At 45.2% G+C, this 288358-nt stretch overlaps 3 protein-coding genes across 10 annotated transcripts in view; 1 reads left to right on the forward strand and 2 right to left on the reverse strand.

Annotated features, from left to right (window-relative positions):
• Window positions 1-1079: 1079 nt before the first annotated feature.
• TBXAS1 (thromboxane A synthase 1) lies at window positions 1080-157919 on the forward strand. Of its 2 annotated transcripts, XM_059711959.1 has the most exons (14): window positions 1080-1186; window positions 9356-9525; window positions 42828-42921; window positions 46102-46154; window positions 80596-80692; window positions 92942-93058; window positions 107227-107315; window positions 110722-110870; window positions 112550-112680; window positions 116484-116795; window positions 149748-149839; window positions 153691-153828; window positions 155324-155486; window positions 157690-157919. In XM_059711959.1, the coding sequence occupies exons 2-14, from the start codon at window positions 9437-9439 to the stop codon at window positions 157762-157764; spliced, it is 1599 nt and encodes a 532-aa protein (XP_059567942.1). In that variant the 5' UTR covers window positions 1080-1186; window positions 9356-9436; the 3' UTR covers window positions 157765-157919. The 2 variants fall into 2 exon arrangements, with proteins under 2 accessions (XP_059567942.1, XP_059567943.1); XM_059711960.1 differs by lacking the exon at window positions 9356-9525 and having other exon boundaries at window positions 1105-1186.
• Window positions 157920-161198: 3279 nt separating this feature from the next.
• On the reverse strand, window positions 161199-216631 carry PARP12 (poly(ADP-ribose) polymerase family member 12). Of its 2 annotated transcripts, none has more exons than XM_059711961.1 (12): window positions 216215-216631; window positions 208173-208308; window positions 205230-205506; window positions 202903-203004; window positions 194481-194604; window positions 183147-183342; window positions 176137-176278; window positions 172781-172877; window positions 166559-166634; window positions 164570-164700; window positions 163530-163681; window positions 161199-162243 (listed from the first exon to the last, which is right to left on the reverse strand). In XM_059711961.1, exons 1-12 carry the CDS (start codon window positions 216529-216531, stop codon window positions 161921-161923), a joined length of 2073 nt encoding a protein of 690 aa, XP_059567944.1. In that variant the 5' UTR covers window positions 216532-216631; the 3' UTR covers window positions 161199-161920. The 2 variants fall into 2 exon arrangements, with proteins under 2 accessions (XP_059567944.1, XP_059567945.1); XM_059711962.1 differs by lacking the exon at window positions 216215-216631 and adding an exon at window positions 213071-213165.
• Window positions 216632-228955: 12324 nt separating this feature from the next.
• Window positions 228956-288358, reverse strand: part of KDM7A (lysine demethylase 7A) — a 99555-nt gene continuing 40152 nt past the window's right edge. For 2 of the 6 annotated variants that reach the window (XM_059711963.1, XM_059711964.1), the window contains 19 exons: window positions 287766-287851; window positions 281653-281770; window positions 271098-271258; window positions 269250-269391; window positions 268756-268942; window positions 267094-267256; window positions 260190-260277; window positions 258199-258305; window positions 255282-255373; window positions 254121-254210; window positions 246408-246617; window positions 244651-244775; window positions 244289-244443; window positions 243119-243216; window positions 242504-242652; window positions 241702-241910; window positions 240032-240117; window positions 236840-237113; window positions 228956-236215 (listed from right to left, as the gene is read on the reverse strand). In XM_059711963.1, coding sequence (XP_059567946.1) covers window positions 236121-236215; window positions 236840-237113; window positions 240032-240117; window positions 241702-241910; window positions 242504-242652; window positions 243119-243216; window positions 244289-244443; window positions 244651-244775; window positions 246408-246617; window positions 254121-254210; window positions 255282-255373; window positions 258199-258305; window positions 260190-260277; window positions 267094-267256; window positions 268756-268942; window positions 269250-269391; window positions 271098-271258; window positions 281653-281770; window positions 287766-287851 — 2635 coding nt within the window. In that variant the 3' untranslated portion in view covers window positions 228956-236120. Of the gene's footprint in view, window positions 236216-236839; window positions 237114-238705; window positions 238786-240031; window positions 240118-241701; window positions 241911-242503; window positions 242653-243118; window positions 243217-244288; window positions 244444-244650; window positions 244776-246407; window positions 246618-254120; window positions 254211-255281; window positions 255374-258198; window positions 258306-260189; window positions 260278-267093; window positions 267257-268755; window positions 268943-269249; window positions 269392-271097; window positions 271259-281652; window positions 281771-287765; window positions 287852-288358 lie in introns of those variants that run through there. The other 4 variants (XR_009454726.1, XR_009454727.1, XR_009454728.1 and 1 more) reach the window with 4 other exon arrangements.

Genomic DNA, 288358 nt, shown 5'->3' on the forward strand with positions numbered 1-288358 from the left:
CACCCACACCTACCTTCATAACCCAAAGAGCACTGTTGCCATCTGGTGGCTGCTACCTGAAGCACAGGCAGAACTGCATGTATTCATTCAACAAACGTTTCATGAACACCTACCAGTGCCAGGCAGGCTTTCTCCTGGCCACTGGGGGTACACTGCTGAGTCCGATACAGTTTCTGTAGACATACAATTGATTAGGCAACTTCAACAGAGAACGCTTGGGGTGCTATGGCAGGACACGGAGGTACGAGTCACATCATGGGTGGTCCTGGAGCCTTCCTGGAGGTGACATCTAGTCTGGGTGCTGAAAAGGCACAAGAAGGAATCTGGCCCATTAGGAGGGGGTCAGGTTGACCCAGGGCCTGTCATAACTCAGGTGGGCACAGGTATAAGCAGGCTGGGGCCTCAGTATACGGACCAGTGCAGATGGACAGGGAGCTAGGACCACTAAAGACAAAATGTTCAAGGTATAAGGCAGGGACAGCCGATATTTCTGATTCACATTGTCCAGTGGGGTGTGGAGAATTGAGGCTTGATTCAAGTAGCACTGCATCCTAGGAGGGTCTAGTTGGGAGGACCAGCCTTGTCTAGTTAGGTCTAGGTGAGCATCATACATGGATGGCTCCAATGGCTTCATGGAGCTGTGGGCAGGCTCCGAGCAGTGAACTTGGGGCAGAACCCAAGCTAGCAGCTAGGGCTACGGGAAGTAGGCTCAGCCTCCTGGGGAGAGAGTTGGGGAAACTGGGTCAGATGTCCGCTCCATCATCATAAAGGTTAGTTCCTCTTTATCCTTGATCCCTGAACTGACTACAGGGCTTTTGGGGACCTCCATGCCCCCCACCCCCGCCATTCTAGCGGCTTGTTTCCTATGGTCGTATTGAGAATAAATTCCAGGCTGGGACCTACCTATGGCAGGAATGCTGTGTGTTTACCAAACTTGTTTCTTTTTCCTCCTGTGCCTGTCCATTCCCCAGCCTCCTTTCATGTGGGTGTGGCCAAGGAAATGAAATTGGGAGTGTTTACACCACTTCTAGGTCTGATCTGTAAAAACCTGGCCAGCTGGTTGCAGACGATCCAGCAAAGACATCTGAGGGGTGGAAGGTGGTGGGGTCACAAGACTGAAGGAGCCTGCGTTCCCAACTCACTGCATGGAAAGCTGCCCACGGAACACCCAGATTTGGACGGTCAGGTGAGTGAGAAAGAGACTTCTATATTGCCAAGCCCTTGAGATTGGGCTTTTATCCTATCCACTCTCCCCTCAGGACTCAATTTTCATTTCTACTCTGCCATTCTGGGGGCTGGGATCCTCCTACCCGCTCCTCCATACGTCGCCTTGAAAGCAGCTGCTGTTGAAAGTTCTGATTATCTTCTGCTTTGGGGCCCCACGATTGGGCCCATGCATATGTCACAGAGCCCTCCTTCCTCTGTTGGGACTGCGGGGTGCTGACTTGCCTGGAATTCCACTGCAGTCTGCTGCCAGCCTCTGTGGATTCTGGATTCTGCTTCCTGCGCATGCAGCCGGTCTCCACAATCCCTTCCTCCCTCCCTCACCCGCACCCTGTGACTAGGAGGTGAAAAATGGCTGTTCCAAGCACTAGCTTGACTGAAAGCTCCAAGACTTGCCTGAAGGCAGTCAAGCCATCTGCTGACTCCCCATGTTCACCAGCAGAGCTACGCCTCATCGTCAACATGTAGCCACATTCAGCCAGGAGGAGTGCCAGGAAAGATGCGATGACAATTTAGAAAGTGCTAATATCTGACAAGCTGAGATCATGGGTGACATAAATTGATAGAGGGGCTGAAATGTGCAGGAAATAGGACGGGCCATGTCTGGCCGCAATACCAAGCAAGAGCAGCCTGCTGTTGACAGGTTGTCCCGCCTTCTGATGAAACATACAGCCAGGGTCTGCATGGTAGCACTGCAGCAGAGCCCCCACTGTGTGACCGGGGCTCCTGGGTGATGCTGACGTACAGGTGTTAGACTATAATCTAAAGAGCTCCACGCTCATTTTAATAAAACCAGGCGGGACAGAGTTGGCCTAGATACATCATGTCACTCCCCTGCTGAAAGGCCTTCCTTCAACGGCTTCCCTTTCCTTTCGGAAGGAGTGGTACACTTTTTAATGGCCCACCAGGGCTTAGGCGGTCTGACCCCTACCTACCCTCAAGTTTGGTTTCACCCAGTTTTACATTTCCCCTTGCTCAATGCTTCCAGGCCCCGCTAGTCTTCCCGACATGCTTCAGGCACACCCAGCACAGTGCTAGGCACTTAGCACACACTCAACAAATCAATGCCGATGAATGAACGAGGGACAGGGAGGCGGTTAGGAAACTGCTGCCATCTAGTGAGACAGAGCTGCACTTTGGGTGGATCCCTCTCTAGATACAAGCGCCGTGGGATCAGAAATCTAGCTTGTTTGTTGTCCCAGCGTATTCCCATGGCCGAGAACAGTCTCTAACGCAGGCTAGATGCCAATACATTTATGGAGTCAGTGGAATGAATGAGAATGAATGGCTAAAGGGAGAAGTGGCCAGAAGGAGAGAAATCAGTAGGCAGAGCCAATAGGGCCTGGTGATTAACTGGATGTGGAGGTTGGAGCTGGGAGAGAAGGAGGAGTCAAGGCTGAGCCCAAGTTTCTGACTTGGGAGCGGAGTGGGAGGAGGTATCATTCACTGAGATGGGGAACATGGGACGAGGACAGGAGGTTAGTGGAGAAAGGAGGCTGCAATGATGAGTCTAGTTTTAGATATTTCAAGTCTGCAGCATCTGTGGAATATCCGTGAGAAGAGGTCCAGCGGGCAACTCGTTATATTAGTCAGAAACTCAGGGATGAGGACTGGGCTGGAGAGGATGGATTTGGGAATCACCAGCCTGTGGATGTTAATTAAAGCCAAGTAAGTATATAAGGTGGCAGCGTAACAGGTGGTGTGGTTGCCCAATGATATATAAAATATGGTCTCTGCCCTTACAACCAATACACAAGTCAAGATTTGACAGAGACCTGAAAACTGTTTACAAACCCATCCATGTCTCCATAGCAACCTTGAAGAGCAGAGACAATTCTGCATTGTCACAGGGGCCGGGGGAGCACACAGGTGCTGCTGCCTCCCACAGGTCTCCTCACAGGAGATGTTCCCGCTTCACGTGGGTCCCACTGATAGTGGCACCCAGAGATTCTACTCTAGCTGGTCCAAACCTGTGCTTTCTCCCAGGTCTCCACCGCGGGGCCAAAGAGATAGAAGCAGAAGGTCATCAGTCCTTTCCAACCTCTTTTTCTCAACATCTGCCACTTCACCAGCGCCTTTCTGGGTGGCAGCAATGACCTACCTGCTAAATCCTAAGACGCTCTGGTGACCACTTCATTTGGCCTTTCTGCAACATTCCTCACCTTTCGGCATTTCATGCTTCTTTCAACTACCCTCCTGTGGCGTTGGCCAACAGAACCACAGACCACACGTACAAGTGTCCGCTCTGCGTCAGAGCCCTGCTAAGCATGGCACACGGGCACCTCATTGTCCTCACAACCACCCTGTGCCGTATGCTCAGCTATCGCCACTTTACAGATGGGCAACTGCGGCGTGGAGAAGTTAAATAGCTTCTCAAGACCTTCCACGCTGGAGAGCAGAAGTGGCTGGATTCAAACCCCGTTCTTCGGAAAACAGAAAGTGACCCCATTTAAGCACGGAAGTAGGGTGCTGTTCCCTCTCAGATCAGCTCTCCTCCATCTCTCCAGGGTCCCCTTTGCTTCTCCCCTGCAAGGCTGCTCTTGCTAATGTTGTTCCATGACCCACTTCTCAGCACTCTACCTATAATCTGTGGTTAATTTTATTCTCATGGCTTGATCCCATCCATATGCAGATGGCTCTTCAAACGCAAACTCCTTCTCTACCCCAGATTTCTCTCCTGACCTCTCCAGGGCTGGCTGCCTTCTGAGCATCTTTGCCTCCATGGCCACCAGAGGCCTCATGCTTCGCTGTCTCACCACTGAAGCCACAGTAATTTCCCTCCACTTGCTCCTTCTCCCAGGGCCTAACTGCTGTGTATGGCACCACATGACTCAATCAATAGAGCCAGAAATTGAGGATTTATCCTCAACCACCCCCTCTCCTTCACCCCCACACTCAACCAGTGACCAAACACTGGTGATTCTGCCTTCCCAGGCCTCTCTTCCCCATATCTAGGCCTACTGCTTTATTCAGACTGTCATCGCTTACCTGGATGACCAGTGGCCTCTTTGCTGGTGTCCCCATCTCAGGTATAACCCATCCAGTCTGCCTCCTGAGGGATACTTCTAAAAGCAAAGCTAAGCACACTGCTGCTCAATTTTAGGTCCTACTCTGGCTCCCCACTGATCCCAGAATAAAGTGTAAACTCCTTGGCATGACCCACAGTGCCTTATGGGACCGGTCTCTGAGCATCTCTCCGTCCTCCCTCTCACCCCAGCTTCCAATGCCTTTCGCAAAGGTTAGCTATGCTCCCGCTGCCCAGCACATCTGTCCCCCCTCATCTGCTGGGTGAAGTCATCTGTCCAGTTTAAGCTCTGGCATCATTTGTTCAAACCTTCTTTTAAAAATTTTTTTAAATTGATTTCAGAGAGAAAGGGAGAGATAGAAACATCAGTGATGAGAGAGAATCATTGATTGGCTGCCTCCTGCACGAGGGGATCGAGCCCCACAACCCAGGCATGTGCCCTGACAGGGAATGGAACCATGACCTCCTGATTCATAGATACACACTCAACCACTGAGCCACGCCGCCGGGCTGTGCAAACCTTTTACAAGCACCTTCTTCCTACTGTTGCCCCCTCTGTGCCCTATGTGTGTGTGTGTGTGTGTGTGTGTGTGTGTGTGTGTGTATCACTGCACCTCTAGCACCGATGGCACTTGGGTGTTCACATGTCTGCTTCCCTCTCCTAGAAGCTGAGCTCCTTGGGGGCAAGGCCCGGGCTTATATATGGGGATTCTATGCCCGGTGCCTAGTGCCTAGCAATTGTTCAATAAATGTTTGTTGGCTGAAGGAATGAAGGAATGGATGAGCCCATCTCACCTGACCCCATGTTTTCAGAAACTGGACAGAGAGTCCCTAAGATATTGCATGGTGTTTAGGAGATGGGGCTGAGTGGGGGCCAGCTGAGGTTTGTGCCTTCCAAAAGGGGTCCCAGTATCTCTGAACGGAGATAAAGCCTCCCGCAGGCACACACCATCCCCCCTCTTCCTTATCGGCAACTCTGCACACCAGGAGGTGAACATAGGAACACAGATGTCACAGCCGTGGGCTGGCTTGGGGAACTACGGACATTTCAACCAAGAAGTGACTTTAGATTTAGTGGAAAAAACACTGGGTTTAAAGCCAGAGGCTGGGCTTGAGCCTGGCCTCTAGAATGTGTTAAACGTATGATTTCAGGCAGACTTGGAACATCTCTGAGCTCCAGTTTTTTCTGCTTGGACCAGGAATGGAAAGTCCTGCTCACCTACTCCCCAGGCTGGCGCTGAGGCTGCAATGGGGTTATGGTTACACGTGGACGTTCTCTGGATTTGCATGGTGCCCCGGTGTCCTTTATGTGGGGTTCTGCTTGGCAGAGAGAATGTGCCCCACTGTCTCGAACCTCACCAGACACCAGGCTCAGCCCGGCAGCTGGGGCCCGTCAGCAGAGGAGCCAGGCACCGCTCAGACATCTGCACGGGCAGCCTTCAAACACAGGGAACACGGGGGAAATACCACAGGATTTATGGAGTGAAAGCTTTAAAAAGAAACACCAGACTTAAGTCAAAACAGTTGACCCAACTCTGGGGGAGGTGCCTGCCTGGATGCAGGAGAAAAAAAGATAGACTTGGAGTAGGTTGAGGCGGAGGGGAAAAGTGCCGGGGGGTGTCTAACCAAGTGGGGTAACGGTGCACAGCTCGGGGGAGGAAATACTGAGACTCCTTCACGGAGGGCGGCACCCCCCAGCATTTTGAAATGCACGTCTTTGGGCCCAGCGGTGCCACTTCTGAGAATGTCACGGGATATCCTCACACAAGGCCACAGTGATATGTACAAGGATGTTCACTGCAGCTTCATTTGCAGTTGGGAAAACTTGGAAACAACTCGAATACCATTCAGCAGAGGGCAGGGTAATTACGACACACCCGCACGGTGGAATCCTAAGTACCAGAGATGCATATCTCCAGGAACGAGTGCAGAAAGACGGTCTCGACGCAGTGAGGGGAAAAGCCATTTTCAGAATGGCATGGATATGAAGACTTCGCTTTCATAAAAATAAAAAACATAGCCATGTTTATATATGCATAGAAAAAGAAATGGGACGATATACACTCATTCTTAACAGAGTTGGTCTCTGGGAGTTGGTATGGTTCATACAGTTCTGTAGAGTTGATTGTTTGTTTTGTTTTGCTTTTTGTTAATCCTCACCTGAGCATATTTTTTTCATTACTTTTCAGAGAGTGAGAGGAAGGGAGGGAGGAAGAAAGGGAGGGGGAGAGATAGATAGATAGATAGATAGATAGATAGATAGATAGATAGATAAACATCGATGTGAGAGAGACACATCAATTGGTTCCTCTTGCACATACCCCAACCCGGGTGGGGAGCAAACCACAACCTAGGTACGTGCCCCTGACTGGGAATTGAGCCCGAGAACCTTTGGTGCAAGGGCCGATGCTCTAACCACTGCGCAACTGGCCAGGACGAGTTGATTGTTTTTAATAGACATAGTATTTAACAGAAAATACCCAGAGAATAAAGGTATAATGTTTAATTATGGTAAATATCATTGCAACAGTTTGCCCTTCATCCTGAAAATATCTTGGCCAGAGAGTCCCTGCATTGTCTCATAGATATAAAAATTATAATACATCCTTAATTATGTTACTTTCCTGATGAAAAGCCTTACTATCTCTCATATCCGACCTTTCTACTCCATCTTGGTTAGCTTACTTCCCACAATTCCCTGAGTAGTATCTCTGCTCTGAGGCAAGCATAGAAAGGGTGTGATAATCCCCTCACAAATCACAGGTCACATAGGAAGGGCTCCAAAAATACCAGCTGGAGAAATGAATGGGTGGCCTCGGTGCCACTAGGGGAGCTGGACACCAACATTCAAAGGTGTCTCCAAGAACAGGGCAGGACCTGTGCCAGGTGTGTGGGTGACATGCCCACAGGGTGACGTGAGGAACATATTCTAGATGCAGAGCCTAAAAATCGAGATGAGAGACCTGGATTCTATCAGCTATGGGACTTGGTACCAGTCACACCCTTTCTGGGTTTCATTTCCTCCTCTGTAAATAAGACTTGGGCTTGGTCAACATTTTTCAAAGCATGTTCCTGAGGGATGTGTTGATAAATGTCTCTCAAGAGGGACTCTGTGGTCAAATGCGCTTGGGAAATGCTGCTCTCGGCATCATACTCTTGCTACGACAAGCCTTTCGGTAAGTAAGCTTGCTTCTGGGTGCTTTACCAGCATTGCTCACACTTATTCACCTCCAAACTTTAGAAGAGAAAACTTTTTCTGAGCCTCTTTCTGGCGCACACACTGCTCCCAGTCATACCTGAGGCCCTTCTGACTGAATCTGTGGCCGTGATGAGCTGGCTTCCCCCACACCCATAGCCTCATGTTCTGGGTGTCCCCCGTGGAGTGCAGCTCTGTTTTGTGAGGGGAGCACACAGATCCATTAACATCTCAGTACGTACTGATGGGCTGGGGCGGGACAAAGGAGACTTTGTCTGAAAGGTCTGGGCTGGGGCATGGGGCACTGGGGTCCAGATGGGGTCCAGCTGTTGGGGGACACCTAAGTAGGGATGCAAAACAGGGAAGCAGGGCAACCGGTCAGAGAAAAGGGAAGTACTTGGTACCCGAGTGGTTCACTCTCATTTGTGGCTGTAGCTCCATCTGTGACTCTGGATTTAAATATTATTTGTATGTTGATGGTGCCCGTGTTTGAATATAAACTGTTGTTCAGAGAATGGGCTTTGGAGGCCTACATCCCATGACTTTTCGATAAGATGGGATTAAATTTTACCTCATTGGGTTGTCTGCGAGGATTAAGGGAGCAGACACATATGAACACTCTTAGGAGAGTAACTAACACACAGCAAGTACCCCATAAATGCACTATCATGACCCATCCTTGTTACATATATTTTCAGCCCAGATTGCTCTCTGACTTGACAGGGCCACTCAGATGACTCCCAAGCATCTCAAACTTAACAAAACCCAAACTGAACTCCTTGATTTTCCCAACAAGACTCCACCTTCCCCATCTCAGTAAAGGACACCCTGTACCCCTGTAGATCAAGCCAGGAACCTGGTGGTCAGACATGTCCCCTCCTTCCCCTCCACGTCCCACCCCCCAGGAAACGCTGCAGTCTACCCCCAAATGCATTTCAAATTCACCTGCTTCTGTGCACCTCCCATCCCTGCTGTCGTCTCAGGAGCATCATCTCGGGAGGGAGGTCGCAGTCCTCCGCGTGGCCTCCCTGCTCTTCCTCCTGCTCCCTGCCCGTGAATTCCTTACATGTAGCCAGAATGACTTTAATAATCATAAGTACAACCACGTCAAAACCTCGGCGGCTGATAAAGTGAAGCCCAGGTTTCTTCCCTTGGCCTGTGCTGTCTGGCCGCTACGGACGCCCCACCTCTTCCCGGCTGCCCCCTCAGCTGGCCCACGGATTCGGATACACCCGCCCCGTTACTAAAGGTGTTGTGCGATGACTAACAAGCAAAAAAGGATCCAGGCTCCACTAGTCAGATAAGCTCAGCACTAGGACAAAGGACCCATACACGCGGTTGTCTATGGATACACTTTCAGACATTTAAGAAATCCTCGCATTCAGGACGAGAGCACTAATCTGAGGCAGGAGTTTTGGTCCATGGCAACAGCCAGTCACCAACAGCCAGCCCCCAGTCACCTCTGACCCCAGAGAGGTCATCAGGCCCAGGAACCAATGAACTTTGCTGGATGGATGCCCTCAGGGCAGCCAGCATTTTTCATCAGGCTGATGTCCACCCCAGGTTTTTCTGGGATATACAGAATCTCTTCACTTAATTCTAAATTAATTTTTTTTTTTTTGAGAGGAGTCTTTCTTTAAGGACCCCTCGTCGTGGTTGAACCAATTTGTTTCTCAGCCAACATGGGGCCAGCTCTGCTGCCGGTTCCCCGGGGAATTTAACGTAAATGTTTATTGACGGTACAGTCATCAAGAAAATGAAGTTGCTGATTCATTGCCTTACACAGAAACCCTTTGTTTTTCCCTCCTCTTCCTTCCTCTTTATACGGAGGCACTCTGAGGACAAGCACATTCTGGGGACCCACTCGAGGTGATGGTTTCTTGGTTGCCTCTTCCTTCTTCTGTCTGCAGAGCGTGATTCCTGTACCGGCAGGGCCATCCGCCCCTCTCCCCCTGCAGGACAGCCCCGAGGGTCTCGGAGGAGCAGGAGCGATGGAAGGCTGGGGGTTCCTCAGCCTGGACGCCAGCGGCCCCGTGCTGACGGTGACCCTGTCAGTGGTCCTCTTGGCCCTCCTGACGTGGTAAGTGCGGCTCAGAGACGGCAGCCCGGGAGCCCGGGAGCCCGGGAGCCAGGAGGGGGACGCAGGAGTATGTTTTCCTTTTTTCCTAATCTGGAGGGAGTTGAGTATTAACACAGCTTCAGAATGAAAGGCAAACAGCCGGGTTAATCTTTTGCTAAAATGCATGAGATTGAAGTATCAGGAAAGGCTGGGGGGTCAGTCACTGAGAACGCTGCACATAATTAAGTCTGAGAGCGATGGAAAAAGAAACCAAGTGGAAAGGTTTGGGGAGCAGTATGTCCTCGCACCCCGTCCTATCTTCTCACCTTGGGTTTCTAAGATCTTCTCCCCGCCTCGGCTGTACAGCACCATCGGCCCCTGGTTCATGTTACGCTAAACACAGAGAGGATGTGGGAGCTCTCTGGCATCGGGGGCTACCCTGCGGGCAGTCATGACGGGGATTTCTGGAGGTTTAAGGACAAAGTGGTGGAACTGATTTCCTTGTTTTCTAATATTTGATAAAAGGGAATGGGGCTCTATGAGCATAGCACACTCAGTGGCCACAAAGTCTGGGACCCTGCAAGGATCTCAAATGTGAACTGGGAGCAGCTCCCTGTGGTAGTGTTAGTTCAACAGGTTTTCCGACGTCTGGCTCAGTCCAAGGTCACACAACGGGCGGCACTTATGCACAGCCACCTGTCAGTCATAAGCACCTGGATTTAGGCAGCTCTGGGGTTTGAGGGGAAGGTGGAAAAAATAATGGGGAACTTGGGTTTGAACAGAATTTCAATTGATGTTTCCGGTGGTAATAAAGCCTCCTCTAGATTAATAACTGGGAAAGCACTTTCAGAAGCATCAAACATTATGCAAATGTGAGGTATTATTCTTTTGGAATTTGCATAGCTGAAAATGGGATTCACGTTTGATGTTCTGTGATGATGAAATTACTTCTTGGAAACTGGCTCTGAAAGGCAGCTTCAGTCCACTGCTGTTTTGCCTTTTAACTGGCTTAATTATCTTTTGAACTTTTCTGTGGCAGTGTAGCTTATCTTGCCTCGGGACCAGCCACATGCAAATGGTAGCCCCCCCACCCCATTAATCTATCTTAACATCGTTCCACGCTCAGTGATGCACACAGCACAGCACCTGACACGTAGGAGGGTGCTTACTTAGTAGATGTCAGCCACTCTAATGACCTGACATTCATGTAACCTAAATGCAGAGGAAAGTAAGTGTTTGGTACTTTAGGCATATTTTTAATTATTTATTAATATTAATTTCTCATCAAACAGCTAGTCTCTGACTGTGGCGCTCAAAGCATGTCCCATCTGAGTCCTCCAGGTGGTCTCATGGCATCAATGTTTATATTATACCAGAGGCCTGGTGCATGAATTCATGCACGGCTGGGGTCTGGCTGGCCTGGCCTGATCGGGGTGGGGTGGGGGTTGGGGGGGATGATCAGGGGTGGGGCCGGCTGAGGGGAGGGGCTGTGGGCAGTTGACTGGCCAGCCCCGCCCCTTGGTTGAACTCCTGGTTGAACTCCCCGTCAAAAGGACAATTTGCATATTAGCCTTTTATTATATAAGATACTTTCCTACATGTCTGTGTCTGTCGTTAGTGTGTTGTTTTCATTTCTGTATTCTTATGCCCAGCTCAGTGCCTTACCTAGGGCCTCGATAAATTAATGAATCGCATACATTAATGTTGCTCTGGTCACGGAAAGGGGCGTGCATCCTGACCATAAGCTGCTGTAACTGTAATCAGCGTACATCAGAGTCACACGGTCAATAACACCGCACTGTTCAGCAAGGCAGCTGTGCATGTGTAATCTATTCCCAGGGACAGATTAATAACCTGGGTCAGAGACAAGATTAGATAAAAGCATGAAGCAGAGGTGGTAAATAGGAAGGGAGAGCTGACTTCCACCTGTTATCACAAAAGCATTCATTGATCTGTTCATGTGTGCCAGGCGTGGAGTGAGGCCCCAGGACAAGGTCAGGAAACAGGAAGTCTGGATCGGATCCCATGGGAGGGGGCATATGGAGGTCCTGGCGTAAACTCAACGTCTGGAGAGAATATTCCAGAAGGAGAGGAGCAGCAGGAGGGAGGAGCTGTGGCTGTGGCTCTGGTGCCCTTGAGTCTATCCCTTGATTCGGCTCCAGGAAAACACCTTGGCCTGTTGACCTTTCTCTTCCAGGCAAAGTTCTAGGTAGCCACTGAGCCACAAACATCATCTTGAATAAAGTGGGGTCTCCCCAGCTTCCTTTTCTTAGAAGGTTACATGTGAGAGAGATGTTCACAGCCATCTTACCTGAGGAGAATTCGGGGAGGGTGGCACGTCCTGAATATTTCAACTCCTTAGTCTCTCCTTTCAGAGTGACACCTGCCATTGGCCAGGTAAGATCGCAATGGAGAACCTAAACTCAACTCTGAGAGGGAAAAATTATGAGGGACACCAGGATAGTTTCTTGCCTCTCAACCAGCCGGCGAGTTCCTCCCCGGTAGGGGTGGGGTCTCATATCTCATTACAGTTCTGGCAACTTCTGTCCATGGCACAGGTGTTCTGCTAGCATTTGGTTTAATGGGGGAAAGTTAAGAAGGACACATGTATCAGCCCAGCGTCCAAGACTTAGGGCTTGGCTCTTGCGTCTTTCAGTGGCCTCATCTGGTCTCTCCCCCGACATCCTGTGCTGTTCATGGTTCTCTGAAGGGACACCCTGCAGCAGGGCCTTTGCCCTGGCCGGTCCCCGTGCTTGGATGCCCGTCCTCTCTACTCTTCAATGCTAAGCTCAGGGGTGTCTCCTCAGGGGGGCCTTTCCTGGGGTTGCCCAAGGCACATACAAGCCCCCACTCAGTGCTGCTTTTATCGTCCCTCTCATCTCCTCTCTTTCACATGCCTGGCTGGAGCCTGGCACCTAATAAACGCTGGCTGAAGGCTAATTCCAGCCTCTAATCTCTGCTGGCATTTTCCTTGCTGGTTCAACTCTTAGCCCTCGCGGCTCAGTATAAATCTTTTGTCCACATGAACCAGCCCCTTTCCTGAAAGCCCACTGTACGTTCACTTCGTACCTACTTGGTGACCACTTTTCCAATTGTTGCAGGTGGAATGACCTTGTAGCTTCCCCCACCCCCCACCGCCCCCCACACACACCTTGTAGAGTAGAGACCGTGGCATGTACTTATAAATGAACAAGTCTTAGTTGTTAAGTGTATGTGCAAGTTTGAAAAGAGGAAGACAAAATAGTTCATTTCATTTAAAAAGACTGCTTTGTAAAATAGGCATAGGATATGTTGATAGTTTTCCCCAAACTGCACTTGACATGATTTTTCAGTGAGGATCATTCACATGGGCAGGTAGGTGGCTGAGCAGTGTGAATTGGGGTATAAGGAGACCAGGGCCACTCCACTGGGGTGGGAGACGGAGCTGGGGGTGTAGAATCTATGAGCTAGAAGTACATGAAGCACAGCAAAGGTGATTAACACCTGCGAGAAGCATTTTAAGATTTCTGTATAAAACTGTTTTAAATTCTTACTCCTGGAAGAGATTTGATGTATAAGAAATAAGTTGCATGAGTTGAATATTGCTAGAGGCAACCGTGACTCCTAGTGCTTTTAAACTCTCAAGCACACCTAAGAACTGGCAGCTGGATTCCTGTAATAAAAATTTCTTTATTCTTTAGAGTAATGGGAGAGTCTTGGCTGATGAGAAAGGTAAATGGAGGCTCTTCCACTAAGCAGCTAAGCAGTTAAAACAAGTGAATATATGCCTATGGTGGAGGCTGAGAAGAGCCCTTGGGAAGACGGAAGAGCTTTTAGTGCTGAGCTGCATTTAAGGTTCAGGATCCCAAGACAACAGAGGTACAGATCAAACAGACACTAAACTAGGAACCAGGGTGAGTTAGTGTTCTGGTCAAGTCTTAGTCTAAGAGACCAGGTTAAAGTAAAATGTGCTGGGTGATTATTAAGACTTAAGGCTTTAACGGAAATGCTTATCACTATATCTGAGAGTTTCTTTCTCAGACAGCTTGCTCTACATGTGGGGGAACTGGATTCTGATTCTAGACCCACTCTGGTCCCAGAGCCTATTGAAAAGACACCATTGTTCCCTGGGGTGCAAAGATGGTTCAACATCCACAGGTCAATAAATGTGATACACCACATTCACAGAACAAGTATAAAAATCACATGATCACCTCAATAGATGCAGTAAAGACATTTGACAAAAATTCAACTTCCTTTCATGATAAAAACGCTCAACCAACCAGGTATAGAAGGAATGTTCCTCAGAGTAGTAAAGGCCATATGTGACAAGCCGACAGCGGACATCATACTCACAGTGAAAAGTGAAAGCTTTTCTGCTAAGGTCAGGAACAAGACAAGGATGCCTGTTCTCACACTTTTATTTAACACAGCATTGGAAGTCCTAGTCGGAGCAATCAGGCAAGAAAAAGAAATACTAGCCCTCCAAACTGGAAAGGAAGAAGTAAAACTGTCTGTTTGCAGATCCCATGAGTGTGTGTGTGTGTGTGTGTGCGCGCGCGCGTGTGTATCCTATATAATAAAGAGCTAATATGCTAATTAGACCAGATGGCAGAACGACCTTCTGGAATGACCTTCTGGAATGACCTTCTGGAATGACCAGTGGCGGGGGTGGGGGCGGGGAGAGGGTAATGGGGCTGCAAGGAAGTCAGGGCTGCTGCAAGGGCAGAGGCAGCTAGGGCTGCAAGGGCCGAGCCTCTTGCACAAATTTTGTGCATCAGGCCTCTAGACTAAAGACTCCATCAAAAAACTGTTAGAACTAATTAACAAATTCTATACAACAGCGGGATAAAAAATCAACATATAAAAACCAGTTACGTTCCTATATACGTACAACAAACTATCTGAAAAAGAAATAAAGAAAACAATCCCATATACAATAGCATCAAACAGAATAAAATAGGAATAGATTTAGCCAAGGAGGTAAAAGATTATAAAACACTGATGAAGCAGACACAAAGAAATAGAAAGATATCCCGTGCTCACGAATCAGAATTAATATTGTTAAAATGTCCACACTACGTAAAGTCATCTACAGATTCCATGCAATTCCTATCAAAATTTCAACAGCATATTCCACAGAAATAGAAAAGAAATCCTGAAATTGGTATGGAACCATAAAAGACTCCAAATGCACTCCACTTCCTGATTTCAAACTACAGTACAAAGCTATCGTGGTCAAAACAGTCTGATATTGGCATTTAAAAAAACCCATAGATCAATGGAACAGAATAAAGCATTTCGAAATAAACTGATGGATATACAGTCAATTATTTTTTTACAAAAAAGCCAAGAATACACAATGGAGAAGTGAAACTCTCTTCAATAAATGATGCTGAGAAAAGTGGATAGACACATGCAAAGGAATGAAATTGAACCCTTATCTTTGACCATACAGAAAAATTAACTTGCAGTCGATTACAGACTTAAATTTAAGACCTGAAACTGAAACTCCTAAAAGAAAACATAGAGGAAAAGTCCCTTGGCAGTTGTCTTGGCAATCATTTTTTGAATGTGACACAGGAAGCAGAGGTAGCAAAAGAAAAAAATAAGTGGGACTACAGCAAATCAAAGAGCTTCTGCACAGCAAAGGGAACAATCAACAAAATGAAAAGGCAAACTACAGCCTGGAAGAAACTATCTGCAAACCATATATCTCATAAGGGGTTAAAACCCAAATTACAGAAGGAACCCATGCAACTCAATAGCAAACAGGCAAACAAAAAATAAAAAAATGGGTAAATGATCTCAATAGACATTTTCCCAAAGAAGATATACTAATGGCCAACAGTTATATTAAAAGGTGTTCAACATTACTAATCACCAGGGAAATGCAAACCAAAACCACAACAAGATATCACCTCCAACCTGTGAGGATGGCTGTCATCAAATGATAGGAGATAATAATTGTTGCCTAGGGTGTAGAACAAAGGGAACCCTCATGCACCGTTGGTGGGACTATAAATTGGTGCAGCCATTATGGAAAACAGTATGGGAGGTCCTCAAAAAATTAAAACTAGAACTACCATATGATCCAGCAATTCCACCTCTTAGTATATATCCAAAGAAAATGAAATCAGGATCTTTAAGAGGTATCTGCACCCCTGTTCACTGCAGCATTATTCACAACTAGAGGCCCGGTGCATGAAATTAATGCACAGGTAGGGTTCCTAGGCTTGGCTGGCAATCAGGGCTGATTGGGGCTTCCGGCTGCCAGTTGGGGCCTTCCTTCGTTCCACACCACCCCCTGGTGGTCAGTGCACCTCATAGCAAGTGATTGCACTCCTGGTCTCCCTGTTGAACTCCCAAGGGGACACTTTGTATATTAGCCTTTATTATATATAGATAGCCAAGATATGGAAACAACCTAAAGTGTCCATCGATGAATGAATGGATAAAGAGGTTGTGATATATATTTATATATATATAAATATTAGATGGATATACATATATATATCATGTGATATATATGTACATATATAATATATATGTGTAATATATAATCCTATCTAATAATAGACAAACATGGTAATTAACTATACCTCTGTTATGCTTCCCATTGGCTAATCAGGGTGATATGCAAATTAATTGCCAACCAAGATGGCGGCTGGCAGCCATGCCGCTGAAGCGAACATGAGGCTTGCTTGCTCCAGTGATGGAGGAAGCCAAGGTTCCCCGCCTGCCATGGCTGGGCTCTGAGCTGCACTCTAAGCCACAATGTTGCAATTATAGAAGCTAAACAAATCCCAGATACCTGCTTTCAGCCAGCCGGCCTCAGAGCTGGAGTTGCAACAAAGTTTCAATTACAGAAGGTAAATAAATCCCAGAATAAAAAAAAGAAAGAAAAAAAGGAGAGACTGGGAGCTTCAATTGCAGGCTTGGCCTGCCTAAAAACAGTCCTCAGCCCCTCATCCAGTCTGGCCAGGCACCCCAGTGGGGACCCCCACCCTGAAGGGGGTGTGGGAAGCCTGAAAACAGCCATCAGCCCTTCACCCAGGTTGACCAGGCACCCAAGCGGGACCCCCACCCTGATCTGGGACACCATTCAGGGCAAACCAGCTGGCCCCCACCCGTGCACCAGACCTCTATCCTATATAGTAAAAGGGTAATATGCAAACTGACCCTAACAGCAGAAAGACTGGGAATGACTGGTCACTGTGACACACACTGACCACCAGGGGGTAGACGCTCAATGCAGGAGCTGCCCTCTGGTGGTCAGTGAGCTCCCACATGGAGGAGCTCTGCTCAGCGACAAGTCAGGCTGATGGCTGCCAGTACAGCAGTGGTGGTGGGAGCCTCTCCCGCCTCCTCAGCAGTGCTAAGGATGTCCGACTGCAGCTTAGGTCTGCTCCCCACTGGCAAGTGGACTTCCCCCGATGGCAAATGGGCTGCCAGAGGGATATCTGATTGCCAGCTTAGGCCCAATCCCCTGGGGAGCAGGCCTCAGCCAGCAGATGGTCATCCCCCAAGGGGTCCCAGACTATGAGAGGGCACAGGCCAGGCTGAGGGACCTCCCCCCGCCCCCGAGTGCACAAATTTTTGTGCACCGGGCCTCTAGTATATATAATAATATATATTATTAGCATTATTTAGCCTTCAAAAAGAAGGATCTCCTGCCATTTATGACAATGTGGATGAACTTGGAGGACATTATGCTAAGTGAAACAAGCCAGACACAAATAGTGCCTGATATCACTTATATGTGGAATCTAAAACAGTCAAATTCATTGAAGTAGAGAACAGAATGGTGGTTGTCAGGGGCTGGAAGGTGGGGGAAATGGGCAGATGTTGGTCAAAGGGTACAATTTTTCAGTTATAAGATAAATAAGTTCCAGGGATCTATTGTACAACATGATAACTATAATAAATAATAATATGTTATACTTGAAAGTTGCAAAGATTTGTAAATCGTAAGTGTCCTTACCAACACACAGATGGTACCTGGGTGAGGTGATGGATTTCTAAATTAGCTTGGTTGTGATAATCATTACACAACGTATGTATATATGAAAGCACCAAGTTGGGCACCTTAAATACATATAATTTCTATCTGTCAATCATACATCAGTGAAGCTGGGGAAACCCGCTGGGATAGAACACGGGAGCCCAGCTGAGAAACCTTGAGCTGGGCAGAGCAAGGAGGCCACCGAGGGGTCCCCGGGATAACCAGAGGCAGAGGGAGGGACACCCAGCCGCTGAGTGGGTATTGGCAGAGTGAAGATCAGTGTGATCACCATTTCCCAAGTTCTGCTCCTAAAAATGTCTGGGGGGTTAAGTATAATGACGTGCAAGGCCTTTCTTGGTGATTCACAGCATGTCAAAGGCCCTGAAAGGTTCCATGGCAAAGAAATCTGTTTAACTTTATTTAACTCAGGGTTTCCTGAGCTTGTTTAATTAAGCAACGCCCCGCACGGCCATAGTGAGAAGGGCAGGGAAGACCGCCGCAGTGGTCGGCAAACTGCGGTTCGGGAGCCACAGGCGGCTCTTTGGCCCCTTGAGTGTGGCTCTTCCTAAGCCTTAGGAGTACCCTAATTAAGTTAATAACAATGTACCTAACTATATAGTTTAAGTTGAAAAAATTTGGCTCTCAGAAGAAATTTCAATCGTTGTCCTGTTGATATTTGGCTCTGCTGACTAATGAGTTTGCCGACCCCTGGCTAGGGCGTTCCCTTGGAAAGCGTGGTCAGACGTGTCAGTAGTTAGGCAGCTGCCCAGCTACTGCAAACAAGGGGCGGCTGGACAGAGGAATAAAACACGGAAATGACCCCTCTGCAAGCTCCCAGGCTCTGGGTTGATGATGTGGATGATGTTTTTCAGGGCACAGAGGGTACAGAGTCTAGAGGGCAAAGTAGGGCCCACGTGTGGGGCTGGCACCAGTTCAACATCAAAGGGAATGAATAACCGCAGTTATCCGGCAGCGGCCTGGGGACTTGTGAGTGCCCCTCGGCGTCCATCAGGAACGCCGCCAAAGCGCTCCTCGCGTGGCGTGGGCAGCTGGCCTGGATGACCACCGAGGCCGCGAGGTCTAGGCTGCAGGACTGTTTCACCTGCTGATGCGCTCACACGGGCAGGTCTGTGCTGAACCTACGTGCTGCCGGTGAAGCAAGTCAGAAAACACCCATGATCCGCTGGTGTCTGCCCCCTCTCCTGGCTGGCTTGCCCTACTCCTCTCCAGTGGCATTTCCTGTGGCCCTGACAGTGTCCCAGGAGCCTGGAAACATGCCCACAAAGCAACTCCCATGGGCCTCGTTGCGGCTTCGTGCATGACCTCTTGCTTCTTGCTTCCCTGTGCCAGTCCCTTGGCTGTTCCGTGTCGCCAGCCATGGGGGTGGCTTTGGGAAGCAGAAGGGCCTCAGGCTGGGTCCTGGAATGCAGGGAGGAATTGCCTTGGAGGAGAGTAGAGGGAGGCAGTTTCAGGTGGAGAAGTATCACAGGCGAAGGCAACACCGGGGCCTGTAACATTTGGCGGAACAAAGCATTCACAGTGTGAGTAGTGGACGCATTTTAGAAATAATGTTAAAGGCCGTGGGTAATTTCCAGTGCCCCAGCGCCTCCAGTGAAGGGCGCACGCTACTTCCCGTTTTTATGTTTTTGTACTTTTGTCTAGGCTGTGATGGGCACTTTGGTTTAATAACTCGGCGATGAGCTTGCAGATAAAATCGAGCCTGCTTATGAAAACGAGGTCTGTGCTTCCTCGAGGACCATTTTCACAGAATATTACTTTTTTTTGTTTTCTCTCTTTTCAATAGTTATGCACAATATCCCTAGCCTCCCCCCTCGCTTTATTGATTTTCCACGATGAGGGTATGAGGTGTGACTATAAAGTAACGTGACTGATTATTTCAGTACACACACCAGAACGTACGCAGCCCAGCGGATTTTATGACCTGCCGGGGCACGTTCCTGGTGGGTGAACCTTCCTGCACAGGGGCCACGCTCGCAAAATGCGCGCGGAGCCCTTTTCCTTGGGGAGGGCCGTGGTGTCTGCATGCAGTCTTTTGACAGCTCTCTGGGCAACAAATCATCATCTCGGTTGAGAACAGATTGATTTTTAAAACAGCCCTGATTTGGGGAAATGGATGATCAGACTGGGGAACTATTTTAAATCCCAAACAAGCCCTGACCGGTTTGGCTCAGTGGATAAAGTGTCAGCCTGCGACTGAAAGGTCCCAGGTTCCATTCCGGCTAAGGGCATGTACCTGGGTCGCGGGCACATCCCCAGTAAAAGGTGTGCAGGAGGCAGCTGATCAGTGTTTCTCTCTCATCGATGTTTCTAACTCTCTATCCCTCTCCCTTCCTCTCTGTGAAAAATCAATAAAATATATATTAAAAAAATCCCAAACAAAACGTGATTGTAAAACAATAAGGCATCATTGTTGTTTCCTCAGGTCTGGAAGCCGGGGGATTCTGTGGAAGGGCCACACTTACCGGGCATAGGAGCTGTTCTTAGGTTTTTTTTGTTTGTTTGTTTTAAAGGAAAAATAGTAATAGTCTAAATACTTAAGGTCATGCTTTCTCTAATCTGGTAAGGAATTTAGGCTGCTGGTAGCAGTTACTCACTGGGCAGAGATGAAAGAGGAACCTCATTCCTCCTATAAACAAAGCCCACCAGCAGCTTGATGGTGGAGCCTTACTGAGCCCCCTGAGTAAACGCTTGCGGCCGCTCTCCCTGGAGGACAGTGGCTCTTCCAGAAGCAGAGCAGTTGGATGAACCCTCCCCGCCGCCCCCCGCCCCCCCCCCCTACACACACACCATCACCACCACCGAACGGCCGTCATTGGCCATGGAGGCCGAGTGTCCCGTTCTCGGGACCTCAGCAGAGTAGCAGGAACTTGTTTCTGACTATAAACACCAAGTGCCTCTGAACATGGGATGAGACTCTGGGGACAGAGGGACAGGGGATAGGAGCTCACACTATTGTGGACTGGAATTTCAATTATTAAGAGCCACCTTGTTCCTGGTTTGCCAGAAATATGTGATGTTGCGCAACTTCCTGGGGGGTGGGCAGGGAGGTGTGTCGGCTGAGTGGGAGATCCCCGGAGCCCGCGACTCAGTGTCCTGGGCCTCCTCGCGGGGCCTGTTCCTGGGCCACACTGTGGGGCCACCCTCAGCCTGCGGCCTGTGCCCTCACAAAGGTGTGCTTCTTAGGTTTCTCGGCGGCACAAGGCAATTCCAGAGTGTGGCCCCAGAAAGAAGACGGCCTTTTTAAATTGTTATTTGTTCAAAGGTATCTGGAAAAATGGTGTCAGAGATGGTCTCAAAGCAAGGCCAACCTCTATAAACGGTGACTTCACCCAAATCCTGTTTTCTAAGCACTACACCCAGACACCTGGGGAGGGCCAGCGCTCTGTACCCAAACCAGCCACTGCCTCCACACTGGGAGCTGAAAGGTGCCTGAAATCCTCCTGCCTTTCCCTCCTACCTGCACACCACAGGCCCCTTTTCTCTGCACACTGCGTACCACTGTCCCTGCTGCCTGGATGCCCTCCCCTCTCTGCTGAATCCAATCCTACCCATCCTCCCTAACTCGGTCCAAATGCTGCTCTTCTTGAAGGTCTTCTTAACCAGGCCAGCCCTCCGTGATCTGCTCACTTTGAACTCCAGGAGCTCTTTCTGTCTCTGTTGCTATCTTGGCACTTACTGTATTTTTTAAATTGTTTCTGCATGTGTCCTCTCTTCCTGGCCTGACTATAAGCCCCTGAGGGCAGGGGCTGAATTTTAAGCCAATGAGTGCCTTGTGCACAGTAGCTGCTCAATAGATGTTAATGATGATAATCCTGCCTCAGGTAACTGGGATAGCAGTCCCGTTTCCAAAATGCTCGCTGTTACGTGGGTGCACGCATGCACCCAGCACAGGGAAAGGTAGGATCAATCTTCCTCCGACTGCACAGTAGTGGCTCCATGCCCTCATCGCCTGGCAGAATGCCTCGCACATGGCCCATTGAAGGAGTGGATAAATGACTTCTCCATTCACACACTCACTGAGTGCTGAAGGTTTTCTGGGTTGTGTGCTGGTTCCGCCTCCTTGATGTGCAGTGGATAACATCCCCATGAATTCAAACAGATTCGGGGATTATCACATGAGGAATCGAGGAGTAAGACTGTGATGCCAAAGGAGGGGCTGGGACAGAATGCAGGACACAGCCGTTTAGGAGATGCACTCCCCAGAGCACTCGGGGGCTAAGCAGGGTGCCCTGACCACAGTGTGAGGGGGATAGGATGCATCCAAGCCCAGCAGAGAGGCTGCAAAGGACAACCACTTGCTCCTTCACTGTCCTACTGAACCCCAAGGCCCACAGCTTAAAGCAATGCTACCTGCACGCTCACCACCTTCCACTGCTTCTAGCATCTCCCCATAGACCCCATGTTCCATTGTTCAAACAACAACATATATTTAAGCAATGATTGATTTATCTTCCCCTTTTAATTATTCAAAGACAAGCTGACGGGAGCTCTGCCAATGAGAACAGCTGATCAGTGAGATAACCAGCATTAGCGTACCGAGTTATAATTCCACTCCAAAGGAACGAAGCTTGACATTTTAGTTAACCTGCACAATCTGATTGTCAATAAGTGCACAATTTACATTAGGCTCTTTGAAATGCTGAAAATATCTCAGGTGCCCCCTACACGGATCAATAGGCATCTAGGGACCTCAGGCTGCAAGCATCATAAAGCAGTCGGTTATACATTTATGGGTTTGAACTCTGTCTGTATAAAGAGAGTGACCAAAATTTGTAGCAGCATCTTATGACATAAGGGATGGTTGAGGGAGATCACTGGGGAGGTGTTAGGAGAAACACGGCACTGTGGACATCAGCTAGGCCTTTACAGTTTAGGGCGGATACACTATAATGGGTGGCCTTGGGCAAGTCAGTCTATTCCTACCAGTTTCCTCATTGATAAGAGAGGACTGACAATCCCTGCCTCTCCGCATGTGGCACCCAGGCCAGCTCTTCCTCACCCTGACAGTCTACCGACCCCCGATGTTAGGAGGCTGTTTCCTAAGTGACCCCTGAATCGCTCCTTCCTCTCTATCTGCTCTCCTCTACTATACATAGTTCAGGATTTCAAGAGCATCCTTGGCTAGAAATAGCCTCCCAAATGATTTTCCTGCCTTCTGTCTCATGCTCCCCAAATTTGTCCTGCAACTTTGCAGCTAGAATACCACCTCAGGAGCTTGCCACTCTGCTTCGTAACACCCTCCTCGGCCCTCCCGCCTAGAGAATGTCTCCCTGGCCTGGCACACCAGGCCCTCTCTGACCTGGCCCTGCCCACCTTGGCATGCTCATCTCCCATCAGGTCTCAGCTGGAACTCTGCTCTCTGGTGCTCATTTCCTGTCACATACCATCTGTTTACCACCCGTTCCCTTCCCTCGACTGGGGTGCCCTCCCCTTTCAGTCAAGAGAGGGTTTCTGCATCCCTGTGTTCCTGGCCTCACCGCACCTGGGACCCTCTCTCTTTCCTACCACGTCCCTGGCTCCTCCATTAGAAGGTGAGCATCTCAAGAGCAGGATTGGGTCTTACTCAGCTTTAGCCTTAAGCACCCAGGATTGTGCCTCGGGCACTCAGTACTATATTTCTATCAGGTAACAGACACATAGGATTTCATGTGGCATGTGCTTGGCATCCCAGGCGTGTTAGTTGTTCTTTGCTGCTATGACTATTATCATAGAGAATTTCCTTTCATTCCTGGAGGCATACCCACTGCAACCAGTTACCACCCTCACTTGTTATATAACAAAGTTTCATGGAATTGAACTCTGAATCTTAATAAGAGTTTGCCTTTAAAATTCAGGTTAGACTGGGCTGTGGATGGAAGTTCATCTCTACACGATTTCTTAGGGAGGATTGCCAAACAAAGTCATAGGCAGAGGTGGCGGTTGACCCCATTCAAGAAAATAAACTACTCTCAAGCACTTGAGCCACATGCTACTTCATCAACATTGCCTTTAAAAATGTTTTACCCTTGGCTGCCTTTCTCCACTTTCTGTAATGGTCCAGAGCTTGGACGTTCTAACCAGATTCAAATCCTGCCTAGCCTGGTGACCTTAAGCAAGTTTGTAAGGTTTCTGTGTCTCAGTTTGCCCATCTGTAAAATAGGAATAATAATAGTATATACCTTGTAGCATGCTTAGAGGATTAAATGAATTAAAACACAGAGTAGACTTGGAGCAATGCTGGACACTTTAGTGTTCAATAACCAGGCTTATTACTAGCCAATAACTGCAGGCAAATACTCAGCAATGATTGCATAGATGCTAGGTGGGTAGATTGTGGTTTTAATTTAATTTTAAAAACATCATTCAGAATTTTTGCATGATCTCCAGGAAAGCATAGAAGTGAATATGAAGAGAGCTGCATTTCAAACAAGTGGTCCCATTTGAATGATATTGGGCTTATACACTTAGGTAGCTTTTGACCTTGAACAACTAAGACAAGGTTTAAAAAATACTATTTGAGTTAACTAAGACATCTTAGATGATGCTGGAGATGGTCACTGATGGTGTGTGTGGGGCGGGGGCGGGGGGGGGGGGGGCGGGGTGAGAGAACAGATGCCAGGACGCAGCAGGTTTAGAAGTGAGTGGGAAGGAGGGCAGTTGAGAAGAGTGGACTTTTCTTTCAAGAAGGTCGTCTAAGATGTTTCCAAAGATAAAGTGGAGGAAGTTACCCCTTCCCATCTCCTTGAAAGGGAGTACACGCACTTTGTGAACAGTACATTTTACATCAACTTATATTATTATTAGTCTATTGGCACAATTGTTTATCTCTTAGTTGTAGGTGTTTAAAAATACAAGAAACCTATTTTTTGAAAAGTGCTCTATAAATCCAGCTTTAAACTCAATTTGCTTTCCAGAAATTTTTCTATGGTAAACTTTACATTTATCTATTGAGCAGGAGAAGCCTGATTCTATGTTTCATTGGTTGCCAGTTGCCTAGCCCTAGGGTTTGAGAATTTGTAGTCTAAACGATGCATATCAGATCAGTAAGTAAATCCTGGCAAGCCTTATTCTACTCTCTCTCATAGACCAGACTTTTTGTTTCCTGTACACTCACGTCCGAGCCCTTATTTTCATTATCCCTAAACTATGACACTGTTAAGGTTCCCTTGCAGGTTCAATTCTCTCCCATCTAAAAACATATAAGTAAGTCAGTCATTAGCTGGCCAACTAACCACCTCTTCTCTGTCTATATGCTCCACCCCAGCTACCGCCCCATCTATCCTTCCCGCCCAGCCAAAGGGCTTGAAAGAAGATCCCACACACGCTCACTTTCTCACCTTCCAAGTACCCTTCAGCCACAAAATGGGGTTTTCACTCCCTTCTCCACTGAGAGGGCTCTCTCTAAGGCCACCAACAGACCTGCATTCCCAAACGGAATTCACTTCCCAATCCTTCTCTTTCTTTGTTGCTTTGCGATATTTGAATCTGGTGTCACTGTTGGGTACATTCCAGAGCCCTCAGGTGTATAGAGGTAGAAAAAAGGTTGAGCACCTTGGTTATTGTCCAATGGCTTCATTTTAAAGGTAAGAAAATGAAGGTCCAGAGAAGTGAGTTGATCTGTATCAGTCAGTTATTGGTGCAATAATGCTGTATAACAAACCACCCCCAATTCACCTGCAAACATTTATCCTTCTCACAGTCTATGAGTAGCTCTGTTCCAGGCTGTGAGTGGGGTTCAGATCTGCTCCAGAGGTGTTTGCAATGGGGCCCAGGCTGAAGAGGCTACGTCACAGATGTAGTTCCTAGGAATGCAAGAAATGCAAGAGGCCTCAGCCTGAAAATGGCTTGACGTCACTTCTGCCCATATTACTTTGATTAAGGCAAGTCACATGCCCATGCCTACCATTAACGGGGATGGGTGGGGTGGGGAAGAAGACTCCCCCTACTGTAGTGGGAGGCACTTCAAACTCACAGAACAAGGGGTGGTGATGTGGAATGTAGACACAGGGAGGACATTAGCTGGGAGCAGTGATTCAATCTACCACAGGCTCCAAGATGACACATCTGGGTTCTGATCTCTGGCAAAGCAGAAAGAGGCCGTGGATGAGAAGACAAGACAAAACAAGAAGCAATAATAAAAACAAAGAACAAGCAAACTAAAACTTGAGGCTAATGGACGTTCGGATTTTTATTGTAAATGAAAACAATGATCTCTGATAAAAGTACAGGCACCGATGGAGCATTTGCCAGCGGAGACGCTGATGTGGTGGGTCAGGGTGGGTCTTGACCGTAGAGTGAGAACTAGCTTCCTGAATGCTAAAAGCGAGGGCTTGAGCTCAGTGTAGGGACTCAGCCTGGAGATGTACCCAGAATTTCTAGCTGAATAAGCAATGGAGGTCAGGGGCTGACTGATGATGGGCGAGTGTGTACTCTGAGAAGAGCAAATATTGATTCAGGAGATGGGGTGTGGAAGGGAGGAGCCGCTACCTGAAGGACCTAACTCCAGTCTGGAGAAGCAAAATCGAGGGGCAGCATTTCTGGGGTCCAGAAGACAAGAAATAGACCTTTGGATTTTGGAAAAAAGCCTGAATGCAGAAAGTAGTGTGTGCACCATATCCTGAATGACAACAACCAGGGGGCATCCTTGCAGATGGTGAGCTGCATTATTTAAGACAAATTCATTGTTCTACACTGGGCAGTAAATTTATGGCTGCTGCTATGCCAAGAAATGGCTGTGGATGTAAAGAGAAATAGCTACAGAATTCTTTAAATATTCTCATGGGTGCTAGAGCCCTACTGGGTTCTTGAAGAGAAAACAGGTTTTAGGATTATGTCTTGCCCTTCTAGAAACTACCCCTTGGTGCTGGCTAAAAGAAGAAAGGGTGACACCCAGCACCACAATGCCTGCTACACAGGGTGAAATCAACCTGGGCTTTCAAACAGAGAAAGTGACTTTATCTCCCTTCCCTGCTCCCCCATCATATGCATTTGTGCCCTCTCCTCTATTGAGTGTGAACAGGGAAGTGCTCTTGCAATCCAAAATCAGCCACAGCATTTCATTTCCTTTTCTCTATAAAAAGGCTGTGCTGACTAAACTAGAATCTAGCTTAGTTAGTATAATAAAAATAAATAGCCAAAAAAGCCCCCCAAAAGCCCAACAGACAAAAGAAAAAACAGAGCACAACACTGAGAGTGAGTCAGGAAATGAAATGCTTTTGAAATCGTGTCTTCTTTCATTAGGGTTATTAGGGTTATTTTCTTCCCATCCCACGTCCTCTGACTCCAGGGGGTCAGGGAGAACCGTCCCCACCAACACGGCCCTGCAGGTTATTCTCCGTAGGGCTGCTGACAGCTCTGGTGGTATTTCTCCTGGGTTGAGTAGTGTCCCCTCCAAAAACTCATGTCCACTCAGCACCTCAGCACGTGCCTTACTTGGGAATGGGGACTTTGCAGATATAACCAAGTTAAGCTGAGTTCGTACTGGTTTAGAGTGGGCTGTGATCCATGGCTGAGGCCCTTATAAGAAGAGGGAAGTCTGGACATAGAGACGCATGGAGTAAAGATGATTTGAAGATAGAGACACACGGGGAGAGCACCTTGTGATGGGGCAGGGACTGGAGGGATCTGGCTGCAAGCCAGGAGCAGGACTGCCAGCAACAACCAGAATCTAGGAAGAGTGAGGAAGACTCTTCCCCTAGAATCCCTGAGAGAGAGCATGGCCCTACCGACACCCTGATTTTAGACATCCGGCCTCTAGGACTGTGAGAGAATCAACTTCTGTTGTAAGCCCCCAGTTTGTTACGACAGCCCTAGGAGATGACTGTGGTCTCCTTCCTTTCACGAGCCTTGCTGAGCCAGGACAGGCCCATCCGAGCCTAGCTAGAGGCTCAGGTCTGCAGTCAGACGTCCCCGGCCTGGGCTGCAGCCTGGCCACTGAGCAGGGGGCCAGCCCCTGGGGCTGGTTTCTAAGTCTCATTTCCCCATCTATATAATAGACATAACAAGGATGTTGATGGAGATTAGAAGCCACAATGTTTATAATGTGTTGGTACACTGCCTGACCCAAAGCAAGTGCTTAGTAGATGTTAGCTATTATTAGCCAGATGGTTTCCTGAAGGCTTTAAATTCATTTTTCACCCAAGTTTGAAGTTTCCCAGATTTTACTTTTCCAGTAAAGCCAAGTAGATCCTATCCGTTCTCCCGGTGATATATGATGGCATCTGGCACCGTGCCTGGCACTGAGCAGGCACTGAATACGTCTTTATGAAGTGAAAAATGGCAAAACTACATCTTGTTTCAATACCTCCTCACAGGAGGGAGCAGCTTACAGACCTAACACGGCTTAGTAACCAGCTTGAAAAACCCAAGGTGAAACTCTGGAGGAATGATGCACTTTCATGAAATTTGTTCACACTGGAGCACAAGTGGTGTGGTGGGCAGCCTCCAAAACGCCCCCTGAATGACCCCTGTGGCCCTCTCCCATTGTACCGGGGCCACTCGTGTGACCAGTAGAATAACGCATGTGACAGTGTTTCACTTCCAAGGTTAGGTTATAAATGACTGAGCCTTCTGTAACCTAATCTTGGACTCTCCCTTGGACTGCTTGCTTAGGGGGAGCCACCTGGCCTGCGGAGTAGCCCTGCAGAGAGGCCCACATAGTGACGCCTGCTAACGCTTAACCTAAGTGGGCATGGAAGCGGGTTCCCAGGCTCTGCATGCCTTAGATCAGTGGTTCTCAACCTTCCTAATGCCACGACCCCTTAATATAGTTCCTCATGTTGTGGTGACCCCCAACCATAAAATTATTTTTGTTGCTACTTCATAACTGTAATTTTGCTACTGTTATGAATCGTAATGTAAATATCTGATATGCAGGATGTATTTAGGCGACCCCTGTGAAAGGGTCGTTCGACCCCCAAAGGGGTTGCGACCCACAGGTTGAGACCCACGGCCTTAGATCATTGCAGCCCCAACGGAAAGCTTGACTGTAACCTCAGGGGAGACCCTGAGCCTCAACCACCAGCTAATCTGCTTCCAGATTCCTGCCCCTTGGAAGCTGTGTGCAATAACAAATGTCTGTTGTTTTAAGCCGCTTCAGTTCAAGAGTAATTTGTCACACAGCGATGAGTAACTAGTGCAGGTGGTGAGAGAGGAGTGGTCAGGACGACCCAGGACTAGGACAAGGGACAGTAATCATACAAGCGATTATAAGGTTCATTTGGCAAGAGGCCAAATGCAGATGGACCGGCCACGGGGAAGGCTGGGCAGGTTCCATGTGTCTGTGCATCCGGTCCAGAGCCCAGGGGGCCGACAGCCAGAACCAACCACATCGGTGAGCAAAGGGCACGGAGACTCTTGGCGATCTTAGACTGGAGCTACTGCCTTTGGACCTTGTTTTGTGCAATTTCCAGTAGAACTTATAGTTGATGACTGTGGCTAAGAGGCGATCAAAGGCCATGAGTGAACTTGGCAAGAATCAGGTCAACACAAAGATTTCAGGATTACAGTAACAAAAAAGATGCAATGGGATTAAAAATATTTTTGAAATGCTTACAATAATCTTTTGTTATTTTGATTGCCTAAGCTCTTTAAGTCATCTGCCAGGCTGGGAGACAGAACTGGGTTTCCCAGGCCTGTTCCAGGCTTCTGAGCAGGTCACAGTGCATTAGAAAGACAGAGATACTGACTGGGTTTATGAAGACATAATCAAATCCAATTGGCAAATATTTTTGAATGCCCACTAGGTTAGATACAAAGGAACTCGGAATCACTCTGTGCACCCACTACAAAGACCCAATGCCCTGAGCACCAACCTTGGCTACTAAGAGACCTAGTAACTCAAAGAAACAGCCCTCTATTCTCTACGCAGGCCAGATCTTCACTGTAAGTTTACTGTCCTTGTTTCAAGTCTCAGGGTCCTGCGGACTCATTAGCTAATCTGATCAATTGATTTGATCCCAGGGGTTAACAGAGCCCTGTGAATGGCATCTGTGAGCAAAGGAGGGCTTTCTGCCCTCCTGCCTTGTAGATAGGTTTGGTTCTAGGCAACTTGCTGCTCTGCAGATGTAAAATGAGACACAGTACAGGCTGCAAGCCAAGAGCACAGACTCGAACCAGACAGCCTGGGGTCAAATGTCAGCTCTGCTACCTACTCGCTATGTGACCTTGGGCAAGTTACTTGGTCTCTCTGAGCCTCTGTTTTCTCATCTGCAAAATGAAGATGAGCATAGCAGCACATTCTGTATGGGGAGGAATAAATGCGCTCACATGTGGGGAGCACTGAGAGCAGCCCCCGGCCCCTGCAAAACATTCAGTAACTGTTTGATATTCTTAAGAAGCACACAGAGGCATGCTAATGGCAAACGAGTCGTTGCCCACTCTGTGCCAGGCACTGTGCACTCTCGGGCTCAAACTGTCATTGGGGTGCACCGAGGCAGATATCTCTTTCACAACAATATCTTAAGGGTTCTTTAAGGACTTCATGAAAACAAAAGGATTAACTACAGATGACTAAGCCCGCACGATGGAAACAGAACCGGGTCCAGTAAATAATGAACTTAGGCAGGATTATATCTCTACAAATAACACACCAATTCTTCTATTCTTCGTTGGCAATCCCTCTGCATTAGGGAATCGGTGGCCAAGGAAACATCTCCATGTGCCTAGGACAGCCTGGGTGGGCCCCTGGAGAAATCGGAAGGACAATTAGGACCTGCCAGGTGGAGAAAGAGGGTGGACACATCAGGCAGGGAACAGAGTGTACTGGGAGAGGGTGAGGTAAGCAGGCATCTGGGGTGTAAGATTTAAGGAGGCACTTATGCTCAGGGTCATACAAGAGCAGGGGTGGCACTTGCATATCATGGAGAGTAAGCGCTTCCTTAAATTTTGCACCCTTGGTGCCTCCCATGCCTTTTCTTCGACTTGGCCGTGGAGAAGAGCATGGGTTTAAAAGCCTGGGAGGGTGAAATAAACTGACATAACTGTCAATGTCCAGGTGCTGCAAGATTGCTGGAGTCTAAAGGCGGGAGACAGCGACCACTTGGAGTTAGGCCAGGCCAGATCATCAAAGGCCCTACGGGCCAGATAAAGGAGTTTACTGCTTGGCCTGAAAGTGACTGGGAGCCAATGAACTCCCGAAGCAGAGACAACGGTGCCCTGAGAAAGGGCGATGCCAGTTAGAAGGAAGGAAAGAACCCACTGGAGACGTTCTGGAAGCAGAATTGACAGTCCTTGGGGACTGACTGCAGATGAGGATTGACGGAAAGAATAAAAGATAGCACTGTGGTTTCTAATTGGGGACCAGCTTAGAAGCCATGGGAGTTACTAGGTAAAATAAGTACATGGAAGGCTGTTGTCGGGGTTCCCCCAAGTCCAAGGGAAATCGCCCTTTTCCCCATTTGTTTTCCATAGGATACACTCTCTGGGGTCCGGATGGTGTCTGTACTCTGTAGGTATCGCTGAACTAAACTGAGTGACTCCCAGATCCCATTCCTTCATCCTGCTCATTGGCTTCCAGGTGGCCTCGTGGTATCAATGTCCTTTCAAAGGTGGCTGGGATCAGACCAACCTCCGGTTCTGGACCCATGAGATCCCATGGCTTTGACTTGGCCCCCATGACCTTGGTAGGGACCTGGAGAGCCACTGGGTGCCAGACAAGGCCAGACTGGGCCCGGGTCTCTGGGGGGAGGGGGAGTAGGAGGGAGCAGGTAAAGGGGAATGAGGGTCTGTTGGGAAACTGGGAAGCTTGCATTGCCTGGTGAAGAGAGCCTTCTGAGACACAATTTGAGATCAGAGTCAGCCAGAGAGCAGGCTGGAGGGTGGTGGATCTGAGGTGCAGCCCGGAAGGGCTGAGGTGGCTATGCTGGGGGCAGGGGGAGGTGGCGGTGGCTTCCCAATGGCTAAGCCTGGGGCAGGGGAAGTGCTGAGACTGCAGGGCAGCCTTTGAGGCATACGTTGGGACTAACTTCCTCTGACCCAGGCACAACCACACACACTGACCTTGTGGTCAACTAAAGCCCCCAGATCCTTTTCTATGCACTTCAGTGAAGCAGGGCCTCACCTTCCTGCACTTGAGAAGTTTGGAAAATACCTGCTGTGCACGAATTTCCCCACATTCTCGTAAAAATAAAGCAGGTGAAAAAGCAAATCTGAGCTCTTTGAAACATTAATTAAAGGCACCAGAGTTTCCTTATTTAACTAAGGGTTGCTACCTCATTTGGGATTATTAGCAAAGCAAGACAGCCTTTGTTGTGCTTGACAAAGTGATTAATTCAGACTCTAGGTGAATTTTGGCTTTCTCAACATCTTTTGATGTGCTAAGATTCCCCAGGGAGGACAACACCATCAATTACTTAAACAAGCCATTACCTGGAGAGCACAATTATCAGGGAGGCCCAGTCTACTAATTGGCAGATGGAGAGATGGAAATGAACTCTCGCTCCGGCCTGGACCCCTACCTGTCGAGCAGGAGCAAGCGTCCCTTCACTTGTCTCATGACGACGCTCCCGCTGGTGGGGGCGACCTAGTTATTTTCCCACCTCTGCAAAAATGCATCTCGGGTGACTGTGTCTCCACAGCCCAGAAGCTGCCTGTGGCTCTCCGATGACAACTTCATTCTCCAGGGCAGGGCTGTAGAACTCAGCACTGGGGGAACTCAAAAGAGATGAGGCCACTGAAGCAAAATTCTTTTTTGAAAGGAATTTGTAAGAGATTCTTTGACTTGCTTTTTCCCTCTCAGGAGCCAAATTCTCCAGCTCCTGGGACAAGCAGGCTGAGGTGGGGCTTTGGAGATGCCATGTCTGGGTTTAAATCCCCTGACATGGAAGGAATTCAAGAGGCCGCTTTTCATTTTTAAACATAAACATATTTATGACATTTAAATATATTTGTATTTAAATGCATAAATTAAAATATATTATAATGCATTTAAACATATTTTATTTAAAAATGTTTATTATGTATATATTTTTAAATGCACTAAGCCATTACTCCCCCCACCCAGAAGAGAGGTTTTGGGGGCAGGTTTGGGATTACATTTATATATGTCACTGTTTTTTTCTGGTGGGGATTAGGGAAGCTTATTCTAGTTAAATTCAGTCAAATACTCTTAAAAAAATCTAGGAGTGTTTCAAAAATATTAGCCACTTAACCCATTTTATGACTTAATTCAATTGCTTTGATCTATTTTTAAAATAGAAGGATGAGTTGCATGCACATTAATATTGTGAAACTACTCTTTGCTCTACCTTCATCCTTCTTCTCTAATTCTCACTGGCACGAAAGCTAAAGGCATGCTCCCAGCCTCCCTCTGTGACCAGCCCTGTGATGGGGCGGCAGAGACGGGAACAAGGCTGAGGCTAGCCTGGCTCCAGGCCTCACTCAGAGTCCCCTTCCTGCTTAACTACCCACTCCAACAGCATGTCATTTGCTGCCCTTAGTCCCAGAACGTATCAGTTGGTTTTCTTGAGGCGGGACGGGCATTGGAAAGCACTGGGCTTAGGGCAGAGACAGCGTTTCCTCCCACACAATTGCCCCAGCCCAGCCCAGTACCTCCTGGGCCACCAGCCCTTGCAAGGCCTCCCCCAGCGCCATCAGACGGCTATGGGTGATGCAGCCCTGTTTATCCCTCCAGCTTCAACACCTCTGTCCTCAGTTTAGTGGTTTTCTGGAGATTGATTCTCTTTGAAAGGTCCTATTTTTTGAAAACTGGCCTTGGGGAGAAATAATAAGCATAAGGACCACTTTCCTTTTTTTGGATTCTATAAATCCCACCCAACGGTTGTACAGAAGAAGTGCTCTTAAGTGATCAAAATACAAAGTGTGCATTTCAACTGGCACGTTCCCATGATGCTTCTTTGCTGCAAGGATCGTAATGTAAACGCTGAATTAATTGCTTCTCATTAGCCGTTGAATGTCTGTCTGATCCACTAGGTTCCTGCCATGTCCCTGCAGCATTCCTGGCACCCAGTGTCATGCCTGGCACCCAGGAGATGGGCAATGAATATGTGTCGTTCCCATGATTCTCTTCATTGGTCACATGCCCATTAATGTCAGCCCTAACAGTGATAAAGAAGTTCACTATTAGGACCTCTACCTCTTATGAGGGTAAATGCCGGGGTCCAGCCCCAGCGGGTCCAGGGGTCCCCAAAGGCGTAGACGGAGTCGGCGAAGAAGGAATGACACGGAGACAGCGTTCAGTTGATCAGCAGCCTAGCCAGGATCTCCAGCCAAGTTCTGGTCTCGATCTCCAGAGAGGTTCTGCTTAGGATCTCCAGCCAGGTTCTGTCCAGGTTCTCCAGGCAGGTCCAGTCACCAGGTTCTAGTCAGGCGCTCCTGCCAAACTCCGCAGTCAGGTTCAGTCCAGGATCCCCTGCCATGCTCTCTCGCCAGGCTCCGCCTCCAGGCTCCGAGGCCAGTCCCTGTCCAGGATCCTCCGGCATGCTCTCTCCAGCGAAGTTCTTCTGTCTCTAGAGAACGTTCTGTGTAGGTTCTGTGCCTAGGCTCTGTCTCTCTTGGTCCTGTCTTCCAAGCCCTGTCTGAGTTCTGTCTCTTGCTGTCTTGTTCTGAGTTCTGTCTCTCTGTCTGGTTACATCTGTATTTATACCAGTTGATTCAATCCTATCAATCTCTATTACAAAGGTTAGGGCGTTTCTTATCTCCATTCTAGGGAGAAAAGATTATGTAGTTTAAGCATGATTGTTCGTAGTTAAAGGGATTAATTACCCGCCTGGCACTTAGTTGAGGGGTTTTATTCCCTCCCTAACTTCAGGGGAAAATCCCTACCTGGGGATTCAACCTTTCTTGGAGAGGTGACCTTGGTTAAAACACAGCGCCAAGAAGGTGAGCAAACATATTAAGAACCGTATGCCATATATGCCAGGTCCCTTGAAACAGCAAGGATGGACCGGCTCCCGGCAGGTAAACACCTATCATAGTTTGGAATAAACCCAGTGTCAAATGCAGACCAGCTCTCTTTAGTTTTGAGAGAGGAAATACAAGACAATAGATTCATTTGATCTCATTCTCCACATGAATATTGAACAAGGACTGAATTGTTCTCATTCTCTGGCCTTGGTATTAAACTATCAGCTGAGCCAGGGAGACCTCGATGGAGCACATTTTAAAATGTGGCCTGCTGGGCCCAGCCTTGGCCTGTGGAATTACCTTCGGCAGGTGAGATCTTCACGGGCTTTTGGAATTTTCCATTGTGAAGTATTTATTTTTCACATGAGTTTTTATTTATGGGAACGGTTTTTATCTGTGGTCACGACATAAAGTTTCCTTTGAAAACAAATGCATTTAAGTTTATTCAAAGAGGAAATAGGAAGTAAAATAGCACAAGTGATTTACAGATAATGGCAAAGACTCTAAAGATGCTATCCAAACAACTGAATTTAGAAGAATAACATCTTAATATCAATTAAGATTTATTGACTCAACTGACTCTCCTGCCCTGAAAAGTTGAGATAAACATGGAATAGTTAACTGCACTGCAATGACCATCAACTGGTCAATTGTAGTATTTTCTTTAAAATACTTCTGTTGCTTGTTTAGATGCCAGGGCCACCAAAGCCTGGTTCAGCGGTGCCGGAGGCAGAGGCTGAATGTCGTTGGAGCTCTGGGCTTGCCTCCTTTCCATCTTCCAGCAGCTGTGACACCCAGTTCTCCCTAAACAGGAAGCTCTGACAATCCGGACACCAGACACTTCTCCTTTACAGTATAGGCACAGTTCAAAACTCCACCATAAAATCAGGATCTACACACAATATAAGTTGGTGTGGTAGCTAAATAGTGGCCCCAAAGATGTCCATGTCTTAATCCCTGGAACCTGTAGAATACCACTTTCAATGGCAAAAGGGACTTGAAAGATAGGATTGAGGATCTAGAGATGGGGATAGTGTCTGGATTACCTGGGTGGGCCCTACATGTAACCTGAGGATCTTTATAAGGGAGGAGTCGACCCAGGAGGAGTCGGTCGCAGAAGGCGATGTGATGACTGGAAGCAGAGATTGGAGAGATGTAGCCACAAGTGGCAGAAATAAAGAATCCATAATTCTCTGAATCCTCCAGAAGGAATCGTCCCTACCTGATACCTCAACTTTAGGCTAGTGAGACTGATTTTAAGCTTCTGGCCCCCAGAACCATTAGGTAATAAGTTGTGTTGCTTTAAGCCACTAAGTTTGTGGTTATTTGTTATAACAGCAATAGGAAACAAGTACAGTCAGGAAAGATTAGTTTACGTAAAAGAATTCATTCACTTTTTGGTAGGATTGCCCATATTGATCTTTTAGGTGAGGTACCGCTATACATTTAAAATAATCTTAATTACAAAGGAGTCAATAAACAAGTTTCAAAATCTATTTACGTTTTTGAATAGGCATTCACATGGTTGAAGAATCAAATATGGTGTCATGAAGTATCACTTAGAAATACAGTGAAAAGTCTTCCTCCTTTATGGTCCCTAGATGCCATTTTACATTAAAAGGAACCAGGGCTTCTTGGGGAAATGGCTGGTCCAGGTTTGGTGCAAGAAATGTGCAAGATAAACCTGAAACATCTTGTTATTTAAGAAAGTAAGGAAGCTGTTCTGTCAAAAGTACTCAGGAACACATTTACATGCACTCAACCAGCCGAAGACGGGATAATTTGATAAATGAAATAATAATTGCAATGGATCCAAACACATAAAAAATATTTAAATCCATGAATTCATCATGACACAAAAATATCATGTCACCACTGTAAGATGTTATGAAATGAACTCTTTAGTTTAGTATATTTTATATTCAGAAGTTCCCTAGTAGACTACAATAGATACTGAGTGTACTACATTTAAAAATGTGTGAGATGCAACTAAAGACATACTGAGAGAGAGATTTCAGTCTTAAATGCATTCATTAAAAATAAAATAACATTGAAAATAAGTGAGCTAAATTGTTAAGAAGTTAAAAAAAGAAACAAAAAGTAAAATCAAAGAAAACAGTAGGAAAATGATAATAAAAATATGAGCATACATTAATGAAATAGAAGGCAAAAAAATAGAAATGATGAATAAAAGCAAATGTTGGTCCTTTGAAAAGATTAATAAAATAGACAAAACCATGGCAAGACTAATAAGAAACACTTTTCTAAGTAGGAATAGAAGGAAATGTCCTTAACCCAATAAAGAATATCTATCAAAAATCTACAATAAAATCTCACACTTAATTTTGAAACATTAGATGCATTCCCATAGAGTCAGGAATATGAAAAGGGCACCCTCTTTTACAGCTTTTTAAAAATATTGTACTGGAGGTCCCAGCCACTGGAATAAGAAAAGAAAATGAAAAGTGCGACAAAGTATTAAAAAGAGATCAAGTTGATACTATTTGCATAACATGTAATTGTCAGAAATTCCATCAAAGAGATTCCATATGTAAACCAATAAGAAAGTTTAGAAGGCTCATTGATTACAAGATTAGCATAAAAAAAACAATTGGTGTTTCTACACATGAGCCATACCAATCCGTCAGATATACACCAGATGATTTCCAGCCCTGATGGCAAGTGAGATCAAGGGCTTGAGGGGATGAGTCATAGGAGAGGCCTTGAACACGAGCCAGAGGACGCTACAACAGAAATGAGGTGTTAAAGGGGAACTGAAATGACCTCCCATAGAAACTCTATATTTCCAAGGAACTCTTGCTTAATGCATGATTGAAGCAAGCTCTGTACTTACAGTTTCTCTATTATAGTGGTGGGGGAAGAACGGGGAAAGAAAGAAGAAGGATATAGAATTTAAATTTAGCTAATAAGGCTGTAGTTATTAAATGAAAACTGTTCAGACTACAACTGCTCATTTCTTCCCTTTGCCTAAATATGTGCTTGGAGTCAGCTTGCAGTCTCCCGTCAATAACTGTTCATTTTCCAACTAATGCTTTAATTGCTGTGACATAATTCCGCCTGACACCTACATAAACTGTAGTGGAAATGAGGTGGGGAGAAGAAAGAATAACTTCAAAGTTGGGAAATATTTTTGAAATTGGAGAAAAAAGGATGGCAAAAATGTTCTCTCTCTTTAGTGATGAGAGAAATGCAAGCATCCAGATACATTGATGTGTCGATAAAAATAGGAAAACATTTTATGAGAGTATTTGGTGAAATGGACACTGACAGTGAGGCTGACTGGGACAAACTTTCTGGAAAGCACTTTGGCAAGTGTACCAACATTTAACACCAGGGACTCCATGGACTTCAGGTTTGGAAAAGCTTCATGTATAAAGTACTAGAGAAGTTTCATGCCCAGAGATGTTCGTTATAGGAGCATAAAAATTAGCAAAAATACTGAAGACACCCTAAATATTAAACAATAAGAATAGTTTAGTAAGTTATATGTGCACAAGAAGAATATTATATTGCCTTAAAAGTAATATCCATAATGGATTAATAACATGGACATACAGTATTCCTTATGTTAAATGAGAAAAATAGAAATAAAGGGAAATAGAAATAGAAAAAATATTATCCTATTTAATAGAAAGGTAATATACAAATTGACCGTCATGCCCTCGCACAAGATGGTCACCCCCATATGGTCACAAGATGGCCGACAGGGGAGGGAAGTTGGGGGGACCAGGCCAGCAGGGGAGGGCAGTTAGGGGTGATCAGGCTGGCAGGGCAGCAGTTTGGCGTCAATCAGGCAGGCAGGCAGGCGAGTGGTTGGGAGCCAGCAGTCATGGATTGTGAGAGGGATGTCCAACCGGCAGTCGGACAACACCCGAGGGGTCCCAGATTGGAGAGGGTGCAGGCTGGGCTGAGGGATACCCTCCCCCCCCCCAGTGCACGAATTTCGTGCACCAGGCCTCTAGTAGAGAATATGATCTCAAACATATAAAAAATACTCAGAAGATAAAAACTATAAAGAATTACAATAAAATGACAGTAGGCTTTCTCCATGATTGTTCTAACTTTTTTGCTCAAATTTCTATAAAGTAATTCTTCTGGAGAGCTAGCAAACCTCACATCCTGTTCCCTTGTCATAAAACCTTTTGAAAAGGCAATGATTTAAGGCCTTTTTTCTAATGAAGATTTTGATGTGGTCCCAATTTTTTTATGAAATTTCTGGCAAAGCCTTTGATGGCTATGCATGTGGCGAGAGTAGGGTAACCATGAGAAAGCAAATTTCTTCCCCACAGAGTAGCACAGGTGGGCTACCTGGCACCCCGGGCTTCACCTGTTCCTGGAGCATCATGACTTTTCATCCCAGGAGAAGTGTTATTTGCCAAAGAAATCTTTCACCATTTCAAAAACATCAATAGCCTCTGAAATTTCCAAAAGCAGCTCACCAAGCAGGAATTCTTTCTTTTTAAAAATATATTCTTATTGATTTCAGAGAGGAAGGGAGAGGAAGAGATAGAAACACCAACAATGAGGAAGAATCATTGATCGGCTGCCTCCTGCACGCCCCCTACTGAGGATCTAGCCTGCAACCCGGGCATGTGCCCTTGACTGGAATCGAACCTGGGTCCCTTCAGTCCACAGGCTGATGCTCTATCCACTGAGCCAAACTGGCTAGGCCAAGCAGGAATTCTTTGATAGTGATGGTGAGGATAATGAATGAGCCGAGGAGCTGCTGTTTCCAGAAGCACACAAGAGAAAAACCAACTCCTCTCTGACTGCTTACAATATGCAGAGGCAAATCGTAGAGGGTAGCTTCTCATTTGACTGGTTTTTTCTTTTGCTCCAAGCTCCAATCAGCTTGACCATCTCTTTAATATTCCACTCATCAAAATATTCCCCAATTTATGGTGGGTGTCTTCATTGGCTGAACAATGGGCTGACCACTCTTGTTGAATGCATCAAGAAAAGGCTTTGTCTTGGGGAAAACAGAATGTTGGGAAATTTCTAGGCTTTAAAAATGGAATCTTATTTTGAAAATGAGCCATTTGTCACAATTTATTTTGAAAATTGACAGTATAAGGTGCACCCTGGCATTGCAAGATTGGGGTCCTGTAGCAATAAATCGCTGCGTTATTTGTCACAGTAAAATCAAAGGATGTATCTGAAGCTACTACATACACTTTTTGTTGTCATTTTCCAACTAAGTATCCTTAATGTAAGCAATGATACATGTGCATAGGCATACTAGTAATTGTGAGATCCATTTGCATGCATGCCCATACAAAGGGAAGCTATTCTAAATATCACAGCACAGTTGTGTACCACCTGCTTTTCACAGCAGCATCCTCGGCCACCTGCACTTTTTTGATGACACAGGAATTAATGGCACATTTTAACATAAAAGAGCAAATTTCTCTCACAATGACAACTTTTAAAGTATCAGCAGGATATTTTTAAAAATCCTTTTTCATTCATGGGTATTCTGGTTTATCAATTTGGTAGGACCGCCATAACAATGTACCACAAACTGGGCTTAAAACACTGGCATTTGCAAACCCCACAGTTCTGAAAGCTGGAAGTCTGAAATCAAGGCAGGTACAGGCCATGCTCCCTCTGAAACCTGGAGGGGAGAATCCTTCCCTGCCTCTTCCTAGCTTCCAGTGGCTTGCTGATGATCTTTGGCATTCCCTGGCTTGCCGCTGCATAACGCCAATCTCTGCCTTTGACATCACTTGGCATTCTCCCCGTGCCTCCATTCACGTGGCCGTCCTCTTATAAGGACATCAGTCAAAATGGATTAGAGGTCTACTCTACTTTGGTAGGACCTAATTTTAACTAATTAAATTTGCAACACCCTATCTCCAAATAAGGCCATACTCTGAGGTACTGGGAGTGGGGAGTTCCACTTATCTTTTTTGGGGTGACACAATTCAACCTCTAACTCCTGGGGTTCATAGATTCTGGGTTAAGAGCCTGTTGAGAGAGAGGGGACCCAGGGACCAGGGAATATGAAACAAGGGTGCAGAGAAGGAAGGGGGAGGGAGACAAATGCAATTTTGCTCGGTAGTCTGGTGGCAGGGACCTCTTCCTGTTGATTTTGGCGCAAGGACTCTAGTTACTGATGGCAACATTTGGCAATTCCTAGCTCAAGACCCTTAAGGTCTACACTTGAGTCTAGGCTGCAAGTGAAGTTGATGGCTGTGACTAGAACATTCTCTGCTGATGCCATCTCTTTGAAAATGTCTGAATTTTGTGCAGGGGCACACAAGCAGTATTTTCATAAGTGGAGTTACATAATTAGGACATGGACTTGCATAATAATTAGCATGTGTAATTAGGCACAGACTTCTTGTCCTTTAATTAGACAATCAAGACATCTAATTACAAAATTAAGATGTAATTATGTGGCCCAAGATGACATATTTCCTTCTACCCATTAGAGATTATATTTCAAAAATAATTCACAAAAACTGATGAAGACATGCACCTAGGAGCCAGGTGTGAGATCCTGAGGGGAGTATTAAGTGGACTGGCATGCCGCCTTTGCTCTCTGCTCTTAGGTGTGTGGGGAGTTATTTAAACTATCATCTCCGACTTGAAAGAATAACTCTTGCACCCCATGCTGTCAACCTTTGGTACACACACTAATGAAGAGGAGTGTGGGCGTGACTGATCCATGTAATTCGCACATGGCCCTCGATGGTGGTTTGTAATTACACTTGCACAGGGACAGAAATGTGAGGTCCTGGGGATTCATTCAAACCCGATAATGCAGCCATATGGTGGAAACCTGGGTCGGGGGAGCTGGGAGCACAACCCTCTTCCTTTTCTGCCCTGGCCTGGTTCTCCCCTGTGGCCACTGTAAAAGCAGACTCAGCCGGCTGGCATGGCTCAGTGGTTGAGCGTCGACCTATGAACCAGGAGGTCACGGTTCGATTCCCGATCAGGGCACATGCCCAGGTTGTGGGCTCGATCCCCAGTGTGGGGCGTGCAGGAGGCAGCAAGTCGGTAATTCTCTCTCATCATTGATGTTACTTTCTCTTTCTCCTTCTCCCTTCATCTCCAAAATTAATAAAAATATGTTTTGTTTTAAAAAAAGCAGACCCATTGCTCAGAATAACACAAATCAACCCTTAAGCTGAACTGGCCTTTGCTTGAATATCTGAATGTTCGATAAAAAGTTCTTATTTGAAGTGCTCCTCACTGGACTGTAAGTCGGAAGGTCAAAGACCCTAGCAAACATTCCATTTTTCTAATAATAAGCGAGAGATTCTTCCAGCAGTGGGTTTGTTTTTCTTAAGTTCCAGGTCTGCTATGAAGCCCAGCTGTACTGATACCCCATAGTTTTCTTGCTCCTAAATTAAGATTTGGCTGATCTCTGCATGATGCTAAACACCCAGTTTGACTCATTAATTTTTCTGAACTAACTGAACTTTTGACCTAATTAGCTGGCTGATCAGGGATCACAGCCATATGTCCAGGGTTTTCAGAACCAGCGCTGACTTTCCCGGCGCTCTCCCTCTGTTCCCATAAACTGTTGAAACGTCCCAGTAACTCCAATGTTTTGACAGCCACATGCACTTCTCAGACTGCCGCTCTCTCCTGGAAAGTGGCATAGAAATCTGTCAGGCGGCATTTCCTGATTTTTGGTTAAGAAAATATGTTTCCCATATGGTTTCAGGCCGTGCAAACAAAGACATGAAGGGGTTGTTAGTGGTTGCTGATGAGGTCTCGTCTCCATGGGGTGTGCCTTCCGTCCCTATTTTTTATTTTTAGGGACGGAGAGAACACTCTGTCCCTAAACACGTGCTGAGGGACAAATTCTGTGCAGGGGTCAATTTTGACCAAGAAAACAGACAAATTTGCACAGGGAACTTATCTCTGCCATTGCGATTTTTTACCCCTTGCCTTCTGAAACAATTGTTCATGGTAGATTTAGAGCAGTGGTTCTCAACCTTCCTAATGCCGCGACCCTTTAATACAGTTCCTCATGTTGTGGTGACCCCCAATTTCATTGTTACAAATGGAACATAATTAAAGCATAGTGATTAATCACAAAAACAATATGTAATTATATATGTGTTTTCTGATCGTCTTAAGCGACCCGTGTGAAAGGGTCGTTCGACCCCCAAAGGGATCGTGACCCACAGGTTGAGAACCACTGGTTTAGAGGCAAAGGGAGACATGTGTTTTAAAGAACAATTTATTGATGGGCATTTTAGGTGGGGAAGGGCATTTGGACATCATGTCTCAGGGGTCACTCAATCCGGAGTAATTTACGGGCTTCTATGCCACTCACTCCCCTATTGGCCTCTACCACTTCAATCCTTAGGTATTGTCAATGGAAACGGCTTTTCCTATCATTACTTCTGGAGGACTCAATAATTCTGACACCTTATAAAGCCAAAAGCATGAATGCCAACTTCAGTTTCTCTGGTTTTTAATTTGCTTTTCCCCTCAGGTACTCCACTTCGGCATTTTCAAGACTGGAGAAGTTGGGCATCAGACATCCCAAGCCTTCTCCTTTTATTGGAAACCTGACGTTTTTCTGCCAGGTAAGGGCTGTTGTCCATGCCTTCCAGCATAAGACATGCTGAGCCCAGTGCAGCTTTGCCCTGAAGCACTGCTCCTGTCTAGGTCACCCACACCTGGAGTGGTTGGTATGGGAAGGTGCTATGTGATGACAATGACCTATTGCTTATCACTTATCAATATGCACTGAGTCCTGTCATCCATTCACCCAAAAAAACCAGTTAGTTAGTGTCTAAATGTGCCAGCCCTGGAGTGTGGAAGAAGTAGAAGTTACTTATGCCCTCAAGGGCACATACCAAATAGTGGTGGACATCACCAGATCAGATCTATCCTAGCGCTAGATGGGGTAGCTGTCCATCAGAGGAGAGGGAGAGCCATCCTGGAGGACTTCCTGGAGAAAGGGGTCCTGCAGGGGCAATGGACACAAAGACAAGGACACACAAGCCAGATGCAGAGCGACAATGTGTGTGATGCACCTGCCTGAGAACCAGGGCACAGCTTGATGAGCAGCCTGGAAGCCAAAGACTGGGAACCCCTGAGGAATGCAGCTGTGAGACAGAGGGAGGGAAGGGAAGGTGGAACAATTTCCTGACAGTCTAGAAAGGCAAGTGAAGGACCATTCATGTGCTATCATTTTTGAGTAAGAGAGGGACAGCAAAGTGGGCGATTACTCTGTAAGGGAGAGAATTTAGGTCAGGACTGCAGAATCCGACTGTTGTTGAAGTCTAGGTGTGAAGTGAAGACTTGGCTCAGGGTGCTAATAACAGTGAAAAGAGAGGGGTGCTGGGGACAAAATTAGTACCTCGTGTGACTAATTAGGTGTAGAGAATTCAGAGCAAGATGAGTCAAATGTGCCTGTAACTTTGGAGCCAGGGAAATGGGGAAATGGCCATGAGTTGTTGGAAGGGAAGCTGGTTCAGTGAGATGCCTTTGACTTGTCAGAGTGACTGATTAGCAAGTGGAAATGTCTGCATTTGTAGATATAGGCCCAAGGCTCTATATTCTAAACTCAATGTTTCCCTCTCATTGGGTTTTCTCAGAAGCCAATGGTCTATTCTGCTAACTCACGGGGGTGCTGCCACTAGACCCGACATCAGGAGCCAACAGATTCAGCGTGTGAGAGCCACTAAGCCGAAGGCAGGAAGGACCCAATTTGGGCCAGTCCTGATAATAACCCTTTGAGGTCTTTTCAGAATCCCCACACCCCCGCCCCCCGGAAAGGCAGGCCCTTGGTGCCAGATAGAAAATCACGCTAGCTATTTCTGTCCTGCTTCCTTCTCAGTTGCTCTCTCACATCAGTGTCTCTCTCCCTAAAAATTCAATAAAAACATATTTAAAAAAAAATACAATGGCCAATGGTCAGGCCCTGGGAGCCTTCACCATCCCTCACAACAACGGGCGCGTGAAGGTGGGCTGCAATGGGACCAGTGGCCCTCCGTGCGTTGGTCTAATTTGCCTTCCTAACCCACAGCAGGTCTTTCTCCATGAACTTATCTGAAGCCTGCATGGACCTGTGTACTGTAAAATATACTGTCAGCTGTATGACCATATCAGCTACCATCCATTCCTCTGTCCCTTTCTCTGTCCGACAGCCACTTTCACTCTTTACTGTTGCTGTTTCTCTCTTCTTAGTTTTTTTTTTTTAAAAAAACACTTCTCGTCAAAACCGGTTTGGCTCAGTGGATAGAGCGTCGGCCTGCGGACTGAAAGGTCCCAGGTTCGATTCTGGTCAAGGGCATGCACCTGGGTTGCGGGCACATCCCCAGTAGGAGGTGTGCAGGAGGCAGCTGATCGATGTTTCTCTCTCATCGATGTTTCTGACTATCGCTCTCCCTTTCTCTCTATAAAATATCAATAAAATATATTTTTAAAAAAACACTTCTCATCTCTATCTCAGGGTGGCCAGTTCACAACGTTAAGCCCACAGCTACCTCATCTGGGCTCTGTGTGAGATTCCTGAAGCAAGTGTGAAGAAATTTCTCAGTGTCAAAATAGAACAACAGCCCAGATAGGAAATTTAATATATTCCACATATTTTGGTGTGTGTGTGTGTGTGTGTGTGTGTGTGTGTGTGTGTGGTGATCAGTTGCATTCAGTTGAGTAATTACTTTGGTATTAACATTTGGAGGGAAACAGTCTGACTGTCGATGTGAAGAGAACATTGTGCCCCTCCCTCTGGATAATTTCCAGGATGCTCTTCTTCAGCTCGTCATCCTTGTATGTGCGAACTCTGCCAAGTTCTTTGAGAACACAGCAATTTCAGTGACTGTTTTTATATTCATATATGATTTCCTTGATATATGGCAAACTTAGACCATGAAAGTCGATTTAATGAAAATGGAATGTATTTCCATCAAGGACACCCACCTCTTTGATCTCCCCAACTTTAAACTCTCACCCACCCATCCTATGTCTGGCCAGATTCTTGTATTCTCCATTCCCACAACACAGGGCTAGCATTTTCCACCTCCATCCCAACCCATGCACGCTTTAATGTAAACTTCATTTCCACAATACAAAGGATCTAGCAATTTCTAACCCTTCACCCATACAATCCCTCTATGTGTATCTGCACACATACTCCATCCCTATACACAACTCCATCTCTACAACACAATGAGTTTAGCATTTTCTGAGCCTCCACCCCCATCCCCACACATACCTCCATATATAATCATTCCCCACTATGAAATGTGTCATGTTTTGTCCTATATAAAGTTGCTCTAAGGTTCTGAATATGTTGATTTTAGTTAAAATTGAACTTGGATGACGATAATTCAGAATTTGTGATCATTTGGATAGACCCAGCAGATGTTTACACATAGACTGGCTGTGAAAAGAAGCTTTGCCAAAAATAATAATAATATAAACCAAATTGCAGAGGGGAATGTTAACATAGTTGGGAAAGCAAACAGTTTTCAAATATTTTAGCAGCAATTATACACAAATAGTTTAAGTACAGATGATCTTTTCTGTCCATGAAAGCAGAGCTGATGGAGACTTTTCCTTGGCAACATATATATTTTTAAAGCTATTAGTTTATTCTAATACTCCAAAGTACTTGAAAGCAATATCACTTCAATTCTTTTTTATTGTTTATGTAATTGCGTTCTCTCTGTTCCAGACTTCTTTTCTGAATACTAAGTTTGAACACTTGACATTTTGTTGAATAGTATTCTTACTCTAGTGTGTGTTTTCTGCAGGGTTCCTGGGAAAGCCAAATGGAGCTCAGAAGGCTGTATGGACGTCTGTGTGGGTAAGAGGGAAACTCCGTTCTTCTAGCATTTTGATTTTTGTGTGGTGAATTGTTTGGAAGTAATAACAGGATGGGAAGGTATACGTGTTTCTATCTTTTGAGGATTCACAAAAGGGAGTGCCCAGCAGGTGAGGCCCCTAGAAGAGACCACAGAGTTGGCCAAGGGGACATCAGTTAGCCTGAAACACCACCACTTCCCAGGCTTTAGGACCCTGACCATCCCTGGCTGGTGTGGCTCAGTTGGTTGAGCATCATCCCATGCACCAAAAGGTCACTGGTTCCATTCCTGGTCAAGGCACATGTCCGGGTTATGGGATTGATGATCCCCAGTAGGAACATGCAGGAGGCAGCTGGTCGATGTTGTTCTTTCACATCAGTCTCTCTCTCTCTCTCTCTCTCTCTCTCTCTCTCTCTCTCTCTCTCTCCCTAAAAATTCAATAAAAACATATTTTGAAAAAAGTACAATGACCAGTTGGTCAGGCCCTGGGTGCCTTCACCATCTCTCACAATAACGGGTGCATGAAGGTGGGCTGCAATGGGACCAGTAGCCCTCTATACATTGGTCTATTTTGCCTTCATAACCCATAGCAGGTCTTTCCCTATGAACTTATCTGAATCCTACATGGACCTGTGTACTGTAAAATATACTGTCAGCTGTATGATCATATCATCTACCATCCATTCCAGTATACTTTTGAAAGTGAAAGGGGGTGTTATTAATAACTAGAGACTTGGTGCATGAAAATTCATGCACTGGAGGGGGGTCCCTCAGCCTGGCCTGCCCCCTCTCACAATCCGGGAGCCCTCAGAGGCCAGAGGTGACCTGGCAATCAGGGGAAGGTGATGCCCCATCACACCTCTGCTGCTGCCACTGATGGCAGCGCAAGCCTTGGCCAGCCCTGGTGTCCTGCGCCTCAGGCCGGCCCTTGGTGGCTGGGGGACTGAGGGGACTGGAGGCCTTGCCGCGTGCCTGCTGCCCCGGCGGGGCTGAAGGGACTGGGCGCCACCATATTGTGGCTGTGGGCGCCGCCATCTTTGAGAGCGGGGCAGTCAATTAGCATATTCCCTCCTTATTAGATAGGATTACCCCAAGACAGCAGTGGAAATTAAGGCTGGCCTGTATGTACATAGGGTCACCCTAGTTCTCAACCAGGTAAAATAATATAGACTTCCCTTTATTATTCCCTGAATTTTCCCTTTTACACTTCAGAGTGTGCTCCCCACCAGCTTTCTAAGAAAAAGAAAAAGAAAGAAAGAAATTCTGGAACCTAATGAACAAACCCATGCTCAGAGCATTTGCCCTATTCAAGATTTCACAGACTCGAATCAATTGACTCTCGACATGTGTCTGTCCACAGTGGTGTCCTAATCATTTCAGGCTGTTGTCACACAGTTTATCCTTAGCCACTGGGTAATTTTAGTAGCTCTTTTCTAGACTCCCAGGTCAATGATAACTTTTCTGGGACAGTAAATTTCTGTTGTGTTCCTAATACACATCCTGATGGGGTCCAGTGTCTTGTGAGTCCTCCGATCCCAGAATACGTGATGCTTGTTCTCCCAGCGATGATTTCCGAAAGGGATTGACTTGTATCCTGCGTGGACACAGCCCTACCCAGGAAACTCACAGTCTGGCCAAGGTCTGCTTAACCACGCTTTAGTTGGCTATGTGACACCATGAAAGTAATAAATTAAGATGTTATACTAGTTGCTCTCTGTATGAGTTTGTTATTGCTGTATAACAAACTACTCTAAAATGACGTGACTTAAACAACAAATTATTATTTTTTTATCATGTGCCTAAGGGTTGTCTGGAATTGACTGATCTGAGCTACCCTTGGCTGGGACGCTGAGATGAGCTTCCTGGTGCACCTGCAGGTCAGCTGGGGAGGTGGCTCATGTAGGTCAGGCTCAGCTGGGGCAGCTCTGCTCCACATGCCTCTCATCCTCCTGGGAATAGCAGGACAGGCTCTTCTCACGGTAAAGGCAAAGATTCAAGAGAGCAAACTCAATAGCACAAGAGTATTTTGAGTGTCTGCTGTACCATATCTGCTAACATCCTATTGGCCAAACCAAGTTATATGGCCAAACCCAGAGTCAGGGCAGGAAGTTATGTGGCCAACCATGACACTGATGGAGCGGGAAGGTGTATTCTTCTGATGGAAGGACAAGTAGATGGTGCATATCTTTCAGTAATAAGCAACTCTACCTCACTCTCTAAGATCTCTTTCAGTTTAGTCTTTCTTTTCTTTCGTGTGTGTGTGTGTGTGTGTGTGTGTGTGTGTGTGTGTGTGTGTGTGTGTGGCTTCTTGCCTTTGGCATGATAGATACTCAATAGAGGCTCAAGGAATTGAACTGTTTACCTTTCTCTTTCTCCTGTGTGGTTCTATTGCTCTGTAAAGGTTCTCCTTCCACCTTTTCCTTTCCAATAGTCTCACTTTGCAGTTGATTTGACACTGACCTTGCAGACCGTCTCAAACATTTTTGAGGCATCGAACTGACTCAGAATGACAGTAGCTTCCCCAGAATTAGAAAAGGCCTCACTGAGCTTGAATTCTAGGAACTACTTCCCTGAGTACTTCTTGTACAGATTTTCAGAGTAGAGCCATTGGTATTTTATTTATTTATTTATTTTTTAAATATATTTTTATTGATATCTTACAGAGAGGAAGGGAGAGAGATAGAGAGTCAGAAACATCGATGAGAGAGAAACATCGATCAGCTGCCTCCTGCACACCTCCCACTGGGGATGTGCCTGCAACCAAGGTACATGCCCTTGACCAGAATCGAACCCGGGACCTTTCAGTCCGCAGGCTGACGCTCTATCCACTGAGCCAAACCGGTCTTGGCAAGCCATTGGTATTTTAAAGTAATCTTAAAATTTCAGATGAAGAATTTAAAGGGCACTGTAATAACTGGTGGGTGGTGTGGTGCCGTGTGTGTGTGTGTGTGTTTGTGTGTGTATGTGTGTGTGTGTGTGTGTGTGTGTGTGAGAGAGAGAGAGAGAGAGAGAGAGAGAGAGAGAGAGAGAGAATAAGAGAAAGAAAGAAAATTGGGAGAAAAAAAAAAGAAAGAAAATTGGTTTCCTTGACAACAGAATGGCCAATCAACTTTTCCCCAACTTTAACTACTAGTAAGTTAGCACAATTTATCCTTTTCATTTCAAGAAAACTTAAATCAAAGAGAATGATTTCAAATGAGGTTGTAGAGATAGAAATTACAGTAGTATCTCCACTCTTTGTTCCCAGCTCTGGTGAAAAGGAGAGAGAGAGAGGGGAAAAAAGAAAGGTGATGGTATAATTTCTTCACACAAAGATAACACCTTTCTCTGTTTTAGAAAAAAAAATGAGCCACAAAATACTGACTTCTTTTGAAACGTGTCCGCTCCTGCAGTTAGAGGCAGCGTGGTGGGGGGGTAAAGTCCTGTTTGAGCCTATAACCTGGATGACACTCAATAGGCTCACCTTTTAAAACGGAAGTGTTGCCTGCTTTCAGTCAGGATGGCAACATAGGCAAATGCAGTACTTGAATCCTCCCACAATCAAATCAAAATCACAACTAAATTACAGAACAACCATCATTCATACTGTCTGAAATCTAGCTGAATGGAAGTCCTATGACTAGGGATTTAAAGAGGAAGAAACATCGAGACTGGTAGAGGGGCAAAGATGCAGAATGGGCTGGTCCCACACCCATGTGTGGCAGATAAAAATTGGGAAAGATACCTTGGCTGTGGAAGTCCTTTTGAGGACTAAGAGGTCCCAGCCTCACATCAGACCCTCAAGCCCAAAGCCAGGAAGAGAAGTCCTCATAACTTTGGGCTGTAAAACCAGTGGGGATTGTGACTGAGAGACACAGAGGCTGCTGGAATCCAAGGCAGTTCCTCTTAAAGGGCCAGTGCATGGACTTACTCAAAACTCACTCCCTCTGAGCTTTAGTGCTACAGCAGCAGCTTGAAAGGAGCCATACGGGGAGCTGGGGTTGGCAGCTTCCTATCAAAGAGAAGTGCTGGCAAAGGCCATTGTTCTTTTGCTGATCTCTCCTCCACAGAGCTGGCAGGTGGGCACCATATCTGAGCCTCCATTAACCTGACTCACACTGTTTGCCCTACCCTGGTCATTCCCTGAGACCCAGCCCCACCCAACTTGCAGGCCTACGCAAGCCATTTCCAGTGGCTTTTTCATACAAATGACCTCTCTTGCTTCATGCTTCAGATGTTCCTAAAGTCTCTCAAACAAGCAGCAGCTGGTCTCTGCGTACCCTCTTGCTAAGTGGCCCCAGGCACGATATTACTGAAATCCAGCCTTGGTTCACAGCTTGGCCTCTCCTGGGCACCTCTAAGCCAAGCACAAGTAGCAGCCATCTGAAGATCACTCTGTAGCCTGTGCCAGGTGGCCCAGGCAGGGCACAGGCAGTGGCTGACCTTGCACCTCCTGGGAGGCTCCAAAGCCAGTGGACCCAGGGTAGACCATGCTGGATTACAACCCTATTACTTCCATGAGCAACACATTCAAGGGGCAGACTCGGTGGGCACCAAAGTCCACTGAAAGTCCTGCTCCATTGGTTCAATTCCTATACAGCAGTTTCTCCACTGTAGTCTCAGCCAGTCCTCACAGCTGATCAGCCTGGAGATCAATCCCTCCCAGTGACACCAAGAGTAATCAAGGCTCAACTACAATTGGACAGTGCATACAGCCCACACAGGGGCACACCTGGAGCACCCAGCTTGGGTGACTGTGGAGACTGTGCCATTGGGCCCAACAGGACATCTATTACACAAGGCCACTCTACCAAGTTATGGAGAAATAGCAGCTCTACCTAATACACAGAAATGAGCATAGGGAAGCAGTGAAAATGCAGAGACAAAGAAACAGGTCCCAAATGAAAAAACAGGAGAAATCTCCAGAAAAAGAACTAAACAAAATGGAGACAAGTAATCTACCAGATGCAGAGTTCAAAACGATGGTTATAACGATGCTCAAAGAACTTAGTGGGAACTTCCTAAGCTGCTGCCCCAGCACTAGTTTCATATCTTGAAACATGAAAAAGGACATAGAAACCATAAAAAAAGAGCTAGTCATGTGGCTTAGTGGTTGAGCATCAACCCATGAACCAGGAGGTCAGGGCACAAGCCCAGGCTGTGGGCTCGATTCCCACTAGGGGTCAGGTGGGAGGCAGCCAATCAATGATTTTCTCACATAAATGATGTTTCTGTTTCTCCCTCTTTGAAATCAATAGAAATATATTAAAAGAAAAGAACTAGTTAGAAATGAAGGCTACACTAAATGAAATAAATATTAAAGTAGGTGAAACTGAGGATCAAATCAGCAATTTAGAGTACAAGGAAGCAAAACAACAACAACAAAAATATAAATCAGATAGCAAAAAGAAAAAAGAATTTAAAAAAATGAAGATAGTTAAGGAGCCTCTGGGACAACTTTGAGTGTACCAACATTCACATCATGGGGGGTGCCAGAAGAAGAAGAAGGAGAGCAAGAAATTGAAAACCTATTCGAAAAAATTAAAATAATGACAGAAAACTTCCCTAACCTGGTGAATAAAGTAGACATACAAGTCCAAGAAGCACAGAGAGTCCCAAACAAGATGAACTCAAAGAGCCCCATATCTAGACACATCATAATTAAAATGCCAAAGATTAAAGACAAAGAGAGAATAGTAAAAGCAGCAAGAGAAAAGCAATTAGTTACCTACAAGGGAGCTCCGATAAGACTGTCAGCTTATTTCTCAACAGAAACTTTGCAGGCCAGAAGGGAGTGGCAAAAAATATTCAAAATGACCTCCAACCAAGATTTACTCTACCCAGCAAAGCTATCAGTTAGAATTAAAGAAAAGATAAAGCGCTTCCCAAACAAGAAAAATATAAAGGAGTTCATCCCCACTAAACCGGTATTACATGAAATGTTAAAGAGTCTTCTTCAAGAAGGAAAAGAAAAAAAGATAAAAAATATGAACAATAACATACCCAAAATACATACCTATCAACAGTTGAATCTAAAAAACAAAAAGAACAGAAACAGACTCATAGATACAGAGAACGTCTTGATTGTTGCCAGATGTGAGGGGGGTTGAGGAGAATGGGTAAAAAAGTTGAAGGGAGTAAGAAGTACAAATTTGTTGTTATAAAACAGTCATGGGAATATAGTGCAGCACAGGGAATCTATACTAATAATAGAGGAATATGCAAATTGTATGGGACACCGTCACAGTGACAGTAACGACTGAACAGCATGGGGTGACAAGGCCGGCAGGGGGAGGTTAGCAATGGACAACCAAACTGACTGAACAGCAGGCTGCGTGGGGCGACCAGGCTGGCAGCGGGGAGCAGTGAGGGGTGACCAGGCCAGCAAGGAGGGGCAGTTAGGGGCAACCAGGCCAGCAGAGGGGGGCAGTTTGGGGTGACCAGGCCAGCAGGGAGAGGCAGTTAAGGGTGATCAGGCTGGTTGGGGGGGTGGAGGAGGAGGGCAGTTAGGAGCGATCAGGCAGGCAGGCAGGTGAGCAGTTAGGAGCCAACAGTCCCGGATTGTGAGAGGGATGTCCAAACTGGAGAGGGTGCAGGCTGGGCTGAGGGGACGCCGCTGCTGTGCACGAATTTCATACACTGGGCCTCTAGTATATTCAATAATATTCTAATAACTATGTATGCTGCCAGATGGGTATGCGATTTATCAAGATGATCACTTAGTAAGTTACGTAATGTCTAATCACTGGGTGTACACCTGAAACTAATATAATACTGCATGTCAACTTTAATTGAAAAATAAAAATGATTTAAAAATAAAATAAAACAAAGGGTTGAACTAGTCTATATTTAAGGTCCTTTCTAGCCCTAAAAATTATTTTGTTACTGCTTCAATTTTAGAAAAATGGGTTCACTGATTGGGAATATCAAGGATGAATTTTGTGGAATGAAAGACCTGTCCTTTAAGAAATGTTTTGGTTTAAATTATGTTAATTTTTAGACTGCTATCATTAAAAAGTATTATCAGTCCCAGTCTGGTCTCTCTCACATTGATGTTTCTCTCTTTGTCTTTCTCTTTCTCTTTCTCTTTCTCTTTCTCTTTCTCTTTCTCTTTCTCTTTCTCTTTCTCTTTCTTTCTCTTTCTCTTTCTCTTTCTCTCTCCCTCCCTCCCTTCCACTCTCTAAAATCAATGGAAAAAATATACTCGAATGAGGATTAAAAACAAAACCAAACTGAAATAATTAACCGATTCACCATACGACAAGTGAAACCCCACACTGTTGCTTCCATACAGAGGTTCCCTGTGTTTTTAGATGACAGGACATAACAGGATATTGGGAGAAATTCAAACCTAAAAGCCAAATATGGTGATTATTTATGCTTATGATCTGGTTGTCATCATAGCAACTCAGTCAGAGTTTAGGTCCCAAAACTTGAAATCAGCTCCTTGCCCATTTTTCCTCTTACTCACTGCTATGGGGAAGATATTTCCAGAGAAAATTCCTGCCAAGAGATGTTGAGAACATTAGTACTAGTGTTTATTATCACCACCACTACCATCCCATCATCACTACCATTACTACCACCACCACTACCACCGCCATCATCATAACCACCACAGCCATCACCACCATCATCACCACCACCCACCACTACCACAAACAAAATGTCGTTACCAAATGTCTAATTATGTAGCCTTCTTTGCCAGGCCGTGTGCAGTAAAACTATTTTTATTTGCACACGTTGTCTCTGGCTTTTGTGAACTTGAATGTAAAGTGGGCGGACTGGCACAAACACCTATACTATTTTTACTTATAATACTTGATTAGAACTCTTGAATTACACAGCAGTACCCTTGGCAATATAATATGAAGAAAACAAGGCTTTATCGCCTTAGATAACCTTCAGTCAATTAATCATTACTGGTTATTTCCTTTAGTCTGAGAATGAGCCCTAAGTTGGATTTATATTCCTTCCAAGCCTTAAAGGACCAATATCAACATAATCATCATACATTTGTGATTAAATATAAAGAAGAGAGAGATTACGTCCCCTTCAATTTGCAATTGACTTTGTAATCCAGTGGATGACAGCCTTTATTATGCTGTTACTATTAATTACTTATAAATACTTACACAGCACCCTAAGTTCAGCTCTTTAGTAACTTCTAAAGGCTCCAGTCAAAACCCCCTTTCTCCTTATCTCATCTATCTTTTAAGTAACAGCTCTAAAGCTATTCTTTTTTCTAGCTTCATCCCCATTTTTTCTCACGCCCACATCACTTTAGTCTTAATATCTAGTATAAACTTATCTCCCTTTTGTTAAATTTGACTTTCATGCTTCCTGGTGCCCATCACCTATGCCCCTCCATTAGATTAATAGCACCTGATTCCTATATACCTTCATCAAGCCAAACTTATCAAATAACCTCATATACTCTCATGAGAACATTAAGTTGTAAGTAGGTAAACATGCACAATGCACATAAAGTACAAATAACTACACAGGTAAAAGTAAAACTGACTCCCACCTTGGACCCTTACACTCCTCAGAAACAACCTCTGTTCTCAATCTCTTGATATTCAAATGGATAATATATGATAGATGCCACCCTTTACCTGGCTTACTTCATTCATGATATTTGGGAAATTGTCCCATTTTAATACGTTCATTCTTGTTAAATGCTATTCTGTTTTTTAAGAATTCCACTGTATGGATGTATCCTAATTTGAAAAAGAAGTTCTCAATTGGTGAACACCTTCTACTTTTATAAACAGTACTACAGTGAATATTCTTCTATAGACATCATTGTGTCAGTATGTCTGTAGAATAAGTTCCTAGAAATAAAATTATTAGGTCAAAGATTATTTACACTTTTATCTTGATAAATATTACTAAATGGCTCTCTTTATGGGTTATATCAATTTACACTCCCATTAATAGGTGTATGATAGCACCTGGTTCTCGCTGGTCACAATTACATTTACCTTTTGATGGTAGTTGTAAATTTTTTACAATAAATTTTATTTTTATTGAATTTATTGGAGTGATATTGATTAATAAAATTAGAAAGGTTTCAGGTGTACAATTCTATAATACAACATCTGTATACTGTATTGTGTGTTCACCACGCCCCCCAAGTCAAGTCTCTTTCCATCACCATTTATCCCTTCTATACCCTCTCCTACCTTCCCCTACCCCACTACTTTCCCTCTGGTAATCACCATACTGGTGTCTATGAGGTTTTTGTTTTATTTTTGCTTAATCCCTTCATCTTTTTCACCCAGTCTGCCTACCCACTCTGACAGCTGTCCGTCTTTTCTCTGTATCAATGAGTCTGTTTCTATTTTGTTAGTTTATTTTGTTCATTAGATCCCACATATAAGTGAAATCATATGGTACTTGTCTTTCTCTGACTGGTTTATTTCACTTAGCATAACACACTACAGGTTCATCCATGCCATTGGAAAAGGCAAGATTTCCTTCTTCCCTATGGCTGAGTAGTATTCCACTGTGTAAATGTACCACAGCTTTTTTATCCGTTCATCTACTGATAGGCACTTGGGCTGCTTCCAAATCTTGGGTGTTGTAAATAACATAGGGGTGCATATATTGTTTTGAATTAGTGTTTCAGGTTTCTTTGGAAATATTCTCGAAGTGGAATCACTGGGTCATAAGGCAGTTCCATTTTTAATTTTTTGAGGAAACTCCATACTGCTTTCCACAGTAGCTGCACCAATACGTGTCCCCACCAACAGTGTACTTTCCTCCATATCCTTGAGAACACTCCTTTGTTGATTTATTGATGGTAGCCATTCTGACAGGTGTGAGGTGATATCTTATTGTGATTTTAATTTGCATCTCTCTGATGATTAGTGATGGCGAACATTTTTTCATATATCTATTGGCCACCTGTATATCCTCTTTGGAGAAGTGTCTATTCAGGTTCTTTGCCCATTTTTTAATTGGATTATTTGGTGTGTTTTGGGGGGAGGTTTCTTGGGGGGGATGTTGAATTGTATAAGTTCTTTATAAATTTTGGATATTAACTCCTTATTAGATGTATCATTGGGGAGCATGTTCTTCCATCCAGTGGGCTGTATTTCATTGTGTTGATTGTTTCCTTTGCTGTGCAAAACTTTTTGAGTTTGATGTAGACCTATTTGTTAATTTTTTCTTTTGCTTCCCTTGCCCGAGAAGATATGTCAGGAAAAAAATAGTGCTATGAGAAATGTCCGAGATTTTACTGCCTGTTCTCTTCTAGGATTTTTATGGTTTTGAGTCTTACATTTAAGTCTTTAATCTTGATGGCAGTTTTTAATTTGCATTTCTCTAAATATAAGCAAGTTTGAGCATCTTTTTATTTGTTTAAAATCCATTATATTTTGTTTTCTGAAGAATCCTTTGCTACTTTTCCATTGCGTTATTGATCTTTCCCTAATTTATTTGTAGAAGCTCTTTATATATTAAAGAAAATCACCCTTTATATTTAATATATGTTGCAAATATTTTCTCCTTTTTATCATCTGTCATTTACTTTGCTTATTTTGTATTTTTTTTGAATCAGAAAACATTTGTTTTTGTGTTGTTGAATTTAATCAGTTTTAATGGAGTTTAGATTTTGTATCTTTCTCAGAAAGGATTCCTCCAGCAAAGATTTTTCTCATGTATTTTATTTCATTATAAAATGTAGGTATTTGATTTATTTGAGGGTAAAGGTAGGAGTAGGGATCCAGCCTTACTTTTTCCAGATGGTGGTGTTCCATCTGGAAATTCATCCTTTTCCAACTGACTTAAAATATCACTTTTATCATTTATTGATTCCCATATGTATTTCTGGCTTTTCTGCTCCATTCCTCTGCCTAATCACATGCCTCACTAGATGCCCTTCTTTGGATATCATGGATGGAGCACCTTCTTGTACCCCGCAGCCGTAGAGTGTTCTAAGAACACTGTATCAGAATCTGAAGCAATTTATCTCCCAGGGAACCTGCGGTCTCTGCACTGAACAAATCAATTTAGCAAATAAATCATCTTTCAGCATAAAGGACCTGCCACTTAGATGCAAGGTCCATGCCCAAAGGAGGTAGAGGTGTTCCGTATGCCTCCAACCTGGAGGTTGTTAGCACTGTTTTTATTTAACTAGCTAGCACGCATGAACAAATAGCACCTTGTCACCAGGCAGTGAGGAAGCTGAGAAGGTGGGGACACATATGGAAGAGTATATGGCATCAGCAATGAAAACAATAAGGTCGTTTCAATGGTTTTTTAAAGCTCAGATTCCGCTGTGCCATCCATTAACAGTGTGTGCTCCAGAAGTGACTACGGTGTAAACACTTCTCATTAAGCGCCCTTCACCATCATCCTTATGTACTATGTAGATAAGGTTGAAGAAGTAGAGACTGTCTACTTTAATGTGGTCAGATGGCTCGGTTGTCAACTCGTGGGAGATTTGCTGACCTATTTCCATAGAATCAAGAACTCTGGGAATTAATGGGCTCTGAGGGACTCAGCCTGTTGCCTCCCAGTGTCACATGATTATTCTTTGACTTACAAGACACAAGACACCCGAACACACTGGACTTGAAAAATGTGGCAGAGGATGGGATGCTTTGTGTAAGAAAATAAAGTATTCAGACCCACATTGGGCAGCTGACACGGGGAGGCTGCTCTTGCTTTTGAATTGGCCTGAATTCAATAGAGTCCTAGATGTGTAAAAACTGCAGGACTCGTAGGTGGAAATATAGCCCAGTGGCAGCAGAGCCTCACAGACACTGATGCACAGGAATTGAACTTGAAGTTTCTGCTGGTGATCTGGAGGTTATGCCTCAGAATGAGACTCATTTACTAAGTATCTGACCTAAAAATGCAACTCGGTTGAAGAGGAATTAATGAAAATAAAAACACACTATGGTCATTGGGAGAATACAGTATCCTTGAAACTATGGAATTCTGCATGGAAATCCTAAATTATCCTAACATTTCTATGAGGCCCGACTTGGAGCAATATTTGAGCCCCCTACCTGAGTAAAAGTTGAGTCTTTCATAAAAGTGTTGAAAGCAAAACTTAGAATCACAGGTTCAAGTAATATAAATATGAAACCAAAATTAATATGAGACCTGATGTTATAATTACTGAGAAGTAGTCAGTGAATCCAATATCTATATTCTCATGGGTCAAAAACAAACCACAATCACTAATAGTTGGCCTGTAAAGGCACAAGTTAAAATGAGTGTTTGTGAAACTATTATTGCGTTTTGAAGGGCACATTATTTTATAAAGGCCAATCCCCTGACATAATGAGCTGACTTTTTTAGTCCTTTAGGAATAGGAAGGTTGTCAGCAGGAACACACGACAATTATCACCAATCCAGATGTGTAGCCCAATAGGCAGAGTTATCAAAGGACCAATTGTGCTCAAATGAATAGGCAACTTAGACCAGAAGGGGACAGGGGGGTTCTATTAGAGTCCCGCTTTTCTTGAATGAACCTTTAATATATGCTTCACCTTGCCTGGCCCTATCAAGGTCTCTGGTTATATCAAGTGGTAGATTACTGCAAAGCTTCCATTCTTACTTACAGTTAAGACCACCTTTCTTCCTAGTCATCATGCAAAGACCCTTCTGAAGTGTACCCATTTCCCCCTGTACTTCTGACCTCTTCTTTCTCCTTTATTTCACACCACTTCCTTTCCCCCACCTTCATTCTATGACAACCTGCTGGTGATGGTTCCTGCCTATTTTAATGCCTACTGATGGCCAAGGCTTTGTGACTCACACTCCTAAAGATCAAGAGTCTACATTAATTCCTTTTGTTTGGGCAGAAAAATACCGAACAGAGCATGCCAACTTTCAATAGAAACCTGGGGCTCAAGTTCCAGCTCCAATTCTCTATCTGCCACTTGTTAGCTTAATGGATCTAAGCCCACCACTCGTCCCCTAAAAGCCCAAGTTCTCTCAGATGGAAAATGAGGGGGATTTGGACTAGATCCGCGACTTGACACTTTGCTTAATTATAAGCCTCAGTAAATAATCTATCACACACACACACACACACACGAAATACAAGTTTAATAAAATAATACCTTATTTACTATATAAGATGCACTTTGTCCTATTCTATTCTTTCATAAAAAACAAAACCAATACAAGCTGGCCACACCCCCATTAAATTGGTTTCCTTACCACTAGTGAGTCAAAATGAGCAATCTGAAAAGCAAAGGCCAGGTGATATCTGAAGTCCTTTCCAGTTCCAAACAAGATGACCACAGATTGATGACTCAACCCCAGCAGTCCACATGAGAACATTTTTATGAGCCCCATTTTTGCCCCATTGTGGTTTAAGACTCTGAGAACCTTCTGACAAATTCAGAAAAAGCCCACTGTTGGCAGCTAAAGTCAAACCTAAGCCGAAGCACTGTCCCTCCGGAGACGGCTCGGGCACCTGACTGCGGACCCAGGCCCAGCACCAGCTGCCCCAAAGCGACTCCCTTCTTCTCCTTTAAAATCACAGGTTTAAGCACGATTAAAATGATTTCCCACCCCTAACCCAGAAAGCTTGTAAAAATATATTAGTCGACAATTTAAAATATCTAAGTAATTCACGTGCATATCCTATCTCAGCTATGTATGGCCAGTGGGTTGCTTATTCCCAGGGGATGAGGCAGCAGAAGGAAATGACCTAGAACCTGGAATTGGCCCATTCACTGGGGTGGGCGAGGTATAGGAAACTGACCAGGTTGTGGGTGCTGACAGAGCAGGTTCCAGCTGCTGAGCAAAGCACAGCACTGACGGGGTAGGAAATGGACCCTCCCCAGTCTAGTAAACACTGGCCATCTTGGACCGCCCAGGAGAAAGCTGCCCACAGAGGTGCCAGCTGGGCAATAGTCAGGCATTCAGTAAAGCAGGGATCAAGAAGGCCTGCCAGTGGACATTAGGTCCCAGCTACAAGGTGTTCTGGGCCCCGAGAAGCAAGTCGGGCAGGAGCGTAAGCAGAGGCTCAGGAAGATGGGCCCAGGAGATAGTCCACTGCAGACACTCAGTCCTAAGCCTGAGAGCATGATGTGAAGCACAAGACCCAGCTCCTGCACTCAGCTGGGGACTAAAGGTCCATCCTGGCTGGAACAGGTGGCAGCTGAGGATGCTACGGGAACAGGCTGGGACTGCAGGTGGAGGTTGAGCGCCCGGCTGGGAAGAGTGGACAGCCATGGAGGCTGGGAAGTCAGGCACAGATTTTCAGTCCTGCATTCCTTGATGGGTGTATTTTCCAAAACCCACCAGCATATCAGGCTCAAGGTGAAAGGGAGCTCATTCTCCATCAGTGATGATCAAATGTGGCAACAATAACGTTGTTCCCCTCCGATGACAGCCCCGTGCAGAAATGTTCCCAAACAACAGGACATCTCAAGTTAAAATCGCATAAAAGCTCTATTTCTAGCTAATATTTTCAAATAATAAATTCCATATTTAATTGAATTGTACCTGCAACAAACCCAAGTTGTTCGACCAAATGCAAAATAGTTATGCAACATAGTCCTGAATCACTGTGGCGCTTGCCAAGGCATACTTCCATCTGGACGCAGGTCCAGCTAACACGTGGCATTATGTACATCTCTTCTGTCAAGAACCCTTTTGCGAAATCTCAAAAACTGTACACATTTAGCCAATCCTTATGGCTCTTAGCCATAATTCATTGAGGATGCAAAGGAAATCCCTTTTTTTTATCCAAAAAAGCAAAATGACAAGCCATCTTTGATTTCACAATTAAAAAAAAAATCACTACCAAATCCAAAGAAACAGCTGACTCACAAGTCACATGGAGCTTAAAGTTCTTTGATCACTATTTTGTGAGCAGAGAAACTTCTTCCAAACAAGTTTTTGGAACTCTTAGACAATTAAAAGAACAGTTTTAAATCTTGTTACTTACATTGGGCAAAAGGCAAAGCTACCTAAATGTCTAAACCAAGTTAAGTCTAGATATATAGTGTAAATTTTCAAAAAAGTATCACGCATCAACCATCACGCATACATTTGAAATTCTCCTAAATTTGGAATATCAAAGTTTAACTTTAAATGACCATATTCTCCATTATTCCCCAGGACTCTTAAATGTTTTAGAGTTTGGGTTGTTTCCTATACATTCCAATTATTCCTGGTCAGTCTTATGTGGAGCACTTCTGTGGCTGTCCATATCAAGTAATTCCCAGCAAGGAGTTGGCAGGTTTTTGATGCCTACATGCCTGAGGCAGATCATAAAAGCTTAACTACTAAGAAAAGTTCCTTGACTGTTCATCCCATCTCAAGACCATGCTCCTATCAACTTCTCTACCATCTCACCCCCCAACTGCAAGAATTTTGCAGCTTACTCTATGAAGTTTTCCACTCTGGGTAAAGCGCTCAGTTTATTGACCTCTTTTTAAAGGCCTGACTCTTGGACGTTCTCCTGGCACTTCCACATTAACCACCAAGGAGACACTGTTAGCACATCAGGCTATTTTGCCTCTGCTAAAAGAGGAACTTCCTAACCTTTGCCCTGAGCCTATGGCTGGTGGGTGGCCTGTCACAGCATGTTAGGTAGATGTGGTGAGTGAGGTCTTTTGTGTTGCAACACCCACCAGCCCTGCTTGATATTACTCAGGCTACAGGCGAGATGGGCATCCAGGTATTGATCGAGGCCACTGCCTTCTTCATCAGGACCCACCCTGGGGAAGGAAACTCCGGTCCTCTCCAGGTTACTCCCCTCGCCATCTCCACTGCTAATGCTGTGCCTGGTGCATATGGACCACCAGAGAGGAAACTGTTGAATGGACCTTCCACTTTCCTTTGGAGGTTGTCTGTTACTCTGCAAGTTCCTTCTCTGGTTCACTGCCATACCCAGCTTGTGCCTTATAATGGATACTGCCGCCGGGTCTTTCCAAGAGACTCCGGTCTAAAGACTCTGAACTGCTTCCCCAAAGTCTCAGGCTTCTCTGCTAGAGCTTGGTCCCCCAGACACCCCAGAGACAAGAAACCTCAGCCCTGTCCTCCTTGCCTGGAGGCCACTATGATGCTAACCCTCCAACCCGAATGGACACAGCACCCTGAGTTCCACCCTCCTTCATCCATACTTGTTCATGAGTAACAATTTCAGAGCCTGAGAACCCAGGCTGACACCTACAAAGATTTTACCTGAGTAGGTAGAATGGGTCTTCGTGCTTCTACAATATGGCCAGTAAGAGAGACTCTACAACCCATGACTGTGGGATTGATGGGTCCCCTGCTTCCCATGGATCCAGGTGCTAAGGATGGCATGCAGGATGTGTGGCTGGAGGACATGTTTTTAAATTATGGTAAAATATACACAACACACACACAACAAGTACAAAATAAGACAAATTCAACATCCTAAGCATTTTTTTTATTAATTAAATCTTTATTGTTCAGATTATTACATTTGTTCCTCTTCCCCCCCCCCAATAACTCCCCTCCACTCAGTTCCCACCCCACCCTCCTCCCTCACTCCCCACCCACTGTCCTCATCCATAGGTGCACGATTTTTGTCCAGTCTCTTCCCGCATCCCCCTCACCCCTTTCCCCCCACAAGAATAGTCAGTCCCCTCCCTTTCTATGCCCCTGATTCTATTATAGTCACCAGTTCATTCTGTTCATCAGATTATTCACTTGATTTTCAGATTCACTTGTTGATGGATGTGTATTTGTTGTTCATAATTTGTATCTTTACCTTTTTCTTCTTCTTCCTCTTCTTAAAGGATACCTTTCAGCATTCCATATAATACTGGTTTGGTGGCGATGAACTCCTTTAGCTTTTTCTTATCTGTGAAGCTCTTTATCTGACCTTCAATTCTGAATGATAGCTTTGCTGGGTAAAGTAATCTTGGTTGTAGGTTCTTGGCATTCATCACTTTGAATATATCTTGCCACTCCCTTCTGGCCTGCAAAGTTTCTGTTGAGAAATCAGCTGACAGTCGTATGGGTACTCCCTTGTAGGTAACTGACTTTCTTTCTCTTGCTGCTTTTAAGATTCTCTCTTTGTCTTTTGCTCTTGGCATTTTAATTATGATGTGTCTTGGTGTGGTCCTCTTTGGATTCCTTTTGTTTGGGGTTCTCTGCGCTTCCTGGACTTGTAAGTCTATTTCTTTCACCAGGTAGGGGAAGTTTTCTATCATTATTTCTTCAAATAGGTTTTCAATATCTTGCTTTCTCTCTTCTTCTGGCACCCTTATAATTCGGATGTTGGTACGCTTGAAGCTGTCCCAGAGGCTCCTTACACTATCTTCGTATTTTCGGATTCTTTTTTCATTTTGATTTTCCGGTTGGGTGTTTTTTGCTTCTTCGTATTTCAAATCGTTGACTTGATTCTTGCGATCCTCTAGTCTGCTGTTGGGAGTCTGTATAATATTCTTTATTTCAGTCAGTGCCTGCTTAATTTCTAGTTGGTCCTTTATCACAACCTCGAGGGTCTCATTAGATTTCTTGTAGGTCTCATTAAGTTTATCGGCAGTTTCTAGAAAATTCTTGAAAAACCTTAAAAGTGTGGTTTTGAACTCTATATCCAGTAGTCTGCTTTCCTCCATTTCTGTCATTTGTGTCTTTTTTCTTTGTCTCTGCATTTTTTATGCTTCCCTGTGTTGATAAAGTGGTTTTCTGTGCTAAGTGTCTTCTAGGGCCCAGTGGTTCAGCCTCCCCAATTACTTGAGGAGGACACTTTTGGTGCACCCCCTTGTGGTCTTTGTGCACAGTTTTGTTGTAGTTAAGCCTTGATTGTTGTAGGTATCACTGGGAGGAATTGGCCTCCAGGCCAATTGGCTGTGAGAATCAGCTGTGTCTGCAGTGGGAGAACTTCTGTGCTGGAGACACCCCTCTGGGGCTATACTTGCTTTGATGGGGCTTTGGTGCTCACTGAGTCTGCCCCCTGAGTGTGTCTTTTATGGTTCCACGGAGCTGCAAACTGGATGGTCCCACTCTGACCTCTGGGAACACAGGCTCCTGGATCTCTAGGGTGGTGCTAATCTAGCCTCTGCCTGAGGCTATCCAGCAAAAGCCTCCCTGCAGGGCTTGGGCGGGGCGGGTCCCACAGGATCAACAGGGCGGGGCTAGCAGTTATGGCTGCTCTCAGAGGCTCTGCTTCTCAGTGTCCCAGCAATGGCTGTAAGCCCCTCTGAGAGAAAGCTGCCCTTGAGTTCGACCGATGCCAGACAGTCCCGCTTCTCCCGTCTGAGTCTGGGTCCCCAGAGACTCACCCAGAACTGGAGCTCAGAGCCTGAGACTCCCTCCCGATTGAAGACGACAACCACGCCCTCAGCCGCCAGCCCATTCCGTGTGCGCCTCTGTACCTTAGTATTTTACTTCCGCACTGCACCTCCTCTGAGTCTCGGTATGCTTTGCTCTTTCCTTCTAGTTGTAGAATTTCCACTCAGCCAGCCTTTCTGTGGTTCTGGATGATGTCCGTTCTGTCTTTTAGCTGTATTTTTGAAGTGGTTGTTCGAGGCAGCAAACTCCAGTGTTTACCTATGCCACCATCTTGGTTTCTTCTCCCCTAAGCATTTTTAAGTGTACAGTCAGTGGCATTAAGTACATTCACATTGTTGTCAACCATCCCCACCAACCATCTCCAGAACTCTTTTTATCTTGAAAAGCAGAAACTCTGTAGCCATTAAACACTAACTCCCCATTCCCCCCATCCCCTACTCCCTGGCAACCACCATTCTATTTTTTCTCTCTGTGAATCTGACTGTATTACAATATTTGTCCTTGTGTGACTGACTTAGCTCGTTTGGAATAATGACCTCAGGATTCATCCATGTTGTAGCCTGTGTTGGAATTTCCTTCCTTTTAAGGCTGCATAATATTCTATTGTACATTTATGCCACATTTTATTTATCCATTCATCTCACCTTTGGGCTATTATGAACAATACTGCTATGAACAAGGCTGTATAAATATTTCTTAGAGAACTCACTTTCAATTCTTTCAGGTATATATCCAGGAGTAGAATTTCTGAATCATGTGGTAGTTGTATTTTTTTTGTTTGAGGAACTACCATACTATTTTCTGTAGAAACTGTACCATTTTACATTTGGAGAACATTTTATAGCAATGTTTTACTGCTCCCTTTGGCCATGGCTGAGTGGCCATTACTTCTTGCCTTGAAGCCTTAACAGTGAACTCCAGAAGAAATTTAAACTTCTTGTGTTCTGGAACCCAACTGATCAATGTGAACCACACATTTCTGATTGGAAGGCACAGCCCCAGTCCTCTTGCCCCAACTTCCTGTTGACTACCAGCCAATTAGCACATTCTTCACCAGACTAGCCCTGTTATCAACAAACACATTCACTGCGCCATAAATTCAGTTTGTTTTAATAATTCCCAACAGCCCCTACCCAGGGCCTCTTCTTCCCTTATCTCACTGTTTGCCAAACCCTTCACAATTTATGTGTTTGTTTTTCTATTCTGCTTTCAGCCCTCTCTGAGTTCCCTTTTCCCACCAGGTCGCTGGAGCCTTTTTGTCTCATATCAGTTTAGTCTTCTCTGTCTAGGACTCGTTGACTTCTACTTTCTGATTCTCTGGGCCTACATATCTCTTCCCCCGGCACCAGCTTTTTAATCTCTGGGCTTCCTACCTCAAGTAATTTGTCAAGATCATGTCCTTGCAATTTGCAACTTATTCATTTTCTTTCTCTGTGTTTCTTTAGCACAGTCTTTCAGCTCTGTCATGGCGTATGTCCCAGCTTTGTGGTCACTTGCTGGAGGAGAACTATTAAATTCCCTTTGTCCCCATAGTCTGTGCACTGAGTGTGCGTTCACTGAGAGAGGCTAACTAGCTCTATAGTTGCCCAAGTGAAAAAGAGATGGCAGGTGGCATGTGTGCCCAGGCACATAACTTAGGGAGAAAGTTTAGAGGTTTGGGCTGAAACAGAAAAAGGGAGAGTAGAGGCTGAGGGTGTGTTAGGAAGGTGTGATGTTTGGGACACCAATAGAGAGGAAACCTTGGCCATGGCAGGAGAGGAGACAGGCCTAAGGAATGATGCCAAGGAAGTAGGGTTTTGAAGGCAGTTGTGCAGGTGCACAGAGTAGAGAAGGGCAAGGTGAGGGGTGAAGGGGGAAGTGAAACAAACAAGCAAACGACCATTCTAATAGCCCAGGGGAATGATAACAGCGATTCGAATAATCAGCAATGTAAGGAAACAGACTTATAGACACAGAAAACAGATCGACAGTGTTAGAGGGGAGGGGGTTGGGGGGCTGGGTGAAAAGGTGAAGGGATTAAATAAACAAATAAAAACCTCATAGACACAGGCAATAGTATGGTGATTACCAGAGGGAAAGGGGGCATGGGGAGGAGGTAGAAAAGAGTAAAGGAGCGATAAATGGTGATGGGAGGAGACTTGACTTGGGGTGGTGAACCTGCAATACAATACACAGATGATGTATATAGAATTGTATACCCGAAACCTATATAACTTTATTAACCAATGTCACCCCAATAAATTCAATTTAAAATAAAAATCGAAAAAGAAACATAAGGGAAAGTAAAGGAAAATTTTATCTAGGAAATGTCCTGCAGCAGCAGTATTGGACAACTCATCGATTGATATAAGGAATCGGAGATGAGTCAGCATTAGTCAATGACGCTGGCTCTGAATTCTGGAGACAGAATGCTCATTCCTGCCGTAACGAGGAGGTTGAACATGGCAGAGGGAAAGACAGTTCCATCTTTGCCACAGTCAAATGCATGAGACATGGGGTCCAAGGTGGCTCAGGAACCAAGCACTCTAAGGATGGCCCAGCATGTTAGGCGGAGAGGAGAGGATATGGGGCCCAGGCTGTGCCGGGGAGCTGGAACCCCCGGCCTCTCAGCCGTCAGCCGTCTAACACGATATTTCCCACGTTGCGTCCCTTGGACCATTTCCAATGACAATAATCATTACATGGAAAATAAAAGGGGGGTTTCCCTTGGTCAAACGCTGGAAACAGTGGGTTGATCAAAGGAACACAGGTCTCTTTATGGTAGGACTTCTTGAAACCTTTCGTGTAATAACGTGCTTGGGAAACCTCCAAGTGAGAACTTCAGCATTTGACTACAGAACTTTTCTTGTTGTTTTCCAGAATGTCTCTTGGGACTAGAATATATGGAGAACAGGCTTTGAGAGAAAACATGGATCTAACACATAGCAACATTCTATTCCCAAAGAATCATGTTAAAAACAAAAAAGGCCATTGACAAGAATAGTTTACTTCACCATTGTGAATTATTAATGTTGCGACCAATAATTACTAATTTCCCCCACTTCCAGGTGTGTGTGTGTGTGTGTGGCACTGTGGAGCCCTGGGAACACATTGCAATGCTTTGCTTGTCTCTTTATTCCTTGTATTTTCATACCTTTCTTGCATTCTGCTTCTTATCCCCAACAAACAACCACCCCAATTGTGCTTACTGTGTATTTTTTGGGTACACATTCTTTGCAAACTGTGTATCCTTATTTTGTGTGCATCATCTGTAGCTTATGCCAACAGTTAGTAATCTCATTCTCTTGTTTAGTGTGTTCACTGAGCACTGTGTTTTCAAGATTCATCATGTCTCTGTCCCCCCCCCCCCGCCCCGCAAGTCTATTGCATCCAACTACTGCCTGTCCCTGCGCAGTGCACCCCCACCCGTCTTACCCGTCCACTCTCCCAGAAGGTGACACACAAAGGCTTCCGGCAAACAATGTTGCAATGGACAAACTTTTAAAGGCCCTTTCTGGACCTGTGCACAAATTCTATGGACTAGAGATCTTGCTTTTATGACTGTAAGAGACATATATCTTTGTTCCCTGGGGCCACTTTCATAGTAACTGTCATTGATCCATAACAGTTTTCTAGTTTTCTATATGGGTCTTGTCCCTTTAATACAGTATCTCGTGTGACCCTCCCAACAACCCTTCGAGTTTAGCTGGGCTGATCACATTATCCTCAATTTATACGTAAACATAAGGGACTTCAATTGGGGAATGATAGTTTAGTCAGAGGTGAGCGTAGGGCCGTGTGGGTTCTCCTTATGAACCCAAAGCCTTCCGTTCCACTGTCCCTTATTGTTCCTTGGGCGCTCTCAGCACTCCTGCCTTAAGACTTCGGCCCTGACACTAGGTCACGTCATTATGTGTTGACTGTCCTGCTCTCCTGCTGGAATGCAAGCTCTGTGAGGACAGGAACTCTGTCTCTTCTTTGCTCTGCTTTCCCCAGTGCCCGGAAGTGACCTACAAAAGGTGCTCAGTAAATATTTGTTGAATGATGAAAAGAATCATTCAGGATAGATATGTCCCCAAGGAAACCTCAAACAGGAAGTCTTGTTGTTTTGCTGATTTCAGTAATGAGTATTATTTCCCAGGGACATACGGAAAGGAATCGGGGAGGTCTGTCCCCTAAAATCAAGGTTTTGGGTGGCGGGGTCTGTAATCTTTCCCCATCAGTGCTCCATCAATTCAGCAGTCAGCCCTCAAAAATACAGTTGATTTACTACCATGTCAGGCCATCTCGGGATCCACAGGATAAGGGAAGGATCTGCTCTGAAGAGCTGCCAGTTCAGTTCCACTCATTCGGGCCATGCCTCGGACTCTTACCGGGCTACTATCTCACGTCTCTATCCTAGCCTGACTCTGGCCTAGGATGCCAGAAAGAGCACCAGATTGGGAACCAGATCTGGCTTCCAGTCTCAACTCAGCTGTTCCCAGCCAAGGGACCAGAATCATCATCCTTACCTTGAAAACACACTTGAGCTCCTGCCTACCTCATAGGTCTGATGTGAGAAAGGAACTCTCGCTCTGTCAGAGCAGGGGTTCTAATCCTGATTCCTCCCATCCCAGCTGGCACTCTGGAGCCTGTCCCTGACCAACCGTGGGTGAGCTTCACTAGTCCCGCACATGGGGCCTCAGAAAGGCCGGGTAGGAGTTTCTCTGTCCTCTCCCGCCTCCTCCTGGCTAAGGGGCAGTTCTCGGGCAATGGCATGTGTTCTGGGGCACACACGCCATCGCCTCACCTCGTTGGACCTGCTTTCCTATGAAATGAGGGGTTTGAGCTAGAGCTGTCATCTTGCAGCTTCCTTCTGTCTCTCCAATACCATGATCTGTGCTTTAATGTCTCTTTTCTCTGCCTCCTGTGTCTCCCCAACAGGATCTAAAATTCTTTTGCCATTAAATTCTCCTTTCTTCAGAGTTCCCCATCTGGGCTTGCTAACACCTGGCCCAGGACAGCGCCCTCCTCCCATGGCCTGGGGCTCCTCCCCTGGCCGCACTGTCGCTTCAGAACTGGTTCTAGCTTTCGTCAAGCCCTTCAATTCATATTCTGAGTCCACATATCATTTGGGAAGAAGAGATTTTGCCATATACTGTCACACAAATACATGTCTTGCACGTATTCTATGCAATAGGCCCTCTTCTCCCCACGGTCACACACACACACACACACACACACACACACACACACACACTTCCCTCCAGTGCCTGAGAATCTACATGCCTGGGCATGACTGTGTGGGCACACATATGCAGGGACAGCCAATGACTATTTTAATGTTTCTTTGTTCCTGTGGTGCCATCTAACTATTTATTTAGTGGTGTGATGCTGTTTGCATCAACAACTTTGCCTTATAGGCTGTTCTTCATGTTTATGCTTCTTACTGTGAAAAAAATTGCTTGCCTAACATCTGTTCTGAATCCGCTTTTTCTTTATTTTGTTATTTATCTATTCCCTATCGAATTAAATTTGCACCAAGGACAGTAACTGGAATTGGAATCTTCGGTGTCCTCCAGGATTCCTGTATACTTCAATGCATCTCTTAATTACTCTTTTTTTGCTCTTATGAGATATACATATTTACCCACGTTCACGCAGGCAGATTGGCTTGTAGCTTACCTCTGCCTGCCCCCTCCGGGGAATACGTTTTATTAACTGAATAAATTAAGTGGGCACGTATATCCAATAGAGTAGAGAGGTTTTTCGCTATAGGTTTATTTCAGATCATTTTCCCCTGGCTGCCCAGTTCCCTCTTTGAGCCAGAGCTCTGTTCTGGAAGAAGCTTTAATGTAGCTTGATATCATCATAACTCACCAGGACTGGGAGGGCCTCTGTGTTTTATAGATGAAGACGCTCTTCCAGGCTGGTTTGTGTGTGATTGGACCCGAGTCCCCACTAACCCCCTACTCCCACCACTTAGAACTCACTTTGGGACCGACCAAGCATATGCCCAGCTGTAGCCCAGACAGTCCCTTAAGAAGGGCAGTGAGACCTGCTTTTCTTCCTGACGCCTGGGAAATCTACCAGGTGTAAGCCTGTGACCCTGAGACTCAGGGGCTGGTGCAAAGCCACTAAGTTCTAACTCCAAAGGCAGTGCTCACTCTGGGAGAGGGAGGGAGCCCCTTTCCCCTCTTTATGACCTTTCCCACACTCATCTCAGGGTCTGTGTCCATGTCTTCTAAAGCCACAAAGACAGAGAGGACGATTTCCCCCAAGTCTGAGAGAACTCACTGCTGGCCCCACTCCAGACATTGTCCACTCAACAGATATCTCAGCTTTGCTCTGTGTAGAGCACTGAGCTGATGGTAGTGGGAGAGACCACCCCTCCCTTCCAAAAAAGTATCATTCCTGTCTCTTTTCCTGAAGACATTTGGTATCTACTTTAGAAGAAACACGTGAACATCGGCCAAATTGCCCAAGAATGCCAGGTAGTAAGTGTCTGAAAACCACATGATTGAACCACCACCCTGAAGCCACAAATTCGATTGGTTTATGGGCCAGTGAAGGCAGAGAAGGCTTCTAGGTGGAGACAGCACTTGAGCAAGGTCTTGGAGGATGAATAACAGGGAGATGAGAGGGAAGAGGGAAGAACATACAGACCTGAGACTCACCTGCACCGGCAGACCTGCAGGCAGATGCCCCTTCCACAGTGTGGAAGAGAACAGAGAGAGTGGACCACGTGTTTCAGAACAGGCAGGGACTGGGTGACTTTTGGAATGGCAAGATAAAGGTGAGTACAGAGAAACAAGGTTCTGAGGTTTCAAGTCTGGCTTCAAATCCGAAGGAATTGGGAAGCAGGAGGATAAGAAGTGATTTCCCAGGACCAGAAAGGCATACTCAAAACCATCCTCCTAATCACTCATATGTACAGATTGCTCTCTAGCTTCTTGGGGAACTGAAGAGAAAATAAGACAGGGCTTTGTCCTCAAAGAATTCACAGAGCAGTAAGGAGCCTGTCAATAAAGAAAACAGAGTGAGATGCAGATTAATAGAGGAATGGAAAACGAGCTATGGAACCTGAGAGGTCCACAGAAGAGGGGACAGGTGACTTGTCAGCCTTTTCCAAACTAATGAGATGAAGACCAGAAGAAAAATCATGTGCAAGGTTGGAGAAATACTGCCAATTTTGAGAGCCACAAATAACTATTTTTATAGCAATGATGAGGTTATGATTCCCAAACTATGTGCGAAGGCACCCCAGGGTGCCACAGTGAATTCATAGGGCTTCTTGGGATATTTTAAATATTCATGGGGAACACAGCGACATCTGTTGGTCACTGTGAGAACCACTTCCAAGTATGTGTATTTTTTCAAATGTCCACTAAACTGTTAGAACATGAATACTTATTAAGCTGTTTGGACTTCACTGCTTAAAAAATAAGAGTGTTAGGGACTTCTTTTGGCCTTGGGAGGCAATGAAAAATTACTAAGTCATTAAGGGTGCTGTGAATTGAGAAATTTTGGGAATCATTTTGGAAGAGGAATGAGGCAGGTAGAGAGGGTGCAAGCTTCGGCTGGGACCCTTGTTATGGACCAAGAGGCTCGCATTAGTTGCTTCAATGGAGAGTTTTATCTGAAGTGGGACAACATGGTCACCTTCTGTTTTACAAAGTTAGATTTGTCTTTGAGGTGGGAGTTGGTTTGGAGCAGGGGTGGGCAAACTTTTTGACTCGAGGGCCACAATGGATTCTTAAACTGGACCGGAGGGCCGGAACAAAAGCATGGATGGAGTGTTTGTGTGAACTAATATAAATTCAAAGTAAACATCATTACATAAAAGGGTACGGTCTTTTTTTTTTTTTTTTTTTTTTTTTTTTAGTTTTATTCATTTCAAACGGCCGGATCCGGCCTGCGGGCCGTAGTTTGTCCACGGCTGGTTTGGAAGCAGGGAGCCCCATTGGGAGCTACTGCAGGGGTCCTAGTGAGAGAGATGGGGGTGAACCCACAGCATTAGGATTAGTATGTCCATTAAAGTGATGGAACTCCTACTGCATGCCCAACACAGCAGTAAATGCCAGACATCAAAGATAAACGGGACAAGGGCCCTGTGTTTAATGCACTCATAATTAAGTGGAAAGGCAGCCAAGGAAACAGACCATTACAAGCCAGCAGTTAACCAGGCAAGAGAAGAAGAAAGAGTGCTGTTCCAGGAAGCTAGAGGGAACAGCATGTGCAAAGACATGGAGGCGAGAGGTGGTTAGGGTTTCAGTAAATCAGGTTGATCATCAGCACTGGCTCTTGGGTGATGGGGAATAGGGAGGGAAGAGGCCGAGAGCAAGGCAGGGGCCAGGTTGTGAAGGATGCTAAAGACTTCCAAAGCGCTAGATCAGTGGTTCTCAACCTTCTGGCCCTTTAAATACAGTTCCTCATGTTGTGACCCAACCATAAAATTATTTTCGTTGCTACTTCATAACTGTGATGTTGCTACTGTTATGAATTGTAATGTAAATATCTGATATGCAGGATGGTCCTAGGCGACCCCTGTGAAAGGGTCGTTCGACCACCAAAGGGGTCGTGACCCACAGGTTGAGAACCACTGGGCTAGATGGTGACAAACCACTGAAGGGTTTTCAATAAAGATACAATGAGATTTGCATTTGACAAAGTCCTAGGTCAGTGATGGTGAACCTTTTGAGCTCGGCGTGTCAGCATTTTGAAAAACCCTAACTTAACTCTGGTGCCATGTCACATATAGAAATTTTTTGATATTTGCCACCATAGTGAAACAAAGACTTATATTTTTGATATTTATTTTATATATTTAAATGCCATTTAACAAAGAAAAAGCAACCAAAAAAATGAGTTCATAGTGTCATAGGTTCGCCATCCCTGTCCGAGGCGGATAGACTGAGTTGGGGCCCACGTGGGGACAAGCAGCAGATCAGATGCACAAGCTAGAATGATGGGCCCATAAATCTCTCAGGGGGAGGTCCGAAGCCCGGCAGGAAGTGAGGGGCCGGAGACCCACCAGTATGACGAGGGCAGGAGAACAATGCCAAACGGGCCTCCGGCGCCCCGAGAGGAAAAGGGCTGATTAAGGGCTTATTCTGTCCATCAAGCTCTGGCGGGCCTGTGAGTTCAGGGCGGGCCCCAGGCAGGCGGGTCCTGAGGCCTATTTCCCCACTGAGCTGCCTGCCACTTCCACAGCGAGTCCAGGCTGGAGGTTAGACTTAAGGCCAGGACAACAGTCAACCTGCTGGGAGATCAAACTGTCACCCAGGCAAGGATTTATCAGGTGCTTAGTGCTTAGCAGTTGTCAAAGTTGCTGGCGGTTCCTCACTGACCCTTCAGTCTCTACTGGAAACCAGGTCTCCAGGCACGCTCAGCGTCCTTCTGCCGACATGGGGAGGGTGTTGGCATGTCACCTGGTCTCCAGGGGCACGCCGAGCCCAGCTCCTTCATCCCCTATAAAGTAGCACTCCACCCACTGGAGTGTGCAGGGCCCCTCGCTTTGATGGGGAGGTGATCGTGCCAAAACTTTACTGTGGAAAAAGCATTCTCCCGTTTCTCATCCGACCCACATAACAGCCTCTTTTATCAAAGAAACTGGCTCCGGGAGGCTGTGGTTTGCTCAAGGTGACACAGCTGCTAACTCATAGGACAGGGCCTTGAACCCAAGTCCCTGTAGCTGCACCACTGCCAACCTCCACCCTGAGGCTCGACAGATGTGGTGGGAACAACCCAGTGACGAGTCTCTCTTTTCCCTTTTTTTTTCTTCCTTTTTCTCATTGCAAAAGTCACATGCACTCATTATAAACCACTAGAACTTGAAAGAGATACACAATGTGAAAAGTAACAGTCCCCATAACTTCCTGCTCCAGATACATGCCCTGTTAGCCAGCTAATATATCTTCCTCCAAATCTTTTCCAGGAATATTGTTCACAGCTCAATAAGTGCTTGTTGAATGAACTAATAGAGAGACGACCATTTACTTACAGAACTATAGGGACCATTTCACAACGTGCTTTTCTATTCAGCTGTGACATTCGGACATCCTTTTGTGTGCGTGAGCACAGGTGCCACCGATGATCAGCCGCTAGCGTGGTCACCCCGATGGGGGCAGGCCTTCTGGAACAGGGCCAGGCAGCCCCCAGGCTAACTAACACCAGCCGCCTACCCACCTCAGCTCCCGGAAGGCAGCTGTGAACTATTTTGGTTGACCTGACTGGTCAGTTGTTTTTTTTTTGAAAAAAGAAAACTACAAATTAAGTCAAACAAGTGTTATTTTTATTTGCATAATACTTCACTGATTTGCCTCAATTTTCTCTTCAATCCGGTGCTTTGGGGTTGCAGAAGCAAATTCTTATGTGCATAAATAAATAGAAAGGAATAATTGGCCGAGAAGTTTTTGCTCGGAAAGGTGACTGTTTACACATGTTGATTAGAGGAAGCAAGAACTTACCTTGGTCACTGGGCTGGTGTGGTGGTTCTGGCGGCTTTGAATTCCTACCTTAAAAGACACGGTGCACACAGTGGCTCCCTCCTCCCGCACAATTACTCAGCCCTGGGCTGCTCCGCGGAGGCCGCCTGGGCGAGGAGAGCTGAGGGAGCAGAGGGCACAGGGTCAGTGGCAGGGGCTCAGGCGTTGGCAGCTGTCAGGCTGGGATCAGGTCCCGTGGGCAACTTACTCAAACTCTCTAAGTCTCAGTTTCCTAGTTTGAAAAGTGGGTACAATAACTACCCCATCCATTTTTAATGAGGATTAAATGAGATAATACAAGCAATGCACTTAGAACAAGGCCCGCCGGCAGTGAGCATTCCATACATGCTCACATGGGGGTTACCTCGAAGGCTCTGAGAAGCGTCCTCAGCCTTCTCCACTGGCCCATTTCATGGGTATAGGACGTCCCTTCACACCCTACAGGGAGTTGACTTACTATTCAAAGACCACAATGTCATTTCCTTTTTCATTCATAGGAACTGTAGGATTTAAAGCTACTGCAGCCAACTGCAGAGTCCCAGTTTCACTCCCGTATTTCAGGGACAGGGAGGCTGAAGTGAGGGGCGTTTATGGAGTTTGCCTGGGACAGTTTCCTGAGCTGGGGAATCCTGACCCAGCCTCCTGGGCTCCAGTGCCCATTGTTTTGCAATGCACCCCCACCCGCACCTCAGGAAGCAGGAAGACGCCACCAGCCATTCATACGCCTGCACACAGCTGAGGGCAGGCCCTCTGGGGAAGTCCATTTTGAGGGGCAGAATGACATCAGCATTCACAGGGTTGAGAAGAAAGGGGGCACCATATCCGTTAGGACTTCAGGATTTCAAGCACGGAAACCCAACTCAAATGAACTTAAGTACAAATGAAAGTGAGCTTGGAGGATCCAAGGAAGACTGCAGGAGGCCAAAGGCCTTCAACCAAACGTTGTATGTACTAACTCAACACTCTCTGTTCACCTCAAACCTCTGCTCATCTCTGTTAGCAGCTTCTGCAGAGGGTTCTTGCCCCGGGGCAGAAAGATGACCACCAAAAGCCCTAAATTAATATATTCCGTTTAGCAGCACCAGGAGAAAGACAGAGTGTTCACTCCAGCCTCCATACACTCATCCCATTGAAGGATTCTGACTGGCCCGGACTAGGTCATGTGTCAACCCTGTGGACCAGTCACTGTTGCCAAGGAGATGAGGTACTATGATAGGCCATGCCTAGATGGTGAGTCCATTCTCATGACCAGAAGGACAGAGTGCTATCACTGGCAGCAGCTCCAGAGCTGCCTGGAAGGGGTGGTGCTACCTCGAGGAGAGCTGGGCAGACAAAACAGTGGAGCCATCCCAGGAACTGCAAAGGAAGCCCTGAGAAATGAGCTTCATTTACATGTTTTTCTTTTCAAGATCTTTCCAGGAGCTCCTCAAACTACAGATGAGCGTTTGTATAAATATAAATTCACAAGATTACACAATTTACATGTAAAATGGGGCCAGTTTTCTCAGGAGGTTCATAAACCAGCTCTGAAGCAATTCTAAAGGAATTGTGACAAAATGGTTTTTAGCATTAGCAATATTGCAAGAAAAACACATAAAGACTCCCAAGATGCCCACCAGGGAGGACAACTTTCCTTTGAATGTAGGAGTGTTATTTTGGGTTTTTGAAAATCCAGACTATGTGTAAAATTATTTGGCAATAACTAAATCAATGCAAATATAGTATTACTAAAATATGCTTGCACCCTAGTGTAAATGTTTTCCTTGTAGAACTAAGAACGCAGGGAAACAGGAATGGTGTGAACTTTGGTTAGATATAGAGCAGGGCTTTTTATTTGGGGTTTGGACCCCAAACTGGTTATCGTTATCACATCAGGATCCCCGGGGGAACCTGTTAACATGAGAAGAGACCGGGTCCCACTCCAGAGACGTGGTCAGGTGGGTCTGGGCGGGGTCAGGCGGCCTTGTTTTCTGAATGCTGGACAGATGGTTTTGACTAACCACTGCCCTCGGACAGTGTTCCTCGGGGTGGAGCCATCAGAACCTCAAGAGCCTGTTAAAATGCATTTGCTTGGGCCCCACCCAGGCCTGCCAGATCCGACTCAGTGAAGAGCAGAGCTATAACTCTATAGTCTATTAAGCTCCCAAGTGACTTTCCTAAAAATAATTTTTATTTTGAGACAGTTATAGATTCCCAAAAAGTTGTAAAACAAAATGTACAGAGAGGTCCCAGGGACCCTTTGTCCAGTTTCCCCCAGTGGGGAATTGGAGTACATTATCGAAATAAGGAATTTGACATTGGTATAATCCACAATGCTTATTCGGATTGTATTAGGTTTATATGCGTGTGTGTGTGTGTGTGTGTGTGTGTGTGTGTGTGTGTGTGTGAACAAGAGAGGGAGAGAGAGAGAGAGAGAGAGAGAGAGAGAGAGAGAGAGAGAGAGAATAGCATTTTATGCAAGTACATCACGTGTGTAAGTTTGTGTAACCACCACCACAGCCAATATACAGAACTGTCCCGTCACCACAAGGCTCTCTAGTGCTACCCTTTATAGCCACACCAACCCATCACCAACCCTTCTCTAACCTCTGGCAACTACTAATCTCTGCTCCAATCTCTATAATTTTGTTATTTCATAAATGAAAAAACTGTGGTACATTTACACCATAAAGTAGTGTGCAGCTGTACAAAAAGAAGGATCTCACCTGGCCAGCGTGGCTCAGTGGTTGAGTGTCAACCTGTGAACCAGGAGGTCACTGTTCGATTCCCGGTCAGGACACATGCCTGGGTTGTGGGCGTGATCCCCAATGTGGAGGTGCAAGAGGCAGCCAATCAATGATTCTCTCTCATCATTAATGTTTCTCTCTCTATCTCCCTCTCCATTCTTCTCTGAAATTATATATATAATATATATATTATATATAATATATATTATATATATATTTTATAATATATATTTTAAGAATGATCTCCCTTGGTGACACCATAGAGGGACCTGGAAAGTATTATGCTAAGCAAAATAAGCCAGTCAGAGAAAGACAAGTATCACATGATCTCACTTATATGTGAAATCTAATAAACAAAATAAACAGATGAACAAAATAGATCCAGAGACATAGAGGCATGCAGATTGCAGAATCTCAGAGGGAAGGGGGAGGTGGAGACGGGAAGAGATTAACCAAAGAACTTATATGCATATATGTATGGCCCATGGACAGACAATAGTGTGATGAAGGCCTGGGGTGGGGCAGGAGCCAGGTGGAGGGGAGCAAAAAAGGGAATAATAGGGGACAACTGTAATACTCACAACAATACAAATAAAATTTAAAAAACTCAGGGGGGAAATGTTACACAAGTGGAATCATATAATATGAAATTTTTCCCTCAAAAGCAGGGGCAGAGATTATAAAAAATATTTTAAAAATAAGTATGAGAATTAAAAATATATATGAACTCTTTCTAGAATGGCTTTTTTTCACTCACACAACTCCCTTGAGATCCACCCAAATCAGTGTAAGTGTTAATAGTTTGGGGCCTTTTCTTACAGCGTAGTATTCCATTGCATGGAGGTAGCACTGCTTGTTCAGCCATCCATCTGCTGAAGAACATTTGATTTGCTTTCAGTTTTTGTCTACTACAAATGAAGCTGCTATGAACATCCATGTCCATGTTTTCTGTGTGAACATAAGTCTTCATTTCTCTGGGATAAATACCCGGTGCGATGGCTGGATCATATAGTGAGTGCATGTTTAGTTGTATAAGAAACCGCCAAACTGCTTTCCAAAGTGGCTGTACCATTTTCCATTCCCACCACCAATGTAGGCGTGATCCAGATTCTCCACATGCTCGTCAGCATTTGATAGTATTACTTTATCTTAGCCATTCCGATAGATGTGTAGTAACAGCTCACTGTGGTTTTAATTAGCATTTCCCAAATGGCTAATGGTAGTGCACATCTTTTCATGTGCTTACTTGGCATCTGTATATCCTCTTTGGTGAAACATTTGTCCACTTTTTTATAGAATATGTACTCTAAATGCAAATTCTTTGTCAAATATATCGTTGGAAAAAATTTCTCCAAGCCTGAAGATTATCTTTTCATTAAAACAAGGTCTTTTAGGGAGCAAAAAATATTTTTTTTGGATGAAGTCCTTTTCATTAATTTTTGTCTGTGATAGGTTGTACTTTGGGTGTCGAATCTAAGAACTATTTGCCTCCTAAATCCCCAAAATTGTCTCCTATTGTTTTCTAAAAGTTTTATGTTTTACATGTAAGTCTGTAATCCATTTTGAAGTAATTTTTTGAATACAGTGTGAGGTCATTGTTTGGCCAGTGTATGTCCAATTGCCCATGCACTACTTGCTGAAAAGGCTTTGCTTTTGTATCTTTGTCTAAAATCAATTGAGGATATTTGTATGGTTGTATTTCTGGATTTTCTACTCTGTTCCATTCACCTATGTGTCTATTTTTCTGCCAATACCACACATTCTTGACTACTGTAGTCAAGTCTTAGAATCTGGTAGATGGATTCCTCCCACTTCATTCTTCTTTTTCAAAATTGATTTAGTTATTTTAACAACTTTGCCTTTCCATATAAGTTTTAAAATAAGCTTGCCTGTGCCTAAAAAAGTTCTCACTGTGATTTTGATAGGAATTGCATTAAACCTATGGACCAGTTTTGAGAGAATTGACATCTTTACAGTGTGGAGTCTTCCAATCCATGAACATCATTTATCTCTCCATTTATTTAGGTCTTCTTTGATTTTTTAATATGCATTGTAAATGGTATCGTATTTCAACTTTGGTTTCCACATGTTCATTGCTAGTATACAGAAATGGTATACTGATTTTGCATTTGTATGTGTGTTGATCTTGAATTCTGCAACCTTGTTGAACTCATTTATTAGTTCAGGGTTTTTTTTTATGTCATCTGAAAATAGGGACAATTGCATTAATTTCTTTGCAATCTATATGCTTTTAATTTACTTGCCGTGGTGCACTTGCTAGGAGTTCCAGCACTATGTTAAATATCCTTGCCTTGTTCCCAATCTCAAGAGAAAGTATTCATTCTTTCACCATTAAATGTGAAGGCTGTGACTGGCTCTTGGTTGCTTTTGTCTCCTCGGCACTTTAATAAATAAATACAACAAGGCATATTCGTAAGCACTGCCTCCAGTTAGAATGCATTAGCACCAGCTGACTGACCAGTCCTTGCCCTCATTTCTTCCTTACATCCAAGCATCTGTGGAGTTCCTTCATATGCAGATGTGGCAACCAGATGTTCAGCCCTTCCCCAGCAGGTTTAATCTTTCCTGAATTCTCACAAATGCTTATTAATTCACTTCAGACTTTTTCCAAGAATCTTTTTTTTTTTTTCTAGAATGACTCTCTCTCTCCACTTTTGAACAATGTGGACAATACTGACCTCCGCCATTTTCTTTTTGGTCTTACCACTGGATCTTATGAATTCCTTATTAAGGTGTTTAAACTTACAGATCTATCTTTTCTATCAGGCTATGAGCTCCCTGGATGCAGGGAATCTCCAGGGACTGGTACAGGTAGGGTTCTATAAATGTCTGTGGAATGTTAGTTAGATCATCTCGGCTACACTGCTCCTCAGGATTAGCTCGTGCACGTCCTCCTCTACTCTGCACCTTTACTTCCTGTTTATCTTTTATCCTTCACGCCAAGCCACTACGAACTCTTTTATGAAAGGATAAAAGGATAGACAGATACAACATATTTTAAACTAATTCTTTTATTCTCCCAGGTACTATCTCGGCCGTCGGATGTTTATCGTTATCTCGGAGCCAGACATGATCAAGCAGGTGTTGGTTGAGAACTTCAGTAATTTTACCAACAGAATGGTATGTAGTTTTCTTTCTGCATATGGATGGGTGGGGGATTATTCTCAGATGCAAGGACTGCACATCACATCTAATAGGGTCATGACTGGGTCTCTTATCAGGTTTAGATCAGCTCAACTCAAAATTGAGCTCCCCAGTGAATTCAGGTTTTCAAAAGAGATGTACAGGACTGGTGGAAAAAGAATGGAATTTACCTTTAAGAAATGCTTCAAGACAGCTAAAGAGCAAGAGAAGTTGTGGTTATAAAAATGCTAAAACCAGGAGGGTTGTTCAAAGCTAGAGGAATCTAGAGGGCACAGGTCAAGTGACTGAGGAAGACCCAGCAAGGTTAATAAATGACAGAGAAAAAGCAAAATTTTGAGCCTCTTGTGCTGATATCTTTCCCAGAGAGTATAAAATTCCTGAGGCTGGAAAGGAAAGACAAGCAACATGAAGAGGGAAATTTGTCCCCAGATAGCAGGAGGAGCCTGTAAGTGACCCCTTTATGTCAGTTCAAGTCTCCGACCCACTAAAGGATGTACATACTCCATCTTTTTAAAAAGCATATTTCCTACTTTTTATCTTTGATGAGAAATCCCAAGGAATGGAAGAGGTGACAGAGGATGGCAGAGGTCAGAGTAGTCCATATTTCCCAAAAGTGGGGAAATAAGAATTCTAGCAGAGAAGACCAATAGCATTTATGTTGGTTCTTAAAATGAGTCTAAAGTGAAAAAACACTTGTTTGTGAGACTTCAGAGAATCACGATGTGCCAACTTTTTTTTTTTTGGTCAAATTAAACTCATCTCCCATTCTTATGTGGATGGTTGGTAATGTAGTCACTCTTGTTGGTTATTTGGCAAACTTTTGCCATATGCCAGGCACTGTCTGGGTGCTGGTCATAAAGAGATAGAAGACTCAGCCTTGTCCTCAAGGAGCTCAAGGTCTAAGGACAGAGGAAGAGGGACCAGTACACTATGGAGGGTGAGCGTACTGCTGTCGAAAACACTGTGACACCCAGGCTGGGACAGAAGAAGGCTTATTAGATGGGAGATCTGGGGGGTTGAATCTTAAAGAGAGTTGCACAGCCCCCCTGTGTTCTGTGCTGGTTGAGCCACCCAGAGTGTTTTGTTCTCATTAAATTTCATAAGAACTAATGAGATTGGTACCATTATCATCTCTATTGAACAGACAAGGGGACTAAGACCCGATGAAGTGACTACCCTGGTCACATGACTAGTAGGAAGAGCAGGGATTCACATGCCCTCTCCCAACTCAAGTCCAGGGCGCTTTTTCCTGCCACGACTATGACAGTTGCCTCAGGGGACATTTCTGGACCGGCAAGGTTTCACTGAGTCGTTGGCTGCTCGCCCAAACATGCTCATTGTCCAGCCCCGAGCTTCACGCCCAGTTCCAGACGCCGCATGGCCACGAGAAGGTGGCCTGGAGGGGTGGCTGAAGGAACTGCAGAAGTTCACCATGCTGCCTCTAGGTTCTCTTCCCCGAACATTGTACTGCTGTTCCCCTGTCCAAGCTCAAGGTCTTCTGTGGCGCCGGACTCTGAGAGACTGGGCCTGATAGTAAATGCAGTTGTTGGTTTTTGCTCAAAGGGTGTTGATTATAGAAGTGGCGGGATCCAGTGAGTCACAGGGCCCAGACCCCCAAGCTGTGTCTCGGCAGGCAGCGAAGGCACTCCGAGAGCCTGCCACGGTTCTTGAGTACCCTTAACCCCTAAGCAGTGAGATGGGACGTGGCAGCCACGTGCCTCCCTATTGTTTCATGTGACACCCAGATGTTACCAAGATCCTGATGGCTGACTTGGAAGAGGGCTGTCCTCTAATTGATATATTAGGAGCAGACATTCACTCAACATACACATGCAAGCAGTGTGCACCAACAAATTTGCCCCACCTTCGGTCCACTTCTCCTCTAAATCATTTGTCTGTCCTCTCTAATTTTTCTCAACCCCAGACTAAGGTTTACAAGCCCCAAATTCAGAATATGGTTCTAATTTCCTTCTTGCACTCAACACAGTGTCCTCAGGATGAAGTTCAAGTTCCCCCGATGGGATTTAAGGGCCTCTATACTTTAGATACATTTCATATCCTCCAATCTCACCTCTCACTGCTCCCAATACAAGCTGTCACTCCAGCGGGACCAGTCTCTCCATTCTCTCGGTAACCTCCTTTGGAAAGCCCTGCCCCAGGGCCTTTGCTCGTGCTGACCCTCCCACTAGAAATGGAGGCAGCATAACAGTGGGTTTTGCATTTACCAGTGATGTGAACTTAAGAAAATTACTTAACTCCTTTAAGCCTCTCCTTCCTCCTTTGGAAGGTGGGGAGATGATCTACCTTTGGGCTGGTGAAGGCTAAATGAGATCACACATATAAATCCTGCCTTACATGCAGGCGAGACAAGCACTCAACGAGCACTAGCTGCTATTAATAGGAAGACCTCCACCTCTTGGCATCTGTCCAGTCCCTAGCTAATCTCCCAGGCTGTCCTCCAATTCTGCCTCCTCCATGAAGCCTTCCCTACTCTTCTCCTTCTCTCAACTCTTATAACGCTTATCATCAGCGTTGCTCAATTTCACAACTGAGCCTCTGTGCCCCCTACTACTTACAGTACATGAACGTATGGCTTTCACCCTAATTTGATCATTAGCTCTTTAAGGCTTGTACTACTGTTTGTACCCCGTGGCCCAAGCACATAACGACTATTCAGTATCCAGTATGTCCTTGTTCAAACTGAACTGAATCCCCATCAACTTGACACTCTCCCTAGAAGTCCTAGGCATTACCTGAACCTGAAAGTCAATATACGCTTTCACTTCTCTTCTTCATAAACATGGAAGAAGACCCATCAAAGATGAGAGCTCTAGGAAACGCCGATGTTTATACTTTTCCATCTGGGGACACAGCCACTTCTCTAGCTTTGTTTACAGACTTTCAGCCAATTCCATATTGATGGCAAAACAATCCTTAGTGACTCCATTTTTAAAAAACCATCTTAGAGTGGGATTTTTCTCCCAGGCTTTTGAAAGTCAAATCAAATTGGGTTCTGTGGTTCCCTCTTATCCATCTGCTTATTTATCTGCTCAAAGAACTCAAGATTAGTGAGGCGTGATTTCTCCTTGCGACACCAGGCCGCCTCCCCTCCAATAAGCCATGTTTATGTAGGTGTTCCGCTACTCAGCTTTATTATACATTCACTCAGTAAACATTAACCGCTTACTCCATGCAAGCTTCTACCAAACGGTCCCTTGTGATACAGAAAACACTTCAGCATATTAGTTTGCTACGTTAGGTGAAAAGGAACTTAAATAATGCATGGCTTCACTTTCTGTTGTGAGAACCCATGTTTGCTCACAAATTCACACTTGATGCATGTGGGCCCCACCGGCCTGGTGATGTGAGAGGGTGATGTGAGCTTTACACACCCATGAGGAATTGATAGAGTATACTGGCTGGAAGTGGGGACACCACAAGGAACTCCTGGACATATGTTGCTATTGAGCAAATACTTGAATTCAGAAGTTGCTGAATGAAATGATTATTTTTTCAAACTCCAGAACACTGAGCTGGACAGACTGTGGGTCAGACCCAGGGTGGCAATTCTTACAACATGTCCCCATCACATCTATACATATAAAAGGCTAATATGCTAAGTGTCCCTCCGACTGTCTGCCCGGTTGCTATGACACGCACTGACCACCAGGGCGCAGAAGCTCAACACAGGAGCTGCTGTGTCATGCACTGGCCATTTACAAAGAAATTTTAGCACTGCCGACCTGGTGCTAACAAAGCAACACTCGGCTTCCCCCAAGTGGGACACAGGCCCCGCCACCACCCCAGAGTGACAGCCCACCAAACTGCAGCCAACGCTGCCAAGACCCCATGGCACAAAATGCTGCCCGCAGCCCAGCCCAGCCCAGAAATGGTCGCTGTGGGTGCCGGGTAATGATGTCACGTAGCAATGCCTGGCTTCCTCTCCCTAGTGACTAGCCTCCTTGGAGTTTCTTCAGCCCAGGAACACGACTTGCTTTATAGCCAGGTGCAAACATTTCACACTTTAACCAAATGTCTGTGAAGCGTTTTCCCGTGCCTCATCTCATTTGATCCTCACAGAAGTCCTGGAGTAGGTAGATAGGAGACTCGGTGGAATCCTATTTTCTTTTCATTAGCCAGAAAATGGAGATTTAGAAAGTTTAGAAACTTGACCCGACTGAAAGAAGTAAGAAATGGTGGACCTTGAAAATGACTTCAGGTTTTCTCACTGCACAGAATATAGTCAAACACTGCTGCAGTTAAATATTTTACCCTTTGTTCTCCCTGCGTGATATCCTATCTAATAAAAGAGAAAAATGGTAATTGGCATACGACGATACCCTTTTCATTGGCTAATCAGGGCTATATGCAAATTAACTGCCAACTAAGATTGGCAGTTAACTGCCAACTATGATTGGCAGTTAACTGCCAACAAGATGGCGGTTAATTTGCATATGTAAGCACAATGCAGGAAGGCGAAAGGGAAAGCAGGAAGAAGCCCCCTGCCACTGACAGTGATTGGAAACCCAGGGGGGAGCTAAGAGCTGGGGGGCAGCCATGATCGGAGAATCAGGCGCCTTTGCCACCCTGGCCAGTGATAGCAGGAAGTAGGGATGGAGCCAGCGATGGGAGCTGGGCACTGTCGAAGCTGGCAGTCCCGGGAGCTAGGGGTCCGTTGCCTGGGCCTAAAGCGGAGCCCACGATTGCGGGGCCGCTGCAGCTGCAGGTCCCCGCTGCCCGGGCCGGACGCCTAGGCCAGAGGCGTTAGGCCTGGGCAGGGGCAGAGCCTGCAACCGCGGGGAGCTGGGGGTCCCCTGCCCAGGCCTGACACCTCTGCCGGAGGCCTCAGGCCTGATCAAGGGGCCGATCCGGTGATTGGTGATCGGAGGGTGATGAGGGTCAACTCCTCTGGCCGAGGCGTCAGGCCTGGGTGGGGGGCGGAGCCGGGGATTGGGGGGATATGATGGTCCCCTTGCCCAGGCCTGAAGCCTGGGTCAGAGGCGTCAGGCTTGGGCGGGGGGTGGAGCAAGCAATCAGAGGGAGATGGGGGTCCCCAGCCCAGGCATGATTCCTGAGCCAGAGGCCTCAGGCCTGGGCGGGGGCCAGAGCCAGTGATCAGGGGGAGATGGGGGTCCCCTGTCCAAGTCTGACACCTCTGGCGGAGGCGTCAGGCCTGGGCAAGGGGCCGATCAGGCGATTGGAGGGTGATGGGGGTCTACGCCTCTGGCCGAGGCATCAGGCCTGGGCAAGGGGCACAGCCAGTGATCGGAGGGGTCTGGGGGTCCCCTGCCCAGGCCTGATGCCTGGGCCAGAGGCATCAGGCCTTGGCTGGGGGCAGAACCAGTGATGCGGGGAAATGAGGGTCCCCTGCCCAGGCCTGACACCTCTGTCAGAGGCGTCAGGACTGGGCAAGGGGCCGATCCTGAGATTGGAGGGTGATGGGGGTCAACGCCTGAGGGCTCCCAGTATGTGAGAGGGGGCAGGCTGGGCTGAGGGACACTCCCCCCCCACACACACACCCAGTGCACGAATTTCATGCACCGGGCCCCTAGTACAATAATAATCTGCTTTGTGTTGATATTTACTGCTGTGTTGCTGACAATTACCTGAAAGAGAAGTTGGGGAGCTTCACTGGGCTGGAAAAAGTTTAGCTAAATCAGAAAGCAGGTCTAATTAAGCAAGTTTATTCTATATCTATAAAAGGCTAAGTTGATTCATGCATGCGTGATACATATAAAGCTCTCACTGGCGCCAATTGCACGCATGTGTTTCGATCTGTCATTGTCAATTGTTAATTTGGTTGATACTTCTATCATAGAGAAAGGGCAAATAGCGATATTAAAATATTTCTTCTAATTAATTTCCTTTCAATATGCATGAATCCATGCACTGGGCCACTAGTTTTTTTATAAATATATTTTTATTGGTTTCAAAGAGGAAGGGAGAGGGAGAGAGACACAGAAACATCCATGATGAGAGAGAATCATTGATCAGCTGCCTCCTGCAAGCCCCCCACTGGGAATTGAGCCAGCAACCCAGGCAGGAGCCTTGATTGACAATCAAACCCGGGACCTCCTGGTTCATAGGTCGATGCTCTACCACTGAGCCACATGGGCTGGATCCCCATCACACTTCTTAAAAAAATATGCTTTTATTTATTTCAGAGAGGAAGGGAGAGAGAGAGAGAGATAGAAACATCAGTGATGAGAGAGAAACATTGACTGGCTGCCTCCTGCACACCCCCTAACTTTGTGCCCTTGACCAGAATCGAACCTGGGACCTCCTTTCAGTCTGCAGGCCAATGCTCTATCCACAGAGCCAAACTGGCTAGGGCCCCATCACATTTTCTGAGGCTCTCAATTCTATGGAAAGACTGCTCTAACTTTCCCAGTTTCCAAATGGACTCTTGGCCTCTATCAGTGCCCTCAGCACTTCCTGATGTTGCTTCCTGGTCATGAACCACAGTTTACCATTAAACCCAAACCAATCTTCTAACGTTTATAGGACCTGTTGCCCCATCACCTCGAGACTTGGTTGTTTTTATTTAAATATTTTTAATCAGCTCCTCTTTGCTATCAGGCACTCCATGGATCCAGGGCAGCTCTTACTTTAATATCTGCAGAAACTGGAGCTGGGCCTGCATGACTCAGCAGGGATGGTCACAACCCGCGGCAGAACTTCCCATCCCCGGTCTCTCCCCAAGCCCGGAGCTGGGGGAGCTGTGGGAAGGGTGAGCGAGGTAGGGGGTCTGTGGTCCAGGGCAGGGTCTAGTTGGAAGGGAGCATGGAGGGGTGCGCTCAGTCACTAAACCTGCTGCCGGAAGCTCTGAGTTCTAGTCCAAATGTCAACACGGAGAGTGGGTCCGGCTGCGGCGTGTGCATCTCCAGGCTCTGCCTGGACGTAGAGTGGAGATGGAAGGTGCTGGGAGTTCAGTGTGTGGTGGGTACCAGCCCTGAGGTCCTCATGGGTGACACAGGGTCGCTGCTCCAGGCACAGGTCCGGGCACACCCTTGGCTCACAAGAGACACGTCGGAAGCCACGGGATGATTTGTGGGTGGACCACAGGAACCCAGGGCCCTGGCTGCCCAGATGCAGCCCCTCCTGAGGCCACATTCATCCTCTCAGGAGACTTGCCCTTCCCAGCCAAGTGTGAGAGAGGACATGTCAGAGACACCCCGCCCTCCCTAACACCGCTCCTACGAGAAGCTGCTGAGGGCTGGTGAAGATCTTCCTCAGGGGCACGATTTCCCAAACCCTCTCACCCACTTCCCCAGTCAGGAAACCCCACGCCGCCATCTGGCATGGGGCCAATGCAAACACAGATCCAAGCATGTGGTTCCCCTCCTTGGAGGAAATGCTGGAAACCCTATCAGCAGGGCCACCCGAGTCCATAGCATGCCTTTGTCCAATTAGATGATGAGTTGGCAGATGGAGCCCAAGCTGGATCTAGCCCCCATTGCCCCCCTGAGCTGTGGACACACCACACACCACACCCCCTTCCTCAGAGGCCATGCTCTCTGTCCAGTCAATGTCGGAAGCCGAGACAGGGAAGATCAGATCGTGTGACCTCTGAGACCCTCTTCCACTGGCGGAGAGTGAGTGGGAGACGATCGTCCAGTGGGGATGGAACACTTCACTATGTCAAAGCACCAAGATGGAAGCCCTGGTGGCTATCTCTGTGCAGGTGCAGCCATGTGTTGAAAACAGCATATGTTCTCAGGGATAGAATTTGGGGTTCTCCGAGTGACAGAATCCTAGAGTAGTTAGTTGTTGGTTATAATATAATGAGGGGCTGGGCAACATGCTGCACCTGCCACGTGAAGAGAGAGACAGGTGGTGCCAGGAAGCCTCTCATCTGTGCACGGAAGGTTTGGCACAGTGGTCACGGCATACTTTCTTGTATTAATATTTTTGCAGCCTACTTGACACCCCACTGAACAAGTTGGCAATGCTCGCACCAGGACCCCAAAGTCTGACAATATCTCTTGGTGTCTTTAAAAGCACCTCATTCTGTGTACGCGACCTGCAGCTCGGCGTGGCCGCCTGAGAACCGTTGGCTTCTATGCCACAGCTTCACAGGCATCACACGGATCTAGAGTCGATGTTCTTGCAGGTCCCAGGACACAAGGAAACATGCAGGCTACGGCCTCATGTTCTGTTATGTCGCCTGTGCCCTTTCCATAACAACCTGCACACTCGGGCACAGCAGAGGGCCCTGCACGGGCTTCGCAGCGCTCTGCGCGGCTCTCCAGGTCAGCTGAGGATCCGGTTTGGCCCAGGACAAACACCCAATTAATGGTTTCTCTCTTCATGGGACCTCAGAATGCCAAGGTGTTCGTTTTCTTTAATAACTTGCTCCCCAGGATTGTGGCATTCTTCAAAGCTTAAGGTGTATGCTTAGCTGGTCTAGTAAGAAGTCAGGCTCTGTTTTATGAGATCTTAATTGAAAAGATAAACCCGATAAGCTGTCCAAGGCACACGTAGCATGGGGGCCGCTGCTGGGCCATCACTGCTTACCAGGACAGGTCTCCCTATGGCTGGAGAATTACCCCCAAATTATTGAAATGACATAGAAAGGACTTTTATAGCTGTAAGATCAACAGATGCTGGTTAAAAACCACGCCATGAGGCCCTTGAGGACAAGAGTCCCATTCTTTGCTAACATAGCACCTGGCACATAGTAGGTGCTCAATAAATGTTGACAACCTAATAACACTTTGACTGAGAGGATATTAGTTGAGGGAGAGGCCAACTCCAAAATTTGGTGTTTTGGTTACAGTAGGTTTTTCAAACTGTTTTTGACTGTGGCCTACAACAAGAAACACATTTCACATCATGACACAGAACAGTCACTATCCTTCTCTCTCTCTCTCTCTCTCTCTCTCTCTATATATATATATATATATATATATATATATATATATATATATACACACACACACACACACATACTTTTGAATAAAAGTTTTATAACAACAAAATAGCCGTACTTTATAAAACACTCCTCTATCTTTCTACTCTGCTCTATTTATTCTCTCTCTCTCTCTCTCTCTCTCTCTCTCTCTCTCTCTCTCGCTGTTTGCCACCCACTATACTGATTCCACCAATTCCACTGGCCACAGCTTGCTGCCTGGAAACTCCTGCCCAGAAAACGATTGAAGATGCCTTCACTGAGACTCTGCACATAGAGCTGGGCGGAGAGACAAGAGGCTAGAAAGCCCTGTTTCCCTGGTCCCGCCTCCTTTTCTGCTCGGACACTCACAGTCCTGCCCCCAGCAGATTTCCCGGTCCGGTTCCGTTGCCCATTTCTTTGGAGAAGAGCCCTCTGTGTCTCTCGAGGCCTCCCTCAACAAATCTAATCAATTGTTACTCGTAGAGGGCCTGAGGGGCAGGGTGGTAGTTATTGTTCCATAGGCGGAGTTTCAGTTTCACAAGATGAAAGAGTTCTGCGGATGGGTGTGAGGGGATGGCTACACAACAACGTGAATGTACTTAATACCGCTGAACTGCATGCTTAAAATGGCTAAGATGGCACATTTTACATTATGTGTAATTGGCCACAATTAATGTGTGTGTGTGTGTGTGTGTGTGTGTGTGTGTGAGAGAGAGAGAGAGAGAGAGAGAGAGAGAGAGAGAGAGAGAGAGAGAGAGAGAGAACTAATACAAAAATACCTGGAGGAGTGTTCTGGAGAGGAAGTCTCAGGCTTGGAAGAGTTTTTAAAGGTCATTTAGACCATCCCCCTGACCCCTCAGACACTCAAGCCTCCAGTGCAGGATTTCCAGGAAGGGGTAAGTCTCCAGCAATGGGGACTTACTTTTTCTTTAAACAATTCTGCCTTTTGTTTGTTTGTTTTGTTGTTGTTGTTTTTATTGATTTCAAAGAGGAAGGGAGAGGGAGAGAGAGAGAGAGAAACATCAATGATGAGAGAGAATCATTGATTGATTGCCTCCTCCACATCCCACACTGGGGATCGAGCCCGAAACCCAGGTATGTGCCCTCACTGGGAATCAAACTGTGACCTCCTGGTTCATAGTTTGATGCTCAACCACTGAGCCACAACAGCCGGGCTAATTCTGCCTTTTGACTGTTGGGAAGTTCTTTAGATATGTAGATCTTTCCCCATAGCTTCCCCTATTGAACCCAATTCTACCCCCTCAGGTCTAAAAACAACCTAAATTTCCTCTCCCATGTAACATGCCTTCGGTAAATATATTTTGAGCTCACATTAAGTACTGTTCTCTGGTCATCCAAGTCTTCTATTTGCCGCCGAACATTCCAAAACTTGACAACTATTTTATATGACATCCATTCACATCTCCTCTTCTGAAATGACTGATTTTTGCCGCTCTCCCTCTTACAGTATGACATCTAGAAATGAAAACATTTCTCTAACCAATGCCCCCGAAATTCTCCATTAAAACTGGGGAATCCTAATGGAAGCTGTGGGCTGGGTAGAGTATCGCCCCGGCCAATTGGGGAGGGGGAGGTTTGAGGGCTATGCTGACATCGCGCGGAGGGCTAGATTTGTCCTCCAGGTGCCAGATAAAAAACGTCTTGGATCCAATCCTAGGTCTGATGGATGGATACAATATCCAATCAATCTTGACTCTTATCTCTAATTTATTCGGTTTCATCAGGACCCCGTAAACCACCACCCAGCCTTCCTTGGAGTGAAATGCTTTATTACCTGCGGCTTTGCACAGGACTGGGTGTTTGCCAACATATAAATATACCTGACGCATGCTTTCTCCTTTGACTCTGGAACCTAAACAAATGGGTTATGTTCCCATAACTCCGTAAAGCCACCATTCTGCATGGTGACCAAGGCACTCCTACAGAATTTCATCCTAAACACGGAGAGGATTCCTCTGCAGAAAATAGCCCAGCCCCTTGGTTCTTATTTATAATTAATTCCCCCCCACACTCAGATACTTCGCAGTTATGTTTTATAGCTTATTCCGAGTGTTCATATTTTATCAGAAAATTATAATTTTCCTCTAAATAGGAGTTTTTACAAGGCTTTTGAATTATGATGGCTGGCTTCATGTTTCAACTATAATTAAAACGGGGAAAAGAACTAGTGAAACCGTACATCACATGTGGTTCTGAAGAGTGCTTGGGCCTCCAATCCCCCCTCCTCCTCACACCCTGGGGCCTTGGGGCGGGGGAGGGGGGACACACTGATCAGCTGGGGGGGGGGGGGGTCCCAGCTTTGACCACTGGGTGGGAGTAGCTGGTTTTAGGAAGAAACAGAATAGCCTGGAAAGAAGGGGTGAGGAGGGTCATCCTTTGCATGCTGCCAGACTCAGCTGACTACCTCCTCCTCCGAGAAGCCTTCCTGACCGTTTGGTCCCCTATGATGTTCTCACCTTGCCCTGTTTCCTCACTTCATAACTCTCACCTTCTCATGAGCAGTAATGACACCTGTTCGTTAGTCTATGAGCTCCCTGTCGGCTTCCCCACTGGACTATCAACTCCTTGAGGGCCAAACCTACGCCTTCGTTATTCAACCCTGGAGAGCCATCGCCTGGCATGTATTACATAGTCAACAGATGTTTGCTGAATGAGAAAAACGAATGAATGAATGAGTGTGTGAATGAGTGGACATACACGGAAACACGGCTCTCTCGGAAGCAGCTCTGTTGGGATAAGCTTCTGAAGGACGCTCCTTTCCCCCTCCCGTCTCCCTCCACACTCCCCACCTTATCTTCCCCCATTCCCCGCCCCCTCCCCACTCCACGACACACACACACACACACACACACACACACACCCCGAAGACCCAGACACATGAGTCTGTCAACTCCTGGCCCAGCCTGACTGATCCAGCCACACAAAACTTCTTGCCATCAAGTTCAGGCCAGGCCTGAAACTCCATCCCAGGGGAGAGTAGCCCACCCCAGAAGCCCGCTGCTTGGTCCTCAGCAGAGAGACTGCGGAGCATACAGGGCCGCTGTGTTACTTATACAGCGGTGACCCCATTGTCGCAGGGCCAAGTGGGCCAGCAGAGCGTCTCCATCTGCTGCCCCGGCCCTCCGCCATGAATCTTCAGGCCGTTATCCTTAAATCTTTATGTTCTTCTCCTGTATCCTTGCAAACGAAACCTCCCCGTTTGTTGGTCGTTGGTGAACCTTTGACTAGAATGTTTATCATGGGCCTGCACTGCTGCCCAGGTGGCTCGGGCTCCCTTGTGGTCTAACCCTCTGCTTGCTGTTTTCCATCAGGCCACGGGTTTGGAATGCAAACCGGTAGCTGACAGCATCGTGTTTTTGCGTGACAAAAGATGGGAAGAGGTCAGAAGTGTCCTAACTTCTGCTTTCAGTCCTGAAAAGCTGAATGAGGTAAGACCCGGGAAATGCAGACTCTCTTCCTTACGGGACAGGTTTCTTTTCTTCAAATGGTGATGGGGAGCTGGTTCACCCTGCATCACTCGTCCACGTGGCCCAACAAAATGCCCTGCCTCCTGGGGCCTTTAGACCTCCCTATTCTGCAAAAGCACAGGACACTGCTTCCGCGTCTTCCGTTTCCCCAGCCTCCCACATCCTCCGAGGCCATGACCCATCGAATCAACAGCACTGAGGGCATCCCCTCTATGTCCCCAGACCCTGCCCCAGACACTTTGGGGGCACACGGGAGAAAACTGGGGCAGTGTCCCTCACACTTTCACGTATAATGGACCACCCGGTGGTCTTGTCAATGGGGCCCCGACAAGACCTGCTTTCTAACAACCTGGCAGGTGATGCGGATGCTTCTGAACAGTGAGGCTCGCCTTACACAGCGAGGGGCCGGAGAACAGACTGAAACACAGGTGGGCTCTGATCAGACCCAAAGCGGGAGGAGATGGCCATGGTTCCTGGGGAGGAGTCGGGGTGCACGTGGAAGAGCTCTGGGCGCAAAGGCAGGCCCTGGTGAATGAGCGCCCTGGTCATCCTTCCTGGCAGGCCGAGGCGGAGGGAAGGGTGGCATCCCCAACAGGCTGCCAGCTCTGTAAGCCCTGGGCTCCCCCGCCCCCACCCCTTGTCCCCAAGTTCTCCCACTCCTGATCCTCACTGATGGCCCCTCCATTGCCGATCTGGCTTTAGCTTCTGTTCCGAATTCGGCAACCACTGAGGAGGAGGTCTGGAGCCCTTATGTTTGGTGGAGAAGGGGCTGCCTCAGTTTGAGTCCCAGTTCCAGCTGTTCCAACATGTCTAGCTGTTCCAAAATGGCTGGGCTTGGAGTGGCCTGTCGTCAGCTCAGTAAATGAAAGCTACTCTTAGCTTCAACTCAAGACGCTCACCCCTATGGTTCTGTTCAAAGCCTATGAATTTTCTGAAGCCCCCAGGAGAGGAAAGGGTCCCATACATCATAATTAACTCCATCCAAGTGAGCTCTCCCAGAAACCCGTGATCCTGTCCATCTTCAATGAGGTTTAATTTGTTTCCACCACGGCCTTTGGTATCTGAGGTCAGAGGGCATGGCCCCAGCTCACCAGCTCACACTCACAGCTCTTACTGTGCCAGGCACCACTCAAAGGGCCTCCTATTTGTATTAACACACAACCTTCACCACATTCCTGTGAGGTAAATACTATTATTATCACCTCGTTTTACAGATGAGGAAACTGAGGCACAGAGAGACTAAGTAACACGCCTCATGTCACACATGTAAGCCAGTGAGCGGCAGAGCCAAGATTAGAATCCAGCTCCAGGATTAGAATCCATGAGGACTGATTAGCCTTCCAACTGACCACGTCTCTTCTTAGCTACGTGGGACCATCCCAGGGGATGTCTGGGGGTGGGGGAAAGGAAGTAGAGCAAATGGGGCCCCTGTGGAAACCTAGGCGGGTTAGAAGCAGCTCTCCTCTCTCTATTTTATACCCAAGTTTGGAATCAACTGAGGTACGGAAACAGGTTTCAGACAGAGGTCATGGCAATGTCTCCTTTCTTACCAGTAAGGCGGTTTGAGAACAGTGGCTCGGCCATCCAGTGCCCGAATGGGCGGGTTGCCGCCTCCCTCGCAGGAGGGTGGCCCAGAGCACACACCGGGTCAGGGAGGGAGCGCTGCTCCGCTCTCAGCCTCCTTACATATTGGGGTTTCAAGGGAGAATTTGTTTGAAGGAAGGGCCTGCTTCTTTAAAAAGTTGTAAGCACTGGACAAGTTCAAGGGAGGACTCCTTTATGACATTAGTCACCAAAATGTTGAGTTAACCAAAGAAGGGGGTGACATCCGCTGGCCACGGTGCATCCTATTTCTTTACTCATGAGTCAGCAATGGCGTGGCGGCACTACAGAGGCAGCGAGAATCTCATTTGTTAAAAAGACACTGATGAAGTGTATTGATTGGGGAAAAAAACAGTAAGAAAGGAAAAGAGTTTTCTTGTCAGTCTTGAGCTGTTTCTTTGAGGGGGAAAAAGACCCGTATCAGGGTCTACATTTCTTTAGCACCTTACAGGGTATATTCCAGAAACTGGCACAATATTGTTTCCCAAATAAACCTAGTGCTGGGGGACCCAAAGCATCTCCTTCCTCTGGTTCAGAAATTGAAATCTTAGTGTCTGAATTAGTTGTGGAAAATAGAGGCCCTCGCAGTGGTTCACAGCACTAGGGGAAGGGGTTGTCATAAATGAAAGAGGCGGGGGGGCGGGGGGCAGGGGGGGGCGGAGAATGTCATAGACAGATCCCCTGGGTTTTGTCAGCTCTAGGCCACTGTTTAACATATACCCCCAGTGAACTTAAAGCTCCACGGAAAATCATCTTCCTACTAAATACAGGTCAGTTTACTTTCCTGGGTTTCCATTTGAAAGGAGGCCATTCTGGGGGCGGGGGATCCCTCTTCCTCCCCCTCTCTGGAGAACTGAGACCTGGTGAGTTTAAGGTTCCTGGGAAACAGATAACTGAGCAGATGCACCAGGGAGATGTTGGCTGCAGATCTGGAGCTCAGGAGATAAGGGTAGGAAAGATGGTCATCAGACACACAGACATGGGCGAGGTCGCCTGTAGCACCAGAAGAGAAAGGGGGGCTGCGGAGAGCCACACTGAAGTGAGGGGCAGAGTAGAAACCTACAAAGAAGACTCAGGAAGAAGAGCTGCAATAGAATTCCAGGAGAACGGGGAGGGGGAGTATTTCAGGGAGGAAAGAGGTGCCAAATGCTGCTTAAATGAAGGAAACATGAGGACTGAAAGGGACGTGACAAGGATAATATTTTTCCAACATGAAACCAATGTAAGTGTCTCACGCTCCATAAATCGTGTCCCCGTGATTTCCTCTCTCCGCCGGATCCGTGGCTCTCATTGCTTCAGAAGGAGACAGTGGTGCCGTCCAGAGCAAGGAGGTCGTTGCTCAGCTTGGAACTGCACACCAGGCTTATGTGATCCACACAGAGACAGGGGTCTTGGAAGCCAAGATTTGTTAGGGGGATAGAGTTTTCCTAATCCCAAAAGCAACTTCCCTTTGCATATGAAGAACAAGCAAGGTTTGGGGCCCTGAGCATGGACTCTATGACAAGATGCAGACAGGATGGAGGATATGGGAAGAGCCTGGCTTCTATTCTATGGAAGATGGAGGGAGGGGTGGAAGAGAGAAGAGCAGGCTACCAGACACTAGTGTCTCTGACTGCCTCTTTCCCCAGCATATATAACCGCCCCCCCCCCACACACACACACATACACGCACACACCCCTGGTTTCTGGATGCTTCCTTGGACTTAAACCTCCCATCAGCCTCTGGTCTCTAGATCACTGGTTCTCAAACCACGGGCTTGTGACCAACAGCTGCACCAGAATCACCTGAAACCCTTGTTAAAAATACATAATTCTAGCCACCCTAGGACCTGCAGGAGGAGGACTTCTAAGCGTGTATGGGAATCTTTATATGTCACAAGTCCCCTGGCATCGTTACAATAAGAGCCAGAGTGGAAAGCACTGGTGATCTGTCTGACTCTTGGTCCCTTGTCCGACCATCTGGCCTGTGGTTACCCACGTTCTCAGAATCTGGGCCCCAGGACCCCAAACCCTTCCCTGCTTTATTCTCCTCTGTAGCTCTATCACCAGCGAACATTCCATTTACTGGACTTGGTTTATTTCTTTATTGTTAACTGCACGGCACTAGGCACATAATGGGCCCTAAGTAATGATTTGCTGAATGAATGGATGAATAAAGAATCAAAGAACCAGGAAGTTTCCTATGGAAGGATATATGTTAAAACTGAGAGAAAAGGGAAATAATTTTATCAAGGAAAAATTAAATACAAGGATGCAACCAATTGTTGGCTTCCTCTTTAGAGAGTCACCAATATAGATATTAGATATAGATGGAAGTAGAAAAAGTAGGTCATGCCCAGCCATCATGGATCAGTGGTTGAGCATCAATCTATAAACCAGAAGGTCATGGTTCAATTCCCGGTCAGGGCGCATGCCCGGGTGGTAGGCTCCATCCCCAGTGTAGGGCGTGCAGGAGGCAGCTGATCAATGATTCTCTCTCATCATTGATGTTCCTATCTCTCTTTTCCTCTCTGAAATCAATAAAAATATATATTTTAAAAAGGAAGAAAGAAAGAAAAAGCAGGTCACAAGGGCACAAAGAGGAGAATGAGGTACACAGGTCTGGGTGGAGCAGGCAGAGCTGGGAGAAGCTCAGAGAACCAGCAGGAGCCTGCACTTCACTTGGTTGCTGGTTCCTAAGTTAGTTTTCCCAGAAATAACTTTGAAATATCCATTATCTTCAGTCCTTTCTGAATTTGTGACTAGCTTTTGGGCTTTGTTTTCAAACTTCAGAGTTCATTCTTGAAATCAAGGTTTATTTTCCCTTGGAAGTCCCAGGCTTTTTCCCATGGCACCTTGGCAGCCCCAGTCCTTTACTGCATCTGTGTCATTAATATTCAAATAACACTGGCTTTATTTACGTGGATATTAGGCTGCCTCAGTCAACAATGCTTGAAAGTCACTTTAAAATCAGCATTATATCACAAATCCATATTTTTTATTTAAAATAAAATTGGTTTCCGGCTTAAGTTGTACCAGGGATAACATAGAGAGATAGAGACACAGTGAAAATGGATTGATTCATGCCTGATTCCGGAATCAGAGAAGACCATCAAATCATCGCCCAGTGACAGGCGAGGTATTGAGATTTATATTAAAGGATGGCTAAGTAGTGCGGGGGAAACAACTGATGACTTTATTGGGGGGAGATTTTGCCAGGTTAACCTGCCAGAGTTTTCACCCTCTCTCCTCAAGGATTAATTTTTTTAAGGGGCAACTGGTAGATTTACTTAGATTTTTAGAGCCTTTTTTAGATTCTTTACCAAAGGCTATTAATGAGTAACCCTGGGATTGTGTAAAACTTTATTATGGGCCAGGAAGTAAATAGATTTATCTTCAGGAAACAAAACTGGGGGCTAATTTAATTCTTCTCTGAGGGAAACATATAAGTAAGGGGATTCCCTGGAGACCCAGGTGAGCACTAATTTTATTTCTAAATTTTATAACTCGTCTGAAAGAGGGAGAACACCGGGAAATCTATACATTTGTATATTCCTCTAAGCTCTCTGAGTTGAAAAGTATTAAATCAATTGAAATAAGTTGCTAAGACTGTTCTATGGTTGTGTATGTCAGCACAAAAGTGGCAGCTAAACCTTCAGTGTAAGCAAGAATAAAATAATTCATCGAGGAGAAAAGCATTTCGACTATACTTATGTGACAATGAACTTCAAACTAGGAATTACGACCAAGGAAAAGGATTTGAAATCACCGAGGGCCAAAAAGGCCTAATGGTCATACAGTTCAGTACAATATTGCAAACCGTCTTCTTAGAGATTCATCAAGTACCTTAGCATGTTAAAGGCTTGGGAGAAACCTGCAGGAGGGAGGTCTTTGTCTCTTTGTTTATTCTGGGTCCAAATAAGTTTGCAGTAGGGGAAAGCGTGGGTAGTTAATGTCATCGCCGGCTAGTGAGAGAAAGGAGGCAAGTGGGCACTACGTCTTTGGAGTTAGAGTTCAGGGGCAACTCCATCGTCAAGTGCCTCCTGGGCAGAGACCAAGCTCCAAACTGGATGGACCATGGACCATGGGCCCAACCCAAGATGGTGGCTGGTCTATTCTCAGTCCTCAAAGCTGGACAGATGTGATGGACACTCTCTCATTCACCCAGATAATTAAGCTGGTGGAGGCCCACTGAGCTGGCAACTTCATACATGATTTCCTAAGGCTACGTGTGTGTCACTCAAGAGGAAATGCGCCAATTGTATGTCTGTGCTTGGGGACTCAAAGAAAAGCCAGACCAACCGGGAAGGCTGGTATCTCTTCCAGGCACCGAGAATCCAGCTTGATGCCTAATTTTTCACTTTCGTCCAGATGTTTCCTGTCAGGAAGGCACAGTCAATAATGTATGAATCTTAAAGGCAGAGGCAGGAGTGGTTATTATTCCCTCCAGGCCTTTCTTGCCTTGGAGAAGACGGATTACTCCAGGATGACTACAATTTTTAAAAATTTAAGTTGATAAAGCCAGCTTATGAGTAAATGCATAGTTACAGCCATTTCAGTGCAAAAGTCTTTGCAGAATTACAGTCATCACCACAGTGTAGTTTGGCCTTCAAATTTTCACTGTAAACTCTCAGACAGTCACGCACAAGGGCTTCTAAAACAGACCCTCGTCTTCCAGTGACGTGAGAACAAGCAGCGTCCCCTTGGCTGTATCAGCCTCCCGCCGTCTATTTTTAATATTTGCTTTTATTTCTGAGTCCTTCCAAACAATAAAAATGAAAGTCATTATCACCAAGTGCGGCTGTGGTGATAAGTACTTCGGAATCCAAAAATACATTGTCCCTGCCTGACCAGGTGCCCGTTTTCCAGAAGGTCTGGGTATTTATCTGGCGGCAAGAGGTCCTTATCCTGCAACACAGTTGTATTCCACTGACACTTAATCTCCTAGTTAAAATCAATATAACGATGAACTGTTTAAATTCCGGTTAAAATGTTCCTTCTCCATCTGCATTCAAAAGAAAACACACTCCTCATCATGGGTACCCCATCCTGGGTTATAATTTGGCTCTCCTTTGCCAGAATTATAATGTCACTCCGACTTGCCGCTGGTTAAATCTAAGAGCATCTCAATGTGCCTCCTAGCTTGTCTGTTGCCTGGCAACACCAGCAGCCACCTCCTCGTCGGGGTGAGTTCTAATTGGTCAAACTCTTGACAGGAGCCAAGAGTGATTAGAAGTGACGCTTTATTATTCACCTAGATGGCTAGAACTGATATATATCAGCAGGAAATTTTGCATGAAAATAAGTCATGGATGTTTTCAATATCTGGGTAGCAGAGCGAGGTTGTAAGTTTTGTTAACTAGTATGAATTTTACATTTATTAGTCACCTGTTTAGAGGTATTATTTTTTTCTATTTTTTAAATCAACAACATAGTTCAATACCATTCCCCATATGTATTAGCTGACCTTTATTTATTCAGAAAATCACCCTCTAACGTCCATTCCAAAACAGCAACAGTGCCCACGGGTCTAAGCGTGCCAAATAGAATGAAACATTAAATTCATAACATTCAACTGATGTTTATTAGTTCCCATCTTTAAGGGGTTTATAATGTAGAAGGGCAGCGAGATGGATGCATTTCTACGTCATTTCCAACTCGTGGGAAACGGTGGCACTTTGGGGTGGGGGGTGGGCAGCACTGGCACCGAGCCCTGGAGATTTCGCTGAGTTTTGACAGAGGGAAAGGTGCTTTGCAGGTGGAATGAGCTGCAGGAACAAAGTCATCTGGGTGAAAAAGTACAGGGTGTGTTTGGGGAATAGGGAGTATAAACTGGCTGGAACACAGAGTACGCGCAAGCACTTAGTGAAAGCAAATGGGAAAAGTAGGTTGAGGCACATAGAGTTCCCCATTCTCTGCTGGGGGTGGGGGGAGTGCTTGGTGCACACTTCACTGAATAGTGAGGAGCTATTAAATATTTGAAAGTGGGGGACTGAGAAAAAAAGGGTTCCAATTCGGCCATTTAGCTTCCAAGATCTTACACACACACACACACACACACACACACACACACACACACACACCCCGACTCTGGGCAAACACTTCTGGAGCAGGTGAGAACAGGTCTCCACTTTGTGTGGCCCCAAAGGGGTGGCTCCTGGGGGCCACATATTGACCTCAGGGTGGTGGCCTGCACAAGGGCTCTTTACTGAATCTTTCTTCATAGATGACACATGAGTCACCCAGCCTCCACACCATCAATGTGTGGGGTCATTTCTGTTTAGAAGTATAAAGTGACACAGAAGAGACCCTCTCCTCCAGCTCCCCTGCCCTCCCCCAACCCCCCCCCCCCCCGCCCCCGAGGAAATGTGTCTCTCCTAGCACTCAGCCTGTCTCCATTCTCCAACCGTCCGGGACTCCAAGGGCTTCATGGTGTTTGTTTCTCAAGTTCATGGCATCAGAACTGGATTGAGTGAGATTATAACCTAGATGTTAATTAACTGAGGAGCAAAAGGATTATGCATCCTGAATTTGGAGAAAAAAGGCAGTATGTCAGAAGTCAAAGGATCTGGTGTCCTAATTCTCACTTTTATTTAATTATTTGAACATAAAAATCACCAGAGTCTGCCTTTTAGGTCTTCATGTAATTCTGAAATAAAACAGATACAAAAAGGCTTTTTTAGGGATGTCACGTGGTGGAGCAAGTAGACAGGCCTACCGAGCTGGCTGTCTACTGCCTTGAACTTTCCATGGCTCCCAAGCAATGGTCTCAACCTGGTGTCTACTGACCTCCTTGGAATCCCAGAATGCCCATGGAAAGGGACTTTATAGCTCATCGCAATGAGCCCCACATTTGGGGGTGAGGACCCAAATTCAGAGAGATTCCAATGACTTGCCCAGAGTAAGAGGTAGAACCACCATGGGCCTCAGGTCTTCACTCAGGGCCAGCTCCCAGGAAACTGCACTGCATTCATGCTACGAGCACTCAATGTGTTAATGTTTCTTGGATACTTTCTATGCGAAGGCCCTTAGGGAACATTCAGCCAATCAGTCATCACATCGCTATTTGCAGAGAATCAACTGGATGCGTTGCACTGTGCTCATTCCTGATAGAACAAATGCCAAGAACCTCAATAATACATGACAACATGTAAGAGTTGCCACAAGATAGTAACACTGCGAGTGGGTTCGTTATCTATTGCTGTGTCATCAATTACCCCTAAATTTAGCAGATTAAAACAACAAATTTTTATTAGCTCATAGTTTCTGAGGCTCGGGGATCTGGGCATGGCTTAGAGGGGTGCCTCTTTCTCAGGGTCTCTGTAGCCAAGCTGCCAGCTGGACTGTGGCCTCACGGGAAGGTTGGACCGGGGGAAGGTGGGCCTCGAAATTTACCCACATGGTTATTGGCAGGGTTCAGTTCTTAATGGGCTTTAGGAAACAGGATCAGAAGCTTGTTCTACATCCTTCAGTCAGTGGGGCTCTCCGAAGGATTTCAGCAAAACATTGCTCAGGTAACAAGTATTTTTGGAAGGCCAATCTGGTGACTGCAGACAGGATAGATTAGAAAGTGAAAAGACAGGAGGTAAGGAGGCCAGAAGGTTCTTTTGAAAAAAAACAAAAAACTTTTAGTATACCAATGTGCCAGGCACTATACTAGGTACTAAGGCTACAAATATGTTCAAGATATAGTCACTGTTCTCAAGAAGCAAGATAACAACCACATTCCAGGCAACCCGTGGCAAAGCCTGAAGTAGAGTGGTCACTGGGGAAATAAAGATGGAGAGACAGATTTGAGAAAGGAGTGATGATAACTAGGTGAGGCAAGAGCACGTGGACCCAATGGGTGTTGTGAGGAATAAGAGATGAGAGACTGATGCCTGGCACTCAAACCAGTCTGGGAGCATGGGCACCCTAGCGCTTGCAACTTTCACTGCCTTCTAGCGCTAAATCTTTTACCTATTTTGTTTCTAATCTTTGTCATGACTCTTCAAGGGAGCTATTACTATTCCCATTCTGCAGATGAAGAAATTGATTCAGTGAGGTTAGGTCAAACACAACTACGAAGTGCCAAGGAGAGGAAACCTAACAATTGGCGCTGGCCTTGAATGTTTTCTCTCCCTGGGGCCAAGTGTATTTAACAAGGTCAAAGTCTTAGCCTCGAGGAGGAAACTCCAAGGATGAAATTCTAGGGATTGCCTAGAAGGGGAGAGGAACGCCTTTGAGCAGGAGAATGTCTGAGCCTTCTGGGTCTTTATCCCATATGCTGTCTCTTTGGCCCACTCACAGAGCCCTCTCCGGCTTCTTGGACAAGCTCTCTGGCCCTCGGGCTGCACCTTGATGCAGAATTCCTCAGTCAGTAAAGATTCCATCCGCTTTGTGTTTAACTGGGCCACTTTGATTATATGGTAAACTGCAGGTTACCAAGAGCTTCCTTTCTTGGGGAATTTCCTTTACCCTTGATAGTTACTGCCAGTTACTAAATAGCTGACCAGCCGTACACTCAGGATCATCTATCATGAAGATAACCAATGTGAGAGCAGACAGAAGCAAATTGGGAAACTCTCTCCCCAGGCTTGGTTGCTGGGCTGATCCCCCCCACCCCCCAACCCCAAGAAGAAATCGTTCTTTAAAAGCCCAATAGCAATAATATTTATCTGACTCTAAGTGTAACATATGTGCGTTATGAAAAACAAAACAAAACAAAAATCACTCATTATGCTACGAAGATGAAAAGGAACAGCCAAATGAGAGTCTTCTATTAAGATGTGGATGATGATAGCATTGTGTGCTCATCTGTGCATGTGTTTGCACAAGCCACCTCTACCTGCTTGTCTGCAAATCTAGGGGAATAACTGCAAGGTTTGTGGGTTGTGTGAAGACGATCGCAAGCCCATCAAAGCGAGCTTCTGTTTGTATGCGACTCGTGTAAGAGTAAATACTCCGTGACGGCTTGTGTAGGATGCGAGGAAGAAAACCTGAGACGATGGCTACTGGCCAGCACGCAGCTCCTGCTCTCCTGTCTGATAATATTTTCCCTGCATTGCTTTTAAAAACATTTTTCATAATTCATGCCCCATCTCCTATCACATTAACCCAACTAAAAATGTCATTATCCATTCGGTTCGACAGACAGCAGGCAGAGTGTGGTAGAAAATTATAATCACGCCAGCCAGCAACAAAGAATTCCAGTCACAAGCACGCGGAGGCGCCGATGGTGGGCATCTGGCCCACCCCCTCTGCACTGTCCAGGCATACGATTAGGTTCCGTAGGGTGGAGCCCTCTTCGTACACACAGCATGCTTCTGAAGAGTTGTATGTAAATCAATTTTCTATTGCATCCCATTTTGGTACATTAAGGAGGCTTTAAGCTTGACCTCTAAAGAGACTGCCTCTTTTTTTTTCTTTATTATTATTATTTTTTTTAGAGATAGAGGAAGGGCTAAGGAGAGAGAGAGAGAGAGAAACATCAATCAGCAGCCTCCTGCACACAACCCAATGGGAGATCAAACCGGCAGCCCAGGCATGTGCCCTGACCAGGGATTGAACTGGCGATCTCTCAGTGCACGGGGTGATGTCCAACCAACTGAGCCACTCTGGCCAGGGCCTAAAGGGACTTCCTTTTAAACAGTAGTTTTCTTTTTACCATGTTACTATTCTTCTAAACTACATCTAAAAGATATTTCTGCACATGTGATTTGACTGAAGCAGAGTTCAGTTGTACCACTAAGTTTATTAAAATAATGGAAGGAGCATAGCTGGTGAGGCCAGTCATAGAAATGCAGCTTAAATAGTACCGAGTCCTCCAAATACTAAGGTGGCCTGAGATTTCTTGAGAGTAACGAGCCACACACACACTTTTGTGCTGACGGATTATTAAACGGATGGTTTGTGAGGATTCAGGGAATAATTCAGTGGTCACGAGAGTGCATCCAGAATTATCAAGAGTAAACCAGGGTAGTCACTCTCATGTCTTTTTTTAGTGGACTTGAGGATATGGAGATACGATACAGGACATTTCTGCTTCAGCAAATCATTTGACAAAGTCTTCCCTCCCCCCTCCCCTCACCCGCCCCCCCCCCCCCCCTCTGCACCCTCACTTACTGATAAGATGCTTCCTGGCTGAAAATTTACTTAGGCTCCTGCACAGCTGCCCAGAAACAGTGATAATGACCATTTCTGTGGCTACCTAGAGTAGCCGCCTAGTGGAGGGCCTCGGGCTCTGTGTTTGATCCCGTATACATGTTAATAAACTGAATGAAGGCTTGGAAGACACATTTACCAAATTTCAGTTGGAACAAAGGAGTAGCCACATTGTAGGAGATAAGATTTGAATGAGTGAGTACACACCTCCGCCCACCCACACTGAGTACAGACGCCCAGTGCTCTGAGCTCTTAAGGCTTCCTGAGCAGAAAATCCTCTTTTCCAGGATCTCCCTTTCCAGATACTCTCTCCAAGTCTTGGCAACAGGGGAGGGCCTCAGATGCTCAGCCATTTCTCTACTGGGTGTGTGTGTGGGGGGGGAGGGGTGCAGGGGAAGTGTCTGCTGAGCTGCCCACAGGTGCTGCCCCTGCCACTGTCCCAGCCCTGGGAACCCACGCAGCCCTGAGCTCAGACCATAGTTCACTCACTTTCACACAACAGGAATGCCCTCTCTGCCTCTTACACAGCGAGGAGCTGGACCCTGGTGACACAGTTCCTTCCTTACACCCCAAAGCACACAGGGCTGGCTTGGAGGGAGCAGTAGGAGGAAAGAGTCCAACAAAGCCATGTGTCCCTCCAACTTCAGCCAACAGCCACCCAGTCTGTCCCGCTCTGCCAGGCTTCTCCAATCACCTCAATGTTTTGGGGAAGTTAAGAGATTGTTCCACTCAGAACACATGGTAGGACTTATTATCGCAATACAAGCAATGTAAAAGCAAAGCCTTTCAAATGAATGGACCCTAAAGGGTCAAAAAATCAATTGTACATGGTGATGATTCATGGAGAAAGATCTTGTGGTTTTCATTGACCTGAACCTCAATATTTGCCTGTTATATGTCTCCTGAAAAAGTCAACATAACCTGGCTTTGTGCTTGATGTGCAAGGAAATGGCCTATTTATAATTTACAGGATTGTTGTGTTCCGTTCATGGAGTTGCCTTTCAGGTGTGATGCAGGGAGAGAGGAGAGGAGAGGAGAGGAGAGGAGAGGAGAGGAGAGGAGAGGAGAGGAGAGGAGAGGAGAGGAGAGGAGAGGAGAGGAGAGGAGAGGAGAGGAGGGGAGGGGAGGGGAGAGGAGAGGAGGGGAGGGGAGGGGAGGGGAGGGGAGGGGAGGAAAAAGTTAGATTTCGCCTCAATACAATATACCTCCTAACATTTTAGGACTTTTTCCAAATGTCTCAAGGCTTTATCAGCAAAGAGTGGATCTTATGTAAACATTAATATCCATTCATTCATTCATTCATCATTCATTCATTCATTCAACAAATAATTACTATGTGCCAGGCACTGTTCTGGGTACCAAAGACACAAAAATGGACAAAAATCTCCTGTACCCAGAGGAATTTATATTCTTGTGTCAAAAAGGCAAACTCTAAACATAGATAACATTTCAAAATATGTTTTCCAAAGAAATGCTCAGAACAATGTAGTCCAGCATGTCGCTTTCCCTGTGATGTTGCTCTAGAATGCGCCCTGGATAAAATGGCTCCCCTCAATGCTTCCAGCTTGGCTTTCACGTGGGTGCCCATCAGGCTCCAATAAGAATCCCACCCACTCAAGCCAGCCTGCGGTGGGGTCAAAGTGGTGGGCAGCCAAAGTGAGATCTAAATTTGTGGAAGCTGGATAATTAGTTACATGAATGTGCGTATGCTCATGACACCGTTCTCTCTCTTAGAAAATTTCCATAATAAAAATATTTTACTATTAAAAGAGAAATTCAGCAACCATCCTGCGTGGGCAAAAAAGGCCTCTTGAAGTCACGGGTTCCCCTGATTTGAAGGTTATGAGCAATTTAAGCAGAAATGAACAACCAGCCATCAGAAATGCTCTAAGAATGACTTTTGTATCGAATGGGAAGTATGGGAAGGGACAACCTTAGTTCCTTGGGCTACTCGGATTTTCTGTTTTAGTGGAAGATATAAAGTATAATTGAAACCAAGTTAACATGGATTTGGGCTAATTCCAGAGATAGTACATATGGATTGCGGTCTATTTACTCTCTAATGCTAACCAAATGTCATGAAACCAAATACAGATTGTCATTTCCATCGCAGCACTTAACGATCATTTTCACAATTATTTCACAGCATTTACTCTACATCCCTTCTTCTTTTTGCTTCCAAAAAAAAAACAGATTGCTTAAGCTAAAATAGAAATTTTACAGCTATTGTATGTCATGATTTCTGTGAATTTTAGTCCTTCCTCTTGAATCTTAGCTGCATGAATATTATCTTCAAAACAATATCCATTTTCCAGGAAGCACCACACATAACCTCTTTATCTGCAGCTACTGTAGGCATGCTCCCCGCATGGTGTCCTAATTACACCTTTGTTATCCGCTATCAGATGATGCCCCTAATCAGCCAAGCCTGCGACCTGCTCCTGGCTCATCTAAAACGCTACGCGGAATCTGGGGACTCTTTCGACATCCAGAGGTAAGGGCTGCCTTACAGGTGAGAAGTCCCACTTTCTAATCGCTGCTCCTTGTAACGGTACATAATTACTGGACAATGACCTCGGGACCAGCAGAGGATGGAAATGCTAAAAGCTCATAAAAGCACGGGCGGACTGACCAACGAGTAGACATGAAACCCCTATGCAACGTGAAGCAGATGTGAACACAGCCCAAGGGAAGGTGCGGCATGTTGAGGGAAGCCTCGAGCGGGCAGTGGTTTGTGAGTGGACTTGTCCATTAACCTCTGCAAACCTAGGAGTGGGCAGGATACACCCGGGAGAAGGGCAGGGTCCTGGGAAAAGTCCCTGCATTTCCACTTCCGGAGAAACTGTGGTGCACCTCAGCCTCGAAGCCATGACTTAGCGGGGACACCAAATTTAAATGACTGACGATCTGACTCTTCTCCCAGTTGTCCTATGCTCACTTATGGTAGACTAGGGGTAAGGTGGGGGTGGCAGATAAGCCGGAAGCTGACTCATTTTTATTATCATTGCTAATAAAATGATAACATAATCATCACTGGCATTTACATTGTACCCTGTTGTTTACACAATTCTCTTGTACACATTCTCTCTGGTCATGAGATGCGTGAGTTGGCCAAAGATAAGGTGGGCACAGCAGCTATAAAAGCAGGGTAAACAACTCTTAAAACCCTTAAATCTTCCATCATTGGGATCAGATGAAATCACATTCAGTTGTCAAATTGTTTCTGCAACAGGAGCAGGGAGATGTGTAATCAACTGTAGGGACATTTTCAATAACAGCAGTCAAATAAAGTAAGTCGTCTGGAGACGTCATTTACTCCTCATGGTTGGTTATAGAATTTATGAGGAAGAGGAAGTAGGTATGGGCCTACATCAAACCCTGAAAATAATCCTTTTAATTACAAAGGGATATGACTACCCAGTTGCTGGCCCTTTCAGAATAACAGAAAAAAAGATCACTCTAGTTTAAATGGCCATTTGGGGGCAGGCATCCCAGAGCCCGAGAAGTTCATTTTTCTGGAGCTACTGCCAGACACTTTCCCATCTGTTTGTTTCTAAAATACAACGTGTGTTTTCTGTAATAATATAATATGTTCATGAAGCTGCTTCCAAAGTTTGTCTTGTATTTCTTTGAGAGTGACGGGCCTCTGTGTTTTTTTGTTTGTTTGTTGCCCTTATGAAAACTGTAAACCCATGAGGAGGGAGAGGGGATAAAGCTAATACAGCTAGACAAGCAGGCTGTTGATTCATTCATCACAATTTGCTCTGTCTCGACTGATCATCAGATGCCGGCTCTGAACAGCTTTGGGGTGACATGCTAGGCTTTGGGTCCACTGTTTTCCCTCCGCCGCGGCAGGAAATTTACAGCGCGGTTTGGTGTCGGGCCGTGTCTGGCTGATACAGCTGCCACAGCCTGGAAGTTGCGTGACGCTGTCCCCTCTTCCCGTCTGTGTTCAGATCAGCTGCTGGTGGTGTCTTGTGTCTCCTCTGATATCCCGCTGTCCCTGCTCAGAGGGTCTAAGCCAGGGGTGGGCAAACTTTTTGACTCGAGGGCCACAAAGGGTTCTTAAACTGGACCGGAGGGCCGGAACAAAAGCATGGATGGAGTGTTTGTGTGAACTAATATAAATTCAAAGTAAACATCCTATCTAATAAAAGAGAAACATGGTAATTGGCGTACGACCGATACCCTTTTCATTGGCTAATCAGCGAGATATGCAAATTAACTGTCAGCCAAGATGGCAGCCGGCAGCCAGGCAGCTTGAAACTAACATGAGGCTTGGTTGCCTCAGTGACGGAGGAAACCAACGTTCCCCGCCTGCCGCTGCCTCTGAGCTGGCAGTTTAAGAAACATTATAACAAATACCGCCCAACTTCAGCCAGCAGATTCGCAACATTGTAAGCAAAGGCCAGAAACCTACTTTCAGCCGGAGGCCTAAGAGCTGGAGCCAAGCCTCAAGATAAAGCTGGCCCAGAATTAAAAAAAAAAAAAAAAAAAAAAAAAAGGAAAAAAGGAGCGGTTGGGAGCTTCAGTCACCCCCAGCCTGAAAACAGCCCTCAGCCCCTCACCCAGGCTGGCCAGGCACCCCAGTGGGGACCCCCACCCTGATCCGGGACACCCTTCAGGGCAAACCAGCCGGCCCCCTCCCGTGCACCAGGCCTCTACCCTATATAGTGAAAGGGTAATATGCCTCCCAGAACCGGGATCAGCGGAGCCACGAGGCCTCCTGGCACCGGGATCAGCGTGACAGGGGGCAGCACCCAAACCCCCTGATCACCCTGTGGCTCTGTGTGTGACAGGGGGCGGGGACACAACCTCCCTATCGGCCCTGCTCTGTTCCTGACAGGGGAAGGCACCCCAACCCCCCGATTGGCCCTGCTCTGTGCGTGACAGAGGGCAGCGCCCCAACCTCCTGATTGGCCCTGCTCTGTGCGTGACAGGGGGTGGCGCCTCAACCTCCCCATCGACCCTGCCTTGAGTGTGACAGGGGGCAGCACCCAAACCCCCTGATCGCCCTGCGGCTCTGTGTGTGAGAGGGGGCGGGGCCACAACCTCCCTATCCACCCTGCTCTGTGCCTGATAGGGGGGAGCTCCCCCCCCCACGGGCCCTGCTCTGTGTGTGACAGGGTGCGGCGCCCCAACCCCCCCGCCCCCGGCCCTGCTCTGTGTGTGACGGGGTAGAGCCATAACCTCCCCATCAGCCCTGCCCTGAGTGTGAGAGTGGCGGCGCCCCAACCCCCTGATCCGCCCTGCTCTGTGGGTGATAGAGGGCAGCACCCCAACCCCCTGATGGGCCCTGCTCTGTGCATGACAGGGTACAGAGCCGAACCCCCCTGATGGGCCCTGCTCTGTGTGTGACAGGGGGCAGCGCCCCAACCCCCGTATTGGCCCTGCTCTGTGTGTGACAGGGGGTTGCTCCACAACCTCCCCATCGACCCTGCCTTGAGTGTGACAGGGGACGGCGCCCCAACTCCCCAATCAGCCCTGCTCTGAGCCTGACCAGGGGCTGCACCTAGGGATTGGGCCTGCCCTCTGCCACCCGGGAGCAGGCCTAAGCCAGCAGGTCATTATCTCCTGAGGGGTCCCAGACTGCTAGAGGGCACAGGCCAGGCTGAGGGACCCTCCCTCCCCCCCGAGTGCACAAATTTTTGTGCACCGGGCCTCTAGTCATTACATAAAAGGGTACGGTCTTTTTTTTTTTAGTTTTATTCATTTCAAACGGGCCGGATCCGGCCCGCGGGCCGTAGTTTGCCCACGGCTGGTCTAAGCCCAGCCGCTTCCTCCCACCCCCTCCCTCAGGCCTGCAGGAAGCTCCTCTTTTGAGTAAGTGGACGATGGAGTCCGGCGGGTGGGCCGATGGCAGAGTCCTCTTGAAATTCAAATGGGTCCCTCTCCCGTAGGTGCTACAACTGCTACAGCACGGATGTGGTGGCCAGCGTCGCCTTCGGCACCCAGGTGGACTCCCAAAAGGCGCCCGAGGACCCCTTCGTGCAGCACTGCAGGCGTTTCTTTGCCTCCTCCGTCCCCAAACCGCTCCTGGTTTTAATCTGTACGTACATCCCCTGCCGAGGGCGGGGACACTGGGCTACTGCAGGTGGGCAGAGCCTGGGCATGTGGGTGGTGCTGGAGGCTCTCAGGACCCAGCCTCTGCCACTAGGAACGGTGCTCAGGGGTCTCTGGGAGTCACCTGCAGGGTCTGCCATGCAGAGGCCTGTCTCCCCAGAGCCACTTCTTACCCGCCCAGGCGGCCTCTCTCACCACCGCCAGCCACCGGGGGAACGGCAGCCGAGCCCTCTGCGGAGTGTGTTGCATGCATTGCCTCAGGAAGGGCTTGAATTCATCCTGTAAGAGAGGTGTTCTCATCCCCATTTTATAGATGGGAAAGCTGAGGCTTAGAAAGGCAAAGCCGATGCTGGAACCCAAAGCCTTTCCCGGGCATATTTCTCCCCGCCAGCAAAATCCTCTGCAGAAGACTTCTCTGCCTGAGGCCCAACGCACAGCAAACTAGATCATATGTGACAGGTGGCGTGCAGGTGACCTAACGCCACGGAGACCGTCAGTTTACTTTACTTTTAGAAGTGAGTTTTTACCCTCTGGCCAATTCCAGTATCTTCTTGCTTTCACAAGAGCACCGAAGTGTTGAGCTCATTGTTATTAATTATTGCCATCATTTCTAACCATTTGCAGGGCTGGTAAATTCTATTCATTCCTCGGTCAGCTTCATTTCCATTTCTGAGTCAATGTCTATGGACATTGCTCTGCATCTGCTCTGCACTGACATTGTAGGAGGAGTTCAAAGGGTTCAAGCATCGTCCTCCTTTGCCCCCCACGCCTGCACCTCAGGGAGCTGCTCCAGCTGAGTTGGCCCCTCTTGCCATCAACCACAGGGAGATGGTCCCATGGTCCCACGCTGTTGCCGCTCAGCTCTCTGCCACTCGGAGCCCGTCTCCCTGCCGTGTCTCTGGTTCAGGCTCTGGTTCTTGAAAATGGGCAGAGCATTCGGGTCCAGAACTGCCCTCCCTAGCCCGGCTTCCGCACAATGCCCGTGCACAGTAGGCCCACTGTGAACGCCGAGGAGCTAAACCGAGCCGAGTTCCCTGTCACCACCCAAGAGGTGATAAGCATCCCTGACCCAGGTAGCCCTGTCCCAAGGGCATGGCAGCAATGGCTCAGGCTGCACATGACACACAGGGGAGGCGCCCACAGGGGGTGGGGCCAGCATCCTTGCCAGCAGCTGTGGCGGCAACACTTAGGGACGATTCAAGTGGTAGCTCTGGGGACAATTATCCAGTGGGGGCGGGGGATGCACATGGCCAGAAAGCTGAGAAAGTAGATCCGCTTCTCCCACTTGCTAAGACTTGAAACATGGCCTGCACTCTGTTCTTTCTTGATGAAATACAAAGAGCGTGGGCCCTCACATCTAGGGCCTGGAAAATTAATTTCGAGGCATGAGATTGACTTCTGGAGGGGAAGACGGAAGGGGGGATTCAGGCGTATGAGTGTTTATCAATGTGCAAGGAGCGGCGAGGAGTCCAGGGGTGGAATGAGACGCGGCCCCTCCCCGAGGAGCCAGGAGCGAGGAGCGAGGAGCGGCAGTTCAGAGGGGAAGACGGGCCTTCAAGCGACTCTAATTCAAGGCCGGGGCTTGCTTCCTGGCAACAGGCCTCTAACAGCCTTGGTTTATTATCGCCCCCCCTTTCAGTGCCATTTTTGTTTTTCTCTTTCAAGTATCATTTCCATCCATAATGGTCCCGCTGGCCCGGATTCTGCCCAATAAGAAGCGAGATGAACTGAACAGCTTTTTTAACAAACTCATTAGAAATGTGATTGCCTTGCGGGACCAGCAAGCAGCAGAAGAGGTAACGTGCTTTAATAGGACACAGCTTCGGAACGGAATGGAACCTAATTTGGCATCGTTCGTGGTCTCTTTTTTCTCTCTCCCCTCCCTGCCCCACCCACGGCACCCTGCTGTCCTGCATGGGGCTCCCACCCAGAGCTTTCCAGGGGCGGTAGGAAGAAAGGAGAAAGGTCAAGGAGGAGCAAACAAGGAGAGAGAGAGCAGGCGGGAGGCACTGTGGGGAGAGGCCCAGACAATCCGTCCACACTCCGAGGTCAGTAGCATTAAAGCTGCCCCCCAATCTCACCACCTATTTCAAGCATCACCCCTCGCACAGGTCAGAGCTGCCCCCAAAAGAATTCTCCAGATAAATGTGCTTTTCATCAGCATGTTCTTTACATTGAAAAAAAAAATGGCAAGAACGAGGTTTTACAGCATGAGCAGCATGAGCATGTTAGAGAGGAGGTAGGCAGCCCCCAGCAGCCCCACACGCCCTTCCGGCTCCCAGAATGCCCCTACATAGCCTGTGGCTGGGCCCTCTCCTGCTTCATCGGAGACCCAAGATGTCTTTCCTCCTCACAGACTTGCACCACACTCGGCACAAAGTAGGAACTGAGTAAAATATGTGTTCCTCGAACTTGGCTGAGAATGGAAGTAGGAATTTTTAATGTTAGGGAAAATAATTTCAATGTTGGATATGCTGGTTGCATATGCAACGCTATGCTTTAAGGGGCCTGTTACCTTCAAGAAAGTTGCTTAAAAGAGGGGAAAAAAACAAGGCAAAATGTCTTATACAAAATTGACTTGGGCACAATGTTGCTTTCAAGGGGTTTCCTCAAAGGCCGGGTGGCTCAGAGGATTGACAAGGAAAAGGGAGTGAGGCCCAATGGTGGCAGCCTTAGTGGAGGATGAAATGGGGGGCAGGCTGGATGCGCGGAGCTGGCTCGGGGAGCAGCAGCCTCGCCCCGCCCAGCTGTGTCCTCTGGAGACTGGGCAGCCAAGGTATCCAGGTCCAGAAGGTGGGGAAGGTGTAGACAAGCTCATCGCCCCTGGGCCCACACCACCATGATCTCAACTTGATGCCCTGGCAGGTGTGCGGAGGATGATCTAACGGGCACCCCCGGCCAGGCTCTGCAGCCTAAAGAGACAGGGCGCTCAGCCAGGGTCCGGTTTCTCGGGAGTGAGGCTGGGGCCTGGGGCAGGAGAGGGGGGGAAAGCCCCATTTTCAAACCTCAGTGCTGCTAGAAAGGTGTGGGTGTGAGTGAGCATTTGGTCACACACCCACACCCCTGCCCCAACGCAGCCTGGAGCCCACCGGCTGAGTCAGGCCGAGATTCTCAAACTGGCACCCGAGCGGCTTACGAAGAGGCGAGGGTTATTAAAGATCCAATTACTGGGATTGCCTCGAGCTTTTCCTTTTATAAACTCGAGAGCTATTTGTTTCAAACAATGAGTTGATCTGAGGAAAAACCTCCCAACCACAAATCCAGGACTGCCCCTGTCAAGACAGGGCTATACGGTTACTAAGAAAACTCACTTTAAACCCATCTGAACTCTGCAGACATTCCATCAAGCAGATGTGTGTTTGCGCAGTGGAAAATGCGGCACAGATGTTAAAAGGTAAATATTTTTCTAAGCTCTAGCCGATGGGTGGATTAGACACCTACATCTATCAGGGTGCGTATTTTTCTTGGATATAACCATAAACCAGCAGTGTTCGGGTCCTAAATGGGCAGTGTTCGAATAGCCTGGTGATGCAGTGCAAATAAAAGCAAGCCATCTGCGCTAATGCCCCTCTCCAGGCCGGGGCCCCAGAGAGCAGCCCTTTCTGGCCTCCGTAGCTGGAGGTTAAGACTGATTTGTAGAAGGCTCGAAAGCCCTCTAGCAGCCTGCCTCGGCGGGATGGCAAGGAAAGGATGCCAGCTGCGTCTGCCCCTGGGAAACTCCAATAGTGTGGATGTGCTTGTGCGCCCCCTCCTCTCATCGCCTCACCCCACTCCAGCAAAGCCACAAGCAAGCCTCAGGGACCACAACTGTATCACAGGCCGAGGAGTTTCAGACACGCCCGCTGAGAGGCCTGCGGATATTCTGGGGTCCCAGGCCGGCATCCAGGAGCTGAGGTAGCAGAGGGGATCACCTGCCATGCATGCCGTTATGCCCCCACCTTGGCCCCACGGGACCAGAGCTAGCAGGGGGGCCACCACAGCCATCCAGGTGTTGACCAAGCAGCAGGAAGGAAGCTGGGGTAAGCCATCCCTTGAGGATGCCATTGGGAAAGCAGAATGAGCAGGGCCAGGGTAGAAAGAGGCAGCCAACTGGGCTGGCCCTTTGCTATTCTCTCCACTGTTCCAACCCGAGCGGGCTGGCCGGACACTGAGGCCCTGCCTCTTTGGTCTCCAGGTTCTTGACACCCAGGCCTCGCTGTGAGGCCTGTTGGTATCTCAGCAGACACCTTCCAAGGTCACAAACCTGGGAAGCAGAAGAGCTGCAAAGGTCTCATGATCCAAGGTGGCTGCTCCAAACAGCATGTCATTGTCAGCAAATCCAGCACAGCCTTCCTCAGAATGCATTCAACGCGCTGCATTTTTATTTATGGAGCTGTGTGTGTTGCGTGCCTAGCATGCACTCCGCACCACACCAAAACTGAGGTGGGGGTGCAGGGTCCTGCCCTGGAGACACTCCTATTTTTATAGGAGGAAGAAAGCAGCCACACGGGAAATAACAGCCATCTTTAAGGATGGAGTTAAGTACTCATGTGTGTAACACAGATTATTCAGGCAATAGAAACCCAGAAGCCAATAATAAACTGAGGAAATTCTACAACAAGCAACGTACTTTAAAATTAGAATGTGTTGGTGGTGGTTCTGATACTCTCCTTTTGCTGTTTAATTCTATAAACATCTGGAAAGAGTAACCTATTGTTTGCCACTCATCACATTAAAGAGCTTTTCAGAGAAGGGATGTGCCAGGGATACACTCAGTCAAGGCTAAGGACATATGTAAGCACTTCTATGGTTACAATTAGTGATAGTAAAACTATAAAGAAGATAAGGGAAAATGGCAAGACAGCTCTAACCACTTAAATGGGCTACTGATTACTGAGGGGAAAAAGGAGCCCGAGATGAGGAGGCTAGGCTAGGAGATGCAGAACTCAGGCCGGAGACTTTGAAGACAAGCTTCACCAAAGCTAGTTACTCGCCTCCCACCCCCCACCCCACCCCGCCTCCAGGTTCTGTTAACTTCCTGCTGGTGAGAAAAACATGGCCATCAGAGAAGCCCTGAACTTGGTGTGAGTGAACAATGGAGCACATACTTGGGCTTAAATCTACATGATGTTGTATTTGTTTTATTGTTAGAAAACCAACCAGCCAATGAATAGTACAAACATGAGTAAAGTACTAAAAGCCCCCTGGTTCTCCCATCTCCTCCAGCTCACTGGGAACTGTTGAGTATGGATGTTGCTAGAGATTTGCTCTGCAAGGACAAATAGATGCACTTAGGTGCCTTGTACATGGACTGTTTTTACAAATCCTTCCGCAACGTGCTTTGTTCACTCACCAGAGTGGCTTCACATCTTTCTGATCAGCCCAGATAGGCAGACGGCCTCATCTTTTTGACTGCAGCACGGCCTGCTCTTGGCTGCCCCAGTATGTGGACCAGTGCAGACGGAGGGACATTCAGGGGGCTCTCGCCGCCTCAGGTCATCCTGCAGCGAGAGCCCTTGTTCTGTCCTAAAGCTGCATGTCCACGTCCTGTCTTGTGCCCCAAGAAACCCCACTTATGCGGCCCTGGGCCATAATGTGCATTTCTTCTGTCGTCCCTTAGAGGCGGAGAGACTTCCTCCAAATGGTCCTGGACGCCCGCCACTCTGCCGCCTCCGTGGGCGTGGAGGGCTTTGACATCGTCACACAAGTCTTCTCCGATGAATGCTCGGCGAATCCTTCGGAGAAACACCAGCCCAGACGCCCGTCCAAGCCTCTGACCGTGGATGAGGTCGTGGGCCAGGCCTTCCTCTTTCTCATCGCTGGCTACGAGATCGTCACCAACACTCTCTCCTTCGCCACCTACCTACTGGCCACCAACCCCGATTGCCAGGAGAGGCTTCTGAGAGAGGTGGACCGGTTTAACGAGAAATATGTGAGTACAAGTTGGGTCCAGGGGGTCCAGGGGCCCATGTGAAATCCACACAATTGTGTGTTCGTGGAGGAGAAACTTATTTTTGTTAACTGCCTTGCTAACATCACATCCTATGTTTATAAGATGAAATAGGGCCACTGCCCACGTTCTCCATCTCTCGGAGTTAGCAAGTAAGATGTAGTGCTCAGAACAACAGAAGAAAAAACAAGAAAAAGAAAAATTGTGCGCGTGCCTTCCCTGTTTGGGGCCATCCATGAAACCAGGCCTGGCTGCCAAGTCCTCCGTTGGTCAGGGTCAAAGGTCAGGGGTGCGGCAGAAGGTGTTGTTCGCGGTGTTCTGGCTATAGAGGTGCCACGCTCAGGGGGGCAGGTGTGAAGGCAGGAGTGGGCGTAACGCAGGCTGGGCGAACACAGAAGAGCAGGTCTGTAAATGGAGTCAGGTGAAATGGGGCCTGGTAGTGCCGAGTCCAGACTCTGGTTCTTCCTTCGAGAGGAGGCCCCTCCTTGCTGGACTTGAAGCACATGTTCAAGGGCGCTGAGTTAGGCTACTTTATGATGCCTTTTTTTTTTTTTTCTGGATGCTTATGTGTGTATTGCTCTGACTTATGAGTTGTTAAAGAAAACCATTGTTAAAATATGTGCTTTAAAAGGAGGACCACCATCTTAGAAGCCTTTCTACTACATTCTGATGTAATTACTGCATTCACAGTTTTGGGAGGTGGCCCATTCTGTTATTGGAACTATTAGAATTTTTTTCATATATTGAGCTGAAAACTGTTTCCCAGAAAATTCTGCTTCTTTATCCCACTGGGGAACTAAATGCAAGGTTAGCCTTTCTTCTCCAATGCATTACCTGTGTTACTAATTGCTTCAAGTTTTGGCTCGTCATGAGCTATGGTCAGCCTAAAGTTCCATGATGTTATGACAAGTGCCAAGCCGGACCTTTCCAATCCACTGCTTTTATAATTGATTTTTTTAAAGCCTAGATGCAAGCGTTTATATTTATTCTTATTATTGCTCAAGTCAGTCAAAATAATTTTGAATCTTGATTCTGCCATCTGTCATATTAGCAATTCCTCCAGCTCTGTGTCATCTGAGACTTGCTAAGCATGTCTCCTATTTCATCCGAGTCATTGATTAAAATGTTGAACAGGACAGGGCTTCCCTCCAGGTTGACATTGATCCATTAATCGATATTCTTTGGGCATGGAGTCTCAACAAGTCATGAATCCAAATCACCCTGCTACCCACTCCCGCCACCTCTCGGCTCCTACTTTATTGATAATTGTGTGACTTTTTTAATTGAGGAGGGGGGAGGAGGAGGAATCAAAGATGACTGGGGTACATGCTGCAAGAGAAATAACACACTGAAGGGCACATCTATCGGGATGTATTTGCTGGCAGGTAACAAAACCCCAAATGAAACTGATTTAAAAGGGGGGCGGGGCTTATTAGGACAGAAAACTGGACAACTCAGGAATAGATGTGGCTACAGGCACATCTTTATAAAGGCCTCAGTGACATGCGCAGCCCCCAGGTCTCCCGTTGTTGGCTGTGCCTCCGGAGTACGGCCTCATTCTCAGTTGTGCTCCAAGCAGCCTGCCAACAACGTCTGCACTACTGGCTTCCTTGCTCATAATCAATGGAGCAAAGAGTGTATGTGGCCCCAGCTTTTCGGCAAGAGACGTGAGGTTCACTCTGATGGGAATGTGTAGGTCACTGCCCATTCTTGAAGCAACTACTGTGGGGGACTGGGGTACAGACGGGCTTGAAGCAATTAATTGCACCCCCAGAGTCAATCATCAAGTTCTATGACTGAGAACTTGGGAGAGCACCTCCCAGAGGAAGTTCTGGTTGTTATCCCAGGAAGGCAGTGAAGACTGGCCTTCAGTAAACCAAAGAAAGGTTGAACTAAAGCATCTGGCGAGTGGCCAGCCGTTGGCAGATATGGCAGTGGGTTACACAGGTAGAAGTCACGCTCCTTACCTTCAGGGAATTTAATCACTAATTGAAAATAAAAACAAAAACAAAAAAAATAGGGAAAAAAGAAAAATAAGAAGTTATGTCTATTAAAATAATATCTTCCTTCCAAATAAAACCCTCCAGGGCAATCGAAGGCAGCAAATAATCAAGTCTAGACGGTGTGGTGTGAAGCAGAGAGCATGGGCTCCAGGAGCCTGGCCCCCCAGCACCATCATAACCACATCTGGTTGTGTCCCTCTCCCAGGAGGCCACAGGGAGTGTCCCACAGGCTTCCCGTCCACGGCCCTCACAAACACAACCCCCCACCTCCGACATGGCCTTCACTGACCACGACCTCAAGTAGGATGGCATTGTCGCGTTAAACCCTGGCTCTTTCAAATCCCCCCAGCCTAGCCTGGGGGCTTCTTTCCCCAGAGGACCACCTCCCACCAGGCTGTCCAGAGGCTGCCGGGCACGGAGGGCCCACGGGCAAAGAAACACTCTAGGAGGTAAAGTTCTGAAACTTTCGCAAACAGGAAACCATCTGGGAGGAGTGTCTGGAACGCAGGTTCCAGGCCCCTCCCTCAGGGGTTCTGATTCCATGAAGTCTGGTCAATGCCCAGGAGTCTGCATTTTAAAATGAACAGCCCGGGAGATTTGGATGTAGGCGGTTCCTAGTTACACCTCGAGTAGACAGCTAAGACTCTCAGGGTCCAAATCCCAATTCTAAGAAGAAACAGCGCCCAAAGCCCGACCCCAGTCGTACAACCCCCCAGGCCCTTTTCTTTCTCTAGGTAACAGTTGGGACTATCTCTAAGAAATAGGAATACAGTGTGTCTTTTTAAACAATTAAATTTGGTCGTCACAATGGTGCTACTAGTAGTATAGCCTCCCACATGGTATGCACTCAATAAACATTTGTAAGATCTCTTTTTTTTTTTTTTCTCCTTGTTCTTCCTTCTTTCTTCTCCTCCTTCCGATAATCAGTTTTGTTAATACAGACCATCTGTCAGGATATGGAAGTGCAGATTATATATGTTCACACATTAGATATTTTCCTGAAAATTAGCATGTCAAGAATGACTTGTTATAATTTCCTGCTGGTTTGCATTCAACAAATATTTCTGGAGTGCCAGTTAATGCCAGACTCGGCTCCAGCGGCTACCCAAGGATGGCCTGGCCTGGCTTTTCCATGATGTCCCTGTAAGCGCCACACGCCTCAGTAGATGGCCTTCCCTTGTATGTCAATGAGATCGCTGGATTTGACCTCCACAGTGTCTTTTCCCTGAGTCATATTCTTTTACAGCAACACCCTAGGTGCATCTCATGAAACTTCTGTCCCTCTTTCCAAAAAAAAAGAGTACATATGTGCCCTGTGTCAGTTAGGATTTTTTCTGTTGACAGTTAGAAAACTCAAAGCAGATTGGCTCAGGGGGCTTATTGACCCACATATCAAAGAATCTGGCCTGGCTGGTGTGGCTCAATGGATTGAGCGCCGTCCCATACACCAAGAGGTCACTGGTTTGATTCGTGGCCTGGCACATGCCTGGGTTGTGGACTTGATACCCAGTAGGGGGCGTGCAGGAGGCAGCCCATCATTGACTCTCTCTCATCATTGATGTTTCTCTCTCTCCCTCTCCCTTCCTCTCTGAAGTCAATAAAAAGGTATTTTTTAAAAGTCTGGGGAGGTTCAGGGGTTCACACACTGCCGCTGGGACCCTGGGTGTTCTCTCTCCCCATCTCTCAGTCTACTCTGGGCGCACTCCATTCTCAGACAGGACTCCCCCAGGGGTCTCACGACACCTGTGTAGCCAGTATGTGCAACAGTCTGAACTAAGAGGTACCAACATGGAACCATATTGTGTTTTCCCCAATTATTTCTTTTCAAAGTGCTTTCATGAATCTTCTTCCTCTTTCCTTGATGACACCTCAGACAGATCTCAAAAGCTTCTGGTCACTTTTAGGCATTAAAAGGTCTTAAACCACTCCGGTACAGCTTACAACTTCAGTCTCAGATCCAAGTCAACCCGCTTCCACCCTCTAGCTCAGGCTGACCTGTGGCCTGAGGAAGCTGCCCTGAGGAGGGAGGGTGTCTCTTCTTCCACCCTTCCTCCTCGCCCCACCCCTTGCCCCTTGTGGGCCCCTTCTCCTCCCAGGGTTGGGGCCATCGAACAGATCCCCAAATCCTGCTTAACTGGGGCTCCTCTCCGTGCCGAACTGCAGGGGCCTCTGGCATGGAGAGGATGCCGGTTATGCACAGGGCTCCTGGGACCTCCTCGCTATACCATCCCTGATGGGGGAGGGCGCTCCAGCCCCCACTGCAGCTCCTGCCCCCAGCTTCTTGGTGGGGGGAGGGGGTCTCCTGGTGGCAGTCAGGCCTCTTGAACGGCTTTGGTGCTTCCTCAGTGCCCACGTGGCCCACAGGAGGCACACCCACTGTGGCTGCTCCCATGTCCCCGCTCTCTGCCCTGACATCTCTCCCCAGTTACTTTTCTTGTGCTCACCTGGGCAGAGAGGGCAAATGGGCAATTCTGCTACATCAGCCGGCGACCCCCTGGAGAATGGCACACCGGCTCAGGCTGCTGCCCCGCTCTGCGGAGTGGTTCCATCCGAGACCCCTTCCTTGGCGCGGGACGGGGAACACATCCTCTCTAGGCCAGTGATGGCGAACCTTATGAGCTCGGCGTGTCAGCATTTTGAAAAACCCTAACTTAACTCTGGTGCCGTGTCACATATAGGAATTTTTTGATATTTGTAACCATAGTAAAACAAAGACTTATATTTTTGATATTTATTTTATATATTTAAATGCCATTTAACAAAAAAAAATCAACCAAAAAAATAAGTTCGTGTGTCACCTCTGACACGTGTGTCATAGGCTCGCCATCACTGCTCTAGGCTGATGGCTCCCTCTCCTCCCCTCAGAGGCCGAGGCTCAGGGGTAGAAGAGAGCAGATTCGGGTCCAGCACGAAACAGCAAGAGTCTCTTTCCTGGAAATCTCAGGGAGAGTATCGTGGCATCTCCCTGACAGACTGGGTCCCAAGCCCAGGCCCCAACCAATCACCGCGGCCAAGAATATGACCCTTTGGTTGGCTTACACCTGAGTCCCTGCTCCATCGCTGAAGGTGGTGTCCTTCCGATTTCCAGTGGATCCCCAAACCTCTGTTACTGGAAGTGGGGGGAATGAATGCCAAGTCGCCAGAAAACAGTGCGTCCTCCGTGTACATAGAATCCGTGGCTCCCTGATAGAAGCTCCCGCTTTCAAATTTCTTGTTGTGCAGTCATGCCCACCTTCCTCTGAACTTTCAAAAACTAACTTTCCAAAGGCAGCGGTACAAGTCCAACAGCGCTTAGTGCTGCCCGCTGTTTGTGCTTGTAAATGATCTGCTCTCGTGAACGTCCCGCAAAGGATGCGGCGTTTCATACCGGAGCCAGTCGCCGCTTCCCTGCTGGTTAGAAAGAAGCCCGGGCAGACAGCTGGCCTCGTTGCATCCTGTCCCAGTCAAGGTGTGAAATTGTCAGAGGTGAAAGGCAGTGATTCAGGGGCTGTACCTTGAGCAGAATGGAATTTCTGGCACATGTAACGATACTCAAAGGTCTTCCTTCACTACCGAGGATTCTCTTATACTACATGCCTTACAGCTCGAACATTCTGCCCAGTGCCACCCTATCTCTCACCACCTGTTTGGCCCGAGTGACCTTGACTGCCTTTCTCCTTTGAGGGCACAGGTGCCTGTTTCAGTTTATAGTACAGTTATAACCCACTTTCCCTTCACGCCTCCAGGCTGCTTCATTAAGCTGCCTTTGTTTTCTTCCGAATCGTCTGGCTTTGGACTTTTGTCTGGCTTTCCTTCCTCTCATTCCCCATCAAACTGCGGCTTAAAACCTTCTTTCTCGAGTCACCCAATCTCTTGGAGAGCTCTCTCTTTTCTCCGTGGCTTCTTCGTCATATTGAAGAGGAGGTACGTTCATTAAATTCGAGTTGAGAAGGGGAAGATTTGTAGCACTTGTGCCACGCGTAACATTAGGAAAGCACACCAGTGATTTAATAAGACCTTTGTGATGTGGATGCTTCATTGTGTTCTCCAATATCTAATTTTGAAAAGGATGAGAGAGAGAAAACAACTTTCCATATAAATTGTTTTTGCTATAGCGTTAGCACTTTATGTGGAAATTATCGACTTTTGATCTAAACCATTCTCTTTTTTCTCGTCGGTGCCGGACTGTGCCAGCCAAAAATTTATGACCCATTTTCCTTCCGCTTAATTGTTGTTATAAATCTGTGCAGAGCCCAGTTGTAAATTTATCACAAATTGGGCTAGATTGATAGATAGCCTCTCTTTAGGGTAATTTGAACATAGTTATGCCTTAGAAGGAAGGCCAAATTCTGAAAATTTCTCTTGAAGAGTTGCTTTGTAACCATTACAAATATCTAATTAAAATGAACTCACTCTTTTTCTCATAAGGATAAAAGGGCGTTCCATGCTGGGTATTTCAGCTGATTAGCTCATGCTGCTCATGTGAGCAAGGTTGAGGATTTGTTCCTTGAAGCAGCCAGGGGATCTCAAAGGAAAATAGCATATTCTGTGGCTACATTAAAAGAAAAAATAAAGAGCCATTTGCCTCCAACTAGCTGTTTCATAAATACACATCCTTTGTAGCAGGGGGAGGATTCGTGGAAAAAATGCAAGTAGCTTAACAGAAACTTATCCTCACTCTGGGGGAAAAATGTCTCCCACTTTGGATCCCACCCAGGGCAAATTTTCAGGATCATGTCCACACAGGGAGTGGGGCATAGTTGACTTTGAGTGAAGAACTGGAAATGGGTTTCCCTACTGGGAAGGGTTCCTGCCTAGGTCTGCTCGGGTCTTGCTGTCACACATCTAGGAGGATACATTCAGGTGCTCCCCAGCCACACGGGGCAGTAGAGGTTCATCTGACGCATCCCTTCCCTACAGATCCTAACCGCTCAGCAGAACACAGATCAATGAGGCACAAGGAAAGATGTAGGAGCAAAGGACAACTTGCAGCCCTAGAGCCAAACTATAAAACAAGACAAGAACTGGGACACGGGCAGGGCCACAGACGGCAGCACCAGACGGAGGTGGAGCTTCTCCAAGTTTAATGGGGGGAGCTTGTTACCCGCAGGTGCTGACTCATAGGTGTGGGGCGGGGCCTGAGAGTCTGCATCCCTAGCAAGCTCCCAGGTGATGTGGCAGCTGCTGGTCCGTGGCCCGCCCTGCGATCAGCCAGGCCCTAACACCCACCCCGTCTCTCTCAGTTGTGATGTATGTAGCAAGTAACTGTTTCTCCTGATAGTTAACGTACTGATGTTCTGCAGTGATCTACCTGCTGTTAATAAATGAAAACAGCCTCAAAATGATTCCAAAAATAAGCATGCCACTCTCACATTATTGAGTGAGAGATAAAGTGATGAAGAAATTACCCAAATCCTGGGTGTTTTTAGAAGTGTGTTGCCCATAACCCTAAAACTGTCTGGCCTCCTTAAACAACTTTCTCCAGGGTGGGAAGCTAGGGAGAGCTCTGGAGTGGATGGAAGGTCACTTACAAGGCAGATGGAGATGGCCACCAGAGCCTTCTCTCAGGGTACTCATGCACTCGGGGGCCCTATCACATCCAGCAGGCACCCGCCAGGCCAGATCTTCTAGGCAAGGAGCTGTGTCTGGACCACAGCTCCCCCGATAAGCCCTTAGTGTAGATGCCAATCGAGGGGCCACGTCCAAGTATTGTGATCAAAGCAACTCCCCTGATGCGGCTTCCCTGGGAGCCGAGAGCAAACTGTGCTATCCTCGCTGCAGGAACAGGGGCCTCAGTGGGGGCCCTTGGAATGTGTCCAACGGGCCCACTTCCTGTCCTTCATTCTGGAAGTGTCTGCCCCCAGAGAAGTAGACTCTCTCACCCTTCCCTGGCATCCCAACACCGAATAGCAGCGCAGAGAAGTCTTGACGGCCTGCAAGAGCGGCCTCCCGGTGTGTGTACCAGGACCTCCATCTTGGAAGTTACCATAGGTGGCCCTGCTACCACAGCACCCACTCCGGGAAGGAAGAAGGAAGACAGGGTGCAGGGCACTTCTGTGCCCCATCAGGAGACAACTCAAGTGTCCCCAAAGAGGGGTGACCAGTCAATCTGGATCAGGGGGCAGAGCCCAGTTGTCCACTGCCCATGTGGTTATTAGACACACACAACAGCCTTTGCGATCCAGGTCATCTGCCCATTCTCTCCTTGGGGACACCTGCAGGAAGGTAGACTGTCCTCTCTGTGGCCATCTGTGCTGTGAATGTGTGCTGCTCAGGGCCAAGGGCTCCCTCTGCCACCACCCAGGGATCCACTCTTCCACATTGTCAGGGACTGTTAAAACCCATGCCCACCTGACCACTGCGGAAACTGACCCACTTTGACTTTGAACTGCTCCCAGGGGCCTTGGCAGTGGCAGCCACACCCCCAGGCCTTGTGGATCCCTGCCTCTTCTTCTTTTTCTTCTCCCTTTTCCTCTGGCCCCACTTCCTGGATTTCTCTTCTCTGTCCTCTATAAGATTCGCAGCACTATTTCGTCTTCTTGATTCTTGTTCGGGCTCTGTTCCCCGAGGTCCAGAGAGAGCTTCCTGCTTCACCTCCTGACCCACTGTCCCCTTGGGGCCCCTGGCTGTCCCGGAGCCTGTAAATTTGCATAGTGATGTCTTGTGTGCATCCAGCGGGGATGGTCAAGTGGGAGGCGGGTTGAAGAGCAGGAAGAACGTGCGGGTGTGTTTCTGGGCCACCGGGCTTAATCAAGTGCAGCACTTGAGCACTTGCAATTTTTAGCAATTAATGCCCCGAGTCCCCCTCCGCTTTGGGTCCCTGCGGAGCAATTCTGTCTCGGCAGAGGGAGAGGTGACCTGCAAAGAGATGGTCCTCCTGGGAATGGACCACGCCAACCAGCATATATGTGGCGCCTCAGAGTATTTTATTCTCACTACCTGGGCCTCTGGGCTGAGCTTTGCTAAGCCAATAAGCTGCCAGGGTCAGTTCACATCAATCCAGAAAAGCAAGAATTAAAAATAAACTTGGGGAAGTGAGCTCTGCAGGTGAAGCGTTGCGTCCTGTGGGCCCACTTGACATGGAGCTGGATTCTCAGCTGAATGGCTCATTTATCTGACTACTGCTCGCATTATAGGCTCTTCAAACATCAAAAATATGGGTTTTATGCCCAACAATTAGCTCTTGGAATAAGGAATAAACACACACATTTTAAAAAACAAAAGTCACTGGACTCTGCTGACCAAACCATTTGTCTCCCTGTGGAGCCGAGTGGGACCGGCTGCGGCACACTTACTAGTAACGACTCCTACTCCCCGAGGACCCAGCCCGTCACCAGGACCAGGATTGCACCATGAGGGCCTCCTCCTTTGTTTCGGCCCGTTACCCAGGATTAAAACGCCACCACTCTTGGGAGGGGTGATATACTCGGTCCCCGCAGGGACTGTCTTCTGCCTGGCACACTGGTATGTCTCAGGGCCTCCAGCATGCCTGGCACATACAGGCTTGTGATGAATGGGTGTCGAATGAATGAGTGCCAGTTTGCCCACTCTCTTCTAACTGGTGACTATCTGCACGCAACCTGGAGGTGGGAACCCACAGGGACACTCCCGGCAGAAAACACGTGGGCACTCCCCCTGCTGGACTGGAGTCAGGGAAGGCCACTGCCAAGGTAGATGCAGTGAAGGCAGCACTCAGCACTGCCTACAATCCTACAATGGTGTCCCCACAGGACTCCCGGGGGCTACTCCACACACCCACCACTTCATGCCCAGAACTGTCTCATCAAAGGAAGGAAGAAACCGGATGGCTCTGAGGGGATCTCAGGGGCCATCTAGGGCAGCCTCCCATCGAGGACAGAGGTCTGAGAGATCATGTCGCTCTGCTTGAGTGCTCCCAGGAACAGGGAATTTATTACCTATGGCCCCCCTGTTGTCCTTGATAAAGTTCTTCCTGCCTCGAGTTGAAATCTGTCCTCACTAATTGCCCACCTACTCACCCTTGTCTCTCCTCTCTCAGTTCATGGTATTTATCTACTAGCAGTCAGCAAATTCATAGCTTCTCGCTGGGGCGTGGGAGCTACTTCCACCCCCACTAACAGCCGGTCACTGGGCATCTCAGAGACAGAGGGGAGAAGGAAAATTGGAAAATCAGTAAAGAATAAGGGGCCTTTCTAAAGTGTTTGCTTGTGGTGTGGTCCGTACATTTAATTTAGTCTCAGCTTTCTGGTAAATCTGTTTTGCCCCAGGGCTGTGGATAGCATTATGTTTGTGGTGTGTGGGTGCGTGCGTGCACGTGTTCATGCGTGCGTGTGTGTGTGTGTGTGTGTGTGTGTGTGTAGCATTCTGTGTTACAGCTGAATATGGTGTGTGTGAAAACATCAACTGCATGAGCCTGTGCAGCCAGGCATATGAATCTTCCAGATCAGAAAGGATATTTGACTCCCCTATGAGTTGCAATGTGTAAGGTTTATAAAGTTAAGCACTTAGAATTCTGTCTTTAAAATTTAAATATTTAGATTGGGTCCCTAGGACACAAAACGCAATGCCTGTTTCTCAATCGCTTAATTTGATTTTTTTTTCCTTTTTGGTAGCATAAGTTGTTTTTCAAAGCCTCGTTCCTTGAATGTTCCCTATAGGAGGAATGTAATTAAACTCCCCTGGCCTCCCCCTGCTGGGACCAAACTGGGGCAGGAGCTGTAGGAAGCTTAAAACAGATACCCCGCGAAAAGAATCCTTGTTCTAAAGATGAGAAGAGGATCGACTTCCCTCTGGTCATGAACAAGAAGCTTAGAAAGCCACCCAGGCTCTTTTGGCAACGGGCTTAGTCTCGAAGACATTTTAATTAGTAATTTAAGGCTGGAAGGAAGAGGATAAACTCCTCACCTCCTCAGCTGTATGCAAGAAGTTTAACTCAATGGGAAACTCAATGTTTGGAGTTTGAATGGCAGAGAAGGAGGGAGGCCCGGGGGAGGGTGATTCTGGAAAAAGAACAAACTTTTTCATGAAAATGGCACCATGAGGTACGGTACACTGGCCCCGTCACCCACTGTGTTTGAGTCCCCTCCTTGGGGGCAGGCACGCTCTACACAGCTGAGACAGAGTCACGAAGCTCTCACTGAGGGAGCGGCTCCCCTCACACTCAGACCAACCTAGACTTCTCTCTGACCAACGAGCATTGCCACCCAAAAAGGGGCCCACCCCGTGGGTGCTGGGCCCGTCCTTCCGCTAGCGCACTCAGAGACACTGAGCTGCACTCCCTGGCAGTGTGACAGGGATGACTGGCACAGTCCCTTGGCTTTTCCTTTTCCTGTCTGTAAAATGGGAATATGAGTCCTGGCCAGTAGCTCAGTGGTTAGAGTGCCGGCCCACACACCCAGGGGTCACAGGTTCAATTCCTGGTCAAGGGCACATACCTGGGTTACAGGTTTAATCCCCTGCCCTCATTGGGGCATGTGCAGGAGTCAGGCAACTGATATGTCTCTCTCACATTAACGTTTCTCTCTCTCTCTCTCCCCCTCCTTCCCTTCCACTCTCTCTAAAAAGCAATGGAAAAAAATATCCTAGGGTGAGGATTTTTTTTAAAAAAACGGGGCTATGAGTATATAGCTCATAAGATTGCCGTGAGGATTAGATGAGTGAGCCCATTCACGATTCTGGGCACAGTGGCAGGGGTACATACAATGCTGGGGTCACCCCCTTGCTGTGCCTCAGTTTCCTGGTTTGTGAAAGGAAGGCATGGACTGGACTTCTTCTCCTCTGGCAAAGATAATGATCCATGGATGTGTACATGCCAGACCCTAAGCCAAGTGTGTCACATGCAAGTGTTAACTTTTTCCTCACCATAACGTTCTGAAGCAGGAACTGTCACGCCCATTTAACCCGTGGGGGAAGGGAGGGCGTGGTCGGGAGTCGGAGGAGCAGGACCACAGGAGAGAGAGAAGCCATAAGGAATTGACTCATTTGATGGTGGGGGCTGGCAAGGGCAGGCCAGCAGGCTGGACACTCAGCCGGATGCGGTGCTGCGTCTTGAGGCAAAACATCGTTGTCTCCAGGAAACCTCAGGTTTTGCCCTTAAGGCCTTCAACTGACTGGATGAGGATCGTCCACATTATCAAAGGCAGCCTCCTTCACTTACACTTCAAGCCAACCACATGGACAGGGCACCTTCACGGCAACACTGAGACTCCCATGATTAAATGACTGGGGACAAGTGGGTGCAAATGACCGGCCATCCCAGAGCCCTCAAGAAGGTCATTTCTCAAAGGTTCTACACTAGGAAGGGGCCTGGCCTGGCTCGGTGCTCACAGCTCCAGACCACTTCATATATATATATATATATATATATATATATATATATATATATATATCCTTCAAATATATATATTACTGACATTTTAGAGAGAGGAAGGGAGAGGGATAGAGAGATAGAAACATTGACAAGAGAGAAACATCATTGATTGGCTGCCTCCCACACGCCCCCTACTGGGGATCAAGCCTGCAACCCGGGCATGTGCCCTGACTAGGAATTGAACCGGTGACCTGCTGGTACAGGACGATGCTCAATCCACTAAACCACACTGCCTGGCTCCTCGCGGTTCTTTTCAACATTATCGCAGCATTCAGCGATGCGCTGATTCGGAAACTGTCCCTCGATGCCGCACGGCCCGGCCTGCCCAGGTCAATGTCGACTTCTCTGAGGGGGGCTTCCAGGCTGCCTGCTGGGGAGGGGACTGAAGCCATGTGGGCACGGCACTTCTATGGCGTTGAGGAAACGCCACCGCCCAGGTGGAGGCGGGCACACATCCTCATCGGACACCTTTGCTGGCACCACCTCTAACTGACATCCTGGCTTCAGCCTGGGGATGAGAAGTGTTCCTGGGTTTGTTGTGGCTTTTCCGCTTCCGTGTGGAGTCCGGTCTCCGAGTTCGTGCATTCTCTTTGTTCGCGGCCCACCATGGGCCGAGGTTTTAGACTAGACGCCAGCCCACCGCGAGGCAGAATCTGACTTTAGGCAACTGGAGACCGTCTAACAGTTCCTTCTCCTACCCACCTGGCCGCCCAGACCAGGACCCACATGCACATCAAGGCCCAACGCAGTGCAAGGCAACAGCACAGGGGCGCCTGCAGGCCCGATGCCCAAACATCCCTGAAACAGAGACTCCTGCCCAGGCTGCTTTCCACCGCCACAGACACCCTTCCTGGTGCTTTTCTCACTTTTTGGCGAAGCTGGTCTTGTCCCATTCATTGGAGACAGTTCTCCAGCCAGCCCAGGCTTTCTCTTGGGGTTCCATGCCCCTCGAATTTTTCACGAGTTGCATTTCCTTGTGGTTCATTTGCATCGAGTTCTTCAGTATGAAACGTGCACCTGAGCCATCTGTCTTACAGCTGTTTGCCAGCCTGGCCCTCCCTCTGCTCGTCGCTGGTGCCCACCACGGAGACCACACTGTCCTCCCTCTCCCTCGCTCTCTGCTGGATGCCATGTGCGATGCTGTCCGGGCTGGGGACCATGCACCGCTGCTCAGTGCCATTTTCATCTCAGTTCAGAAACGTCCTTGGGACACAGGGGAGCTGGGGGCCAGCCTTGCATCCTGAGGCTACGAAGGGGCCACCTGCCCTCCCTCCCAGCTGGACACCCTTTGCGCCTGATTCCTGCTGTCTGTGCTCCATGCGGCTGCCCCCTGGGAGGTCTGCACTGCAGGGCCGCCTGCCCTCCCCAAGTCCCCAGAGTCTCCAACTGAAGTGGGCCGGGGTTTTAGACTAGACGCCAGCCCACCGCGAGGCAGAATCTGACTTTAGGCAACTGGAGACCTTCTAACAGTTCCTTCTCCTACCCACCTGGCTGCCCAGACCAGGACCCACATGCACATCAGGCCCAACAGCAGCTGTACATTCGTGTCTGAGAACTTCTACCAAATGGCGGGTACTTCTACACCCCAGGAGATTCTACAGCGAGGCCGGCACCCCACTTCTTTAAAAACCCCCCGGGTGACTGTAAGGTGCAGGAGGGGGGAGAACCATGGCCACACTCCCTTGAGATGTATGTGCCAACTTCACTTTAGTCCTTGGGTTGCATTATGCACAACGTGACTAACTGTATAGATACTCGGAGTCATTACTGGGATGCTGTTTGCTCTTTGGGAAACACTCACTGAGTGACCAGGAAGTAGTGGGTTTTCTGTGACTGTGCTGTGGTTCAGGTCTATCCACAGAGCCACGAGACCAAGGCCTGGCAAGAATGATGGGGACTGCGCTTAGAATGATGGCCCTTAGCCATGGGAGATACCAGAACACAGGAGGCCTCTGCTCTGTGCCCCACATCCAGGAGCAGCAGGGCTATTTCTCCATCTCACAGATAAGACAACTGACGTGTAGGGAGGTTCCCTCACAAGCCACATGCTACCTCAGAATTCAGGGAGTGTTTCTAGCTGCCTGGAGCCTCTCTCTCTCTCTCTCGCTCTCGCTCTCGCTCTTTTTCTCTCTCTCCCCCTCAACCTCTCTCCTTTCTCTGAAAAGCTCATTTAATGATTCTCCCGCCTGGCTGCAAATGAGTGATTTGTAGACCTGAAAGATGCTAATGATGGTGGTCACCAGCACCATCATCACAACAGTAAACATTTATGGGGCACCATAATTACTCATAATAATTTTTATGTGTAAAATAAATCTGACCTAACTCTATAAAGAAATAAGTCCTACTAACCAGGAATGTTATGTAAATTAGAAAGCTCCTAGAAGCATCTAACGGAAAAGTCTCTGGTTCCAGTGGTGTTGTTTCTGAGCTCAGTTCACTGTGGGCCCCTTACTCAATTTTAAGGGTATTGTCCATCTTCTCTGTGCTCAGTCTGTGACCTTAACTCTCTGACGGTAACTCTCTGCTGTCTGTGTGGGCTGCGTGAGGTTCTCCTGCAGAAACACCCTGTTTCCCAAGTGTTTTTATCAAGGAGTGATTCTTTGGAGTTAAGCACTCAATATCAATGAATATTGGTAATGATTATGATGGAAATAATAAGAAGATGAATTACTATTTATTGAACACATGCTCTGTGCCTTGGGCTGGGCCAGACAATTCTAACAACGAATTTGATATTTCCCCCATGTTAAAGATTAGGAAATTGAAACAGAGAGCAAATGACTAGCTCAAAGTAGAAGCAGAGTCTACATTTGACCCCAGGTCCACAAACCCCAACATTCCTTGGTGCTCTCTTGGGAATGACCCCAAGGTCGGTGTAGACAGGTCTCTGAGAGCTGGCAGCTGTCCAAAGTGGTTTAGCTCCCAGTTAGACCCATTTACGACCACTGGCTGGCCCTGTGACCGCCAGGTCCTTGTCCGGGTGTTGGGAAGATCCCAGTCATTTCCCCCTCCTGTCTCGGGCGTCCTCTCCCTGTCCTCTGCCACCCAGTACCAAGGACACGATCAGGATAAATGGCATTTTCACTTGTACCTTCAGCTTTGATAGATTAAGAGATCCTGATAAGCCAAGATGTGTCTTTACCATGAACAGAAAAACTAAATTAACTCGCTTCAACAACCAATAAACAGATCAAACAACATAAAAGTCCATAGCAAAAGGAAGAAACCTAAGCCAAAAAGTATACTGTTACTTTTTACTTAACATTTGACAAATTGACATGCCCTTGTCTGTCCTTAAAATAAAATCCTATCAATAGGTCCATGTACAATTTTTTTCTACATGAAGTCCAACAGATCAGGAATTTCTCTATTCACTCTGTCCCTTGGGTTTCAGGCAGACAGTTTCTTCCCTCGGGAATAATTCGTTACACCTGCCATCTATCACTGCATCTAGTAGCTTTTTCTCCCTGCCCTCAAAATTCTGCTCACTTAATAAGGCCTGTGGTCGTCCTCACAAACACCCCTCTCCAGTTCCGTGAGATTTCTGGTGATACAGGCCAAAATCTAGCGAAACAAATCCTGCCCGTGGCTGTGTCTAAGGGGCATCCTGCTGAATGCCCATGCTTGCTTTTCTCTTCTGCAGCTGAAAGGAGGGGTGAACTTCCCCCCCACCCCCGCCCCCCACCCCCCAAGCCTCCAAATCTCATTTACCATATCAAACTTCAAAGCCTTGGGAGATGCAAGGCAGGTTTTTGCTGATTCATTCATTCATTTCCATGTGGATCAGCTGGAACAAGAAGTGGGCCCTGGGTTTAATCCATTCCAGCGGCTGCTCCGTCCTGGACAGAAACTTCCAGAAATCAGATCCTCCTAGTTGCCCGTGTCATCAGAGGCCTCTCCCTCCTCAGCTGGGAGAACCAGTGACCAAAAAAGCAACAGATTTTGCCTCTTGGAATTTGCCTTTCTAAGTCATTTTCAGAAAGTCGGAGTCAGCAACCTGAGGAGTTTCCTATTCTCTCCCCTGCTCCTCCTCCTCCTCCTTCCCCTTTTCTTAGACACTTCTGCCTGTTGACCCCTAGACAAGTTCCCCTCTTGACACCGTGAGTGCAAGGTTCTCTCTGTCACCACATCCAGGCACATAGTAGATGCTCAAGGTTAGTGGAATGAATGAATGAATGAATGAATGAATGAATGAAAGCTTAAGTTGAAAGAAAATTAGAAAACCTTCAATCTAATGCCTTTATTTTATAGATGAAAAAACTGAGGAAAGGACATTAGGAAGCTAGCTAAGGCCACTCTGGGTATGGATACTCCCAGGCCCATGCTCATTCCCTAGCCTCGTGGCCGGCAAACCGCCGCTCGCGAGCCACATGCGGCTCTTTGGCCCTTGAGTGTGGCTCTTCCACAAAATACCACGTGTGGGCGCGCACGTACAGTACAATTGAAACTTCGTAGCCCATGCGCAGAAGTCGGTATTTTGTGGAAGAGCCGGTATTTTGTGGAAGAGACACACTCAAGGGGCCAAAGAGCCGCATGTGGCTCGCGAGCCGTGGTTTGCCAAGCCACAGTTTGCCGACCACTGCCCTAGCCAGTCACAGGGTCTGGGAAGACCGAGTGTAGACAGCGTGCCTCTGCCCCTGCCCCCACCCAGGGGCAGGAAGAGTCTGCCTGTGTAGTGGGGAAGTGGGCACAGTTACCCCCCCAGCATGCCACTGTGACTTTTCCCTCGGAGTCTGTATTTTCTCTGCTGGGTGAACAAAGAGTCCTTTTTTAATTGCATCAGCCTCACCTGCCCTCCTCCCTGCAATTTCTGCAGCAAGCAGCCTGCCTTCCGAGCCTGGCCTGGCATTCTTCAAAGACTCCTTACAGCCATCTGGCTCCCGGCCCTCCCCGCAGCCTCCGCTCTCAGGACCACTTTGAGGATGTAATGTGCCCTGAGCAAGCTCTTACCCCTCCCTCCCAGCACAGACACCAGCATTTCTGCCCCAAACAGGATCCCACAATTAGAAAAACAAAATTATAATTGCTAAAAACAAACACCAACGGCGGTGGCATGCCAGGAGCTGCAAGAGAAGAGGCCGCCCGCCCGTCATCATTTGAAAAACTAAGCAGATCAGCCTGAAGATAAGCCATCTATCTCTGTTATGCTCTGAATATTCAATTAGCCAACTGGTGGGCATTTCCACCGCTACCTATAGCAAAGCAGCAGCAGAAAGTGGGGTTTCCCCCTTTGTGTACAATCATCAAGAAACAGGAAGGCACAGAGATTAAAGACCAAATGATCTCCCTTCTGCTCGTCCAGTGAAGCTAACCCTCGCGAAGCACAGTTCTCATTGGTGGGAAATCGCCAACTTCCAGATGAAAGGCAGGGGTGTTCTTGCCCGTTATTTCATCGCCAAGCTGTGTTTCTTCAAAGGCATCAACATGGAGGAAAGCAACCACAGGCCGCTCACTGGGATTGTTCTCGAGAATTCTGGAGAGACCATAAGTAATTCAGTGAGGCGCTCACAAGGACCCTGGCTCTGTGTATCGGTGGCTGCGGCATTCGGCGAGCCCGAGGCAATCAGCGCCACCGAAATGCAGAACCAAACTCTTATCAGAAGATGTCATTTTTTTCTAAATGTCATATATACAGTTTTTATTGGAGCATGATGACAGATAGCGAATAACTTAACATAAATTTGCATAATATGATACAGCTGTTAATTTATGATCATATGAAAGCACAAAGTTTTGTAGTTTGGGGCACTTAGAAGTCTTAATCTTTGGAAACTTTCCCTCCAGTTTCCTGTTTATTTATTGCTTACCTAGGGCTGCCACATAAAATACAGTTGTCTGGTTAATTTTAAATTTCTGATGAACAGTGAATCATTTTTTTTTTTTAGTATAAGTATGTTTCATGCAATATTTTGGACATACTTATACTAAAAAATGATTCCTTGCATATCTGAAATTCCCATTTAATTGAATGATTGTATTTTCATATGATAAATCTGGCAACTCTATTATTACTTAATAATCACCATAAGCCCTACGGGCTCTGCTGGCAGGGAGGGGGGCTGTTGTTCAGGGACGGGCACCAGCTGCTGGGACTTCTGTACCGTTAGCAGAGTCAAAGGAATCATTTATAACGGCGCCAGCGAATGGGGGATACTGAGGCAAGCAGCACCTGAGAATATTAGAGCTATGTTTTTTAAACTTTTTTTTTTTAACCACAACTTATCTCTACAGCTCAGAAAAGTGAATGAGGAGATTTTTAAATTTTACTTTATATTTTTCAATTGCTTTTTAGAGCAAGAGGAAAGGAAAGAGATAGAGAGATAGAAACATCATCAATTGGCTGCCTCCCTCACGCCCTCTACTGGGAATAGAGCCTGCAAATCGGGCATGTGCCCTGACTAGGAATCGAACCAGTGACCCCTTAGTTCTGGGTCAACACGCAACCCCTGAGCCACACCGGCCAGGCAGGAGATTTTCTTTAAAATCCACTTTACAAATAAGGAAACACGTCAGATCAGTTAAGAGACTTCCTAAGCCCATTTCACTAATTTGTGGCCAAACTAGGAATAAAACTTAGACCTCCCAACTCCCAAGCTTGAGCCTTTGGTTTCACTCTACCACACTTTCTAGTATCTATTTTCCCGGTCTCCAAGTTAAAGTACACATTCTGGGCTCCACATTTTCAGTTTTATTTGATGGAATTGTCTTACTTCTATACCATTTTATCACTTCAATTTTTTCTAAAATTTCCAAGATTTACATCATTTCTGATCTAAACTGAGAATATCATTGCTATGGCATCCACTTGACTTATACCAAATTTAAGTTATTCCATCTTGGTACATCTTTGATCTCTAGTATCTTCCTGCTCTCCTACCTGAGCCCTATGTTGGCACTGTGGTACCTCAGGGGATCTGGACCAAGCAACTGGCCCCATTTTTTCCACTGGGATATGCACTGTCAGGATGTAAGAAAAATATAGTAACAGAAACTATTATTCGTTACCATTTATTCTCCCTAATCTAGGAAGTTAGTAGAGTACCTATTACAAATATTCCCGTTAGAGTTCAAAGGTAGGCTCAGAGAGGTTAGGTGTCTTGCTCAGGGTCACACAGCAAATACAGAATTCAAACGATCTTGCTCTAACTCTTATGTTTGGTTATCAGGACAGGGGGCTGCTGAGCTGAGGTGCCTACAAACAAGTACTCTGGTGGGGAAATTACATGAATACAAGGGCTATCTATTTTGTATATTTTTCTCGTATACTAAGTCTAGATATTCAAACCACATACAGAACCTTCTGGCATCTTTCAGTTTACCATCCTCTAGATCAGTGGTTCTCAACCTTCTGGCCCTTTAAATATAGTTCCTCATGTTGTGACCCAACCATAAAATTATTTTCGTTGCTACTTCATAACTGTGATGTTGCTATTGGTATGAATCATAATGTAAATATCTGATATATCTGATATGCAGGATGGTCTTAGACGACCCCTGTGAAAGGGTTGTTCAACCGCCAAAGGGGTCGCGACCCACAGGTTGAGAACCGCTGCTCTAGATCCTCTCCATGCGCACACACTCCACGGCTTTTTCTTTCCAGTTGTGATAGACCATTTCCAAAAAAATGCATGGTCTCCAGAGCCCCTTTTCAGAACCCACGCTTCCTCCTCTGCTCTGTCTCCCACAGTTCACCTGGGCTTCCAGAATCCAAATTCAGGGGCTCCTTCCAATATTTCTATTAGCTCAGTAGTCAATCAGTTTACAAAGAGAAGTCCATTGGGCTCCCTCCCTCCTACCATCCCATGGAACAAACTTGCCAGTTGGTTCCTGCCTGAGCCCCTGGGGTTGAAAGTGGTTCCCTGCCAGCCCCCCTCACCCCCCACCCAGGATCAGCACAGAGGAGCCACGGCCCACCTCTTCAGGGTGTTGCGAAGCGAGGACGCTCACAGCAGGACTGACTCACAGACGGTGTGTTACAGGTCCCGCGGCCCTCTACAATTTTACCTTCGCCCAGCCTGGATGCAGCCAGGCTGAGGGCTAAGAGCACAGGCTCTGGGTCAGTCTCCCCGCCTCAAAGCCAGGCTGAACCCCCTGCCAGCCACGGGACACTAACCCTCAGCTTCCTAACCCGTCAGAAGGGGATGTAATCATACCTGCTCTGTTAGGTTGGGGTTGATGAGCTGGGATAACATGGAAGCGTGGAGCCCGCAGCTAGTGGCTCTCCAGAAACATTTGTTTTTATTTTGCTGCTGTTGTTGCAAATCTTCCTGTTATTCCCATTCTACAGATCATCTCAGAAACCTTAGGTAGACAGACATACGTCACTTCCACACGTCCCTCCTCGCCCGCCACTGAGCCTCGATGCCACCCAGGGTCTCAGCATGTGCATGTTGCTCCCCCCCCAAACAGGGTCCTCTGGGCCACCCTGAGCCACCTCTGCACAGCTCCTCGGCGTGCCCCTCCCTTCCAGCTCCGAACTTTTTCTACCCTCCTTCCCTTCCAGCAAAACTCTCTTTGGCCCTCCGATGTGTCCAGGACAGCAGTTTGCTAGGGACCAACAAAATGATCAAATAGCCAAGATCTGAGGACTTTAGAGATTGTTGCCGATCCCAGCAACCAAGGGTCCCAGGCAGGACCTGGGTACGCCCTCCCGCTGAGCTTATGTCCCTAACGAGGCGCCGCCTCTGGCTGGCCCTCTGCCCTCGGCGTGGAGAGCGCACCCTGGCACGACCCACTTGAATGAGGGAGAGAAAGGCCTGCTGTGCCGTCATCCCTGCCTGGCGCTGTCCTCGCCATTGGAGTCACGCACACGTGGCTTTTCACTCACCCCCCACTCCATCCTTCTGCCGGTCTCCCCCTCTGCCCAGTGATCTGCCACACAACCCCCCTGAGCCTCCGTGTCCTCGTCCGTACAGTAAAAATTCAATGGAATGATGCAAGTGGAACTCACCGTGTGCCCGCCCCGGTGTAGCCGCAGAACTTTCCCTCCCAGAGATGTCACAGGTTCCGCTCTGGGCCCCCCACGGCCGGGCTTCCTCTGCCTGGTCCCCACTGTGTGCCCACATGCCCTGTGCCCTGTTTCCTGGTCCTCACTCCGCCCGTGGCTCGGGGAGACGCAGAGGCCGTCCGCAGGGCCGCAGCTGGCCTCCTCTCTCATGGACGCACACGCGGGTGCAGCCTTTACGGGCAGGACACACAGCTCCGGACGGACCGCCTGTGCCCCATGGGAGTGGCTGCCCGGAAAGCGCGGAGCTGGAGGGCCGCTGGCCTCTGGCCTGTTTCCTCTGTGGCCACAGATGACCCGCCTGTCTTCCAAGGAGCCCAACCTTTTTCATTAGGTCTGCTGGGGGGTCATCCCCACCCCTCTAAGCCTGACCCCTGTGACCTCTTATCCTGGACCCGCCGAGGCTGTGAGGCTGTCACCCAGGAGCTGCTGGGGGCCCATCTGCTGTCACTCTGTGAGGGTAGGAAACAGGGCCCTGCAATAGGCTGGCCCGGCTCAGCCATGCCCACCCTCTCAGGGCTGCTTCTGTCCCCCAGGTGCCCACACTTCCCTCCCTGCCCCCTCCTGCCACCACCTGGTCCATGGATGTGGACTTGACCCCTGGCTGCCTGGACCATGATCCTACAAAAATCTCTCCAGCCCGCTAGTCCCGCCCTCAGGGCCTCCTTGTGTGACCCTGTCACTCTGGCCCCTGGAGGGATCCCCGCCTGCCCCACCCTAAGGTTCGGTCCCTGGGAGAAGCCTCAGTATGTGGGAGGGGGAGAGGGGAGGGGGCACGGTGTGGAGGGGAGTGGACTGAGGCCGTGGGCACATGGAGTGCTACAGGGAGCAGCAGACACGGAAGACAAAGGAAACAAACGATTCCTTAAGATCCGCGGCCAAAACAAATCGCCGTAATTAACGGCGCCGCTGCCAATACACACGGGCCGCCACGTGGCCGGCGTGAGGCAGGGAGGCGTGAGCCGCAGAGAGCGCGCGTTCCAATAAAACAGCCGTAAATGTGCGGCTGCGATAGAACTCGTTTCAGTTTTGTTCCAAAACCTTGTTTAAGTGCTTTTATTGTTTCTGTGTGGAAGAACACAGAATGCCTTTTGAAAATTGCTTCGGCGTGAGCCTCGCCTTCTCTGGGAGGGCTTTCCGATCCCACAACCCCCACCCGGGGCAGTTCCGTGGCCCCAGGAGCCACCGTGCGTTCCCAGGGCGCCCACACTTCCTCCGCAGGGGGCCTGCTGGGCTTGTCCGCATCTCCCCTCCCCTCCCCCCTAGAACAACGCGGGTATGCAGCAGGCACTGGGAGGCCATGCCCCGCAGAACGCTGGTCAGGGGATGGAAGAGGCAGTTTGTAAATATCAGGGAGGCCCAGAGGTTGGGAAGGGGACCTGCAGGACTGGTGAATTCTTGTTAGAAAGCATCCGTCAGCAAATCCCTAAGATAAATAAAATCAATAAACGCAAGAAGAAAGGAAACCATAGACAGAGGACCTCCTCTCAGGGGCGTGGGGAGAGCTGGCTTGCCCTCCTGGGCCAGTCATCCTCTCGGGGTTTAGTCCCACGTTAGAACAGCCCCTGTATGAAAGGTTAACAAAAGTGGGGCCCAGGGTGGGGCCTGGGGTGAAGCCCCCAGGGCTCAGGGAGCTCTGTCCAGATGAGAGGACACCCCTAACTGAAGCTTTTGCCTGATGTTTTGGGGTCTGCAGGCCCAGCTTGCCCAGCAGATGGGGGAAGGAGGAGAGGGGCTTGACTGGGAGCACTCCGCACCCCATTCCCCTAGACATGGAGTGTGTGGGCCTCACTTGCAGGGGAGCCTCCGGCACGGTCCATAGCCGCGGGAAGCTGTGTCAGCCACTGCCCTGGGCCTGTGCGCACTTAGCCTGCCGCTGCAGAGGCCATTCTTGCCCAGGAGCCCTTTCCACTAAGGGCCACCTGCCATGGAGAGAGGAACAGGGCCACCGCCCCAGGCGGCACAGGTGGGAAGCCAGGGCCGTGCGGCTGAGAGGTGGCCCTGCTGTCCGGGGCCTGGCTGTGTGGCCGGGGGCCAGCGGCCCGGGCTCCTGGCACCTCTGTCTCCTCCTGTGCAAAGTGCAGTCTTGTGAGGATCAGACAGGATGGCAGAGAGGCGTGCTCTCCGTTCTTGGCAGACGAAGGTTATCAGCTCTGTGCACACCCAGGGGTTTCCACACAGGCACCCCAGGGACAAGCACCCTGAGGGCCGGAAGGAAACAGACGGATGGGCTATGAGAGGCGCCTGCTGGGAATGTGCCCCCCCCCACCCCCCTCATCTCATGCCCCAAAGCAGAAGAATTACAAACAGAGCCTCTGAAGAAACCCTATCGGTGTGGGCCGTATGAGGGTTCCTCACGGCAAGCTTCGAGGTGTGACTGCTGCCCATGTTACAGATGAGCTGACTTAACCCTAGGATGGTGATGGCGAACCTATGACACAGGAACTCATTTTTTTGGTTGATTTTTCTTGGTTAAATGGCATTTAAATATATAAAATAAATATCAAAATATGTCTTTGTTTCACTATGGTTGCAAATATCAAAAAATTTCTATATGTGACACGGCACCAGAGTTAAGTTAGGGTTTTTCAAAATGCTGACACGCCGAGCTCAAAAGGTTCGCCATCACTGCCCTAGGACGCTTACTGACTGGCCATCTTCCATCCAGAGCTGACGGATGCCGCATCTCCGCCCTTCCATTTTGATAGTGAAATTCAGAATCTCAGGAGTTTGTTATAAAAAAGAAAAATGATAAATTGCTGTCTAGACTTCTGATTTTTAACTTCAAAACTTACTCTTAGCTAGGGTTGGGTATATTTTAGCTGGTTTAATGGAATTATTTATTCTCTTAAAAGGAGTAATAAGTGAGGATTTCGATGTGGGCAAAGTGAGGGCCAGTCGCCCGACCCCTCTGGGCTGTGGTTCCTCATCTGAACATGAGAGGGCTGAGCTGGTGTGACTCCTGGGCCTCTCCTCTTTTCTATTTTACCATCATCCTGTGGCTGTTCTCCTCGCCTGACAGCTAGAGCACTGGTTGACCCTGCCCTCAATTGGCCAACAGATGTGCCTCACTTCTGGGCATTTGTTAAAATGTGGTTCCAGACGCCACTTTAGGTCATTAGACATGGTTTTTGGGCAAAGGAGATTTTGTCTTTTTTTTTTTTTTTTTTTTAGCTTGCCCTCCCCGCTTATATCCTAAGATGTGAAAATGGACTGAGCAGGCAATAGGGAATTTAAAATGAGCTCGGCAAAAACCCCAAAGCCCTGCTACAATAAATCGTATCACAGTGGAGATCTCTATCTAACCAGAAAATTCTCAGCCCAGACAATGGCTCATTTATTTCCAACAATATTCAATACAGAAGCATTCCCGGCCAACAAAAGGATTTCTACAGGTTCTTGGAGTTGGTTACAAAGGGATTTAACCTACATAGAAGAGAGAGCTGTTCAGTTATAGATGCCCAGGCGTGAGGGAGACCTTTGTAAATAAATTGGAAGGTGGGCTGCTGAAACGCGGTACCTCCCTGGGGAGCACCTCACCTCCTGACAGTGGGAGACGAAGCACCTCCCTGCTCGGGGAGGGCATTTGGGTGAATATTTGGGTAGCGATGGCTGCTGCTGGAATGGTAAGCAGAGCCAGCTCTCCGAGGAAACGGTCCCTTCCTTCCAGGCCCTCAGATGATACGTTTTTATAAACATTCAGGCAGGCGGCCTCTACAGGCTCCCGGGCTCTCCAAACACGTTTCAGGTTCATGGTCAGCGAGCCTCTGTTCTGAGCATGGGCACTGAGGAGGAGGCAGGAAACCAGAGGGTGGGAGGGGTCTGGAATCAGCCTTCTAAATTTAACATGCAGTGGCTTTTAGGCCGAGTGGATAAAAAATAAATTCCAGTGCTTAAAGCTCTTATCTTTGTTTACCATTCCCCAAACAGTGAGTGACCTGAGCCCTGACTCAGACTGAATTATCAACGCCATGCACACAGGACCAAGGATGGGAAGGCTGGGGGTTGGCGGCTGGGGGCTGGGGGCTGGGGCTGGGGGCTGGGGCTGGGTAGGGGTGGGGGTGGGGGATAAATAGAGCAAGTTGATCACTCTCCACATTCCTGTGACATTTGTGACATTTATTCGGCCTGGCAGAGTGACCGGGATCTACTAATGCAGCAGGCTGTCCCTGGGGGAGAGGGGGGAGGTTGTGATGCATCAGACCATCCCAGATATGAAAGGCACCATGGACTTGCCCAATGCCACCTCCTACTGGTGAGTGATCCATGAATACCCTACAGAGACCTTGTCAGATGCTCAATAACAGCTTTTGGAAATCTCCAGTGGGCATGGGGCTTGTCTAGTTCCCTGTTAAGCTCCTTTCATTTGGCCTGGCCAGTGCGGCTTAGTGGTTGAGCATGGACCTATGAACCAGGAGGTCACAGTTTGATTCCCGGCCAGGGCACATGCCTGGGTTGTGGGCCTGATCCCAAGTAGGGGTGTGCAGGAGGCAGCCAATCAGTGATTCCCTTCATAATTGATGTTCCTATCTCTCTCTCCCTCTCCCTTCCTCTCCTTTCATTTGAATACCATTCCCTACATTGAGTCAAAGTCTTTCTCTCTGGGACTTAACCACTGGGCCTGATTCCGCCCTCAGTAACTACAGGGGAAATCCTTTCCCTTTGTCACACGCCTGCCGCCCAGCCACATGACAGCGCCCTTACTTCTCCCCTTGGCTTGCTCTGTAGCACACCTCCTAGGAGGGGTGTCGGTCCCTCCTGCTCCATCCCCTCTCCCCCTGCCCATCCTTCAACCCCACTGATGCTGGCTTTGGCGACCCCTCCCTCCCCCAGTTGGCTGATGCAGTGGCCTCCCCTAGTTCTTAATCTCCTGGGACGTGTCCAGGAGATCGGTGACACTGTCTGGGGTCCCTTCCTTCCCAGTCTCTCTGTCACCTGTCCCTGGACAGTCCTTATGGTTCATCCCTCAGCATCCAGCTTTCTTTCCCACCCCCATGCCAGAGCACTCATTCATCTCCCTGGGACCCTCCACCCACCTGCCAGGCGGAGCTCCTCCTGGGGGAGGCAGACCCACCTGCTTTGTCCACCCAGGAATGAAGCCTGGGGATCACTCTCATCTCGTCACTCCCTGACCCCTTATCTCCAAAGACCCACCTCCTTTAAGTAAGACAGATATTACTTAAGTAAAATATTATTTTTTAAAAAATTTTTAAAAAACCCACCTCCCCTGGTAAGTCTTCCCTTATTATAATGTATATCCTAGGGAGCTTTTAAGACAATACCAATTCCTGCCCCCCAACCCACACCAATTACTACTGAGTATTCTGCGGGGGAGGCCCTGGCCTCAGTGGGGAGAGCCAAGGTGGAGATGACTGCTCAGACTGCTTCTCTCTCTCAACCCCTTTTCCCTTTCCGAGGCGGACACTGGAATCGGAGCTCATCGCTTTTGCCTGGACTATCGCGTAGTCTCTCCTGTCTCATTTCCAAGCTCTTCCAAACATACAGCCTACACATCATTGCAAGGTCACGAAATACCCCTTTCAGCATTACCTCCACTCATTAGAAAGCGTCGATGGCTCCGTTACCCAATAATAAATCTGTGAATGAACAAGTATATGGTTTCCCAAATACGTAATAAGTTGTATGGTAGGTGATGTATCTTATCTCTTTTCCCCTCCCAACCCTCCAGCCCTGCAAAATGTATGTCAGGTGTCCAACGTTCACCTGGGAGACAGGGAACAAGAAGAATTTGTCTGCAAATTAAATGCAGAGAAAGTGGGCTGGGTGATTTAACTGTCACTTACTTAAGGGCTTATTTCTTTAAACATTATATACAATCAATGTGAATGATCCATGGCTATGGAGAGAACAGAATCCTAAATATTAAAAAGCAGCAGATAACCCAAAGACTCAGATCTAGTTGATTTTAGTGTATGTTTTATGCTTATGACTGCTTGTGTCTGATAATTGGGACAACTTTTAGAAATTAGGTAATTAGATGTTCCTAATTTGCCACCCCCTCCCCCCCCCCCACACACACACACTATAGGAATAAATAACTCAGCTCCCCAAATAATGCACTATTTTTTCTCTTGACCCTTTCCCGGAATAGAGATAGTGGTTAGATTGCAGCCCATTGGAGAGGGCAGGCAGAGAGGAGAGGAGGAACCCACAGTGAGAGAAAATAGAAGGAACCAGAGGGGGTGGTGACAAGCTGCTTTTCGGCTGATTCACGGTTAAAGTTTTAGGCAGTATGTACAACCAATGTGTAAAACCATTCAAAACATCTACAAAAGCTGAACGTGCACATCCCTTGTGACCCAGCAACTTGGTCCTAGGTATGTGTATCCCCAACAGAAACGTGCACATCTGCTCGCCCAAAGTCACGTACAAGATGTGCTCATAATGACCCCCACACTGGGAACAGCCAAACGCACAGAAAGGAGATGTGAGGTGGCACGCTGAGAGCAGGCACAGGACCCCTCCATGCCAGACCACGGATGACTTTCAAGACACAATATTGAGCACGAGAAGGCAGATGCAAACACCTACATATGTAAAGTTATTATAAAGACAAAAGTAATCTTTTGTGCGAGAGGACAGAATGGTTACCCTCGAGGGAGCTTCAGAGCTCTGGAAATCTTCCGTGTCTCAAGCTGACGCTGGTTACGCAGGTGTGCTTGCTTTGGGAAAATTCACTGAGCTACACTCTTGTTTGTGTTGTATTTTGTTGTATGTATGTTATGCTTCCAGAAATGGAAGGAAGGAAGGAAGGAAGGAAGGAAGGAAGGAAGGAAGGAAGGGAGGGAGGGAGGGAGGGAGGGAGGGAGGGAGGGAGGGAGGGAGGGAGGGAGGGAGGCCTAGGCAGCACGGCATGATGGGAAATGCTTGGCATCTGAAGATTTGGATTTAGTTCCAACTCTGCCATTTACTAGCTGTGTGACCTTGGACAAGCCATGGACCTCTCTGAATCTCTGCTTTCTTCATCAGTAAAATAGGCAACAAAATCTGCCTTAACACCTCACAGTGCAGTTGTGAGGACCAACGATACAATGGATGTAAAAGTCCTCCGGGCAGAAAAGTATGGGAGGAGGCAAGTGCTATTATTATAGATCTCTAAAGACAGACATTCCTGCGGGGTGAGCGCTATCAATAAAGCTCAAGTCAGGGTCATGGGCTGTGCGTGCTGACTGTGTGTGTGTGCACACTCAGGCTGGTTTATGTTCTTTCATTACATCTCCCCCTCCCCACCAATCTCTATGGCCTGGACCTCAGAGCACAGAGCACCTGGAATAAGCCATGTGTTCATGTGAGATGAGTCTGTCTCTTTCCTTTCAAAGTGGATATAAATAGATGCTATATATACTTTCCTAATTACTTTTTCTGATGTATGCATGTCTGCATCTAAACCTGCCAAATTCTTTAAACTAACACGTAGGACTTTCTGGGCATTGGCTAGGCAAGCCAGCGCTGTTGAAAGACCCTCCTCCGGCCCCTCTGTAACCATGACCTCTGCCCCCCATTGCCTCTTGCTCCAAGCCTGAAACCGCTCACTAGCCACGTCTACGGAATCTCCAAGCTGAGAGTCAGAGCTGAAAGGACCTCGGTGCCTCTGCTGCGAGACTTGGGCAGTGAGGAGCCCCCGCCTGCTCAGGCCTCGCCCTGAGGACTCCCTCCTCACCTTGGAGGCTGGTGGCAAGGGGAGGGGCTTCTCTTCTGGGTTTGTGGGCAAAAGGGCAAAGCCAGTGTCACCACACTCCCCTGGACTGGTTTCATGTTATAGTCTTATGTCCCCCGGAGAATCGGAGCGAATGGACATCTGTTCTTCATCTGGCTGCATGGCCCGTGGCTGTCCCGATGCTAGAATGCTGCATCCTAAGGGATGCCAAGTTCCCTGCCTCCTGGAGGGGAGGGAGGGCTGGGATGGCTCGGCCCGCTTTACATAGCGCTATGGGGCGGGGGCGGGGCAGAAGCACCCATCAACACTGCCTCAGGCTGCTGTTGCTGCGACTTGGGAGGCACAAAACTGAAGCCACCCTATTTCTATTTCCTTTAGCAAAATAGGACAATGATAACATTCCTATTAGCTCCCTGATCTCCAGGAAAAATCTTCTTTTCTTCTTCTTCTTCTTCTTCTTCTTCTTCTTCTTCTTCTTCTTCTTCTTCTTCTTCTTCTTCTTCTTTTTTTGTTAATCCTCATCTGAGGATATTTTTTCTATTGCTTTTCAGAGAGAGTGGAAGGAAGGGTGGGAGGGGGAAGAGGGGAAGAGAGGAAGAGAGAGAGAGAGAAACATCTATTGAAAGCATGTCAAACTCAAAGGCTAACATGGGCCAAATAAACGAGGCATGTGGCCCGTGAGCCATGAGTTTGACCTGCTTGATCTATTGGTTGCCTCCCACATGCACCCCAACTGGGGGTGGGAAGCAAACCTGTAACTCAGGTACGACCCTTAGGTGCGTGGCCAACACTCTAATCACTGAGCCACACAGGCCAGGGCTCTGGGGAAAATCTTTTTTTCTTTACATATATTTTTATTGATTTCAGAGAGGAAGGGAGAGGGAGAGAGATAGAAACAACAATGATGAGAGAGAATCATTGTTCGGCTGCCTCCCACACGCCTCCTACTGGGGATTGAGCCCGCAACCTGGGCATGTGCCCCTGATGGGAATCAAACCTGGGACCCTACAGTCTGCAGGCGATGCTCCATCCACTGAGCCAAACCAGCCAGGGCTGGGGAAAATCTCTTTGAAAGCAATGACATTTTTTATTTTCTTTTTCTCATGTACACTCCACATCATATTTAGGGTGTGTGTGTAGATGTGGGTGACTCAGTGTGTGTGTGTGTGTGTGTGTGTGTGTGTGTGTCTAGCTTACAGAGAAAATGTACACAATAATCTAAATGTAGCAAAGCGATATTAATAGGAGAGAGCAGTATGATTTCCTCTTCAAGGGCTTTATCTAAAGATTTTCCATGAAGTTCCTTTAACCATCAGTTTACTTATTGCATTTAGATATCGGTTTACAGATCCTAACCTATATGATCTAAACACTAAGAAACCAAGAACCTTAAAAATTACTGCCCATTCAAAATCAAATGCAAATGAAAAAAATCTCCGTAGAAATGAAGGAATGCTGGATTGGGAGTGTAAACCACAACACAAAGATCCAGTTTACCGTTTAAGTTTCTATTTTTCCCAATATTTATCCATTAAGTATTTAGTCGATATTTCCCAATGTTAAGTATTAGTAAATATTTAATACTGATTTTCAACCTTCTCAGGGCAGAGTCAACTTATGGCCACTCTAGTTTCAGGTAACTCCCACCCTACCCCACTTCCATTAAAGAGGAATCCCAGGCATCTCATCACATTGTCTGTAAATATTTCGGTATATATCTCTAAAAGAAAAGGGCTCTTTTCTAAAACACGCCCACCATACCATCCTCCCACTAAAAATAAACCGTATGTTCCTAAGCACACAGAATATCCCCTCAGGGTCCAAGGCCTTGTGATTGACGTGTTGTTGTTCTTATTGGTTTGAACCAGCATCCCAACAAGTCCACCCACTTTTCACCTGCTTCTTCTTATTCACTGTAAGGATCTCTGTTTAGACATCACTTCCTTCTAGCAGCTGCCCCATCCAAATGCCAGGATGTGTGCCCCTTGTCAGTTCTCCCACAGTGGGTCTCAAAGTAATGCCCCTGTGCCTAGCACAGTGCCTGGTCAATAGGATGCACCAACTCTCTCTGGTTGGATGAATAAGGAAATAAATGAGCTCCCAGAAAAGAGCTATAGTTCCCGTTCCTAAGCCCACATTCAGTATAAGGACTTGCTTAGGAGTCTGTTTCCCTGTGGAGCAGAGACTTAATCCTGTTGGATCCCAGCACCTAGCCCCCCACCTGGCACGCAGTAGGTGTTTGAGGGATTGCTGAATGAGTAACACTTGGGTTTCCATTCCAAGTTCCATCTGTGTGACTTGGAGGTTCATGGCTTCCCTCCCTGGGGCTCGTTTTTCCCACCTCTATGATGAAGAATCTGGATTCATGATTTCTAAGGTCCTTTGGGGTCTAACTTGTGATTCTGAGTTGGGGCCCAGCCTCCCGGGGAGTCCCCATTTGCCATACATTTGCTGCCCTCTGCTGGCAGGATTGGCTCACAACCTCTTTGTCCCAGATTTTCCTGAAAAGAACTACAGGCAGGCAAAACTAGGTCCCAGAGTGTGGGCTGGTCTGTAAATGGGAAGGGGACATAAAACATAGTCCCATTAAAACACAGAGGCCTGCGCCTCCCTCCACCCCATCCCGAAAGGAGGATCCTGAGGTAGCAGACAGACAGGAAGGCTAGCAGTGGTCTGACCCCTCAGGCTACACACGAGAACCTGGGGAGGGAAGGACTTCAAAAGAAAAGATGGGGCCCGGGCTCCCCTTAAGACCAATAATCAAATCAATAGTATGGACCAACGCTCCCTGGGTTGAATGAATAAGTAAAAGCATCCATCTGTATTAAAAGCCGTCCGCTGCAGCTCATGTTCCACCACATCAGAACTGCTGGGCCACACTAATGCTCACATGGGTAAGTTTAGCCAAAAGCTTAGAAGCACAGTTAAAAGCTCCTCCAGGGAAAGAATAAATGAAGGCTTTAACTTTATCATACAAATATCCCTTAGTCCGTCTTAGCACATTTTCTTTCAAACAGGCTCACCCAAACCCACAGGAGGCTGCGAACCCTCAAAGACCTTCAGACCTCCGTGCCGAACACTCAGTTTGGCGGGGCCTCGAATAATGTCATTTTGGTCAATGTCATTTCGCAGGGTGAGGGCCAGAGCAGGATGGTGCCACTGCAGTGGAAGTCGTCAGGGGGTGTCAGGGTTCCCCAACATGCGGTATTATTAGCTCCATACCTCCCCCACCCCCAGCATCTAATCAATGTTTCCCAATTTTTCCTAATCTGATAGGTGACAAACGGACTCTCATGATTTTCATTTGAATTCTTATCATGACAACTTGTATTTCTTCTTCCGTGCTTTGCCTCTTCATAGCCTTTGACCCTTTTTCTAATGAATTTCTCTTCTTAGCTCTTTGGGTTCTGCTACTATTTATTAATCCTTTATAAATGTTGCAAACTTTTCTTTCTTCTTTTTCTATTTCACTATTTGTCTTGTAAGTTTATTAGTCCCTACAACCACAGTTTCCTCATTTACTAGCTGTCTGGCCGGTTTGCTGGGAGGATTAAATAAGGTAGTGTCTGTACAATGCGTAGCCTGCTGCATCACCAGGTCTCCGTAAGTGCCAACGATGTTTCATAACTGAACTTCTCTATATGACACTCAGAGACCGCCCCCCCCCCCCCCCCCGCCCCAGCCTGGCCTCAATAGTATACTAGTAGCACCGTGAAACAAGCACAGAGGACATTCTGCTCAACAGGACATGCGGGGCGCTCATCACATGCCATCGCGGTGGTGTCAGCTTTGGATCTGGTGGGGGTTCCGTTTAAGTGTTTGCTCAAGTTGGAGCAGGACTCTAACGTGAAGGGAAAAGACAGAAGGCTGTGTACTTGGTCTAACTCGACACTCTTCCTTTGTCACATCCCTCGGTCAGATGGCCCCTGAGTACTGCAACCTCCAGGAAGGCCTGCCCTACCTGGACATGGTGATCGCGGAGACCTTGAGGATGTACCCACCGGCTTTCAGGTAGGCTCGCAGCCCCACCCTGCGCCCCAGGTCCCTTCAGCATCACTGCTTGGGGTCCTCACCTGTCCAGTCTGCCACCACCTGTGTTAGCAACGCTGGACTCAAGCTCCTTGGAGGCCGGATCTGAGTCTTGCATTTCTTTGTATCCCCTGGGGGCACCAGGTGTAATGCCTTCCATGCAATAAGCATTTTAACATGACCTTCCTCCCCACCCCAAGCTGGTCTCCTTGGCCTCCCAGCGTTAGATGGCTTTCGCCACTCCCCTGGCCCATTCCTTCCTTCCTTCATTCAGCAGCTTTTATTGAGCATCTGCCTTGTGCCATGCACTAGGAAATGAGCCACGTACAAAACAGAGACACACCCGTGCCCTTGGAGTTGACATTCCAGGGGGGGCCGCCAAGGCCTGGTCCCCAACAGCCCACACCTGTTCCGTCTTCGGAGCGCCAAGCCAAGGTCTGACTGCGCCATGCTGCACTGTTCCTCACTGCCTCCCTCCCTGGCACTTTCGGCCCTAACTATGCTTCGTGTTATATTTGGACACATTTCAGCTGCTCTGTAAAATGTCTCCACTGTACATCCGGCCACGCTAGCCTGTGGCGCCTTGAGAGCAGGAGCCAGGCCACCTGCTTCTCTCAAAGTCCCCCTAAACCAGGCATCTCATGGAGCCGGGCCTCCCTTCAGGTCTAGACTTCAGGCTCCAGAATCAGAAGCCACACAATAAAGTCCATCCACATTTCTATGAATGAATAAACCACAAGGAGATATAAGAAAACGTGGATGATTTGCAGATATCTTGAAATTATATTCCAAAAACATCACTAGAGAGTGTGTTTGTAGATATTGTCCAATATGTTCGGGCCCAGAGCAAATGTAGAGAATTCCAGGGTGTGAGTCATGATTCGTGGTCCCCGAGCACACAAGGCTTCCGTCACCTGCCTGGAAGCAGTGGTGACGCCAGGCCTGCCTGCTCCCCTGGGGCCAGGGTGAGGAGTGACTCCACGGGCCTTCCCTGATTTGGAGGGAGCCGCAAAGCAAACTGTATCCAATCTTCGTTTTTTAATGATTTATATCCAACATCCTTCTAATAGAACTTGGGCGGCTGCTATACACATTAAAAGAAAATTCAAAATAAGACATTCAGGGACACAACAAAGACCGTCAAAAGGAAAGAAGCCTTTAGGGGGCCCCAGAGACACCGGTGTCCCAGGTCAGGCCCGCGGGTGCCGGGGCTCCTGGCACAGGGGGAACTCAGCTGAGTTGAACAGTTGTGTTCTCTAGGGGGAGGAAAGTGTATAAACTCATCAAAGACACATCATTTCCTGGATCTAAACTCAATCAAAAATTCATCACCAGACCTTGAATAGATGATGTGTTGAGTGACAAAGTGATCAAGCTCTTAAACACAAAATGCCGCGGCCAGTTCTCCAGTCCTCCTGCTGGCCTGTCTCCGCAGCACCATGTGAGCAAGTCGGCAACAGCACCGCGCCTGGGAAATAGCACCCTGGCGCTCCCACTCGGGACAGGACAGGAACCAGAGTACCTGGATGCATTTGTTAAAATTCCCCCATAAAGTCGCATATAGTGCAGTGACCTATACTGACAGAATGGGTCTAGGCCAGTGATCTTTCTACCTTTCTCATGGCACACATTAACTAATTACTAAAATTCTGTGGCATGCCAAAAAGTACAATTTTTGCAGGTCTGACAAAAAAAATAGGTATAATTTTTTAGCTATTGTTGTTGGCTGTTGGCAATTTTTAATTTGACAATCTAAAGGAAAAGAGGTCAGGCCCCCTGACTAGTCAGGTATTGCACGTTTTAAAAAGTCGTATGGCACGCCAGTTGAAAATCGCTGGTCTAGGTATAAAGTCAGGACAGTCTTGGCCCAGCCCTGAGTTTACTGTGTGACCTTGGCTTAGTTCTGTACTGCTCTGTGCCCCTGTGTCCTGAGTGTTCAATGGGCACATGTGCCTGCCCCACGGAATACAGTGAGAATCAGTGGGATAGTGATGGGAAAACGCACTCCCCTCTGAGCAGCCTGCCATGGAAGGTATGAGGTAAAGAGCAAGAGGCACTGAGCTTCGAGTCGAGTGGCCATCTTCCAGTCCTGCTCCAACCCCGGGCACTCCATGATCTCCTGAGCCTCACCTTCCTCTACCCCTACTCCATTGGCATTTTAAACTGTATCAGCTCTGCTGATTTCTGTTATCAAACAACAAAAATGAGACAGGCAAACCATCATTATTCTCACCCAAACAAGAGGCCAATTCGCTTTGGCCCAGGCATAGGATTTGAGGTGAATGTAAAGAGAGTGAGAATTTTATTATTCTATTCTATTCTAGTCTAGTCTAATTCTATTCTTCTATTCCATTTTATTATTCCTTTAATCTCAGAAAAAGCCTGCTAGCTTTTCCCAAGCACTGATACAACTTGACTGACACCCTCATCTATAAAAATAACTCAGAATGGCCCTTATGAAAAACATAATTCTTATTGAAAGGTTATTAATGTGAGTCCAATTTCTATGCAGTAGGATTCAGAGATTTTTTTTCTGGCCTTTTATGCAGCCTAACCGAGCCAGAGAGGCCACCATGTTCAGAAGGGAGGCCCTGTTTTCTGTTTTGTAGGGGGCTTTGCATCCAGGTCCAAGCTATTTCCGGTAAAGATGACAAAGAAGGGATGCCAGGGAGTAGCCTTGTTTGATCCTTTTTGAGCTGAGGTTGTACACCCCTCCCCCCATCTTCCTGCTCAAAACTGGGGTTTTGCTCCCAGATGCATACACATATTAACTGCATTAGTAACTGAGGATCTGAATGGGGCCCCACAACCCTGCCTCTCAGGCTCCTGACTCTTACATTAAATGCTCATAACAGAGTGATGAATGCTGCAAGGAGCTGTGGTTGCTGTTAATATCTTTTATAGCTATAATTAATAATTTTATCTCCTCTAAGATATTGAGGGAAGCCCAGTCCTACCACTTGAAGCAAAAGCCAACATAGATTATTTTTAATTTTTTAAAAATTATTTATATTACCAAAACAATATGCTTATACCTAAAAAATACCCCCAAAAACTAAACAACACAGAAGGATCCAAAGAAAAAGTTGTCAGCCTGGTGCCCTACCATCCTCCACCCCAGTCCCATCCCCTAGAGGAGATAATGGGAGTTTAGGAATTCTTCCAGAAATTGTCTGTCCATATGCAAACATAGATAGTGTAGCCCTTAAAAAAAATTAGAACATAAAAGGCATTATGCCATGGCCATTCAATAAAATAAACCATCTGACCAGAAGCATTTCTCTCTGGTGGAACTTATCCATAGTGACACAGACAATATATGGGGAACAGATTTTCAAACTCAAATTTCCGTTAGGTAAAGCGAAGGGTGAGGGAGGGTGTGGCCATGTAAACTCTTATCAGAAATAAGCCCTTCAAAGGCACCCATGTGCCCCCAACCCAGGCATAAGACAGGCTTCAGGCTGGATGAAGGAAGGAGCAGTGACTGCGCTTTCACCAAGGGCCAGGCCAGTCTAAGGAGCCTAGAGCAAGCATGTCAAACTCGTGGCCCTCAGGCCACATGCCTCATTTATTTGGCCAGTGTTAGCCTTTGAGTTTGACATGCTTGGCCAAGGCTGCAGGGCCCTGGGCAGTAGAGACTTACTGGGGTGGGGTGGGTAGGTCTTTGTCACTCCCCGAAGGGGACAGGGCCTCCTCTTCCCTTGTCCCTCATTCCATACTTCAGACCCAGAACCCCTTTGCCCCGGCATCACCCCACCCTAGCTCTCCTCATCTCTATTCTGCATCAAGGCCGGGGTGACCCGTTGTTCCCCCCTCCCTCCCCGCCCCCACAGGTTCACACGGGAGGCGGCACAGGACTGCGAGTTGCTGGGGCAGCGCATTCCCGCGGGCACAGTGGTCGAAATGGCTGTGGGCGCCTTACACCATGACCCGGAGCACTGGCCACGTCCAGAGGCCTTTGACCCCGAGAGGTGAGCACCGCCCCTTCAAATGGGCCCCTGAGGGAGGTGAGCGAAGGGGAGAGATTGTAGGTGGCTGCCTAGAGACACAGATTTGGTAAAGATCTAGTACCATTGTCCCCTGTCAAAAGCCAAGGCAATCATATTGTACCACTTTTAAAAGCCCCAAACAGAATCCAAAGAGTTAGCATTTCAGCAGCACTGCACGCAAGGAACAAGGCAATTTCAAGTGGGTGTCTTCTGTTTGTTCAAACCAGGACACAGGACACCGGATCATATTTCAGGTGTGCACGGGAAAGTAACACAACATCTTTTCCTTTTTAAAAAATGGAGCCTAATCCAAAACAAGAAGATCAACACAATTTCTCCAGGAATTCATGAGAACCAGCTAGACTAACATGGCAGACCTGGACCACCTCCGGCCCCTACGTGGGATGTGGTCCCTTGTTTACACTTCATTTCTAGGCTCCCAGGCTTAAAATGTCTGCACCGGTATTCACAGCCCCTCCTCAAAAGAACGCATTTCTATCCCTTCCTGTGCGATCTGGCCAGGGAGGGCTGGTCAGGCAGCAGGTGGGCTCCATCTTCAGCGCTTCCAGCTTCCCGGGGACCCAACCCCAGCTCTACAACCAGCCACAGGGAAGCTGTGGGCAGCGGGGCCTAGACAAACTATACCCTGCTGCACAGCAGCTCCTGGAAATAAAGATCAGGAACCATAAACAGTGGCCGCCGGGCTTATAGCATCATCTTTGAAACAAACATTGCATTAATATTCAGTTGAAAAAAGGGATGGGGGGTCCAGGATACCTTGGGCCCAGAAAAGTGTGGAGCTGGTAAGACGTGAGCTGGCTACCACACAACAATGGCTGTCACCTAGCTTTACTGCCACGAAACACGTGCGGCACACGCTGCCATGTGTAGCAGATAGGCAATTCCTCAGAGGAAGGCCTTCCGTGGTTCAAGTACCACAGCCTCCGGTAGTTCCATTTCACTGCTTGAACCAGAGGGGCAAGGACAGCTGGCAGGACCTGGCCTTGGGGCAGGAGAGGAGGACCAGGGCCCAGGGACCCTTCTTAGGAAGTATGGCTGGTGTCACCTCTGGCTGATGGAGAAGGTGGAGCCCAGGGTCTAGGTAAGGGCTGTGGTTTCTTTAAGGCTCTTACCTTTCTGGATCATAGTGAGCCCGCAGGCTCGTTAACAGCACGAGGGGCTGTAGGAGGGCAGGAAGGCAACATTGACTGTCCAGGTGATTCTTTTCATTCAAAATGCCTTTGCAGGAAGGGAGGAGGGGGGTGGAACGAAAGCTCAGGGATTAGCAGCCACCAGCTCCATAGTTTGGGGACAGGCCCGAGAGAAAACGGGATTCTGTTGACTTCGGTGGAGGTTAGGCCCGCTTGGTAGGATCGTCACCTCTGATGTAGGGGACCCTCAGCCAGACCCAGTGGCTGAAGAGGCCCCGAAGTGGAGGCAGGTGTCCTGGGCCAACCCTGACTGCGCTGACTCACAGGTTCACAGCTGAGGCCCAGAGGTGCCGGCGACCCTTCACCTACCTGCCATTCGGAGCGGGTCCCCGGAGCTGCCTCGGGGTGCGGCTGGGATTGCTGGAGGTCAAGCTGACACTGCTCCACCTCCTGAGCAAGTTCCGGTTTGAAGTCTGCCCTGAGACTCAGGTGAGCCCCCTGCTGGTGAGCCCTGCTGCTCCTGGCTCAGGCGTGTTCACTGCGTTGTCTGCACTGCAGCTGGCCTAATATTATTATTATTCTTATTCTTTGTACAGTAGGGTTAGCCCTCATGATGCTATAGCCCTTCCCTCCTTGGCAAAGAGAATCCAAGGTAGGTTTTATTATTCCCATTTTCAGACGAGGAGAGGTTAAATAACTTGCCTGAGGTCAAATAGTTGGACTACAGGTTCCGTGAGGACAGGGAACAAGTTTGTCATATTTATTGTTCGGTGCCTCAGCACCCAGCTTAATGCCAGGCACATGGCAGATGCTCATTCATTCATTCAACAAACATCAACAAGCAAATGAATGACTAACCATAGTGAAGAAACTGGGGTTCAAATCAGATCTTGCTCATTTCCAAGTCCTCCCTCTCCTCCACATCCAGCAGCCTGCCTGCAAGGGGCTAGCTGTTCCCCACACAACTGGAACTTCGCTCTCCTCCATGCTTTTTTGGAACTCCCCTGCACAGCAGTAGACCTGGACCAGAGCGCATAGGGGACAGATAAGGACATAGTGACAGATGGTGACAACTTCTAGATCCAGAGTGGCACTGCCCCTCTCCCCCAGCAAACAGGGAGACTGGGGTGGGTGCTGGTCCAGGAGGAATAAGGAGTTCAGTTGGGCTAAAAAAGATATTGGATGTGAAAATGTCCACCAAGTTCTGATGGTCACTGCTGAAGAGAGGAGGGACAAATTGGGAGCACAGAGTTGAGCCAAAGCAGATGAGGGAACAGAGAAAGAAGGCAGGTCTGACTGCCCTAGGTCTTCCACGTGTGCAAGACTTCCTTCTGGGGTTTGCCTCATTACCCTTCATCTTGACATACAGTACAGTGGCTGGACCAATGTCCCCAACCCCTGCTTATGCCTGGCACTTCCCAGCTCAAGAACCAGCCATGAGTCTGGAGCCTGCTGATCTGGGGAGAACTTATCTGAGCCCATTTTACATTCCCCGCCCCAACTTCCCACTCTAAGAGTGTTCTACCTGCTCAGGCTACTGCCCCGACCTGGAATGTCCTCTCTTCAACTTTCCACCCCAAGTCTAGTCCCATCCTCCACATTCCTGGGTGTTGCCTCAAATCCCGAAGTGACTCCTGAGAAGTTCTGCTCACATGGCTTCTCCCATTCCTAGACCCACCTCAGGAGTCACCTCCTCCAGAAAGCCCTCCCTGACTTCGCTAGCCCCAAATGACCTCCTCTTTTATGAAGTCCAATGGTGTTTCTAGTTTGTCTAGGCCTGCACTAATACAGGAGCTACTAGCCACATGTGGCTATTTAAATGTTAATGATTAAATCAAATAAAAAATTCAGCCCCTTTTCCACTAACCACATTTCAAGCATTCAACAGCTACATAATGCTAGTGGCTAGCGTACAGGATAGCACAGGTCTAGACCATCTTGCTTCTGGGGCATAGAACTGGTCTCCCATCTGAACTATAATCCTCAAAGACATCTGACAATTCTGCCAAGGCCCCAGTAGTAAGGCCTGGTGACTCTTCTTTCCTCGAAAGGGTTCATGTGAGCCACTGAACCATCATTTTACATATGGTTCCAGGGGCTACCCTGCTTCTTAAGTATTTCTTTGGTGTTTCTTCCAAGACCCCAGCCCACCAGGGATCTTCCTTGTAAGACATAAGGAAAGCTTTCTGCATGGCACTGAGGTCAGACCACAGCACGCTTGAGCAGGGAACAGCATGAGGCCCAACTCCCCAAAGTCCTTCCCAGAGAGGCTGCTCAGTGTCTGGCTGGGCACAGGGAGGGAGATGGAGATGAGAAGAGTTTGAGGCTTGGCTCTTTATTTTCTAGTCATGTGATCTTGAACAAGTCACTTGGCCTCTCTGAACCTTCATTTCTTCATTTGCAAAGTGAGCCACTACTACCTCTTTTGCAGGGTTCTTGGGAGAATAAATGGGAATTATTAACACAGGAAAGGGGGGATGAGCACCAGTGCTGCAGGGCCCAGTGCCTAGTCCTGGAGAAGCAGCTCTGCTGGGTCCGAGGGGTCCTGATGGGAGGCTGCATTGTTTGCTCCTGGCTCAACTCTCTGAGACCTCAGCCGAATTTCCATAACCCTGCTTCAGGCCCGGTTCCAAGAATGTTTTCCTGTGGATGTGTTTAACTGTGACAAATATTTTAATCTCCTCTACCTTAGGTACCACTGCAGCTAGAATCCAAATCTGCCCTAAGTCCAAAAAATGGTGTCTACATCAAGATTGTCTCCCGCTGACACAGTTACAACAGCACCTTCTAATTCAAAGAAAACCCTTGTGGAAATTCAGATTTGGGGGCAACGTCACCTAAGTAATTTAAAGGGTGCCTGGCATACAAGTATAAAAGAGGTCATTTCCGTAACATTTCCTAAATGTTTAATAAACATTTGTTTGTTACACTTAGTTTTATCTTTGTCAATGGTGTTTGAACGACAGATCCCCCTCTCTCAATAAGGAATTGCTGATATATAAGTGAAACTGTAGCTTTGACAAAATGACTGAGAACTTGGGGTTTTGTCCTGGCCTCAGGATGGAAGGAATTGACACAGGGGCATTGTGCTGAGCTGTCCTGATGGTACCAGCTCAGAGGCCTTTTCAGCTTCTGGTGCTTTGCAGTATTTGACTAAGGCAATGACATTCAGAAGTTCAACTTCAAAGGTGGTTCAAAAGCTTTATTATTCTTTGATATTTCTAGGTAGGGTAATACTGACTTCTTAAGTTTCAATGTACATAAAAGTGATAGAGGCTAAAGTGTACTTTTTCTTTTTAAGAGCATCATCTTTTAATTTTGATCAATTAAAATAGAGGTGAATGTTAGTTATTGTATGCTGAGAAGTTTAAATTCAACAAAGAACTTGCAAATTGAATCCCAGATCTCCCACCAGCAGCCATGCTCTTGCCACCTCCCTGAGCCTCAGTTTTCCCATCTGTAAAGCAAGGAGGCTGACCAAGATCAAAGACCTTTTCCTCTATCTGACCTCTGAGCAGCATTAAGGGGCTAAATGCCATATAGATAATAGGAATCTGTGAGCATGGATGGGATACCCAGATGCTGACCCACCTTTAGAAAGTTCAGGCTGTTTCAGGTGAGCTGGCAGAATAGGTTGCCACATATCCGTGGCTGGAAATGCTGCCTCTGCTGTGAATTCTTCTCCCTCCAGCCCAGAGCTCCCCATGCTTCACCCAAAGGGCTCCCCTGAAAGTTCCTGAGAGGAAGGCAGCCTTGTTTCCCAGCACTGCCCCAGCCCTGGTTGTTGCCCATCCTCTAGGACAGTGGTCTGCAAACTGCGGCTCGCGAGCCACATGCGGCTCTTTGGCCCCTTGAGTGTGGCTCTTCCACAAAATACCACATGCGGGCGCGCATGTACAGTGCGATTGAAACTTCGTGGCGCATGCGCAGAAGTGGGTATTTTGTGGACGAGCCACACTCAAGGGGCCAAAGAGCCGCAGTTTGTGGACCACTGCTCTAGGAGGTCCCACCAGCCCATCACAACCCTCTCACACACTTGCTGCCCACCACCTGCTCATCTCTGGAACCCAGCCCCTTTGAGGTGCCCAGCCCAGGGGCTCAGACTCACTGGGAAAAACCATCCATTCCCATTCCCAGTGACCCATTTGCTCCCCTGATGGCCCCACTTGTCTCCCCTAGTCCCTGACCCCCCATGGCCATCACAGAACCTCATCCTGCAGAAGGGCCCAGCTGAGCACCTGGCTCCCTAGTTGAGGTGCAGGTCCACACCTGACACCCCAGCCCATCAACTCTGTTGGCTTCCCTCCCCTTCTCCATCCAGGTGGTCACAATCTCCAAACACAGCAGTCAAGCTTCCTAATGGGCTAGAATCGCTGGACTCACACATCCCCGGGCTGTTTAAAGCCCACTGTTCACACCCAGCACCAGCTAACACGGGGCAGGAAATGGCACTGACAGGTCCTAAACAAAGCCCTCCAGCTGCATCCCAGCTGGGCCTCCTGACAACTTCTTGGCTATCACACACACACTTGCCCTGGATCCCACTACCTCTTTGCATTAACATTCTGAGTCGTGGTCATTTTGACTTCTCATCACATTGCCCACTCCCTCCTCTGCCCACACAGGAGGAACAGCTTTCCCCATGCCCACCCTACAACCTGGCCTCATGGACCCCCATTCCTCCTGAATTTCCAGTCCATGTAGTTGCTTTTCCTGACTTGCTTTCTCAAAGGTCAGCCAATCCATGTTGTCTGCAGTCTTCATAGCTCACATGACTTTTCTGGAGCATGTGATACTCTCCCATCCCAGGTTCCTCTTGCCATCCTTCCCACTAAAATTCCCCAAAAGACCATTCCTGCTTCCCACTCTTCGGCTCCCAGGAGCCAGATGGTTAAAAAGCATGGGATCAGTATATCTACATTTAAGACTTAATAGGCAGCCCTGGCCAGGTAGCTCAGCTGATTAGAGCAACATCCCGATACACCAAGGTGGCAGGCTCAATCCCCAATCAGGGTACATACAAGAAGCAACCAAAGCCTGGCCGGCACAGCACAGTGGTTGAGCATTGACCTATGAACCAGGAGGTCAGAGTTTGATTTCAGGGCCCATGCATGGGTTGTGGGCTCGATCCCCACTGGGGGCTGTGCAGGAAGCAGCCGATCAATGATTTTTTTTCATCATTGATGTTTGTATCTCCCTCTCCCTTCCTCTCTGAAATCAATAAAAATGTTTACAATTTTAAAAAGCAACCAATGATTGCATAAATAAGTGGGACAGATTTTTTTTTCTCTCTTCCTCCCCCCGACTCTCTAAAATCAATACATAAATTTTTTTTAAAAAGACTTAGCAGGCAAGCACCTGTTCAATGATTCTGACACCCCTCGGGCCCCCCACCTACATGGTAGGAGGACTAGTGTCCTAATCAAAAAGCAATGAATGAAATTTCAAGATTAGTCAGGATGTGGGGGAAATATTTGGGAGGTTCTGAAAATCATAACATATACACCTAGGTCCTGCTGGTGAAAAAGGTAGTATTGTCATTGCTTCTTCATTTTTCTGGCCATTTAACTCAGTTCTCTTCTGGTCTGATTAGCTGACCTGTGTCAAGTTCCAGATCACTCTCTGGGACAAACCAACTGAACTGAAGGCATCGTGTGTAGAGTGAACATATTGTATTAGGAAGGTGAGGGGAAGAAGGGTGCAGGTCAGGAGAGGACTGTGGCTGTAGAATGAACCTGGGGGGCCAATGGGTACAGCACCCAGGAAGGGGCAGACAGCCTCACATCCTGGAGCTTCCCTGCCAGCCCTCTGCCTCTGGACAAGAGCCAGCCAGTGTCTAGCAGACTCTACAACCCGCTGTGTGTGGAAGACACACAAAGGACATACCCACCTCCTCCATGTCCACAACATACAGTGATTCTAGGTTTGTGGGGCTTGGAACTTGTGTGAAATGGGAAAAAGAAAAGAAAAATACTAAGATGTAACTTGCAAATTTAACCAAAATGTATGACCATGTGACCATATAGCTGGGGCCCCTCCAACGGCTGTGGAAGGCGTTTCTTCAGCTTCATGATAAACTAGACATAGCACCCCCGAAGCCAATAACAGGGGCTCTGTGATATTCCAACACCCAGAAAAGCTCCTGTACCCAGCAGGAACTCAATACACGATGCTGAACAATGGACTTCAGTCGTCACCCACTTGAGATAAATATTATTTTATTTCTATATTGTGACATCTGCAGCACAGGTATTCAAATCTCATGAAGATATAAAACCCATATTCGGAGGATGTCCAGTGCATTTAGAAGATGCTGGGACAGGCATTCATGCACTAGGCCCATGACAAAGGAAAACCACAGGGACTGAATGACACCCCACAGTAGCCATGTGTCTGACAATGTGATATATGGACCAATTCCAAGGCCAGAGCCCAGGAGAAGCAGCAGAAGAGCTGCCTGGATTAGAACCAGAGCAACAGACACCATGTCTGCACCTCCCTAGGCCACAAGACAGGTTTTTCTGTACATAGGCTGTAAAAAGTTGAATAATGCCACCAAGACTCTGAAAAATCAAATCACTAGAGATAGACAAAAATTAATAAAAATTAAAATCAATCCATAAAATAGTTAACTAGAAACTCTGTGCCCGGTGCCAATCAGTAGCAAAGTCAACAAAAATAGTAAAATGTAAAACTTACCCTAGTAAAAAAATCTCACCTACAATCACTATTGGTTAGCCCATATCAAGCTTAAAAATTACTTAAAACCAAAAACTATCATCAGCAAGAGATTAAGAAGGTAACTTCATTGAAAAGTCAATGTTAAACAGTTCATTAAAAGCTTTTTTGTTATAAAAAAAAAAATTCCCAAATAGCTATTTCAAGGAAGACAAGCCTGAAAGGTATGAAATGCATCCTCGTGCTCACTGCCGGATACCAAAAAAGGATGCGAGGGATAACAGGGAGGAGGCCCCGTCCAGAGGCTTGCTGGAGGTGTACTGGATGACATACTCTGGATAGACCTGGTGCTTCTCAAAGATCACGAAGATAGAAGGGTCTGACATGCTGTTCACACAGCTGTCGTAGAGAACGTTGCCCTGGTCCTCCTTGGCTGGGGGGCGGACTAAGGAGGCATTGCCTCGGGTGAACTCGCCCACCAGCACCCGAGCCAGGAACATCGTGTAGCACTTCAAGTCGGGTTTGGTGTAGTGGTGGGAATATGCAGCATCTCGGGCAAAGTAGCTCCCTGCAAAAACACGCACAGGCTTAACTGGGCACTGGGAGGACAGCTGCAGCCAGGCAGGAGGGGCTCTAGCATCCTGCCAACCAGGCAATGCCAATGGCCTCTGCTCCTCTGTCACCACATCTTGCTCCTGTTGTCCATCCTCCCTCTTTCTCCAGCCTTCCCCATGAAGGGCATCAGAGAGGACACAAAACAGACAGAAAACTCCTTTCACATTCTGAATATGTCAGTCAAATCATAAGGCTCTCTGGGCATAACACTACTTAACCCCCAAACCTGTTTCCTCAGCTATAAAATGGGGCTGTCATGCCCAACTTCATAAGGTTGGTGTGGAAAGTGACCAAGATCCCATACATGGAACCACACCGGCAGCCCAATGCATACAATTATGAACCCTGTTTAATGGGAACTTGAGTTGGAAGCTGCCACCTATACATTTGGATTTATAACTTTCCAGTGGCTCTCGTCCATCCTGGCACCTAGTCATCATGCTGGACTAAGGCTAAGTTGTGGACAACTGATGGAACTGGGACAGGGATTGTTGATTATACTATCACATCACTATAAGATTTTTTCAATTTAGTAACCATGTGATGACAGAAGATAATGTCCTTTTTCTTAGGAGGTGTTAAAGGGTGAAGGAGTATGACATATGTCACACACTTACAAATGGATCAGAAAAAAAATGGGGGGTATAAAGCCAACATGGCAAAATATTAAAACATGTGAATCTAGGTAAATGTATGCAGGACTTTTCCCAGGACTTTTAAAAATATTATTCTTGCAACTTTCCTTGAAATTATGTCCAAATAAAGTTTAAAAATAACCAAGAGACAGAAAAACACTCAGATAACTCACCAAATAGCTAGAATGGCATATTTACATGCATATATCTGAGGTGTTCAGAGTTCTACTCTTACAAAATAGTGCAGGCACAGGGTTGGTTGGGTAGGCACCCTTCCTCTCCTGACTCGTGCTTACCATCTCCCGAGGCCTCCACTCCACAGGGACATAGGCCCATCTCTTAAGGAAGCAAAACCCCAGCCTAAGCAGGACTGCCCATGCTAACCCTTGGGTCAGGCTCCTGGTTGCACACAAAGGAGAGGAAGGGTGCCAACAGCTGGGCATCCCCACAGATGACAGGGCCATTCCTCACTGAGTATGAACTGGCTTATCAGCTTACACTGCGCCCCCACCCCACCCCCATCAATTGCTTTAAAACGGTTTCCTGAGCCCTGGATAGTACAGCGAGGCCTGATTATGCTGGTGCAAGCTGCCCTCACCCTTACCTTTGCCATAGGAAGTGCCATGAAGACCACAGACCCTCCAATCAAAATTCTGCTGGCAGATGGCATCAATCAAACCAGTGCTGGTGCCATGAAACAGCTGCCTCTCATCCACCGCCTTCCCTCCATTTCTCTTCTGCATCTGCCCTTTTTGCCTAGAATCACAGGAGAGAAATGTGTGCTGGAGACAGACAGCACTTACCACCAAATACATGCCACCTGACCCAAGAAAACACATTTTATCATAAGTGTCACAAGGCCAGGAGATATGGATCCAAGTCCATGATACTCTAGCCATGGGCCAGAGAGGGAAAGGTAGAACACAGGACCTGGATGAAAAGCAGAGGGAAGCCTTTCCCTCCACAGCCTTAGGCCTCCAGCAGCAAATCGAACCTCCAAAGCAGACCAGCCTTGGGAAGACAAACGTGCTTTGTGCCTACCCCCTTGCTTCCTCATGTAGCTTAGCAGGGGGAGCCTGAGACAGCTGCTCACTGGGGGGTCATCTGTGTCCCCTCTCCCATAAGTTCCCAGCACCATGAGGCTTGATTTTATCACTGGCCCAGAGCACAGATGAGACTGCTCCAACCTTCTGTGGGGACAGGTCAGCAGAACCCGAGGCCTGCCATGGTGACCTGCTGTGATTCTCCTCCCCAGCTCACGTAGACAACTGCCCAAGAACATGCTGGTCTTCAGGCAAAAAAGAAGGCCCCTACTCTCTGGCTGTCAGGACAATAGCTTTATGTTCTCCAGAGTGTGGGTGGCTTATACTGGACCATCCTGTCGATCTTTAGGGAGGCAGAATACAAGTGCTGGCTTTCTCCCCTCGTCTCTCTGAGGGGACATGCAGCACTAAGCTATAAAGATGATGAGATAGATTAAAAAACAGGAACACAGGTCCCAATTCCAGCAGCACTGGGCAAGCAGTGGCTGCCATCTGGAACTGTCCCTGACATCCAGGGCCCATTTGGTAAGCAGCTAGCCTACTATGTACGAGTGTGAGGGGACAAAGTCATCAGCCTGCCGAGAGCAAGCCCTTGACGTACCACTGGTAGACTTCCCAGAGAGCCAGGTTCTGGACTCGCTCGATCTTCTGAACATAGTAGTAGGGCAGCGTATTGTTAAAAAGATTGCAAACCTTCTGATATTCTTCTGATAAAGAACTGAGGGTGATCAGCTGCAAGGGCAAAGATTTTTATTATATTATCATCAAAGTATAAAGTACAGATCAATCTCTTTCCAAGGCTACTCCTAAAATGCTAGAACTGGATAGACCTGGTAATTACCTGAAGGTGATTACCACTCCCCTTTATCCTGAAAGTCAGTCTCTCCAGGTACAGAATGTGTACTATTTGTGTTCACTGTGAAACCTGCCTGAAGGACAGGTATGATGCTTACATCAGCACCATCCTAGGTATGCCCAGGATGTCCCTGCTCTTCTGACCCCACACAAGGCAGACTACATAGTCTACAAGCCCAAAGTGTTGGTGTCAATAAATGTGGAAGGCATACATTTGGTGGAGAGGGGCAAACGCTGTCATGAGCAGCAGCATTGTGTGAACGCCCCACACCACAAGCACTGACAGAAAGGCCAGGCTGGTAGACGGGCACGTGGCACCTCAGGCGCATGGCCACTGCATCCCTCCCAGCTGAGCCCAACTCTCCCTTATCCTCTTGTTCAGGGAAAACAGCACTTTGATGGGCCAGGAGAGGCCCCTGACCAAGAGCAGGCGACTGTCAGAGGGACGATGCTCAAATTCCTGCACTTGCAGCCTGGACCATATAATCAGCCTCCCTGTTCCCAGCGCCATGAGGTTTGATCCAGTGATAGACCAGATGAGGATCTCTGGGGAGTCCCTTTATAATACCATCCTCTTCCTCTACCCCATGTACAGCCTTGTAATAGCCACATCACCATCACCCCCAAAGACCCTACATGTCCGGACTTGGCATGGATGTCCATGGGTCTCCTGCAACCCAAATTCTGACTCTGGTTTCCCTGTTCCAATCTCATGAGAGCTGCTAAACTCCTCTTCCTCAAGTATGGAAACCAGCCCTGCTCCTTCCAGACCAGAGGTCCTCAGGGGTTCCCATACTTGTCATGGCCTCTGCTCGAACCCATGATCAAGGCACTGCACAGCCCAGCCCTGACCTCTCTCCTGCTTCCCATGTCTGTTCACACCCTCCATCCAAGATACACCTGACACCCCATGTCCTGACCTGGGCTGCTTCACATGCAGTTCCCATCACCCTGTATGTTCTCCTACCTCTACCTGTGCAAGCACCAGCCATCGTTCAGATGTGGACCCAGTAGAGCCTTCCCTAGTCCCCTCAATATGGTTGCCTTGTCCTCTGACATCTGAGTGCTGCTGTCAACTCACCCTGCCTGTCACTGGTCTTGCCTGTGCCACTGGTATCTGTGTGAGCTTTGTCAGCTCAACAAGATGAGTCCTCCAAGGCAGTGACAATTAGTTGTAAAAGCTGGCTGCAACATGCTTGGCACCAAGTTAGCCATCAGAGGCCAGTCTGAGCACCCCACATACATGGGACAGTTCTTGGCCTGAGTACTCTACTGAATTCAGCACAATTCCCAAAATCTGACAAGCCTTAAAGGAGCTGCTGAATTGAGTGTTCCTTCTCTTGTCTTCTATTATCTAGCACCTTCCAACAGAAATTTCCCTTCTAGATGTCACTTGTCATAGTCAGTGGTTTCTTTTCCTTTTCTTGCTTAATGTAACTATTGTATATTGGCTGAGCCCAGCTCCTATTTCTACCCTCTCTAGAAATTTACCAGCTCACTGTCCTCCATCCACAATACATCCTCTCCCCTCAAGATCACAGCCATCTCCTGGGTGGTCTCTAGCCTTAAAATCCCCAAAACCTGAAAAAATAACCACACGCATACCTCTTCTGTCCTCCCTCCTGAGCCCTGGCCTCACAGCTTCCTCAGTGGTGGAGGAAAGAGCACGTCACTCACACTCACTGATCTCAAAGAACACTCTCCTCCCCAGTCCAAGACAACACGAGACCCATACCTTAAAGCCGGGATCTGGCAGGGCTGAGGGGTCCCAATGGTCTGGGATACTCTTTGGGCCTTGAAACTTGACATTGCTACAAAACGTAAACAAAAGCACTAAGACATTTGGTTTGCACACACCAACAGACTATCACACACAGGTGGCCTCCACTAGCCAATACCACCTGTCTCAAGTATCAGCATCTCGCTTTTTAAAAGTAGGGAGGAAAGGAAGCACATAAGCACACTATCCATCTTGTGAGAGCACTTTCCTCTTTGCCTAAGTGGCTCAAACTGTAACAATGAGGATACTCGCCTGTATCTCAACTCCTGTACACAGAGAGAAAGAATATAATTAAAGCAGCACAGACAGACCATTATCCATGATTTTTAAATTCAAAGAGCTCTGAAACTTATATTAAAGAGCTCTGAATTATTATTACAAACTAGAGGCCCAGTGCATGAAATTCATGCACTGGCAGGATCCCTAGCATCTGGCGGAGCTGGCAGGGTACTCCCTCCCTTCCCCTGGCCAGCCTTGCCCCCTGGTCAAACTCCCAGAAGGACTCCAGTCAAGGGGACAATTTGCATACTATACTTTTATTACATAGGATAGCCTCAAAGAGGTGTATCTGGCATATAAAAACATAAAACGGATGTCAAAACTCATTTGGTAGTAGAAATTTGACTTGAACTGCCAGAGGCTGCTTGTGGTCTCTATGTATCTTTCTTAAAGTGACTATGCATATTTTTTACTCAGAAATATTAACTACAGGGTGTCACATGATACAAACAGCACATGATATTTCTAAAAATAAAAATTTTAAAAAGCTGAGTTATAAAAGACATGTGTCCCAAAGGGTTTAGGAACAAGGACTGGGAAACCAATTCAAAATCATTGCTACTCAGTTTCAGAATGCTCTGTTCTTCCTACACTAGATCTACCTTCCATTTCTGCTGGCATGAGACCTTCATCCTAAGCCTCAAAGAACTCCCACAAATAACATGCCTAGGAAAATAGCACAGTTTAAAATAACTAAGCAATAAGCAAGAATCAGTCAGAAATAAGCCCACAATGAATTAAGTTGCTGAAATTATTGAACATAATACAAAATAGTCTTTCTATGTAAAAAAATAAAACACAAACTAAAAACATATGCAAGGCACAGGAAACTATAATATGACCTGGAGGATCTGAAAGAGAATCAAATACAACTGTTAGAAATATAAAATACATTCCTTGATAGTAAAACTTCAATGGACATGCTTACTAGCAGATCAGACCACCTGAAGAGAGAATGAGTGAGCTGAATGGTATGGGAAATAGAATTCTCCAGACTATGGCCCAGAGCAATAAGAGGATAGAAAATATTGGGAAGAACCTGAGATGTGGAGAAGAGAGTAAGAGGACCTGAATTTGGTCAGAACCCAACTGAAATTCAAAGAGAGGACAGAGAACAGGGTAAAGGCAATCTTCAAAGAGAACTAATGAGATTCACCAACTCACAGGTTTAAGAAGTCCAAAGTATCTCCAACAGGAAAATTAAAACACATTCTGAGACATGCTGTAGTGAGAATCCATATACCAAGATAAACAGAAAATCTTAAAAGTAACCAAAGGGAAAAAAAGAGTGATTCAGGCAAAGAAGTACCAGTTAAACTGGCAGTTATTTCCCAAAGGCAGCCATGAAAACCAGAGGACAGTGGGATGACATCAATGCTCTGAGAGAAAACAACTACAATGAAAAACTTATACCCAGAGAAAATACCTTTCAATGTTGAGGGCAAAATAAAGACATATTCAAAACACAGTTTTCCTAGAGCAAAATAAAACCATCAACAAAATGAAAAGACAACCCACTGAATGGGAGAACATATTTGCCAATGATACATTTGATAAGGGGTTAATATTCAAAATTTATAAACAATCTACACTAATAAAAGAGAAAAATGGTAATTGGCGTACGACGATACCCTTTTCATTGGCTAATCAGGGCTATATGCAAATTAACTGCCAACTATGATTGGCAGTTAACTGACAACTAAGATTGGCAGTTAACTGACAACAAGATGGCGGTTAATTTGCATATGTAAGCACAATGCAGGAAGGCGAAAGGGAAAGCAGGAAGAAGCCCCCTGCCACTGACAGTGATTGGAAACCCAGGGGGGAGCTAAGAGCTGGGGGGCAGGGCAAAGGCGGCCCCGGGGCCGCCTTTGCCCTGCCCCCCAGCCATGATCGGAGAATCAGGCGCCTTTTCCACCCTGGCCAGTGATAGCAGGAAGTAGGGGTGGAGCCAGCGATGGGAGCTGGGCACGGTCGAAGCTGGCAGTCCCGGGAGCTAGGGGTCCCTTGCCTGGGCCTAAAGCGGAGCCCACGATCGTGGGGCCGCTGCAGCTGCGGGTCCCCGCTGCCCGGGCCGGACGCCTCAGCCAGAGGCGTTAGGCCTGGGCAGGGGCGGAGCCTGCAACCGCGGGGAGCTGGGGGTCCCCTGCTCAGGCCTGACACCTCTGCCGGAGGCCTCAGGCCTGGTCAAGGGGCCGATCTGGTGATTGGTGATCGGAGGGTGATGAGGGTCAACTCCTCTGGCCGAGGCATCAGGCCTGGGCGGGGGGGTTAGCCGGGGATTGGGGGGATATGATGGTCCCCTTGCCCAGGCCTGAAGCCTGGGTCAGAGGCGTCAGGCTTGGGCGGGGGGTGGAGCAAGCGATCAGAGGGAGATGGGGGTCCCCTGCCCAGGCATGATTCCTGGGCCAGAGGCCTCAGGCCTGGGTGGGGGCCAGAGCCAGTGATCGGGGGGAGATGGGGGTCCCCTGTCCAAGCCTGACACCTCTGGCGGAGGCATCAGGCCTGGGCAAGGGGCCGATCCTGCGATTGGAGGGTGATGGGGGTCAACGCCTGAGGGCTCCCAGTATGTGAGAGCGGGCAGGCTGGGCTGAGGGACACTCCCCCCCACACACACCCAGTGCACGAATTTCATGCACCGGGCCCCTAGTTTATAATAAAAAAACTCGACACCAAAATACACCAAACAATCCAATCAAAAAAAGGGGGAAAAGACCTGAACAGATGCTTCTCCAAAGAGGACATACAGATGGTCAATAGACATATGAAAAGATGCTCAACATCAGTAATCATCACAGAAATGCAAATTAAAACCGCAGTAAGATATCACTTCAGACCTGTCAGAAAGGCTATCATCAATAAATCAACAAACAACAAGTGTTGGTGAAGATGTGGAGAAAAGGGAACCCGTGTGCACTGTTGGTGAGAATGCAGATTGGTGCAGCCACTGTGGAAGCAGTATGGAGTTAACCTCAAATAATTAAAAAAACAAACCTGTTTTATGACCCAGTGATTCCACTTCTGGAAATTTATCCAAAGAAACTCGAAACACTAATTCAAAATAATATATGTAGGCCTATGTTCACTACAGCATTATTTATAATAGCCAAGATTTGGAGCAGCCCAAGTGACCACGAGTAGATGAGTGAATAAAAAAGCTGTGGTACATTTACACAATGGAAATTTTGCCCATGGGTTTGGCTCGATGGTTAAAGCGATGGTGCGAGTACTGAAGGGTCTCAAGTTTGATTCCTGGGCAAGGGCACATACCTCGGCTGCAGGTTCCCAGCCCCAGTGGGGGTGCATGAAGGAGGCGACCAATCGATGTATCTCTCTCATATCAATGCCCCTCTCTTTCTCTCTCCTGCTCCTGCCTCCCTCCCACTCTCTTTAAAAACCAATGGAAAAAAATATCCTCAGATGAGGATTTAAAAAAGAAAATAGAGACAGACTCATAGCTAGAAAACAGGTAGACAGCTCTGATGTGTGGAGGGAGTAAGCAAAAAAAGAAAAAAAGAGAGAGAGAACTCAAGGACATAGGAAACAGTGAGGTGATTTCGGTGGGGTGGGTGGAGGTATAAGAGGACACAGATGATAAATGGTAAAGTAAAATAAATTTTAAAAAACAAATCAATAAACACCCCCTCCCCCAATAAAACAAAACAACCCCCCCCCCCCGCCAGTTTTCCAACAGACCTTCATCTAAGGAAATTTGAAAGGACAAAGAAAATGGTAAGAATGTGAGTAAATTTAATGAAACGTTCATAGTATAAAATAACAGTGCCTCATTAAATTAAAAAATAATATAAGTCACCTAGCTGGCATGGCTCAGTGGTGAAGCGTTGACCTATGAACCAGGAGGTCACGATTCGATTCCCAGTCAGGGCACATGCCCAGGTTGTGGGCTCAATCCCCAATGTGGGGCAGCCAATTAATGATTCTCTCTCATCATTGATGTTTCTCTCCCTCTCTCCCTTCTCCCTTCCTCTCTGAAATCAATAAAAATATATTTTAAAAAATAAAAATTTTAAAATAACAAGTCAAGAGAAAAGTAAATGGAACTGTGTATAATAAAGGGCTAATTGCCCAGCTAGCTCAGTCGGTAGAGCATGAGACTCTTAAAAGGCTAATATACAAATTGACCCAATGGCAAAATGACCAGTCGCTATGATGTTCACTGACCACCACACTCAACGCAGGAGCTGCCCCCTGGTGGTCAGTGCACTCCCACAGGGGGAGCACTGCTCAGCCAAAAGCTGGGCTCACAGCTGGTGAGCGCAGCAGTGGTGGAGGGAGACCGCGGCAGCGCTAACGATGTCCAACTGATGGCTTAGGACAAGCCGTCAATTGGACATCCCCCAAGGGCTCCTGGACTGTGAGAGGGCGCAGGCCAGGCTAAGGGACACCTCCCCACCCCCGCAAGTGCTCAAATTTTGTGCACCGGGACTCTAGTAAATTATATAAATCTCCTTATATAATTTAACAGGAGAGCAAACAAATTAACTGACTTGTACCTAAGTGAAGAACACATGTTGTAATTTCTAGTGTGGCCTTTAAAAAAATAGTAACACAATGTATAACTTCCAAACTAGTGGAAGGGAAAAAATTAAATAACAAAAGGAAAAAAATCTAAAAAAAGCTTTTAAAAAAAAGGAAAAAATAAGACCCAATTACATGAATAAACCATTTCCATGGAGGATGGAAAGACAGTAAGGAACTAAACCAGATACCTTATGCATAAATGCCATTTTGAACTTTCCATTAAATAACTGTGACTCTATTAACTGTTTTAAATAGAGAACTTGTTTCTGAGAGTGATCAACCCTAAGAGTCCCAGGTGGCCAAGGAGGCTCAAGCAGATTTGCCTGCTGCAGTTATGACAACAGGTTAGAGGGAAGAACCACACGTCACTGCATCATGTACAACTCTCAGATTACGGAGAGGGAAGATCCTGAATCATTCATATCGTAGTCTGAATTTGAGCAAAATAACCACTTTTATTTCTGATGTGTGGCATTTGCTTATGGCCTCCTTAAGACTAAGAGTGATGATAAAGGAGATCTAGCTTTAGGAAAAAGACAAACTATGCCTACATTAGGCTCTGGAGAGTCAAAAATGACTTCCAGAAGTGGGAGCAGTCATAGTTGACCAAAATTCTAAATCCAGAAGCAATTAGAAGAGACTGATACATTTAACTAAAAAATAAATACATAATAAATATTTCTGTGTGGTAAAATACTTCATAAACAAATCCAAAAGACAAATAAACCAAGAGAAAATATTTACAATTTATATAACAAAGCAACGGTTCATCTCTCTAATAGATAAAAAGATTCTCCTATTTAAGGAAAATACCAAAAGGTTGACAGAAAAATAGACAAAAACACAAATAGTCTATAGAAAGAGATAGGAAAATGGCTCTTACATGTTAGGAAAAAATAGTAAGCCTTACTTATAAGAAAAAGCCAATTAAAATGCACAGCTATACCCTTTCCCACCCTATGAAAATGGCAAAGATCTAAAAGCTTCACCACTCTGTTGGCAAAGTCAAGGGAAACTGGCACCTCATGCATTCTGGGACAAATGCATAATGGTTCAACCTCATGAAGAGGAACCTGCACTGACCTTTTAGGACTCTAATCTGATGACCCAGCTCCACAAATATGAAACGGCACATACACCAGATCATCCTTGTGGGGTTATACTTGTAATAGCAAAAACTCCAAAAGATCAAGGGCCAGGCCCAGAATACTTAGACACCGAGAGTGCTTGAGCACTCAGTTACACAGCCAACAAACCTTTTTAATGCTTTAACCAGTCTGAAGGTTTTTGTTCTTAGCAGAGCACACCCCCCAACTGATACACACCGTAAGTGACAAGTTCCCCAACCCCACTCACCTGGTTTGCTTCACCTTTACATCCTGAGGAGACACGTATTTGGGTCTCCGACAAACCTTTCTAAATGTACCATAGACCAGGTTTCTCTGAATAAATACTGCAAAATAAAAAATAAACACACACACACACACACACACACACACACACACACACATCAGTGTTCAATATACAAATTAAATGGGTTTGAAAGCTAATCCAAACATATAGACCCCAGAATCGTCTGTTAAAAATAAGGCATATTTACCTATTTCAAATATTCATAAATAGCAATCCTTAGGAGACTGGGTTTAATGAATAGATGAATGATTAGTAACTGACACATCAATTATATATGAGTGCTTTTAAATTGTTCCTTCCGATCTTGTTTAAACTATTTTGCTCAGCAATTTTTCCCAGTCTGGATATAAAAAAAACTTCAGCCCAGCCTGAGACCAATTATCACATCTTGAGCCAGTGGGATTTAGAGTTAATATAATAATTTTACTCTTATGACTTTTCTTAAATTGACTCTATAGCAGTACAGTATTTCTCAACCTTGTAAAACCCGTACCATTATTTATTTATTTTTTTACAGAGAGGAAGGGAGAGGGATAGAGTTAGAAACATCGATAAGAGAGAAACATCGATCAGCTGCCTCCTGCACACTCCCCACGGGGATGTGCCTGCAACAAAGGTACATGCCCTTGACCGGAATCGAACCTGGAACCCTTCAGTCCGCAGGCCGAGGCTCTATCTACTGAGCCAAACCGGTTAGGGCCCGTACCATTTTTAATCAGCAAATTTCTTGTCCCATGCCCATCCCTAAGATCCTGAGATTCATCCTGAGGGTGAAAGGGACAACACCCTTTGAGTTGAAAAACCATGAATACCTCCTACAAATTAGATTATATGTCCCCACCTACCAAGAAAACCTTGTCAAGTCTTACTTTCTGCACCTAGGGTACAAAAATAACTTTTTTTCATTTAAAAAGCATTTTAATATTAATTTGTATATATCTGTAACTTATCTTACTGCACTTGAGGTGTGTGTTCCCTATGCTACCGCCCAGGAGGTCATCAAGATCAGGCACTCCTGAGCCGATCGATGATTGTCTTTCATCATTGATGTTTCTATCTCTTTCTCCCTCTCCCTTCCTCTCTGAAATCAGTAAAAATATATTTTAAAAAAAGGTCAGGCACTCCTAGGGGTTCCCCCATGTTCTAATGGGAGCCCATAATCCAGATCCTGCTACTACAACCCCCTTTGCTATCCACTGTTCAATTTCTCACTACTGTTAATTAACATACAAATTTTATTGACCTGTTCACTAACATTGTGATGAATCTTAAATGGGCTTTTCACTAGTGAAATTAAAAGTTATTCAAGACGTGTATGTGAGACTCAATCTCTATCCTCCCATGGGCAGGGTAAAGTGAGGCCTTTTCCGAATTTACCCTTAAAGAGGATACACGAGGTTAAGTCCCTAAGCAAGCCCTGCCTGTGGGGATTCTGTCTAACTGATACCAGCTAACAAATGTCAGAATTCAGCCTCTCCTCTAGAATCTTGGCATTACCTTGAGTGACTCTTTTATGACAAGAGTCCCTAAAAGGGCAGCTGAGTCTTTCCCAATCCTACAGAACAGGTCATTTGGTTTGTTGTGTGTTTAAATGTACTTGCTTCCTAATATTTAGTTCATAACTGTGAGTGGCAGATTTGGGTCTGAAACTTGCTTTCATTATACCTAGTAGTGAGGTTGTGAGGAGAGACGTTAACTCATCTCAAGCTTCTTGTGACTACTGTTGTCTCAAGCTTCTTGTGGCTACTGCTATCTACCACAAACACAAAACTGTGTCTACCAAGGTGAGCTTGAAGCAGTCTGCGGTGAACATGTTTTTCCTGCAGTTTGCATGTGTGTGCTCTTATCCAGCCTCACCTGACTTTCTGTTCTGTCCCCTGAAGTGTGGCCTAGGTTGAGAGTGATCAAGGTTGCATGACATTTTTGGTTTAGTTGTTTTGATATTCCCAATAGTTTAACAAATATTTCAAACAACAGCAACCAGATAGGTGATAGTTATATAGACTTGATCTTCAAGGCAGTTCTGACTTTCAATATTTTGCGTATCTCTCACTGTCCCTTTTGGGAACCTGCATTTACCAGACTGGATTGGTTGGTGTTTGCCAACAGATGCTAAGGCTGGTAAGCAGTTCTCACTGAAGAGTAGTAGACAATTTAAGATCCCTGTAAGGGCCCATCGAGGCAGCAGCCATTCTACCTTAAGCAAAACCACCAGTGCTACAAAACCCAAGCAAAAACAACTGACTAAAAACAGGCAATTAAAGTGGCTTTAGGGCAGCCGTGGGCAAACTATGGCCCGGGCCGTTTGAAATGAATAAAACTAAAAAAAAAAAAAAAAAAAAAAAAAAAGACCGTACGTACCCTTTTATGTAACGATGTTTACTTTGAATTTATATTAGTTCACACAAACACTCCATCCATGCTTTTGTTCCGGCCCTCCGGTCCAGTTTAAGAATCCATTGTGGCCCTTGAGTCAAAAAGTTTGCCCACCCCTGCTTTAGGGTAATTCACTAAAGACACTTTGCTGCCCTCCACACAGAATGAAGGTCCACAAAAATGGAGAAAACAGTCAACTGTGTTTAAAAGAAAGCCCACTTTAAATCCATCTGGAAATGGCTTAAGAGAAGTTATAGAAAAACTAAAACTTAAAAATAAAAATCCTCACTCTTTGGCCAGGTCACTGGAAGACCTAGCCAAAGAGTGTTTGGCCTGCTTCCGTCTGTCAAGGCAAAAGGGACAAGTCATTTAAGGCCCAGTTTCAGGTCACCATAAGCACAAAAAAATATGCTTCCCAGCAACTTTTAGTTAATGTATGCTTCTACCACGTGTTTAGCCTGGCAACCCATCTATGCCGAAGGTGCCTATAGAAAAGATGATATTAATGTTACCACGCTGGGGAGTATAAGGCAAAGCTGCATAGCAGAACCACTACGACACTTGTTGGGGACTAAGGTTTATCCTCTTTCACAGAGGGACTTGGCCATGGCCAATAGGACAACCACCAATGCAGAGTGCTGACCCTGCTTGTCCCTCCCTCCATTGTTTAGGCTCCTAGCCCCTCCTCAGGGTCCTCTTCCACTCCCCCTCACCCACTCTTCAGGCAGTTTCTCTTTGATTCTGCTGGACTGGCATCATCTGTTTATAGGTCTGTCTCCCCTTCTATATGGGAAGCATTTCAGAGCAGAAATCACCCTTCCTTTTTTTCCCTGGCCCTCAATGTGTGAACAGTTCGTCTAGGAACTGGCACAGCCAGCAGATGACCAGGCCCAGTTGAGTGAGGGCAGTGAGTCAGTAAGTACCTCTAAAGTCTAACTCGTATTTGTGCTTTCCAGCCTGGAACTTGAGAATGGCTGCCTGGGTGTCAGATCCTGGCGTGCAGTATGCCAAGTAGGCCTTCTCCAAATCGCTGCTGCTGACGGTGGTTGTGGGATGCTCCATGCCCTGCAAAGCAAAAAACCAGATACTTCATGAAGGCAAGAACCTACAATGATGAAGACAGACATTGATGCTGTCCTTGTCATGTTGCAGACTTGGTGACAGTGGAATGAGTATTATGGGGAAGGCATGAAAGGAGCAGGGATATGGCAGGACAGGGAGGCACGAAACAGAAGCCAACACAACTGCTTCCTAAAAGTTGCCTGAAAAAATAAATTATAAATATGGGTGCTGCTAACCAGGATAACCATGATGGGAGCAATGGAGGAGAGAGCATTCAGTGACTCAGTGGATTACACAGCATTCAAATAAAGGGGAAACGTCAACAGAGAATCCTCAAACACTGCCTGACTGGATGGTCTGAGCAATGCTGCCCCCTTTCCACCTAGTCTTGTTCCTGCCATCCTTTAGTCCAGTGGTTCTCAACCTTCCTAATGCTGCGACCCTTTAATACAGTTCCTCATGTTGTGGTGACCCCCAATTTCATTGTTACAACTTGAACATAATTAAAGCATAGTGATTAATCACAAAAACAATATGTAATTATATATGTTTTCTCTGATGGTCTTAGGTGACCCCTGTGAAAGGGTCGTTCAACCCCCAAAGGTGTCACGACCCACAGGTTGAGAACCACTGATTTAGTCATAGGACAGCCCTCGTTTTCTTTTTTTGATCCCTTGGAGAGCTCTTCTATTTTTTCAATTATCCATTGTGATCTCTCACTCTCATTCCAATTACAGTGGGGCCTTGACTTACGAGTGTCCCGACTAACGAGTTTTTCGAGATACGAGCTGTCTCTCGGCCGATTTTTTGCTTTGAGTTGCGAGCTAAAATTCGGGTTATGAGCCAGCTTCAGATACCCCACCACTAGTTGGCGCAGCGAACGTCACAGTGAACGCCAACATCAGCCCAGCATCACGTGTCTCACTCGTTCACTGTTGATTTGACATACGAGTAATTTGAGTTACGAGCTCCGTCATGGAACGAATTAAACTCGTAAGTCAAGGCCCCACTATACCTATACGATATCTAAGATTTTGGGATAGACTGAGCTTGAATTCTAGCCCCCAAACTATTTCCTCTATAACCTTAGCAAGTTATTTTAACTTCTCTGAGCCTCAATTATCTCAACTCTGTAACAGGAGTAATAATAGTACTCCTGCCGAAACCGGTTTGGCTCAGTGGATAGAGTGTCGGCCTGCAGACTGAAAGGTCCCAGGTTCGATTCCGGTCAAGGGCATGTACCTGAGTTGCGGGCACATCCCCAGTAGGAGATGTGTAGGAGGCAGCTGATCGATGTTTCTCTCTCATCGATGTTTCTAGCTCTCTATCTCTCTCCCTTCCTCTCTGTAAAAAATCAATAAAATATATTTTTTAAAAAAATAATAGTACTCCTATCATTACAATAGTATCATACCATCCGCAAAGGGTTGGAAAATAATTAAAATAAGACATTCAGGGCACTCAGCACAGTGCCTGGAAAAAAAAAGCAAAGGTAGGCAGAACTATCAGGTGGGTGCCTGGATACACAAGTCTGATAATTGAAGAATCTGGTCTGGAGACAGAGACATAGAGTTCACTTGAGGTGGGCACCCCTGTCAGAAGAATCTATGTGATCACCCCTGAAAACACACAACTGGAAAGAATGGTGTTTTCCCAGGAGTGTGGGCTAGACCCTGAGAAACCCCTACATTCACCAAGGGGACTGGAAAAGAAGCCCAGGAAGGACATGAAGGAGAAGCAAGAACGCCAGGTGTGTGAGGAAGGAATGGACAGCACTCTGGGCAAAGGCTGGAAGTGCCATCGGATTTAGCCCAAGCCCTCTCCCCTTGACAGCATCTGTGTCTGGCTGGGTTCCACCTCCTAAAAGTACTCCTGAATAGTGACCAGATAAACAGTAATGGGAATAGAAGTCAGGTTCTGGCAAGTCAGATGGTTGGGTTGTTCAGGTACAAAAGGATGAAGGTAACAGTAGGGCTTGTAGATCAAAGCAGAGATCATCACAGGAAAGGGGGGAATGAAAAAGGTAAGTTGAAAAGAGAAGCCTGTTGAGAATAATCCAATGAGAATATAGGTCAGGGTAATGCATGCTGGAGTCCAATACCTCGGGGACATCGAGTTTAATGCAGGAAACTTCAATGGGCCAAGAACAATAATTCTTGCCAAGCCAGCATGGCTCAGTGGTTGAGCATCTACCTATGAACCAGAAGGTCACGGTTCAATTCCCGGTCAGGATATATGCTGGGGTGTGAGTTCTGTCCCCAGTGTGTGTGTGTGTGGGGGGGGGGGGGGGGGGGCGCATGCAACGATTCTCTCTTATCACTGATGTTTGCACCTATCTCTCCCTATCCCTTCCATTCTGAAATTAATTTTAAAAAATATTTTTTAAAAAAGAAAGAACAATAATTCTTTTATATACAAGATTAGGTTATGGGTTTGTGTTCTCTAATCCCCTGTACCTGAAAAATGTGACCTTACTTAGAAACAGGATTGTTGCAGATGTAATTAATTAAGATAGGCCCCTAATGCAACATGACTGATATTCTTACAAGAGGATGGCCATCTGAAGACACACAGGGAGAACACCATATGATGACAAAGGCAGACTGGAGTGATGCATCTACAAGCCAAGGAACACCAAAGACTGCCAGCAAACCACAAGAAGCTAGGAAGAGGCAAGAAAGGATTACCTACTGGTTATACAGGAAGCATGGCCCTATAGCAGTGATGGCGAACCTATGACATGCGTGTCAGAGGTGACACACAAACTCATTTTTTTGGTTGATTTTTCTTTGTTAAATGGCATTTAAATATATAAAATAAATATCAAAAATATAAGTCTTTGTTTTACTATGGCTGCAAATATAAAAAAATTCTATATGTGGCATGGCACCAGAGTTAAGTTAGGGTTTTTCAAAATGCTGACACGCCAAGCTCAAAAGGTTCACCATCACTGCCCTATAGACACCCTGATTTCAATTTCCAGCCTCCAGATATGTGAGATAATAAATCACTGGTATTCTAAAGTTTGTGGTACTTTGTCATGGCAGCTCTAAGAAATTAATAGGATGGAAGCAATTTGGACCTAAAATTTGGGGGTACATGCTGAGCTCAGGCATAAAAGAACCTAGTTTTTCTGAGAATCAAGAAAACTATTTTGAATGGCAATTAGCAGAAAACCAAGAAATAAATACAAATATGGGTGACACCAGAAGTGTGTGGGAAAGGAAGGGCTAGAATGGACAGGTCACTTCATGAGGTAGTCCCGCTGATGGTACAAACTGAGACCATGCAGTGGACCATCACCAAACACACACACACATGCATCTGTACCCACCCGCACATAGTGTGTCTATCATACCTACATAGTCATCTCCAGAGATTCTTTCTCACTGTTCTAAAGAGGTTATGCACTCTGAATACACTGCATTAAAGAGTAGTGGCACAGCACTAGCTGGTTTGGCTCGGTGAACAGAGCGTTGGCCTGCGGACTGAAGGATCCCAGGTTCGATTCCAGTCAAGGGCACATGCCTGGGTTGCGGGCTCGATCCCCAGGAAGGGGCGTGCAGGAGGCAGCCAATCAATGATTCTCTCTTCTTATCATTGATGTTTCTATCTCTCCCTTCCTCTCTGAAATCTATCTACCTATCTAGCTAGCTAGCAAGCTACCTATCTACCTACCTATTTATATATATACACTGAGTGGCCAGATTATTATGACCACCTAACGTTTGTAAGCAAATTAGCTATAATTTCCCGCTGAAGTTGCTAGAGGGCCAGACCATTATAAATAGGGAAGCAGGTTGTTTACCACAGTAGAAGTGATTTTTTTCTGAAGATATGGGTAAACAACGCGATTTAACAGCCTTTGCACGTGGGATGATTGTTGGCGCTCAGAGCCATGGAGTGAGTATCAGCAAAACAGCCGAAGGCCTGTTCGAACACCTCTGCTGTCTGCAGTTACCAAGATAAAACACCTCCAAATCGCACAGGAACATAAGGATTGGACAGTCAAGCATTGGAAAAAAGTCATGTGGTCCGATGAATCTCATTTCCAGTTGCATCATGCAGATGGCAGAGTGAGAATTTGGCGGAAACAGCATGAAAGCATGCACCCCATATGCATGAGTACAACCCTTCAAGCTGGTGGGATCAGTGTTATGGTTTGAGGCATGTTTTCCTGGCATGATTTGGGCCCTTTAATTCATGTGGAACAACATCTGAATAGTACAACATACCTAAGTATCGTTGCTGATCAAGTTTATCCTATCATGTTGATGGCGTATCCCAATGGAGATGGCTTCTTCCAACAAGACAATGCGCCATGCCACGGTGCTCGTATTGTGCAGGAGTGGTTTCAAGAACATGAGGGAGACTTTACCTTGCTTAGGTGGCCCTACAATTGCCGGGGTCCAACCCCAGCAGGTCCAGGGGTTCCCAAAGGCGTAGATGGAGTCGGCGAAGAAGGAATGACACGGAGACAGCGTTCAGTTGATCAGCAGCCTAGCCAGGATCTCCAGCCAAGTTCTGGTCTCGATCTCCAGAGAGGGTCTGCTTAGGATCTCCAGCCAAGGTTCAGTCACCAGGTTCTAGTCAGGCTCTCTTGCCAATTTCTGTAGTCAGGTTCAGTCCAGGATCCTTTGCCATGTTCTCTCCAGCGAAGCTCCTCCATCTCCTGGTTCCCTGTAGGTTCTGTCTTCTGAATTCTGTTCTAAGTTCTGAGTTTTTCTGTCTTGTTACAACTGTATTTATACCAGTTGATTCAATCCTATCAATCTCTATTACAAAGGTTAGGGCGTTTCTTATCTCCATTCCAGGGAGAAAAGATTATGTAGTTTAAGCATGATTGTTCGTAGTTAAAGGGATTAATTACCCGCCTGGCACTTAGTTGAGGGGTTTTATTCCCTCCCTAACTTCAGGGGAAAATCCCTACCTGGGGATTCAACCTTTCTCGGAGAGGTGACCTTGGTTAAAACACAGCGCCAAGAAGGTGAGCAAACATATTAAGAAAAGTATGCCATATATGCCAGGTCCCTTGAAACAGCAAGCATGGATCGGCTCCCGGCATACAATCACCAGATCTCAATCCAATTGAGCATTTGTGGGATGAAATTAAAAGAGCCATCAGGCAGCTGGTTCCACAACCATCAAATCTCACAGAACTGGACAGTGCTATTCATCAGGCATGGTGTCAGATTCCTCGCATCACCTTTCAACATCTTGTGGAGTCAATGCCAAGAAGAATCGCCACAGTACTGAAGGCAAAAGGTGGCCCAACGAAGTACTGATAGGGTGGTCATAATAATCTGGCCACTCAGTGTGTCACACACACACACACACACAGAGGGAGAGAGAGAGAGAGAGAGAGAGAGAGAGAGAGAGAGAGAGAGAGAGAGTGAGTAGTGGCACAGAAAAGAAAAGGGGAGCACCCTAAGAGTGGGTTGTCTGAAGGAGAAAGGCCTCTAGTCCCCAAAGTGACACCCAGTTTGGGAAGCCACCCAGAGAAATGTACTTCCTCCAGGGTTACCCATGGGGTCCCATGTTATCCCACTAGACTCCTAGAGAGTTTATCCCCCAGAGGGAGACAAATTGACAAACGAAAAGTGAAAGGCTATCACATTTGCTAAGTGTTTCTTGTCTGCCATGCATCCCTCCATGTTGTCACCAAATAAACTCAATTCCTGGAGTGAGACCAACCTGTCACCCTTTTCCCCTCCTCAATACAGACAAGACCTCTCTCATCCCGCTCCTGACCAAATTGAGAGCAGTGCTAGAGAGCTTCCCTGAACAAATCCACATGACGGGAAAGGTGAGAGGAATCCCAGGATGCTTGAGATGGGGAGATAAGTGGGGAAGAGGATGGATAGAACAGCCAATGAGGACAGGCTATCACTGGAAAAAATGGAGGTGAAGAATGAGACTCAAGTCATGAGGTCACCAGTGAGAGTGAACAACTCCAACTGACCAATGGGCCTAATGCAACAATATCTCTTTCCTCAACTGGCCCAAACCTTTTCCCAAGGACCTGCAGGCATCATCTTTGGCACAAGGGCACATCAGTGGCAAGAGAGAGACAAAGCTTCCTAACCTTATAATGCTCACATTATAATATTTCCAGAAGATCTTCTAAGTACATCTGAGAATAAGAAACCAGAGCTTGAGCATAGCTTCTTACAACCCAAAAAAGTGCAAATGTCCATTGGGCCACACACCCCAATTTCTATTTCGGAGAAGCTTTCCCTACAGAAATGGTGACCTTCCTATACTTTGGACCTCTAAGGTGACCAAGGGCCTGCCTTTAATCTAATCCATCCATGAACATCTTCAAATAATTGACAACAGCAGTTATTTGATCCATATTCCAAATCAGTATCTGAAATAAATCCATTTTCTTACTCTTGCCCACCTTCTATAAAGTTGCTGCTACAAGTAAGGTGAAAAGCCAGCTTTGAAAAGCCTTAAACTTTATCCTGCATATGTAATCTTTATCATACATACACTCCAATACACACGTGCACTCGCTCCAGAGTTACCTGTTTAACAGTAAGAGAAGCATCTTTCTACCCCCGTTTAACAAAACCAATGAAGAAACGTGATCTCACTACAACTTTTACTCATTCTGATCTTGTGAACCAACAGATATTGAATCGTTCAAAGATAAACCCTCAGACAAATGAACTTCAAATTAGCTAGTTTTGCCGAAATCCCCTTCTTACCCTCTCTTCCCCCCACCCCAGAAACAGGGTGAGTCAGGAGATCTGGAGATCTCTGGCTTTTTCACTAACCTGAAGAACAATCCTTATGCCTGTGCTTAGAAGGGCTTGTCTATATAGCCCTAAGGAGGAAACATTTGCCCGCTTTCTATTACACTTACTTGTTTTCCATATTCCTGCCAAGAACCAAAGTCATCAGTCCAGTACCAAATCCACTCGGTGGTGAGAATGAAGTGTGGAGGTTTGGTGACAGAAGACGGTGTGGAGAGGCGGCGAGCCCGGGCAGTGCCAAACTTCATAGACTCAAAGTTCAGATAATCAGAGCGAAAGATACTGACCAAGTCAGCACATAAGATCCTGCAAAAGAATACAAGGGATATACTTAAAATTCCACCAATCAGATGAACATAAGCCCCTCAACTTCCATCCATGGTCTTAGAGACACTCGGATGCTAGGTGTGAACATACTAGTACATTTAACATGCACATTAAAAAAAAAAAGTATTTCCAAGTGGGGAGGGGAGGACTGCTTTTTAAGATCGGTTTTGCCATGCAAAAATAAAATCAAACTCATTATCATGACATTCTTTTCACAACACAGAAAATGCTGCTGTAAAAAAATTTTAATGCACTGCTTAGTTGGTAAGAAAGGGAAATCCTTAGAAGCCAAAATAACAATAGTTAACATATAATGAGTGTTTATTGTGTGAGTGTGGCCCTGTTGACACCTTAATTTCTTTTTTTTTTTTTTTTTTATTGCTTAAAGTATTACAAAGGTTATTACATATGTATCCATTTTATTCCCCGGCCCTAGACAGTCCCCTAGCCTCCCCTATCACCCAGTGTCTTATGTCCATTGGTTATGCTTATATGCATGCATACAAGTCCTTTAGTTGATCTCTTACCCCCTACCTCCTGCCCCCCAACCCTCCCCGGCCTTCCCCGTGCAGTTTGACAATCTGTTTGAGGCAGCTCTGCCTCTGTATCTATTATTGTTCAAAAGTTTATAATGGTCTCTATTGTCCATGAATGAGTGAGATCATGTGGTATTTTTCCTTTATTGACTGGCTTATTTCACTTAGCATAATGCTCTCCAGTTCCATCCATGACGTTGCAAATGGTAAGAGTTCCTTCCTTTTTACAGCAGCATAGTATTCCATCGTGTAGATGTACCACAGTTTTCTAATCCATTCATCTACTGATGGGCACTTAGGCTGTTTCCAGATCTTAGCTATGGTGAATTGTGCTGCTATGAACATAGGGGTGCATATATCCTTTCTGATTGGTGTTTCTGGTTTCTTGGGATATATTCCTAGAAGTGGGATGACACCTTAATTTCTAACTTCTAGCCTCCAAAGCTGTGATAGAATAAATTTCTGTTGTTTTACGTCACCACACGGTAAACTGCTAAGGCAGTCCTAGGAAACTATTATACCTATATTTAGACTTATAGCTAACTTCTAAATTGAACCAATGGAAGCCAGAAAACAATGGGATAATCTTTGAGGAATTCAAAGAAAATACCCAATAAAATGATCTTTCAAAAATGAGGATGAAATAAAGATACTTCCAAACAAACAACACATTTGCCACTATACTCTTACTAAGGCAACTTCTAGGAGATGAACTTAAAAAGGAAAATAATCCAAGAGGAAATATATGGCAAAGGAATGTTGAGCACAAAACAAAATGATAAATGTGTAAGTTGAAGCAAATATTAACAGTGTAAAATTATGCTAATTTCCAATTTCTGGAAAATAAAAAAAAGAATAGAGGCAACATGTATATAGCACATGTTACATGCTTAGCACTTTCCTGAGTGTTTTATATATATTAACACTTAATTCTTAAAATAACCCTTTGATGTAGGAACTATTTTATCAACTTGACATATGGGGAAACTGAGACACAGGAAGGTTAAGTAATTTGCCCAAATTCATATACGTAGTAAATAAGTTTGAATGGAACTACCTCAGAATTCAAATGTTCAAGTTTCTTTTATAATTCAAGAGAATGATTAAAAGTATACATTAGTTTGAATTGTTAAACTAAAGTTTGCTATAAGTTAATGAACCTGTTTAGATTTCTAGAGTAACCAGTAAAAGAACAGATATTCAGTATATGCTAGTAGATAAGAAAAAAAATTAAATGAGGAGAAAAAAAATCTTAAAGAAGACCAAAAAGAGAGAAAAGAAATACAGAAAAAGCAGGTCAAATAGCAAAAAAATCAAGATGGACAGTGAAAATTAATTCAAATGTACAGGTAATCACAATAAATGTAAGTAAACTAACTTTTAATTAAAAAACATTGTCAAGCCGTAACCGGTTTGGCTCAGTGGACAGAGCGTCGGCCTGTGGACTGAAAGGTCCCAGATTCGATTCCGGTCAAGGGCATGTACCTTGGTTGTGGGCACATCCCCAGTAGCGGGTGTGCAGGAGGCAGCTGATCGATGTTTCTCTCTCATCGATGTTTCTAATTCTCTATCCCTCTCCCTTCCTACCTGTAAAAAATCAATAAAATATATTAAAAAAAAACAAAAACATTGTCAAACTGAAAAAAAAAGTTCTAAGATGTTTACAGGAAAAATATCTAAAATATAAGGACAAAAAAGCTTGAAAGTAAAGAATAGTAAACAGTAACTAAAAGCAGTTGGCATCATTATATTAATATCAAACAAGACAAATCTAAAGCAAAAATCATTATGGGGGGGGGGGAATTAACCAGGGAACTTAAATGCATATATGTATAGCCCATGGACACAGACAATAGTGTAGTGAAGGCCTAGAAGGGGCAGGTGCAGGATGGAGGAGGTCATGGGGGGAGAATGGGGGGACATCTATAATACTTTCAACAATAAAGATAAATTTTTAAAAAAATCATTAGTAGAAATAAAAATCATTCACTTTACATTAACAGGCTGAAATTACTAAGAAGATATAAATGCTAAACTTATATATGCTTTAAAGGACTTTTTAAATACATGAAACAAAAATTGATGGAATTACAAGGAGAAACTGACAAATTTATAATGTTAACATATCTCTGAGGGTAACTGATTAAAGCAGCAAAAAAATCAATAAGGATATAGAAGATTTGAACCACATAATTAATATACTTCATCTAAACTGTATCAAAAAAAACTTTTTGCATACATAGGACTTTTACTAAAACTGACCCTGTGCTACACTCATAAAGCTAGTCACAATAAAATTCAAGGAGCTTATTATTATATGCTCTTTACTTTCTGACCACAATGCAAATCATTTAAAATTAAATAAACACATTTTGAAAATATACTTAAGAAATAAACCATGCATGGGTCACCTAATATATGAGATCAAGAAAGGACAAAAGTTGGTTCTTTTAAAAAAGAAAAATATTAGAAAATTAATAAATCTGTTAGATAGATCAAGAAAAAAAGAAGGGGGACATATTAGAAATGTAAAAGGGCCCTGGCAAGTGTGGCTCAGTTGGTGACGGGTTCGATTCTCGGTCAGGGCACATACCCAGATTGTGGGTCCTTAGTCAGGGTGCATGCATGAGGCAACCAGTCCATGTGTCTCACATCGATGTCTCTCTCTCTCTCTTTCTCCCTCTCTCTGTCCCTTCCCACTGTCTCTGAAAAGCAATGGAAAAAATATCCTCAGATGAGGTTTAACAAAACAAAATTAAAAAAAGAAATGTAAAAGGGATAAAAATTAAAGATGCCATAGGCACAAGCAACTTTATGGCAATTACTTTGAAAATAAATAAATGAACAAACTCCTGGAAATAAAGTTACCAAAATTGACTCACAGAAAAATAGAAAACCTGACTGGCCCTATAACAATTATCAGAAATTGGGTCAGTAGTTTAAAGTCTTCCCACAAATTAAACATTAGGCTTAGACATTCTTATGATCAATTATTAAGAATTCTAATTTTATATCAATTTTTTTCAAAGAACGGAAAAGGAGCCATCCCAATCCCATTTTTAGAAGGCTATGAACTTAAGATAAAAAAACTAGGCAAAGATGCCCTAGCTGGTGTGGCTCAGTGAATAGTGTTGGCTTGTGGACTGAAGGGTCCCAGGTTCAATTCCAGTCAAGGGCACATGCCCAGGTTGTGGGCTCGGTCCCGAGTGGGGAGTGTCCAAGAGGAAGCCAATTCTCTTTCTATCTCTCTCTCTCCCTCTCTGAAATCAATAAAAATAAAATAAACTAGGCAAAAATAATATGAAACAAGTACAAACCAATCTTACCAAACATAAATGCAAAAATCTTTAACTAAGTACCTGCAACCCAAATTCAGCACTATGTGAAAGAGTCTGAGTGTGTCAGCATGTGTATCCTGACTAAATATGACTTAAGTCCAGGAATGTGGTAGCTTAACATTAAAAAATTAATATAATTCACTTCATTAAGGAGACATGGGCTCCTAATTAATGCAGAAGCAGCGCTCAATAAAATTCAATTTCCATATACAATTAAAAAAACAACTGCTAGCATACTAAGAATAACATTAGAATTCCTTAACAAAGCCAAAAGTTCCAAACATATATTCACTAGAGGCCCGGTGCACAAAATTCATGCACTGGGGACAAAGTGGGGGGGGGGGTCCCTCAGCCCGGCCTGCACCTTGTCACAGTCTGGGACCACTCGGGGGATGTCCGCCTGCCGGCTTCAACCCGATCCCCCTGGGGATCGGGCCTAAACTGGCAGTCGGGGGGGGGGGGGGGGGGGATTGGGCCTAAGCTGGCAGTGGGACATCCCTCTCACAATCCGGGATCCCTCGCTCCTTACCACTCAGCTTGCTGCTCCTTAGCTGCCATGGGGGCAGGAGAGGCTCCCACCACCTCAGCTGCGCTCACCAGCTGTGAGCCTGGCTTCTGGCTAAGCAGCACTCCCCGCTGTGGGAGCGCACTGACCACCAGGGGGCAGCTCCTGCATTGCGTATCACAGCGACCAATCGTTCTGCATTCCACCATAATGGTCACTTAGGCTTTTATTACATAGACTAGTGGCCCGGTGCACGAAATTCGTGCACAGGGGAGGGTGTGTTCCTCAGCCTGGCCTGCATCCTCTCCAATTTGGGACCCCTCAAAGGATGTCCTACTGCCAGTTTACAGGGATCGGGCCTAAACCAGCAGTTGGACATCCCTCTCGCAATCCGGGACTGCTGGCTCCTAACCGCTCACCTGCCTGCCTGTCTGCCTGATTGCCTCTAACCACTCTGCCTACCGGCCTGCTCACCCCCAACTGCCCCCCCCCCGCCGCTGCCGGCCTGCTTGCCCCCAAATGCCCCCCCGCCAGCCTGATCACCCCAAACTGGCCCCCCCTGCTGATCTGCTCGCCCCTACCTCCCCTCCCCACTGGCCTGCTCATCCACAACTGTCCCCCTGCTGGTCTGCTTACCCCCAACAGCCCCGCCCCCCACCAGCCTGATCACCCACAACTGCCCTACCCTCTTGTCCTCTAACCACCTCTACCTCAGCCCCGACACCATGGCTTGTCCAGAAGAAAATCTGAAAGGTCTCCTGGAAGGTCTCCTAGTCTAATTAGCATATTACTCTTTTATTAGTATAGATATATTTGTCTGTAAATATGATTATGATTGCAGATATGAGTAGGACCAGGTAAAATTTTATAGAATGGGCCTTTTATTACAGATGGTTTGCCATGTATGCATTTTTTCTAAAGAAGTAAAAATTACTTTAAAAAATGTTTCAGGAAGACTTTGAGAAATTTACAGTATCTGTTTTTCTTCCAAGAAAGTTGTCACTTTTATGCCAGAGTGAGAATTATTTGTAGGCTTTCTATGTCAGCATTGGGCCACTGTGACTGGGGGCACTTAGCTTGACTTGAGAGTAATTATCTTGCTCACTGGCTGTGAGGGAGGGTGTGTGGCAGAGGAGATAAATGCTCAGTTCTGGGTTATTCATAGATTGCTGACTTTCTGGATTCATTGTGCAAGCCCCTCCTTTTATTGATGTCCACCTTCTATTGACAGACATCTACCCTGGGAGAGAAATGATGAAACTCTCTTTCTTTTCATTGTAAAAAGCATTTGAATTCCTAAGGTGTGAAAAGGCCACCCAGCCATCCACAGTCAAGGTACACATTTTCATGGACGATGTTCCCACTCTTGAATAAATTAAAACAATTTTTTTCGCCGAAACCGGTTTGGCTCAGTGGATAGAGCGTCGGCCTGTGGACTGAAAGGTCCCAGGTTCGATTCTGGTCAAGGGCATGTACCTGGGTTGCGCACATCCCCAGTGGGGGGTGTGCAGGAGGCAGCTGATCGATGTTTCTCTCTCATCGATGTTTCTAACTCTCTCTCTCTCTCTCTCTCTCTCTCTCTCTCTCTCTCTCTCTCTCCCTTTCTCTCTGTAAGAAATCAGTAAAATATATTTTTTTAAAAAAAACAATTTTTTTCTTTTAATTTAAACTTTCTTCTATAACTGTTTTCTTGTTACTTAAAAGCTAGTTTTTTTGAAACTACTTCCAAAGCTTTTCAAGCTGTGTATATCCTTGGAATGAATTTATAAATAAGAATTGAGCCCAGCCAGTGTGACTCAGTGGTTTAGCATGGACCTATGAACCAGGAAGTCACAGTTTGATTCCAGGTCAGGCCACATGCCCGGGTTGTGGGCTTGATCCCCAGTACAGGGCGTGTAGGAGGAAGCTGATCAATGATTCTCTCTCATCATTGCTGTTTCTATCTCTCTCCCTCTCCCTTCCTCTCTGAATCAGTAAGAATATATTTTAAAGTGAGAGAGAGAGAGAGAGAAGAGTATATATGTTTTTAAATAAGAAAACATGTATTTGATGCTCTTAGAAAGTCTTATTTTCTTTCATTAAAACTTGTGCAGTATAGGGAACTCCATAGATTCTCTTAATTTGAAGAAAGAGGGAAAGGTACTAATTCAGAGTTCCTTGGGAAAATGTGTCACTTATATATTTTTTTATGTTTTTTTTTTTAAATCAAAAACTGAAATATTTTCTATTCAGAAAATATATTTGGATCTAAATATCTTCTGTAATTTTAACCCTAAAATATCAATTTAAATATTTTTAAAATGGTTGGGATGTTTTTTTTTTTAAATAAGTTAGGTTACTGGAGTTCTACATGTTACTGAGTCACCTGGGGTAATTTTCTGATTGGAAAATTAAGAATTATAGTCAGAGGGGAGGACATGAGAATTTTTTTTTTAAATATATTTTATTGATTTTTTACAGAGAGGAAGGGAGAGAGATAGAGAGTCAGAAACATCGATGAGAGAGAAACATCGACCAGCTGCTTCCTGCACATCCCCCACTGGAGATGTGCCTGCAACCCAGGTACATGCCCTTGACCGGAATCGAACCTGGGACCTTTCAGTCCGCAGGCCGACGCTCTATCCACTGAGCCAAACCGGTTTCGGCGACATGAGAATTTTTAAAGAACAAATTCAATTTACTTTAGAAGCCGAACCTCTCTTATCATGTGACTTGTTTTGTATGTTTGTTAAACTATATTATCACATAAGCATTGCTGCTATTGGGACAAACAGTGACAGTTGATTCAGGTCATTTGAATGTCCATTGTCTGCCTTAATTTGTATGTTCGTTTTGACTCTGTCATATACTCAAACTTCAGTGGAAGTCATGAGAACCTATTATTTTTGCCTGTTCCCTCCTCTACGTTGGAAATATTCTTTTTTACTCAGAGGGACCTTAACTTTGATTGTTTCCGTTGCCAACTGTTTTCTTCCTTGCCAAGTAAGAGAGTTGTTGTGAACTCTTCACTGATGCCTTCCCCAGGATATTTGCAGATGTGGTTGGGAAAAGTCATTTCATCCCCGACCTTTGCATGTCAGGTGCTGGGGTGCTGGGGTGCCACCCGGCCTGCAACCTGGCTCTCTCTCCCTCTGATCACCATAGCGACCACTGTTCTTCCGTCCTTCCCCTCTCGCCTCCCATCACTGTGCCTACATATGCAAATTAACCGCCATCTTTGTTGGCAGTTAATTTGCATATCACCCTAATTAGCCCATGGGAAGCATAGCGGAGGTATGGTTAATTATCCTTTTTGTCTTTTATTAGATAGGATGGTTAAGTAAGTACCATTTTAACATTTAAAGTTATTAATTTTAAAATCAGGGGGAAAGAATGATATTTCAGCCATTACCACCCCTATTTGGCATGATATAGAAGGTCCTAGCCCAGGGGTGGGCAAACCTTTTGACTCGAGGGCCACAATGGGTTCTTCAACTGGACCGGAGGGCCGGAACAAAAGCATGGATGGAGTGTTTGTGTGAACTAATATAAATTCAAAATAAACATCATTACATAAAAGGGTACGGTCTTTTTTTTCAATAGTTTTATTCATTTCAAACGGGCCGTGGTTTGCCCACGGCTATCCTAGCCACTACAATAGGGCAATAAAAAGAAATAAAATGTATATGAATTTAAAAGAAATAAAAATATTATTCACCAATTATGTTGATTTCTGCATATAGTTACTAGAATATATAACTATATAGATAATTCACATAAATTAACAGATCTTTTGAGTTAAGATATTTTAGGAAAGTTGCAGGATATAAGATTATACAAATGTCAGTTGCATTTCTATGCATCAGCAGAGAGAAAACATAACTTAAAATTTTTTTAACTGGGATGTAAAGTATAACATGATGACTACAGTTAACAATGCTGTATGGCATATTTAATAACTGCTAAGAGAATAGATCCTAAAAGTTCTCATCACAAAGAAATAAAAAAATTTTATAACCATATGAGGTGATGGATACTAACTAAATTTATTGTTGTAACCATTTTGCAATATATACATGTCAAGTCATTGTGCTGTACACCTTAAACTTAAATAGTGTTGTATATCATTTATATCTCAAATAAACTGGGGAAAATACATATTTTTAAAATTTTTTTAAGTGAAGGAACTAACAGATCCCAAAAGAAAAAAGTCTAACAAAAGATATATAAGACCTTAATGGAGAAAATTATAGAACTATATTAAAGATTTAAATAAATGGGATGCTATTATACATATGAAAGTCTCAGCATCATAAAGATGTCAATTCTCCCCAAACTGACAGCAGTCAATGCAATTTCAATTTTAAAAAGTCACAACAGAGGTTTTTTTGTGTGAAAATTGAGTAGATTTTCCAATTTCTAAGCAAAAGACCAAGAAGAACCAAGACAATATAAAGAAAATCAAGGTGGGGATTTGCCTCACCAGATGCAACTAAAAAGCATTATGAGGTAAAACAGCATGGTATTGATACAAACAGACCAATGAACGGAAAAGACCAGAAACAGACTTGGGTGTGTATTTGCTAACTTGGCATCTAACACAGGCGGCATTGAAAACGGGTGGAAAAGAAATGGTCTACTTTTAAAAAGTAATATTTGGCAGCTGAATGTGAAAATAAGCTATAAAATGTGTTAATGTTCTGCCAAATTTGGCTCAGTTTTTATTGATTTAAAAATAAATTAACTTCTGGAAATGGCTAATGGTTATGGTTGCACACAATGTGAATGTACTTAATGCCACTGAAGTGTACACTTAAAAATGGTTAAGATGGTACATTTTATGTTAAGTATATTTTCCACAATTTTTAAATTTTTATATTAAATACATTTATAACAAGTGGCCTTTGGCAAAACTGGTAATTCATCTGCATAAGAAACTGAACTCATATTTCACACATACTGGAAGAAATTAAATGCAGACCTTAATACTTTCTAAAGAAAATTTCTTTATGGTCTTGGGTTAAGGAAGGATTTCTTATGACATGAAAAGTATAAAACAATAAAAAAAAAAGATGGAAAAATACTTCTCTTCATTAAAAGATACCATAACCTGACAGGAAGAATGCATTTTCAACACACATTTAGTAACTAAAATTTTTTAAATTCCTAAAACTAAAATAATAAAAACACAACACAACCTCCCCCTAAATTCTGCCAACATAGGCAAACTACTAGGACAGAGATTTTAATAGCACAGGAAGCACAAATGGCCAACAAATATATAGGGATACACTTTGACTCATTGGATATGCAAACGAAGAAACCAGTTACACCCCCCAGACTAGGAAAAGTTCAGATGCAGACACTAACAAACGTTAGGGAGACATGTCACTAGAGACTGCTAATAGGAGTGGAAAGTGGCATAATCCCTTTGAAAAACAACTTGGCATCACCTGGCAGAGTTGAGGATGGACCCAGGCTACCCCCCTACAGCAGTTTCATCCCTGAACAACTGCCCTAAGGAAGCCTGTGTGCATGTGAACAAGACATCTTGGAAGAGTCTCGAGAACAGAGTGCTGACAGAAAGACTCCAGCCACAACAGTCCAGTGTATAGTTGCACTTAGCTGTAGGTCAAGAACAGGCAATCTATGGTGATAGTCATCAGAACAACAGTGGCCTACGGGGGTGGGAACTAACTGAAAGGGGACAAGAGGAAACTTGCTGGGGTGATGAAAACGATCTATACCTGAATCAGTGTTGGCTACACAAGTGAATGCATTTGTCATACTCACTGAACTATACACTCAGTATCAGTGCACTTCACTGTGTGTAAATTTTGCTTCAGAATAAAAGAGAGGGAGAGAGAGACAGGTGGTTTGTGAGCCATTTAATCCTCCTAAAGGGAATAATTTGTTTCACATACTTTGCAGTAGCAATTTGCACATAATTGTACTCTAAGTACAAATTTATTTTATTCACTCAAAAAATCAACGCAAATTCTCTTCTTGACAACATATTTTACCAAGTTCAATCCAAGACATGGTAAGTATTTGAAAATAAAGCTACCCAGGGTTTCCATTTACTCTGAATTGACTAAGTGAAAATATTGAGACACATTTAGAAAAATAAGAAAGTTAAAGGCTGGATAAACAGCAAGTCAGCCATGACTTCACAGGCAAAGGCTAAAATTTCACAAATAATTGCTCTTGCTTTTCTGCACTAGTCAGTGAAGATATATGTAAGTGATCAGTACCAACAACAAATAATTCAGAACTCACTTGTTACCACCATTTCCTTCCCCCACAGCTTTCCCCTGAAAAACGAGGAAGGTGGAAGAACAGAGGCACCAAACCTCCAGTATGAACATTAACTTCCAATTCTGCTTACTAAGTGTGTATGTGTGAGAGAGTGTGTGAAGGCCATCAAAACTAAATCCTGCTGGCCCAGCTGGTGTGGCTCAGTGGTTGAGGGTCGACCTATGAACCAGGAGGTCATGATTCCATTTCCAGTCAGGGCCCAAGTCCGGGTTGCAGGCTCGATTCCCAGTGTGGGGCATGCAGGAGGCAGCTGATTGGTGATTCTCTCTCATCATTGATGTTTCTACCTCTCTCTCCCTCTCCTTTCCTCTCTGAAATCAATAAAAATATATTTGGAGAAAAAAAACAAAACTAAAAACTAAACGCTTGTGTGTGTCTAAACTTCCCACAACACACACAAAAGCCCAGGCACAAAGCAGATACAAATGTCGTATTTCCTACCTGTTTTTATTAGGATTGCTATATGCCTCTTCAATAAGCTCCATTTTGTCCAAATCCTTCCACTTGCCTCCATCCAAGAATTGCCAACGATACGGCAAATGGAAATGAACTCTATTGCACTTATCTAAAACGAAAATATAAAGACATTTGGCATTAGACAGCATGACCTAGTCCCATGGTTATCAATGAGTGTGGTGCTGCATGCTGACCTAGGAATACTTTGGAAATTTGTGGAGGAGTCTTTTTTTAGTACAGTCATATCTAAGCATTTAGTTATTTAAATACTATGTATTTTATCATATACATTTTCCTTTTTATATCTCTCTTTTTAACAGGACATTACACTGATTTTTCAAATGACATAAGTTGGCAGATTACATTATATATGCATTTCATCTCATGATAGTAAAGAAGCTGATCATGAAGTCAAAGGCACCATCCCAGCAGGTAAAATTCTGACTATGTGTTACTGCTATTCATGTGGCAGGTGGACAGGTAGTGTACATGCCAAAAACGGAGCCAGCTTTATCTTTACCATCCCAACCCCAGACATGTTTGATTGCAAGTGGGTCAGAAGCATGGTTCTAACACACACTGATCTTTCTGGACACACACACACACACACACACACACACACACACACACACCCCTAAAGGTCTTTATACACTGCTCTGCCCCTGCAGATATACACATAATAAATGGCCTAGGTCAGTGGTTGGCAAACTCATTAGTCAACAGAGCCAAATATCATCAGTACAACGATTGAAATTTCTTTTGAGAGCCAAATTTTTTAAACTTAAATTACATAGGTAGGTACATTGTTATTAACTTAATTAGGGTACTCCTAAGCTGGCCTTTGCTAAAAACGTCCTCAATCTGATTGAGGTACGTTCACTGAGGTCGACCCCTTCCAACTCTCCCATCCACACTCGTCTTGTATACTTGTTTCGTCTATCAGTGGTTGGCAAACTGCGGCTCGCGAGCCACATACAGCTCTTTGGCCCCTTGAGAGCGTCGGCCTGCAGATTGAAGGTTCCTGGGTTCGATTCCAGTCAAGGGCACATGCCCAGGTTGTGGGCTTAATCCCAGTAGAGGGCATGCAGGAGTCAGCCAATCAATGATTCTCTCTCATCATTAATGTTTCCATCTCTCTCTCCCTCTCTGAAATCAATAAAAAAAAATTTTTTTTTTTTTTCAAAAAAATAGACCCAGAAGTCACAGAAGCATGAACAGACTGTTGAACCTCAGAGGGAAGGCAGGGGAGGTTGGGTAGGAAGAGATCAACCAATGAACTTATATGTATATATGCATAACCCATGGACACAGACAATGGGGTAGTGAGGGCCTCGGGGGAGGCGGGGAATGGGAGCGGGCTGGAAGAGGTTAATGGGGGGAAAGGAGGACCGATGTAATACTTTCAACAATAAAGTATTTTTAAAAAAAAAAAAAAAAAGAATGACTCTTTTGGGGTAAAAAAAAAAAAAAAAATTAGAGATATTTTGTCTAAATACACATCTGTGCACATTATTCCTTGCCGGGGGAACTGGATGGCCAGGACAGTTATAAGGGGAGATTTCTGTTGTTTTTTGTACCTTTTAAATTTTGGACCAAATCACATATTATATATTCAAAAAAATTAAATGTCTAATGAAGTGAAAAAAGATATCACAGTGTGCATAGCATGCCTGTGTAAGAAGAAAACAGATTAGACATATACACTTGTTCATGTATAAAATCTTTGTGAAAGGATATTAAAGGAATTGGTAATAATGACTGTTTCTGGGGGTAATCTGTATACTGGGTAAAAGGTGTGAGGGAGACATTTCTTAATGACTGTCCTTTGCACATTTTTAATTCATCTTTCAAAATAACAACAATGAAGCTTGGCTAATTTGACACTTGAAAATAATAAAATTATAAGCATTGTTTCAGGTAAGTCTCAATACCACTTCTTTCTCAAAGATTCTACAAAAGATGTGGTGGTGTGGGGAGGACAATGAGGGAAGGTAGGAGGCTGCCTGGGCTTGTCAAAGGCCAGGCCTAGGGCCAGGCCAACTGGGTGGAAGAGAGCACCTGGCTGAAAGGACAGAGAACAAAAGGATGACCCCAGTCAAGGGAATCTCCTCTGAGATCAGCAAGGCTGGACACAGCCAACTGGGGGATCTCAGGACATCCTAACTTGTCCAAAGTTAGAACCTCTAAGACTCCTGACTAGGGATATGTACAAGAGTGATAATGAAGGACTCAGCCTGAATAGATGAGGTCATAACTTTGGTCCAGAGTTATGACAAAACTAGAGGCCCAGTGCACAAATTTCATGCACAGAGGGGGGGTTCCCTCAGCCCAGCTGCACCCACTCCAATCGGGGACCCCTCGGGGGATGTCTGACCACTGGGCATCGGGCCTACACCGGCAGTCAGACACCCCTCTCACAATCTGGGACCGCTGGCTCCTAACCACTCACCTGCCTGCCTGCCTAATCATCCCTAACCTCTCAGCCTGCCTGCCTGATTGCCCCTAACTGCCTCTGCCTGCCTGCCTGATCGCCCCCAACTGCCCTCCCCTGCCGGCCTGATCGAGCCCCCAACTGCTCTCCCCTGCTGGCCTGATCAAGCCCCCAACTACCTCTGCCTAGCTGATCCCTAACTACCCTCCCTTGCCAGCCTGATCTCACCCCCAACTGCCCTCCCCTGCTGCCTGATCTCGCCCCTAACTGCTCTCCCCTGCTGGCCTGATCACCCCTAACTGCCTCTGCCTGCCTGATCACCCTAACTGCCCTCCCCTGCAGGCTTGATCTCGCCCCCAATTGCCCTTCTCTGCTGGCCAATTTGAGTCTGACTGGTCAGTTTCTATGCCAGTCAGCGTCAAAAGCTCTACCTCCTAGGCAGCCATTGGCTCCTTACATTCACCCAGATTTGGTTCTAATTGGTCAGTTTCTATGCCAGTCAGCATCTCTGGGCCTATCAATGGGGCCTGATCAGAAAGGCGGGGCTGATCAGCAGTCCTGGTGTAGGCCTGGAGAGAAATGGAGGCAAGGCTGTTGGCCAGGCCGGGAGAGAAAGAGAGGCAAGTTCTGATCAACAGCTGCCACAGAGGCTATGGATCAGACCCTGCCTCTCTCCAGGCCTGATCTTCAGCCCCCTAGGCCAGTAATGGAAAACCTATGACACGCGTTTCAGAGGTGACACGCGAACTCATTTTTTTTGGTTGATTTTTTTCTTTGTTAAATGGCATTTAAATATATAAAATAAATATCAAAAATATAAATCTTTGTTTTACTATGGTTGCAAATATCAAAAAATTTCTATATGTGACACGGCACCAGAGTTAAGTTAGGTTTTTTCAAAATGCTGACACGCCGAGCTCAAAAGGTTTGCCATCACTGGCCTAAGACCATTCTGCACATCACATATTTACACCACGGCAACCCAGCACTGACTTCCAGTCTGGTCAAACCTTCCATCGTAATTGGTCGCTATGACCCTGGCTCTTTATTATATAGATAAGATTTCCTGTTTCCTCCTGAGAGGCATTAAGGGAAATGATCCTCGGTAAGTGTTCAGTTACTGCATCTATAAACCCAAGCACAGGTGAATCCTGGATAGCCTGAAGAAAGGTCCTCCCTAAAGAAGGCACCTCCAGGTGCACCACCCACTGCCTTCCAGGCTGATCCTTCATTGAGAAGGACATGAGGGCCAAGGGAAGGCACTGTGGTCAAACAGCAAGTTCAAGCCTTTGGGTCTTAATCTGAGCTGAGCATGGAGCCCCCACTGCTCACAAGTCAGAAGGCACAAAAAGAGGGTGCTGGCCAGAAGGGGGCAATAGGAAAAAAGGTGGTATCTGTAATACTTTCAACAATAAAGACTTTTTTAAAAAAGCACAAGGAAAGGAGGGTGCCATATAGGCCACCACAGCTACAATGGCTGGCAAGAGTTGAGTCCCAGTTCAGTGATGAAGGCATGAGACCCCTTCTCTGCCACATCTGCCCTGGTCTTCCTGTCTCCTTTCTCAGTTTCCTTCCATACTTCAAACATTCCCCACCTCATTGTGTCATTATGGAGTCTAGGCCTTCTAGAAGGTGAGACACAGAAACCAAATCAATTTGGCAAAGTACCCACATCTACATCCCCTTTCTCTCTACAGCCCTTGAAATGATAGGCCACAGACAGGATAAATCCCAAAGCACTAGAAAACAATAAACCATTCCATCAAAAGACCAGATTTATTGAAGAATTCCTAAAAATATGAAACAGACAGAATCAAACTGAGAGAAAAAGGAAAGAGAAAAACACATGCAAAGTAAGCAGAGGAGAGCTACTGCAGAAGTGGGAAGGGTCAGATGGCTTCACAAACTCAAGGTTCAATGTAACAAGAAGCAAGGAAGACACTCAGGCAATGGCAATGAGAGTTATTGGGATCCACCCCAGCAGGCATTCCCTCAGTGCCTTGCTTGTGCACAGCAACCTTGCTATTTGTCCCATGGAACACTGAGTGTAGATATAAGGGCTGCAGAAAGAGAAGCCTATGAGAAACCCTTGCAACTCAATAACAAAATCAAACAACACCCCACATATTGTATGATTCCATTTCTTTGAAATATCCAGATGCCCTAGCCCAGTGGTCGGCAAACTGCAGCTCGGCAAACCGCGGCTCGCGAGCCACATGCGGCTCTTTGGCCCCTTGAGCGTGGCTCTTCCACAAAATACTGACTTATGCGCATGGGCCACGAAGTTTCAATCGCACTGTACATGCAAGCCCGCATGTGGTATTTTGTGGAAGAGCCACACTCAAGGGGCCAAAGAGCCGCATGTGGCTCATGAGCCGCGGTTTGCCGACCATGGCCCTAGCCAGTTTGGCTGAATGGATAGACAGTTAGCCTGTGGACTGAAGGGTCCCGGGTTTGATTCCAGTCAAGCGCACATGCCCAGGTTGCGGGTTTGATCCAGGTGTAAGGCATGCAAGAGGCAGCTGATGGATGATTCTCTCTCATCACTGATGTTTCTATCTCTCTCTTCCTCTCTCTTCCTATCTGAAATCAATAATATATATATATGTCAATAATATATATATATATTTTTTTAAATATATTTTATTGATTTTTCACAGAGAGGAAGGGAGAGAGACAGAGTCAGAAACATTGATGAGAGAGAAACATCGATCAGCCGCCTCCTGCACATCTCCCAGTGGGGACGTGCCCGCAACCCAGGTACATGCCCTTGACCGGAATCGAACCCGGGACCCTTCAGTCTGCAGGCCGACGCTCTATCCACTGAGCCAAACCGGTTTCGGCATATATTATTGATTTAGTATATATATTATTATATATTATATATTTATTATATATATTATTGATATTATTGATATATACACACACACATACACACACACACACATATATATACACACACACACATATATATGTACATATATTTAAAAATATATATATCCAGGCAAATCCATACAGATATAATGTAAATCTGTAGTTGCCAGGAGCTGGAGGGGAAGGGAGAATATGAGTGACTTCTAATGAGTACAGGGTTTCTTCGATGAAATGTTTTAATACTGACTGATAATGGCTGCTCAATTCTTTGAGTATATTAAAAACTGTTAAATAGCCGAAACCGGTTTGGCTCAGTGGATAGAGCGTCGGCTTGCGGACTGAAGGGTCCCAGGTTTGATTCCGGTCAAGGGCATGTGCCTGGGTTGCGGGCACATCCCCAGTGGGGAGTGTGCAGGAGGCAGCTGATCGATGTTTCTCTCTCATCGATGTTTCTAACTCTCTATCTCTCTCCCTTCCTCTCTGTAAAAAATCAATAAAATATATTAAAAAAAAAAGAAAGAAAGAAAGAAAGAAAGAAAGAAAGAAAGAAAGAATGAGGAAGAGCTGCTTCCCTGGCTCTCCTACTTTAAAAAAAAAAAAACTGTTAAATAGAGGAATTGTATGGTATGTGAATTATACTCATTATCTCAATAAAGCTATTATCTAAAACACAGGCAAAAGATCTAAATAAATACTTCACATAAGACATACAAATGGCCAATAAACGTATGAAAATAAATGTTAAATACCATTAATCATCAGAAAATGCAAGTTAAAACTACAATGAGCTATCACTACTCTTATCAGAACAGCTAACATTTATTTTTATTTTTATTTTTTTAATATATTTTATTGATTTTTTTAAAGAGAGGAAGGGAGAGAGAGAGAGAGCTAGAAACATCGATGAGAGAGAAACATCGATCAGCTGCCTCCTGCACATCTCCTACCGGGAATGTGCCCACAACCAAGGTACATGCCCTTGATCGGAATCGAACCTGGGACCTTTCAGTCCGCAGGCCGACGCTCTATCCACTGAGCCAAACCGGTTTCGGCAGAACAGCTAACATTTAAATGGCTGACAATACCAAGTGTTAACAAGGATGCAGAACAACTGAAATGCTCACACATTGCTGGTGGAAAGTTAAAATAATATACATACACTTTGGAAGACAGTTTGGCAATTTTTTATAAAGTTAAACACACATTTATCACATGATCCAGTAATTGCACTTCTAGGTCTTTACCAAAGAAAAGTGGAAACATATATCCACATGAAAACTTGTACATGAAGATTTACAGAAGCTTTATTTGTAAAAAAGCCAAAAACTGGAAACCCAAATGTTCATCTGAATGGTTAAACGAATTGTAGCCAATCCATGCAATGAAATACTACTTAGCAATAATAAGGAACAAACTATGGATATTCCAACATGACCAAGACTCAAAAATATGCTCAGTGAAAGAAGATGGTACCGGAGAATACATGCTGTATAATTCTATTTACATGCAATCCTAGATACGGCAAATCAACCTACAGTAACAAAGTAGATCAGGGATTTCCTGAGAAAATTGGAGGGGGGGGGGATTAACTATAAAGGGGCATAAGGGAAACTTTTGGAATGAGGGAATTGTTCCATATCTAGATTATAGTCGTGGCTATATTTATTTAGCAGCCACATTTACCAAAACTCAGAGTGTACATGGCAGATATACTTACCAAAACTCAGAGTGTACACTTAAAATGGATTCATTTTATTGTGTGTAAATTAGATCTGTGTTGATTTTTAAAATATACACATATATGTATATACTAGAGGCCTGGTGCATGAAATTCATGCACAAGGGGCGGGTTCCCTCAGCTCAGCCTGCACCCTCTCCAATCGGGGTCCCCTCAGGGGATGTCCGACCACCGGGCATCGGGCCTAAACAGGCAGTTGGACATCCCTCTCACAATCCAGGACTGCTGGCTACTGACCGCTCACCTGCTTGCCTGCCTGATCAACCCTAACCACTCTGCCTGCCTGCCAGATTGCCCCTAACCGCCTCTGCCTCGGCCCCTGCCACCAGAGCTTTGTCCGAAAGGAAGGCAGGACAACCGGAAGATGTCTGGTCAACCCGGTCTAATTAGCATATTACCCTTTTATTAGTATAGATGGCACCTATTCTTTGACTTACCATTCCATTTCCAGGAATCTGTCCATGGAAATACACATGTATACTCAGATGTTCAATGGAACATCACTCTAATTGAATACTACACAATTGTTTTTAAAAACAAGGTGAATTTACATGTACTAACTAACCTGGGGAAAAAACCTCCAAGACACAATACTAAGTAAAGGAAGCAGGTTAAATAGTATGTCATAAATATCATAACCATATGGCATGTGTTTACCTTTGGGGAAGGGTGGAGGAGGACTTCAGACTTTACCCTGTATTAATAGACTCTTTTACAAAGTGAAAGTATTCGTGAATTGCTTGGGTAGTTTTTAAAGACTGAAAACGAAACAAGAAGTTGTGGTGTTTGCTTTTTAAGAGAAGTCACCGAATTTGAAAAAGAAACATTCTTCAAAGCCCAGGACAGCGGTAAGAAGAAAACAAAGGTTTAGTAAAAATATAAACACACACATAGATACAAGAATTGCTACATCTGATAAAAGAGGGACTGTGGAGAGAAAACCACAACTTAAACAATTACTCATCTCCCAAGAATAAACATGGGTCTAAGGCATCTCTAAGTCTACAACCACACTGTACAAAAAACACTTATCTTTGTTCCACTAGACTAGGCATCTGTGACTTGTGCAGATCTGTGCACATACTATGCTGACCAAGGTTTTACCCACTGCATGAACCAACAGTTATGGTCCCCAAAATCATCTAGTCTGATTTTTAGAAACCTAAATAATTCCTATCATCCCAAACTCCCCAACAAACTGCTGCAGAACTGGTGTGACCAAATGCCACACCAGCTTATGATTAAGAAGGCCCGACCCTCTCTGAACAGCGAAGAGGACTTTGTGGGTGGCCTCAGAGCAGAGCTCCAGGAATGAGAAGCAGTTATTCCACCCACACATAGATGAGAGGTTTTCCTGGACTTACCTTGAAAGCTACAACTTTTCCGAATATGGTACAAGCAGATCTGATCACTCTCCTCTTGGTGAGTAGTTGTTGAGGACACAGAACCTGAACTGTCTCTTCTTTCTACAAACAAACACCACAAAGATGTATCAGCTACTGGATTTAATTCCAATAGCAGATACTTGTTAATGAACTATTAGGATTGGGTAACAATACCAAGAAAAAAGCAATAAATGGAAAGTCTATCTCTCAAAATAAAACCTCAATTAATTTTAGGTTAATTATAATAAATTTAATATAAAAAGAACATGTAAGTGATTTCAAAGTTTACCTTTACTAGTGCTACAATGAGCCTTTACCTAATAGTTACATTTAATACTCCCCACCTACCACCATATAAGCAAGCATATAGCAAACCCTCTCTACTTAATATCACCTGTAATCTTATTATTCCTCTTCATTTTTCTTTTTATGTGCTCCTCAGACATATATAGGCTCAACCTCAAAACCTACACTTGTGGGACCCTGGAGGTTGCCTCCCTCTGTCCCCAAGGGCAGGTATCCTTCCATCCCTTACTAACAAGGCCATAATCCAATTGAACTCTTCAATATCTATTTAAAGCAAAACCTTGTCTACTTCTAGGCTTTCTACTATTAAAAGAAATTAACCAAAATTAATCAAAGATAATGTGAAGGGAAAATACATATAGCAAGGATAATTGTTAAATATAAAAAAAATCAGATAAGATTAGTGTGGTAAGTTTGTCTGCTGATAGTCCTGACACCTGATATTTTAAAAAGGGGTCTCTATACTCTGGTTTCTCTTCAGATCGTATAAATCTTTCACCTTTTAAAAAGGGGTCTATTAAAAATCCTAGATATAGCCCTAACCGGTTTGGCTCAGTGGATAGAACGTCGGCCTGCGGAATGAAGGGTCCCGGGTTCGATTCTGGTCAAGGGCATGTACCTTGGTTGTAGGCACATCCCCAGTAGGGGGTGTGCAGGAGGCAACTCATTGATGTTTCTCTCTCATCCATGTTTCTGACTCTCTATGCCTCTCCCTTCCTCTCTGTAAAAAATCAATAAAGTAGCCGAAACAGGTTTGGCTCAGTGGATAGAGCGTCGGCTTGCGGACTGAAGGGTCCCAGGTTCGATTCCGGTCAAGGGCATGTACATGGGTTGCGGGCACATCCCCAGTAGGAGATGTGCGGGAGGCAGCTGATCGATGTTTCTCTCTCATCGATGTTTCTAACTCTCTATCTCTCTCCCTTCCTCTCTGTAAAAAAATCAATAAAGTATATATATTTTTTTTAATTTAAAAAAAATCCTAGATATCATTGTAGCTAACAAGTGGGTTTGATTGTGCATCCCTGGTGGAGCCATGTCTCATAGTCACCAAGACATAGCCAGGCCCAGGACAGTAACTATCACTAAATGGCAAGCACTAAAATTTGTTGAATAAAACAATGGATAACCAGAATGGCCAGCCAACAGCCAATGATGCAAGGGACACCAATGTATCATGACCTCTGTGAGGGACCACATTCTTCATTTCCCACACAACAGGTACTCAAGAAATGCTTATTACATAAATAATCTCTGCTCAGAATTTCCCCATGTTCCTCTCACTAAGTCTGACATTATTTTTATTACTATTTTTTTTAATCCACACCTGAGAATATTTTCTCCATTCATTTTTAGAGAGAGTGAAAGGGAAGGAGGAAGGAGGAAGAGAGAAAGAGAAACATCGATGTGAGACAGACTCATGGCCTGGCTGCCTCCTGCACACACTCTAACCACTGAGCAACCAGCCAGGGCCTGACATTCCTTTTTTTAAAAAATACTTATCTTAGCATGTTCATTCATTCAACAAATGTCTGAGTGCCTACTGTGGGCCTGGGCACTGTCCAGGCACTGGAGATGAGCAGTGAACAAAGTAAATTTACAATGTCTAAAAAAATTCCATTTATTCATATCAAGAAGAGACCAACATTACTCTATGCTTTGTTCACTTGTTTTTAAAACAATCAAAACAGAATGCAATGCAAAGGATGCCCCTAGAGCTGTGCAGGTCTCCAGGAGACAGAGGGATGACTGCACAGAGAAGCAGTCTCCCATCTCAGTGCAAGTAAGGCCCAGCAGGAATTCATTCATTGTCAACACCAACTGGCATTTTTGTAGAATGTCTTGCTTGTTCATGCCCATGATTTCAACTCATCTTTACAGCCCCCACCAGCTAGAAAGGGATCACTAACAGCATTTTACTAAAAGAAGCACCAACTTATCCAAAGTCACACATTCCATTTAATGGCCAGTTGGAATCCAGAAGCCCCAGCTGAGGGCCTTACCAGAAGTCGCCTGTGGGACAGGGGCAGAGCTCTTATTCTTGATGTCATGAGCATTTCTATAAATGGAAGGCAGCCTCTTCACCAGGTCTGAGCTCATGCCCAACTTCTGCAGTTTTTCCAGATTTTCAGAATTAGAGAAATCATGGGATCTCTTACAGCCTGTGCCAAACTTGCATTCACCCTGTACAAAGTACTGGCAGACATGGAGTTTGACACATTGCTTTCTAAAGGAACACGAGCCATGGTGTCCATCTCCTTTGTTGTAGTGAAGGCAGATCTATTGACAGAGAAGGGAAAAGACAGCAGTTTAGGAAGGCTTCACACATTACACCATCTTCCTACTGACCGGTCCACTGGTTAGAAGAGGTTCCTCTAGAGACCTAGCAACTGCTGTGATTCCATCATCCACACAGCCCCACACAAAATGAGAATATCCCTCACTCTGAATGTATGTTAATAAACACCCTTGGCTAAAACAAAAACTTGGTGGATAGCAGACTTCTCAAAACAAGCCCCTCCACTGGGAAAAGCCAAAAAACTTCAAACTGATCAGTGCTATTCCTTCACAGGAGACATTTGAATGTAAGTTGCATAACAGTTCCTAACAACCCTTAAATTCTACCTACACCCTTCCCCCTGATTCACCAACTCTCCCCAACTCATGCCCCAGCTTCTCCCAACTCTTTTTTCTACAACTCAGGGTCAAAGAAGTTCTTAGGGTTTAAAGCATCTTAGAGAAGGCCAAATGCAGTCCTTTTTTTCTCAAGAGAGCATGCAGACTCAGAGAAGTTAATCCACTTGCCCTAGGTCACACAGCAATCTGGCACACACAGTGGCTGTTGAGCTGGGTTGTTGGCAAAGCTGGGACTTGAATCAATTAATCCTTCCCCTCTACTCTCAAAGTCCTGGGGATGAAAACAAGGCCAGAGACCACTAAGTGTTCAACCACTTAATTCACAGGTATTAGACTGAGCATGATTTAGCAGGGACCCCACTCAAGGAATGGAAGCCCCAAAGGGAAAGGCCAGAGAGGGCTGAATCCTAACATTGATTCTGCCACTTACAAGCTGCCTGACCTTAAGCAAGCCACTCACCAGCTCTGAGATTCGGTTTTTCAGTTCCTTAAAATGGGAATAATCCCATGTACATTGGTGGGCTATTGTGCGGATTAAAAGGGAAATACAAGGAGTGGCTAATATATATACAATGTCTGGAACACAGTGGGTGCTTGATTCATGGTGATGGCCCCCAACTAGTCATTGGATGAGGAGTTTAGCCTGAGAGTAGACATCCTGACAGAAATGCCACCCTGGGTCTCAGCTCCCATTTGCTGGCACTGTGTTCTGAACCAACCTGTACACCCAAGCACACAGATGCTACACACTTCCAGACTGTTCATCTTCTGATTCATTTTTCACACTAATAACAAGAGGATTTCTCCAAAATGTGAAAACGCACTCTGCAAACACAAATCTCCCCCGCCATACTCCTTCCCTCTGCCTACCCATTTCTTTTTCTCCCCTCTCTAACCCTAAATCCACTGACCTACATGCTATCTCCTAACCATGCCAAGTTCCCTCCTTTCTGTGTCTCCCTCTTCCCAAACCTTCAACCTTCAGCTCCCAGAGCAGGCACCATCTATCCCAGGATGCCTTCCCCAGCACCCAAAATTGCCCCTGTTACAAAGCACTGACTAGAGCATCTAAAACAGCACCTTACAATTATTCACTGACTTGTCTGTCTGACCCAGTAAATGTGCCTCCTGGAAGGGTGGAAGAGGGTCTTTTATCTCCTTATTGCCCATGTCTGACTCATAGAGAATATTCAATGAAGATTAGCTGAATTAAATCAATATTAATTTTCAAAAGAAAAAAAGTTAACACCTATTATGTGGCAGTCCCTGTGCTATGTAGCACCTTTCTCAAATGAGTGATTTTAATTGAATCATATAGAAGCCTTTTCATTAAAATATGCCAATCTAATCTCTGTTGCCTCATTGTAGGCTGTGTCAGAACATCCCATATAACCTGGCTGGCCACAGGAAGGCACTGCTCAGATGTGCTACAGACCACAGCTAACTCTTGGCCCAGCTGCTACTCTCTGGAGCTACTACCTTAATTCACACAGAGGCCACACTCCTTCGGGATGCTCCCAGCCAACAACAGAGCATGCCATTCTGGGGAGACACCAGCCACCTCCAACAATGAAGATTTTATATCAGAACTGCCTGTTGGTCAGGTAGAAGCTTTCTTAGAAATGGGTTAGTCAGGATATCTTTCTGCCCAGTCCCCTTCCTTCCCTTTCTGCTGCCACAGATGTCAGACCTACATCATTGCCTGAAGGCTCACCCCAACTTCTGTTCATCCCCCAATAAATCTCTCACACTTATAATCCCATGTTGGTGTCTGCTTCTAGGAAGACCCAAAGACTTAAATAACTAACTATTGCAATAAGTTTTTAAACAAGTGGATACCAGAAATGCAACATCAACTAAAGTTCAAAATCCTAGGTACAAATGAATTAGTAAATAGCACATCTGCCTGTCAGCAGCCCTAGAAAGCTTTTCTATAGACCCAACTGGGTCCAGTGATATCTGCATGGTTCCAAGTCCTGCTAGACAGGGAGGAACTGACTGGAGTCTCTCATCTCCTCAGCTGTATAAATAATGTCTTGCTGCAGCCACTGGCCAAACGGGCTCCCCCAACCTCACAGACGCCCTGGAAAGGCAGTACAGCCCAATTGATGCAGAAGGAAAGGCTTCAAGGGGCAAGTTCAGTCCCCAAGGTCACAGAACTGGGAATGCAAACTAGATCTCCTCCAAGCAGATCCCAATGATCATGATGGGGGCCTGGGCTTCTCTTCTGCCATAATATTTCCTATCTTCCAACCTTCTGGCCTCTTCCCAATTCCTTGCTCACATACCCACCTCCTCCCAGCACTCACCTCTGGCAAAAGCCAGGGGTCGTTCTGAAACAAGAGCTGGCAGAGTTCACTATAGCTGAGATGATCAACGCCATGAGTTTTCAGCACACTCAGGTTATGCTCAGTTGTCAAGGTGTGACTGTTTCTACAGTTCTTCCTGCAAAGGAGCAGAGTTAGTGTCACAACTGAATTGTGTCTCCACAAAATTCTTATGTTGAAGCCCTAATCCCCAGTACCTTAAAAGTGTTTGTATTTGGAGACAGCCTTTAAAAAGGGGTGATTAAGTTAAAATGGGGTCACTGGAGGGGGACCAATCCAATCTGACTGGTATCCTTACAAGAAGGGATTAGGACACAGATTCACAAAGGGAAGACGATGTGAGGATATAGGGAGAAAATGGCCATCTACAAGCCAAGGAGAAAAGCCTTAGAAGAAACCAACCATTGATGTCTAACTTTTAGCCTCCATAATTGTAAGAAAATAAACTTCTGGTTTAAACTCCCCAATCTGTGTTAACTTGTGTCCTAAGCAAACTAATACAATTATCAATCTTTAAGATAATTACCAATTACCAATTATCAATTTTTAAGATAATTTTACAAGAATAGTTCCTTACATTGTTTAGAAGCACTGGAGAAAAAAACAGCATTTCTATGCAAAGATCAAACATAAAGCTTATTTACAAAGGAAGAGATGGTAACTTGTGAATTGTAGAATCTGGAACAGCGCCTCTCAGCAGGTATCTAATGAGAATGACAGGGTCATTCCCCAAAGAAGAGTCACAGCATACCAGTCACTGGACATTTAAACAGCAGCTGAATAAATAAGTATAGATGCCTTATGGTTACAAGGGCTTACACACCCTTGAGGCCCAGCCCTTTCTCCTCTCCATTCCCCCCACCCGCTCCATTTTTGGATCAACAAGCCCTTGTTAAACACTCACTGTGAACCAGGCACTGGAACCATGCCCCAATGATACAAAGACTTCAACTGACTGCCCTGATCAACATGACTGAGAAGAATCAGGCAAATACCATTTGCTTGACTCAGACTCAGACGCTGTACCTCATACATCAAGCTTATTATAAGCATCTCAAAAGAAAATCAAACCCTTGATCGACTCCTCCAAACCTGCACCTCCCACAGGCTTTGCCATCTCAGTAAAAGACCATTTCCCTCTCCTTTGGAGTCATCCTGATTCCACTCCTTCTCTCATCTAGTGGAGGTGAAAGACATAGAGATGATTCTAAAATGGAGTGGGAAGTGCAAGGTCAGCTGTGTTTAGAATATATCAGTGTGGAGAAGAGGGGCACCTGACCCTGATGGAAATTTGGAAGCCAACTCGAGGGAGCCTGAGCCGAATTCTTAGGGTTGAGGATCCAGGCAAGGAGAGAAGGAAAGAACATTCTAGCCGAAACCGGTTTGGCTCAGTGGATGGAGCGTCGGCCTGCGGACTGAAGGGTCGCAGGTTCAATTCCGGTCAAAGGCATGTGCCTGTGTTGTGGGCACATCCCCGGTGGGGGATGTGCAGGAGGCGGCTGGTTGATGTTTCTCTCTCATCGATGTTTCTGACTCTCTATCTCTCTCCCTTCCTCTCTGTAAAAAATCAATAAAATATATTTAAAAAAAAAAAAAAGAAAGAACATTCTAGGCAGAGGGGCTAATAATCGGTGCTGTCAGAGCCAAATCTATCTAATCATTATAATGATAATGGCTGCTAAAACTTTTTGAGCATTTACAATAAACCAGGGATTGCCCAAACATTTTCTTTGTTAATTCATTTAGTCCTCAAAAATTCTATGAAGTAGATGGTATTGTTTTTTAAATTTACCTTTACTGTTGAAAGTATTACAGATGTCCCCTATTTTCCCCATTGACCCCCTCCACCACACATCCCCAGGCAAGGTAGGTGGTATTATTATCCCCATTTTGCAGATGATGGAACTGAGGCTCAGATATAAAGTAACTTGCCTAAGACCACTCAGCTAGCAAGGAACGGAGACAGGGTTGGAACAAGGTAGGTTTGTCTTCAGGGCTGTGCACTTGGCCACAATGCTCACTATCCCCCTAAGCACAGGAAGGAAGTCAGGGACCAGAGATCCTTCCCAGGTGTCACCAATGAAAAGCAGCAGTGAGAATCTATTTCTGAAACAGCTGACCTGAGGTTCAGGAAGACCAGTAGAGATGCAGGAAAATACATAGAAAATACAACCGGCCACATACACTCTCCTTATGTGACCCAGAAACAGAGAAGGGGCAAGGAACTTTTGTGTGAACCTCAAGGAAAAGGGAAAGGTGAAGAATAAAGAAGATGTGGAATCTAATGAATAAAATAATCTAACAAACAAAACAGAAGCACAGACACATAAAACAAATTGGCAGCCGTAAGAGGGGTTTTGGCAGGCTGGGTGAAAAAGGTGAAGGAATTACACAAAAATAACAATCCTATCTAATAAAAGAGAAAAATGGCAATTGGCGTACGACGATACCCTTTTCATTGGCTCATCAGGGCTATATGCAAATTAACTGCCGACTAAGACTGGCAGTTAACTGCCAACATAGGCTCAATGCTGGGAGGCAACAGGGGAAGGAGGGAAGAAGCTGCCTGCCGCTGACTGCAATCAGAAACCCAGGCGGCAGCCAAGAGCCAGAGAACCGAGCTGCCTTTGCTCGGAGAAGCCAGGCCTCCTTTGCCGGCTTCTGTGATAAGAGAACCTGGCCACCTTTGCCGGCCCTGGGCCAGTAATGGGAGAAGCTGGGTGGGGCAGGGAAGGGGCAGATGTCTGCCTGGCTTCTCAGATCACTGATCACCAGTGATGGGAGAACACCCAGAGGCGGGGCCAGAGGCCAGGCTGCATAGCTGCCTGGGGACACCATCTGGACCCCAGGGGCGACACAGCCAGGCCCCAGAAGGAGACCCAGGGCCCGGGGCTGAGTTGCAGCTGTGGTACGCAATCCAGTGCCTGGGCTGAGGAGACCCAGAAGGAGACCCAGGCGCCGGGGCTGTTTTTGCCCCTGGGGCACGAAATCCGGTGCCCAGGTTGAGGAGACCCAGGGCCCGGGGCTGCGTCGCAGCTGGGGCACGCCATCCCGTCCGGGGGCGATACAGCCAGGCCCCAGAAGGAGACCCAGGGCCAGGGGCTGTATTGCTGCTGGGGCACGCGATCCAGTACCTGGGCTGAGGAGACCCAGAAGGAGACCCAGGGGCCTCGCAAGAGGAGAGTCTCCATGGTCAGATGGCATGGTGTCGGGACAGGAATAAAGACCTGAGGTGACTCAGATGCCTGGCCACAGGGTTAGACCAGCCAACAGGGCCTTTCAGTTGGGACTGGGGTGGGGGTGGGGCGAGGGAGGCAAGCCGGAAATAGAGAACTACAACTCCCAGGAGGCTTAGCGGCCAGGGCCTGGGTGCCTGGCTGTGAAATCAGATGGGCTGTAGTTTCACAAGCCACTTTAAACTAGAGGCTTGCAAGGTTGGAAGTTCTGCGTCGGGAGCCAGGGAGAAATGGAGCTGGAGCAGAGAGAGGGGTCCATGGCAGCTGTGGGCTTTGAGGAGTTCTCAGCACCTCCCGGCTGGGAGCTGGCACTGCCTCCGCTGAAGGTGGTCACATCCTGGAGAGCGAGCTTGAGACCGAAGTGGAGTTCGTGTCTGGGGGTCTGGGCAGCTCCAGCCTCCAGGAGCGAGACGAAGAGGAGGAGGCAGCCTGAGGCCAGCAAGGGCGGCGCCAACGGGAACTCAATCGCAGGAAGTACCAGGCGCTGGATTGGCGCTGCAGGGAGATTGAGCAGGCGAAGGGGGGGTGGGGGGGGGGTCCTGAACAGGCTCCATCAGATATAGAGGATAACATGGAGACTCCAGCAGGAGCGGAGGTTCCTCATGAAGGTGCTGGACTCCTACTGTGACAACTACCGGGCCAGCCAGTTCACCATCTTACTGGAGGACGAGGGCAGCCAGGGCAGAGACGCCCCCAACCCAGGCAACGCTGAGAACGAGCCTCCAGAGAAAGAGGGGCTGTCCCCGCCTAGGAGGACGCCAGCGCCCACAGAAGCCAGCAGCCCGGCCCCTGGCAAGGGGCCCAGCAGTTGGAAGAGGTGGCGAGTGCCATAGGAAGGGCACTGGGCAGGAGTCCCGCTGACTCCGGAGCTGGCCCCCGTGCAGATAAAGGTGGAGGAAGACTTTGGCTTCTAAGCCCTCGAGGCTCTGGACTTAAGTTGGGTTTCTCGGGGGCCAGACAAGCTGCTGCCCTACCCCACCCTAGCCAGCTCCCCCTTTGACTGACCCCCCAATAAATGGACCCGATGCAAAAAAAAAAAAAAAGCTTACAGAGGCATGTTTATAGGATCAAATAGTATAAATATAGATGTAACAGGACAATAAAAAGAGAACCTGGCTATGATGATAACCTGAATGCTGCCTCTGTGTCATTCCTTCTTTGGGAACCCCTGGACCTGCTGGGGCTGGACCCTAATATTCCTCTTCTTATAAGGACTTCAGTGAGATGGGCTAAGGGTCCCACTGGAACTGCCACAATTTAATGTAATCCCCTCTTTAAAGATCTTATCTCCATATACAGGTACATTCTGAGGTTCTGGGGATTAGGATTTTAACATACATTTTGTTGATTACCCAAATCAGCCCTTAACAACCAGCATGTTTCAGAAAGTAGATTCCTACAGGGTTATTTACCAAACATTCAGAAGTATTTTTAAAAGAGCTAAGCCCCTCGCCCACCGTGTGGGCCCCTCCCAGCGAAGAGCGAAGGCCTGGGTTCCGGGCACCGGAGGAAAACTGGTGCCAGCAGCCAGGGGAAGGGGCCCCCAAGGGGCTCCATATTGCGAGAGGGCACAGGGTGGGCTGAGGGACCCACCCGAGTGCACAAATTTTTGTGCACCGGGCCTCTAGTAATAATAATAATAACCATGGCAAGTGTGGCTCAGTTGGTTGAGCATTGTCCCATGCACCAAAAGGTCCCCGGTTTGATTCCAGTTTGATTCCCATTCAGGGCACATGCCCAGGTTTTCAGTTCGATCACCAGTCAGGGTGTGTACAGGAGGCAACCAATCGATGGTTCTCTCACTTCGATGCTTCTTCTTCTCTCTCCAAAATCAATGAAAACATACTTAATAATAATAACAATAACACATACACACAGACAACAGTATGGTGACTGCCAGAGGGAAAGGGGGGTGGGGAAAGGTGGAAGAGGGCAAAGGGGGAATAAATGAGGACAGAAAGAATTTACTTTGGGCAATGAGCACATGATGCAGTATGCAGTTGTACACTTGAAACCTGCATGGTTTTATTAACCCATGTCACACAGTAAATTCAACTTAAAAAAAAAAAAAAAAAAGGAAACTCAGAATCATCTAGGCCAGTAAACACCAGATGTACAAATTTCCAAGACGAGTAAAATTTGACCCCAAATTTTGGGAAGCAGCCTAAGAATAGAGCTGCCATCTTCAGCTTACCAAATACAGATATTAGCATTAACAAGATTCACTAATTACCCCCATAATATAATCCATCATCCACCATTTATTGTGTCTGCCTTCCTCTTCAGCTGCTGCTCCTCATTGTCCCAAGATGCCTCTTCTCCACACGTCCCTGAGGGACCAATTTCCTCATGGTTCCACCCTCAGACTCCCATCTCGGATCTGACCCACTCCTGGAGCCGTGGCCTATACCACCCAACAACTCCCCAACTAGCCAATCAGGGCCCTGGCCATCCTCTCAAGCTTCAGACCCCTGGGCAGGTTTCAAAACAAAATCCTCTCCTGCTCTCTCAGCCAACAATAAGAAATGAAAGTAAGAGTCATCTCTCAGTCAACAAATGGACAGAAAACTGTCAAAAATTTGGGGAGTTGGTGAGAGTGTAGTGACAGTATGAGATCATACTGCCACTACACTCTCACCAACTCCCCACATTTTTCACACATACACCCCTGGAGGATTTTCTCTTTTCCGCGTCGAGCGAGGATAGAGAGTGGTCTGGTTCTTTGAGTAGGGGCGGCTAGGGATTGAGAAAATGAAAGAGACAGACACAGAGATGGAAGGAAAAGCTGGAACTGGGAGGGACCGCTGCCCTCTTCTGATGAAGAGAGAGATACCAAATACCAGGAAGTTTCACCAAAGGTCAAGACAAAGGAGATTATGTGCATTCTTGTAGTGTCAGTTCTGGGTGTGCCTGGAGTCGTATTCATTCCTGGTGCTTGGCTGGATTTACATAATAAAACCCACTCCCCAGCACCTGGGCAGAAATGAAGGTCAAGCTGAGAACACTTCTGCCTTTAGGCAAATTGTGTTTCCAGGACGTGGCTTTGCCTACCGCCCTGGATTCAGCTGACAATTTATTAAAGAAATGCCCATGTGCCTTCCCAGGGGCTCTCTACACACCCCTTCTTCTTAAGGCCTCACCTGGGCCTTGCAATATTCTAATCCAGATATTTCTGGGCAGCTGCTTCCCAGAAACTACATTCCCAGCCCCATCTAGTGGGACCATGAGACATCTTGCGGTCCAGAGGATGTAGGTGGAAAGCTGTCTACCACTTCCAGAGCTGGTCCATAAAAACCTCTCTCCACCCCTCTACTGTGCATCTTCTCCATCTGCTTTCTGGAACCTCATACCCAGAAGCAGTGGTTCTCAACCTTCTGGCCCTTTAAATACAGTTCCTCTTGTTGTGACCCAACCATAAAATTATTTCCGTTGCTACTTAATACCTGTAATGTTGCTGTTATGAATTGTAATGTAAATATCTGACATGCAGGATGGTCTTAGGCGACCCCTGTTAAAGGGTCGTTCGACCGCCAAAGGAGTCGCGACCCACAGGTTGAGAACCCCTGTGAGGAGGGCACAATCGAGGTCAGCGGGCATGGGTTCCCCAATGGCTGCATAGATCAAGGACCCTACCCCACACTGGCTATTGAGCCTGATATGAGCCAGAAGTAATGTCTACTGTGTTAAACCAGAAAAAGAAAAAGAAAGAAGGAAGGGAGGAAGGAACGAATTATTTCAGATAAATGAACTAATTTCCAATCAGGTCCCCATCGCATTCTCCTGTAAATCAGCATCCACACAAAGATACACCTTCCTAAAATGCAGACCTGGTGGCTGCTCTCTCCTGCCATTTCACAGGCTCCTATCACCTTCAGGGTGAGGTCCAAACTCTTAGCCCAAGCCAAGTCCATCCACCTCAGAGAGCACCTGAGGCAGGCAGCGCGGGAAGCCGCCAGCCAGGGCCAGGACAGGGCCCGCACCCGCCCGCCCGCCTTGGCCTTCGGTTTCCGTCCTCCTGGGGCGGGGGGGAGGGCAGGTGCTATGAGAAAAGAAACAGGACAGCGTGATGGAGAGGAAGAGGGGGCTCAAAAAGTAAAGGGATCCGTGAGCTAAGGCCGGGATTCAGGGGACAGACCGGGAAAGGCGCTCACGTTCCACGCAGGGCAAAGGCCACCAGGTGGGCAGAGGCCGGGAGTGTTCCCGGGAGCAAAGGGCGCCTGCAGGGGCGGGGCGGCGGGCCAGCTCCCCGGGGACGCTCTGGCCGGGGGAGAGGAACTTGCATTTTATCCGAAACGCCGCAGAAAGCTCTCCCGCTGGCGAACCGGCGGCAACAGGCCGAGAGGTCCCCCGGCCGGGGCCGAGGAAGCCGCCCGTTTGCGGCCCTCAGGGCTCGGAGGCAGGGCGTCGCGCGCAGCGGGCCGCGGCCTGTTTTCTTCAGAAGAGCCCGCCCCTCCCCCCGCGCCCACGCCCACGCGCCGGTGCGGCCACACCCAGGTTGTCTCAGCCTCTAAATCACTCTCTGCGGGTCAGGAGCCTGGAGGGCACGGCTCCACCCGAGTCCCTCCCACACACAGTGCCAGGCATTCAGTAGGTGCTCAATAAATGCTCACTGAGGAGAATTAGGGGCAACGGCCACCAAATCACCTCCCCAGACTTTAGAAAGGGCTCAAAGCGGACGAACGGAGGGGACGCGGCCCTCGCCCCACCCGACCCCACCCACCCCGGCCTCACCCGGCCCGCCGCTCCCTTCCCCCCGTCGACCCCCTCCACTCGGCCGCGGGGCCTTACCCGGTTTTGAGGAACTTGCAGGCGCCCAGGACCATAAACTTGCAGAAGTGCAGCTGCCCGCAGAGCCCCGCGCAGGTGGGCTTGAGACCCTGGTGGCCGCGACACAGGCGCAGCGCGGAGACGGCCAGCACCACCCGCTCGGGGACGGCGGCCGCCCGCGTCGCCACCAGGAGGCCGGAGGACTCCCGCAGCAGCCGCTCCAGCGCGTCCGCGCCGACGCCGCCCCGCAAGCGGCGCCGCAGCTCCGACAGCTCCAAGGCGCCCCCGGCCGCGCACAGCACCTGGGTCACCTCGGCGAGCGCGAGAGCCTGGGCCATGGCCGCGGCGGCGGGGGCGCAGTGCCCGTCGGGCCGCCGGCTGGCGGGGCGGGTCCCGCGGGGAGGAGACGCCGGCGGGAAACGAAAGCAAAAGCTGCCCCGGCTCGGGGTAAAGCTGAACCGCGGCAGCCTCGCCACGCCCCCGGGCCCGCAGCTGAGCGGGGCTCGGCGCCTTCCCTCGGCGCCCCCGGCGGAGGCGGCCGGCCAGCCCGACCAGGAGATCATCCTCGCCGTCGGGGCCCGGTGCTCTGGTGGCGCCCGGGCAGCTCGTCGCCCCTCAGGGCAGCTCTCGGGGCGCTTCACCTCGAGGACGGACGGCGACGCCGCACGCGCGCTCTCCTCCCGGGGCCGAAGTGTGGGAGGCTCCGCGGAGCAGAGGTGTAGCGCGTCCGTCAGGTGGGATGTGGCGCCCCCTGCGAGGCTGCGACGTCGCGACGCCCCCTGAGGGGCTGCGTGAGGCTACGACGTCGCGACGTCCCCTGGGGGGCTGCGTGAGGCTCCGACGCCCCCCGGGGGCTGCGTGAGACTGCGACGTCGCGACGCCCCCTGGGGGGCTGCGTGAGGCTCCGACGGCCCCTGGGAAGCCCGGGGGACGGGCAAGCCGCCGGAGGGCTTCGTGGTCGGCCCGCGAACCAGCTCGCAGCCCCAGGCACAACTATCACCCGAAGGGCGAGAGGGGCGAGAGCAGCTGTAGTGTTGCTTTCTCCTCAGTTTTGGCAGCGAAATCATTTTAAACATCAGAGGATACATTATTTTAAAAAGCCGTTACGTGGCTCCGCACCCTTTCTGAGTGGAGAGTGAACAAGTCGTGAGACACCTTTCCGAGCACAGGGGCAGGTTGAGGATAGAAGTAGCTACTTACATTTTCCATGTGTATGACCTTTGACCCGGCGACCCTTCCTCAGAATCTTCTAGAACTAAAAGGAACAGCACCCAGGTTATGTAGCCAAATGTTTGGGGGTGGGAGTGGGCACAAGGTGGGTCGTTTCCCACACGGTAGACGGCGTGCACAACCTCCTGTCACATCTCCGTCTGCCGACCGAGGCGGCCACAAGCGCTCCGGGAGGAGGAAGCGGGTGCAATCAGTGGCCACGACAGACCCGCTGAGCGCAGGCGGCCGGGGTTTGCCCTGAGCCGGAGGCGGCCGGACGGCGAGCGCCGCTGTTCCCTCCACACGGGGAGCGGGGAGCGGGCGGGAGGGACCGGGAAAGTGGGGAAAGGAAGATGAGAGGTGGAAAGATGGTGGGGAAATCACAGTATTATGTTAACTTGAACATAAAGTTCTATTTATAAAAGTACCAACAAAAATGTCAGCATCTATGTCTGGAAGAAGAGTAGACAGTAACATGGACACATGAAAATGAATTAATTAGGGGATGGGATGAGGAGCAATTTTCCTTTGGATTTTTTCTTTTCAATTTGTGTGGGAAAGTTCTTTTAAAATTTTAATTTATTTTTTTAAGTTGTGGTTTAATGTTGTACAATAAAATAACATTTTTCTTAAAGGAAGGGTGATGTCAGTGAAAATGCTGAAGTGAAGACCTCATAAAATTTGCCCTTCCGTACAAGCAATGAAAAACTGGAAAAAAAAAAAATGGTCAGAATGAATGCTTTCAGAGCTCTGTAAATTAACCCGTCTTGCAGCAGGGGGTCATTTAGCATTTAGTCAAGAAAAACAGCTAATCTGAGTAGGAACATCAAGCTTTGTAGCATTCTAATTTACTCCAGTCCTGCCGCCGCCTCCCCAGCCGCCTTGAAGACTAACAGCCCAAATTAACAAAATAAACTGACGAACAGAATAGATCCAGAGACATGGAAGCATGAACCAGGCTGAGAAATCTCAGAGGGAAGTGGGGTGTGGGGGGAGATTAACCACACAATTTATATGCATGTACTGTATGCATAACCTTGGGCACAGACCATAGTGCGTGGAGGTCTGGGGAGGGAGTGGGGGAGTGGGATTCTGGAGGGTCACTGGGGGGGGGGGGGGACATCTGTAATACATTCAACAATAAAGATAACTTTTTTAAAAAAGAAAAAACTAACAACCCACCCTCCTGGTACCTGTAGCAGACAGCATAACAGAGCGGGAGCTCTTTCAAAGCCCAAGTAAGTCATGATTTGACCTGTGGGACGTCCTCTGGAAGACTTCCGAAAAAGGCTGGTCTTTATCCCACTTCACTCGGGACTAGCCCAATCCTAATGGCTTCTCTCCATAGGTTGTTTACCATTTGAATGCTTTTATGTCCTGGCTGCTGGAGGCAATGGATAACAGTAGGAGCAAACAATAAACTAACCAAAAAAAAAAAAAACTTAAAAGCTGAACAATGAGATGTCCATTGGGGCTTTTGCAAAGCTCCAACTTCTTTCTTAGAATCTAGAAGGCCACCCGCACCCCCACAATGGATTCTCATTATTCCTGGTAGTTATATTCTATAAAGTCACCATGAACACTGAATTAGAGAATACGAAATCATTGCTTCTAGGGGGGAGTACAGGGCTAAGTTCCTGTGAGCCTCTGCTCACATTTTTGGGATTTGGGTTATTGCACAACTGATAGATCCTCCCTTTCCCCAACTGGTGGGCGGAGTATGACATAACCTGCAGCAGGGAAATACCTGAGTGACTAACCATGTACCTTATATGGACTACACATTGGATCACCAATCCACACCTGCCAAATACCCTAAGCCCTGTCCTATATGGACCATACAGTAAGCCACCAATCAGTGTGCGCCGAGTACACTAAGCCCCCACCCCTTCCCATTCCGCCCCTCAAAAGGCGTGCTCACCCCTGCACGTGCTGCTGTTCTCCCCTTGCGAGACAGCCAGCAGGTCCTTCTCTAATAAAGCCTGTAGTCCTGGTTTTCGGCCTCTGTCTGATTTTTCATTTTTGGTGCCAAAACCCGGGATGTTTGTTGTTCTTTAAAGATGCCAGTGTATTATCTTGATTCATTAACGTTGAACTTACAGCCCACATCACTATAGCCCATGCCTGGACAAAACTTACCTAACCAAGGGATTTTCCCCACAGGCACAGCAGAGCCTGCTTGCTCTTAGAAACACAAGCCAGCCTGCCGGGGTCCAGCCCCAGCGGGTCCAGGGGTTCCCAAAGGTGTGGACGGAGTCGGCGAAGAAGGAATGACACGGAGACAGTGTTCAGTTGATCAGCAGCCTAGCCAGGATCTCCAGCCAGGGTCTCCAGCCAAGTTCTGGTCTGGATCTCCAGAGAGGTTCTGCTTCGGATCTCCAGCCAGGTTCTGTAGCCATGTTCCCTCGCTAGGTTCTCCAGCCAGGTTCTGTCTGAGATCTCCAACCAGGTTCGGTCACCAGGTTCTAGTCAGGTTCTCTTGCCAACCTCTGCAGTCAGGTTCAGTCCAGGATCCCTTGCCATGTTCTCTCCAGCAAAGCTCCTCCATCTCCAGGTTCCGCGTAGGTTCTGTCTTCTGAATTCTGTCTCCTGAGTTCTGTGTCTTGCTGTCTTGTTGCATCTGTATTTATACCAGTTGATTCAATCCTGTCAATTTCTATTCCAAAGGTTAGGGCGTTTCTTATCTCCATTCCAGGGGGTAAAGATTATGTAGCTTAAGCATGATTGTTCGTAGTTAAAATGATTAATTACCCGCCTGGCACTTAGTTAAGAGGTTTTATTCCCTCCCTAACTTCAGGGGGAAATCCTTACCTGGGGATTCAACCTTTCTCGGAGAGGTGACCTTGGTTAAAACACATAGTGCCAAGAAGGTGAGCAAACATATTAAGAACAGTATGCCATATATGCCAGGTCCTTTGAAACAGCAAGGATGGACCGGCTCCCGGCAAATTCCCCCTTTTTTATTTTTTTAAAAGCAGGCATTAAAAAGAAAAAACCCAAAATGCTCTCTTGTATCCATTTTAAGAGTAGGATTGGCGCTTTCTGCTATTACCTGAGTCCTGATCTATCATCCCAGGGAGAGCTTGCCAATCCTGCACTTTCCCAGGGTAGAAAGGCTGCAGTGGGGTTAAGGATAAGGCTCCTTGGGCCTACCTTCTCCCATGCCATTACATTTACCTTTCCTTCCTCAGAAAAGCATGGACATACCTCTTGTATAAAACATTCCGTCTGACTGGGAGTAACCTTAATTCCTCTGCTAGCAAGCATATGTGTTAAAAGATCAATACCGAGTCTTATTTCTTTAGACTCAGTATGGCACATCTTCTCAATCTAAGAATCAATACAGAGTCTTCTTTCTTTGGACTCAGTATGGCACATCTTCTCAATCTAAGTTCTGTACTATCCACCTTCTTACCCTACTTATCCTCTATAGGGGGTTCTGTAGCACCCTGGTGGAGTCCTATCCGTCCTGAGTGTGGGGGTTCTCAATGGGGGAGGGCTTACCTAGGGGAATCCTGTTCCAGGGGTTCCCAAAGGTGTGGACGGAGTCGGCGAAGACTATCCACCTTCTTCCTATGGTGGAGTCCGATCCGTCCCGAGTGCGGGGCGCTTACCTAGGGGTCCCTGTTCGGGCGCCAGATGCTGGGGTTCAGCCCCAGCGGGTCCAGGGGTCCCCAAAGGCGTAGACGGAGTCGGCGAAGAAGGAATGACATGGAGACAGTGTTCAGTTGATCAGCAGCCTAGCCAGGATCTCCAGCCAGGGTCTCCAGCCAAGTTCTGGTCTGGATCTCCAGAGAGGTTCTGCTTCGGATCTCCAGCCAGGTTCTGTAGCCATGTTCCCTCGCTAGGTTCTCCAGCCAGGTTCTGTCTGAGATCTCCAGCCAGGTTCGGTCACCAGGTTCTAGTCAGGTTCTCTTGCCAACCTCTGCAGTCAGGTTCAGTCCAGGATCCCTTGCCATGTTCTCTCCAGCAAAGCTCCTCCATCTCCAGGTTCCGCGTAGGTTCTGTCTTCTGAATTCTGTCTCCTGAGTTCTGTGTCTTGCTGTCTTGTTGCATCTGTATTTATACCAGTTGATTCAATCCTGTCAATTTCTATTCCAAAGGTTAGGGCGTTTCTTATCTCCATTCCAGGGGGTAAAGATTATGTAGCTTAAGCATGATTGTTCGTAGTTAAAATGATTAATTACCCGCCTGGCACTTAGTTAAGAGGTTTTATTCCCTCCCTAACTTTAGGGGGAAATCCTTACCTGGGGATTCAACCTTTCTCGGAGAGGTGACCTTGGTTAAAACACATAGTGCCAAGAAGGTGAGCAAACATATTAAGAACAGTATGCCATATATGCCAGGTCCTTTGAAACAGCAAGGATGGACCGGCTCCCGGCACCAGCCCTTCAGCACAATGCTTGGGGATCATTTTAAACAGTGAAATGACCAACAAAAAGCACCAAAGTGTAAAAAACATGGCTGTAACCGGTTTGGCTCAGTGGAGAGAGCGTAGACCTGCAGACTAAAGGGTCCCGGGTTCGATTCCAGTCAAGGGCATGTACCTTGGTTGCGGGCACATCCCTAGTAGGGGGTGTGCAGGAGGCAGCTCATCGATGTATCTCTCTCATTGATCTTTCTCTCTAACCTTCTCCCTTCCTCTCTGTAAAAAATCAATAAAATATATTTTTTAAAAAACATGCACTAAATAGACAACAAAAAGAATACTTGTTTACTAGATGTACTGGTTAATAATTCGCATTTTTTTCAATAGATGGAGTTAGACATATGTTGTTATATATGCTATTTGATATGTATGCTATTTTGTTGTATTGACAGCAAGCTTCAAAACTTCATATGTCAAATTTGCTGAAGGTGTTAACATCATATTTTTATGCTTAAAAATGTCGAATCTCGTGCCAAAAAAAAGCATTTGCAGGAAGTTTTAATTCATTACTTTATTTTAAAGAAAAAGTTATCATATACTTCCAGGAAGCTTACGGTGAACGTGCTCCATCTCAAGATACTTGTGACGCTGGTTTAAACACTTTAAAAGTGATGATTTCGATGTAAACGACAAAGAACATCCAGGTCAAACGAAAAAGTTTGAGGACCAACAGTTCCAAGCATTATTGGATGAAGATGCATGTCAAATGCAAAAACAACTTGCAGAACAGTTAAACATTGCTCAGCAAACAATTTCTGATCGTTTACAAGCAATGGGAAAGATTTAAAGGAAGGAAAATGGGTGACACATCAACTGAACGAAAGACAAATGGAAAACCAAAAAGTCATCAGTAAAATGTTGCTTCAACGGCACAAAAGAAAGTCTTTTGTGCATTGAATTGTGACTGGCGATGAAAAGTGGATTTGAGAGAACCAAGATGGCGGCATAGGTTAACGCCGGAGTTTGCTGCTTTGAACAACTACTTCAAAAGTGTAACCAAAAAACGGAAGGGACATCACCCAGAACCACAGGAACGCTGGCTGAGTGGAAGTCCTACAACTAGGAGGAAAGAGAAACGCACAGGGACACTCAGAGGAGGCGCAGTGCTGAAGTCAAATTCTGAGGTGCGGAGTGCGCGGAGCGGGCTGGCGGCGGAGGGCGCGGTTGTTGTTTTCAATCGGGAGGGAGTCGCAGACTCTGAGCACCAGATCCGGGCGAGTCTTTAGGGACCCAGACTCAAACGGCAGAAGCGGGTCTGTCTGGCTTCGGTCAGAGCGAGTGCAGCTTTCTCTCCGAGCTTTGCAGCGGGTGCTGGGACTCAGAGAGGCAGAGCCCCTGGGGACAGGACTGAGAGCCGCCATAACTGCTCTCTCCGGCCCACCCTGTTGATCCTGTTCGCCCCGCCCCGCCCAAGCCCTGCACAGAGGCATTTGCCGGATAGCCTCAGGCAAAGGCTAGATTAGCACCTCCCTAGAGGACAGAAGTTCTCTCACTACTGACACAGCTGATTCTCATAGCTACTTGGCCTGGAGGTCAAACCCTCCCTGGAATTAGCTACAACAATCAAGATTTATCTATAAGACTGCGAACAAAGACCACTAGGGGGTGCACCAAGGAAGCATAACAAAATGCGGAGACAAAGAAACAGGACAAAATTGTCAATGGAAGAAATAGAGTTCAGAACCACACTTTTAAGGTCTCTCAAGAACTGTTTAGAAGCTGCCGATAAACTTAATGAGCTCTACACGAAAACTACTAAGACCCTCGATCTTATATTGGGGAACCAACTAGAAATTAAGCACACACGGACTGAAATAACGAATATTATACAGACGCCCGACAGCAGACCAGAGGAGCGCAAGAATCAAGTCAATGATTTGAAATGCGAGGAAGCAAAAAACATCCAACCAGAAAAGCAAAATGAAAAAAGAATCCAAAAATGCGAGGATAGTGTAAGGAGCCTCTGGGACAGCTTCAAGCGTACCAACATCAGAGTTATAGGGGTGCCAGAAGATGAGAGAGAGCAAGATATTGAAAACCTATTTGAAGAAATAATGACAGAAAACTTCCCCCACCTGGTGAAAGAAATGGACTTACAGGTCCAAGAAGCGCGGAGAACCCCAAACAAAAGGAATCCAAAGAGGACCACACCAAGACACATCATAATTAAAATGCCAAGAGCAAAAGATAAAGAGAGAATCTTAAAAACAGCAAGAGAAAGAAACTCAGTTACCTACAAGGGAATACCCATACGACTGTCAGCTGATTTCTCAACAGAAACTTTGCAGGCCAGAAGGGAGTGGCAAGAAATATTCAAAGTGATGAATACCAAGAACCTACAACCAAGATTACTTTATCCAGCAAAGCTATCATTCAGAATTGAAGGTCAGATAAAGAGCTTCACAGATAAGGAAAAGCTAAAGGAGTTCATCACCACCAAACCAGGATTATATGAAATGCTGAAAGGTATCCTTTAAGAAGAGGAAGAGGAAGAAAAAGGTAAAGATACAAATTATGAACAACAAATATGCATCTATCAACAAGTGAATCTAAGAATCAAGTGAATAAATAATCTGATGAACAGAATGAACTGTTGATTATAATAGAATCAGGGACATAGAAAGGGAATGGACTGACTATTCTTGGGGGGGAAAGGGGTGTGGGAGATGTGGGAAGAGACTGGACAAAAATCGTGCACCTATGGATGAGGACAGTGGGTGGGGAGTGAGGGCGGAGGGTGGGGCGGGAACTGGGAGGAGGGGAGTTATGGGGGGGAAAAAAAGGAACAAATGTAATAATCTGAACAATAAAGATTTAATTTAAAAAAAAAAAAAAAAAAGAAAAGTGGATTTGAGAATCCCAAACGCACAAAATCATGGGTTGATCCAGGTCAACCATCAACATTGACTGCAAGGCCAAATCGCTTTGGAAAGAAGACAATTCTTTGCGTTTGTTGGGCTCTAGAAGGTGTGGTGTATTATGCGCTTCCAAAACCAAGTGAAACCATTAATACTGATCGTTACCGACAACAAACAATCAATTTGAACCACACTTTGATCATAAAACGACTGGAATGGGCCAGAAGAATCGGCAAAGTATTTTTGCTTCATGATAATGCATCATCACATACTTCAAAACCAGTTAAAGAAATGTTAAAAGGGAAGTATTAACCCACCCACCGTATTCACCAGACCTTGCTCCTTCAGATTACCTCTTGTTCTGATCGATGGCACACACACTTTCTAAGCAGCACTTTAAAACATATGGAGAAGTGGAAAATTGGGTCTCTGAATGGTTTGCCTCAAAACAAGAAAAATTCTATTGGGACAGTATCCACAAATTACCTGAAAGATGGGGGAAATATGTAGCTAGCGATGGACATTACTTTGAATAAAGTACTTTTGATGTTTCTGTTGAAATTATCGTATTTTGATTACAAAATCTACATTATTAACCGGTACACATGGTACCTGAAGAGCTGAAATAAGAGTACAGTGTCACCTCACTATGTGTGTGTCCTGGAATGACCATGAAAGTACCACACAGTGATTTAGGGTTACAAGTAAATTGTAGTGCATAGGCAAATTTGCAAATATGGAATCTGAGCATAGGCAGGGTGGATTATAAATACTGCCCAGAGTGTGTCCCTCTGGGCTGTCATTTCCCTGTACCACCATCCATCAGGCATTGGCTAAGGCCTGAGGGGGAGCAGGGGCAGAAAGAAAACTCTGGGCCCTTCTGGCTCTCTATACCTTATGCCCCTGGGCAAAGTGGCTCCAGAGCTTGCAGTTGGACAAAAAAGATCCAAAAGCACCTGCGCAGAGCAGTGTCCACAACACACTCGGCTCAGGACACAGGAGCATCACTGCTGGGCAGCGATAATCCCCAGAGAAAGGAGGAAGTCTGCACTGCTGCCGGGCCGGACACCAGGCACGGGACAGCATGGGATCCCAGACCAGGCTTCAGTGCTGCCTCAAGGCTAGCACAGTGCTTTTTCCTAGACTGTCACCCCCTGCTCTGACAGAGGGGACCCTGTCCTGTTCCCATTGACCTACCCAGAGCCCAGCCAGTACGTAATATTCAATAAATATTTGAGAAAGGAATAAATACAGCAAGTATCACCCATAATCCCACTACCCACATGGAACTGTATTTTTCCCTGGCGATTTGCTCTGGACATGGGTAGGGCTAGAAGTCCTGCCCCAAGACTTCATCTGGCCCAAGGTAAAAGGATCGTTTTAAGGATCATAAGCAGGCCAGTGACTCTGTAAAGGGGCACATTTCTTATGCAGTGGTCACCACTGATCTGGTCAGGGGATAATGTGGTAATAAGAAAAATGTTTCTCTTTTTTTAAACATGGATTTATAAACTTGCCCTGGCCAGCATGGCTTAGTGGTTAGAGTGTCGACCTATGCACCAGAGGGTCACAGATTCGATTTCTGGCACATACCTTGGTTGCAGGTCCGGTTCTTGCCCTCATTTGGGGCGTGTACAGGAGGCAACCAATTGATCTCTCTCACATCAATGTCTCCCTCCTCTCTCTTTTTCCCCCCTCCCCCTTTCTTCCACTCTCTCTAAAAAAATCAATGGAAAAAATATCCTCACTCCTCGGGTAAGGATTTAAAAAAAAAATAAACATGGATTTATAAACTTGACTCACTGAGAGTTATTTGTATATGTATGAGTTGATCCAAGTAGTGTTATGGACTGAATTGTGTCTCCCCTCAAAGTTCATATGTTGGAAGTCCTAACTTCCAATAGCTCAGAATATAAACATTTTGGGGTATAGGGTCTTTTAAGAGATAATTAAATTAAAATGAGTTTATGCCTTGGCCAGTGTGGTCAGGTGGTTAGAACGTCAGCACAAACATGGAAGGGTCTCTGGGTCAATTCCTGGTTCAAGTCTGGGCAAATTTGGGAGGCAACCAATCTGTGTCTCTCACATTGATGTTTCTCTCTTTCTGTCTCTCCCCCCCACCCCCTTTCACTCTCTCTAAAAATCAATGGAAAAAATGTCCTCGGGTAAGGATTAACTAAAAAAAAAGGGGGGGGGTATAATTAGGGTGAGCCTGAATACAGTATGGCTGGTGAATTTACAAAAGGGGTAAATTTGGACACAGACACAGACACATACTGAGAGGGAAGACGATGTGAGAGACACAGATATGATGGCCATCTGTAAGTTGAGGAGAGGCTTGGAATGGATCCTTCTTTTATGCCCCCCCCCCAGACAGAATCAACCCTGCTAACACCGTAGTCTCCAACTCTAACCTCGAGAGGGATGAAAAAACAAATCTGTTGTTTAAGCCACGCAGTCTGTGGTACTTTGTTATAGCAGCCCTAGCAAACTAATACCAGTAGTTAGCCCCCAGACCAAAGAGAATAAGCACAGCTTTGCCTCCCATTGGCAAAACCTCCAATATGGTAATTGACTTTTTTATTCTCAACTTTCATTCTTAAGGCAGACTTTGGGAGAATCACTGTTGTGGTTATTGTAGACTATTGAAGGCTGTGCCCTAAGTGACCTCCTGAGTAGTTGGGGAGATATATAGAGATATAGAAAGAAAGAGAGCCCTAACTGGTTTGGCTCAGTGGATAGAGCGTCGGCCTGCAGACTGAAGGGTCCCAGGTTTGATTCCGGTCAAGGGCATGTACCTTGGTTGCGGGCACATCCCCAGTAGGAGGTGTGCAGGAGGCAGCTGATCGATGTTTCTCTCTCATCGATGTTCCTAACTCTCTATCCCTCTCCCTTCCTCTCTGTAAAATATCAATAAATTTTTTTTTTTTTATAAAAGAGAAATATGGATGGACTTCTTTCTCCTTCCTTATCTGGGCTGACCCTTTTACCAGAGCTGAGGGGCAGGAAATGATGCCCGAAGAGGTTGCAGTGTGGGAAGGGCAGTGGTAGATGGCTGTGCCGTCCTGCAGGGCCATGTCCAGTGGAAGGGGTGCACTAGGCACGGCCTAACTCTGGGACTTTGGGAATTCATGTTAGGTTCATGGATTCTAACAGTATCACCTGTCCCTTGTGTACAGTTTGTTCTTCACTAGAAGGTGGGATCCTAGAAGATAAACAGCATGCTTTCATCTGTACTCAGCCCCTAGGAAAAGGACAGACTCAAACTTTGAATGATAGAAAACTTCTGTAAAAAGATTATTTTCAGTCCAAAATGGTTGCCTATAAGTAAAATTTTAGAATACAAATCATTCCTAAAGACCATCTATTCCTTTTTTTAAAAATATATTTTATTGATTTTTTGTAGAGAGGAAGAGAGAAGGATAGAGAGTTAGAAACATCGATCAGCTGCCTCTTGCACACCTCCTACTGGGGATGTGCCCGCAACCAAGGTACATGCCCTTGGCCGGAATCGAACCCTGGACCTTTCAGTCCACAGGCCGACGCTCTATCCACTGAGCCAAACCGGTTAGGGCCATCTATTCCTTTTTAATAATTGAAAGTAAAACACAGACAGAGAGAGCAGGCAGACAGCTCTGGTGGAAAGAGGGATGTTGGGGGGAGATTGAGTAAAAAAGAAAAAAAAAAGAAAGAACTTACAGACATGGACAACAGTGTGGTGACTGGGGTGGCAGTGGAGGTGGACGAGTGTATGGGGGGGTGGATATGGGGGGGGTGGATAAAAGGTGATGAGGAAAAATAAAGAAAAATAAATTTAAAAAATAATTAGAGAAAAACAATTCATAAAAAATGATGTGGCCTTTAGAGTTAGGCTTTTGATTAAAATATCAGTTCTACTTTTTAGCAGTGTGAACTTGCACATGTCAGTTACTATCTCTGGCCTCAGTTTCATCTGCAGGATGGGGAGTATAGCACCTACCTCGCTGGGCTGTGAGGAAGAAATGAAAATATGCCTTGTACACTGCAAGTACTCAAATGGAAAATAAAGACAATGAGGGTTTCTATTCAAAAGCCTGTCTGCAACATAGCACCCAATTCTTCCCACTCTAAAATGAGGGGTGGGTAACACCCCACTTTCCATAGTCTCACTGCTTCGTGGAAACACAAAGGTCAGCTAAAGATCAAAGGAGTATCAGTCCTGATAATTACTTGCTAACATGCAAACTAGAGGAAGGGCAAACATTCCACAGGTTCACAGATGGCATGTGGACTTTTACAAAAGAACAGATTTATTCAGACTGTTTTCAATCAGCTGGAATAAACAGGCCAGTAAGATAGAGGAGGTGTGAACGTGCTTTGGGCACCATTCTTGTAACAGCTGTTGAGGTGGCTTTAAGTGGGTGCACTCTGGACCACCTACTCTCTTGCAGGTATTAATACAGGAAGAGCCGAGGCCTGGATCCTTCAGTGCCTTGGTTTCCATCAATCTGCATTCAGGCTCCTCCAGAGCAGATCCTCCTACCATTTCCTGCCCCTCCCAGGCTCTTCTTCTGCCCTGAAGTGCTGCTCCCAGTGCTCCTTCCTCTTTGGTCCTGGCTCCTCTCCTGGGCCCAAGTTAAGCTCAGCTCATCCCAGACCTGGCTCTCACACCCTTAAAAGCACTATGTCCTCGATGAACTGATCTCACTGAACTCACACTTGCACTCCCACCCCCCTAGGCAGCCGGGTCACAGCAACCCCTTGATCTCCCCTCCTTTCACATCTATCACAGGCTCCTGCAGGCCTGGGGCTTGATCCCACTCCTGTAGCTCCAGTGCTAGACAATGCCTGGTATACTGCAGGTGCTCAAGAAGTATTTTGGGGTGCTCAGGTTGGGGACAACAAATGCTTTTAAGTGTCCCCCAGTAGCACCAGCATCCATGGCCATAGGGTAGCCTCATCTTGCCAACTAATTACCCTTTTGTCTTCTTTCCTCTCTTTCACTAATTGCTTCCCCAGCAATACATCTAACCAAATAATATGACACATTACTCTGCACATTTGAATCTTCAGAAATACTAAGGAGCCTATACAGTTTTTCACATACTCCAATAATTCTCCCATGAATTAATAAGCAGAAAAAAAGAACAGAAAACCAGAATTGGATATAGAATTCAATTTTTTTCTTTCAAAGACACATTTTATACAATTTTCAACATTTATACTTTCAAACAAAATGAGCCAAAAATACACCCAGCACTAAAAAAAATCAAAACAGAAGTAATACAATTTTGATTTCAATATTTTAAAATACAGAAATTGAAAAGAATACCAAATACAACTTTAAACAAGTCACTTGTCCTCCCCTCTAATAACCAATTAAACTATTTAAAGACTTACAAATTTAAAACAGAAGCAAAATAAATACTGTACACTTTCCCTGCCTGCAGGCAAAAGATGGGAAATACTGTTAAGAGTAAAAAAAAAAAAATGCTCTTTAAAGCTTCAGCATCCCGTTTCCCAGCCACACCCCACTCTGTAGTCACACAGTGTGCTTCTGTATTCAAAGGACACACATGTGCACACACACTGACTGCCTATACAAACAGACAAGACACTACTCCGCAGACACCCCAAACAAGAAAGGGTACCAGTCTCCTTGGACCATGGGCATAAAAATCAGTTAAGGAAAGTCAGTCAGGCTAGCAAAACATTACTACAAAACTAATAAATACCATAGCCAACAACTGTCCCCTTTTCAAATTTCACAGATTTGAAATCTCTAAAATCAATACTACCCCACCCTATCACCTCCCTCTACCCCCTCAAAAAAACAAACAAACCTGCTGAAGCACTGGAAAAGTTAGACATTTCACAGTAAATGTGAAAATTCATATTATATAATCTCTTCAAATGAACCTTTCACCCTCTTTCCACAGCATGTAACTATTATGGCTTAATTTATATTAAAAGTAGAAAAGTCTTTTCGGAAGGAAATACAGTCTGCGAAGCTGCACATGCATTTCCTGATCAGTGCTATTTCATACCTAACAACTGCATGACGCGTTTGCAGTCAGAAGCTATTTTGGGAAAAATTGAGGTTATAGCTTTTGATTCAGTCTAACCATAAATGTAAGGCCCTTAGTTTGGTTTAGGTTTCTTTTGCAATATAAAATAACCTGGGGTTCACTTAGCAAGTGACACCTCAGGTCCCTGACTATAATGTGGAAGTTATATGTATGCTTTGTAAAAATAAAAGGTTACGTATGAATCTTTGAGGGAAGAAATGATTCTAGGCAAGGAATTAAGGAATTAATTCCTCACTATGTATTCCACTTAATAATGGTAACTGTTACCAACCAACTACCACAGGAATATAAGAGTATGTCTGGGTTATTTCATTCCTGCAAGATATTATATATTTCAGCACTTATGATCATTGTTTTGGTGAAATACCTTGGGGGGAAATAGCTGGCATTTTAAAAAGGAAATGGCCAAAATAAAAGTAGGTGGAGGCAAGGTTTATTGTTATGATTAAGTTCCACTTAGGACTGCTTTCTGAAATAAGGAAACGTGAGTTCAGAATGTCACAGGTCTTGCATAGGTAAGCTACTTGGAGGTCAAGGGCTACGTGGTAGCCAGGGTTTATTAGTGAAATAGTGCAGAACAGATCAACTTGCTGGAAGAATCACTGAATATAGTTCTGAAAGGGTTTTAACAAAAATTGAATGTTGCACTTGTTAAGACAAAGCTTTAGGACACTAGAGAGGGCACCATGGGTAAGAGGGAGACTCTACAAGGGTAGAATGCAGGTAAATGAGCATTATTTTCCCTACCCATTAAAGAGGAGAAAAATAGTATAAAAGAGTAAAACCACAGTCAAATATGATAAGCTAATTGCTTTGGAAATACGCATTTGCTTCTTAATGACCTTAATTATTAAAAATTTAATGTAAGGGATATAAAAGATTTGACTTTTATGTCATGATTTTCACTGAAGAACAAATAAAAATAAGGGCAGGGTTTTTAGTAAGGCTATAGTATCAAAATTACTTCAGTCCAACAGCAATGTAGTGAGTATATTACTTCTCCTTTCTTTCCATCTGGCTTCTAGCAAGCATATCAACATCACCCCCAGGACAAGCAGAGGCTGCACAGCATTGCTGTGGTAGGAAGCAAGGTACCAGAGGTCTACTATGACCCCAGGCAAATCACTGCCCTATTTGGGTTCCGTTTGTCTTCTTTATTTACCGGTAACACGTTTTTCCTAATGACCTGATGCTCAACCTTCTCAAGATTGCTTTAGATACAGGTCTAGGGCATCCAGAAACAGCTGGTGATCTTTAGCTTTTCTTTTTGGAGGGAGCAACTGGCTTAATATTTAATGAGAAAAAAATGAATTTTTGAAAAATGTTCAGATTGACATTATTAAGCCTTCGTCTCCATGTGAAATCGTAAAATGCTGATACACTGCAATAGTTACTTCTGGCAGTGGTGTACCGGGTGGCAAGGTGATTCAGGAGCTCTTGGGGGAGTTACTATAGAAAGCAACTCTTGAAACAAGCAGAAAGAATCTTTCCTTAAGTCATCTTAATGATTACTTGAGGATTAACAGTATCACTCTTATCCATAAACTATTTCACTTTTCTTTCACTTCAAGCACTAATTTTAATTTTAATTCAGCACCTTGTTAGAGACTCTAGGTTTTTTAGGTAGCATGCTCTGGGCATAGATTTGACATAAAACAAATTTTATGAGTAATAACAGTTTAAATTTAAAATGCATAAAAATGTGCATTCATTATCAGTGGCAACTTAAATAATGATAAATTAACTGCAAGTATGAAGTGTTAATAGATTAAGAAACACTTTTCCATGTATTTGTTAACTGCATTTTTATCCAAACTAACAAATGAGAAAACTAAGATGTAGTAAGAATAAGCAACTTATTCAAGGTCACACAGCTGACATAAAAATGGCAGAACCTGGGCAAAAATCCAAGTTGTCTGCTCTCTTTCATACTAAACCATGACCCTCTACTGCCAACATTAAATTGTTAATTTCTGAAATGTTTTTTAAATTTTAAAAATTACTTCCACTTCTATATAGCATAGTATATCTCAATTGAAACAAATGAAGTTAATGCTTTTTTAAATAAATGGGCTCTCTTTTGCTTATGTTTGCTTAGAAGTAAAAATAACACTGCTTATTTCCTGACGAAGATACCTTCAAAGGCAGAGACCACATTTCAACTTTACACTTCCCCACAGTACTATGTAGTGCTGGGCACATAGTAGGTGTTTGATAAATACCTGCTGATCTCATAAGAATAAATACAGTAGAGTTCATTTAAAAGGCAATAATTGGGATTATTAAAAAACAGAACAGTATTCAAGCTAAGTATTTAAGTAGTAATAAAGATGGCCTTGTTTTCTGAGTTTATAAGATGATTTCAGTCAGAATTTTCAATTTTGTATGCTTTAAAAATTAACTGATGCTTATGAAGTTCAATGTATTTCTAGGATACAAAACTATTATAAGTGCCAGCTTTGTACTGTTTACAACATTAATCAATACTGGAGAGCATTATATTATGTGACATTATGAATTACAGTACAGTGGATACTAGGTTAACAGAAGTTACTTACTTGAATCAATACAGGAAAATTATCTACAACTATAATTAAAAATGCATACATTTAATCATAATTCTGCTTTACATATTTCTATTTGCTTATAACTAGCTAAATGCCACCACTGCTGTCTTCCTAAGTCGTAGTATCTGTGCAGTAGTATTGTTTATAATAAGACCAAGGGAAAAACACAAGGTTGTCTGTTACAGTTGAGTCCAGATACTGGTTGCAGTTACCTCAAGGTTCAGTCATTTCCGAGCTACAGGGGATGCATCAGAGCCAGTAACTGTAAGACTAGGAGAGTCCCTGGACCAGTGGCTGAATCTGCACTAATTCAGAAGAAGATACATGTGTTCTGAGTAGTGGTTATATTTATGACCCTGCTGAAAGTTTATTTTTTTAACTTAGCCAGTTAATGGGCTAAAATTGCCAAAAATGAATCCACAGTACCTTCACTTAAAAGTTCCACATACTGTCTACTTAAAATAAGTATTTACCAGCCTAAGTACACAGGGTGGATACTGGCCACAATTTTAAACTCATAAAAAGAAATTGTTTTATTTTAATTTTTATAGTTAAAGAAAAAAAATCAGGTAACTAAAAACACTTAGAGCTGTGAGAAGAACATTAAAAAAAGAACCCAGATCATGATGTAACTGGAAAAATATATATATATATATATATATATATATATATATATATATATATATATATATATATAATCTCTTATTTCTTAAACAAAAACAGGTTCTATAAACACTAAAATGATGTCTACAGAAAACCAAAACATCACAGTAATATACTGTGTGGGAAGGTGGCACAATCAGTCAAACCCAAATTTTTACATTTTTCAAATCTAATCATCCATCAAATGACTAACCATGCCCATCTCTTAACTAGTTTTGGCATCGTGTAGAATTTAAGTAGGCCACTTATAGGCATTTAGTATTTCCACAAAATCCTTCCTGACACCAGGTAAGATCCAGACTTTGATTCAGTCACTTGGGTCAAAAAGGCTAATTCATAAGCTACTTCATATTTATTCCATGAAATACTGGAATGAAGGCAGAGTAAGAAACCTCTCTCTTTGAAAATACACATTTGAATGCAACCATGGAGGAGGATGGTATGGATTTCTTTTTCTTAGCACTGCACATGATACTTAATATAGAAGGGAAAGTTCTGCTACCTTGGCTCAGTAAATAAAAGGATATCCATAATATGGCCATATTTCTTCTTCATAAAAATAAATTTGATCTTATTTGCCTATATTTTCTTTGTAGGAACTTGTATAATGCTCTCCTGTCAGCAATGGAAATATCTCCACCCCACCTCACCCCAGCCTTGAAAATACTTATTTTTAAGCCATGGGGGGTAGGGGGAAATATTAGCTATTATTAGCTGGCATTTAGTAAAAATTGTGCATAAAAGAGATATATGATTACTTTAAAGCTCACTCAGATACTTAACCTCAATATGCACTGGCTAAGTTAGGATAGATGGAAGAAACTACAAGAAGCACCCATTTTACTTCAAATCCATGTCTTAAATAATTCTTTAGAAGGTTAAGAAATAAAAAACTAAACACACACACACACACACACACACACACACACACACACACACACACATCCCTGCAAAAGGTCTACTCCAACATGCTTGCTTCTACACAATTAATATAGTATAGTCCTATTATATTACGGCTTATTATGAAGAGTTGAACAACTAAGTCAAATCTTATTTCCCAACAAATTAGGTACACAGAATAAAAGTGTCATAAAATATAACCTTTGTGGCAGGTGTTGGTCCTGCCCTCTAATACCAGCAATATGAAGAAGGCCCTCTGTAGTTACAAATGCATTTGAAAAACTAGAAATATGACAATTTAATCAAACTTATAATACTTTTTCCACAAATAGGAAAAAGATATTAAAGCTGTTCTCTTTGGAACCCAGGTCATCAGCAAAAATGAAAATGCAAGAAGCCTTTGTTATATTTAGGAAAAAATTGCAATGTCAAACTAAATGAGAAATGTTGGGGTCTTTTATATGTAGGTCTAACACATCGGCTATGAAAGTGTTTCCCTGCAAAGAGAAGAGTCTTGTATCATCACAAAAGCTGGAAGTGCAGAGGGGGAAGGTGGGATATAAGGTCATCAACCTGGATAACAGTATGCACCTTGGATGTTAGCAAAAGCGAAGCTAATAGCTTATAAAAAACATGAAATATATAAAATAAAATGATTTCCATATACATCTTAATTTAAAATAATTAATGCATCAAATCCCTGTTTAAGACTTTAACCTGAATATCAAATTTAAGAGTCCAGACTAGTTACTGTTACTGTGGCTCTTCCCCACATGTAACACACACACTATCAAAAATAATTTAAAAACCTTCACATTCTTAAATCTAAATTAGTGAGATATTTCTCCAGAAATCTTCCAAATAAATAGCTTTAAAAAAGAAAGAATTTAAAAGCTGTTAACTTTTAAAAAAATCTGTTAAATAAATTATTGATAATTCTTTACCACTGAAAATAAATCAAGACACTACCAACAACAAAATGAAATTCAAGCCCTGACAAGAGACCCTTTTCAGTTCAAGGTCTCCTTTTAAGGTTCTACCCTCCTTCTTCCTCTCCCCCACCAGGTCCAAAATGGTTATTGCTGAGTGGGTGTGGCACAGTGAAAATGCAGCATCAGGTTCATTTTGTTCTCCAGGCAGTGTTCTCTACTGGACATGCATGGCGGAAGCTCCAGGCTCCCACACCCCCGAGACTGGTCTCCAAAGGGAAGAGTGATCCCAACAGCAGCTCCGTCACACAAAGAAACGTGCATGGCCATTTCTGTTCAACTTAAGGATCTTCCCAAGGCGTTGTTTGGCTGTTGCCATTCCCTTTTTTGGACGTTTACCTATAAAACACCAATAGCAGTGTAAGTAATGATGCAAATCATACTTGGCACCCAGGACCTGGAAGATTTAAAGGGAGGGCTCTGTGGTGAGCAAGCCTTCCAGGTGTTCTGAATGGGCAGTCGCACTCCTGGAATTCCACTGTTTAATCCCTGCCATCTCCGCATGTGAGGGAGTAAGGCCAACCTTCTTCACAGGACTTGGGTGGCCCTCACACAGTCTGACCCCCACCCATCTCTTCAGCATGAGCTCTTACCATATTCTGCAACAAACTGTGTTCAGCAACAAAATGGACTGAAGTGCTATTTCTCACCTTTGTACCATGGGTCACAGTAGCTCCTTTCCTTCAATGCTATCATGTCACTTCCCCAACTCGGCAGGGCTAACTAACCCCTTGCCATCTTTTTCAGGATCTACCTCCTCCGCCCAAAAGCCACTCCTGATCCTCAGAGGTGACTCAGTATCCTGCTATTCCCACAGTAACCTGTACAAACTGTTATCACTGTGGTGTCCACAGTGCACCAGGCTGTGAGCAACTTCACTACAAACACTACCTCTATCAGAACTGCCACTCTCATCATCTTACAGTCAAAAATATACATAACCTACAAATGTGCAAAAGTTACCTTTTGTTGCCTGGTTGCTGATAGGTGGTGGGTTTGATGCAGGTCTCTTGGTGGGGTGAAGGGGCACTGAAAAGGAAGTTTCACCAACTGGCCTTTCTGGGCTTACACTGCCATTACTTATCTGGCATGCCCCTGAAACCAAGCTTGAATTCTGCATGTACTTTCCATTCTGAGGGCTGGAGCCACTGCTGTCCACAGAATTCCTACTGTGTACCTTTTGACTGATTTCTGATGAACCTTCCTTTTTGATATATTTATGGCCTCTACTTGGATCCTAAAGAATGAAAATAAGGCTGAATTATTAAGGTTCCTTTAAAAGAAGTGAAGTTTTCAACCTCTCTATACATTACCGAGCCAAGAGAGAGAAAAATTAGACTACTGAACTTTGGTTTTTTTAACATGTAGTGGCCACAAAAGACTACCCTTCATGATAGCCCATTCATTCCAAAAGCTAAAAGCTCTGAAGGATTCAAGTCTTGAAGCTGCATCATAACTTAACCCAAGAAGCAAGCATTATATATGGATGGGGAGAGGGGGTGAGTGGGGGAGGGGAAGAGGGAGAAGGAGACAGAAAGAGACAAAGAGAGGCAGAGACTGAGAGGGAGGACGGAGGGGAGAAGGAAGGGGAGGGAGGGAGAATGAATGTAATTTCAACAAGCCATCCTGAACTCAGTGAGCATGTGCTGTGAAAGGAAGCCAAGATGGGAGAAGTGGTCCTACTGCCTCCTCAGCATGGCACAGTTCCCATATATCTCTCACTGTGTTATATGCTATCTTTTTTAGAACGTAACCTCCGTAGGGCTCATCTCTACTGTATTTAAGTTGGTTACTAAAAAACAAAACAAACCTAGATCCTGAAGTCTCAGGTCTGTTTTTTCTGTAACCATTTTTCCTTCAGTCTCTTAAGATTACTGAGTGAACTGTAAGGAAAAAACAAACACTGCTACTGATTGACGGGTCTTGAAATCAATGGAGAGAGCCATGACCAAAATTAAACAGAGAAAGAAAAAGACAAACTTGAAAGACAGAGCACACTGCAGATGTGATGTTTCACAAAATCAGCTTTAATTATGTGGGTGTGAGATATAAAATGTATCTCTGATTCTCTTTTTTAATCTTACTCTATCTCCAATTCTGTAATGATTAAATAAGTTTTAAAAACAGCATTAAGCACAGACTTGCTTTAAATTATTTTACAGCCCTAACTGGTTTGGCTCTGTGGATAGAGCGTTGGCCTGCGGACTGAAAGGTCCCAGGTTCAATTCCGGTCAAGGGCATGTACCTTGGTTGCAGGCACATCCCCAGTAGGGGGTGTGCAGGAGGCAGCTGGTCGATGTTTCTAACTCTCTCCCTTCCTCTCTGTAAAAAATCAATAAAATATATTTAAAAAAAATAAAAATAAATTATTTTACAAATATGCTTGAGCATGAAGAGACAACTGCTATGATTTGACATGCCTCTAAAATATCTCTCAATTATAAACAAAAGAAATGATTGTCTCCAAAATGATCATGCTAATCATCTATCTTCATTTTCAAAGACAACTATAAAAACAACAGTTAGATTTAAAAAATAGCTACTTTTAATACTGAATCCTATAGTGAAATTATAAACTCCATGACCAGCTATAGTGAGGCACTGTAAAATCATACACTGAATAAGTGAATGATAACAGTGAAGGGATTTCTTACCTGATCTTTGAGTCTGGAGGATACTGTTAAAAGAGCTTGTACAGACAAAACTGCCTTGAAAAATAACCTGGTATATTGGTTTCTTTTCTTATTGTAAAAGCGGTTGGTGAGTATTTAGAAAATATGGATAAGCCAAACGAAGAAAATAAAAAATACCCATAATTCTATTACTCACGAGTATGTTTGGAGTCTAGGAGGTTTAGGGACCCCAATCCGCCACATGAAAATTTTGATTCTTTCTTTGGCTGTCGTTTTCTAAGATTTGCAGCAAAAAGTCATATTACTTTCCTTGCTTAGCACTATTGGTAAAATTTTGTCTTTTTAAAAAAGCTATTTTGGGCCCTGGCTGGTGTGGTTCAGTTGATTGAGTGTCATCCCGTGAATCTAAAGGTCACTGGTTGGATTCTACGGGTTCAATTCCCAGTAGGAGGCATGCAGGAAGCAGCCAATCAGTGTTTCCCTCTCAGATCCATGTTTCTTTCTCTCCCCCTCTCCCTTCCTCTCTCTCTAAAATCAATAAAAATATTTTTATTTAAAAAAAGGAAATTTTAAAAAGCCCATAAGGGGTTCATTTTGCTTGATATGAATATTAATATGCTGGGATCCAAATATATAAAGTGTCCTCTCTTAGAGCAAGGGTTCTTAATTTGGAGTCAATGAGTGGTCTGGGGTCTAAATCATAAGAATATGTAAGCAAAAGTCAGCATTTATGATGATCATTTTCTGGAAAGAGAATCTATAACTCTCATCAAATTCTCCAAGAAATTAAGCATCTAAAAATGTTCAAGCCCTAGCCGATTTGGCCCAGTGGATAGCAAGCAAAGTCAAACTTGTGGCCCACAGGCTGCAAGTTTGACATGGTTGAGATAGAGCGTCAGCTTGTGGACTAAAGGGTCCCAGGTTGGATTCTAGTCAAGGGCATATACCTTGGTTGCAAGATCCTCCCCAGCCCGGGCCCTGGTTGGGGATCCTGGAGGAGGCAACCAATCACTGTGTTTCTCTCACACTGATGTTTCTCTTGGTCTTTCCCTCTCTCTTCTACTCTCCCTAAAAATCAATGGAAAAATATCCTCCACGAGGATTAACGTAAGTAGGTAAATAAATAAATAATAAATACAATTTTAAAAAAAAGAAATTAAAAATGTACAAGAAACAATTTCAGAGATTAAATAGAGATCCTCTAGTACTTTCCTTTCCTGTTTCATTCTAACTAAACACACCAAAAGGTACTGGCAGCCAGTATTTTTTAACTGCTTCCTGGAATAAGATATTCTTTTCCAGATCACGATATATCCATGAGCTTTGTATCAGTCATTATATCAGAATCTCTAAAAATGGATAGTTGTTCAAATGTGCATTTAATTGTAATTTTTTACCTTCCCAGATCTAATGGTTGATAACTAACTGCAGTTAAAAAAAAAAAAAAAAGAAGGAAGGAAAGCAAAAAGAGAGTTAATGACAATTCTAAATCTCCTTTAAATGTTTCAAAGCTTGAATATACCTGAAGATTAAATCTGGAAGTTGTATCAAATTGTTTAACCCAAGAGGAACGCCTCAAGTCCTGATCTTCAGTCTTGACATGGTACCCTAGAGAGAAGTTTTAATCAATTATCTTCACACAAACTTGATCTCAAAGAACAAAGTTTGCTAAATGCTTAAAACTGAAAGCAAATTTGTGTTGCATTTTATTAAAAACTGATATGTTAATTCTTTAAATATTTATTCATATATGTTTACCACATTTCTTTCCCTCTCAAAAACAAAACAGTCATCAGCTCACTGTCTTACATGCTAATTCCTTCAATCTTCTCAAAGGCTGTCTTTATATGGCAGGTTTTATGCCAGATGCTGGAAGGCTAGAGTAAAATTTTATGGCCATCTGCTGTAGATATAAAACCAAGTGCAGTACACACTCTCTAAAAATGATATATTTTCCCATATAGAATAAAGGCATATGTTTGTCTGAATTTTGCAGTATTTGCACAGAAGCTTTCTTTTCAAGGGACCAAACAGATTATAGAGAGACAAAATGAAAGGACAGACTAGAAACCTAGATTTGAATTTTAGTTCTCCCATTACCAATGCATTTTTAGGTAAATTATTTAATCTCTCTAAACTTCAGTTTTCTCTTAGATAATAAGCAAAGGGATCAGACAGTCCTGGTTCAAATTCCAACACCAATGAATACTAATTATATAAGTATGGGGAAGTTAAATTAACTTCACTAAGTCTATTTCCTTTACCTGTAAAGTTATATTACCTACAACAAAATGTTGTTTCAAGAATTAAGTGGAATAATGTCAAACTCCTGGTACATAGTTGACATTTAATTCCGTGAGAACAAACACAAATGCTATAATAGGCATTTGGTTTCAACATAATACCAGCTCCTCCCCACACTTTTAGGGAAACAAAATTTCCCTTAAAGGCACAGAGAAGAAAACACTCTGTGGCATCACTGATGTTACTACTGAGTTTCCTCTTTCCTAATTCTTCCTTTAAAGCTGAAGAGAGAATGTCCCTAATCATAAAGTTCAAAACTTATTTTCCCTCCTACAAAAGAAAATAAGGGTGATTGTTCAAGCTTAGCAGACCATTTAAAGGCCCTGGCTGGTATTGCTAAGTGGTTCGAGCATCAGCCCACACACTGAAGGGCTGTGGGTTCACTTCCTGGTCAAGGGCACATATCTGGGTTGCAGGTTCAATCCTCGGCCCCAGTCAGGACACATTCGGGAGGCAACCAATCAATCAGTCTTTCTCACATTGATGTTTCTCTCTCTTTCTTCCTGCACCCCACCTCCCCTCTATTCTCTCTAAAAATCAATGGAGAAAATATCCTTGGGTGAGTATTAACAAATAATAATAATAATAATAAAGCACCAAATATTCCTTCCACTGTAATCACCTTATAAAAGGGAAATAACACTATGGTTTAATAGCAATGATAAAATTATGCTGGTGAACATGACTCTCAATCCCAGTTAATTTACATTTTGAATTCTTATACTTGCACCTTACATAACTTGTCAACATTACGTATATTTTGGCCAATATGCTTAATACCATTTCCAACTAAAAATGTGCAATAAACAGTTATTCATAATCTCTAACTTCAACTGGGATTATAGAGCTATTACATTGGGGGTCATGAGTTACTTTTATGTTTCTTACCATATTCCACTGGTTTATCATAGCGGTACAGCTGCCTAACCTCGTGGTTACTGCTGTGACAGCTGCTGGGATCCTGGAGAGAGTTTCTTTCACTGCTGCAGCCTGTGCTTTGTACCTGCCTTTGTAAACATGTGGAATAGTGCAACCCTGCCATAGAGAGCATGCCCTGAATCGCTTCTTCCTCTGTGCTCGTCGAGGTAGGACATTCCCTAAAAAGCAGATAACCAAAAATATAAGACCCTATTTAGTCTAATGGCATTTTGGTAAATTTTAAAACTAAAAGAAATGTTTGCATGTCTTTATATCACACTAGAGGCCCGGTGCACAAATTCATGCACCAGTGGGTCCCTTGACCTTGCCTGCAGAATCGGGCCAAAACTGGCTCTCCGACATCCCCTGAGGTGTCCCGGATTTCTAGAGGGCACAGGCCAGGCCGAGGGACCCCATCTGTGCACAATTGGGGCCGGGAAGAGATGTGGGAGGTTGGCCAGCCATGGAGGGACTGTGGGGAGGGCTCCAGGGCATGTCTGGCCTGTCTCACTCAGTCCCTATCGGCCCAGCAGCAAGCTACCTACTGGTCAGAGTGTCTGCCTCCTGGTGGTCAGCGCACATCATATGACTGGTCAACTGTCTGACCCCTGGTGGTCAGTACACGTCATAGCTAGTGGTTGAGCGGTCTTAGCATATCATTAGCATATTACGCTTTGATTGGTTGAATGGATGACCAGACGACTGGACACTTAGCATATTAAGCTTTTGTTATATAGGAATGTCATGAAAATACTACCATCAGCAAACCTACCTTTTAACTGGAATTTCACTTCTAGATGTTTTCTGGCTCTTTTGAAGAAAGTTCCTCATCACATTAGATTCCTCCTTGAAGTTTGATGTTATCTTTTGTTTCTTTTCATCACCTGAACTTTCAGACTCTTCAGTGGTAAAATTATTTTTCTGAGATAATAAATAATTAAATGAAAGAAAAGCTATATAAGAAATCTGACCAAGACTGTACAAACTAACAAAAAATACTTTATCTGTCTAGGGAAAGTTAGAATCTTAATTTATCATGAAATTATTTCTGTATTTCATACGAAAAAGTGAAAATCTCCATAACTATAGTAACATATTTCTGTAGTAAAAAAACACACAGTACATGTTTTCTTTAAGGTAAAATGAAATATAAAACCTAGGAGATATATGAGAAACGTAAGAACAGTATCTCCCTCCACCATTTCCAAAATCAGATAAAGCTACATTTAGCAAATGTAAACAGTCACGCATGTGTGTTCGCGTGTGAGAGAGAGAGAGAGACTATTACAGGGAAAGACCCTGTGCTACAAAGGTCAGAGAGACAGGGAAGGTAAGTGGGTGTTCATTTTTCCACCCAATAGCACCCAGCACGGGCCTTTGGGCATACCAGAGCAGTGCAGTCAGGTCCAGAGTCTTCCGAATCAGAAATGTCAGAATATTCTGATGATCGATTCCTGAGTTCTGACTTCACACTTGTAAAAAACCCTGAGAAGTAAGAGTCAAAGAGAAGGTCATGAACAGGGTGATATTGAAAGTCCATCCAGCTTCGTGTCTATGTCACTCCTGTTCTATCCTCCTTTCTTTTCATTCATTCTTCCTCCAAGAACTTTCTCCCCAACTGACCGAGATGCAAATTGAAGTGTATTCTACAAACATTTCTAGAATTTATTAAACATAATTATACATTCCTTATTTGAAAATTTTAAAAATATTTCTTTCCAGAAAAAAGCGTCCAACACTAACATGAGCTACAAGAAACTTTTCAATTTCCCTTTTGCATTATTTCTCTCAACAGATAACAAAAGCATTCAAGTAGGTAGTGAATTCAACAAGCTTATAGACGGCCTTAGCACTGCCTTTCTCTTCCATGAGGCACTACTTCAGAACTACCGCTTGATGAATTCTACTGATTAACCACTTTCCCCATCATGTGAACAAATGCAATTACCAACTACAGCAATATCACATTTACCTGAAATTAGCAGGAATTAAGGTAACTTTGGATTAAATAATGTGAATTATCTGGAACACTTACTTGTCAAATATCAAAATATTTAACTGCTCCTTAAAATTGAGGAGGAAGAGGTATTACTGTTTGTCACACTAATGATAAGCAATTAACAGCCAAGTAGAGGCCCTCTTGTCAACAGGCCGCCAAGAAAAACGATACATGGATTACTAATAGTTTTAGGTCAGCCAATTATATGTCTCCTACTTCTGAAAACCATATACATGGTAGCTAAAATTATTTGTGAAATCCCATTAAACTTGGGACTGTTTTATTTGGAGTAGAGCAGGAGCTTTCGTGTGATGCTTGTAAAAACTGTCACCAGACAAGCATGTCACTAACCTGCACATGTCCTCATCATTAATAATGCCTTCCCTGGGCTCTACACCTCTCTGGGCATTCACATTCAGTATTTCCCCAATGGATACATTATTCAGAAATACTTCAGATTTCTCAAAAGAGTACAAATGTAAGAACTTGCAAGTTACTTCACATGCTATCACATTAGTAATAAAGAGACCTTTACAATGACCATTAAAACAAACATACTGTTAAGGGGTTTCTGAGATTCTTCATTCTCCACTGCCTCTATTCCTGAACTCTCTTCTATCTTCACTTTTGCCTTTTTTGTCCTTCTCTTATCCTCTTCATTTTCACTGTCTACTGTATAAAGACTCTGATCTGCGAAGGGGTGTCTTTCATCTCTGTATATAGAAGGAAAAATAAGTCAAAAAATAGTACAACTTGTGCGGCCAAACAGTACACTCCCCCTTTAATTTACAGAGAGAGTGGAGAATTGAGCCACTTGGCCCATATGTGGTTAGCTGAACAACAAATGGACTGGGGATTCAGTAAACAGAGGGAACCCCCTGAAAGCTAATCGGTTGGATACTTTGATCTGGTTTACATACTTAATTATCCTTCCATTTGTCAGCAGTAATCGTAGATCATTATCTTTTGCTCTCCATTCGGGTACGGTAGAAGATGGCTGGAGATGTTTGTTGAATTTACCATTCAGTTTAGAGCTCAAGATGTCCTAAAATATAAAAATAGAATTTACTTAATCTCCATACTCAACTACACCCACTGGACTAAATGAATAAAGTCAAGCCATCACCTCCTCCCTTAGCTCTGCATCCCAAACTGGACTAGGCAACTACCCAGGCCAGGAGACAGGCAGCAGTGTGCCACTAAAACCAAATGGTTCCTAAAGCCTAAGCAGGAATGTGGTTTGTCTTTCTGTAGAGCCTGTAACAATAACACACAATAAAGTAGAATGTAAAACTTGTGTAAAGTGAATTCAAAGACATTTCACTCTTGCAGAAAGCTGGAGAGCACTGCCCTAGTGCATAGTGATTCTCCTTCCCTGACTTGTTTAAGTGCCAGCTGCTGGTCCTTCCCGATTACCCTACCTTTGACCTACTCCCTAGTCTTCCCACCAGGCACTGGCAGCAGCTTACAGGTCACCACATTGCTATCACTAGGAACAAAGGCCACTATGTGACATCAAGGCATACAATAACTGGTTTTAATACATACAGAATATTTCCTTTCTATGGAAAATGTTTCTTTAATAATAAATAGAACCTTTCATAACATGCTAAATCTTCTCCCAGATGGCTATGGGTTAAGGAGGTTTAGGACAACAAAATCTTTAAAAAGTATAAAAAAAATTCTACACCATTTAAAATATTGAAGTTAAAATTTCTATATTGTTTTAAAATATTTTAATTCAGAAATACCTCTATTTTGTTCATTTTAAATTGTTGCCTATCCTCTATTTAAGATGTAAAATTATGTATGATACAGATCTCGTTACAAACTCATTACCAAGTTTCACAAGGCCCTACATTGATCAGATTACTGCCTGCCCCCTTGTCCTTTAGGCAAGCATTTCTCAAACTTTAATGGGTTTATTCTAACAGTCACTCATGCTGATGCTATTGGGTGAGGGATAGGCTTTTTGCACTTGCTTTTCCCTCTGCCAGCAATACTTCTCCTCAGATCTGTGTATCCAACTTTTTCCCATTATTTAAGTGTCAGTTCAGATGTCACCACCTGAGAGCTCTCTGACCACCCTAGCTCAAGTAGCCAGCCATCCCAAGCCCCTTTACTCTATTGCTCTATTATTTTGGCTTCCTTCATAATGATTATTTGAAATTGTATTATTTTAACACTAGAGGCCCAGCACATGATATTGCGCAAGACCCAGACCCGCAGCGCCAGCAGGACCCAGACTGACTCCTCCCTGGTGACCGGTTGTGGTCATGATGTCGTAACAATGTCACGACCACAGGCCTTTTATGATATAGATATCTGTTTCCCATCCTTCCAACCTGAGCTAGGATGGAAGCTACACAAAGGCAGGGACTTAAGTTGTGCTCACTCTGGCATCTTCTCTAGAGCCTGTAAGAGCATGGCCTTGGTAAACGCTCAATAAACATGTCAGTAAATGAATGAGATCTAGTCATCCTACTTCTGCACTGATGCCCAGAAAGTTGAAGCACCACCGCCCCCTTCTACAGGCATAAGCGCTGTTGACCCCTACACAATGCTAACGGAAGATCAGATAACAAGACTGGTCAGACTATTCTCCTTTGAGTATCCGTTTGAAGAACTTTAAGGAACAACGAAGTCTCTCTTTGTCATTATGAAACATAATACTTGCCTCTTCCCAAGGACACATCTCTAATCTTCTGAGGACCTCCCTTGTGTGGAGCTCTAGGATGTCTAGGTTAGAAGGAGTCCGGACATTATGATCTCGAAGTTTCCTCATCCTTCGTCGGGAATGGTATGGGGAAGTTGCTTCATTTGAGGATCGTGAAGCTGGACACACTGTAGGAATTCCCTGAGATTTAACTGGCTTGCTGTTTTCCTCCTTTAAGAATTCAATTCAGAGTATTTTTATAATAAGGCTATATACATACCTAAGTAATCAGCCACAGAAATATTTTAGGAAAGAAAGACCATTCAATTTAATTATATAAAAAAGACCCAATAATAAGATAAACAGCTTTGCAGAGACCTTTATTTCCTTTTCTCCCCCACGTAATTATATACTATGAACATATTTCCTTGATTTTCAATATAATTTTAAAGGCTGTGTAGTACTTTGGTGTATACCTATAGTATGATTTACTGACCTAAAAATTACTAGGAGTTAGTCAGTCAGACTGCTTCTAATGTACTTTTCCTTAAAATATTATTATTATTTTTTAAATATATTTTATTGATTTTTTACAGAGAGGAAGGGAGAGAGATAGAGAGTTAGAAACATCAATGAGAGAGAAACATCGATCAGCTGCCTCCTGCACATCCCCTACTGGGGATGTGCCCGCAGCCCAGGTACATGCCCTTGACCGGAATCGAACCTGGGACCTTTCAGTCCACAAGCCGACACTCTATCCACTGAGCCAAACCGGTTTCGGCAAAATATTATTTTTTTAAAAAATATTTTTTTATTAATTTCAGAGAGGAAGGGAGAGGGAGAGAGAGAGAGAGAAACATCAATGATGAGAGAGAATCATTGATTGGCTGCCTCCTGCACGCCCTCTACTGGGGATTGAGCCTGTAACCTGGGCATATGCTCTTGACCTGAATCGAACCTGGGATCCTTCAGTCCACAGGTTGACGCTCTATCCTCTAAACCAAATCAGCTAGGGCCCAATGTAAATTTTTTCACATACATAGTTGCATAAATCAATAACTGCTTTTTACCAAGAAACCAGAAACACCAATCAGAAAGGATATATGCACCCATATGTTCATAGCAGCACAATTCACCATAGCTAAGATCTGGGAACAGCCTAAGTAGATGAATGGATTAGAAAACTGTGGTACATCTACACGATGGAATACTATGCTGCGGTAAAAAAGAAGGAACTCTTACCATTTGCAATGGCATGGATGGAACTGGAGAGCATTATGCTAAGTGAAATAAGCCAGTCAATGAAGGAAAAATACCACATGATCTCACTCATTCATGGATAATAAAGACCATTATAAACTTATGAACAAAAATAGATACAGAGGCAGAGCTGCCTCAAACAGACTGTCAAACTGCAGCGGGAAGGCTGGGGAAAGTAGCAGGGCAGAAGGGGGGGCGGGATAAGAGATCAACCGAAGGACTTATATGCATGCATATAAGTATAACCAATGGACGTAGGACACTGGGGGGTAGGGGAGGCCGGGGGATTGTCAAGGGCGGGGGAAAAAAGGAGACATATGTAATACCCTTTGTAATACTTTAAGCAATAAATAAAAAGAAAAGAAAAAAAGAAAAAAAATAGCTGCTTTTTAACGCAAAGTCACACATCTACATAGTTCTGAAAAATTAAAATTCTATAAGCATATCATGAAAAGTTGCAATCTACTCTTCCCCATGCCAATTCCCATTCTCTGGAGGGAATGGGAATTATACATATACATATAACAAATGTGGTAACAGATATATAATTTACCATTCTAACCATTTTTATGTACAGAGTTCAGTGGCATTAAGTACATTTCCCATTGTTGTCCAACTATCACCAGCATCTATTTCCAGAACTTTTAAGTTTTCCCAAACTTAAACTCTGTACCCTTTAAACAATAATGCCCCATTCCACCTTACTCCTAGCCCTAACAACCATCATTCTACTCTGTTTCTATGAATTTGACTGCTTTAGGAAACTCATATAAATGCAATCATACAATATTTGTCCCTTTATGACTGTCTTATTTCACTTAACATAATGTCTTCAAGGTTCATCCATGTTTTAGCATGTGTCAGAATTCCCTTCTTTTATAAAGCTAATATTCCATTGCATGCATATACCACAGTTTGGTTATCCATTCTCCCATGACATAATCTTTGATTGCTGTGAATAATGTTGTTATGAACATGCATATTCATATATCAGCTTGAGTCCCTGCTTTCAATTTTTTCGGGTATATAGCCAGCACTTGCAACTCCTGCAGCTGTTTTTATTGTTTGGTTTTTTTCTTTCAGTTATTTGCCTCTGAATTTCTAAGTAATGTTTATACTGTTATTTCTTGGTTTTTTACCTGTAGCTGTATCACTGAATTCCTACTATGCAAGATGAAGGAAGTCTTAATTCTGGCATCCTCTCCTAAATGTACACATACTTCCCCTGCCTTCAATATTCAATATTTAAATTGGATTCAGTAAAAATTATTTACAACCCAGTGTTACATAACATTACTTTCCTTGTTATCCTTTGATTTTTCCCTGAGTTTATAACTGCCTCACTTTCCATCAGCTTGTTTTCTAGTATGTACTTACCACTAATTAATCCCAAAATTCTACACTGGAAGAATACAAACATTCAAACACATTAGGTAATTAATCAAATTTATATTTTTCTTTGGAGACATCCTCCTGGATGGGATTGCCAGATAAAGTATGAGGCATCTAGTTAAGTTTGGATTTCATTCTCCTGATCCACCCTGGACCAGCTGCTCTCTGTACCTGCACATGTCATCACAGACCTTCCTGACCTGCTCCCACTCCACCATGTAACACTGCCACCACCACCACCACCACCACCTCTGACCTCCCTCCTTTATTTTTCTTAATAGTACCTTGCCAATTCCTGATATAACAAAATCTATGGGTAGCCTCTTACTTCTAAGCTCCATTGCCAGGACCTTTGTTCACTGCTCTATGCCTAGCCTACCTGGTACAAAGCTGCAATAGGTACTCAGTATTTGCTGGAAGAATGAATTCCAGGGAACCTTCCTTTTTGGTTTACTCCTTCTTTCTTAGAACAGCACATGGGCAGTACATTGTTTGAGAATTGCCTCTTTGACATCTTTATTTTACCATCATATTTGGTTTATGGCTTGGCTGAATACAGACATGTATGCTGGCATTCCCCAACCCCAGGATTTTAAGGACTTTGCTCCACTGTCTTCTAGTTTGCAGTGTTATTGTTGAGAAATTTTATGTTATTCTGATTCCCAATTCTTTGTAAACGACCCATATTATCTTCCCTAATGCTTTTTCAGATGTACTTTATTACATATGCTCTAAATTTGACCATAATGTGCCTTGGCTGATGTCTTTTTCACTCACTGTACTGGCATTTTGGAAGGCTATCAATTTGGGAAGATGTGTCCTTGAATTCTAAAACTTATTTGATTAGTCCTCTGAAAATCTTCTGGTTTTCTCTGTTATCTTTCTGGAGCTCCTATTATTTTGATGACGACTGTATAAAATGACCTTCTAATTTTTCTGTCCTATTTCTGTTTCTTTTTAACTTTATGGGAGATTTTCCCAACTTTATCTACTAAGTTTTGTTTCTATTAATTTCTAATTTCCAAGAACTCCTTTTCTTTCTTCTTTGAATGCTCCTTTGTTGCACCCTCCTGTCCTTTTTTCATAGAACCAATTTTACTTTTTTCTCTCCTGAGGATATCAATTATACTTGGATTTGAGATGAAGACTTATTTAATGATTGTCTCCTTTGAATACTTCTCCTTTTTCTGATTTATTTTTGGTCTTTGTCTTTGAAACTCTTATGGGCTCTCCATGTATTTTTAAAAGGAAACATTAAAAAGCTAATGATTTCAACTAATGGTGCTAAGAAAACGAGATAAAGATATGGGGAGAAATGTCTTTTTTTATCTTATGCAATACACAAAAATTCAAGACTGGCCATTTACCTAGATGCAAAAGCTTTTTTGAAAAAAAAAAATAGAAAGTATTTTTAAGACCTTGGGGTGGAAAAATATTTCTTAGGGAGATCACAAAATAACACTAATTAAAAAACAAAAAGAGTTGATAGACTAAACTTTCAAAATTAAAAGTTTCTGCTCATGAAAAGATACAAGCTGTAGGTAAATGTTAGTTATTTCATATAGATATGAATGATTGCATGCCAAATGACAAAGAATTTGTGTCCAGAACATATAATGAACTCCTACAAATCAATAATAAAACAATAATTTTTAAATGGACAAAAACTTAAACTTCCTAAACGAATATATACAAAAATGATGTGCACACAAAAAGGTATTCATCTTTAATCTTCAGGAAAATGCAAATTAACACCACACTGAAATAATATTCCATATTCTCTAGAATAGCAAAAATTTAAAAGGCTGAAAACAACAAATATTGGTGAAAATACGAAATAACTACCATGCCTGCACGTTACTGGTGAGAATGTAAAATGGTATAACCACTCTGGAAAACTGGCAGATTCTCACAAATTTTAAATTCACTTCCTATGGCTCAACTCTATTCTCAGGTATTTATCCAAGAATATAAAACATATATTTAACCCAAAAGAGATATAAGAATGTTCATAACAGTCTCATTCATAGCCATCAACAGAAGAATGGAAGACAAATTGTGGCATATTAATCAATGGCATACCATACCACTCAGCAATAAAAAAGAACTGACAAACACAACAACATGAATGAATCTCAAAAGCATAATGTGAGTGAAAGAAGCCAGACACCAAAATAGTACAAACTATATGAATGTGTTTATCTGAAATTCAAGTATAGGCAAAACTAATCTATGGTGATGATAACAGGTCAGAACAGTGGTGGCCTGTGGTAGTCAAAGATTGACTAGAAGGGGGCAAGCAAGAATGGACTTTCTGGAATGATATAAATGATTTATATCTCATTGGTTATACTGGAGTATTGGTTATACAGGTGTACACATTTGTCAAAACTCAAGTTTTCTTACAATTGTACATTTCACTGTATGTAATAAAAAGCTAATAGGGAATTCTGTGAGTGGGGCTTTGTCAACTGGTGGGTTTCACCAATGTTCAGTATCAGTGGATATACTTCTTGTCCTGAGAGGTCCAGGCCAGACTGCCAGTCTTTTAGAAGCCAAGTGGAAGAAGAAGCATTCACTATGCAGACTATCACTTAATCCTCGTTTTCAGTAAGATACCTATCTCCCTCGCTGGGCTCAGTGTTCCGAAGTCCACAAGCTTGCCTTAGCCCAGTGGTTCTCAACCTTCTGGCCCTTTAAATACAGTTCCTCATGTTGTGACCCAACCATAAAATTATTTTCGTGGCTACTTCATAACTGTAATGTTGCTGTTATGAATCGTAATGTAAATATCTGATATGCAGGATGGTCTTAGGCAACCCGTGAAAGGGTTGTTCAACCGCCAAAGGGGTCATGACCCACAGGTTGAGAACCGCTGCCTTAGCCGATTTGGCTCAGTGGATAGAGCGTCGGCCCACGGACTGAAGGGTCCCAGGTTCAATTCTGGTCAAGGGTGCATACCTCGGTTGCAGGTTCAATCCTCAGCCCTGGTCCTTGCACGAGGCAACCAATTGATGCATTTCTCTCACATTGACGTTTCTTTCTCTCTCTCCCCCTCCCTTACACTCTTTCTAAAATCAATGCAAAGTCCACAATCTCAAATTCAACTTCTCAAACAATTACACCTTTAGTTTTCTATGTGTGTTAAGGCAGGGATTTGGAGAGCAATTCATTTCTTAAATAGACCTTTAATCAATCCTGTTCAATCCTACCTCCACTCTCATATTGAAGGTTCTTCAAAAAACTCTGGAAGATTTTTTTAAGATTCTGTATAAATAAGACCTGTTCCTGGTCTTCCCCCATTTCCCACAAAGGTTTCAGGTCTCTGGTCTGCTAAATACGTCACCACTTGTACATTTCTTTTCAGCTTCCAAAATTTCGTTGGAATCTTCATCTCTATTATTCTCTCTATCCTTAGAGATGTCTTTTTTGATTCTTTTTCTATCATTTTGGTCCCAAGCAGTAATAATGGCAAGCACATATGTTTAATCTTCCAAGTTCAACTGGAATCCTCTTATTTATTAAAGTGAAACTGCTAGATGAAGGGACATGCCATTTAGAAAGCATAAACTAATCTGTACTCCTACTATCAATGATAGACAATGGGATTTTTTTTTAGCCAACTTGATAAATGATCATGAAATCGTAAGTTATTTGGCAAAATGTGATTAAATACTTTTTCATATATTGAGATTATTTTTCATACTTTTATTGGAATAGCCATTCTTTTTTCTTCTTTAGTGAAATACCTATATATTTTCTTTGCACATTTTCTACTGGCCATCTTGCTGTCTTCTGTACTCCCTACACTTCAATTAAAAATAACAAAACACTATGTTTGCTATTTTTGTCCAATTATTCTTTCAGGTATATTTCACCATTTAAAATTTATAATATTAATTTGAAGTTGACATATTTCAGAAATTTCGTATCTCTGAAATTTCATTCAAGTATTTTTACTTCCCAAAGTAAAGATTTATAGTTTTTCATATAGACCAACACCGTCCTTACTCTGGGTTGTTGAGATTTATACAGATATATTTTTGCATATATGTGACTTTTGATTAAAAATCTGTATGCAATTACTATCATCTTTAAAATTAAACAAAAAAATTTTCACCCTAACTGGTGCGACTCAGTGGACAGAGCATCAGCCTGCAGACTGAAGGGTCCTGGATTTGATTCCGGTCCAGGGCACATGCCTGGGTTGTGGCCTCGATCCCCAGTAGGGGCGTGCAGGAGGGAGCGGATCAATGATTCTCTCTCATCACTGATGTTTCTATTTCTCTCTCCCTCTCCCCTTCTCTCTGAAATCAATAAAAATATATTTAAAATTTTTTTCTACTGTATCTGAATATATTGAGAATTACATGAACTATTCTAGTCAAGGATAGCAAATCCTTTTAATATTTCTTAGCTATACCCCTTTCCATTCCCCAAACACAGACCTAATCTGAGCTGTTAAATTGAGTTAGCCTCCATTCCTCCACTTAATTTCCTTCCAGTTCAAGCTAAACATTATTAGAACCACCTTCTTAAATTAGTTTAATTAAAACCTCCTTTCTTTAATACCTAAAATAGCTCCTAAGTGATTAATTAAAACACCTAATCTCAGATTCTGTGGGCTTTTATCAAAAGGCATTTGCTAAACCAACTTGTTCTAATATTTCCAATCGAGCAGCTCTCCTTGCCCCACCCCACTAATATCTTCTTCTTTGCAACCCAGCTTCACCTAGTTCTACTCACTCACCTTACATTTCCTCTTTTCCTAATCACTAAACATGTATTCATCTCTGCACAGCTAAAATGAACTGGATTAGAAAGTTTAATTCTGTATTTTTTATTTTTGGAGTAACCTGAAATAACTTCCTTATTACTTCATCATGATACAACTCTCTAAATTTCTCTCTAGGACTTTAGAAACCTGGGAACTAGAAACTGTTTCTAAGACTTAGCTCATTGTCTTTTTTTTTTTTTTTTAAGTGCATAAGAACATTCAGAGATTTGTAGTGTAGTGGTAGATCTATTGGTTTCTCAAAGCAGATAATAACCAAGAGTTTAGATGACAGTTTGTACTCTTACCTCTATTGCTCGAATTACTTTAGAAAGTTCTTTAATAAGATGTCCAGGTCTAACGTTGTCTGGAATTTCAAAGGCATGTTCGGATACAAGCTGTGTTTGGATTAACAAAGACAAAACAACCAAAGTTACTTATACTTTAATATGTAAAAAACTTATTAAGCCAATTTTGGGGTTCTCCAGATTTTATAGACACAGCTAAATACTAATAAGCCAGGACTCAGAGTTCATGTGGTTGGTGTGATACCTCCTAAGGTATCTTTATTAAAAGATCTTCTAAGGAGATCTTTATTAACTTATAAAATCCTCTTAGATTGAGATAAAGATGGACTGGTCTCATAGTAAATTTTGCTTTATATTGAGTAGTAACCTTGTACTCTAGACCTCAAAAGACTACTATAATTAGTAAAGTAACTAATTAAAACTAACAATTAATTCATAATACATAAGGATTTATAAGGGGCAACACAGGCACTGAAATAATCCTAGTCCACTGGCACAAGAAACGTGCAATGGAAGCGTAAGGGAAGGACATATCAACTCCAAAAGGAGATCTGGGACCACCTCTTAGAGAAGGAATTCAAATGCCAACAACTAGACCACATTTTAGTGAAAATGGAAAGCTCCGGCTTGAACTCTGCCTTCCTTTCTTTCATTTTTTCCTAAGTCTAGCAGAGGGATAAGAGCAAATTGCAGGGACCTAGATTTAAATCCTAGCTCTGCCGGGTCTCTTGGGCAAGTTACTTAAATTCCTTGAACCTCAGCTTCCCCACATGTAAATGGGGATTATAACAGCACCCAGACTTCATATAGTTGCTTTGAAGATTAAATTAATTTATGGATATGAGAACTAAGCACAGTGGTTGGCACACTATGAGAGCTCAGTTACTTATTATTAGTCTACATTTACATGTTCATTTCTTAGTACCCTAAGTATACTTGAATTACTTTCCTTTCCAGCTTTAAGAAATACTGAGGTACTTAATTCTCACAGAAACATAAACCATTTGTATTGCTGTACTTAAAATGAAGGTTGTACTGTATATAAAGCAAGGTTTCTAGTCCTTCTACTGTGGCTACTCCTGCCACACAGCTTGAGGACTCCATTCTCCTGAACTTACCATATAAAAAATAACAATTATTTCACCGAAGAAAACGACTTACTTCTTTTTTCATCCACAATTTTAAAGCAGTATGCAGTGCTTTCACGCCCTGTACTAGGTAAGTCTGAGGCTGAAAACCATCTTCTTTCAGTTCTGTGGGATGGAAGAGGCAGGGAAAGGAGTTAAGTGTTTCAAAGATAAATGAATCAACTTTACATTTTGAGTAACCACCAAATATCAAACTGCATAACTTCCAAATTAACAGAAAGGGAAAAGGTTAATAAACAACTGATTGAAAAAGCAAAAAAACAAAAACAAAAACAGAATTACATTAAGTGTCATTGTACTAAATGCTCAAGTTAAAAGAAAGCTCACAAACATAACACTGAGTAAAAAACAGGTCACAAAAAATGTCAGTATTAAGCTATTCATAGATGTCTAGAAATTAAACTATTTTAGTTTATGACATAGGTGATAAAGCAGAAAAAAAGAATTATCACAAAGGTCAGGATAATAGGTTCTCTCTTAAAGGGAAGGAGAGGGTGCAACGAGAAAAATAAGGAGCCTGACTAGGGTGCTGGCAAGGCTGTTTCTGCTCACCCTGAGTGACAGGCTTATAACTCTTTAAACTGCACGAGAGTGTATGTGTAGGCAATGTGTGATCCATACACCTCACTATGGGCATGAAATAATTCACTATTGCAAATACACACCCACACCCACAAACCCAGACTCTTCTGGGTTTTTAAACCAAATTGATTACCTAAAATTCATATAAAATACATTAGATGTGGTCTACAACTCAGGCAAGTTGAAGCAAAAGTGAAAGATTTCTATTTCTGCCCTGTGGCTAATTTACTTACATAAACCTCAAACTGGTCACTGTTTTATTATTACTGACACTAAATTTAGTTAAGAGTTTCCCAATCCTCCCACATTTAACCTATCATATAAGCCTATAACAATCTAAGAGCTGGAAATAACAGGCTGCAATGGAAAGTTACAAGGTCAGCAATGAAAGGACAATATAAGATGGGGTAACAAGACCACCATTCCTGATTCCAGGACGAGTGCGTAGAGGTGGCACTGATATAATGGTCCTTTGGCTCTATCCTCAGTGGGATTGAAGAAGATACACTAGTAATGCCAGGTATCCTGTACTGATCTGGCAGATGAAATGAAAACACTTTAAACCTGACCTGCAAATATCCTTTTATAGTAATCTTTTTTTTTTTTTTACTTTAATGTACAGGATTATGTTTTCTAATCAGATCTCAATAGTTCTTAACTCTCAATGGACTAAAATAAAGGCTAACCCATTCTCAGACTAAACAATCTGCTGCTTATGACTGCAAGAACAGCAAGATTTTGTCTTTCAGATAAATTCTTAATTTGATTGGTAAACCCCTCTTAGACATTAGGGGAAAAGCATCACCTAAGGGTGTGTGTGTGTGCATGTGCATGTGTGTGCTGTTGAGAAAAGAAACAATGATAAAAGTACTCTGAAATTTCCTGAGTTTTGAATTGCCAATCTCTAATCTGGAGGGTTGTTATTGGGTTTTATTTCCAGAAAACAAGAACATCTGTGTTTATTTATATACTAGGGGCCCGGTGCACGAAATTCGTGCACTGGGTGTGGGGGCGGGGGGGGGGAGTGTCCCTCAGCCCAGCCTGCCCCCTCTCACATACTGGGAGCCATCAGGCATTGACCCCCATCACCCTCCAATCACAGGATCGGCCCCTTGCCCAGGCCTGATGCCTCTGGCCTAGGCGTCCGGTCCGGGCAGCGGGGACCCACAGCTGCAGCGGCCCCGTGATCGTGGGCTTCGCTTTAGGCCCAGGCAAGGGACCCCTAGCTCCCGGGACTGCCAGCTTTGACTGTGCCCAGCTCCCATCGCTGGCTCCACCCCTACTTCCTGCTATCACTGGCCAGGGCGGAAAAGGCACCTGATTCTCCGATCATGGCTGGGGGGCAGGGCAAAGGCGGCCCCAGGGCTGCCTTTGCCCTGCCCCCCAGCTCTTAGCTCCCCCCTGGGTTTCCGATCACTGTCAGTGGCAGGGGGCTTCTTCCTGCTTTCCCTTTCGCCTCCCTGCAGTGTGCCTACATATGCAAATTAACCGCCATCTTGTTGTCAGTTAACTGCCAATCTTAGTTGGCAGTTAATTTGCATATAGCCCTGATTAGCCAATGAAAAGGGTAGCGTCGTACGCCAATTACCATTTTTTTCTTTTATTAGTGTAGATGCGCCTAGGTGACTGTTCAACCGATAGCTATGATGCACAATGACCACCAGGGGAAAGACACTCAACACACAGGCATGGAAACATGGAACAGACTGAGGAATTTCAGAGGAAAGGAGGGAAGGGGGATGGCAGGAAGAGATTAACCAAAGATCTTATATGCATACTAGAGGTCCGGTGCACGTATTCATGCACTGGTGGGGTCCCTCAGCCTGGCCTGCAGGGATTGGGCCAAAACCAGCAGTATGACATCCCCCGAGGGGTCCCGGATTGTGAGAGGGTGCAGGCCAGGTCAAGGGCCCCACCAGTGCATGAATCCATGCACTGGGCCTCTAGTATTACATAATAGTCTTGGCTCAAACTGCATTCTTGCAGGCAAGACACTTTTACATGCCTGACAGTGTGTACAGGCCACTAGAGTCCCAGGTGAAATGAATATTCTCAACATTACCTGTTCTGATGCAGCTCTTCATATATCTACTTTTTAAGGTTGCAGCGGTTGCCAAATGGTGCTCTGTGGACCACTAGTGGTCCGTGAGGTCCGAAAGGTTGGCAACCGCTGGACTAGAGACTCTACTTTGTTAAAAAGGTTCTTGGTCAAGGGAAATCATGCATTTAAAAAAATAACATAGCAACAGCAACACTATACTAAAAAAGGGTCGCTGTCACTGGCTTTTAGTGAATTTACAAATAGCATGTATTATATCACACCGCAAGATGGACAGATTATTAATTACCTTTCAGGGTTTCCAGCAAGTTTTTGGCTACAAACCAACATATGGCTTCAAAGAAAGGGAATTTGAAGAGATCTGGTGTTTTTAGCCTTTTTTCCATCTCATAACACCTGAATAAACACAATTTAAGAAATTTAATATTTATATTAGCATTTCAAAGTTAAATGAAGGCAACCAACTTAAGGAAAATAAAATAAGCAGGTTCTGACATTACATAATACAACAAGTACTGTATATTACATAATACAACATTTGGATAAGCCTGAATTATGGCCTTATCCAGGTCAGACCTTAACAAATTTGACAGTATACTGAAGAATTACATTGGTCTTCAAAAAGACCAGACCTTGGGATTCTTATCCTAATCTTAACAGAAGGAATTTCACAAGGGTTCCACTATAATAAATAAGACAGTATGTTTATAAGTCAACTCCATGTATTGAACAACCCACTCAGGTTTTCTTTAGTTTCTACCAAAAACTCAAGCTCAAGACCACACTTGGTGCTGGTCAAGGGGAGGAGATAGGAACCACAGCTTGCCACAGTGTTCGTATTCTATGGGAGTCCTTGCAGCCATCCATACAGCCAGGAGCGACCTTTCCTCTGGGGACAGCTCAGGTATACAGAAACAAGATTCACAGCTGGCAGTGTGGGAGCTGTCCTGACTTAAAGCTTCATGCCTGGTAAGGGCCAGTACTTCATGTAATAACTCCACAGACACATAACATCCAGGGTCCCCACCGGCAAGTCAAGCTACAAGATCACCACACTTAGGAAAGCCCAAACACATGGTTCCTACTAGGTTCTCCCAGTCCTGATGTGGTTTATCAATCAGGAGTCATTTCACTGTAAGCAGTGCTGCCTAGTAACATTCTCCTCTCATCAGGCTACCAGGGGCACAGAGTTAGCTAAAGGTCAACTTTTCACACAGAAAGGGAAAGAGCTGTTAATCCTTTCCCCATGTAACATTACAGGTGTTCTGACAGCCATCTGAACCTAGGGTTGCTTTTCCCAGAACCATATTTACACCTGAGATTGACTGGATTTAGTTCATCTCCCTCATTGTAAAAACAGCCAAGGAGCCCTGACCGCTTTGGCTCGGTGGATAGAGCGTCGGCCTGCGGACTGAAGGGTCCCAGGTTCGATTCTGGTCAAGGGCATGTGCTTTGGTTGCGGGCACATCCCCTACTCATCGATGTTTCTAACTATCCCTCTCCCTTCCTCTCGGTAAAAGGTCAATAAAATATATTAAAAAAAAAAAAAAAAAAAAACAGCCAAGGAGAACCCGTACATTTTTATACAATTTTGAAAGTTGGGGAGATATTTAGTCTCAAATTGAATAAATAGTTTTTTAATTTTAGATTTAAAATGCATCAAGCTATCCTCCTGACAAAATTTTTTAAGACAATACTTTTGTTAAAAGTTCCTATTCTTGCCCTAGCCGATTTGGCTCAGCAGACAGAGTGTCGGATTGCTGACTAAAGGGTCCCAGGTTCGATTCCGATTAAAGCAGCGGTTCTCAACCTGTGGGTCGCGACCCCTTTGGGGGTCGAACGACCCTTTCACAGGGGTCGCCTAAGACCATCGGAAAACACATATATAATTACATATTGTTTTTGTGATTAATCACTATGCTTTAATTATGTTCAATTTGTAACAATGAAATTGGGGGTCACCACAACATGAGGAACTGTATTAAAAGGTCGCGGCATTAGGAAAGTTGAGAACCACTGAATTAAAGGCACATGCCCGGATTGCGGGCTCGATCAATGATTCTCTCTCATCATTGATTGTTTTTATCTCTCTCTCCCTCTCCATTCCTCTCCAAAATCAATAAAAATATATATTTATAAAAAGTTCCTGTTCTTAATAATTTCTCAGGGCCTATCTCCATGAGATCTCAATTACGGTAAAATATGTTGTTGAATTTAGTTTTTGAAACATCCTGTTTAAAAGAAAGGACAAAAGATCCTTTAAATACTGATGACACAAACCTGAGCTGCATGCCAATGTTAAGGTTGTGCAGAAAGTTCCCCCCAAAAGCCATACAATCCTGAGAAGTGAGCACAGCATGAATCCACCCTGAAATGGTTAAAAGTATATTAATCAGTGACTTCTCAATATTTAAAGCAAACAAATGTGATATCTACCTGTGAGATAAGAAACTCAAAATATCAACATCAATTTACTTCATACTCCAGTGCTAGAAAAGTTAATATCTATAAAAGCTACAGATTCATTCATTCACTCAAATATTTAGTGAAGGCTTATTATATACCAGCTGTGTGCTGAGTTTGAGTAAATAAATGCATTGACCTAATTAGATAAAAAATTATGGTACAACATAGGTAAAGGCTTTTGTGGTTGTTGTTGTTTTAGTTTAAAGGAAAAACAATCCAACTTAATATTAAAGATTTTACTGTGAGACAAGTCAAATCTGGTTAGAAGGACACAAGCATAATTCCATTAAGTGACCACTGAGACTGGCTGATCATTTCACTTCCCTAGTATCTGAAATGAGCACTGGGGGACTAAGCAGAGGAGGATCAGTGGAACTCAACCAGATACCTGCTAAGAAGGAAAAGGTAGATTACCCAGATTTCATTATGGAGAGTTTTGGTCCCATAAATATAAATGTTGGCAATCCAAATGATGTCTTATTTTCCTACAAAAATATTTTCAAAGAGGGAAACATTTCTGAGAGATGACACCTAGCTTTTGAAAGAAATGTCCATAGACTAAACATGGACTTCATGTAAGTATAAATGAATATATACATTTTCATGTAAAAATTAATTGTTACAATAAGTCTTTTTTTTTTTTTACATTTTTCATCTTTTAATCGCTCACTGTGCTGTGACACAGTATCAAAAAACTCCTCAAAGATTCACTTTCAAGTGGTGCCCTTTTGTGTACTCAAAGGCACAAAGCCTTGAGCTTGACCCTGAAATCACAAATTAGGAGTCTGTCAGCTACAAATCCTATAGATCAGTGGTTTTCATAAAGGCCATACTGCCTGTAGAGGGCATTTGGAAAAGTTTGGGGGCTTCTTTTGATTGTCACAATGATCAGGAGCCACCACTGTCAATTTTTGAGTGGGAGCCAGGGGTGCAAAATACAGGACAGTTCCACACAGTAAGAAATTGCCCTGCACTACTCAGGACAGAAATTTCTGCTGGGCATTCATTTAATACAAAATCTGCCATGAATTATCTGAGCCTAGAAACTTCAACTCCATTATCCTATCTAATAAAAGAGAAACATGGTAATTGGCGTACGACCGCTACCCTTCCCATTGGCTAATCAGGGCGATATGCAAATTAACTGTCAGCCAAGATGGCGGTCCGCAGCCAGGCAGCTTGAAACTAACATGAGGCTTGCTTGCTTCAGTGACGGAGGACTCCAACGTGCCCCGCCTGCCTTGCTGGCCTCTGAGCCTGCAGTTTGAAACATTTTAACAAATATAGAAGCTAAAAAAAACCCCAGAAACCAGCTTTCAGCGAGCTGGGATCTCAGAGCTGGAGTTATACATTGTTTTGAACCGAAACAAACCAGACACCTACTTTCAGCAACGGAGGCCTAAGAGCTGGAGCCTCAGAGCTAAAGCTGGCCCAGAATTAAAAAAAAAAAAAAGAAAAGAAAAGAAAAAAGGAGCGGTTGGGAGCTTCCGTCACCCGCCAGCCTGAAAACAGCCCTCAGCCCCTCACCCAGACTGGCCAGACACCCCAGTGGGGACCCCCACCCTGAAGGGTGTGTGACCAGCTGCAAACAGCCATCATCCCCTCACCCAGGCTGGCCAGGCACCCTAGTGGGGACCCCCACCCTGATCCAGGACACCCTTCAGGGCAAACCAGCCAGCCCCACCCATGCACCAGGCCTCTATCCTATATAGTAAAAGGGTAATATGCCTCCCAGCACCGGGATCAGTGTGACAGGGGGCAGCGCCCAAACCCCCTGATCGCCCTGTGGCTCTGTGTGTGACAGGGGGCGGGGCCACAACCTCCCTATCCACCCTGCTCTGTTTGTGACAGGGGAAGGCTCCCCAACCTCCTGATCAGCCCTGTTCTGTGCCTGATACAGGGGAGCTCCCCAACCTCTGATTGCCCTGCGGCTCTGTGTGTGACAGGGTGCGGCGCCCCAACCCGCCCCCCCCGCCACGGGCCTTGCTCTGTGTGTGACAGGGTAGAGCCATAACCTCCCCATCGGCCCTGCCCTGAGTGTGAGAGTGGCAGTGCCCCAACCCCCTGATCGGCCCTGCTCTGTGGGTGATAGAGGGCGGCGCCACAACCCCCCCCCCCCACGGGCCCTGCTCTGTGTGTGATGGGGTAGAGCCATAACCTCCCCATCAGCCCTGCCCTGAGTGTGACAGTGGCGGCGTCCCAACCCCCTGATCAGCCCTGCTCTGTGTGTGACAGGGGGCGGTGCCCCAACTCCCCTATCGGCCCTACTCTCTGAGTGACAGGGGGGAGCTCCTCAACCCCCTGATGGGCCCTGCTCTGTGCGTGACAGGGGGGAGCTCCCCAACCCCCTGATGGGCCCTGCTCTGTGCGTGACAGGGGGGAGCTCCCCAACCCCCTGATCGACCCTGCTCTGTGCATGACAGGGGGTGGCGCCGCAACACCCCAATCGGCCCTGCTCTGAGCCCGACCAGGGGCTGCACCTAGGGATTGGGCCTGCCCTCTGCCATCCGGGAGCAGGCCTAAGCCAGCAGGGCGTTATCTCCCAGGGGTCCCAGACTGCGAGAGGGCACAGGCCAGGCTGAGGGATCCCCTCTTCCCCCCGACTGCACAAATTTTTGTGCATCGGGCCTCTAGTATATATATAAAAAGCCAGCGAGCTTAACACCGGAATGACTGAACGACCGGTTGCTATGACGCCCACTGCAGCCAGTGAACCGGCCCAATGGGGGATGGGGCCAGCCGGCCAACCTCCCACGGCACCTTCCCCCAGCCAGCCCCACCCCTGATCGCCCTCTCCCACCCCGATTGAGGGTGGGGTGGCTGGCCAACCCCCCCCATGGCCCTTCCCCCAGCCAGCCCTGCCCCTGATGGGTCCCCACCACCCTGATCAGCCTGCAGCCCCTCGCCGCCAGCCCCATCCCAGATTGGCCCCCCCCAACCCTGATCAGGAGCAAGGCCAGCTGGCCAACCACCTGTGGCCACTCCCCCAAGCCAGCCCGCCCCCGATAGGCCCCCACCACCCAGATCGGCCAGTGGCCCCTTCCCCCAGTCAGCTCCACCCCCAATCGGCCCCCCCACTTCGATCAGGGACAGGGCCAGCTGGCCAACAACCTATGGCCCCTCCCCCAGGCAGCTGACCCCCAATCAGCCACTCCCCACCCCATTTAGGGTGGAGGCTGGTCGGCCCACTGCCCACAGCCCCTCCCCATGGCCAGCCCTGCACCCAATCAGCCCCACCCCATCTGGGGCAGGGCTTGCCAGCCAATCACCCTCAGCCCTTACCCCCAGCCATTTCCTCCTCTTGACAGGCCTGGCCCCGATCCACCCCGATTGGGGCCGAGCCGGCCAGACCCCACCCCGTGCACGAATTCGTGCATCGGGCCACTAGTATATATATAAAACCCTAATATGCAAATAGACCGAACGGCAGAACCGAACAGTCGCTATGACATGCGCAGACCACCAGGGGGCGCGCATGGAACATGGCAGGGATCGGCAGCAGAGCGCGGAACATGGCGGGCATCAGCCACAGTGGGATGGTGGAGAAGGTGAGCGGGGGCACCAGACCAAGGCAGGGCACCGGTCGCTGTCATCGGGGCAAGCCTCTGGTGGTTACTGAAAATTCTTTGCTCCTGCACGCCACTATCCCGCCCGGTGCTCACACCTGCTGCCGGTGCCGGCCCCACTCGCACCCTTTGCTGGTGCTGGAGCCGCTGCTCGCACCCGCTGCCAGCGCCCAGTGCAAGCCCCAATCGCTCTGCGCCATCAGCGGTGCGAGCAGCAGCTGCCAGCCCCAATCACCCCTCAGGGCTTCTCCACCTCCCCCGCTCCTGAGGGGTGATCGGGCAGGGGTGGTGGCAGGAGCAGTGCTACCAGCAGAGAGGGGACCGGAGGCCATGGCAGGAGGGCCTGGGTGGGGGGCACAGAGGATGGGCCAAGACCTGCCCCTGTTCCCACTGCAGCCTCGTGGCCCACAGTTCCTTTCAAGGTGCATGAATCTGTGCACTAGGCCCCTAGTATATATATATATATGAAAACAAGGTAATTTTTGCATGGTTTTGGCATAATTTTCCAGGAATACAACTACTCTGTAATTTGAAGGAAATTGTACTTTAGTTTGTTTGGAAGTTTATCAGTTGACAACTACCTTGGGGAAAAGTGCAATGCCTATAGCAGTGGTTCTCTAAGTCAGACCAGCAGCATCACCAAAGTTATAGAAATTGAGTTGCCAATCATATACCTGAATTGGTTGTGCTGGCTTATGCATCTAACTATTTTTTATTTTTTTATTTTTTGCCTTTTAAGGCTGCCGTGTCAGGGCAGGCACATTTTGAAATAGTATTTTATTATAAGTTGCTTTTTAATCTGTTCTTTATATTCTAGTTAGGTCATTACATCAATTTTTAATTACTGGTGTAGGAGGTTATAGCATTGATAAATTTGAATTCAAGATTTTGAAGAGGGCACAACTAAATATCTGTTATAAAAGGGAGCACTGGGAAGAAAATTTGAGGGAGGAGCTTAGCCCATTCAAATGAAAATGCTGATACTTACCTAGGTCCATAAATTCTGATAGTTTTAGGCATTTATTAATTCACTTATTTGATACAAATTTATTTATTATATATATGCACTGGAAGCAAAGCAAGAAAGCAGGGCCTTCAGTAACAAATCCCTGTGAACTCTATAGACTTTAAGGTTACTCACGTCAGAATAACACAACTCTAAAACCCCTGGCCTGGAGAGCTCTATGTCCCATCACATCTCAAAACGACACACTTGGTAATGATACTTGAGCTGCAGCTAAGGTTGGTACTCAATTTCTTCCTCAGGTGCCTCAAAACATACTCCTAACTGTCCCAGGAAAAAGCCCAGTCTCACTGCTGGCTTGGCCTTCCATAGCTTTAGAGCTGACCAGTTAAAGTTAAAGGGAACTTCATCAAATTTTTTAAATGTTTTGCAAAGGACATTATCAAGAAAGTAAAAAGACAACCCACCAGAATAGGAGAAAATATTTGCAAATTATATGTTTGATAAGGGTATAGTATACAGAATACAGTATATAAAGAATACTTACAACTCAACAAAAAGACAATCCAACTTAAAAATGGGCAAAAAATGTCAATAAACATTTTTCCAAATAGATATTCAAATGGCCAATAAGCACAAGAAAAATGCTCAGCATCATTAATCATAAAGGAAATGCAAATCAAAATCACAGTGAGACACCACTACTTCATACCCACTAAAATGGTCAGGGCGCATGCCTGGGTTGTGGGCTCAATCCCGTGGGGAGCATGAAGGAGGCAGCCAATCAATGATCCTCTCTCATTGATACTTCTATCTTCCTCTCCCCTCCTTTCCTTTCTGAAATCAATAAATTCATATATTTTTTTAAAGTAATGAAGTACTCATACGTGCTGCAATGAGGATGAGCCTAGTAAACATCCTATCTAATAATAGACAAACATGGTAATTGACCATAACTTCGCTATGCCTCCCATTGGCTAATCAGCATGATATGCAAATTAACCGCCAACAAAAATGGCAGCTAATTTGCATACTGAAGGCAGGGCAGGACGGTGCAATCCGCCCACCCCACTGCCCACCAGGCCTGCTGTCCACGTGTATGGCCCAGCGGGCGGCGGGGCGGGGAGGGCGGATCGAGATCCACCGCGCCCCACCCTGACCCGCCGCCCTCCGGGCCTGTAGTCCATGTGCACAGCCTGGCGGCTGGCGGGGCCTGCAGTCTGTGAGTGCAGCCCAATGGGCGGTGGGGCAGAGCGGATCACGATCTGCCGGGGCGATGCAGCAGAGGGCCTGCCATCTGCAACCCAGCGCAGGATTGGGTTCTGCCATCTGCCACCCGGGGAGCCAGCCTCAGCCAGCAGGTGGTTATCTCCTGAGGGGGTCCCAGACTGTGAGCGGGCACAGGTCCAGCTGAGAGACACACCCCACCCCCTCACTACCCACCCCCACCAGTGCACAAATTTTTGTGCACCGGGCCTCTAGTTATGCTAATAAAGAAACTAGATACAGCCCTGGTTGGTTTGGCTCAGTGGATAGAGCATTGGCCTGCAGACTGAAGGGTCCTGGATTTGATTCTGGTCAGGGGCACATGCCCAGGTTGCGGGCTCAATCCCGGTGTGGGGCGTGCAGGAAGCAGCTGATCGATGATTCTCTCTCATCATTGATGTTTGTCGCTCTCTCCCTCTCCCTTGCTCTCTGAACTCAACAAAAAAATATTAAAAAAAAAAGAAGCTAGATACAAAAGGCCACATAGTCTACATATATACATGATATGTCCAGACCAAGCAAATCCAGAGACTGAAAGTACCCTAGGGGCTTAAAGGCGGGGGAATGGAGATGTGACTGTTAACTGATATGGGGCTTCCTTTTGAGGTGATGAAATTAAAATTAGATGGTGGTAAGGTTGCACAACCTTATTAATCTAATAAAAACCACCGACTTGATTGCTTCTCAGTCTTTTGGCTAAAATCAAGTGTAAAAAACCACTGACTTGTACACTTTAAAGGAGAAATATTATAGTCTGTGAACTTTATCTGAACAAAAATCAAAATGATGGAAAATGACATAAAACACCACAAAGTTGTGCAAAGCTACTTTCCAAACAGTTCAAGCAGAGTTTCTCATTAAAAGCTGATTTAATGTGACTGAGTATCAACAATGGGCAGCAGGGATGGAACTGAAAACTTACCTGTAGGAACAAATAAGGTATGTCCCTGCTTTACCACACATTTGTAGCATTTATCCACCTTATCTCCAAAGAACACTTCACTCTGGGTCACAGATGAACTCCAAGACTCATAGAGTGCCAAATTTTCATCTGTTGGCTTTATTAAATAAAAAATCTTCTCACCCTAAAAGGAAATATCACACAGTTATTAAAAAGAAAAAAGCCATTCTTAGGATGGCCTACCTTGATGCAATTTCCCAATACAATGACCTAAATTAAATAAGATAATTATTAGATTTTTTTAGGCTTAAAAAGACCTACTTCACATACCTGATCAAAAGCTATTGCCCCTAGCCGAAACCGGTTTGGCTCAGTGGATAGAGCGTCGGCTTGCGGACTGAAAGGTCCCGGGTTCGATTCCGGTCAAGGGCATGTACCTGGGTTGCGGGCACATCCCCAGTAGGAGATGTGCAGGAGGCAGCTGATCGATGTTTCTCTCTCATCGATGTTTCTAACTCTCTATCTCTCTCCCTTCCTCTCTGTAAAAAATCAATAAAATATATTAAAAAAAAAAAAAAAGCTATTGCCTTTAACAAGCATCTTCACAAGAGCTAAAGCTCCCCCTTCCAAATATGACAAGGAGTCAATAAAGTAGCGTTGAAGAAATAGTTATGAGAAGAAGGTAAAAAAAAAAAAAATCACAAACATCCTACTGATCTCATTTTCAAGGTATAGAAGTAAATACACATTAATAATAGACCCCAGGTTACAGAGAGTCATTTCTAAAATTTTGCCCTTTCTCCTAAGATCTATAATATAATGATTATTTTTAAAGACCTGCAAATCAACTTCCTTTAATGAACTAACCCTTGGCTTTCTCATGGAGAAGAGAAATAGGAGCTCAAGGACACAATATCATATACTATAGTATAGAGCATTGCTGATGCACAGGCATTTAATATAGACAAAGATTTGGTTCTAGATCAGCACTGCCCAACAGAATGTCCTATGATTATGGAAATGTTTTATATCTGTGCTGTCCAATACAAGTCATAAGCCACATGTGGCTACTGTGATAAGTCAGGAAAGCCATAAAATACTAATTCGTAAAATACTAATTTAAAATTCAGTTCCTCATTTGCACTAAAATTCAGTTCCTCAAGTGAGGAGCTGAATTTTCAATTATATTTAATTTTAATTATTTAAAATTTAGCCACATGTAGCTAGTAGCTACTGTGAATAGTATAGTGCCAGATAAAATAAGGTGAATATAAGCTGCCGGGAAGAATTAGTATTTCATGGACCTTCCTGACTTATCCAACTAGCTGTCTTAGCCTAATTTTAAGGTCAGAGGCAATTATTATTACTGTAATTTTGCTCCTCAGGGATTGATACAGGGATTAAGTGATAATTGATGAGGAAGAGACAAAAGGCTACTAGAGACCAACTTATAAGATAATGGCTCAAAAAAGGGAATCTAAATATAAATTAAGCACTCATAGCTCCTTTATTACTTGGGATTAAAAAAATTCATAACATTTAAAGGTAAAATGACAGATCCTACTTAAAAAGTACAAATACTTCCCTCTTTAAAATGTCATTTTCAGCAAATAAATGCACCCCTGGAAAAATAGGACTATATATTTTTATCAATAAGAGAACAAAGAAATACCCCAATCTTACCCAGAGGACATGGTACCAAACTGAAGTTCCACCAAAGTCAATGTGGAAATCTGTGTAGCTGTCTTGAACTCCCATTAAGCAGTATTTCTGAACAAATGGCTTGGGAAAGACTGAATCATCTGGCCAATAATTTTCCACCCAGGAAAGTTTTCTGGCTATGTCAGGGACCTCCACCAATTCAGACATCCTTTAAAAAACAAACACACATACACACACACACCCACATCACGCAAATTAAAACTTCTTAAAATGTCATCACCCATCTCAACCCAAACCAAGAGATTAACTGGAAATCAAGGTTAACAACAATACTTCAAGTTTAAACCCACTGTATTTCTAAACATTCTCTGAGGATGCCAAAGCAAAATTTACAACGCTGCTATCACTGGAGCGCTTAAGGAGTCGCAATTAATCTTCTTACTAAATAAATTTAGCATTTAACTACATTTAGCTAACACTCAGAAGGCTAACCCAAAATGTCCAGAACTACTCACTTTGTATCTGAAAATTCAAGGCTGATCACATTTAACACTTTTGGTCTGTTAGGGTTCATGAAGTATTTAACATAATTGTGAAGTGTCATTTTGCTGTCTGCCTGCCTTGCCACATCAATGACATCTATCACTTTGTCACCACCTGCAGAGAAAAATTATAGTCTTATTATTGGGCTTAAAAGTTATATCAATAGATGCCCTAAACAAAAATATCTAGCTTAGACAAAGAGTCTTCCTATATCCTTAATTTTTAAGTCCAACTGGAACTTTTGAAAAGGAGGATGGTTTTTGAAGGAAAGAAAGTAATTAAGACAGAGATGCATAATTACTAGTAATACTGAGTGTAAAAACTTGTATGTTTGCATATGCCAATGATTTCTTGTGTGCAGCTCATAATACAAAAATACATTAGACTGGTCTGTAGAAACTACCAGATGCTCTGAGTTTCATTTCTTCACGTATAAAATGAGGGGGACTGCCTTTTCCCTTTCACCTCTATAACACCTAACATTCTAAGTCTACCATTTTGAAAAACTGATCAGTCATTGGGGGACAAGTTAACTAAGACAAACAATTTCTGCTTGCCTGGTAGTCTTCTCTTCTAATACTCTGCTTCAAGAAAATATTAGTAGTTACAAAGCAAAAATCACTCATATTAGTGTCTGTGGAATGAGTTCTCAATTGGGATAAATTTTACAAATTTCCTGTAAAATCATAAGGTGTTGCTTGCACACCACTGCATCACCACCCTAGGAAACACAATCAGTATTACTATGTCCTACAGGACATTGTAAATATAGCAATGCTTAACCAATCTGAACTATAAAACAAATAAATGCCATTTTTTTATTTTAATGTAATTTTATATATGTTAAATACCTAGTAGACTTTATTTTATACTTAAAAGGCAAGACAATTCTGTTAAATGAAGGGCTTTACAGTACTAAAAAGTTAACTATCAAATAGTTTGAACATTTTTTCCCTATACTTACATTACACTATATTTATTTTACAGTGCTAAGTAGGCAAACAGATTTAGGTTAAACCTCAGCTTCATCCCCTAATTTATCAAATATTCAAAATCACCTGAAGTGAAGTCATGCCGTTTAATTGAATCTCCTCTCTGAAACAGTTATCACTGAGAACTGTCAAACTGAAGGCTCAATAAAAGGACAAGTTCTCAGATACATAACGTACTACAGTGGATGTGCAGTTTTGAGTCAAGTTAAATTTGAGATCTAATCCTCAAATAATACCTATCTATTGCTGATGAGGAATGAGATCTATATGTAGTCAGCTTTATCTATAAATACCATGATGAGAATAAATAAAATAACTAAAAATGTCAACAGATGAATGATTTTTCCCTTGTTTCTTATGCCTTTCTGGGCTTCAAAGTAACAAATTAGGTCCAGACATCATTAAATGGCAACATCACCAAGTCATAAATATAAAAACAGGTTTGAAAATATCTCTTCTTGCACCTGAATGCTACAGAGGCCTAAATCCAATCCAGTTCCCCACTGTCTTTTTCCCAGTATCTGTAGCTACTCCTCAGTAATAGTTTTTCCTAGAAAGTACCAGAAAATTTGACGACAACAAAAAAAGCAGCAGGGTGAATCTCAAGAAATAAGAATAGGCAAAATGTTTCATTCTGTTTTTTTCACAATGGTAAACCTGCTGAGAAAAAAAAAGTTTTCAACATAGGTGATATTGAATTGCATCTTTCCTGATGCAGGAAACTGAACTAAATTAACCTCTTTTCATTCAATTTTTAATATTGTTAGGACAATATCATTTTTACTTTTACCATGTATTCACAAGTACTTAAAGGAATCAAGTTCGTACCTACATGACGTTCCACATCCATAACAGAAAACGTAGCTGCAGGGAGCCTGAGTCCTAGGTCATCTAACTTGGGGACCATAATAGGGACCTCAAATCCATGTTTCTCCAGATATCTCTGTGTCAGCTGGCTGCCGTGCATCTTCACAATGATCTCATCGGCACTAAGGAAAATGGAAGAGTAAAATGTCATCTTTGTTAAGTTCAGTTTAAAAATAACTCTGGTAATGAGTTAGTTCATATACTACATTATTATCTATATCAGTGATTCTCAACCTGTTATACCTAATTCCTCTTTTTAGAACAAATGTTGTTTAAAGTAAAATTTATAATTACTTCAATATATATAACTGAAAATACATCCTATGTAATAAAAGCCTAATATGCTAAGTGTCCAGTTGACTGGTCAGCTGTTCAACCAATCAAAGCGTAATATGCTAATGATATATATAAAAAAATAAATATGTTCATGATATGCTAAGGCCGCTCAACTACTCACTATGACCTGCACTGACCACCAGAGGGCAAACGCTCCGACTGGTAGGTTAGCTTGCTGCTGGGGTCCAGCCAATCAGGACTGAGCGAGACAGGCCAGACACACCCTGGAGCCCTCCCACGGTCCCTTTCCAGCTGGCCAACCTCCCATGTCTCTCCCTGGCTCCAGTCGTGCACCAGTGGGGTCCCTCAGCCTGGCCTGTGCCCTCTCATAATCCCGACCCTTCAGGGGATGTCAGAGAACCGGTTTCGGCCCAATCCCACAGGCCAGGCCGAGGGACCCCACTGGTGCACGAATTCGTGCACCAGGGTTCTAGTATTATATAAAATGCCTTAAGTATAACAAGAGAAAAAAACAGTTCATAATAAAAAATGTATTTCAGTATGTAAATGTTTACATAAGCCACAGTAGAAAAGATAATAGAATAATAGGATGCAGATTCCAAAATGGTGGTGGAGTAAGTGAAAGCTACACTGACACTCTCCCAGGACCAAACTGGAAATACAACTAAAATACAGAAAAACCACTCTGAAAAACCAACTGAAGACTAGCTGGAGAGAACCCTGATAACCAAAGATGGAAAGTGGAAACCTCATAGAGACTGGTAGGAAGTGCAGAGGCACAAAAGGGCTGCCCGGGCTCCCACAGAGAGCAACTGAAGTTTTGAAGGGATATCTCAGAGCTGTGAGGGGGTTCTCACTGCGAACTCTGGGGTCTTTTTTAAAAAAATTAATTCATTTCAGAGAGGAAGGGAGAGGGAGCAAGAGATAGAAATATCAATGATAAGAGAGAACCATTGATTGGCTGCCTACTGCACACCCCTTACTACAGGTGGAGCCCTCAACCTGGCATGTGCCCTTGACCACAATCAAACCCAGGACCCCTCCAGTCTGCAGGCCAACACTCTATCCACTGAGCCAAATCGGCTAGGGCAGAATTCTGGGGTTTTAAACTCCAAGCTGGGCTCCCCAGCCCAGAGAACCAGAACTGAGGAAGGTGCCCACAGAACATCTGTCTGTGAAAAGCAGCAGGGTTGCTGTCTGCCAGCAAGAGAATGCTGAAAATGCAGGCACCCTATTAAAGGGCCAATGCACAAAATTTTCTGTGTAGCCACTCAATTTGGGCTCCAACAGACGGAAGGTAGAGTGGACTGGAGCAGTGTGAGCAGAAGCCAGGATTGAGGGCTCTAGGGTTGGAGATCAGAGGGCAGCCACCCCGGTTTCCGGTCCTGAGTCATTTCCTTGCGCTGCTGAGGACATATTTCTCTGGCTGTGGACCTTTGCTATCCAGGAGGTTTTTGCCTGGGGGGAAGGCAGTTACCCTACCCTGTTGGAGACCTCTTGCCTCACCCTGTGGTCAACAGTCTAAGGCTAATAAGTTTGAGTGTCAATGGGACTGCAAGCAGGAAGAGTCCCTGGAGGCTTTGAGTCTTTGCCTGATCTAATCCCAGGCCCGGGGCTAGGAAAAGCATATCCTGGTAAACATTTTGGTTCTCTCCAAAGACACCCAGCCCCAGCAGAGGAAGCCACAAGCTATGGATTGCTGATAGCTCCAAACAGAGTACTCAGGGCCAATCACAAACAGTGTCTAGCATTGTCCTGCACTAGAGACTGGGAGTAGTAGCAGATCTACCTAATACAAAGAAACAAACCTAGACAAGTAGCCAAAATGGGGAGACAAAAAACAAGCCCCAAATGAAACTCCAAGCTGGGCTCCCAGAACTGAGAAAGGTGTGTCTGGCTGTGGGCCTTGAATTATCACAAGATAATTCTCCAGGAGAAGAATTAAATGAAATGGAGATAAGAAATTTATCAGACATAAAATTCAGAATAATGATGACAAAGATGTTCAACAGCATGAGAAAAGATAGTAACTATGAAGAATGACATAGCACTAATAAAGAACACAGTGGAAGGAATACACAGCAGATTAGGGGAAGCCGAGGATTGGACCAGTGAATTAGAAGATAGGTTAGAAAAAAATTACTCAAATCAGAGAATCAAAAAGAAAGAAAAAAACAATTTAAAAAACAGGAAGACAACTTAAGGGAGCTATGGTAAAACATGAAACTTAACAATCTATACTAATAAAAGGGTAATATGCTAATTAGACCAGACATCTTCCAGACGTCCTTCCGGACAAAGCCACGGTGGTAGGGGCCAAGGCAGAGGCGGTTAGGGGTGATCAGGCCAGCAGGGGGGAGCAGTTAGGGGGTGATCAGGCCAGCAGGGGAGGGCAGTTAGGGAGTGATCAGGCCGGCAGGGGAGCAGTTGGGGCATCAGGCCGGTTGGTAGAGGTGGTTAGGGGTGATTAGGCAGGCAGGCAGGTGAGCAGTTAGAAGCCAGCAGTCCCAGATTGCGAGATGGATGTCCGACTGCCAGTTTAGGCCCTAAACCACAGGGATCGGGCCTAAACCAGTAGTCGGACATCTCCCGAGGGGTTCTGGATTGGAGAGGGTGCAGGCCGGGCTGAGGGACACCCTCCTCCCCCCGCATGAATTTCATGCACCGGGACTCTAGTATTTGCATAATAGGTGTGCCAGAAGAGGCAGAAAGTGAGCAAGGGACAGAGAATGTGTTTGAAGAAATAACGGCAGGAAAGTTTCCTAAGCTGGTGAAGAAAAAAGTCACACAAGTTCAGGAGGCATAGAGAGTCCCAAGCAAAACGAACCCAAACAGGCCCACACCCAGACATATCATAGTTAAAATGCCAAAAATTAAAGACAAAGAGAAAAACTTAAAAGCAGCAAGAGAAAAGCAATTTGTTACCTACAAAGTAGCTCCCATACGGCTGTCAACTCATTTCTCATCAGAAACTCTATAGGCCTGAAGGGAATGACATGAAGTATTCAAGGCAATGAAAATCAAGAAACCAAGATTACTATATCCAGCAAGGCTATCATTCAAAATAGATGGTGAAATAAAGAGCTTCACAGAAAAAAAAGGCTAAAGGAGTTTATCAGAACCAAACCAGCACTGCAAGAAATGCTAATGGGACTGCTATAATGAGAAGAAATAGAGAGAAACATAGGCATAAATAACTAAAATGGCAATAAATTAATACCTATCAATAACCTTAAGTGTTATTATTAAGTGCTCCAATTGGAAGATATAGATAGTTGAATGGATACAAAAACATGAACCAATAATATGCTGTCTACCAGGACCCACCTCAGAACAAAAGACTCACACAGGATGAGAGTAAAGGGATGGAAAAAAATTTCCATGCAAATGGAAATGAAAAAAAAAAGCTGGGGTACCAATACTCATATCTGACAAAACAGACTTCAAAATGAAGATCATCACAAGAGACAATAAAAGTCACTACATAATACTAAAGGGATCAATCCAACAAGAGGATATAACCCTGCAAACATATATGCATCCAATATAGGAGCACCTAAATATACAAAAAAATCTTCTAGAGGACTTTAAGGGAGAGATCAACAATAATACAGTCATAATAGAGGACTTTTAACACCCCACTGACTTCACTGGATAGATCTTCCAGACAAAAAATTAACAAGGAAACAAGAGACTCTAAATGACACAATGGATCAGACTGGTTTAACTGACATCTATGAAACAGTTCACCCCAAAGCTACAGCACATACATTCTTCTCAAGTGCGCATGGGTAATTCTCAAAGACAGGCCACATGTTAGGACACAAAACAAGTATCTACAAGTTCAAGAAGACTGAAATCATATTAAGCATCTTCTCAGGTCACAGTGGAATAAAATTAGAAATCAACTACAGTAAAAACATTCAAACACATGGAGGCTAAATAGCATGTTATTAAACAATGAATGGGTTACCAACAAGATTAAGAAAGAAATCAAAAACTTCCTGGAAACAACTGAAAATGAACACACAACAACCCCAAATCTATGGGACACAGCTAAAGCAGTCCTGAGAGGGAAGTTCATAGCACTACAGGCCTACCTCAAAAAAAAACAAAAAAAAAACCAAGAAAAATTAATAATAAACTATTTAGCCCTACAACTTAAAGAATTAGAAACAGAAAAACAAGAAAAGTCCAGAGTAAGTAGAAGGAAGGAAATAATAATCAGAGCAGAAATAAACAACAGAGGCTAAAAAAACAATACAAAAATATCAATGAAACCAAGAGCTGGTTCTTTGAAAAGATAAACAAGATTAATGAACCATTAGCCAGGCTCATCAAGAAACAAAGAGGATCCAAATAAATAAAATCAGAAACAAAAGTGGAGAAGTAACCATTGACACCACAGAAATACAAAGGATTGTAAGGAGTTACTATGAACAACTATTTGCCAACAAGCTGGACAAAGTGGATGAAATGGACGAATTCCTAAAAATATACAATCTCCCAAAACTCAATCAGGAAGAATAAGAAAATCAGAATAGGTCAATGGCAACTGATGAAACAGAAGCAGTAATCAAAAAACTCCCAGCAAACAAAAGCCTTGGTCCAGATGGCTTCACAGGGGAGTTTTACCGAACATATAAAGAAGAACTAACATCTATACTCCTCAAACTATTCCAAAAAATCCAAGAGAAAGGAACACTTCCAAGCTCTTTTTATGAGGCTAGCATTATCCTAATTCCAAAACCAGATAAAGATATTACAAAGAAAGAGAACAATAGGCCAATATTCCTGATGAACATAAGTGCTAAAATCCTCAAGAAAATATTAGCAAATCAGGCCCAGCAATATATTTAAAAGATCATACACCATGACCAAGTGGATTTATTCCAGGGATGCAAGGTTGGTAGAATATTCGCAAACCAATAAACATGATATATCACATAAACTGTGATTATAAGTAGTAAATTATGTGTAAGACAAAAAACACATAATTATCAATAGATGCAGAGAAAGTATTGGACAAAATCCAATATCTATTTTTGATGAAAAGTCTCAGCAAAGGGGAATAAAGGGATCATATCTCAACATAATAAAGGCCATATATGATAAACTTACAGCCAACATCATACTCAATGGGCAAAAACTAAAACCATTTCCCCTAAGAACAGGTACAAGACAGGGATGTCTGCTTTCACCACTCTTATTCAACACTAGAGGCCCAGTGCATGAAATTCGTGCACAGGGGGTGGGTCTCTCAGCCTGACCTGTACCCTCTCCAATTTGGGAGCCCTCTCCAATCCTGGAGCCCTGATGGCTTAGGCCCACTCCCCGTGGTTCTCTGCTCTCTGCAGGGCCTGGCTGCTCCACGACCACTGCCCAGAGGCTCTCCACAACCCAGAGGCTCCCCCACAGCCAGGGTGGAACACTTGCCTCATCACTGCGGCAACAAAGCAAGCATTCCACCAGGCCACTCACACTGCCCGCTCTCAGCAGCCGCCCCCCCCAGGACTGGGGGACTCCGGCAAGTCTGAGGGGACTAGGTGCCGCCATCTTGTGGCTATGGGCACCACCATTTTTGTGATGGAGTGATGGTTAATTTGCGTATTACCCTTTTATTAGATAGGATAGTACTGCAAGTCCTAGCAACAGCGATGAGACAAGCAGCAGCAATAAAAGGCATCCATATTAAAAAGGAGGAAGTAAAACTCTCAATATTCACAGATGACATGATATTGTACATAGAAAACCCCAAAGACTCCACCAAAAAAGTACTAAATTTAATAAAGGAATTTGGCAATGTAGCAGGATACAAAATTAACACCCAGAGATCAATGGCATTCTTATACACCAATAATTAATTCTCAGAAAGAGAAACTAAACAAACAATCTCATTTGCCACTATAACAAAAAAATTAAGACACTTAGGAATAAACTTAACCAAGGAGGTAAAAGACTTGTACTTGAAAAACTACAAGATGTTTAAAAAATAGATAGAAGATATAAACAAGTGGAAGAATATACCATGTTCATGGATTGGTAGAATTAACCTCATTAAAATGTCCATACTACCCAAGGCAATCTACAAATTCAATGCAATTCCTATTAAAATACCAATAGCATATTTCACAGATCTAGAACAAATACTCCAAAAATTTATATGGAACCACAAAGACCCTGAATAGCCACAGCAATCTTGAAAAAAAGGAACAAAGTTGGAGGAATCACAATACCAGATATCAAGTTATACTACAAAGCCACTATAACCTAAACAGCCTGGTACTGGCACAAGGACAGACATATAGATCAATGGAAGAGAACAGAGACCCCAGAAATCAACCTAAGCCATTATGCTCAATTAATATTTGACAAAGGAGGTAAGAGCATACAATGGAGTCAAGACAATCTCTTCAATACATGGTGCTGGGAAAATTGGACAGATACATGCAAAAAAAAAAAAAAATGAAACTAGGCCACCAACTCACACCATATACAAGAATAAACTCAAAATGGATAAAAGACTTAAATGTAAGTCGTGAAACCATAAAAATCCTGGAAGAAACCATAGGCAGCAAAATCTCAGATATCTCTTATAGCAATATATTTGCAGTACATCTCCTAGGTCAAAGGAAACAAAGAAGAAAATAAACAAATGGGACTACATCAAAATATAAAGCTGTTCAGCAAAAGAAAACATCAACAAAATGAAAAGGGAGCCCCCTATGGGAGAACATATTTGGAAGTGATACATCTGATAAAGGTGTAATATCCAAAATATATAAGGAACTCACTCATACAACTTAACAAAAGGAAGACAAACAATCCAATTTTTAAAAAAAGGGCAAAGGACCTAAATAGACACTTCTCCAAAACAGACATATAGTAGATGACCAAGAGACATATGAAAAAATGCTCAAAATCACTGATCAGCAGAGAGATGCAAATTAAATGACAATGAGGTAGCACCTCACACCTGTCAGAATGGCTGCCATCAACAAATCAACAAATGACAAGTGCTGGCAAGGATATGGAAGAAAGGAAACCCTAGTACACTGCTGGCGGGAATGAAGACTGATACAGCCATTATGAAAAACAGTCTGTAGTTTCCTCAAAAAATTAAATGTGGAACTGCCATTTTACCCAGTGATCCCACTTCTAGGAATATATCCTAAGAGACCCAAAACACCAATCAGAAAGAATGTATGCACCCCTATGTTCATAGCAGTGCAATTTACAATAGCTAAGATCTGGAAACAGACTAAGTTCCCATCAGTAGATGAGTGGATAAAAAAGTTGTGGTACATTTATACCATGGAATAATATGCAGCAGTGAAAAAGAAGGTTCTCTTACCCTTTGAGACAGCATGGAGGGACCTGAAGAGTATTATGCTCAGTGAAATAATCCAGTCAGAGAAAGACAAGTATCATATGCTCTCACTCATAGGTGGAATCTAATGAACAAAATAAACTGATCCAGAGACCTAGAAGCATGGAACAGACTGTGGAATCTCAGAGGGAAGGCAGAGGTGGGTGGGTGGGAAGAGATCAACCAAAGAACTTGCATGCATATATGCATAACCGATGGACACAGATAATAGGGTGGTGAAGGCCTGGGGTGGGGGTTGGGGGCAGGCTAGAAGCAGTTAAGGGGGGGTCAAAGGGGACATATGTAATACTTTCAATAATAAAGATGTAAATTTAAAAAAAAGAACAATAGGATGCCTACAATTAGTTGTAATGAGTGGTTGAATTTAAGAGAATTAGCAAGATCAGAAGCTACTCAATACTTTCAAGAGAAAAAACTGGAGACAAACTAAACATACATCAGAGGGGGATGGCTAAGTAATTATAGTGTACATATACACTTTTGCATACTACATAGCAGTTACGGAATGATATAAATTTTTGTATACATATGTAAGAACATCTACAAAATAGAGTAGAAAAATCAAGTTACACAACATATGCATAACGTAACTCTTTATTTTTTAATACTTAGATGCATATGACGTCTATACATATCCTATATCAGGGGTCCTCAAACTATGGCCCGCGGGCCACATGCGGCCTGCCGAAAACATTTGTTTTTTTACTTCAAAATAAGATATGTGCAGTGTGCATAGGAATTTGTTCATAGTTTTTTTTTAAACTATAGTCTGGCCCTCCAATTGTCTGAGGGACAGTGAACTGGCCCCCTGTTTAAAAAGTTTGAGGACCCCTGTCCTATATAATAAAAGCCTAGGTGGCGTCACGCCCTCGTGCAACATCGCCACAAGATGGCCACCCTCACGTCGTCACAAGAGGCCGCCACAAGATGGCCGGCAGGGGAGGGCAGTTGTGGGCGATTGGGCCGGCAGGGGAGGGCAGTTGGGTGCGACCAGGCCTGCAGGGGAGGGCAGTTGGGGGTGATCGGGCCAGCAGTGGAGCAGTTAGGCGTCAATCAGGCCGGCAGGAGAGCGGTTAGGGGGCGATCAGGCTGGCAGGCAGAAGCAGTTAGGAGCCAGCAGGGCCTAAACTGGCAGTCGGACATCCCCCAAGGGGTCCCAGATTGGAGAGGGTGCAGGCCATGCTGAGGGACACCCCCACCCCGGTGCATGAATTTCATGCACCGGGCCTCTAGTACATACATAAATGTTTAAATGTTATTATTTATGTAGTAAAGGGTGTCAAAACACACTAAGTCTTAAAATGAGGGAGGAAAAGATGGTCTGTTCACTTCATTTTATACACTTCTGTGTTTATCACATCAAGTAGGTGTAACTGTCACTCCACTATGGTTTTAAATGAGGTGAAGGTTTATGGAGTTAAACAAATAAAACCAAAGATCTTTATTTAAAGGTAATTACAGTTTGGACTTGCGTGACCACCTCTATAACCTGCTGTCATCGGTGTCTGGTTTGGCAGAGAAGCCACAGGAATAGCCAGGCCAGGATTTTTACACTACTCTGGGGAGCAAACCTATCTGAAAAAAAATGAAGGCTACTACTCCTTCCCTTGAAAAAAAAGCGCACATTCCCACATTGACACTAGCTTGTTTATACAGTTTCAGGGGACTCACAGCCTCTCTGAAGCCCTGCATAGACACAGGCTGAAAACTCTGGCCCTAGGTTCTAAACCTACCAAGGAAACAAACACATTTCTCCAATGACTCTGAAACTGATAAAGGAGAATATTTGAAAATACAGCCTTTAATATCACTAAAATCATATGGAAACCCCTGTATTTACAAGGTGTTTGTTTTTTCTCTCAGTAGACCTGAGGGAGCCAACAGGAGCTGCTTATATTGTATGTTTCTGTTTAAGGATGAAGGAGGAGGGGGATATGAATCCTAAAGACTGTGAAGAAAGGGGTTGTATAGATATAAGATCTGAAATAATTCCCAAATAAGTTGCATGTATGTGATTTAAATTTAAAATGCACTTTCTCTCTTTAACAAACCTAGATATGATCTAGTGTAGAAGCTTATTTTGTAGTATCAACTTAGATGTCAGGCAGTGAGCAGGGAATGATCTAAATTAGCATGTTTAAATTCTGTATAATGCTTTTGACTCTCTTTGAGCCACAGGTGACTCAAATACTTTCCACTATCTTTAAAAGGTCAAAAAGCCCCTTTCTGCTGCCACCAGAGAGACTGAGCAATGAGTACTTCTGGTAGGGCAGAGGCAGGTAGGAAAACAACATAAGAAAAAATAGGAGTAGGCGAGGTGAAAAAGAAGCACTAGCTGCTGTAAGGAACAAGTACTTGGAACAATTGCCTTAAATGATTGTATTTCAGACTTTTTGGACTGGGATCCACAGTTAAGAAATATATTTTTACAAAGTGACTCAGTACACATGCATATAACAGAAGTTCCATGAAACTATACTCATTTAATCCTATTACTTGCAATACACTAATATTTCCAATTTTGCTTTTTTAAACTGACTTTAGAAAGGAAGGGGGAGAGAGAGAGGGAGAGAGAAACACTGCTGTGAGAGAGAAACATCACATTAATCTGTTGCTTCCTGAATGTGCCCTGACCGGGAATTAAACTTGCCACCTTTTGGTGTATGGTATGATGCTGCAACCAACTGAACCACCCCGCCAGGGCTCCATTTCATTTTTTGATTGAAATAATGATGGGTCATAACCTGACATTTGAAAGCATTGCTTCAGATACGTCAATTTGTCAGGTAATGTTCTTAAATTTTCTTTGGTCAGAACAGGTTTCCATACCTTGGGAAGACTCGAGAACGTAGTTCCTTCACAAAAGTCCTAGTTCCAGCTTGCACTGGTTTGGAACCATCATCAATTTCGGTGTAGTCATGCCTGTGCCAGTTCCTTCTCTTTTTCACTGGATTTTTAGATTAAAAAAAAGAAACATTTGTTATGTAGTGATGCTATGTACTTTCTAATCATTAGATAATCAAACATAACAATTTTTTAATACAATAAAAACACTCATTTTTTATGCATTTCTAGGCTGAAGAAGCAAATTTTACTTTATATAATATAGCAACTATAGGCAACTAACTCTTTTTTTATCTACTCTTTTTATTTCATAATAATTTAAAATTAAATCAAGGAATTCAAACTAGCAGATGGAGACTTTTATAAGATCTGCATTTACAAATACTATAATATCTCAGTTATTTAAAATCATGGTTTTTCACTAGGACACTAGGTCATAATATGATTTTTACAGATCATCCATCCAAATCATTCTCCAGAATAGGGCCTTTGATCCCACATCGGAAATCTATTTTTAACAGTACAGCTCCCTTCTCTTTTATGTCAAGATTTATTCCCCTAGTAAGCGTGGTTATACCAACACAAAAAAGAGCAGGTGACTGCATCACAATTAAAGAAAGATAAGTGGAATCACAGAATAAATGACTTTATGGTTACTTCTAATGTCTAGCTCCAGCAGGCTGTAATCTTGAATACTCACAGCAGTCAAAATCAGGAGACTATAATTTGACTCCTAGTTCGGCCATAACTACTCTGCCACCTTGGGCAAGTAATTTAATACATCTATCTCCAGTTTCCTCAGCATGGAAAAGGGAGGGGATGAGTGATGTGTCTCCAACTGTGTTGAGGAACCCTTAATAAAGGGGAAGAAGGGGAAGAGGCCAAGGGAGGAGCTCTGGACCTGATTCCTCTTTCCCACCAGGGTAGCACCACCTACTTATCTTTTGTGTGGTATTAATACAAGATTTCAGTTATATATATACACTAGGGGCCCGGTGCACGAAATTCGTGCACTGGGTGTGTGTCGGGGGGAGTGTCCCTCAGCCCAGCCTGCCCCCTCTCACATACTGGGAGCCCTCAGGCGTTGACCACCATCACCCTCCAATCGCAGGATCGGCCCCTTGCCCAGGCCTGACGCCTCTGGCTGAGGCATCCGGCCCGGGCAGCGGGGACCCGCAGCTGCAGCGGCCCCACGATCGTGGGCTTCGCTTTAGGCCCAGGCAAGGGACCCCTAGCTCCTGGGACTGCCAGCTTCGACCATGCCCAGCTCCCATCGCTGGCTCCACCCCTACTTCCTGCTATCACTGGCCAGGGCGGAAAAGGCACCTGATTCCCTGCCCCCCAGCTCTTAGCTCCCCCCTGGGTTTCCAATCACTGTCAGTGGCAGGGGGCTTCTTCCTGCTTTCCCTTTCGCCTCCCTGCATTGTGCCTACATATGCAAATTAACCGCCATCTTGTTGGCAGTTAACTGCCAATCTTAGTTGTCAGTTAACTGCCAATCTTAGTTGTCAGTTAATTTGCATATAGCCCTGATTAGCCAATGAAAAGGGTAGCTCGTACGCCAATTACCATTTTTCTCTTTTATTAGTGTTGATGTATGTATGTATGTATGTATATATATATGTGTGTGTGTGTGTGTGTGTATATATATATATACATATATATATATATATATACACATTTAAAGTTTAAAAAGCACTCTTAAGCTTTGTAGTGATGTCTGCAACTTAGAATGCATAAAAATAAGATGAATAGATAGTGAGATAGTTACATGGACAGATATGTGGTAAAGCAAATAACATAAAATGTTAATAGTAGAATCTATATAATGGATTTAGAGGTACTCACTGTAAAATTCTTTCAACTTTTCCTGTATGTTTGAACACTCTCAGAACAAAATGTTGAGTGGGGGTCAAACTCTATGAATTTAAATTACTTCACACCTTCACTGTTCAACAATCATAATAATATAATAATACTGATTCCTCATATGGATAAGAAGAAGTCACACTAAACAAGCAATAGGGTTGGACTTATTCATATCTGATAGTCTAAAACAAGATTCCCAAGAAATTTATGGCCGTCAGACCTTCAATATAGAAAACAGTAAATTCCTTTTTTTAATCTCATGAGAAAAATTGAGAATCACAGAACAACCTTCCTAGAAAATCTGATTAAGGTATCCTTTGTGTCTTATTTTTTCTTATTTAAAATCATTTCTAAAATTCAAATGTATTTAATTCCGGGCTTTTCCCCTTACATGTATGTATAGATAAACACCCCCATTTTATTTTCAACTAGGATCATAATTCTGCTTACCTTTCTTATTATACCATGACCATTTTCTCCTTAATAAATACTCAAAAGCAATTTAAAGTGGCTTAGATTTTAAGATATAGATGTAGATGCATCATATTATAATCATTTTTTAATTCTTATGCACTTTGTCCATCCTGAATCTTTCTTCAAACAAAGTTGGGATTGATATTCATATACATAAATATGTTTCCCTCATTAATTCCTTAGGAGAAATTCCTAAAAATGCGAGAAGAAATACTCAAAATTTTAAAGATACTAGCTACAAATTGCAAAACTAACTGCCTTCAGATAAGTGGCAGGTGACTCACACTCTTACCAATGTATATACACAGCCTGTTTCAAAGCCCTGGGTCAATCATTATTGGAAAGAAAAGGAAAGGCTGCTCATTTGATAAGTAACTATGATATTACATTGTTTTAATGTTCATTTTTGCAGAACAGATTAGAATTAGAATAGATTGGGATTGGACAGCTATGGGTTTGAACTCTAGCTCTGCCAAACAGCTACATTAAAGAGCTATTAGATCACTTTTCTCACATCACGCTGTTATAAATATCAAAGGAGATAACACAGATCAAGTACTTACTTAGCATAGTGCCTGACACCCAATAAGGTGTCGATTACTAAGGTTTCCTTTTAAATGTTCAGACTTGGAGGATGTTAACAGAAGGATATGACTATCCTATTGGGTCAACACATTTGACACACAAAATCAGCCACTGTAAGAGCTAACTGAATCTCTTAAAGGAAGGAGGCCAATGAAGAAATATTTCAGTAGTGTTCATGGGGAAAAGAGAAAATTTTGAGTTTGGATTGCATGTGCCTGAAGAGCACTGAGAATATATGTTTAGGTGTTAGGCTTTTTTTTTGATATCTGTCTTCCAATAGAGTTCTTATCTACACTAATAAAAGAGAAAAATGGTAATTGGCGTACGACAATACCATTTTCATTGGCTAATCAGGGCTATATGCAAATTAACTGCCAACTATGATTGGCAGTTAACTGCCAACTATGATTGGCAGTTAACTGCCAACTATGATTGGCAGTTAACTGCCAACAAGATGGCGGTTAATTTGCATACGTAGGCACAATGCAGGGAGGCGAAAGGGATCCTGACAGTGATCGGAAACCCAGGGGGGAGCTAAGAGCTGGGGGGCAGGGCAAAGGCGGCCGTGGGGCCGCCTTTGCCGCCCTGGCCAGTGATAGCAGGAAGTAGGGGTGGAGCCAGCGATGGGAGCTGGACACGGTCGAAGCTGGCAGTCCCAGGAGCTAGGGGTCCCTTGCCTGGGCCTAAAGCGAAGCCCACGATCGCGGGGCCGCTGCAGCTGCGGGTCCCTGCTGCCCAGGCCGGACGCCTAGGCAAGAGACGTTAGGCCTGGGCAGGGGCGGAGCCTGCAACTGCGGGGAGCTGGGGGTCCCCTGCCCAGGCCTGACACCTCTGCCGGAGGCCTCAGGCCTGGTCAAGGGGCCGATCCGGTGATTGGTGATCGGAGGGTGATGAGGGTCAACTCCTCTGGCCGAGGCATCAGGCCAGGGCGGGGGGCGGAGCCGGGGATTGGGGGGATATGATGGTCCCCTTGCCCAGGCCTGAAGCCTGGGTTAGAGGCGTCAGGCTTGGGCGGGGGGTGGAGCAAGCGATCAGAGGGAGATGGGGGTCCCCTGCCCAGGCATGATTCCTGGGCCAGAGGCCTCAGGCCTGGGCGGGGGCCAGAGCCAGTGATCGGGGGGAGATGGGGGTCCCCTGTCCAAGCCTGACACCTCTGGCGGAGGCGTCAGGCCTGGGCAAGGGGCCGATCAGGTGATCAGAGGGTGATGGGGGTCTACGCCTCTGGCTGAGGCATCAGGCCTCGGCTGGGGGCAGAACCAGTGATGGGGGGAAATGAGGGTCCCCTGCCCAGGCCTGACGCCTCTGGCAAGGGGCCGATCCTGCGATTGGAGGGTGATGGGGGTCAACGCCTGAGGGCTCCCAGTATGTGAGAGGGGGCAGGCTGGGCTGAGGGACACTCCCCCCGACACACACCCAGTGCACGAATTTCGTGCACCGGGCCCCTAGTCTATAATAATAAGGATGCCTGGGGAGCTCCAAAAGGAACAGGAAACCTGAATGGCAAGCAAAAAAGGCTTCATAGTAGATGGAAAGGGACCAAGCGGATTATCCAAGTTGGGTACGGAGGATAAAGAGTAGGGAAAACAAGTCTTAAATCAAAATGTAAGAGATTACTAGATCTTGGTCATTTTCCCTTGGGTACTCAGAGTTGGACTTCTACCCAGAAGATAGCCAGTGCCTGATCTGTTATTCAAGGAAAGAAGCACTGAAGGGCCAGGTAATATAGTCTTCTCTCTGATGCATCGTTATTCAAAATGCAGGTCATGATCCATTATGGATTGTGAAATCAATTTAGTGAGCATGACAAGCTTTTTAAAAAATTAAATCATATAGGAAAAAAATAGGGTACATCACACGTACATTACTCTGCCTCATAGTAACCCACTTAATATTTCATAAAAATTAAATTATTTCATTTTGGGATTATATGCTTAAATTTTAAACTAAAACTATTAGCAATTTTAGTTCTGTTTTTCTTTTTCAAATAACAAAACAGTATTATTTACTTCCTTCAAGAATCACTCAGTCAATAATTATATCAAGTGATATAGTACATGTACTTCAATGCTACATAAAATAAAAACCTTTAAAAATATTTATGCAATTAGCCAACTACACAAGTAACAATTCTATCAACCTGCTAATCTCAAATTTTATGTATAGTAACAGCAAAATAGATATTCTGTATTTTACAAGGAAATATTTTAATGCATTAATATAGTTTAAATTTCTAAATCTCTTACAAAGAAATTTGGTAAATTAATAACATTTCTAACAAAACATATGAGCAGTCAGTTGCTAGTAAGTCTCTTAAAAAATTACTTGCCCATGACCTCAGAACAAAATTTCCATTTTTTTTTTTTTAAGGAATAGAAAAAATTCTGCATTCAAAATAAAGAGGTTGTATATACAGGTTACCTATAGCTGATCCAAGTGTTTATCAAGGCATATTGAGTAAAAGGTTCCTTTCTGTTCTAAAATGACTAAGTCTAAAGTTTTTCCCTTTAGTTTAATGGACATAAAAACCCATTTGCAGTGTAAATTTTTAAAAATATATATTTTATTGATTTTTTACAGAGAGGAAGGGAGAGAGAGAGTTAGAAACATCGATGAGAGAGAAACATCAATCAGCTGCCTCCTGCACACCTCCTACTGGGGATGTGCCAGCAACCAAGGTACATGCATGCCCTTGACCGGAATCGAACCTGGGATCTTTCAGTCTGCAGGCTGACACTCTATCCACTGAGCCAAACCGGTTAGGACTGCAGTGTAAATTTTAAAGGAAAAAGTAGTAAGAACCTATTTCAAAGCCTTTAAATCTCTACTCTCACATTTGTACAACAATAATATTTCAATCTATTCCTCTGAAGCATTTGTAAAAAGCTAAGAATAAATGTCATCATCTCTGTCTGCTGGTTCCCTCCAGAGGACGTGAGAGCTTCCCTGGCTGTGCTCTGCCAGCTCAGGAAGAAGAGTATCAGCAGAGACTTGGACTGGACCCTCTGTCATCTTCTGGATAGAACTGTTGGGGACTGGCTTCAAGTAGATAGGATGGCTGGGGCAGGACTCCAAGTCAAACTCAGTATGATGACCAAATTTGGGAAATAGAAGTATTATCAGGTCCACATTAAGTACTCAACTCCAATTTTTTTTGAGCATCTAGTACTTACTCAAGGAGGATCCATGTAGAACTGCACAGTTGGGACAGTGATACAGGTCAATGTCAACAGCATGATGTTCTTCTACTCCAACACAGCTAAGGTAAAGAAAAATAAAGCCAATAGGTAAATCAGTTTAAAATATTTACTTAACTATATTTAGATTGGTTGGAATTTACCTGAGAAATGTACACCAACTCACCAATAAATTTTGTAGAATACATGCAAGGATAAATTTTATTCTCTACCTTACACACTTGCTAAATAATTGTGGGGGAGAATATATCCAAATACATGGGAAGTGAATTACTATAAGCAGAGCAGAGACATTAAAAGTAATGCAATTACAAGCTATAAGACCCTCAACCATTATGTAAGTGCCAACTGTTATGGTATTTAATGTTTGTGCCCCCCACCCCCACCCCCAAATATACCAGCTGAAACTCTAACCCTCCAGTGCAGCTGTATTTATTTGGAGATAAAGCCTCCGGGAAGTAAATGAGGGCACAGGGTGGGGCCTTGATCCCATAGGATCAATGTTCTTATAAGAGACACCAAAGAGCTTGCATTCTCTCTGCATGCTCATAAAGAAGAAAGGCCACATG

Source organism: Myotis daubentonii, chromosome 10 (genome assembly GCF_963259705.1).
Source record: "Myotis daubentonii chromosome 10, mMyoDau2.1, whole genome shotgun sequence".
NCBI classification, from domain to species: Eukaryota; Metazoa; Chordata; class Mammalia; order Chiroptera; family Vespertilionidae; genus Myotis; species Myotis daubentonii.

Excerpts from the sequence above, each read along its gene's own strand:
- TBXAS1 (XM_059711959.1), top strand. The coding sequence starts at position 9,437 with ATGGAAGGCTGGGGGTTCCTCAGCCTGGACGCCAGCGGCCCCGTGCTG. Across the intron at positions 9,526-42,827 it reads CTCTTGGCCCTCCTGACGTG|GTACTCCACTTCGGCATTTT; the intron begins GTAAGTGCGGCT and ends TTTTCCCCTCAG. Across the intron at positions 110,871-112,549 it reads ACCGCTCCTGGTTTTAATCT|TATCATTTCCATCCATAATG; the intron begins GTACGTACATCC and ends TTCTCTTTCAAG.
- PARP12 (XM_059711961.1), bottom strand. The coding sequence starts at position 216,531 with ATGGCCCAGGCTCTCGCGCTCGCCGAGGTGACCCAGGTGCTGTGCGCG. Across the intron at positions 194,605-202,902 it reads GAAAAGTTGTAGCTTTCAAG|ATAAGTGCAATAGAGTTCAT; the intron begins GTAAGTCCAGGA and ends TTTTCGTTTTAG. Across the intron at positions 166,635-172,780 it reads GTAAAGGTGAAGCAAACCAG|CAATGTCAAGTTTCAAGGCC; the intron begins GTGAGTGGGGTT and ends TACGTTTTGTAG.